This window comes from Manduca sexta, chromosome 5 (assembly GCF_014839805.1).
Source record: "Manduca sexta isolate Smith_Timp_Sample1 chromosome 5, JHU_Msex_v1.0, whole genome shotgun sequence".
NCBI lineage: Eukaryota > Metazoa > Arthropoda > Insecta > Lepidoptera > Sphingidae > Manduca > Manduca sexta.
The window spans coordinates 7647768-7881451 of NC_051119.1; the positions used below are offsets into that span (position 1 = coordinate 7647768).

Genomic DNA, 233684 nt, shown 5'->3' on the forward strand with positions numbered 1-233684 from the left:
GTATAATTTGTGTTGATGTATTCGATGTTAAGAGTGTCTTTGTTGCTGGTGCAGTAATTGTGTATTTGTATTTATCCCACAAAAATGTCTATTAATGTAAAAAAAATATTTTAATTGTATTTTGTGAATGGAACAATTTATAACTTCTTGCAGTTAATACTAGTGCAGCATATAATACGGTAAGACACATTAGGTGCACTCATTCTTCGCAATGTAATCATTGATAATTAATTGTTAGGAACGTTTAGCTTTAAATTGCAATAAATTCAGGTCATATTTCAACGACTTTTTGTAATGTACGACAGAGATCCTTTAATAGGAATAACAAAACAAATTCTACGGCAAAGCGAAATATCATATTCTAGATATCACATTGAAGGATAAAGGTCGACAACGAATTTGAATGCCGTATAATTCCCCAAAAATCTATGTTCTATTATAATGTGGCAACACTATCGTACACGGATGCGCAGGCGCATCTCGTAAGCTCGCCTTTCCATTAGCGCGTTCGAATTTAGAACGCGGCGCGATTGGCCCGCGCCCGCGCACGCAATGAATCATCGGCGCCAACTATACGGTTGTATAGGGTGCGCGTAATTTTTGGGGTTACCGTATTTTAAAGGTGATAAATGGTGCGAGAATTTGTAGATGTTTTTAAGATTTATTACAAGGCGTGAGTGCACTCTAAATAGTTTATTTTCGTTATTGTAATTTGTGATAAAATTGAGTTTTGATTAAATTATTAGATATCCTTACTTTTATTGCTGTACGTTAAATGTCTTTTTGCATTCACAATTGAATAATATAAATAAAATTGTAGTAATGTTTTAAAATGATACGAGGTAGAGCAAGAAACGTAAAAATGCCATGAATCCTATCCTTCTTAAATGTTTTCTCAACCGGAACACTAAAAATGATTGCGCCAACAGACGAATCCAGATTGCAAAGTTAATCAGAATTAAATCTTAACACCCTGTATCCATAGTCTTATTTATGAAAATAGATTTAAATCACTACACATTACACACGTGACCGCTGACCCGCAAACAGTGACGCGTCATAGATTTATAGTTCACTTTGTGAATGTATGGATGTTTTGATTTTTTTTCCTATATTCATTTTTTGTTTAGTAAACATTTCAGATGCGTGCGATTCGGTAAGTGGTAAAATCCAGCGATGGTCTGTAGCATTAATCAACGGGCTATACCGCGATAGAATACTGTTTCACAAAAAAATTAACTGCCTCGGTGGCGTAGTTGTATTGTGTGTATGACTAACGTTTTGAAGTCTTAGATTCGAATCCAGGGTCGAGCAGTGATAGGTTCTTCTACTCAGTATCAAAAATATTGCGAAAGGCTCATCCCCTAGCACATCGTGGGACACAACACACAAAAGTGGGTGCCTTTTTAGCAACTCTGCCCACGCTTTTGGGGATAAAAGCGCGATGTATGTGTGTGTAGAAAATTTACCTACATTTATGAACTTTTAATGGTCTGAGTCCTTATTCTGAAAGTTCTCACTTTGAAAGCTAGACTAACGTAATATATAGGTAATCTCTAGAATCATATAATTCAAAAACGCAAAACAAATAACTTTTTTTTTATGCAGTTTTTTTTTCATATGTTTAATAATATTATACGGAAAGATGAGAGGTGGAGGTAATATTATACTACCTTCCAATAATTGCTTTTAATTGTTTTTGGGCCCTTTCATTTTTATGTAATATCAAATATAAATTATGTCCTATTGATGGCAATGCGTCCTAAAGTGTAAAATAAAATTACAATATAGTGTTGTATATTTGACAAATATACAGTTATCGATAACCTACAAACATATTCTAAGAAAAACCTTAAAACCAAATCAAAGTTACAAAGATTTACGAGCATTCTCTGCAGCTTTATTAAGTTATCGAAATTAGCGGTATTAAGCAGTTGAGACCGACGTTTTTACTTAGTATTTAATAATTAATAATGTTGTCAGTGATACCTTATCATTCAAAAATGTTCTTGTCTAAACGACCGGACTATCTGAACCACAAAAAATCTTGTACAGTAAGTAATATGAGAAAATCTCAAAGGCATTCTCGAAGTCTATTAAAATTGCATCCACGTCTCTGGAACTAGAAATGTTTAAGATAACACTATCAGAACATGTCGCGGCTCGGAGGTCTTCCCTCCATTGACTACAAATATATTTCTACACATAAATACACCTTTATCTCGCAACGAATAAAGTTTAACAACCAATTGCGGGACGGAAAATAAAACCATCGCTCTAACTGACCAATAGGAGAGCGGTGTGAGCTCGTTCGAAATTTGAAATTCTTTGCGTGCCGCCGGCGCCATGTTTTTTAACAGCCTTTTTTATAGAGCAGTTTGATAATTGAAGCATTTGGTTCTGTTACGATTTTAATTGGTCCGCATGAAATGGGCCGAAATATTTCGAAAATGCTCTTCCAGATAGCATGGATGGACACAATGGGATGGAATTGGTAAAGATTGATGAAAACCGGATTCCTCGTTTTAGAAACGTTTAATGGTTTTTGATTACGTAATGACATCTTCCATCCAAACTGGTAAAATATATGAGAGAGAATTTAATAAAACTGCTTTTGAAGAGTATTATTTTTAATAAAAACTATTCTTGAGTGTAAATCATTGGTAGAATTTCATCAAAATTTATTTATTATGTAAGTCTAAGCAAAATATCCATGATACACTACTACGCGTGCATTTTTATGTTTATCTATTTTTATAGTGCCTCATTAAAATCTTCCACATTTAAAGGAACTGTTATATCTTAACAAAGCAACTGCGATATCGTTTGCACTAATCCAAGTTAATTCTCAAACCGTCTAGTAGTTTAAGGGAGTTGGTTAGAATAACATTGAGTAAGACGTTACCAGACGTTTGTCCAATTTTGCCTGTCTTATGCCGCTTATTGTATAGATTAAATGTTGAATCTGCGAAGGGGGACCGGTAGCAGCCCTCGCTGGCGCTCGGGTCAGCGTTTCTTAAAGCTATGGTTTCGAACAAAGGAATAAATGAAGCCTTTGAGTGTACAAGTTTTTATGACTGATTTTAATATTGAGGAGGAAAAAGATAATGTGTCCGAAATTTTAATTGGGGTTTGTCGTACTAAAATCTTAAGCCTTTTAAGTTCTTGAAAGTCATATTAGGTACCAGGGGCGAAGGTTGAAATTTTCCGAAACGGAATCCGACACAACATGTAAGTACTAATAAATATGTATAAATGCTGTCTACAAAACGTTCTAATGACAATCATATTTTACAAAAATTATTGAAGGAAAGCCGGCAGGAATCGCCTAGCAACTTCCCCAGTAATATGAATAGTATGAGTATATTATGTTCACAATTAACAAATAATAAAAATCTTTATATTATGTAATGTATGTGGTTTCTTATACAGAAGCAAACGCTGGTCATATGAATAATATAATTAATACCTACATTACTTTCAAAATCTGAGGTCGCTCAGTTTGAGAACCGCTGAGTTTGTTGTACTCAAGTACAATCAGCGCAAATATTTACTTAAGATATAATTGAACAGGGCGCGCGCGGGCCGCGGAAGATGCTTGCACTGCGAGATTTTTCATTTGCCAAATTATTACTTTTTTCTCTTTTTGCTGTACGCTTAACAGGTTACGCCAGGAAATTTACATTTTGAGTTAAGAAAATCTAAAATCTGGTTATATTGCAAACTGAAGGGAGTAGATGAGAACTCAGGAGTGAGTGTTGTGAGACCACGTCCAGGGAGCGTAGTGACATGCGATCCGGTGGATCGATGGGTTAAAGATAATATATGAGAGTATTGTGAGACCACGTACAGGGAGCGTAGCGTGTGACGCGCGAGCCGGTGGAGAGACGAACTGAAGGTAGTGGATGAGAGCTCAGGTGCGAGTGTTGTGAGACCACGTACAAGGAACGTAGTGTGTGACCCGCGGGCCTGTGGAGCGATGAGCTGAAGATTGTGGATGAGAGCTCAGGAGCGAGAGTTGTGAGACCACGTACAGGGAGCGTAGTGTGTGACGCGCGGACCGGTGGAGCGACGGGCTGAAGGGAGTAGATGAGAGCTCAGGAGTGAGTGTTGTGAGACCACGTTCAGGGAGCGTAGTGACATGCGATCCGGTGGAACGATGGGTTAAAGATAATATATGAGAGTATTGTGAGACCACGTACAGGGATCGTAGCGTGTGACGCGCGGGCCGGTGGAGAGACGAACTGAAGGTAGTGGATGAGAGCTCAGGTGCGAGTGTTGTGAGGCCACGTACAAGGAACGTAGTGTGTGACGCGTGGGCCTGTGGAACGATGAGCTGAAGGTAGTGGATGAGAGCTCAGGAGCGAGAGTTGTGAGACCATGCAGAGGGAGTGTAAAGTGTGACTCCCGGGCTAGTGGAGCGACGAGAAGGTAGCTATTTGGCGAGTGGACGGGAGTTTGCCCGCGGGCGGTGAGCTAGTACAACATAATCCAATCTGGGCGGGTTTGTTTTCGTGTGGAGCCAACGCTAAGTGTTGTTTGCTTTTCATTCGGATTTGCCAGCGGTCCGGTTAAGAGGAAGTTTTCATTCAATTTAAATATGATTAGAATGCAATATTTAAGTTTGTGCTCGCAGCGCCGTTTGTTCGATTCGAGTGGCTATCTCTTGGGAGTTGCGTTATGAAGTCGGAATAAAAGTGGTTTGTTTGCGTGGGGTAAAAAACCTTTCAATAATAATCTGTTTATTTTGTCTTCTTATTTATTCTTTGTTACAATAATAACGGTCATAGAACAATGTATAAGACAGGAATTCATTCCTAATTTCGATATACAGGGTGTCCCAGAAAATAGTGTCACCCCTATGTATGTTCCGCGATTATTAGTTTCAAGTAGATATTATAATACTGAATATTTAACACATTTTTGTTACTTGTACTTGCCTTGAAATAACATACACATTTACGCGTTATTTCTCCATATTTACATTAATAACGTTCACGCTTCTGGTTAACCGAACATAAAATTGTAACAACATGCAGGTTAAGTGTTTTAATCGTTTCTTTATACGGAAATATTATTTCTGTTAATATATATTTTTATTGCTGTTTTACGACGCTTGTTATAATTAAATGTTTATTATTGTTACAGTTATTTGTGTCTTTGTGGGTGCATATCTCGGGCGGAGAAGGCTGGCGAGGCTCGGGAGAGTGTTCAGACGTTGCTGACTGTTTGCGCTGACCTCTGCCATCCCTGTGATATTGATGTCGTGAGTATATTCAGAATTTTGATTTAAGTAAAATTGTTAGCTAATCTATGCTGTATACACAATGTTTTCACTAAATTATCCTTACCACTTCCGTAGGATTAATTTTTTTAATAGATTTTTTTTTTGTATTTTTTTACCCGATTGCCGAAGGAGGGTTATGTTTTTTCTTAGTGTTCCCTCCAAGCCCGATGCTCTGGTGTGCGGCCGCGCTTGTCATCCCCTAAAGCCGCCACTGTTGGGCCATCTCCAATCGCACTCATTATACGCAACAATAATTGTTACCTTTACATCAGTGATTTGAGTCAGCGTTACCAACTCGCCTATTTTTTCTGTATACAAAAATATTATCAAGACAAGTATGTGATTTCATTTAGTAATGTCAAAATAGCCTTCGATACATGCTAAAAGTGAACGTGTAAGTACTCCTTTGCTTCTGGAAAAAGGTTCGATGCTCTATATCTCCCTCAGGGCTCCGAGCGTGCATCAGCGATCCAATCCCTCCGCTGCGCGCTCGGCACAAGCGTGTGCGGCTCTCGCGCAGAGTTCTGCATGCTGTTCGCGTCGGGAGCGGGACTTGCGCACAGCGGCGGGTTCGTGCGCGCCGCTCGCACCGCGCATCTGCTGCGGGCTCTGGCAGAATTGGATCATCAGATCGTGCAAGTAAGTCTGTGATTATTAATAATGCGAAAGATGGTATATTTTAATGTTTAGATATTTTTATATAGGTACGGTGAAGTGGAATAAAGTTTTAGTTGCTTTCGGGAATAGTCTATTTTATGATGTAGAAATATGAACGCCGAGATAACGGCAATACTATTTATTTAGTTCATTGTTTACAATCGTGCGTACACCGCACTTGCACACGCCGGACTGACGTCGGTCTCGATACATGATCCGTTCTGTCTCTACAAAGTCATAGTATGGACTGACGAGAGATGATTACGCCTCGTCAGTTAAAACAATTATGTCTGCATGTTTGAACTAGATATATACAGGCTACGTGGAGCGCGACACACGCGTCTTGTAATGGGAAACATTTGAATGTTTCCACCTTCGTTTGTTTGCTAAATAAACTCTGAAACAGTTGAATAGTTTTGGGTGAGTTTCAAGCATACATATTATACTAATTGCAGGGATTGCAATATAAGTTAGTAATAAAAAAAAATGTGATAAGACTTCTAGCGTACGAGTAGGCCCGTAAATAAAACTTTGTGTCTTATCTCAGAGACGTGGAATTATAGGTACCGATTCCACTGCTGTCTGAATGTACCACTATGTTTTTCTAAGCAGATAATTAAGCGTTGTCATATTTCATAAATAATATCGCACCATGACGCTATCTTAACAAATAATATATTAAAATACAATAATACCATTCTAACTGTACTCAAACGATGCTCCAAATACGGTGTTCATAAAAAACCCTCACACGATTCCGCACGGGTATACGTGTAATTGGGTACCGTCAGCAGTGGCAGTGTTTGCGCGCTCCTTAATTAGCGGCGGTACCATCGAACCGTGTTTGTTCCACTCAAACAAGACGCGCCGCGTTCACCAATGAGGGAGGATAGTGTGGGTGATGTTGCCAACTATTCGTTAATATCCCTAAATTCGGGGATTTTAAAAATTTGTTGCGGTGAGTCTTGAATGGACAGTAAAATATAGTAGTTTGGGTAGTGTTGCCAGATATATTATCTAAATACTTTAAAAATATAATCATTGTTTTGGGGGAGTGTAAAACGAGACATCCTACTAATGACGGGATACCTGGCAACACTAATTGTGGATACGCGACGCGTAAAGTTATTAAAATCGCTGTAAAATAAAGCATCACGCGGTGTCCACACATTGGGTAATAAGCAGTATTTAAATGAATTTTGAAATGTATATATTCTTTAATTCTATACATAATGTCCTCTCTATTAATACATAATCAATAGTCAATTTTTAGCAATGGTACTTCAACAAGTTTATAGTTTGTACAACTATCGGGGAGATTGTCCCAAATGTTTGTACAAACATCGGCCAACGTGGTAGCAAACAAACAAACACACGCACGCGTCTTCAATGTCGTGCACACGGATCTGCGGATGATAGTGATGTTAAATGAGGGTAGTTTCGAGTGTATTTTTAAGGACTGAGATGAGTGGTAACACTGCACCGTTTTATAAAAAAAAAATACTAAAGTATACGACCATGCGATACTAAATATTTTCAACCGATGCTGGTGGTAGGATATATTTTATATCCGCTCGGATAGCGACCACCGTACACAAGATGTTAAACCCCGTCATAGTGGCTCATGGTATCAGCCTGTGTATACCCGGTCCCAACAAGCCGATATAATTGTGTCGACTGCCGTGGGGTGATCATCACTCGTCAGTCGACATCTCCACTCACCATCAGGAGCAATGGGACTAATTTGCCTTGCCTTTAATAAAAAGAAACTACGTTCAAAGTATAAAAGAGTAAAGTTTGGATGTTGTGTTCTCTAAAACCACTAAAGGAATTCATCTATGTCGACAACACATAGCCAATGTCTCTCAGTAACATGTGTTATGTTTTTTTTTTTTAATTTGATCTGCCTTGTTGGCATAATTGTATTACGGTACGACAGCAGTACTGAAGTCTCGGGTTCGATCCCGGGGTCGGGCAGTGATATTGGGTTTTTTTTTCTACTCAGTATCAGCCCAGAATTTAGAATTTGTGCTCGATATGGCCGTAGGCACGCCGTTATCATATCATGGGACAGAATACAGATGGCGGAAAGTAAGTGCACCTGTTGCGTCTCTGCAATATCATACTGGCACTAGGTTTCTAGTTTCTATTTTTTTTTTCTTTTTTCCTTAACTGGCCAGGTTTCTAGTAAGCTATTGTTATTTTCTTGACAGGTACCAGTGCGTTAACTCACTTGGTCATACGGCGTCATTATAAGTCTTAAAAAAACTACTCCAAAAAGTACTGCAAACCAAAAAAAAAAATTTTTTCCGGTTAATAAGATAATTTGTTTTAGTAATACAAGCAACGTAATCTTATTTCCAATTTGCGTTTATTTTGATGATTCTTTTTTTATTTGAATGCTGGTGCTTCCCGTGTGATCCCATTTAATTTAATTGTTATTAGATCCTTTACTTCCGAAATACATCAGAGAACTCTTAATATAGCAAAATGTATCACAAATACCCTCATAAAAATATTTTATGTATTTGTTTATTGGATAAGGATTGCAAACGGAGTTAAAAATCATTCTTATAATAACTACACATATTTATAGCTATAATAGCGTACGTAATTGTAACTCTGGTTATAAGCAATCACAGCATGAGTCACAATCTTTAAGACAATAGAAAATGCTCAAGTACTTAGTTTACCAATTGTATAGATATCACTATTACGATACTTACAAAGAAATAAAAACTATTTAAATGTAACAATTTGCGATAGAGTACTATAACATATAATTACATAATATTGATATAATATTTCAAATATAAAACAACCTAATAAATATTATTTTTATTCTAACACTCGATATATCCAGTTAGAGTACATCGCATCCACCCAAGTTGTGCGCGGGCACGCGCCTGTCTCTACAGACGCTCGCACTATTTGCGCAGTCTTATTAATTTGTGTTGTGGTCCCTCGGGATGGACTAACGTTATTGTAGAAGGAATGTTTGATGTTTTGTCTTTATTCTGTGATAGGTTTGATTAAATAAATTAATAATTGATTGTTTGCGTCAGCCAAGATATACCTGAGTTTTATGTAATAGTTTTTAAGTCATATTTTTAACGAGGGCACAGTAAAGTATTGGTCCGCACTAGGCCAGCGTGGCGGACTAAGGTCTAATCCCTCTCAGTAGTACAGGAGGCCCGCGCCCAGAATTGCGGCAATATATAATACAGGGCTGATATTATTATTATATACGGAAAACTGGCTTCACTGCACTTGATGGTAAATGAGGAGATGCCCAAAAACATGTAGTTTTATATATAAAGTAGTATCTATGATAATGTAGCTTCTTGGTTAAGGGAAGGATATTAAAAATCATATTAATAATTCCAAAAATTACACTAACTTACAAATCTTTTTATAATTGACAACGCTGTGTACTGACCTAATTGTATTTGAGGAAAATTTTGTTTGAATTATTTAGCCTATTTTATAGTACTATTTACCGCGGTTTATACACCCCTTATAACCCGGTTTCTGTATCCGCGACTGTGCCGCACGGCGCGCTGTTTGCGCGGACATCGGATACGATAATGGACGTTCCCAGGAGAGCGAGATCGATACACCGCCGCGCCACGCGACACAGGTTCAATTAGATTGAAAGAGTTTACTATTTACCCTTTTATCGATAAATGTTAGTGTGCTAATCAGTGCTCTATTACCCTTCACTTACCGCCGATTTTGATAAATCATCAATTTTCACTATAATAATAATAATAAATACTCTTTATTGTAACCATTGTTAAATAGAGAAACACAAACAAGATTAAAACATTTTCTTAAATCAATAATATGTGTACAATGGGCGGCCTTATCGCTACAAGCGATCTCTTCCAGGCAACCTTTGTATGGAAAGAAACAAAAAGCACAAGTATAGACAGCGGTGTACAACAAGAAGAAACAAAAAGAAAATAATAAATAAATCCTAATACTTATATAAAACATGATAATATACTAATATATATATATGAATTAATAAATTAAAATGGTGTTATTTTGCACTATGTTTTGGAGAGGTAGTGGATTTTAACTAGTTTTTTAAACGTAATTAAAGATTTGGCTTGTTTTATTTTTAGCGGCAGGGCATTCCAAAGTCGGATCGCTTGTACAGTAAAAGATCGGTCATAGAAGTTAGCGGTATGTGCGGGTGTTAAGAAGAAAGGTGTGGGAAGAACGCAGAGATCGAGAGTGGGAGTGATGTAAGAATTCAAAACGTTCTTTGAGATATTGTGGGGTAGTAGGGCTAAATAAAATATTAAATAACAAAGTCAGAATGTGCATATTCCGGCGAAAACGGATGGGCAACCATTTTAGCTTCTCGCGAAATTCAGAGACATGGTCATATTTGCGTAAACCGAATATGAACCTTATGCAGAAATTCTGTAGACGTTCGAGTTTATTAAGCTGGTCTAATGTAAATGGACCAATGAAGGTGAATTATTTTCATTTGTTTATTCTTTAGTTTGATTCAGAGTAAAGTTTAGTTCCAAACGTCTTAATTTACGGTGTTCAGATACGTTTAGTTATTAAACTGATTCTTTTCGAATTTCGGACACGGCGGTCAAACTCGACGGAGTCCAGCCAAGCACGCAGGAGATATTACAGTCCACAAGCAATGTGCGCTATACACATGTGCAGTCTCCGATCCTTCACTCTCATAGTCCGGTGAGGCAATCCGATATGACTGGAGAGAGATCAGGCGCGGGACCAACGGCTTTACATGCTTTCCGAGACATTGGGTATCACGCCGGCAAATACACGACTCCGAGATGCGACTGAGTATTTTTTTTAAGAAGGAAAAACCCATTCACAATTATTTTGGCCTACTCTCAACGATGTCGTACTCTATACGCAATACAACTACGTCACCGAGGCTGTCTCAATCTCCTATCAATGCCAAGTCAGCGTAACATATTCTAATCATGTAAATAAATATATAAAATAAAATAAATATCCGTTGATTGCCTTATTATTTACTTACATCTACTATTATTAAGCATAATATTGTATAATTATAAAGGCAATAATATGAGGTCTGTATTATATACTGGCCCACTGCTGGGCACGGGCCTCCTCTTCTACGGAGAGGGATTAGGCCTTCGTCCACCACGCTGGCCTAGTGTGGATTGGTAGCCTTCACACACCCTCAAAATTGGTATAGAGAATTTCTCAGATATGCAGGTTTCCTCACGATGTTTTTCTTCACCGTTAAAGCTAGCGATAATTTACAAAGAATACATACATAATTATTTTAGAAAAATCAATGGTGTGTGCCCTTGGTATTTGAACCTGCGGGCATTCGTATCGGCAGTCCGTTCCATACAAAACTAAGCTATCTAGCTATAAAGGCAAATGAAAAGGCTCAGGTCATCCAGCGCTGGATTTCAGCCTTTCTTAACTTCTTGGACGTTATACGGACGGTTTATAGCAAATATTGTTTAGTTCTCACCATTTCCTGCCCTTCAACCCTCACTTGAAGATCGAAGCAATTTGCTAAATATACTCTTATGTTTTTTTCACTGTCCTACCATCTTTATTGTCGCATAGATTGTCCCCCGCTCGGGATACCTCGTAATGGTCTCGAGAGAGTCCGGTCGATACGGCACGCTCGTTGCAATTCGTTAATGGATTAAACTTGAGTTTCTTTTGTAGCATCTTTTGCTTGGCAAATATACCTTTTGATCATTGGAATAAGGTTGTTGGTATTGACTCTGTGGCGTAGTTTAAGTTGTCATGCTGAGGTCTCGGGTTCGATCTTAGTGTAAAGTGAGTCTATTTTTTTATTATGTAGAGAAAACAAACAGTAACATACAATAGTATACAGTACTTAACCTTAGTTTACATATTAATAACATAATATGCTACTGACAACATAGTCCACACCCTACATTTCAAAATTAATGTTTGGGTTTTTCTGCTCAGTATTTAGAGAGAATAGTACTTAAAAGGTAATAGGGTAGCCTCTCGTTATATCCAATAGGTGTAGTTTGCAAAATGAAGGCGTGATTACACCTCTGCCTACCCCAGAAAATGGAAAAATACGTGAAGTTATATTTTGTACCATTTTATACTCCATTGATGGCAGATATTTTTTGACCATTGCAATGGATGGAAGGTATTTAGGTTTACCGCACACTTCCGATAATTCCGCTCGATCGCAGTTCGATGACCGCGCGAGACCGCAACAAGACAAATGTGTGTGTGATTCGCAAACATTAGTATTGAGTCTTTGTTTAGTGGGAACAAAGTTGTTTTTTTTTTTCTTTATTTCTTAATATCCATTCGCGATATCGTGGTTAAGAGGAACGGAGACAATTTAGTAATTATCGTACTTATATTATAAATGCGAAAGTTTGTGAGAATGGATGTATGTTTGTTCCTCTTTCACGAAAAAACTACTGAACGGATTTGGATGAAACTTTACAGTAATATTAGTTATACCACAGAATAACATATAGGTTACATTTTATAATAATTTTGTGTAATTTGGTCATAATATAACGATACATATCAAGTAAATCGAAAAAAAAATATCCCTGAAAACTCCTTCACGCGAACGAACCCGCGAGCAAAAGCTAGCATTTCATATCTGTATTGTTAGACTGAAAGTCATACCTTTACTACTTGTTGATTAAATCCGCTACTAGATGGCACCAGAATACCCAACACATATACACAACATCACGCATTTATCCTCGAAGGGGTATGCAGAGGCGCAACCAGGGCACCTTCGCCAAGTGTGTTCCGTCCCATGATGTGATACGGGCGAGCCTATCGCCAAATCGGGCACAAATTCCAGACTCCGGGCTGATACTGAGCAAAAAAACCCAAATATCACTGTGCCCGGCCCGGGATTTGAACCCAGGACCTCAGAGCGCTGTCGTACCACGCATGCAGTACAACTACGCCACCGATGCAGTCTAGGCAACAGTATGCAATATTGAAAATGCCTATTAAAACTAAAACAAACATGACCGCAATCATTATTTACATAGTTTTTGATTAACCGTTCCGAACGCAGTTAGCGGTAATAAAAATCACACAATGCTAAAACTTGAGTCGCTCCCTCGCGCGGGTTCGATTCCCGTGTGTATCGAAACTTTGATGTCTGTGTACTAGAGGATCCATTTTACGGCCATGAATAATTGCACACCCGCGGGAATTGTAGGGACGCGACGGTCCGGGATCGGCTGACGGCACGGGATTTGAGAATGGTTGGGAAGTTTTTGTGACAATTATTTAATGTTTGTATTGTTTTTTTTTTATATTTTTATAAAGTACTATTCTAGTAGTAACTATTCTAGTTAACATTTTCGGTTTAATATTTTTACTTTTATATCGGTGCCAACTACCATTACGTTAACTACATCAGAGCTAAACAGTGCTTGCTATACTGGTTTTTAAAACTTTACTGGCTAATGATTATAATTATCAAAATTGGTACACAATAACATTTGACAGATTTTCGAATACGATAAACCTAACTTGACATATTAATGAAATATGCAACGCCTGCACGTTTATAATGTCTTTCCTTTTGTACATAACCCATTAAGAACTAGTGTATAACATGAAAGTTTCTGTAAGATTAATATGCTGTCTTTAAATAGACAAAATATATTTTTTTCTACACCACCCATTTCTTTTTATTTAGTAATTAAATACTTGCGTATATGAGACTTTCTGGGAGACTTACAAGCAGTCCATAAAAGAATATATTTTTTTCATAATCCCGTGATCCCGGGACTGCACTATCCCGCGACCGCCCCGCTGAGACCGCGGCATGTTTGCCGTGCCCACTACGCTCCCAGTAATAGATTATAAACATAATTATGAGTTTATTAGCAACCGTCGCAGATGCGTTCTGTTGGGGATCTGTCTGTATGTTTGCGTGTATTTTATGTAGATATAATTAAATAATGGTCGGGTGTAGGTTATTGTCTAGCGATATGTTTATTGTGCATTATAGTTGTTTGTATTGTATTTTTTATTGTATTGCCAGTTTTTATTTCTCCCGTGTTCTCTCATATGGGTGTTGTATGGAGTCGCTGAAGAGAGTAATGTATGTTTCTATGAGGTGTTTTACCGGTAGCTTTTGTGGGCTAATAATTTATGAGCCGGTTATGAAACGATAGGTAGGGTGTTTGATTTGGTTCAGTAATTATCTAGAGTCTGGACTAAAGTCTGAACCTTCTCAATAGTAGTGGAAGCTCGTTCCCAGCAGTGGGACAGTATAAAATACAGGATATTATATTAAGTGCGCGATACCTACAATTTTTTTAACTTCCAGATTTATAAAAGTAATCTGTATTAAGTTCAAAAGTATACCATAAGCTAAGTAGACTACATATAAGACTTGTGCCCTAAATTTGACCCAAACCTATTGCTTTATACAAGTCAAAACAACATCCAAACCTGTTCATAATTTTATCCGGGACTTGCCTTCCGTACCACGCAAGCACTCTCGGTTTCTTTTCAATCACAAATTGACCGTGTCTCAGTAAATGCGGAGTGATTTCGCTGCGACCGCGATGAGGTCACGAACCCCGTGATTTAGTTACGTCCAGGGACGTGGTTGCACACTCGACGTTCGCTCGTCACGCGAACTTGTGGGACGAACTGATTTGGAATTTATTCTCGATCTAGTAAGATGCAATTTGCTTGGAAGCGAAAATTCGACGGCCTAGTAAAGAATACGTTTGATACTTGTATACTAGGTTTGTTGAACGGCAAGGCTCTTTGTGACATGTTCAAGGGGCATGCAGACGTACTTCAAACGTAGGTAGGTGACTAAAATGAAAATGCGCCCTTGGAATTTTTTTTATTATTACGAATGTGTGTAGTAAAATGCTCAGAGTACGCGTAAAATTCGACAACCTATAGATCTTAGTTTTTCTGAGCGTTGATTGAACCTATTCCTTCATTTAAACCGATCAATTATTGCTAGAAATAATTGTACGCAATTATCGCTTAAGACAATTCTCACCCCCGTTGTCGTATTTTTTTTTCTTTTGCTCAAATATTGATAAAAGGACTGACAACGATAAGCATCAGGAAGCCAATTTCATTATTTATTAGTGCTTATAATAATAAATACTATAAGACGAATTGATCTCGCCAAAGAAACTCATAAGAACCAAATCAAATCCCCATCAAGTTTGCGTGTGGAATGCGAATCAAGCTACCGTCTTCGCCGGTAACGCAATCAGCGAGTTCGTGACTTCTTCTCGGAATCGCATTCGCTCCGTCACGGCCGGTTGGCTCGCGTGTTAGGGTAGTTGTGATTTCGGCTTTATCGTGGTCAGTGCGTTTGGGAGGTTGGGAGATTTTTTGTGTTAGTTTTATCTTATTTTAGACTGTATTACCACATCAAAGATTTCAGATTCGCTTGATTAACCACCAACAGTAAGTTTATGAGTTGTAAGACAAGAGAATATTTTTATTTAATGTTATACAAGAGGATATTGATCAAGTGCTTTTAGTTCCCTTCTTTCACCTTCCACTACGATGAACTTCAGCTTTTCTGCTACTCATGCTCCATTAGCTATTAACTGTTTTGCCCATAGGACGCATTCGGTGAAGGCGGTTGGCCGCTGGAGTTCAGGGCAGCAGTGGCGAGACTTCTGTCGCAGCACGCGCCCAACGACAAAGAGGCGCCGAGAACCACTGCGCTGCGTAAGTAATCATACTACTGATGCTTCGGAGTCATTCTAAAGAGCTGATGGAGACCACAATGGGGTTTTAGTTGGTAAAAATCCGACATACCCAGTCTACTTTGTATATGCATATGTATATTTGTATATGAGGATACAAGAAGATATTCCCTATGAAAAACAAAAGACCGTAGTGGTCCAATGCTCGGTCGGATGATGCTATACTCCCGAGTGTCGACATTGGGCGGTAAGACCGGTGAAACCAATATAACCGTTCCATTCATCCTCCAAGTAGCGATAAGACATATTTCCCCGCGATAAAAAAATTGGTTGTGTTGGTTGAGTAAGCATTTTCCAGAGGAATGTAAGGCGGACATCATTTTTGTCCCCATTTTATTTGAAATATACTGTACCTACTTATACCTACATTTAGTAACACAATGTTAAAATGAACCTGCATAGCCGCTCGTGTATCACAGTACTACTATCCTTGAAAAATTATAGTTTTACTAACCACATGAGTCAGTGAAGCCACCACTCGGTGTCCAATAAGATTTCAGATAATTTGTTTCCCCCAGGACTGAGCAACCAGCGGCTGGATCAGACCTTGTCCGAAGCGATGGTGCTGGACCTGATCGTGCTAGTCGGCTTCGTGGTGGTCAACAACCCGCAGTTACAGGTAAGTGGACAAATATAATTTCCGAAGTATAATTTCAATTAGGGCATAGGTTTAAGGAAGACAATCTAGTCTTAATGTAATTTAGTGCTTCAGTATTGTTTATAATGATTGTGTAGTGTGCTATGCCTTTTGTTAAATAAAAAAAATACGCGGACGGTAAAGTGCCACTGCATCTGATGATACGAGTGTTTTAAATTTAATTTTATCTAGTTTTGTTCAAGGCTTTCCTCTCGTAAAATTAAATTTCAATTTATAATAATGTCTAGATAATAAATCGAAGTCTTTGAAGGTCTCATCAAAATATGTTCTAAAAATAATAAAAGGCCTGCAGTATATTTTGTCCCACTGCTTCGAACGATCCTCTTCAACTGAGAGGGTTCACGCCTTAGTCCACCATATTACAATGAACTGCTTTAAAGAACAATAAAAAAAAACAATTGTATTTTTTTTTTATTTCTCTGTATCATGTATTTTTTTAAGAGAGCAACACCAGAATTTCTTGCCCGTTCTTCTGGTGAGAACTGCTTTCCGAATTGATGGTAGACTTAATATTGACGGAAACTACATAATGTATAATATTTTACAGGTTGCAATAAATTATTTCATTTCATTAAGTCTGTCAAATTTAGTGTAGCCATTTCGTATATCAACCTGGACCACCAACCAGCTGCATTGTTACGGTTCTGATGACATTTGTACCAAACAAAAAACTGGTCGTACAGCGAAACAATCGATTAAACATGTCCAGTGTCCAGTGTGGTCGATAATTGTGTTAAGTCGGTTACCGGTCGCGCGACACGTGGTGTGCGCAGGTGCGCGCCCGCATGGGAACCGAACGTTGCCTTTCTACATAGATTCCGAGTATTCAGATGCATAGAAAGACGTTTTTGACAAAATCCTTTAATTTTCCGGGAACGCTTTCATTACGCCCAATGGGAAAGTTTTGCGTGCTGTTTTTAGCCAGGAAAATATACATCTCATTTATCACTCTGAAAAACATTTCTACTGGTGGTAGGTCTCTCATATGTGAGAATCCGCCTGGGTAGGTACTGCGATGTCTCTTGCCGCTAAGCAGCAGTGTGTGGTCATTGTAGTGTTCCGGTTTGAAGGACATTGTAGCCAGTGTAACTAGTGGACATAATAAGACTTAACATCTCATGTCTCAGGATGGCGAGCGCAGTGGAATACCAGACAATGCTTTGTAATTCAAGGTGTTGAATGGTGTTTCTACTGTTTATGGGCGGACGTTTCGCTTACCATCAGGCGAACGGCAAGCTCGTCTCATCATACAAAGAAATAAAAAAAAATCCATTAGTCACCCTAAGGCAAAGACGTTAAGTCTCATAATTACCCTGGCTACAATGACTCCTCGTATACAACTGGAAAATATAGGGATAGCCTCTAATATTCAGATGTCCATTCATCTGAATTAATCATGATGGTTCTCGGAGAGAGGCGTTATTCAGTGCACATTACGTGACTATCAAACAATACTGAATCCTGTCAGTTTGCTCGACGCACTGAATATTACACAGAAGTTTTGAATATAGCATCAATTTTCATGTTCTTTCATAGTTTACCTTCCATACCAAATATTTATAGGGATTCATGAAAAAAAAAACCCTTTAATTATTTTCAACATAATCCCAATCGCTTTTTTGATCTATTTCAAATATTGACCAATCAGAGCAATGTTTCTTTGACATGCTTACAAGTCACTTATTTCGATTGGTTCATCGGAGTCGGATTGGAGATTAATCTTGTTAAGATTAGGATCATTTCGATATCCAGTAAAAGCAATTATTACTTATTTAGCGAAACAATTAGTTTTTATAACTTTTTGTTATCAAGACGTCTCTCTACCCCCAACAATTTACAACATCCAAAACACATGTGTCTCCAAACTAATTGATAACATAAGTTATTCACAAGACATTGTATAAATTATTCGTGCGATGTCCGAAGTGGGAATAGCAGTAACGGCCCCCGGTCGTTTCCTTAGACTAGCCCACCTGAGCCCGTGGGAACGATGTTTTACGTCCTGGACTCGGGAGTTAAGTGCCGTTTGCCATTAGTTTACATTTAATGTTGGCTATTGCATTGTTTTTGGATTGTCGTTCAGTTGGTTACTAAGGTTTATGTCTTAATAATTTTCATGGGTTACAAGAATTTTTAATGGAAAGCTATGTCATGTTGAAATTGAGCTAATTAGCACAATCGACCTCAGTATCGCGTTAGCATCTATTAAAGTTTATCGTCTAAAGAACGTTTTCTTTATTTATTTTTTTATTGCTTTGATTGATGAGACTAGTTTGCCGTTCGCCTGATGGTAAGCGATACGACCGTCCATAAACAGTAGAAACACCATCCAACATCTTGAATTACAAAGTATTGTTTGGTATTCCATTGCGCTCGCCATCCTGAGACATGAGGTGTTAAGTCTCATTATGTCCAGTGCTTTGGTACCTATCCAGGTGGACTATCACACATAAGAGACCTACCACCAGTAAAATGTTCTTGGGTAGTTACAATGATTTTTGATAAAAAGGTGCAGATGCGTTATAAACAGTCTTCTAATGGCACACCAAAATGAGCTAATTAGCAGAATTAATCTTAGTATCGCGTTAGCATCTATTGAAGTTTATCTCTAAGGAATGTTCCATAAAATATGCTATATGATACCATCGAAAATGATGACATTCTCCTTTACTTTCACATGTCATATTGTTTGTATAATAAGTTAACCATGTGTGCGATAATGTGCCGTTTTTGAAAGTCCAGTGCAGTACAGATTCTGTATCTAGACCTATTTATTAAAATATCATTGGGTAGTTTTAATATGGATAAAAAGAATGCTGGTTGGAGGGTATCTGATTTTATATCGATTTAGTAGAAACAGTTACTCATGTTGGAAAACCTGCGGTAGTGTTTGGAATGAACGAATCGGGTTCCAAAACGTGACTCGACGTAAATTATCGTTTGTTGATATTATATAGATGTAAATTCAGCAGTAAAGTCAGACTGAAATAAATATCATGTATACGAATAAACACCAATCATCAAATTTATGAATAACAAAATGAATATGGAAAGTGCTGCCAACGTGCTCATTCATTTGGAGTTGACTGTCGACAATAAAAAAAAACATTCACAATCCCACCAGGAGACGATCTGCGACGGCTGGAGTGTTATCAAGACCTTATGCACATTACCTGCTAACTGGCTGGTGTCGAAGGCGCATTGCCACGCGCTGCTGCCGACGCTGGTGGCGCTGTCTGAAAGGCCCAGCGCGGCCGCGGCCATAGCTTCGGAGCTCAGCGTTGAGGTAAGGGTTTTCATTACTGTTTAGGAGAACGTGGGCGCCATTGTGCGTGTGCGCAGGCGTGTTTGTGTTCGATGGATGACGCATACAAAAAACTGTTACTATTCCCCCTTCATTGTCCCCCTCGTGACCATGAAGGCTGCAAGTCTTCGAAACGTCGCGTCGGGAGAAAAATAAAATACAAAAAACCGCGATAGAATCCGGAAAATTTGTTTAATTTCAACTGTTACTATTCCTTAGAAACTGTAGTATTACTTACTCTACATAAAAAATATCTCCGGCCAATTTACACACCTTTTGTAATAAGTATTGCAGTTTCGCATAAAATAACATTGAATTTTGTATCGACATTTGTTAAACCGTTATAGCGTAACGTACAAACAAATTAATAGACTACACTGTTATTAGACATTATGGATTATATTATCAACGTACCAGGCAATCATGAAAACTTAACAGCTCAATCGAGTTCAAAAAACTTCATTCATTCCGTTCAGTTCACATGTTTGAAACTGCAGTGTTAATTGGTACGAACAAGACGCCTCATCTGTGGTCGAGCGAGGCTTGTTAATTAAATGTTTGGAGCGAAGTGGGCGCTAAACGAGCGTTTATGGGAAGCGTTCGGTACGAACTGATCAACGGAATGATTCAAACCAGGTCCAAAAATGTTGGTCCCGATAAATGTTTCACGAACTGTCTCTAATGAACTGAACGAGATGGGTGTTTGTAATTTTATACGTTTGGGGAAATGCTGTTGATCAACTTGGAAAGTTGCGTTCACAATGTAGACATACGATCTAGGAGTTTTAAAGTCAAGTTAATGGTTGGCTAGTTAATTGACTTGCTGAAATTTTTAAAAAACGATTGCTTTTTTTGATCTGCCTCAGAAATGAATCAATCGGAACAGTCTTTTTTAGTTTACAAATGAGTTATTTTGATTGAAGATTAAGATTCGGATCGTTTATTGAAAACTTCTGTAACATATTTGGAATCGGCACATTTTTCTTGTTTTTTAAACCTAGTCTCAATTGTCGAAAAATCGAACCTAATCTCGATTGTTGGAATTATTTATCCTGCCAAATATTCATATAATGTAGGTACTCCTGAAGAAGTGATTTTTATAATCCAGATGAAGACTTTTTCCATTTTAGAAATTTACGATCCAAGAATTTACCATTTTCTGTGTTTACTTCTAACAAACATCTAAACATCTAAAGATCCTTATTTATAACCTAATATAAAGACCTAATATAATATAACGTAATATAGCACTGAAAAATCGACTTATCACAGTATTGCTCTGTACTTACATAAGTAACATTTGTGAACACGCACATTAATAATTTTCTATGTGCTAACTGTATAATTTTCTTCTATCAGATGCTAGAAGAATACATGAAGAGTCCGGAGGCGCAGAAGGTGAAACTTGTCCAGGTGATAAAACAGGGAAGGAACAAGAAGGCCGGTAAGAAATGAACACATTTAGAATTAAACACACAAGGGACTAAGACTAACAGGGAGGTCGGAGGGAATGCTGCGTTTACGCATAGCCCTAAATTTTTTTTTTCAAGTATCAAACATTTTAAAATGTATCTTGTAATGTAGTTATTGTACGGAGTACGAAACGTTTGAATCGTCTCGTGACTTTAAGGGTTAGGCAATGCTTAATCTGGATATTTGGATGGGAGGCCGTTTGTTTTTTGTGTTGGTAAGCGACTAAGTCGAGTGAAGTCGTCAGTCCTCAAAAGGACTTGATGACTTAATTTGAGAATCGTTGACGCCTTGATACTGAGCAAAACGATTTTTGCGTACAATCGGATCTCTTAGGAATGTATGAAGAAATGCTTAACGTATTAGGAATTCAGGAGATCATTATTTTTTTCCCCCTTACAAAAATGAATTTTGGGAAAATTTTGACTAGCTATTTTTCTACAACTGTTAGTAAAAAAAATAATTACTATACACTTCTGATATATAGCGTAGCTTTTCACTCGTAATCACTCGATTTCTTTTTTGTGTTACATGTAATCGAAAAATAATATGTGTTTAGCACCGTAAAATAAATGTTGTTTTGTAGAATCAGTTTTTTTGTAAAAGTTCTAGAAGCCTCAAGAGTAATTTGTTTGAAATCACCAGTAATATGTTTTCGCGAAACGACGCGTTATAAAAATCCTTGAGAAAATATGCGTTTTATTATTTTATTCTAAATAAATTCTAATGTGTACACTCAAGATTATTTTGATTGCTTTTTAATAAAATCAATTCTATAATTTGTGCAAATTACTGAGAAATTTTTGTTTAGCATTTATAATAATATGGATATTGGCACTTAAATTAAGAAATATGTTAACATAAATATCTTTGTCAATAGTAAACATGTTTCTGCGAATGTAGATTCAGGATCTGTTGTCAAGTATTTAAAACGTTTTCAAATCAATTTCATAATACTATTAAGTATATTATATAACGTTTGCGTATCAAAATTATAGTGGACTTCTGAAAATCTTTATGAAATGTATCAATGATTGTATTAATATTATATTCTTGTCATGAAATGCTATGGAATAACACGTTTTCATAGGCCGTAGCAAAGCACATAAAACACATACCTAAATACATTATAAATCCCTTTTGAATATATAAACCGTTAACCGATATACGCAGTTCTAAATTTAAAATTCGTATTACAATCACAGCGGCAGGATTTGTTTAAATTTCGAATATTGATTTATCTCGTGCATAAAAAAACTCGGGTAAGTTTTAGGAATTTTCCAAAAAAACTGGTTCTACATAGACCGGGACATGTTTAAATTTTAAATTATTATGAATGACTGACAATGCTACTCACTGTATACTTAGTTTTAAATGTATGAACGTTTATGTTAATGTCAAGTATTCAAATATTTGAAGGTACAATTGAGAATACATTATTAATACAATATTGAAGAATGCTAATAAAATTGTGCCAGTTAATTGGGTCTCGTGAGAATATTTCCTTGTTTGTGAGGTCGTACAATTTATAGGTGTCTTAAAAAATACGCGTGTATCAATATTTTTGAAATATGTCAATTGTGCCTTCGGAATAATACTACTACCAAGGTATTACAAAAGGCGTAGTGCCTTTAAAAATGTATGCTTATGACGAAACATTCTTTATGGGTGTTCACGCGCTGTACGTATTCAATGCGAAACGGTCATGTTGCGTTTCGCATTGTTACCCGCGAATATACGCATTGATAGAAGCGAATACGCACCGGTAGCTTTGATGTGTGTTGGTAGTTGCGAATTTGTAATGATGCCGACCAATCCGCACAATATCAATTAACAATGTAATCGTACAATGCTTTTTATGTTTTAATTTATCACTTTAACAGCCGATGTTTTATTTGGTAAATACGCCAACATCAATGCGTAAATTCTCATTCGGAACATCGCTGTTACGCAGAAATCAATTTAAGTTGTTTTGTATACAAACACCATAGGTATTTTGATTCTTTATTTTGGAGCTAAATTCTCTAAAATTAAAACTTCTATAGCTAATCGAATAATTGAATATTACTATGAACGTGTGAATACAAAGTTATTTAATGTATTCTTCTTGGTGCCTTTATTTCGTCCGGTGTAGGATCCTCTGATGCACCAAAAACCCATACTATTTGGTGACACGACGTCAGTCTTTTCAATATTTGTTCTCTAATATCAATAAAACTGGACTTTCATAAATAACATACCTCGAATTTATCGAGTCGTCACGTCATCATGTCTGAGGAATTTAATCCGCGATTTATTTGCAATGCTATGTTTGGCATACAAAACTGTCTCTTTTAGACTGACTTGAATTAAATAGCGCTATTTTCCAATAAGATTTCCTATAGAAGTTTTACTTTTCCCGTTTTGGTGATAAATATCATCGCTAGGTTTGTAACGACTATACCTATGCATCTTACGGTTTATATCACGAAGAGTGGCAAAAAGTTATGATTGCTGGTTAGTATTAAGATCATACTTTTCGTAAGAGGGTGGTAACAAAGATGATTATTGATTCTTGGGGTGTATAAGATGTCCTATACCAACGGTGAGCTTCTCCGAATCCGATTTTAAAAATGACCAAGATCCAATATGTTATATTCAACATAGGGGACATTTTTAAATAGTAGAATGGTGAACCAAATGGGATTGTAAGCTGTATTTAACCATTTTAGACTGGTATCGTGCGCGTAACCCTAAGCTTTTGAATGCCATGAATATATACCCTCAAGCATCAACTACTTCGGGTACCTAATCTTGATTCATCCTGGATACCTTAGATGATGAGATGACCTTAATACCAACCAAGTGTATATTCGTTACAAATTTACAAAGAGTATATACAAAGTTATAAAGAGAACATCAATTTTTTTCGTTTCAAAATCGACGGCAAAATGATTTCCTTCTTTACTTTCAGTTCTTGTGATAACATTGGACTATTACTAAAACTGTGATTTTTTTATATTGTATATTTTTATTATTATTTTTTTTAATATTAATCGTATATAAACAAAGCAAACGTAATATATTTTAGTTCGTTTATTAAATTTAGGCGATTAGTGACACTATAGTCTCTTCGGTATTCTGCTAATGTGAAAGTAGGGGTGTCTATGGCGCCTTGTTCATTTTGTGAACTTCCTTATTTATTTCTGTACCAATATTAGTTAATAAACAACCCTACGTTCAGAAAGTATTTAAGCGGTTTTATGTAGCAACTGCAGACTTACTTTTATTTCTTAACTACATAATGGCGTTGCAATAGTTTTGAAATCATATACAGTATTGATTGGACCATAATTAGTATTTATTGCAGGTGATTAAAATTAATGATCGTTATTTGAAATAATAATATTGGTATTTCCATTTTGTTTAGAAATAAGGGTTCGTTACTAAGTTGTTATACTTTCTTACGGTAGTAACCACTGGTATTTATCACCACAATGCTTGTACGTTTGACGTTACCAACTCAATTATAAATCAAGTCTATTATTCCATATTTTAAAAGTATTATTTTACTTTCAATCAATAATTTGGTATTCATTTAAGTCTAGCATATTGTGTTATTTAATTCAAATGCGTAATGCATTGTTCGACATCCACTATGTTGGGCAATGCGAAATCTTTTTTCTTTGGTAACTCAATTGATGCGCAAAGCATTGTTATTGCATTGGTCAATGCGAAATGTTTTTTTTAGTTGGTTATGTCAACGTGCGATATATTATGTTGAGCATCATGTTGCCGATCATTCTTTTCCGAGCGTCACGATACCCCCGCTTTCCCAGTAGAGCGCCGCACGTATTGTGAATCTGTGATTTGGTTCAGTCGAGCTATTTGTTTCATGTAACCTCACGTGTATTTTCGTGTAAAGTGCCGAATAAATATGTTATTTGTGTAACAGTATTGTGATGTTTTATTTAATCTCATTTCGGAATTGGACCTTTTTGGGCGGGTGAAGACTGGTGTAGCCAAAAGAAAATTATAAATTGGTCTATCTATACATATCGTGTATTTGTACACGCATCACGCAAAAACTACTGCATGGTATTGAATGCAGTTGTCACCGGTGTATTGATAGAGGTATAACTTAAAATATAGTCTACAATTATCCCGTTTAACTATAAAGCTGGACTTTCAACCCGGAACCCTTCACGTGGCTGATACGCGAGCAAAAACTCGTTTAAAACCGAAAACAAACAAATCCTAAATTAACAGTCCTGTCAAGCAATGACATGAATATAATCACCTAATGACGTACGAGGTGGTTGAAATCTAGAATAAACATCGCAACATTGATTTTCGAATCTAGATTCCCTGCGTGTCCTGTATGCACATCGTTTGACCGGGAGCGCGACTCGGCTCTACGAGTATACGGAGGAGCTGATAGCGAACTTTCCACAATAGACTCTGCAGAATCATGTATAAAATCTAACGGATAGTGGAATGTTTTGTCAAACCTTTTGTTATGTCTTGTAGTCTTCTCAGATAGTCGTGAATTGCATCTCGACAAAGTAATCACTTTTTAAATAACACCTACACAGAATAATGATTTTTTGTAGGAGTGTAAAATTGATTAAATTGCTTATTAAAATTTGCTACTGCACTCACGAATTTAGACCGTTCTAATAGAATACCTAAATTTTACTATTTTTGGACTCGATCGAAATAAACGATTGCCCTATCAGCATTCCCGCCAAAAATGTTTCCTTGATTTATAAACGGCAAAGGAATCGCAGATCATACAGCCACGCCTGATATTTTTTTACATTAAGCCCAAGCCAAAAGCGATGCTTTACAACGTAAACAAATTTATTTTAAATTTCATTAACATATTTGAATGTAACTATAAAACAAAAGCAAGCTTTGATCAGACAAATTTACGTCGTTGCCTTAAGTGGCTCACGAGTTATGATCCTTTTACATTTTGTTTAAAATGTTTTCATGCAACTTTAGCGACAGATTTGGGCAGGCGGGAGGGGTGTCAGATTTTCGAATGAATAAGTTATCTGGCTTTAAACTTTATGTGGATTTTAGATAATTAAAATGAATAAATATTAGCAGATTTAATCTAGGTATTTCTTTAATATATTTTCCTTGATTTGACATTTCTGTATGCATAATTACAAAACACAATAAGTAGGTATCTAATATCGTGTATCAAGAGCTACCAGGGGTTATTTGTAAAGGAATATTGGCCCGTAGAAAAATCTATACAGCGAAATCGATTCCGTGTGTATTAACTTAATTAAACCTGTTAGATGTTATCAATCAATCTACAGATAATAAAAAGAATAAATTGTGAATATAGGTAGATTTTTATATTAAAAATTAGGCATTCGAGCAATAGGTTATCTAATGATAAGAGATCACTACATAATTATGGTGTGTTGTCCATTGTCCAGCTTTAAAGGAGGGAAAGGAATTCGAAAGCAGTGGCGTAGCATAGTTGGGGCGGGGTCAAAATGCGTGAAATAAAACCTTTAGCATATTAACTTTTTAGCAGCATCTAAGAGACGAGGGGGGTACGCTAGGTCCGCTTTATCCTACAGGGGAGGGCCAATGCTCCAAGGCGACGCCATGGACATACGCTTGCGTGCTACATAAAAGTACCGGAAGAAAAGGTTGCGAATTTTTTACCCTACAGCGCTCAGGTAGCCTTTCGCCCGGATTCTAGGGGCAGCAAACACATCAGATCCACCGTAGGCGACAGAAACCCACGCTACGACACTGTTGGGCAGGAGAGGGTTTACAACAACTTTTATACTACTTTACATTTTTTCAGTAAGACCGGAAAAAAACTCTTTCCGTGTTGTGGTATAATATGGAACTAATTTCTTGTTCTGACGACGTTTTCTTCAAAACAGAAAAGCAAAGTGGCGCGCATGCACCAGGTCCTAATTCTCCTGGCCAGCGTACACATACCCGTACGAGCCGGCTGTTTCATGCTGAACACATATTTACCTCGTGACTGCCAAGTACTTACTTTGAGTGAAAAGAGGTATGAAGAGGCAGTGCTGTTGTATTTCATACAATTAAAAACCCACAAGTTATAGATATAATCATAATTTATTTTATAACTCAAAAAAGCGTGAGTTTCGATGCGCGACTGGAGTTTACTCCTTCAGTATCTACTTGAAACATGCACAGAAGGAAAATATTAACGCTTCTCGTAAAATACTTATAGTACGTATCTATAATGTGTCGTAAATAAAATCTGTTACGTCAGTACACGCCAGTACATGTCAGTTACATTCTGATGGGCAGAAATATTTTTTATTTTATTTTATTTGGGTGGCTCACAGCTATCAATAACCGAGTACGAAATGAACACAATAGATAAGACAATTGCGAGTCACCGCAGATAATTTTTAAAAATTACTTAATTTTAAATAATCTCAAAGTGAAAGGTGTGCAGGCATTTTGCGCATAAAAACGTAACGCTTCTACAAATCTCACTCATAATATTTCCATACCCGGAGCCACAAATAAAAATCGATTCGAAAATACAATAGAAAATGCAATTTCCCTTGTTAAATACTTGAATACCGTTGAATAATATGCTTCCATTTGAACCGCGTCATCGGAAGCGATTGTTCCACTCGACCGGCGCGAGTTTCTTTAAAATTGTTCCATTCATCGTCGTTCATGTGTGCTAATGTCGTAATACTGAAGTTATGTCGAGTCATTTTAATATAAAAAATCGACAAGATTTAAAATAGACATTACATTTACTTATTTATTTCAATATCAATACACACGGCCGGCGGAAATTCATTGAGTTTCGTAACCAAAAGGTCTCAAAGTCGTTGACTAAAAGTCAGTCTAGTTGTAGAGTTAATAACTCAACAACTAGGTTAATAGATTTGCAAGTTCTTGCAACAATATATTCTGCAATAACTTCCAGATGCGTCTACATTAGTGGCAATTTCAATAATTCTTTCCACATGAAACTCGCCGCAAAACCTGTAATCTTCAAAGTTAGTCGACTTACAATGATTGTTTACACAATAAAAAATTCATGCGGAAATCGACTTCTGCAAGTTTTCTCACTAATCTAAACCTCGCTCTTGAGTTACATATCTGAAGAATGTCAATAAATGTTTATGCAATAATTTCACCGTAAGTCTCTTAGGTATTTAAAGAATAATTTTAACTGCTGTAAGTAGAGGGCTGATACTTTTGCAGATTATGTAATGGTAGATATTAAAAAAAACAAATATTGATATAAATAACACATGTGCAATCCCCGGTTTTTATCCTCTTAAATACTTACTATAATACAGATTTTTTCATGTAATTAATTCTCGGTGATATTATATTCCTTGCTACAGAAAATAAAATATGAATTCGCTACGAATCGAACCGACTTTAACCACCATTAAGCTCGTGACGGAACTACCGTTTCACGGTGCGGTACGGTTATATTATATGTCTTAACGTCAATCTGCTTTTAAATATAGAACACAAAAATTATAGAGCAGTTATTTGAATAACGTTCAAATTTCGAACAACATTTTTGAAGGCAAAAGAATTTTTGTTCATGCAGCCACAATATGATTAAACTTAAACGTACATTATTTTAATTATTTGTGTTAATTTAATGGAACTGAATGCTATTCTTTTTTTAACTCCCTAACTCTGGAACCACTTTTACATTACATAGTATGCAATAAACGATCACTAATTAAAATGTATACGTCTGATTTCGAAATAAATGCATTTTCATAAACAATAGTCAAACACAAGACATTTATTGGCAGGTAGATAAGTTTTCAGCCAGTTATTTATGCTAAATTTTATCTCAAAAAGGCTATTTATGTGGAGCCGAAAGAAAAAGTAAACTTTCAACAATTCTCCACGGACCTCTCAGTTTTGGAATGATAGTAGTGGCGTGACTGGCGACCTTGTAAAATCTTACTACGTGGACGACATTATGCAAAATAATCTGTATTTTAAGCACTGTATTTTAATTTTGTATCTTAGCACAAGGCAATAAAGACTAGACCTAATATCTAGTTGTACAGTGTAGTCCAAATGTAATGTCGACTATCGTTGCTGCGTTTCTTGGTACATGCAGAATTATGCCGCGCAGGCTTGTCTTATCTGATGAATACCAGTTGACCGCGAAACGCGACTTGCCAGAATGATTTAAAAGGGCCTATCGATGAAATATTTTTAAGGTTTTTGCAGGGAAAATATGTTGATTGAGCACTAAAGTAATGCGTGTTTTTCACTCATCAGGCTAACTCGCTTTTTAAAGGCTGTTTTAATTATTGACGTTTATTAACATAAGTTCTATTATGATATCTACAATAGTAAATGTAGTAGTAAATTTAACAATAAACACAAAACTAGAAAAACATCTCTCAAACAAAAACCACATCCGAATCAAGAAGTTTGAAACGGAGCAAATAAAAAATATATAGTTAATAGTTTCGTGGTTCCCTCTCGTGAACGCGTCCCTCCCGCCGCCGCTAAAAGCTTTCGCTTCGTGAACTAATATATTATTTTATTTTTATATCGTTCATGGTCGACCTTTGAACGGAAGTATCCATGTGTACTGTTTTAGTGTCTGAGATTACTTCTATTGACGGTTCAATAATAGACTGCATCGTTGGCGTATTAGAATACGTCGTGTTGAGGTCTTGGGTTCGATCCCCGGGTTTTAACAATAAAATTGGATTTTTCTTATCAGTGCGGAGTCCAGAATTTGTGCCCGATAAGGCGGTAGGCTCGCTCCCTATTATATTATAGGATCGAATACACACGGTGGAAAGTGGGTGTACCAGTTGCTCCTCTGCGTACCTCTTTAGGGATAAAAGGCGTGAGTGTGTTTGTATTACTTGCGGCGTCCCCCGTGAATAATACCGGATCTATAAGTTCCACTGTATGTGTTCCTTGCTACTTCATATATAAAAATATTTGTTTATATTAATTATTAATAGATACCCATACTTACCAATATTCTCAGACATAGCTTTTACGTAAACTCCGCGGTGGCCTTCTTCGGCGCAATAGAGCTCTGTCAAGGTAGCAGTAGTAACTGCAGAATTAAATCAAGTACATTTTATAATTTGTTGCTAATTAGTTACCACAATAAGGATTTTGTTGCTCAAGCCGTTTAGAAAAAAAAGCTGTCGCTGCTATCTTGATATCCAGATATACTATGGTAACTAATTAGCAGCAAATTATAAAATGTATGTGGTTTAATTCTGCTAAGTTACCACTGCTGCCTTGAGAGAGCTGCGCATTAGGGACGGCTGCAGGCTTCCTGTGACGGAAGTGTCTATTCGTTCTTGTCCGCATTAATATTGTTAATTAATAACAATATTAATTTACTTTAAATTGCATAATTGTAAAATGTAATACATTATAACTTTTAATTTTCGGACGACCAACACCACAGTCCCCCTGCGAGCAGGATAGTTGCAAAGTCTTCGAAACAAGAGTAAATTACAACATAACAGCAATAAATCCGAAATATAGTTTTATTACAATAAAAAAATCGCGTAAACATAAGAACCCATTATTGTTAATTACTTTAAAGTGTAACTAAGATAGAACCAATATTACAATTTGTAAATCTTGTAACGATACGTACTCAAGTAAATAGTGTTCGTGTTCAACAAGGTAACATAAGTTATTGTTACAAGATAACTGGCGCGTACAAAATGTTACCGATAAGGAGAATCTGTTACTTATTGCCGGCGCGTGCCGACTTAAATGAAAAAGTTGAAAAGAAAAAGGGAAAAATTGGTAAATACTTTCTTAGTAGTAGTAGCCCAGCAGTGGGAAGTATAGTGGTGTTATTGTAGAGTAAAAAATTGGGAGTTCAAGATATCTTGGAAGTTTATGTGTACAGTTTATAGCTGGTGGTAGGTCTCTCATATGTGAGAGTACGCCTAGGTAAGTATCACCGCTATGTCTATTTCTGCCGTCACGCCGCAGTGTGTACTCACTATTGTGTTCCGGTTAGAAGAACATTGTAGTCAGTGTAACTGGACATAATTAGTGTCAGGATGGTGAGTGTAGTGGCATACCAAACAATACTTTATAATTCAAGGTGTTAGATGGTGTTTCTGTTTATGGGCGGTCGTATCGCTTACCATCCGACGAACGGCAAGCTTGTATGGCGTTAAAAAAAATACCCGTCGAATTGATAACCTCCTCTTTTTTTGAAGGCGGTTAAAATAATATAGAACCTACGCAGTTTCCTAGAAATCTATCACATACTATGAAACATAATAAACGTGTTGAATCTTTGTGTTTAAGCCTATTTATGGTAATAAGTTTACGCCATTAGGCAGGCGTTATGTTTGTAAGTTCTATTATCACGTACGTAAATTACTTACGAAAAACCTTCTTACGTAACTTCGTAATCTGGTTACAAAAACCAAAACCTTGCTATTCGCAACTTAAACCTTACATGAAACTTACGTAGGTAACTTTTTAAAAAACTTACGCATACAACACCCACATAAAATGACTAACGTAATAATTACAAAGGGAAATGAAAAGATGAGATGATTACGGCCCCCGCCTATGATTTTATTACTGTATCATCTAATTACTGACATCCATGTAGATTCCTATCGTACATATGGGACGGCAAGATTTTAAGGGTAGATAAAAAACCAGATTACAGGCCCACCGTCCAATACAAAATATTACCAGCAAGGGGTCTAATTATATTGGATGACTACCAAAATAAAAAGACCGATCGTACCAAATAAAATATGTGTACATCGAGGTCTATAATAAATGGTTTATTTCATGGTCATCTGTTCATGGTTTTTATATTGATTAGTCTTATTGCGATGGTGTGACGATATGGCGCAAAAGGCTACTATTTCCTAAAGAGGTCGCCAAAGCTGCCTACATATTATAGGTATTCTGAGCTCTATTTTAGCATGTATATTGTACTGTATTTCATTTCTTTGGATTAAACTCCCTGCATCGCTGTTTCTCGAGAGCTATTTTTTTATTGTCGCTTGAATGACGAGATGAGCCGTTCTCTTGATGGTAAGCGGTACGACCGCCCATAAGCAGTAGAAAATCGAACACCTTGATTTACAAATTATTGTTTGGTATTCCACTGCGCTCGCCATCCTTAGACATGAGATGTTAAGTCTCATTATGTTCAGTAGTTACACTGCTTTTATGACATGTCCTTCTTTAAACGAGGTTCAAACAGAGTCCTCATTTCCCAGTAGTCATCGGCTTGGCTGTGCCTCTGGCATTGCTTCATGGTCGGCGGTTGCTGCTTATCAGCAGGCGGCTGCTAGCTCGTTTGCCTGCCAAGGCAATAACAAAAAAAAATATAATTAAAATATCACTTCAAAATTAAAATAGGAGAACCACATTTAATATCTATCTACCATATTTCGTACCATTGTCACCAAAAACCACGTGAAATGATAGCTTCTTACGTTTTATTGCTGAGTGAGTATTTCAGAAAAATAGATATAGCATATTATATGTATGCATATATGGTATTTAGTAATATCACCAAGAAAATTTTATTACAGAATAACTCGCTTATAAGCACCCTTCATTTAATAGTATAAAACTAGCAACAGATATTTACATGTAATAAAAGTTTGTTTCGTTGTTATTCGTGGCATTATATCGAATATTCCTTTGCGTGTCCAGTGCATTAAAATAAAATTTGACAGGAGTTAAGCAGAGGGTGTGAGTGACCGCGCACGCTCCCTCCGTAATTAACTAGATGGACGCGCGGCGTCGTCTGCCACTCGCTATACAGGATGTGTTAATGTACATATGTAAAATATTCTTGGTCATATTTGAAAGCAGTAGTCATGTTTAGGAGCAGTAGATACTTTTAATCGGTGCAAATATATGAAATGTGGATGAATTTAGAACAAGCAAATACGTTATAATCGTAGCTCAATAGTTTCTGCTTATTCCCATGAGATCATATGAGATTTTAAATGTTCAGATTTTTTTAATATTTCAAATACATTTAACGAAATACCAGGAGCTGCTTATTTGTAACTTTCCGCCGCGATATTTTCTAGAACTGTTTGTTATTTACATCTCGGTTGAGCTGTCCATAACTGCACCCGAACTGTACATGGCAGATCTAAACATCCCACAATATTAACTTTGAAGCAGAATTCTGCAAGTCCAAACAACGCATCATCTGTGCAAACATTTGTAATATGACACACGGACTCACGCGCAAACATATCACGTGACACGCGCAGGGAAAATAAACAACGCACCCTGTATGCGAGACATACGGCCGAGAAGAACGTAATGCAGATATGCCGGGTTTAATAATTGTTTTGAAACATAATCGTATTAAGGCGATACCTCAAGGTCCATTTTCATACATTTTGTTTCGCCTTTAATCTGGGTAACTTAACAAGTATTGGCAAGTAAAGAATTTAAATTCACGTCTAGTTAGTGATTAGTTCTCGCAGTTGAAAGAAAAACGTAAAAATAATTAATAATCATGGATATTTCGGCCTTTAAAATTTAATATGACGAAATTTTTTCCCGGAAAACTCCTTCACGCAAGCGAAGCCGAGAGCAAAAGTTAGTTTACTATATTTTTCTATTGCCACTAGGATAGATAGATTCCAAATGTGTAATTAGCTGTGAAGCAATGATCTATTTTTTATGGACCTGATTTATCTGATACTTTGCAAGAGAATTACAATGAAAATGAAGTGTTAAATATACCAGTGCAATAATATATCATCACTTAGTCACCGATTGAAACGATATTGCTATTTGTCCTTGCTAACGGTGTGTTGCCCTCGCCCATCCTAAATGGCGACACCTGGCCGCTGACGTCACACCCCACGCACGGACAATCACTATTATATGAAGATTAACTTTTAAACGCACTGTCAGTGCATACCAAGTTAATTACTTTGTGGCGTATGATTAGGGGGCGTAAATTACATGACGCACCCTTGACGTAGCCTCACAATACTAGCCGCTGAGCTCTCATCCACTACGTTCAGCTCGTCGCTCCACCGGCCCGTGCGTCACACACTACGCTCCCTGTACGTGGTCTCACAACACTCGCTCCTGAGCTCTCATCCACTACCTTCAGCTCGTCGCTCCACCGGCCCGCGCGTCACACACTACGCTCTCTGTACGTGGTCTCACAACACTCGCTCCTGAGCTCTCATCCACTACCTTCAGCTCGTCGCTCCACCGGCCCGCGCGTCACACACTACGCTCTCTGTACGTGGTCTCACAACACTCGCTCCTGAGCTCTCATCCACTACCTTCAGCTCGTCGCTCCACCGGCCCGCGCGTCACACACTACGCTCTCTGTACGTGGTCTCACAACACTCGCTCCTGAGCTCTCATCCACTACGTTCAGCTCGTCGCTCCACCGGCCCGCGCGTCACACACTACGCTCCCTGTACGTGGTCTCACAACACTCGCTCCTGAGCTCTCATCCACTACCTTCAGCTCGTCGCTCCACCGGCCCGCGCGTCACACACTACGCTCTCTGTACGTGGTCTCACAACACTCGCTCCTGAGCTCTCATCCACTACCTTCAGCTCGTCGCTCCACCGGCCCGCGCGTCACACACTACGCTCCCTGTACGTGGTCTCACAACACTCGCTCCTGAGCTCTCATCCACTACCTTCAGCCCGTCGCTCCACCGGCCCGCGCGTCACACACTACGCTCTCTGTACGTGGTCTCACAACACTCGCTCCTGAGCTCTCATCCACTACCTTCAGCTCGTCGCTCCACCGGCCCGCGCGTCACACACTACGCTCCCTGTACGTGGTCTCACAACACTCGCTCCTGAGCTCTCATCCACTACCTTCAGCTCGTCGCTCCACCGGCCCACGCGTCACACACTACGCTCCCTGTACGTGGTCTCACAACACTCGCTCCTGAGCTCTCATCCACTACCTTCAGCTCGTCGCTCCACCGGCCCACGCGTCACACACTACGCTCCCTGTACGTGGTCTCACAACACTCGCTCCTGAGCTCTCATCCACTACCTTCAGCCCGTCGCTCCACCGGCCCGCGCGTCACACACTACGCTCTCTGTACGTGGTCTCACAACACTCGCTCCTGAGCTCTCATCCACTACCTTCAGCTCGTCGCTCCACCGGCCCGCGCGTCACACACTACGCTCCCTGTACGTGGTCTCACAACACTCGCTCCTGAGCTCTCATCCACTACCTTCAGCCCGTCGCTCCACCGGCCCGCGCGTCACACACTACGCTCTCTGTACGTGGTCTCACAACACTCGCTCCTGAGCTCTCATCCACTACCTTCAGCTCGTCGCTCCACCGGCCCGCGCGTCACACACTACGCTCCCTGTACGTGGTCTCACAACACTCGCTCCTGAGCTCTCATCCACTACCTTCAGCTCGTCGCACCACCGGCCCGCGCGTCACACACTACGCTCTCTGTACGTGGTCTCTTACTCTTTCCTTCTAATTTCCAACTTATGAAAAGCTTTTAAAGCCGTGTTGGTCCCCACTGAGTCGTGCAGAGCGTAATGTATATGAAAAATGTTTAATTTCATTGTAGTAAAAGCCGGAGAGAGTAAAAATTTCACGCGGTCCCCACATAATGTATACATTGAGGTACATTTGCACCCTCGCGGCACTCTTGGAGTGCGGAGGGCGCAGGAGGCACGGTAAAAGCATATTTATGTTAGTTTCTGATTGACGATGATGGCTTCCCCTTGGTTAGAATCGGGGCGGGCTGGTTACGACGAACATTTTAAATAGGTCTGCTTTGAATTAGAAACTTGTGTTTCAACCCATTAAATAGGTTTTATTGTATTCATTTTTTACAATTAGCATGAGAAAATAAATAATGATCCCTTATCGCAGACATATTTTGATAGTTTAGACATATGAAGGATAAATAAATATGTATGCAGTTAGAATTTGTTTTAACCTTATAAAGCTAGGAAGGTTTCCATCCTTTTGACCACATTCAAAAACTTAGTTTTCCATCAAAATTTATGCTGAACGGGAAATACTAAATTATCTTTATAATATCCTCCTTAAATCCCAGAAATATCCAACTAACATCCAAAACTAGCCTAACTAGATCGTCTGTATAAGTTCGTCGCATACAGTCGACACCTTACACACTTAACGCATTCAGTACTTTGCAGATTTCGGCGGGGTTCTGCCGCGGAGCGGGGGACGGGGGCGCATCTGTGTTTGTGTAATAAAATTATAACGTACCCCAGCTCTTAACTATAAAGCAACGTGTCCTACACCTTGTATGTAGTGTAAGGTCAACTTTGTTCATAAAAATATCAAATTAACTTATCAAAATAACGAGTTAATTTAAAAAATGTTTGGAGTGATATTTTTATGTTTTAATTACATTATGTACATAATACCAATATAAATTGATTACGCTTTATTTTTAATATTATAGAAACTGCTTGTGAGGTACCTCGTAAAGGATTTGTTAATAATGTAGACATGTTTTTTGTTGGAACGCTTTAGTTTCTGGAATTATGGTATCGATTCTGAAATATCTTTCACTTATAGTTTATTTATTTGTCAATTAAGTATCATAAAAGCTTTCAGTGGATACACACCAAGACGCTTGAGTGAAAAAAAACAAAATAAAAAACCACAAGAATAAAAATTATCAATACAAGAACAATTACTTTCATTCTCCATTATAGGAACTGCTTATTCAAATATGTATAAGATGCTTTAGGGTAGTTCGTTCTTATCATTCGAATAATTTCAAATGTAGGCGCAGGCAGCAACGAAACCTTACCTAATTAATTTTAGAAGTATTAAGTATGTCTAATTTAAATTATCGTTAGTCCGATGTAAACCGCGTAACTATGTAATAAATTATTATTACTAACAAGAAAAGGGCTTGTATTACGACTATGTTGATCATAAATCAATCATCCATAAATAATAATTAATCAAACGCGCCCTGTCTGTGTTATTACATTAATGACTTCGTTATTAGATGACATTTGGTACTTACCGATTGTTATTTTGTTGAGCTGTTTTACTCGGGGTCATTCGGGGTCAAATATATTACACCTTTGTCCGTGTTATATATTTTTCATTTTCTTTCCCAATCAGTAACTTGTAATGGACTTTAGTAACTCAAGAAGGGCTTTTCGTTTCTAACCTAGAAGAAAACACATAAGTCGTATCGTATCAGCCTATAATGTCCCAATGTTGGGCAAAGGCCTCCCCAAGATCCTTCCATGAATTACGATCCTGCGCTATAGTGAACCAGTTATTTTGAAATGAATCCAGTTCGCCCGCCATCTCTTCTTTGGTCTGCCGCGACGCCTACGAGCATAAGTATTGGAGGAAAATTTAATTGTGAACATATTATATTATCAAATACGGAATAATGGAAAACGTATACACACAATTTGGCACCTACTTAGCATTATCAAGATTTTTTGTTTTATGGATAAATTTTATAAATTTATCGTATTTTTTATACTAATACGTACTTTCGCAGACACAATAGCATAAACATTATCTACTGGCCTACCTTTGGAAAATGTAGAGCTAAGATGAAGTAGGTATATATAATTTTAATTAGTTTTATTATACAATGATGCTGGCATAACCTTATGGATTAAAAGTCTCTTAGCTTAAACAATAAATAAAGATTAAAAAAAAATGAATATATATTTACATAAAATAAATAACGAAAAGCAATTAGTGAAAAAAATACTCTTTGATAACCAAGTTAGAGTTCATAATACAACGAGTATTGGTCCAATCCAAAACATGAAAGGGTTAAACAATAAACAGCCTTAGGGTACAAAAGGCCAATCCTAGTTGAGCAGTGTTTCGAGAGTCAACCCTCACAGCCGGATTATATGGCAATTAGTTGATTGGGCCTTCTATACTGTAAACCCAGATTAGGTGCCAGGTAAAGGGTTAAAAAGTATTGGGTTACTGTGAAGGTAGCTTACTGGATGGTAGGTCTGCATATTTGCATCTATATTGTATCTAACTAGATATTGAACAATTGCCTCGGATGCGTTGTTTTATTGCATGCGCAGTACAATACCAGTCTGAGGTCTTGGGCTCGAATCCCGTGTCGGGTAGTGATATTGGGTATTTCTGCTCTATATCAGCCCGGTGTCTGAAATTTGTGCTTAATATGGCTATTGTGCTTCCTATCACATCATGTGACGGAAGATATATAGCCTTTTCGTATATCTCACACTGAAATATTTTTTCAATTCGACCCAATACTTCCTGAGATTAGCGCGTTCAAACAAACTCTTCTTTTATAATAGTATAGATACACACGATTGATATTACGACTCTCATTTTTATCACCTAAAACATGATTGGCATCACGAATAACACCCTAAACTATGCTAATAGATCGCCATATGTGATCGCGTGCTCAGTGGCTTGTTAAACAACTGTTGTCATTTACTATATCTTTAGGGTGGGAGATGTACGAATTTTTGTAGTGGCGTCATATTTTTTCGAAATTTGCGACGTTGTTATTTCAAAATATTCGAATCTTGTAGAAATGTTTTGTATTTTTAATTGCATTGAATGAGCTTGCCGTTCGCCTGATGGTAAATGATACGACCGCCCATAAAAAGTAGAAATACCATCCAACACATTGAATTACAATGTATTGTTTAGTATTCTACTGCAATCGCCATCCTGAGACATGAGATGTTAAGTCTCATTATGTCTAGTAGTTAAACTGGGTACATTGTCCTTCAAACCGGAACACAACAGTGACTACACACTGCAGCTTGGCGGCAGAAATAGACATTGCGGTGGTACCTACCCAAGCAGACTCTTACATATGAGAGACCTACCACCAGTAAAAAGTATTAGCAGTGTTTCTACGAGTTTTGGGCAGTAGTAAGGTAAAGGAATCATTGAAGGACTAATTAGTTTTTAAATATTCATAAAATGGTTTTATGAAAAATATAAAGAAATTGCAATAATCACAAGTCACTGTATTATAAAAATGTATAATAAAAACACAACAAAAAAATAAATCATTGTTTTTGGATTACAACACAAAAAATAATCTATGACATGGATCCGGGCTATCTTCAGTAACACTTCATTCCTGTTACATAAATCTTGATACAAAGATGTATAAATTCGTTTTATATTGTGGAAAGTTTTATTTATAAGGTTACTGAAGGGCGAACTGTCAGTCTGTGACCATGAAGGTTACAATCTTCGAAATTTCGGGAGAAGATTTATTTATTTTATTTATTTATTTATTTATTTAACACAAAACAGGTTACAACTAAAAATACATCAATTATTGATTACAAAATATGCTTACTTCTAATCGCAACCCAAAACTTGTGTATAAAGAAAAGTTAATTATAGCGGACGAGTTTACAATATTACAAAGTAGATAGAAATGTTACGTTATTATTATCAATATTAAAGTTATTTTAAAGAAAATATAAATAATAATAAAAAAATATAAATATAAATAAAGATAATATAAATAACCGCGATGAAATCTGCAGAATAGTTTTAAAGTACATTCACGTAAACATTAGAAATCATAATTAAGGATACCCAAGCTGGGCACCGCCAACATTAGTTTAAGGGAGGTGCATTTGTACCTACACACTACTTAATATCATTAAGTTTTATTTCGTATTGAAATCGCGCGGGTTTTTGAAATTGCTTTATCATAAAAAACCTCTGTTGTCGATAGTTCCCATTGTTGCATTTATTCAGTTAATTGTGTTTTTTGTTTTAATTATTTTTGGGCAGAGGTGTGCACGTGCATCTACTTGCACCCGCTTCCCGGCGTCCGTGTACTAAATTATATAGCCTGACCAGAAAAATTAAACCCGCTTTAGACCTCACTTACGCTTCTTTGTTTTAAAAGCTGTATAAGAAATTAGTTCTATATTTACCACAACATGGCGAGGTCTTTATTTTTATGTTTGGGCTATCTAAGAGCGGAGAATGTATTAATGTTTTATGAGTATGTAGATCAAGGCGTACTATAATAATACATTTTAAATTTGACCATGACAGTTTGTTACTTAATTTGGGCACATGAAAATATAGCAATTACGTCTGTATATTTGTAATGGTACGCAGAGGTGCAAGGCTCACATACCTGGTTACTTTTCAGTCAGTAATCCATATCCTACTAATATTATAAATGCGAATGTTTTTAAGGATGGATGTATGGATGTATGTTTTTTCCTCTTTCACGAAAAAACTACTGAACGGATTTGGATAAACTTTACCGTAATATTGGTTATACATCAGAATAACACATAGGCTACTATTTATAATGGTTTTATGTAATTTGGTCATAATATAACGATACATATAAAGTAAGTTGGAAAAAAAAGTAACCCGGAAAACTCCTTCACGCGGACGAAGCCGCGAGCAAATGGTAATAAATAATCTATATGTCAATAACAAGAGAATACTTTTTACCTCTTTTCAAAAATATTGCGCGTGCGTAGGAGTGAGATTTGACAGTATAAAGTTCACGTAGAAGAGTGCAGAAAAATAAAATTTACGTATAGTGTTACAAATATAATAAATTCAGCGGGCAAATTGTATTTGAATCTGACCATTGGACGGCAACGATTTAAATGAATGACGCCACATAGCAATTGCTAAATTAACAGTAATACTTTTATGCGGTAAACTACTTCTTAAAATTTTACTTTAAGGTTCAAATTTGTTTAACGAATTAGTCGATAAATTGGAACTGGCTTTATCTAAAGCATATAAAATACCTTAGTCCACAACGCTGGCCTAGTGCGAATTTGTAGACTTCACATACCTAAAAAACCTTATGTATTTTGAAGTATTTATTCCTCACAATGCTTTACTTCACCATTACAACCAAAATTATTATAACTATTGTTAGGTACTTTTAACTAATTTATTATTGATTTGATAAAGTTCCTGATTGGCTAACACCTCTATCTCTAAGAGATAACACCTCTATCTTTCTGCAAAAACCTAAATAACCTAACCTAAAACAAATGAACAATTCCAAAAACAATAATGCCAAATCCAAACGCTTTGTTTGTGAGCTCTAGATGCAAATGACTGCCAAGTGGCCAGTTCCGATGCGGCGATATTAAACCGAATTTGAATCTTATTACTTCCGATAGCAAACACTTGACAATTGATTAAAGTTTCAATATGTGAGAGATTTTCGATTCGAAAACAATTTTGAGGCCACCAGATGTCTAATGATTTTATGTTTATACTTGATTTATTTCGTTGCCACTAGATGTCGCTTGCGCAATGCGACGTATTTTGTGAATATTCTTTCACGCGAGTAAAACCTAGTTATATAGTAAACCGCACGCGTAAAAAAAACCGGGATTAAAAGTAGCCTGTAGCATCTAGGAGTAACATGGCTTCCTATTCATCATCATCCACAATCTGTGGAGTCCCAACGCTGGGTATAAAATAAAATCCTAATCGGTTTAGCAGTTCTTGAGATTAGCGCATTCAAGCGAACTCTTCAGCTTTATTTATTAGTGTAGATTACAGTGACAAAGCGTCCATATAACCCGATTTCTGTCGGCTTAAATAATAATATCAGCCCTGTATTATATACTGTCCCATTGCTGGGCACGGGCCTTCTCTACTTTTGAGAAAGATTAGGCCTTAGTCCATCACGCTGGCTTAGTGCGGATTGGTAGACTTGGCACACCCTCAAAATTCCTATAAAGAATTTCTCAGGTTTGCAGGTTTCCTCACGACGTTTTCCTTCGCCGTTACAGCAAGCGATAATCACAAAGAACACACACGTATTTTTTTTGAAAAGTCTCTTATTTTTTTTGCAAAGTCTGTGAGCCCTTGGTATTTGAACCTGCGGACATTCGTCTCGGCAGTCCGTTCCACATCCAACTAGGCTAATGGCTTTTACGTTTATCGGCTTAGCTTTCGTAAAATCTCATTATCAGAAAAATTTGCAGACTGCATTTATACATACCTACGTATATGTTGAATCCGGTTCTCTTACAGAAAAATTCACGCCATTGATAATACGAATTTACGGCGAATTCCTTCACCAGGTATAAATGCTTTACATAATTATTTCATAATCAGTATTAGTTCAAGAGTCGATCGTGTTTTTTCTCACAGCCGCGGCCGGCGTTTGTAAAGGCGCTCTCCACTCTAAAACCAGGAGCCGCTGTTTGAAAAGCACTTGGCATCACGCGCATACGGCGAGTGCTCGCACCATACAGAGAGGAATAGTATGCCACGTGCACTGAATATTGGTTAAAGGTTTTCTTTCAAAGTTAAAACTTTATTAAAACTAAGTTGGTACCTATATCGAATTGTAATAGATTTGTTAATCATTAAATATTATTTACGTACATAATATAAAAAGGTTCTACGATTAGATTTTAGATGTGAAAAGCGCTGACTACTCGCCTTTGATGGTATCGTTATATTTACTTCTTATGTTTATGCGAATGTTAAAGATTAAAATAAAACTATTTTGCGGATTTTATCGCGGTTTTTTGATAAGTGTTGATCATTCGAAAATTCGTGTTATAAAACATAGAAAAAAGCGCTTATTTGAAATATGTATAAAACTTAGTGTCGCAAAAAAATGTCGCTTAAGTCAATCAGCCTTTTAACAATCTATATGTATATTGAGTGCATAAATAAATAAAATAAACCGTACCGTACCGTTCTCCCTACATAACTTTGATATCTTATCGACGTTCGGAACTGTAAAAACCATGGCGCCGCGCGGCCGCTTTGAACGTATGAGAGCGGCCGTGTCTCACGCTCCCTACACCTAGTGCCAAACGGGAATATCGTGGATGCTGGCTCTTCCTGTGTTTTATAGGAAATTTCATAGTAAGTAATCACTGCTCCTTTGGGCGGTTATAAGAGAGCAAATACTAGATAAGAGACTATAAAAAAATCACCCTGTATTTTATACGGATTTTTTTTTTATTTGTAGTCAAAAATAATGAGATTGTTGTAGCATTTTCTATGGTAATTACAAGCCATGCGCCTAAATATAAATTTAGTACGCCATAAAAGGCAAAACATGTAGCTACTTCTTCCTAAACTGAAGATCTTGTACAAATTTATTGTCACACTGTTTTACAAAATAAATATCTTTATCTTTATCTTTAAATTTCATGGTAAGAAATCACTGCTCTAGGACAGTAAATACCAAATAAGAAACTAAAAAAAATGACACACACATCCTTTAATCCTTAAAGGGGTAGATGTGACTTTTGCATCGACTTTTGCTTCTTTTCCTTTGATGTGATAGGGAGAGAGCCTACAGCAATATCAATCACTAATTGAAGACTACGGGTTGATATTCATTATGAACTAAATAGACTCTGTTGTTCTACTTTCGAATTAATGTTAGTCTGGTACTGTATACTGGTACTGATATAATAAATCAGTTGTTGTCTGGCACTCGAGTCGTATCATTCAATCACAACAGACTCTATGAGAAATAACAACAGACTCTATGGTTTTCCTGATAGTTAAAAAATCACTAATTATGTATTTGCCAAACTTAAAGATTCTAGCTCATAATAATCACAAAGTTTCTTAGTTATTGATAAGTGATTCATAAGGTGACATATAGCTACAGACTTATACGTGTCCAAAAGTAAGCCTGGCTTGTCATACGATAGAGTATACACTCCGGAAAAAAATAATAACTGGCATAATGAACAGCAGATAATTAAGAAGTCATAAGGTCAGGGTACGTCAAAGATCAGAAGGAGAGACAAACAGTCCATGTCATTCCTCCCTCATGAACCTTTCCACATCAAGCATTATTCCGCTACTCGATGCCTCATAATTCATTAATATACAGTCATTTTGACATTGCGTTACTAAATGAAACCACATACTCGTCTTCACGTTTGCTGACATTGTGCTAAAAATCATCCATTGATAACTAATATTTTCACGCAAAATCCTGGTTTTAGTTTTTAGATTGTTTGATCATTTTGTAGTTTAATTCGAATTATCGCGAGTGCGTGAGTATATTTCTGACTGAAAGTATGATGTTGTCACTGCAACGAATACTATTAGAGTAGTAGTGGCTTTAGGGCGCGTAAAATTAAAATTACTTTTTATTAATATTTATTTTATTCGAAACTTACACTTTTTTATTTTACATCTACGGCTCAAGTAACTTATAGACAAGTACGTGATTTCATTTAGTAAAGCGATGTCAAAATGACCTTGTATTAATTTACTATTTGCCGGTCTTCAATAGTTTTATACAGAACTAATGACCAACTGTGACGTCACGGTTCACATCAGTTCGATATGAAACCGGCTGAAGATAGATTACCTTTACTCCGGAATCATCGTGTATCATATCATAATCATAAAAACACTTTTAAATTCATAAACAATGATATTCGGAGATCGCGTAAAAGCTTCGTTCAAATTGATGGATCCGTAATGTGGCCCGCTGAGAGATCCACTTACTTGCCATCGTTTACTTTTTATTTAAAATGGCTGTCGAAATATTTTTAAAGGTGTTTACAAATAAACTGATTTTTGGGGTTCTATGTTGCAATATATAGCAATGGACATTTCATTTTTTCAACGTACTCAAATGTTTATGTTTTATGAAAGTAGATGTAATATTATGAGACGCATATTTTTTTTCTAAATTCAGATATTTGCATTCATGATTTTCACTTCAAATTTTGTTTTACTCTAAAATGACGTAAGCACCAAATGACGTCATATATACGGCTCAAGACGTATTGGTCATTACTATGCAGTAAAAAAAAGTGAAGTGACAGTGTTTTTCTCTCTCTCTCTTTGAAATTGACAGTGACGTACCTATTGTAATATTGATATTTGACATTAGCCAATATCGGTGTTTTAGTTTTTTAAATAAATAGTAAGGTGTTCACTTTTGCCTTTATCCGACCTATGCTATAAAAAATATACGCTATGTATCAAAATCTAAAAGTTTTCAAATACTAAATGAACAAAGACATCCTTTTTTTAATATAATTTATGCAGAACCCAGTCTCCCGTGGACTATCGCTCCTGCCCGCGTTTCTATTTCGAGCCATGCTGCGCACGCGGCACTCTACCAGCCAATGGGGAGGCACCATTAGTTGCACGTAAGAAAAAGGCGTGGCTACATCCAAGGTGATATCGTGGGCCACGGAAGTTTTTGGCACCAAAATATTTAATCTCCGCTTTAATGGTATAAAATAAAGTTTAAAATTAACTAGCAAGGGATTTCGTGAAAAAGGGCTTTCAAGGTTTAGAGGGAATCGTGATTTGCATATGGACATTTGATAATTTTAATAAAAAAAGAGGTAATTTCAGACTGTCTCGGTGGAGTAGTTTTATAACAGTACGACTGCAGTGCTGAGGTAACGGGTTTGATTCCAAGGTCGGGCATAGTTATATTGGGTTTTTCTCCTCGGTATCAGCCTAGAGTGGACTTTAAGCCCGATATGGCAATAGACTTGCCCTTGCTGAATCGGTTGCGCCTCTGCCTACCCCTTCTGGAATTAAAAGTTTGATTGTGTGTCTGTAATTTCAGTAAGTAGTATTGAAAAGGGAATTAAGGCCAAAAGAGTAAAAATCTAATCGAGAATTGAATAATTGACTCATTATGATAGTGGTAGCATACTCGGGCTGTGAATCAAGAAGTAGTAAATTCGAGTCCCTGAAGACCTAACATAAATTTGTTCCAGCTTTCTATTCGCAAAAAGAAAATGTTAGTTAAGTATGTTTGGATATTAAAATATTAAACCTCGAATGCATTTCCATGAAATTTTCCACACAGACATTCAAAGGCCTAAATAAAAAATTAAATATATGTTTTTTTATAATTTAGGGAATTATTATGTCGGGGCAAAGGTTTTCGCGGTAGTGAAACCGCGAACAAATGTCAATATTATAAAAATAAGTTTAGCTACACCACTCCACCTGATAGTGAAGTGGGGCCAGATAGAGTATCTATAATATATACTGACGAGAGGGTAAACCACAGTCGACACAATTTTGCCGGCCAGTTTGATCGGATACACAGGCTCCCCGAAACGCAACTCATGTGGGTCACTATGGCGGGTGTTACACCTCGTATACAGTAGTCGCTATCCGGGCGGATAATCTTATCACAATCATATTTTTTTTTATATGTTTAGGCAAACGAGCTAACGGTCCGCCTGATGGTAAGCAGCATCTGCCGCTCACTTTGCAATGCCAGAGATACAGCCAAGCCGTTGCCTACCGCTGAGCATTATTTATAAAAGTGTAAACATCTTGAAAAATGTTTATAAAAAACGAATAATTAAGAATGTGTTGCATAGATGCATTTTTTCTAGACTATTCCGTGCAAATTCCTGCAATCAGATGAATATCTTAAAACAAAGCACGTATATATTTTATCACCTGTCAAATCTGACACATTTGCCGCCATTGTGTTGGGAAGATGGGCGGCGTTTCTTTACTATTGTCTTGGGTTTGATTCTTATCGGCATGGGAATATTGAAATATACTTTTGTAGTATATGAATTTATTAGATTTTATTGTTTGTATCGACTGATAGTATACTGTTTTTTATTACGTAAGCTGATGGCCGGTTAATTGTATTTTTCAATATTCCATAACAGTAAGTATGTATAAAGGTTTATACATATGTGTATCTGTGACAAATGAATTGTCAAGATATAAATCATTTTTTTACACTAATGTTACATGCAACTACAAAGCTATATACTTATAATAAAAATAACAAAAGAGGCATAAAAAAGTTAAAAATGTTAGATTGACCCACGGCTAAGAAGTTCCACAGTCACACTGTGGCAATTACTTTTCTTTCTTCTATGTTCTGTTATTTTTATTGCTATTTCTGTAGGAAATTAAATTAGAATAATGTAATTCCTACAATAAACCATTATTGTTTTTTCATTGGCATAGAAATAATTTGACACCATTAGCAAAGAAATAATCTGTAGTCCAGAGCGTGACCGGCTATTTTTATAGCGCAAAGAACTAGAAAATTCATACTAATATATAAAGCTAAACAGTTAGTTTGTTTGAACGCGCTAATCTCAGGAACTACCAAACCAATTTCTTATTATTTCACTGATAGGAACCTACATTACTCTTAGACGACTTTTTATCCCGGGCAAATACTTATACAAGCAAACATTTCCACGCGAGCAGAGCTGAGTGCAAAAGATTGTAAAATATAAAAAGCAAAATAAAAAAAATACCCACACTTTTGTTTCAGAAGATACTCAAATAGGGGAAATTTTAAAAAGTATTTTTTCATATGACAACACCAAAGCCAAAAATACCAACACGGTCCAAAGTTTCTAATGTACAGCCAATTGGTCACGAAGATTCATCAAATCATCGGGCAAATTAGCCACGAACAAAGGGAAATAACTCTAATTTTGTGTTAAAATATAGTATTGTGATGTACACTAAAAGCTTTTTCTGCCGAATCACCCTCGGAGGAAACGGGGGTAATTTTAAACTTGGTACAGATACGCACGAAAAGTTATAATGTAGTTCATAATGTTTATTGGTGTTTATTGTTATAATTTTTCCCTTTTTTCTTTTAATAACCAATTTCAAAAAAGAGGTTGAGATTCGACGTGTTTTTTTATTTATTAATTTAAAAAAAAAGAAAACCGTATTTTTACTAAACCATAAGTTTTATTAAAAACGAAACACACATTTATATATAGATTTTTCGGGTCAGGAGCCCTCGCAGACCTCGCCAGGACCTACGAAAGTGTCACTACAATCCAATCGATAGTTTCGGAACGCATTATTGAACAAATACTCAATAAACGTACTAACTTCGATTTATATTTGTATAAATTACGAAGACTTGGTAATACATGTGTGTTCGCCAGTACAGTTCCACCCTTGATGTGGCCGACAATATTTTGACAGGCAATTTTTAGGGTACCGCGCCGCTAAAAGCATTTCGAGTGTCAAAAAATTTAAACATAAGGTGATGCAAGCAACTTGACTTGCACGTTCATACATATGATCAGCCAGATAACGCAAAAAATGGTCAGAAAGCAATAATTAAATACATCCAGTCATTGCATTGTGCGCGTCATCGTCGATTCCTTGGATCGATGGGCAGTGGACCTGGGTTCGAATGGGTCAGGCAACACTGTGTAGGTTTTGCCTTGATGATCCAATACCTATATTAGGGTTGCGGCTTGGCTGTGGAACACTTGGTGTAGGTTTTACCTTGATGATCCAGTACCTATATTATTTATGACTGTGGACTTTAGTTCAAATTCTGAGTTAGAAAATATATTGTTTAGCAATTTTTACCAGGACGGTCTGTTTTATCTAATTGTTTTCTTCAACATGCTTGAGGAAGTGTTTAATTTCCGCACAGCTTCTGAAACACCGGCCTCAGATACTCCAGATAGTTGAAGTATCTCTGTTGAGAAGGAACCCGTAGCAGAATTGATGCTTCGGTTGAACTTAGGAATCTCCGATTCCAGTAGCGGAATGTCTAGGTCGTGTTTGGACGTTATGGCCAGTGAAAATAAAGAAAGAAATAAGGATAACTGGAGAAATACTTTAGAAGATAAACTCAGTGTTTTGTTTCTTTGGGTCGGTCAAACGGCGGACTTTTTTTTTATTGATAATGCGGAAAAATTAATAATTATAGAGGACTTCGCGTAGATATAAATGCAAATATCGTTCAATGATTTCTTATGTTTATGCGGATACAGACTTTCTCCGCCCTCACACACCACTACAACTCCTGTAAGCCAGGATCAGCAGTGGCATGCATTGTGACACCGAGCGGTGAAGCTCGGCGAGTCTCAGGGAACACTAATGAGTCATTATCTCGCAATGAAATTAATCAAATAGAAAGTTAGGGAGGAGTTGGAAATAGTGTTTACGCGAATGTTAGACATTAAAGCTTCGTGGTCAAAAGGTTGCAAAGTTATCGAAACTTCGGGAGAAAATTATAATACAAAAACCGCGTCAAAAAACCGTAAAATAGTTTTATTTTAATATCGTTTAATTTCATCTATTCAATATATTATTTCTGTCTGTAACAAGATGTCTGGTTAATAAAAAAATCTCATAGAGTTTTATTTATTAATGGAGTATCACCTACGTCCCCCCACGAGTGGTTAAAGCGTGAAGATGTGTAATTAAAGTAGATTTTGGTTCCGTGAGAACTTAATTTGCGACCATATTGTTGTACCCTGCTTGATTTGATGCGCAGCGGTCTGAAGGTTACTCTACTTAATTGGCTACATTAGATGAGAATAGAAATATAACTCTAACTTATGATGCTAATAATAATTTATATTCTGCCGAATTAAAAACTCCGTAAAGAGATTTAGTTATATAAAACTGATAACAATTGCTTACAATTAAATAGCGGTATATATTACTGGCATAGCACGAGCGCGTATAAAGACACTTGGAGGTCATGGGTTTGACTACCAGCTCAGCCAACACTGGAGTGTATTGAGATAGAATGCGATAAGGACCAAGTAAAGAAAATTTTGCAAATAGCATCATCAATGTCATTAATTTGACAAAAACAAATATAATTAAGTCTATTCATTTAAAAGCAGAGCATACTTTTAACCGTAGCGTCCCGGTCACACAGCACCGCGACGAATCGCTAACCCCGAAGGCGTGTGAACGGACCCCGTGACGAATGCGCACGCGCCGACCTTACGTGCGACTTTAATGAACTGACTGTTTGGAAACAAGAGATCATAATATCCATAATAATATAATAAATGCGAAAGTTACTCTATCTGTTACAGTTTCACATAAAACTAGAAATAAAAACAGTTATTATTTTACTAACGATTCGATTTTGAAGAAATTCAGTACGGAGTAACGTGGAACACCAAGGCAGGATTTTAAATAAGTATTTATTTATTTAAAACTTTATATAGGACAGAGGCATTTTCTACCAGTCGACCTTAAGGTGCAGAAATTGAATACGAATTGAATGCAGTTATTAAGAAGGCGGTCCAGTTTGTTAAGATGATCTGCATTCAGATCAAAATAGCACACGTCACCATATTCAATTACAGGAAGGAGTAAGGCATGCACCAGTATAGTTTACCTACCTTACTATGGAGCAACTCTTATTTATTGGGGGATCATAACAGAACCTATTTAAAAAAAATAATATTATTTAAAAAAAATCTGAAAAAATACCTATTTCATATCTAGTATTATAAATACATTGCCATAAGTATCTTTTATCTGATGTCTCAGACACTTTACTTGCAAATATCTTGTAACTTTTATTTATTAGGTATCTTGTACATATTTGTCCTGAGCATTTGTCCGTACAATTATTTGATTTTTACGTGCCATATGAAAGAGATGGCGTATTTAAACCATCACGAGTAAAAAAGACAAAGTATTTGTCATTACATTTGATCGCATAATGCAAACATTCTTATTTGAAATCAATCTCAAATCTTGAAATTGCGCATGGTAATATATCTACATAATATTAATCAATACTAATATTATTAAGTGATACTGTTCGTAGGGACTAACCTCTGAAACTACTCAACCGATTTAAATAAAATCACTAATATGTAGCTACATTACTCTTGAATGCTATAGGAAAATATTTCTTCCGGATAAACTTTGCACGCGGGCAGAACCGCTGGCAAAAATAGCGTAAAATATAATAGTCTACACGTATAAGAATTGCAACGCACTCGTCACCTTGAGACATTAATAATAGTATATAGTAATTAACCACATAATGGGCTTTAATAATTGCATAATCGACACTATCTTTCAAATCTGAACAAAATAGACTTCACTTAGCAACAGTAATGAACTATCAACACAGATGAATCGTATACGTAAGATCTAAATCCTAACACAAAACAATATTTTAAAAACCTCACATATCAATTAAAAAAAATAACCGTTAGTTCGCCCACTGAATTATTTTCTATAAATAGGTACTACAAATTATAAATAGCCAGTATCAGCAAATCAAATCATTAAAGCTGCAACGAATTTTATAGGTTAGTTTATCAGACAATAACTCAATATTATCAGAACTGCGTTTAACTTCGCTCTTATGATCAGTTTAACAAAATACAATACAGTATCTATACGTGATTTAGAAAAAATCTAGTGATTCTATTAAATAGGTAATATATTTGAATTTGTTAGTAAATTTTTTGTTATTGGGTTTTTCTTCCTAGCGTACTGGTGTCTGGAATTTGTGCCTGATATGGCGATAGGCTCGCTTCCGCCAGTTGCGCCAGTTTCGCCTCTGCCTACCCCTTTGGGGATAATGCTGTGATGTGTGTGTTTTTTAGGCAACATCGCTTTACTTGTATCACCTGCGCTCTGTTTTCAAGATATTGTACTAGGCAAATTGTTGAATTGGGTAACCATGTTAATTGCCTCGGTGGCATAGCTGTATTAGGTGTACGGTATGACGCTTTGAAGTTCTGAGTTCGAATCATAGTTGGTGCCTTTGCCCAACTTATAGGTTAATATGGGTTTCTTATATAGGGACTATCCTAAGATAGCGATAGTTAGCAGCAATAGCCAAGTTGAGAATGGACTGCTGAGACAAACGTCCGCAGGTTCAAATCCCAAGGGCACACACCTATGACTTTTCTAAAATTATGTGTGTATTCTTTGAGAATTATCGTTTGCTTTAACGGTGAAGGAAAATATTAGAGAACCTGCACATCTGAGAAATTCTCTATAGGAATTTTGAGGGTGTGTGAAGTCTACCAATCCGCACTAGGCCAGCGTGGCGGACAGCCAAATCCCTCTCAGTTGTAGGGGAGGCATGTGCCCAGCTGTCTGACAATATATAATACCTGGCTGATAATAATGAAACTATTATTGACTTTGCGGATGACCAACACCTCAGTCCGCCCCATGACGACAAAGGCTGCAAAGTCTTCGAAACATCGGGAGAAAATTTAAATTTTAAAACCGCGATAAAATTCGTAAAATAGTTTTAATGTCTAACATTCGCGTAAACATAAGAAATCATTAGGGCTGATATTATTATTTATTGTAAGATGCGGAATATAATTTACATCATCAGATATCGCACTTCACAGCAAAACTGAAATTCACATAGCTTGTGTTAAGTTTTCAGACTTTAAAATGTTTCGTCTAGTACTGCTAGCTGTCTGCCCATTCGGAGTGATGGCATACATGTTCGAATTAAACCCGACCAACAATTTATGGGAGAGAAACGACCAACTATTAATCACACTGGATTTTGTATATGAGCGTCTGTAAGTACATAATCAGTCTTACTTATAAAAAAATTTCAAAGGCTTAGTTAAAACACAAAATTTACTCGATCAGCTGTAAGTCAAAACCCGCCATCTTGCGTCTTAATACGAACCGGTAATGTTTTTGACAGGTATTTAAGCAATTCTTAACCACCTCTTAAAGCTAAAACAATTTTATAAGTAAGACTGAATGTTATTAATGTTAAGTACTGGGTGTTGCTCGCGGCTTTACTCACGTGAAAAGCCTTTCCAGCTACGAACGTCCCTATCCGCCAGCGCTATCAATTTTTAAAATCCATTATTTCCCATAGGATCAAATTACGGGGATAGAAGTAGCCTATGGGTTGATCATCTGATCATCATCAGAATATGGTCTGCCAATGTGCCAAACTTTATCCAAATCCGTTCAGTTGCTTCTACGTTGACTTGTAACAAACATACAAACATTCTAAACTTTCTTAATATAAATGTGCGGGGTTGTGAAGAAGTTGGAATGATTTTTCGAGTAAACGCATAATGCTGAATAAATTTGAATGAAATTTGACAAACCATTATTTAACTCGGATTAATGGTTAACATGGAGAGCAATAAAAAGGAATTTGATTCAAAGAAAGGTCTTTCAAGTCGTCAAAGCCACAAGCAACTGTGTATTTATAAATTTAATCTCAAGCGTATAATATTATTTTAATACTTATTCGACTACCTACAATCTCGGTGGCGTAGTTCCATTATTGTATGATTACTGTGTTGGGAAGACCGTTTCATTCTAGCCTCGGATTGGTTAATATTGGCTTAAATACCATATGGATTGTTCTGACCAGTCTACTGGAATTTGTGTTCGAAATCGCGAAAGTTGGGAAGGGCTCACTCCTTGTCACTTCATGTGGAGAAAAGTATACAATAGTTGCTGATCCACACCCCCTCCTCTCGGAGTTAAGGCGTGAGTGTATAACTGTACTATTTTTCAGAGCTGGACCAATAACAAACGACGGCTGCAATTCTCATAGAAGATCATTCTCGATAATGGCCCGGTCAATTATACAGTACGTTAGGAAAACAGACATAACAACCAAGAGAGTATTAAAGAAAATCAAAAAGCAGCTCAACCAGCCAGCTGATGTCATTGCTGCTGACGTCAGGCGGGATTTGAATATGATTAGAGCGATAATTGATCAGGTTTGTTATCTCCATCATTGACAGAAGCGTTATGAGGATATATTATTATATTGATTAATATTGCTGCCTTCACTACCTATGATCTGGATTTGATTCTATAATTAGGTATTTGTTTGGAATTTGAATCGTAAAACTATTTTGTTTATTTTTATATATACTTATATATTATGATATAAATTATGGGAAAAACTTTTTTTTTATTGCTTTCTATAACGAGACGAGCTTGCCGTTCGCCTGATGGTAAACGATACGACCGCCTATAAACAGTAGAAATACCATCTACATCTTGAATTACAATGTCTTGTTTGGTATTCCACTGCGCTCGCCATCCTGAGACATGAGATGTTAGGTCTTATTATGTCCAGTAGTTACAATGGCTAAAAACTACAGTCAATTTTGTTTTTTTTTTATTCATATCACTTTTTTTTCAGCCTATGAACGACATAAAGAAATATTGCCAGCCGAACACAACCTCCGTGGAGTGCGAAGAAAAATTACTTTATAACACAGCAGTGCAGTCTCTGAAGTGCCCTTTTTACATAAACCATTTTAAGCTACGAGAAGATTTAGAGAATCTGCTTCTAGCGGAAGACTTCCAGAACCTTCTAGAAGAAGCCATGAGTACCAGCGTGGAAGGAAACGATAAGAATGCTTTAAATTTCTTCGTACAAAGCGTTCTTAACAGAAAGAATGTTCTAGAAAAAATGAGGATGCTCTACAAAAAACACAAACACGACGTATTTCCTTGTATGTATACAGGGATGTTTAAAGACTGGCAAAAACGAATATGTTCTAATTTGGATGTATTAAGTTTGTAGTTGGAATAGTATGATTGGCGAAGAGATGCATCATGCAAATGAATATTCTAATGTAGGTGACCGTACTCAAGATGCTTTTTTACGATCGTTAACGCTAACAGAAACAAAATTTATGGTAAAATACTAACAGTGAGTTATTGCAGGTGTTCAAGAATTGTGAGTAGAAATGTAATTTTAAACGTGTCACTTGTCAGCAAAAGTAAGCAAAGGTTTTTAATAGCAAAGGATATTTTTAAAAAGATAAGCCGAAGCAAAAAAATTGCCTTAGTTAATATATTGCAACCAATTTAACATTTAGCGAGCCGGTAGAAATCTGATTGTATGGATGCTTCGCCACTGAAGGTTTTACAACCTTCTTCTATGCTTATGGAAACATAAGTATAAAGTTTAAATTTGTTTAAATTTCTTTATTTTTACTTATAAAAACAGCGTCGTCTACCCACAAGGTGGACAGAAGACTTAATAAAAGTCGGAGGAGGTCGCTGGATGCGGGTCGCTTCCAGTAGATCAATCTGGAAATATTTGAAGGCTCATGTTCAGCAATGGACCTGTGACTGGTGATGATAGTGATGATTTATAAAAAATATAATTGAATAAATATGGCTGACGTAATCAGTGGTCAGACTCAAGCGTCCCTTGTGTCATCAAAAATAAACAAAGCTAGACCCTCCATCTATTCATAAGTAATATTTGAATGGGCCCATTCTTATATCTAACCTAGGTTAGCGTTAACAATTGTAAAAAGCAAATACTCTTCGGCGTTTGATTCTAATGTTGTTATATTCATACGCAAAAAATGTATTAAAACACACATGTTTATGTTGTTGTACAAAAATGTTTTCCATATTTATAAATAAAATAAAATTGAAGATTATGTTCGTTTTTGAAAACTTATGATTATTTTCACGACACGTTTACTCAAAAACAAGTTTTTTCTAGTTTTATGTCTGTTTTCCGTTTGAAATAAAAGAAAATAAATCGATTTTATACCTAAATAATATGCCAATAGGAGAGATTATGACTGCAAAGGTCACAAATACCGTGTGTATCCTGATTTTTTTGCCTACCCCTATAGAAGCAAAGGCGTGATCTTAGTTATTATGAGTTCAATATCCCGTTAGCCCTTTACCAATAGTAAAAACTATAATAGGTGAGTATAAAAGCAGTATTTAACCTAATCTAGCAGCCAAAAGCCACAGTATTATTAATTTTACACCAAGCTCGCCTTGTGGGTGGGGCTTTTAAGGTAATTGTCCACGCCGCTCCCTTTGAAATTTTGTTACACTTACTTTCAAAATAATAGGATTATATAATGATTTCTTATACGCGAATGTTAGATATTGAAATGAAACTATTTTTCCGGATTTTATCGCGGTTTTATACTATAGTTCTGTCCCAAAATTTTAAAGACTGCAGCCTTTATGGTCTCGTGGGGAAAATGTTTTATTTGAATAGGATTATAGTTAATCATTCTTTATGCCACATTTGGGACTAAAGGTTGCCAGATTTGACAGCTTCGGTGGCGTAGTTGTGCAGTATGTAGATTAGACTGCAGTGCTTAGGTTTCACGTTCAATCCCTGGATAGGACATAGTGTATTTTTTTTTCTACTGATTATCAGGCCAGAACGGAATTAGTACCCAATATAACGATAGGCTCGCCCCATATCGTCATGGAAATATACATGGCGGAAAGTAAATGCATCAGTTGCGCCTGCGTTACCCCTTAGTTAGAGTTAGAGTATGTTTGAGTGTGAGTAAAAACAAAATAAATGAAAAAATCACACTATGGGAAATTCTGACACAATAATTGTCCCTATAATATTATGAAATTCACTGTCTTACTCTTTAGGGACAGATTAGTGAGATAATTGAAGAACCGGACGAGTGCAAGTCGGAATCGACAATTTCACAATATATTAAAATCCAAAAAGTATTCTTGACTGCCTTGGTGGCGTAGTTGTACTGCATGCGCGGTACGACAGCGCTCTGAGGTCCGGGTTCGAATCCCGGGTCGGGCAAAGTGATATTTGGGTTTTTCTGCTCAGTATCAGCCCAGAGTCTGGATATGTGCCCGATTTGGCGATAGGCTCGCCTCCTATCACATCATGGGACGGAACACACTTGGCGAAAAGTGGATGCCCTGGTTGCGCCTCTGCATACCCCTTCGGGGATAAATGCGTGATGTTGTGTGTAAAAAATATTCTTTATTTAAATTTTATTTTTCATCCATGAATATGGTGCAGTCTTTAACGTTCAATAGCTAATTTTGGCCGTAAGTGTACGGAGTTCAGGTTAAAGCGAAGGCGTAGAAACACGGAAGGCACGCCCCACACTAATAGTTCACTATAAATAACTTCATACGTATCTTAATGACGTAAAACCGTTATTTCGTTCAATACATCACTATTTAAAACGACGGTAAAAACCACCATGTTGGACTTTGTGACGCATTGGTTAAATATATTTACTACAAAGACATAAACTATATAGTTAGTTATAGACCGAACATCTGGGTAAAATGTTTGCTGCAAAAGTTATTAGCAATTGTTATTGTTAATTGTTAGTATGCGGCGATAGCCTAGTTGGGTGTGGAACGGACTGCCAAGACGAATGTCCTCAGGTTCAAATCCCAAGGGCACACACCTCTGACTGTTCTAAAAATCATGTGTGTATTCTTTGTGAATTTATCGTTCGCTTTAACGGTGAAGGAAAACATCGTGAGGAAACCTGCACACCTGAGAAGTTCTCTATAGGAATTTCGAAGGTGTGTGAAGTCTAACAATCCGCATTGGGCCAGCGTGGTGGACTAAGGCCTAATCCCTCTCAGTAGTAGAGGAGGCCCGTGCTCAGCAGTGGGCAAGTATGTAATACAGGGCTGATATTATTATTATTTATTTCCTCTTCATATATATAGCCTGCTGGGCACCGTCTGTATGGACTTATCATTTCAGTGTTTCTATATTTCAAATGTTGTGATAATCATTCCCCCACATTGCACGTGGCACGGGCTTGTACAAACGCAACGCGGTGCATTCGTAATCGGATGTTATGCGGCTAAGGGGCGGATTTAGAATTTATTTATATATGTATTTTGTCATTTTTACAATGTTCTTGGCAGAGTATTATTGCTATGACTGACGAGACGAGCATACCGCTTGTCTGATAGTAAGCGATACGACCGCCCATAAACAGTAGCAACACCATCCAACACTTTGAATTATAAAATATTGTTTGGTATTCCACTGCGCTCGCCATCCTGAGACATGAGATGTTAGGTCTTATTATGTCCACTAGTTACACTAGCTACTGCTACTGCTTGGCAGCGAATTTTTTTGCATTTGAACGACGAGACGAGCGTGCCGCTCGTCTGATAGTGAGCGATACGACCGCACATAAACAGCAAAACCATACAGAACTTTAAATTACAAACTGCGTGGCACTGCACTGCGCTTGTCACCCTGAAGCATAACAATATGTCTCAGCGTTCTTGTCTTGGTATGGAATAAGGTGGAAGATATCCTACCAATAACTTCCAATACAATATAAAATAAAACAATAACTTCTGTATTATGTACTGTCCCACTGCTGAGCACGAGCCTCCTTTACTACTGAGAGGAATTAGACCTAAGTTCACCACGCTGGCCTAGTGCGGATTGGTAGACTTCACACACCCTCATAATTCATATTATAGAGATTTTCTCAAGTATGCAGGTTTCCTCACAATGTTTTCCTTTACCGTTAAAGTAAGCGATTATTCCCAAAGAATACCTACTTAATTTTAGAAAAGTCAGAGATGTGCGTCCTTGGGTTTTGAACCTGCGGACATTCGTCTCGGTAGTCCGTTCCACACACAACTAGGCTATCGCCGCTATCTATCGCTATCTTAGGATAGTCCCTATATAATAAGCCCATATTAACCTATAACTCGGGCAAAGACCCGAAGTATGATTCAAACAGGACCTTAGAGCGATGTCGTCCTGCAAAATAATTTAGTTTATTATAAATTATAATTTCTATTACACTATCCTATGGTCCTAACTCCGTCCCCGCGCATTAATTTCAATGTTTACTTACATCCAATTTTCCTAATGCACCCCGGTTTGGTATTTTTTTTTCAATACAACAGACCGCTTGATTTTCTGCTACAACACATTCATGAGTTTTATAATATTAGGGGACGGCGGTATATAGTACTGCTTCGATTCTCTGGCTAAGAATAAATTTTGTGAAATTATTTATTATTTTGAAAGCGTAAAAATACAGTCTCTCATTAGTCTTTTTTTTTTACAATTTAGTGGGAATAATAGCTCGCCTGATGGTTAGCGATATGACTGTATTTAACTAGTAATATTGGATTGTCTAACTGTCATTTTCAAAATACGATCCCAATCGCTTTTTTATTTCCTTTGAATGACGAGACGAGCTTGCCGTTCGCCTGATTGCAAGCGATACGACCGCCCATAAACAGTAAAAACACCATCCAACACCTTGAATTACAAAGTATTGTTTGGCATTCATACAAATGAATTATTAAGTTTAGTCTATTCGCGGAATCGGATTGAAGATTGAGATTGGGGTTGTTTATTAAAATCGGCTGTAGTCGATACCCAATAATAAGGTACACTGGCTGGTGTTTATAATAACCTTTAAACTGAACACAATAAAGCTTATAGTATGCGGCAAACAACTTGAGCATTAGATAGAGAAAATAATAATATTTCGACTGAAGTTATGTGTAGGAGAGTTTAAAATTTTTGTTTATGTCCAGGTATTTTTGTGGCAGACTCTGTATGCATATTGCTTAACGTCAGAAATAGCCAATGATAGCCAGACCGACTCCCGCACACGAGAAACCACCTAGAATTTAAGGAGTTCAACAAAGATGGCGTGTTCCTTCACTAGAACTCACAGTTATTAGCATTAAGATTGCGATATTTCTCGGGGCGGTGACTAAACGCCCCCACCCTTTGGTAATAGGCGTCCCAACTTTTTACTGACGTCGAACTATTTGTTCTATATGTTTTCTTACAATTTTTTGTAGGCTTGATGACGATAGAAGTGGCATTTGTTGGATGGGAAGTTTTTTTATTGTAAGCAAGGCAAGTGACCCATGCACCTGATGGTAAGCGAAGTGGGCGTCAGATATGACAACTGACAAGATATACCCTCGCTAGTCGATACAATTATGGCGGCTTGTTTTAATAAACATCCACAAACAGTAAAAACATAAGTTGGAGATTTTTATTATTACTGCTACTGAAGGCAGATGAGCTCACCTGATGGTCACCATCGCCCATGGACGTGAAAGACTTTTTTAAAATCTCATTTGTAGAAAGACGGGCCTTAACACCGAGGAAACAGATATTGGTAGAGGATGCCTGTGGTACTAAGTCCCCTTCTTTATGTGTGTAAAGTGCAATAAATAAATAAAGGAATACCGTGGGGGGAAATTTCTGCATATTGCGCTCTTCTAAGCCGTGCTATTTCGCCATGTGTTCCTAATACAAAGAGCCATAAGTTTGTACTAGTCACGCGGAATTCCGAATTTGAATTCCTGATCAGGAAACCTAATTAGAAGACCGAACGTATGTGGCCAGCATTAGTCGGGATTTTCATAAAAGGCTAGCTGACCCGACAGACGGTGTCCTGTCTTAACTATGTATGCACGCGCGCATTCTGTCGATCGCTGACAGTTATTTCAAACCACTGACAGTTATGTAAAATTAATATTGTCGTTAAGTTTTCTTAAATCTTTTTATTTTCCGCGCAATTTTTTGACTTTTTTTCTTTCATAAGAACCTTTTCCTGACAATAACAAACACAACAAAAAAAAAAATAGTGAAATCGGTCCAGCCGTTCACGCGTGATGGCGTGACCAAGGGAAATAGGGATTCATTTTTATATATATAGATAGATAGATAACCACCCACGCACAGCGTGCAAAAATATTAGAAAAATTCTTGGTTCTCTCTCGCGGTGCATTAAAATAATTTTTTCTATCGGCTTACGTCATAAATCGTAGTGGGTGCTAATGCCGTGACAGATCGACCGCTAAGCCGCGAAGTGCGGGTTCGACTCCCTGTTTGTCATTTTTATTAACAACTTATTACGAGGGTGCAAAAGAAAATCTTGTTAAGTGTAATGTATATTGATAATTTGTTTGTTCATAGACCATATGTCGCGGCTTTAGAATTAGAAATTCCTTGTGATATGACTGGCGTGCTGAGGTCTCGGTTTCCATGTCTTATCGGGCAAAATTGAGCTTTTCTGCTCAATAACAGCCCGAAGTTTGGAATTCAGCCCTTAAGTCACCCACATCCTATTACATGGACCTTGATGTAGCTAAATACAGATGTCATACGTCTCTGCTAGCCCTTAAATAGAAGGCGTGATGTTTCATATGCTTCTTTCATAACTCCACTAACATTTTAACCTAGAGAAGGAAAATGGCGTGATGCTATGTTAATAATGCAAAAACTACTGTATGGAATTTAATGCAGTTTTCACCTATGTGTTGATAAAGATCTAACTTAAAATATATGCTCCATTTTATCCCGGGAAAACATGAACCGGGATTTATCCCGGGATTTTTCACGCTGACGGAGTTTCTTCGACGTAGACTCCGCTGACAAAAAAAGTACAGAATATTACTACATGTAGAGGTAACAATTGTCCATTCAGATGTTAGACAATGGACGGTAACAAGCAAACACTTTTAACTAAGCGATGTATACGGAAGTGTTTTATGTTATATTGTAAGGCTGACCTGTTTAAGTAAATGCTTCCTTGCATCATCATGAATACTTTTGTTAAACAACCGTCTCTAAATGTAAGAGTGGAAGTAGACGACATGTAGAAATTACCAAGCAGGAGTGTGCATGCTAAATGTGAGATTGGGAGTGGCTGATGTATTGAATTCGCCAAGCAGGAGTTTGCATGCATTATGTTCCGATTTGAAGGACATTGTAGTAGGGGAAATTACAAGGCATTATGAGACTCTTGACTTTGATGGTGGTAGGATATTATATGATTGTATATCCGCCCGGATAGCGACCACCGTACTTCATCTCCGAAACAAACACGTTTCACAGGTGGGTAAAGTATAATTAAGTAAAAAAAAATTCATTAAAAACGCGTATGGAAAAAAAGAAGTTATTTGAATATATTTGAAAATTTATATTTAGAATTCTTCTACGCGGATGAAGCTACAGACAGAAATCTAAAATGTTGAAATATCTTAAAAACAACGTTTATATTTAAAGCTGTATTCTTTCCCAAGTTTACCATTATTCAATATTAAATCGATCAACAATGCCAACATAACCGCAGATAAAGTCCCTAAAACGTTTCCTATCCGGAACCGGAAGCATTTGTGTAACCATTAATCATAAAAAAACAGCGGGAAACGTTTCATCGCTATTTATTGGAACCATAGACACGCGCGTGACAGTTTTACGAAATATTGTGAATTTTTATTTTTATTTTTGTATATGTAGAGGACTAACTTCATTAATTAGAGTTTTTAAACCAATTTTAGACTTAAATTTAAATGCAACTAATAGTATTGTTGAATATTTTCATATTTAAACTAGCTTTTGCGCGCTTCGCAGGCGTTAATCTGTTCTTTTGGGACAAAAAGTAACTATATATTTTTCCGAGGCAAATGGAACTTATATTTTAAGCTAGACCTCTATCAATACATCGGCGAAAACTGCATTTAAATCCGTGCAGTAGTTTTTACGTGAAGCGTGTACAAACATATAGACAGACAAAAATCTATAAAATATTAGTTTTTCTTCAATATTTATAATGTACAGACATCGGTCACTTACAATTTTATTATACGTAATCATAAGTGAAGAAGTTTTTGATCATTACAAAATAGAAGTTAATTTTAATTCTAAAGGCAATTGTCAGAGATAATTCAAACAAGTACCTACAAGAAATTTTAGTATTCTAACAGTGTTTCCTGACCTGACAATCAACATGACATCGATGTTCATTCACAGACAATACTAAGGAAGCGACCTATAAATCCAATATTTTCCATTCTAAACTTTCCCCATAACCCCGATGACACGTTAAGGTAAGCTCCGCATTTCCGACGCTGGGATGGGCACAATACCCCCCATTAGGCGCACGCGCCGGCGCACGGCAGACACGTGCCGACGCAGCCATTTTCATGTTTTGTGTTGATTACTTAATGCCGGATGGCGCTATGCGGTCGGGTTTAGAGATCCTTTGGGATATTCTAGAGCAGTAGCGAATGGTGGAATTTTTCGAAGATGAACCTGATGCAACATAGAGATACTAATATGTGTAAATGCGGTATGCAAATCATGATAATTAGATTCTACGGAAATTCTATATAAAAGGAAGCCGGCAGGAATCAGGTTAAAAATCTTTGTCACCGTTCTAGAGGATTAGGGTCTTGTAAGAAGATAGTCAATATAGTATATATAAAGCCGTGATTTAGTCCAATTGGTTCTATAGGTTACGTTTTTTGTTTAACCTACTTGTAAATAACGAGGTTGTGAAGATGGTTGGTTGCACGTTCGAAGTAAATGCCGTAACCGCTGTAAGAAAATGTACCGCATGTTTTAACAGAAAGAAATAAATTTGCAAAAACAACATCAAAATTTCTTGGGAAATGATGTAGAAATTTCTGTTCGAAATATTGCAATGTACTCCAAGTGGACGTGGAATAATAGAGATATCGCTTCATATCTTTCTTTTACAATGTACAAAGTACACGTGTAGTAGAGATATCCTTCCCTCTTTTTCTTTTGTTTGCAACAACAATCCACAACTAAATCACTACGGAATCCCGTTCAATTTATTCGCTCGAGCTTCATCGTTTCGAGAACAATATGCAAGTGCACGGTCCCTTAATATGTCCTATGAATTGATGGCTAATTATTAGTTATATACCCCAAGTTCGTATAAATGTAACCCAGCAATCAAAACTATTGTAAAAACTTTTGTACATTGTGAGGAAATTATTTGGACACAACAAATAGTTCTAAGATTATATAGAGCGGACATTGGGAAGATTGTCACACAAAGATTTCGCGCTCACGTGATGGTTACGCAATCCATAAAATAGTAAAACAGCAATCTATATATATACAAATGAATCCCTATTTCAATGGGTCACGCCATCCCGCGTGAACGGCTGGACCGATTTCACTATTTTTTTGTTTGTTGTGTTTGTTATTGTCAGGAGAAGGTTCTTATGAAAGAAAAAATCAAAAAATTGCGCGGGAAATTAGAAAATTTAAGAAAACTTAACGAACATATCTATAATATAAAAATGAATCGCTAAATGTGTTGGTAAGCGCATAACTCAAGAACGCCTGGACCAATTTGGCCAATTCTTTTTTTTTTAATATTCGTCGAAGCTCAAGGATGATTTTTACGGCGAGAAAATATCAAATAATTGCCGGAAAAATCCTAAAACAGTCCTTTTCTTTATCCCATACAAACGTTTTCTAACTAATACGTAGAGTCAATTTGAGCTTTATTGCTATTGTATAAAGTTCACTGTTGTCTAAGCAATGTAGGTGTGTTCCTAACATCAAAGCAGTGTGCGTTGGAGCACAGAATATAATAATGTAATGTCGCGTTCTGAAACTCAACAAAAGTGATATCGCGGGCCCGACTAAATTGAACAGTCACAAAATTTAATATATCATTAGTTATTTGGTTGGCTTCGCGATATTATTTCTTTTGTTTTACTTTAAAATGCATGTTTTCCCGTCATTACATCAGACAAACACAACCGTTACCAAAAGTCCATGACACCAAGTCATATCAAATTTAAAAAAAAAAATCGTTGTCGATTTGAAGTGTTCTTTTTCTTGGATTTTCTGTTACGTACTATACTGAGTTTGCTTTTGTCAACAACACGAAACAAATTCGTATATCGTGTTTTGTGCAGAGTGTTTAATTACCTATGATCACTAATTATTGCATGTGAATTATCAATTAATAATATAGATATGCCTCCTGTAAGACGAGGAAATTTAGAAATTTCATGGTCAATTGTATGTTGCCTGTTCCCGTGTTGGAAAACCATCAGATTTATTTGTCTATGCGCCAGGGAATCAAACAAAAAATATTGTATATCATAAAGCACTACAATGAAAATAAAACTGATTTTTGTTAATAATTATGATGATTACCAAGAAAGCGATTACTTACTTTTAAATGCTTATATCTGTTTTATTTAATAATTATTTTTATTCACAACGCCCTATCACCAGGGTGAAGGTTCTGTTCAGGAGAATTTTTGCCCCGACAATAAAATAGATAGGAACAAAAAACTGTCATATTACAAATCTTTTTGACAGGACGAAGTCTGTCGGGTCCGCTAGTTAATTATATAACTGTCAACTGTTTGAAATAACTGTCAGCGATTGACAGACTGCGCGCTGCAAATTCATAGTTAAGACGGTTGAAAGCGTAATTGTTTTAAGCGACATTTTTTGCGTCACTAAGTTTCATAAATATTTAAAATCAGCACTTTTTTCTATGTTATTTTTTTAAGCAAATATTTTTTTTAAATAAAATTTCGCGTAAGTCAATTACCGTTTCGACCGTCGATATTATTCGCATATCGTGATTGCGCGTTTTTATGCGCAAATTATATTATCTGGAAATATGTTATTCTATATTAATATCTAAGGACGCTGTAACGTCTTGTCAAAGACATTTCAAATAATACAATGACTTATTACCAAATATGGTCCCGTTGTCCAATCGACAAATTAATGGTCTTATTCATAATAAAACCCTTATCGAAGGTATAAATCGCAAATAGTTAAAACGTCCTCTAAGCTTATCGAGCCTTCGATAAAATTTCTTATTCATAATGGTTTCGTAAACCTCCGATAACAAAAAGGCCTTTAAATGTGCACAATGTTGCCAATTCGTAGAAAAAAAATAATTTAAATAAGTTCTACCAATTACTACCAAGTCTTGTCTCTGGAAACAGACAATAAAAAAAATTGTCTAGTCATTGTCACAATGGCGTTTGTCAAAAAAGTAAATAAAATAAATACAGGAGGAAGATTTATTTGATGTTCTCTAAATTCTTTGTAAAACTTGGAAGAACGCAGGCAGCAAATTGCGATAAAATGGAGAGAGATAAAATAGAGAAGTGAAATGTAGTTGGAGGAAGACAAGGTTGGTGCAGCTCTTTTCTGTATTTGAACGTTTGCGCTATGCATTCCTGCATTACTAACTATTGCTTTTTTTACAAGATTTTGTTGAAGTAATTGATTAGGGACCGGGTATGAACCCGCTCCCCTAACCAAAACCCTCCCTAAAAGAATATGAATTCTTGAACGTGAATGTCGACACGAACTACAATTTCATATAGATGTCGTAGATTCATTTGGGGAGCTGTGCTAACTGAAATGAAATATTGCTACTCTTGCAATACGCACTATGATAGCCACTCTTAAAATATTCATATAAATAAAATATTTGAATAATATACAATAGTGATTATGTACCCTGGTGGCATTTAGCACAAATAATAAAGTTAAAACAGCACAATTAAATATAAAAGGAATAAATCAATTTTATTTTTTAGATCATGCTCATTGTGCCTCCTCAGAACCCACTTCCAATAGAAAATATAAAGGAAATATGTATGTATCCATTTTATGCTATAATCATGTAGGACATTGTTGTTTTAGGTAGGTCATAAGTAAAACATTTTTGAGGTCTTTATTAGTTAAAATAACAAATAAAATAAATAAAACCTTTATTTATCATGTAGGCATATATATAAAAGGCTCTTATGACAAGTCATCATATAATTAAATATGATTTACAATTTGTAAAGTACACAGATTAAGGCATGCATATGATGCATTAGTATACTATACTCGTAATCCACCTCCACCTGGAAATATAAGGGAGGTATTAACAAATCATCATTAAGTAATTTATAATTTATACTATAATCCTGTGGGATACTACTGTTGTATATTTGAATAAACATTTTTTTTATTTCAAATTATGTTGAATTCTTATACATTGCATAATTTCAGGTTTGTCCCACATCTGCAGAATAAATTGTAACAGTAGAAGTGCAACATGCTATTCAGATGGACAATGAGCACCAGTGAAATAAAAAATCAAAATTGATATATATTAATAAAAGAAAAATATACATTTTATTAAAATAAATGACAATGACTAACTTTAATTATGTTGTATAATTAGTTACCTTTCAGTGTGAACAACTTTAATCTAGATTTTGGTTCAATGATGATAATAATTGATTCTGACACCTCTTCAATATTGGAAACATTGTTCTGTGGCATATATTTCTCTTTGAGCAATTGCAATGTTGTGCAACACTGCAAGAGCCACAACAGTAGTCTTCACATTGCCAAATTTAAGATATGCCATGTTACAGACATTGAAAATGCTGTTTCCACACACCAAAGTTCTTGTTGCAATATCCGGGAGTTATGAGTGCTGCTTTGCCATCTAACAATCTCTCTGATCTGAAGATTAGCATCACAAGTCACCTACAACAAACCTTTAAATCTTATGAACAACAACATTGAGGAAATAATATCCTTTTCTATATAATATTAGGCTGCATCACAAACCATATTTTTTATTGTATATGGGTGTAATAAATACAACCAATTATAGATGGGAAGTCTTTTACGTGGTGAAATTCCAGCCTTAACAAGGGTTCCTCTGAAAAGAAGTGGGGCATAGTTATAATCTGCAACATGTTATAAGTACAAGCGCACGCTCCACTTTGCTACATATACCACTGGTAGTGGCTTAAGATAATCCATAGAGGTCTCCAACATCTTACATCTATTAAAAAAACTAATCTAAAAGTAGCTCATCATTAGGTATACGTATTTACCGAAGTCTGTATAATATGGAATAGAATTAACTTACTTCATGACGATCGCAACATGTCAATGCAGTTAATTAATACTTGCAATTCTGGTGATCTGCCACAACCTATACGGTGAAGCTGCAACTCTTCGCGGACTATCAGTCACTTATAAATGCAGCCGTATGTTTGGAAAAATAATACCGTTTACGGAATTCATCATTATCCAGAGAAAACCGATCGAATTTCTGACGACACATTTTTTTACCTAAAGCAGCCTGGCTTGCATTTTTAATACGTAACTAAATAAAATTACTTCTTGAAACGAAAATGATCGAAATGTTGTATACTTCTAAGTACACACTGACTTTGGCAACAAGCGTCAAACACGAAACAGCTGACCGACGTCAACCATTTTTTTGCTATCGAACGCTTAACATAGGTGTAAAGACGGGGGTTAGGCTCGATAAATTAAAGCATCTTTATCGGAGACTTTTAGCGCAATTGAACCATTATGAATACCAATTTTTTACATGCCTCCGATAACGCCCAGGTAAACTTCCGATAATTCTAATAGTTTTATTATGAATAAGACCATTAATGTTTAATGACTTTGGTGAACAATAATGATTTCAATAAATATCAAATCGAGGTTTATAAGGTTGCGTAGATGTACCAAATTCGAAAACTCACAATACACAACACGAGTTGCGATTTTTTTAAGACAATAGAGTTTGTAAAATTTTTATTTAAAAAAAAATGAGACGAGCAAGCCGCTCGCCTGGTGGGAAATTTGTAACATTTTACATGAATACTCCGCTCCTATTGATCACAGCGTGATGCTACAGCCAATAGTCCCTGAGATTAGCGCATTCAAACAAACTCTTCAGCTCTATAATATTAATATAGATTCTAATAAAAAAACGAATACTAAAGGATGACGTAACAAATAGCGCCCCTGTTTACGTAAAAATAATCAAACCGTTTCCATAAAATCACGGGGCGATAATTACAATTTCCCTTTAATACAAAAATCATGTTTTTTGACGGCACGTTTGATTATCGTTATGGGAAAACAGTTCCCTTATTTGTGTTTCACTCGTGACTTGATTAAAATGATTGCGGGGGTGTGGAATCATTATTATTGGAATTAACTATGATTTCTTATGTTTACGCGAATGTTAGACATTGAAATTAAACTACTTTTCGGATTCACATTGGTCACGCGGGGACCATGAAGGCTGCAAACTCTTCAAAACGTCTGGAGAAAACTAAAATATAAAAAACCGCGATAGAATCCGAAAAGTATTTTAATTTCAATTGAATTAACTAATTTGGTTCGTGATGTCCTCGCGTGGTAGTTGAGACACCTTTCTAAAATCGGTGACGCTTAGAAAAATAAAAACTATAGGAGTAATATATCTGAAAGAAAAGTCTGTCTTTCATATGTCATTTTTTTTAAATTGCTTTGAATGACAAGACGAGCTTGCCGTTCGCCTGATGGAAAGCGATACGATCGCCCATAAACAATAGAAATACCAACACCTTGAATTACTAAGTATTGTTTGGTATTTCACTGCGCTCGCCATCCTGAGACATGAGATGTTAGTTATTATGTCCAGTAGTTACACTAGCTACAATGTCCTTCAGACGGAAACACAACAGTGACTACAAGCTGTTGATTGGCGGCAAAAATAGATATTGCGGTGGTACCTACCCAGGAATACTGGAACCCGAGACCTCAGGTGGTAGTACTGTGCACGCTATACAATGCCACTGGGGCAGTCTAGCAAAATATTACTTAAAATCTCGTATTAACTATTGTGAATGTCCTTTTTTTGTGATAAAATCCAGCAATTTACTTTCCAGAATAAAACTAGTATATACTTTATGACTTGGTCTATCATTTCATTCTACGATTGTTATGCAACTAAAATGTTACGGGTTTACTGGAATCCTGATATTCCCACAGGAATGCGCGGCACGTGTACGGCCAGCTGGAATCAAACCGTTAATATAATAAATCATTTATGAATACCCAGGAGCTTTTGTTTTTACTTGGAATTTGAATCGGCAACTCTTACTGACGCTGCCTTAATCGTCGTATTAGTCTAGTGGTTAATGTCTTTGTATTGTGAACCATAATATTCTGGGTTAAGGTATTTTTTAAAAAACACTGAGTTGTCCTGGATTGGAATGTTTGAAAAAAAATGGCGTTAGGTAATAGGTAAAAGTTGTCTCTCTGCCTAACCTGTTATGGATACAAAATTATCTTTTATAATAATATGTATATAGCCACGAAAAAAATGATAATAATATGCGAAAGTACTAGAACATTAAAACTTTTAACAAAAAATTATACCCTCTTCAAAAACCATTAAAACCTGCTCCATTTTTTTGAAGTCGGTTAAAAACTAATTCGTCTTTATCCTGAAGGGTTGTGCAGGTGCACGTCTATTATGTTTCGTCCCATGATATGATGGCGGCGGCCTATAACCATATCGAGCACAAATTCCAGACTCCTAGCTGGTAGTGAGTAGAAAAAACAAATATCACTTTGCCCCACACCGAATGCACGCCCATGCATGGAGGGACATTTGTCGAGGACCTTGGCACATAGTCAAATGCGTATACCTCATGGTTGTACACAACGAGGCCTATGAGGGACTCGCGAACATTTCTCTTCCTTTTCCACTCCGCCCATCCTAAGATGATCCCTTCTCCTTTCTCAGCTTTTTCTTCCTATTTTCCTCTTCTAATTTTTTTCAGGGCCCTGCAGTCGCTAATCCGGGAGATTCTAGTATCCCATTCACTTTTATCCCCCGGTGTTGACGGCGGGGTCTATCAATAAAAAATAAAAAAAAAACTTTTTCCAATCCGGGATTGTAAATCCCTACCTAAAATCTCTACTTATCCGTTTGTTACAAAGTTTTAAGAAACGCTATAATAAACGAGGTGTAATTGAATAAATCGTACATTTGCGAATAAACTCAATGATGCGTGCGCGATAGAGTCGGTAGAGCGGCCATATGCTGTAGAGACGAGGTTAGGATTTAACGGATTTGATACTTTGACGTGCTTTGTGTATTTCATTTATGTCATACTAAAAACATTTTCTAGAATATATCTGGTATAATACTGAGGAAAAGCAAAAATAAATATATTTTTTTTACTTGTAAAAAACTTAAAATAGCTTTTATACGTGGCTTTTCTTAGATAAATAAGAGAATAATTTAATTCTAACTCTAAGTGTTTTTATAATATATAAAAAAAGTTTTTCCGTAAAAAATAGCTAACATTTTAAAAGTAAAGTGCTAAAAAGTATGGGAAAAATTCCTGATTCACAAACAAAAACATCCTCAACTCAAACTTAAACAATTCTCCAAACTTTATTGTTTAAAAAAAATATCAAGACCAAACAATCCCTTAGCAGGGGTGGCTTGACTGACGCATCAAAGGAAAATATTTTTTTTACAATCACCTACATGAATATTAATTATGGTATAATGTATTCATAAATAATGCATTCAGTCGCGGACTGATTTTATTCGATTGACCCTTTTCGTATTAGGGTGAGTGATTTTTTTTACTGACTTCTCTTGCCTTTATGGCTTTTACAGCCCCGTAGTAGTGTGTTTAATAAAATGAGTGGTGAAGCGTAAGTCCTAAGGTATATTTCTAGCTCTGTAAATGTTTTAATAAGTTTAAACAATATATTATTTGTATCTATTATTAATTTATTTGTACACTTATTACATATTAAATAATAATGTAATAATTTAATTAATGACTAGCTAATTTCATGGTGTCGGTTTTTCGTGATGGTGCGCGTGCATCGTATAAAAATATTCGCATCATTTTTTCCTAACGCGCCAAAAGAAGTATAACTTCAAAAATATCTCAGAATTATAGAGGTCACGACTACATTTTCGAAGTTGTATTCAAGTAAATAAATGACTAAATCTTTGACGTTTGAGAATAAATAATGTTTTGTTCTACCTTATAATAAGTACTAGTTACCTTTTAAAATATACCTCTTATTAATCTCAAAGGGTATTTATATCATATAAAATAAAAACAATGGGGTACATATTAAAACATCTTATTTATTTTGGATATTTGTTAACTCAATATAAACATTTTGCATTATCATTCACAACAAAAGGATGAACAAACAACCCTTTTTATAGATCCATTATTATAACCTCATTTGCTTACTATCGCAAAATTAATTCATAATTTTTGACGTGAGCACAATGAATATTAAAATGGGGTACGATGGACAGAACAAGATCCTTTTATCTATTAATGTATAAAGTATAAAAAATAAAGTTTAAAAAATCGGTGGCGGGATATCTAAAAAAATATATGTTCTTTAGAAATTATTGGAAGTATCAAATTGTGTACTGCCGACTACTATTTTTTTAGCCAAAAACGCCACATTTATTTTTTTTGAAATGTAAGTAACTTTTATTTTCATCTACAATATGGTCTATTTATGTGTTAAATTTTACTTAAATCTATTTTGGTTTAGAAATATAATGATTATACCATATCTATTATATAACACTATCTAACAGTTTGGCACAGTCTTTCTCTACTACTGAGATGGTTTTAAAATTGACTTCGATAGATTTCGATAGATCAGATAGGCATTGTAGAACTTCCGAAACGTCGGGAGATAATAAAATACAAAAAAAAAAAAGATTAACCGCAAATAAGTTTTATTTCGATGCCTAGCCTCTGTTAACATACGAAATCATTTCACAAATCATTTTACATTACAAACAATAGCGATGAACAGAATTGTGAAAATTTTGAAGTTTGCAATATTGTGATTCCTCCCTACCGGAGGTTCGGCCACGGCGGCCAATCTCAACGGAGATCAGCCACGCAGGAGATAATGTAGTGCACAAGTGTGTACTACTCTGTGTTCCTTCACTCTCACAGTCCGCTGAGACGGCAGAACTTTCTTGCAATATATTGCTGCGAGAATTTGCTAGTTTACACGGCCAAGTTTACACACTTTAGTATTTATATTGCAGGATTTTACCTGTATTGTTGAATGCAGGACATCTCAAATCATAATTACTAGAGGCCATAATGTAATTTTGAACTGCTGCGTCATTTTGCAAATGTAATTTTAATTTTGTTGAATCCAAAACTGTTTTTTGTATCCCTTATGACCCTAAAGTAAACTATGGGAATAAAATCGCCCCTTAGTATAAAAAATAACCGAACAATGACTCTATATTAATACTTCATTTATATCAATTTATGTTTAAATATAGTGTGCAAAGATGACTATGTTTTTAAGTTTGATTAAGGTGCAAATTTCTTTGGCAATGTTGGTGATTTAAGCGGTGGTGATAAGCAATATTTTTGTTGCTTTACTTAGCCATACAGTGATCCAGTAATGGCTAAATTAAATTTAAATCTCTGCTTACACTTATTAAAAAACGGCGTGGGCTTTACGTAAACATTAGCTACTTTTCATAACATAAACACAAAAATATAAAAATAACTCGTTTAAACTAATCCGAAAATTACCCGGGATTTGAACCCATTACAAGAAGGTACAGAGATATGGCGCGAAGGATGACCACGTTCGGTTGACATTTTTGGAATTCTTTTTTTTGTCCCTTAAAAAGGTACACAGTATCAGGACAACATGAGCTCACAAGGACACTAAAGGTCTGGGTAAATTTATTTCACCGATAACCGCGTCGCCGGCACGGAATGTCGCCCCGTCTGTTCGTATACAATTATTTTTATTATTAGTACCGCGTCTGGTGACTTAATGATGTTTTAAATAATGTTTGTCTCTTCACAATTTAAGGTCAATAATGTCAAATAACAACTCTCATCCACTAACTTCAGGTTGTCGCTCCACCGGCCCGCGCGTCACACACTACCTACGTTCTCTTTACCTGGTCTCACAACACTCGCTTCTGAGCTCTCATCCACTACCTTCAGCTCGTCGCTCCACCGGCCCGCGCGTCACATACTACGCTCTTTGTACGTTGTCTTACACTCGCTCCTCAGCTCCCATCCACTACCTTCAGCTCGTCGCTCCACCGCCCGTCACACACTACGCTCCCTGTACGTGGTCTCACAACACTCGCTCCTGAGCTCTCGTTATCTACTTTTAATCCGTCTCTATTTCATATTTTACTTTGTAAAGTAGTTCACTAAAGCGATTTATATAAATTTCAACAAGCTTCCGGTTGTCTCAGAGCCAAATGTGTAGACGAAAAAAAATGGACAAAAAGTGCGTCGCGTCGTCGCGTGTCCGGCAGATTTATTGCGTATCTCTGGCCGGTGGGAGTGGCGTAAAAAATTAACAACATTCCTCCAAATGACTTATTAAGTGTGGTTTTAGATGTTTTAAATATTCAGCCTCTTTGATAATTTAATAGCTATTGTCTATGAATAATCGTTGAATTTAAAATGTTTTTACATTGTTCGTGTAGTTAGGAATTTTAAGTGGCGCTGAGGTTTATTTTGAATGTTTAAGTTTTTCGGTTTACGATTTGTTCTGATTCATTATGTTATAATAATAAGCGTAGTAGCGATTTCTTTTAAGAAACATTTTGATAACCAGACGTCTAAATAAGTGTATAGTCAACAAATGTACAATAGAGCTGTTTGGCTATAGAAATAGACATAATATGTAATATATCAGGTCTGTATATCGGGCACCTGCTTCCTCTACAACTGAGAGGGATTAGGCCTTAGTCCATCACGCTGGCCTAGTGCGGGTTGGTAGCCTTCACATACCCTCAAAATTATTATAGCTAAAGCTAAGCTATCGCCGCTGTATTTCTGTGTTAGTGGAGACACTATGGAATACAAGGTATTGTTGATTAGTGTTCGGCAGTTTTTACTGACGTTATTCATGAATTTGTTAGTCAATCAAATTTGCAACTAGCTTTGGCTTACGGCACCGCCCGCGTGAAAAAGTTTATCAAGGGTAAATATTTTCGCAGGAAAATAGCCTTTAGCACTCACGAGTAATATAGCTTCCTATTAGTGTAAAAATATCAAAATCGATTCTGTATTTCCTGAGATTAGTTTGTTCAAATAAACAAACAAACTCTTCAACTTTATGAGATTAGTTAATCATAACAATCATTTAAGTTGAAATCATCAGTCACTTTGTTTAGTCTGAAAGCATATACATCAAAAACTAATAAGAAAATATTTTACACGTCGCGCCTTTGCTTCGAAGGGGTGAGCAGAAACTCAAGTCGCTATTGTACACACACAATTCTCTATTGTATCCGTCCCACGATGTACTAGCTAGGCAATTTTATTTTTGTTCTACCTGTATTTTTAGTCGAAAAATTAATAATAATTTATTGTTATCTTTTCTAGTAACTTGTCAATAATATTTATAAATAATAGTGCTATGAATCTTTCATTTTGTATTTTGGGCAGAAATTGTAATCGCAAATAACTCTGTTACGTATTTCGGACTCACGTTATATACCTGCCATCGAAGCCAGTACCTCGCGGTGCGTAACCCAAACATTACCACTAGACCTAAAAGTCGATATCCAATAAGAATTTCTTATTGGATACGTTATCGCTGTCTCAAGCCACTTGTAAGTGACAAACAGACTGACCTCTGTCCCGATAACACATGGCCCTTATTCTCACAGTTATTGGTGACTAATATGTTAATTAGATGTGTACTTCTTACTACAATTTAATATGCAATATCGAAATTCATAAATGTAATATCTAGATCTATATCGAGAAATGTATATAATAACAAATAATAATAAAATTTCTGTAAATTTTTATTGCTAACTAGCTGACCCGACAGACGTTGTCCCGTCTTAATTATGAATTTGCAGCGCGCATTCTGTCAATGGCTGAAATTAACTTTCCTTAAATTTTCTAACGTTCCGCTCAACTTCCTTAATTTTTTCTTTCATAAGATCCTTCTGACAATAACAAACACAACAAAAAAAAGTGAAATCGGTCCAGCCGTTCACGCGTGATGGCGTGACCAAGGGATTCATTTTTCCAACCAGAACCCAAATTCTAACTCAAAAATAAATTATTTTTTTTTACCCTACTTTAGAAAATTTATATTTCCTAAACTTGTTACATCTTCGATATGTGCCCTTTTCGAAATTGCATATTCAATTAATGTTAATGGAGATGTTTAGATGATAGAAGTTAACGTCAAAACCGGTGAACTATGTTTACATTGTTAGTTCGCTGCGACTACGCACATCCATAATCGTTGATGTCTCATCGTCCAGTGGCTGTCCTGAGCCGAGGTTCGTTACCCGTTAGTGGGTTCTCCTCAGGTCGCTTAATTTCCGAGGGTTGCGAGCGCCTACAGTGCTCACTCAAAGGTCTGGAGTGTTTGTATAAGTTAGCCCTTGCCACGCTGACAAACACAGTGTCATAATGATTTATGTTTTCGTAATGTTATGTTAAAAAAAAAGTTGAACAGATTTGGAAGGAATTTGAGGCAATCATGTGCTGGATAGTGGCAATAGCCTAGTTAGTTGTGGAACGGACTGCCGAGACGAATTTCCGCAGATTCAAATCCCAAGGGAACACACCTCAGATTTTTCTAAAAAAATATGTGTATATTTTTTGTGAATTATCGTTTGCTTTAACGGTGAAGGGAAACATCGTGAAGAAACCTGCATACCTGAGAAGTTCTCTATAGGAATTTCGAGAGTGTGTGAGGTCTACCAACCCGCACTAGGCCAGCGTGGTGGAGTAAGGCCTATTTCCTCTCAGTAGTAGAGGAGGCTCGTGCCCAACAGTGGGACAGTGAATAACACAGGGCTGATATGATTATTATATTATTATACGTTGGATTAATCTATAGGATACTTTTATATCGAAAAAGTAACTACTGCTTTATTCTGTTGATATGATGCCGCCCTATTAAGATAGAATAAAAACATTTCATTATTTTTAACCCAATTTTACATTAATAAAATTAGAAAAATATCTAATAATATACAACTCTATCCACTCCCATCGAGAACGCGTGAAGACTCCTCTCCCTAACTTTGATAAAGTGTAGCCCAATGATAAATGATAACACTCAAAGCGAGCCCGTATCAGTAACGTTTTGTAAACAACGTGTTATCTTCGGTTTCGAGTGCTTTTTGTTCTAGTGTACGCATTAAATTATACAGCGTATCGTCTTTATTGCCTACGTATAGTGCAGCAAAGCGATGGGTTAAACAGCGCTTATAGCGAACTATTGTGTAATGTAGGTAGACTAGATGAGCGCTCTACGCGCTGTCTATAGCCGCGTGCTGTGTTGTTGTTTTGTTAACGAGCGCTGTAGGCGCTGTCACCGATGCGACGTATAGCCGAGTGCTGTTATGTGTAGTGCAATAGACGAGCGCTCTCCGCGCTGTCTCCGACAAGGCGTATAGCCGAGCGCTGCTATAGTGCAATAGACGAGCGCTCTAGATGCTGTCACCGACGCGGTGTATAAGCGAGTGCTGTTATGTGCTGCAATAGATGAGCGCTCTACTGGCTGTCATCTACGCGGTGTATAGCCAAGTGCTTATGTAGTGAAGTAGACGAGCGTTCTCCACGCTGCCCCATATATAAAGTGGTGCGCAATGCAGTGGATTATTGCTCAATAACACCGCCATATGTTCCCCATAACTTACTTCCATAAATAAATAATCCATAGATAGAGTTGTGTAAATAGAGATATATTATCAGATATAGTAATTCGCTTGTCGCACTACTGAAGTGTGGACAAACAGACGGTAATATTTTGCATTAGTGTTATCTGATGCTACTTACTGACCATATGGACAAAGCTAGCGGCATTTTAGCAATGTTAGAGGGTTTAGTGGATTAGTTGAGGTTTTGGTTATGGTATAAGATGTCGTAAGTTCGATATTTGAATGAGAGTCTGATGATTTTATTGATGCGAGTCAGTAGCGTAGCTTGCCATATAGGGGCCCTATATCTGTATTTGTTGGGGGCTCTTCAGGGCAGTAACAGTAGGCAACTTTTGGTTTAATGTAGGTATGGGCCAAGAGGGGTCCCAAAGCTCGTGGGCCCCGTATTACTGATACGGCTGATACGGAGGTAGCTACGCCCCTGCTGCGAGCGAATGAACAGTGGAGTTGAATCAACATCAGATAGCCCACTTTCTTGCCAGCATATATAAAAAGGTCAGTAAATGAACAACACAAGGATCTTACAGCTAAAAAGGTACTTAAGCCAAACACCGTGATCACGTCATATAAAGACATTTTAGTCCCGAAAAAAGTAAGAAAAAATCACAAAACCCATTGAATCTAAGTACCCTAATTCCTAACACATTTGCGACCACTCAAATAAATAAAGCTCAGCGCACATTAGCCCCGCTTTCCGCTCCGCTTGACTCTCATAATGTCCTTATTCCACGCACGTATGACAAATAAAAGCGTAAGAAAAGGGCAACATTCTTTAGAGGCGATAGTACGCTGATGGGTGTAGCGGATTAGTGTTTCGGACTGGATTGACAAACGCGGAGTTTTTTTAAACGTCGCAATGAGTGTTTTTTTTTTAGGAAATTACATGGTGATAGAAACAGTTTTCATTATTATATTGTTAAATAATACGAATATGTGATACATAGTCAAGATTTAGAATTATTTCCTTACTTAATTAATTCAAAAAGCTTCACCTTAGACACCTCCAAACAATTTCGCAATGATAATTTTAATAATTCGACATTTAAATAACCTAATAGGTTCTTAAACATATTAATATATGTTTCTCCCAAAACATTGTCATTCGTACCTACATAATATATATTTTTTAAGCTCTATCCAAAGCGCAGCGTTTATTTAGTCCAGTGCGTACCGCTCCGCAGTAACCCGCTTATTCGCATGGCCGGAGTGAAGGAATCGTACTGACAGCCCGCCTTTTTGCCACTGCATTGTGCCGCGGTGTTGCAGGACAAAGTGGGACAAGCGACTGGTCCAGAAAAAACGCGCTACTGAGATATCTAATTCGAAGTGTTGGTAGTCGACTAATTGTTGAAGGTATTATTTTCTTTTATTAACTATAATTATTACTTGAGATTGACTCACGATGTATTTGGATTGTAGAGTTCCCACGTTCGAATTTGTATCGTTTCTGCAACATGATAGAAATAGTGTCTAGTTATATTCTGTTATTATTAAAAAGGCTAAAAGTTATTTGTCTATTTCCACAAACAAACCACTTAAGCTAAAAGTAAGATTTATTTTTAATTATTATACGTATTTCATTTTAATACAAAATACACGGAGAAAATGAATAGTCGACTCAGTGATATGACGTCAGACGTCTGTAAACACTAAATATGTTAGCAATGTTTACAAACATGTGACGTCACCGCAAATTTCGCCAGTCGAATCCATTTACGATCCCGTGGTCCCAGCTAATGATATTTTATAATTATTTTGGGTTGATTGGTTAAAAAAAATCAATATTTTTTTATGTGTTATTGCATAATGCTTTTAAAGTCCATACAGGGATTACAATAAATAAGTCATTATTTTGCCTATTGTCAAATGTTTTGCTATGATATAAATAGGATAAAATTAAGTCGATTTTAATTATAACCAATAATAATAAATATTTTTTTAATATTCTACTCATATAAAATATGCGTAAACTATATATTTCCTTAAGATTTAAATTTTACTTCCAGTTCACCTTGATTTATTAAGTTCGTTAATGTTTTTTTAAAATATGTGGAAAATTGTTATTTTATAGTGTTCATAAAATATTAATAATTAAATACCGAAATTAACATACATAAAGATGACTTTAATATTTAAGACAAACTAGCTTTGATTGCGGCGTCTCCTGCCTGTTAGTTTTCTCTCGATAGACAAGTCTCGTACAAACCTTTCTTAAGGATAAAAGTAGTCTATCTCTAATTACTAAATTACCTTTACGCAAAAAAAAAAAACAGTTACACTGTTACTGCGTAAAAGAAAAAACCAACAAACATTCTTATTACATTGGCGAGTATTTGTAAAATATAATGGATTCAAGGACAAATCAATAAACAGTTTATTCACAACAAATTTTAAATACATTCATGCCTTTGATATTTCACATCGAATCACGCCCCGATGCTTCCGTTGCAAACAGCAGACGAATAAGCCAACATTATGTGCAGTACAAAAACACACGTCAACAAACAAGCTTTTTATAAAGTAACCGAATACCGGCAAAGCGGCCAGCGGGATCAGATTTAAGACTAATCGCATCAAACGCAGCGCGGGCGAATAATCCGCCCGGGGCTGAGTGTAGGGACGTAATGCGCTACGTGCTCAGGCTTATACGGGAGCGAGGGGGACACGGAGTGCATGAGGGCTCAGGAGCGAGTGCGAGACCACGTACAGAGCGTGGTGTGTGACGCGTGGGCCGGTGGTGTCGACCTAAAGGTAGTGGATGAGAGCTCAGAAGCGAGTATGAGACCACGTACAGAGCGTGGTGAGTGACGCACGGGCTGTTAGAGCGAAGAGCTGAAGGTAGTGGATAAAAGCTCAGGAGCGAGTATGAGACCACGTGCAGTGAGCGTAGTGTGTGACGCGCGGGCTGGTAGAGCGAAGAGCTTAGGTCAGTGGATAAGAGCTCAGGAGCGAATATTGTCCGACGAAGAACAGAGAGCGTAGTGTGTGACATACGGACTGGTACGACGAGCTGAAATAGTAGATGAGAGTTCAGTAGCGAGTATTGTGAAACGACTTACAGAGAGCGTACTGTATGACGCGCGCATCGGTGGATAGTGGATAAGAATTTAAGACCTTTAGCGTCTCAGATGAACAATTATTGATACCATTAGATTGAAAACTACTTTGAGATAATATCTATAGATCTAATGGCGCCAATCGGAGTGTTAAATCACGGGCTATTTTGACAAAGGAGGTTTTAATGTGTTCCTTAAGGTTTTTTCGACGATGACAATGGAGTTTTGTGACGTCGGCTGCTCTTTTGTCGGGCTTTTTGATGGACTTTAGGATTTTTTGTATTCAGTGGACATAATCCGGACATTTTGTCGCTTTTGACATAATATTTATTTTCTGTGTGAAGGAGGGCAGTGTTACGCAAGAGTAATGTTGTTAGAAGTAGTCGGTTCAGGATCATCTTATGCACATGGCCTTACAGTAGCGTTTGCTGAGATTATTTTGGAGAACACACATATCACACCAGTGTTACCGAAGGGGTAGTAGGGTACAATTAGGGTACTCACTCTTCAACATCTGCATTCCGTCACATGATGTGATAGGGGGCTTGTCTGTCACTATATCACACCCTAATTCCTAACTTCATACTAGTAAAATAAATAAATTAAAAGCCCTTATTATTCATTGCATTATTACAGGGATATTTTATTACTTATGGGCGTGTTATTTTGTTATTATTGTAAGATTTCATAGATTTATTTTATGCAAGGACCCCCTTATTGGATAAAGGCCTTCTCTAGGCAAATTTTGAGCAAAAAACCTAACATGACTGCCCGACCCGGGAATCGAAGGCCACAGAGCGGTAGTCGTACCGCAATCGCATACGCCAAGGCAGTCCATGTTTTTATGAAACAGTTATAACAATGCTGGTACTTGCATAACTATTTTGTTCTTCATTCCAAACATGGTTTTAAATGACTACGAATGTCTACGTATAATAAAATTGTAACAGGCTGATATCTATACATCATAGGTATTGAAGAAAAATGAATGTGGGGTGTCTTTATTAGAGCAACAGAAGCTAAAATAACAGTATTTAGAAATTTTGATTGTCTGTATGTTTGTACACGCATAGTGTAAAACCTACTGCATGGTTTTGAATGCAGTTTTCACTAATATATTGATAGAGCTCTACCTTAAAATTTTGGCTAAATTTTATCCCGAGAAATATAAAGCGGGACTTTGATCCCGGAATAACTTTTCCACGCGGACAGAGCCGCAACCAAAAGCCAGTAAGAGAAAAGACACAAACTTATATAACCGAATAATAGCATCATTGAATGATTCCAAATTGATTTGCCCAAGTCTCTCACGAACATCGAACCCAACTGTCTGGGAACTGGTATCTTTTGCCGGCACTTTCCTTGGACTTTACTTCTCTTATTTTGCGTGTCAAGACTTTCTATAGACTTCTTTTCGCTTAACATCAGGTGCAGTGGAGCCATTTTGTCGAGTTCAAAAAAAAACATCGAAAGTATATATTACGTGATAATAAGTCGCAAGTCGATCACGACAAGCTACACAATTTAAAATAGTTCGACAACTGCTTGTGTTAATTAACACGTACGGACGGACAGACCGACGCGCGATGGTTCTGTATATGTATATCTATACATATTATAAAACCAAGTCCCCTTTCTGTCTGTATGTTATCGATTTTCTCAAAACCTACTGAACGGATTTTTACGAAATTTGGTATGGTGATAACTTAAGACCATGGGAAGGTTATTAGCTCTCTATCCCGGGAAAATATATAGTGGGAATTTTATCCCGGAATACTCCTTCACGCGGGCCAAGCCGTGACCAAAAGCTAGTGTTTGATATATTTTGATTTTAGTATAATACCAATAATGAACGAGCTAAGCTTTTTAAACCTTTCAAAGTAAATCGTAACAGTTGATATTGTCTACAGTACGAATGGCCAAACAGAAACAGAAAAATAACATGAAGTAACACCATTTTATTAATCATTTATAAATTATCCATAGTTTTATATTCCACACAATTCAAAAAGTCATTAGAAAAAAATACAATTACTCCACTATTGAATTCGGTTGACTTTTATTCATGGATATGTTGTATTTGCATAATGATTTCTTATGTTTACGCGAATTTTAGACTGGTTGCTAAGTCGGCCTAAATAGCAATATCGACCGTTTTTTTATGAATTTAAGGATCTCAAACCACTCATAACATCTTCGTAAACAAGATTCTAATTCAATTAGATCGTACTACTGTTAGAAGTTAGAGGAATCTCATGACACTTCGTTGCGTTCGTCACCCTGTGTTATTAGACATTTCGTTTCTCAAGTATTCTTGCCCTAAAAATGAGTTACCCACAATCAATAAGATGTCTACGTCACATCCGTCCGGTCAGCGGCTTCCGGTCTGTTTCCGCTTCCGGCCGACCCCAACTTCCGCCATTCGACGTTTGATGGAAACGAGAAATATCTTTGGTAAATTAATATTGCTTATTAGAACCTATGACTTAACGAAATTATGTTAAAATACGAAATACACTGTTGCCGACTTTTATTGCAGTTTAATTTCTGTAACAGAAGTTATACAGTAACCAAATTTTAATGATGTGCGTTTTGAAAAATTATGTATTGACTTCCTGGGAAAAATACTATCACATATTTCTTTATTTTCCTTTCAGGTTTGTTGTTAATTTGACATCAGAATTGACGCAATAGTTACGCAGATAAATGCGTTGAAACAAAAATACTACAGCTTTATACAACGTATCTAGTTGTAGATACTAGATACCAAAGGAATCCGATGTGGGCACAAGACGGTCCGACAAAACCAAAGAATGATAAGAATACAGAATCTTATTTTAAATAAACGTTTAAATTGTAAATGAACTGAGGTATTATTTTCTTTATTCAATTTCTTTAAAATATTAAGGCAATTTATTTAAATTGAAATTGGTTTTGATATATAATAAAATCTGTTGGTGCAGTATTGAATAGAAGTATTCTACTTTAAAAAAAATTATAATAATAAATTTCAGTAGGTACTTAGTTTTTTCAATAAACAATTTCATAAAAATTATAGAATTATAAAAAAAATATGGTTGTGTAATTTTATCTATTTGTAATAAGGTATACCAACAGAAAAACATATTACATCATGCAAGACAAAAAAAGTAATAAGGTACAGCATCTGATATGTGCTACTAGATGAACATAGCATTTACTACTAACATCATATTGAATTAAAATCTAAAACATAATAATGATGAGGTAAAAAATAAAATTATGAAGTACTAATAATATGAAATCAATGAGTAACGATAATTTTGCATCACAAAGAAAGATATCTTGGACATTTTTCACAAGACAAAGTAAAAAATCTGCAGATGTTTTACTTCCTTCCTAAAACCGATAGTTATTTTTAAGCTGCACTTAAAACAAAGTGTAATCGTCACATCTGTGAGTTCCATAGATAACGCTATCCGCAGTTATCTATGCCCTTCGTCTCTAATGACTTCTCGGCGCTAAGTTTCGGCGCCAATTTTTTTGGCACCTCACACGTTGAAGATTTAATTAGGGGTAGGTCTATGGCAAAATGAAATCTGATGACGTAATATAGTTTGGAGTGAGGAATTTATAGATATGGCGATATTACCTCCTTTTACATGGGAGAGAATATAGTGATATTTGGTTAAGTTAATAATAATAGTTATAAAGCGGCGATAGCCAAGTTGGTTGTGGAACGGACTGCCGAGACGAATGTCCGCAGGTTCAAATACCAAGGGCACACACTCTTTTCTAAAAAAATGTGTGTATTCTTTGTGAATTATCGCTTAGTTTAACGGTGAAGGAAAACATCGTAAGGAAACTTGAATACCTGAGAAACTCTCCATAGGAATTTTCGAGGATGTGAGAACTCTACCAATCCTTACTACGCCAGCGTGGTGGACTAAGGCCTAATCCCTCTCAATAGTAGAGGAAGCCTGTGCCCAACAGTGGGACAGTATATAATACAGGGCTGATATTATTATTATAATAATAAGTACATCAGTGGTGAAGGGTGGAATTTATCGAAAAACCAGACACTATTTATAAGTAATAATAATAAGCATAAATGAGATCTGAAAATCGTTCTAATGATAATTAAATTTTACATTAATTATGAAAGGGAAGTCGGCAGAAATCGAGATATATGGTACCATCGCTACTGAAGTACATATTCAGAACGTCGCCAACTGATGGCCCAAGGGAGGCAGTTGAAATGCAGAATGAGAAAAGTATGAATTGTAGGTAAAGTCGAGAGCACATGTTCCTCCGCCACTCCGCCTCTCCAGCTTTAACAATAACATAGAGAAGAGCGTAATTGAGCGTACGGAATATTAGGAATAGAATTGGTGAATTCATTCGAGTTTTAGAACCTCTAGGCGGGGGGGAGCAGTTGCCTCTCCCTGTCGCCCTTTGGCGATGCCCTTGCATATCATATTATATTACCAATGTTGTAAATTACGAAAGGAATTAGGTTTGTTGTGTTTTTGACGATGCAAAAAACATCAATAGCATATTTGAGTCGTGGTAGGATATTTATATTCTTTCGGATAGCGATCAAAGTACACAAGGAAAACCCGCCATAGTGATTCATGTCGTGTCACGTTCTGGGATCAGCCTGTATACCAGGTTTCTAACAGGCCGACATAATCACGTCGACTACCAAGATGTAATCTGCCTATCTGGCTCCAAGGGCGTCAAGGGGGGACAGAGAAGGGCAGCTGCCCACATTCTAAAAATGTTGCCAAATTTAAAGCAGCCAAAGTCCCAAGTCTTTGACTTGTTTGATCGATCATTCCTAATATTCCGTACGCTCAATTACGTTCTGCTATAAGTTAGTGTTAAAGCGGGAGGGAGTTTACAATTCATACTTTTCTCATTCTCTATATCAACTTCCCCCCTGGGCCATCGGTTAACAACGCTCTTCTCTGGCTCTATCTCTGCTACCCCACTCCACTTACCATTAGATATGATGACGTCACCCTGCCGTGTTCAAATAAAATATCAACAAACGATGTTAGTAATCAAAAGAATTAACATTGTGTCCTTCAAGTTCAAAATACTAAAAGTAATTATTATTTAAATTAATGATTCTGTATGCGATTCGCGAATGTAAAAATCGAAAAAGGTGAGTATTTTATAATTATTTCTTTTAATCAGTGAATAACTTAATCAAGGTTTTATCTTTGTTCTCAATTAAAATGTTAATAATACAAAAAACATCCTGGAAACAATGTATTTATATAAATAATTCATAAGCATAATAAAGTAGTTATTGTTATTATAATTACGTCTGAGTATACAATTATCATAAACAGCGATAGCCTAGTTGGGTGTGGAACGGACTGCCGAGACGAATGTCCGCAGGTTCAAAACTCAAGAACACACACCACTGATTTGGCTAAAAATAATATGTGTGAATTCTTTGTGAATGAAAGTGACGAAACCTGCATACCTGAGAAATTATCTATAGGAATTTTGATGGTATGTGAAGTCTACCAATCCGCACTAGGCCAGCGTGGTGGACTAAGGCCTAATCCCTCTCAGTAGTAGAGGAGGCCCGTGCTCAGCAGTGGGACAGTATATAGGTAATACAGGGATAATATTATATACAACTAGCTGACCCGACAGACGTTGTCCCGTCTTAACTTTATATGGGGAAGTGCAGAAAGCTAATATTTTTATATAATGTTAATTAGACTGCCTCGTTCGTTGTATTACGGTCGACTGCATTGCCGTAGTCTTCGGTTCGATTCCCGAGTCAGGCAAAGTGATATTGGGTTTTTCTACTTAGTTGATACTGAATTGAAGCTTGGTGTTTGGTATTTGTGCTCGTTATGTCGATAGGCTAGCCTAACACATCATGGGACGGAGAAAATACCATGGAAAGTGGGTGAAACAGTTGCGTTTCTACTCTGTTAGGAATAAAAGGCAAGTGAGTGTAAATTTAATATGTATGTAGTATCCAATAATATGACGTCATAAATCAACATACGGGGACAGCCTATCACATCATGGGACGGGATATACACGACGGAAAGTGGATGCAACACTTGCGTCTCTACCCTGTTAGGAATAAAAGGCGGGTGAGTGTCAATTTATTATGTAGAGTTCGATATTATGACGTCATAAATCAATATACAGGGACGAGCTACGTATCAAATAGCGGGAACCCCCCCCCCCTACCTCCTACAGAACCCTATGCGTAAACATAAACAATATTTATGATAACAATTCTGCAAAAAATAATAACACTAATGTTAAATCATTAGAAAATAAATATAATGTTTTTGGATTAAAAATTATCTTCAGCCAAAGCAATGAAAGCCGTTTTTTGTTTTGTCTGTTTCTTTTGTAATTATTTGGCCTAAATATGTCAAAGTACTTTTTGGTTCGTCGAATATTTTACATAAAATTATACATAATTGAATGCTATTAAAGTTGTTAATTATGAATTATAAAAATACAACTGAATTACGTAAACCATTGTTTATGTTGTTGTACATAGATTTAAATTAAAAAATTACGCAAAATTATTAAGAGAAAAAACGTGATTCATAAAAAATACAATTTAATTACGTTAACCAGTTTAAGTGCCTATACTAGTTGAATTTAATTTAAAAATGTCAATAGAATTTAACAAAAATATTGAGATAAAATAAAGAAATTAGTATTTTAGGAAAATTCATTGATTAAATAGTTATGCAAAAAAATATGAAAGATAGGAGGAATAAACAATAGCGTTTTTCTTTGTTTTCTCAAATGTCCGTTAGCGTATCAAATAAACTTTAATAATTGGATTAAAAAAAAAACGTGTGTTCTGTTACGGGAAGGTCTATCGGGAGAGGTAACACACTGAGTATTGGGATATATACAAATCCACACAGATATCATTGTGGGCACAGTTAGTTTCTCAAAATAAACTATCCATCCACATTACCAATTATAAATTAAGTTTGTTAACATTTACAAATGTCAAAGCACAATAACTTTGTAATAACGTAATACAAGGTGTTCATTTCGGGGACAAGTCTCAAGTCAGGTGTCAGTTAAATGTTAAAAAATAATTGAGATGTAAGGTAAATATTGTCTTTGTTTGCAATATTTTAATTATGTCAATATTATGTAGACGAAAATCATGTTAAACATAATAAACCAATATTTTAAGACTTAGATAAAAAAACGGTACCTATATTACGTTATGAATTTAAATCCGATTCAAACGACCCGTCAGTTGCAAGTTGCAATAACTTTGCCGGTTTAATTGCCCGGTTCCGAAATGTGACTCACGATCCGTATATAATATAATCGATATCCAGGTAGGTACAATTAACATATCGGACGATTTAAAACATCCATGAATGTGATATAAAGCAAATCTGGACAATCCCTTCATAAAACACAAACGAAGCAAAAACATTAAAAAACCGAATCGAAAATCATAAATCATACTCATTATGTTGGACCGGATTATTTTTTACGGGCGCGCTAAGAGAAAAAAATATCGAAAAAACCATTCGGAAGGCTACAGGGGGGCGCCATTTTGCCGGGCACCCGATCATTTGGGCGGGAAAATGGAAAGCTATCGTCCTATCAGCGGCGAGCATTTCAAAAGGCGTTCTAAACTCCGACCAATGGTAGAGTGGGACGGTCTGCTCATGCGCTTTAGGGTCGTTCTATAGAATTAATACATCTTTTACGGCAGTACGGGCTGGAAGGCCGACGTGTCCGGACGTATGTGGGACGTCTTTTATTTTTTTTTTTATAAAAAAATATGACGTGTTAGTGTAAACTGTAGTGTTGTGTTTGTGAGTGTAGGGACTGTTCGGTGGTCACCATTGTTCAACAGGGATGGTGATGGCCAGCGGTGGTGGTGGGGGGCTGGTGCAGTCCCCACCAGACATGATCCATCATCACAACATCATGGATACTTCATCACACGTCGAAATGATGCCAAGTGAGTGTTTCATTGTTCGAAAATGGTTTTTGTCGTTGACTAATATCGATTAGAGTTCATTTTCCTTTGTCTTAATGGAGTATCAACTCGGGTTTTATTTTTATTGCTATTTCATTCATATTTTACTGTATAGGCCGACTTATGTCTATTATAAAGCTGTTATATTCAACATAATAGAAATATAATGAACTCTACTGGCTCTATATTATTGCCCTGTGGTCTCAGAACATTCTAAATCTACCAACACTTGATAAAAATTATAATCTATAACACTTTTACGGAAAACTTCAATTGAAGACCCCATACAATAAAACATAAAAGAAAAATGATCAATCACTTCGGAAACTGCCGTATTGATTAACCAATAGGAGTTGCTATTGCCTACATAGCAATTACAATTGTTGATAGTTGGTTTCATTTTGTTTGGCTTTTGGAAATTAGTTTATTTATCTCAGTGTACGGTTGATGTCTCTTGACCGACCAAAAAAGCCTTAGGCATAAATGTATAATGCGTTTTAAAAAGCAAAAACTGTTTTTTTATGTTCCAGTATGATGAAATATGAATTAAATATATCATAAATTATATTTTTTATAATAATCTATAGTCAGCTAAATAATTATATACAATGTAAATATGTTATCATATTTAAGAAATATAAATAATTACGCCTGAAAATTCTACATTATAGTCTTAAAAAAGATGTTTGTAATAATAATGAATAATCAGAATTATTATTATAATATAAACGGTCATAACGTCTTATCAAAAATACATTATTTTACTTTATTAAATAAAATGCTATAACAATAGCCTAAAAATCTGTTATTTTATTGTTAAATATAAATTATTTGATTGCATTTATTCGAAGAAACAAATAATATAAACAAATAACTTAACACTGAATAAAATTAGTATTTATGTAGACTTTATATTCATTCAAATAATATTAAATTAATTAAAAATAAATTTAAAATGGTAAATTCTATAACTGTAGGCATTATTGACATTTATTAGTACATGTTTTATATTTTATCTATAAAAACAACTCGGTTTTAAGTAATTTTCAATAATAAAGTTTTTATGGCACATAATTAAATGTAATACATAAATTTGTTGGATCAACATAGATTTGGTTTCGAGATAAGGGTATTATATTACTTGGATTAGCTGAGCGGCGTAGAATTTACCGAAAATTAACGTAAAATAAAATTATAAGCTCTGAGGCAAGATAACAATTGCATTATAAAATTAAATAAATTAAATAGATCTCTATATTAATGTTTATATATTTTCCTTAAGTGCAAAAACATGTTTTATTGGATCAACTTGTTATATGCTAAGTCATAATCTTCAAATACGCCTTTATTTCAAGATGATTTTAATATTACATTCCAAACGATGCAATTATTAAAAATAGGTTAATGTTTTTTAAAATCAAATTATTTATTTCTAAATTTAGATAAAAAATTTTACAATTTAATTCGCTACATTTTATTTATAAGAATAATATACAAATTTAGGTCTTTGATTAAATTTAAAAACACTTATATTAACCTAATACTAATACTAGTAACTACTTCATGACTTAAATAATTCATCAATAAAGTAAAAGGATTATTGATGAGGAAATTTTAAGGTTTCTTTTTGAATAAATTAATTTTATCTACATATTTAATATCTGGACTAAGTTCTTTTTTATTATAAATCTAGAACGAAGTATGTTATGGATCACTTGTTTTGTGTTGTTATTCGCAAAACTAAAATCGAAAAATAGTTTTAAGTAAATTATTTTAAGACGTGTAAACTGCTACCTGAATTTGCACTAGGTACCTACATATTTTTTACTTATACTTTATCCCAATACCAAGTATCTACTTATAAAAATAAGTTAAAAGATCGAAAAGTAAGTACCTAGCATGAAAATCTATACTTTATTTATTTATCGTACATTTGTACCATTTAAAAAAAAACATGAAAATATTAGAAATTCATTTGGCCTTTAATAATTCCATAAAACCTTTTCTTTTTAAACGAAACCAGCATACATCACGCCTTTATCCGCGAAAGGGTAGGCAGAGGTTCATACAAACAGGGTACCCATTTATGCCAAGTGAATTCCGTCCCATAATGTGATAGGGTGCAAGCCTATCGCCATATCTGGTACAAATTTCAGATTTCGACCTAACAATAAGCAGAAAGACCTAAATATCACTTTACCCGACCCGGGACCTGAACCTTGGACCTTAGAGCAGTGGTCATACAACGCACACAATATAACAACGCCACCGAGGCAGTCGGATTATCTTTAATTTTTCTACAATAAAATTAAAACCCAATAAAACCAAGAAAAAATATTTGAATAAAACTTTATAAATTATTTTTCCACGAACCAAATAAAAACACAGTGCGGAACCATCAAAACCTAATCCGACAAAGTGCAGAGAGTGATTGATTTACAAACTAGGGGTGGCACGGCTATTATTTTTGCTAATGCAAGCGAAACCATTAGGGGTGGCTCTCAAGATTTATACCCATTGTTTCAGAAACCATTCTCGATGATCCTGCATCTTATGCTTTCCTGGTACTTTATAAGGGACGTTCATTTCTTCGGTGGCGTGGTACGAGTACGATTATCGTTGTGGTCCTGGGTTCGAATCCCGGTCGGGTCAAAAATAATTGTAACTTGATTTTTCCGTATTAAAAATTACTCTGTGGCTCAGAGTTAGGAATCGCCGGTGTGATACCCCCAAACCTACAAAATTATTATTATTTTTTTAATTTCCTAACTTTCCTATTGGTTTGCAACTGGTGTAAAAAGGGTTTGTAACAACTTACTCGCTTCTTATATCTCTAAAGGTAGGCAGGACACTTCCTCGTTAAATCCGAAGATATCGCCGTATCTTAAGTTTCCAGTTCCAAGAAACACAAATTTTCAAACTCGTCACACCTTTTTTGAAAACTTTGAACGTATTCGGTTTTCTCTACATAGAAACAGCAAACATTTATGCACAATAGTAGGCTAAGTCTCAATATTAACCGGAGTCTTACGTTTTATTAGTTTACACCAAGAATATCTGCTACCTAAATACCCAACTCAGTTTTTGAAAACTGTGAGCAGTCATATAAATCTGTATTATTTATAATAATAAGTCCTATGTTCGACACTGGACACGAGCCTTCTCTACTACTAAGTAGGTTCAGGTCTTAATCCAGCTGGTCTAATGAGGATTGGCAGACTTCATATATCCTCTAAATTCTTATGAAGAATTCTCAGGTATGTAGGTTTCCTCACGATATTTTCCCTCTCTGTTCACAGGAAAACCTAATATATTATGCATACGCAATCAAGTAGCAGTCGTCTTAAAATAATTTACTTAAGGTTATAGCTTAAGGTCCATTTTCATACATTTTGTTTCACCTTTAATCTGGGTAACTAAACAAGTATTGACAAGTAAAGAATTTAAAACGACGAAATTTTAAAGGCCGAAATATCCATGCATATTAATTATTTTTACGTTTTTCTTTCAACTGCGAGAACTAATCACTAACTAGACGTGAATTTAAATTCTTTACTTGCCAATACTTGTTTAGTTACCCAGATTAAAGGTGAAACAAAATATATGAAAAATGGACCTTAAGCTATAACCTTAAAACTATTTTTTTATTTCAGATTTCCAAAAAACAAAATAAAATAAGTGATCCATAACATACTTCGTTCGAGATTTAAAATAAAAAAGAAATTAGTCCACATATTAAAGATATAGATAGAGTTAATTAATTCAAAAAGAAACCTTAAAATTTCCTCATCAATAATCCTTTTACTTTATTGATGAATATTACGCATACGCTTTTTGTCACCAAAGGGGTAGACACAGGGGCAAATAGTGCACCCACTTTCCGCCATGTGTATTCCATCCTATTCGATAGGGGGCGAGGTTATCGCCATATCGTGAATAAATTCCAGACTACGCTTTGATACTAAAAAGCCCAATATCACTTTGTCCGACTCTGGGATTGAACCTGAGACCTCACTGCAGTCGTACTGTAATACGACTACGCTACCAATGCCTATGATGTTACTAGTTTTTGCTCGCGGCTTCGTCCGCTTGAAGGAGTATTCTGGGATAAAAGTCCCGCTAAAAAAAATATCCGATTTATTTATTGCTCACTATTTTGGTCATAGTAGCTTCCATATAAAAGGTATACGCTGTCGCGGACTTTTATTTAGAATTATTTAAGACAAACAATCCTACGGTACATCATTTTTGTCTAACTCCAACGGTTAAAGGCGGCGTAAAAGTACGGCGTACGTCAAGATAGCAATTTTGTTATATTATGACCAAATTACGCAAAATCATTATAAATTGTAGCATATGTAATTTCTGATGTATAACCATTATTAATGTAAAGTTTCATCCAAATTCGTTCAGTAGTTTTTTCATGAAAGAGGAACAAACATACATCAATCCTCACAAACTTTCGCATTTATAATATTAGTAGAATAGTGTACCTATATAGTTCGTGCATAAAATTTCATGCTTCTAGACAGCGCGGTCGAAGTTTTGCGTTATCTGTGGAGTTTTATCAAATATATTAGCACATTTCTGGTCATTTTGCTACGTCCTTATGTGTATGAAAATAATAATCGTAGGCTTTTAAATACAATTACATATTTTTCCTTAATTGCCGTCACTATACGAAAGAATCGCTCAAAATTGATACAGCAATCTGAAATTATTAGTTTCACACGTTCATTTCCTATTTCGCAATATCACTAATATGAGGAACAAACAAACATTATTTATCACGTATTATTGCGATTATGTACATATTGGGTAGGCAGATTTCCATTACGTCATTATTTAAGAAACCGAGATTCGCGTGAGACGAATTTTGATAGTTGGAAGGCCTACTTTATGATTGATGTGGTTGGTGGTAAATTATTGATATAATGGTAAACACTACGTGTGCCGCAAGTTCTTTTTTTTATTGCCTTACTAGGCAAACGACATCGATATAATATGTACTACGTATTAGATTTGGCGTTCCGAAGATTCACTGTGTTCAACTGATTTGAACTGATATCCATTCAAACTGACTTTAGTATGGTCAATATTCACAGCTTGTAATTGTATACGGAGTGGCACTCATGATATAAAAACTCGAGTCTAAGTGTAAACTTGGATTTGAATAAAAATATTAGTCAAATAAGTAAAATTATTTGTTGTTCAAGTGAATAAATAGGTTATAACAGTGACGTTTTGGTTGCCATTTTAGTTCAGATTTTGAACTGAGTTTTGAACAAATAGTTTATACGGACGTTCGTGTCTAGAGTATATGTCAATGACAAACGTACAAGCGGTCTGCCTTATGGTAAGGAGCATCTTTGCAATGCTAGACTAGAAGCAGAGCCAAGCCGTTGCCTATCGGAGGTGAGGACACTTTTTAAGCCTCATTTAAAGGACAAGTCATAGTACTCGGAGAACAGCGATGAAGATAGTTCATTCCAGTTTACACGTGCGTGATAGTAAGGTACGACGAAGTACTTCCCGCTCTGTGATGTGCGGGTATTTAAATATTAAAATAAAAGTATTTACCGGCCTTTATCGAGGTTTTTTATATTATTATTTGCTCCTAAAGTTTCGAAGACTTTGCAGCCTTCAGTACGATGAAGTATTTCCCGCTCTGTGATGTAAGGGCATTTAAATATTGAAATAAAACTGTTCAACGGATTTATGGCGATTTTTCATATATTAATTTTCTCCCGACGTTACGAAGACTTTGCATCCTTCATGGTCACGGAGAGGACTGACGTATTGGTCGTCCGAAAAGTCAAGATTACATTTCTACCTACATTTATAAAAAGTTTTAAATTGTTTTAGTTACTAACAGTCCGATATACGAAAACTGAGCTTATAGTGTCTTGAATTCTTCAAAATTATAATATTGAAACACGATGATATCTGTAAAATATATATTTTTCAATTTCTAACATTCGCGTAATCTAAAAAATTCATTAGCATTTAAATAATTCAGCCTTGGTATTTCTTGTGAGAGACGAATTCAAGAGGGCTCTTATAAATTGCAACTGTGAGACAGGGAATGCGCGACCTCAGTACATCAAATGCGACTCCGAAAAGCAAGGCAGCATGGAATCATCATGCTATCACATACAAATCAGAAGGGACCTTTGAGTCAGAAAGAAACGAGCCACGAAGCGGGCTTTAATTCTTTGTGAATCATCGCTTGCTTTAACGGCTAAGAAAAACGTCGTGAGCAAACCTGCATATCTGAGAAGTTCTATATAGGAATTTTGAGGGCTTGTGAAGTTTACCAATCCGCACTAGGCCAGCGTGGTGGACTAAGGCTTAATCTCTCTCAGTAGTAGAGGAGGCTCGTGCCCAGCAGTGAGATAGTATATAATACAGAGCTTATATTATTTTTTATTATTAAGAAGCGGGCTTGTGCGAAGTCGTGTCCGGCGCATTCACGACTGTCACGTCGGCGGAGCTGCGAGCAAAAGCTAGTGGAAAATAACTCTACCAATGCCCTTGAGTATGCAATATTTGTGAATAAGAGTCCAGTAATTTTCCTCACAAAACATTCAAACATAAATATAATATTTTAAAGGCTTAACTGTATTCGCAATACAATTTGTATATCTACTTAACGCTTCCCCGGCGAAACTTGCGAGGGACGTGCCATTGATATTTCTACCGGTTTTTCGGTACGAATAATATCGTGTATTTACAAGTTTCAATGTTCCCGAATACTATCTATAATTATAATCTAACCCAAAAGGTACATTTCAGTAAATAATTTGGTTCTTGGTTTCTGATTTTAATTAGTTTAGCTCACTGTGCTATGTGAGTTAAACGTATCTTTGTGATACTTTCAGGTAGCCCGTGACTTAGGTTTGCCCACTGTGGCTATCAATTGACATGTGTTTCGTGAGATGGAAAAATAAATATTTTGTATTAATACAATAGTATGATCAACGCGAACATCGAGGTACAATGTTTTAACTTTTATGATTCATGACGCCTTTAATATTGAGGCGGAATATCGGCACTCATCTTCAATCCTTGTTATTATAAATAAAATTATATGATTTCTCATAAACCATGCTTGCAGATCTATCGATTTGTTGCTCTAAAAATATAACATTGTGTTTGGAACTTTTGTTAAAAATTAATTTGTATTCTACAAATGAATTTAAATCAGAAATGACATTACGGGAAACGATTTAGTTTTGTATTCCATAACAATATCAATAAACTACAATCGTAAGGTTCACAAAATTCAAAACATTTTGAGCGCGGTAACTCAGCACTAGCATTTTAAATTGTATAAATTACTGATCATCCAGTGAAACCAGGAACCAAATCTTTACACTTTAGTCTTTTTCTATAATAATTTCTTATGTTTACGCGAATGTTAGACATTAAAAAAACTATTATACAGATTTTATAGCGGTTTTTACATTATAATTAAATATTTAGGTAGATATGCAACTTTGAATTTTCTTTCTTATGAAAGCTGCAGTCTTCGAAACGTCGGGAGAAAATTATAATAAAAAACGACGATAAAATCCGTTAAATAGTTTTAATTCTAAACCTCTTTCAATTTTAAGGATTGACCGGTAAACATGGGCATAACAGCCGTTTCCAATAAACGATCTCAATCTTCAATCCGATTCCGCCGAACCAATCAAAACAACTCATTAGTGCGCATGTCAAAAAAACATTGTTCTGATTGGTCTATTTTTGAGATAGATCAAAAAAGCGATTAAAATTGTTACAAGGGCGGTGAGTCAATCATTCCGTTAGTATTTCGCGTTGAAAAAGCGATTGAAATGGTTATGGTGGCGGTAAGTCAATCATTCCGTTAGTATTTAGCTTTTGAAAATGTATGAACTACGGATTGTCCGGTAAATCGCGTCTCTAAAGGCAATAAAACTCATCCTTGCAACACGCTAAGAGGTAAATATTATGGAAAGTAGCTTTTCGTTAAAATGTGTTTGTTGTTATTGTTTATATAGCTACTTATTTCTTAGGCTTGAGAAATGTTGCGTGTGGTCAGTATTTTAATTTTATTTATTAGTTGTAGAGTTTTGTTCAGGTGTAAAACCTTAGTGAGATAAAACTAATGTATACTTTTCGGGGATGAAAAGTAGTATATATTGTTTCAGGGTGTGATCTGTTTGTGTGCCAAATTTTATAGAAAACCTTTCTGTAAAGACTTAACGGTATTTTTGTTTATTACTTACAAAGACATTAAACTATTTAGTTAGTTATAGACCGAACATCAGGGCCAAAATTTGCTCCAAAAGTTACTACCGATTGGTAATAAGTCGCTGTCTTATTTGAAATGTTGCAATTATTAAAAAATATATGTAATTGTATTCATTTTGTTTACTTTGTGAATTTATCGTTCGCTTTAACGGTGAAGGAAAACATCGTGAGGAAACCTGCACATCTGAGAAGTTCTCTTTAGGAATTTCGAAGGTGTGTGAAGTCTACCAATCCGCACTAGGCCAGCGTGGTGGACTAAGGCCTTATCCCTCTCAGTAGTAGAGGAGGTCCGTGCTCAGCAGTGAGCAAGTATATAATACAGGGCTGATATTATTATTTATTATTATATTCATTTTGTGAACAATAGTGTTTCATTCAAACAACTTCGCTCACTTCGCACTGATTTCTAAGACGCCACTGAGGTAGTATTGTTATAATTAGTATCTAATTGTAGCCAGTGATCAAATTAATAGGCATTATGGTGCCGCGGATCTCGGAATTCCATTCTCGTAATTTTGATTTGTTGTGAGTTGACACGCAATTTTGCCATCACGTGTTGGCATAAAATCGGTACGATCCTTACCGATAAATCTACGATTGTCGGACGATAATCGGTTACTGACAAATGCAATCGTAAAGTCCATTCATAAAGGACGATTATTCTAAATTTAAAATCCATAGAAAGCTGCATGTTCAAGTAAATTTACATACATTCCCTTATCTTATATATTCTTGTATTTTTACTAAACGTAACTCCTACAAGATATAGCCAAAGCGTTATCAATTACAAATGGACGTGTTTATGCAATGTTGTACACGGTTGGATGGTGTCATGTAAGTGAACATGGTTGGAATTGAATTTAAATGGACAAATCTCTATTACTAAGCTTTAGTAATAAACATTTTGAGTTGACTCTCATCACACTCAAGTTTTATATCCCCGAGGTGTAGGCAGAGGCGCAACTAGTGTATACACATTTCGCTATACGTACTCCGTCCCATGATGTGATAGGACCAGACGATATCTCCATGTCGGACACAAACCAACACTCTGGACTTCAGACTTCAAATCCAGACTCCAGGCTACTACTACTGAATAGAAAGTCGCAATATTTCTGGCCGACTTGGGATTCGAATCCAAGACCTCTGCGCAGTAGTCATACCACAATGCAACTTCGTCACCTAGGGAGTCTACCCTCAAGTGACTAGCAATGAAGTGATAATTATAAATTCATAAAAAAGGAACCCTTAAAATCAACGTTTATATATTCAAAAAATAATCATATATGAATTTTGTAATAAATACAATAGGCTCGTAGCCTATTTAGGAGTGGAACGGACTGCCGAGACGTAAGTCTGCAGGTTCTAAGTCTCGGGGCACGCACCTGCGACATTTCCAAAATTGTATGTGCATTCTTTGGAAATTATCGCTTGGTTTAACGGTGAAGAAAAACATCGTGAAGAAACCTGTATACCTAAGAGATAATCTGTAAGGATTTCGTGAGGAAACCTACATATCTGAAATCTCTATAAGATTTTTTAAGTATGTGAAGTCTACCAATCCGCACTAGGCCAGCGTGGTGGACTAAGGCCTAATCCCTCTCAGTAGTAGAGGAGGCCCGTACCCACCAATCGGACAGTAAACAGGACATATTTATATTATATACATTACTCACCCATATTAGGAACATAAGACGAATCAAGAAAGTAGATACTAACAGTACCTCTGCCTGCCCTTTCGAAGATAAACGTGATCTTACCAAACACCCACATGCACGGCTAGGTAAAAGGGTTTATATTACCAATAAAACGCAGTAAATTGGTAATACGTCGATGATAGAAGCCGACACGCGCGTGCGCTTCTCCATTGTACGTGTCGAACTGTGTCGATTTTAATATTCGAATCGTCGGTGGCATAGTTGTAAGTACAATTACTGATATCCGGTTTAATCCAGTTTCGAGTAGTGTAAAGAATCTCATTTACAAACATCCTTGTTTTATCCCCGAAGGAGTATATAAAACTGCAACAGTTGCACGAACTTTTCGTGCATATTCCGTCCCATGATGTGATAGTGGGAATCATACCGAAAGAATTTTGGTCTCAGGATGGCGAGTGCAGTGGATTACCGAACAATACTTTGTAATTCAAGGTGTTGGTTGATGTTTCTACTGTTTATCGGTCGTATCGCTTACCATCAGGCGAACGGCAAGCTCGTCTCGTTATTCAAAACAAAAAAAAATACCCATCTAGAACAAACATTACCTCTATAATTATCAATACTATTTACAATACAAGTTGTTCTGTGAGTTCGGAAAAACTATTAAAACATTAGTTTATTTTTGTGTATTCATAAACGGCGCGGTCGAAGTCGGTCACCTTGAGTTAATGGCGTACATTCCATTAATCTAACGTATTGTGGGTTATTAAGTATTATTAGGGCTGGAAAGTACTAGAACGATGCGATATAAAATTGATAAGAATTATACCATAGGACAATGGGGAATCATTCTGTAAAATGCCAACGATATTTACGTCTATAGAGATAACTAGATATCAAAAAGGTTAAATTCAGAAATTTTACCTCTTTGACGTCGGTTAACAAAACTTTCACTGTATCATATATTTTTGAAGTAAAAATAATATAAATTAATTTTCGGTCTGTAACGATTTCTCGATTTCTTGAGTGGAGACCACGGCTCGGCAAACGTAGTGTAGGACGCCTTCCAGCTAGGTGGAGTGACGATCTGCGAAAGGTCGCTGGTAAGAACTGGATGCGACAGGCCGGAGACAGGGTAAAATAGCACATTTTGGAAGAGGTCTATGTCCAGCCGTGGACAAAGATATAGGCTGAAGATAGATATTCGGTCTGAGAATCGAACCTAGAACCCTATCGAGCTCAAGAACACTGGATATTATAATAAAACCGGTTCCTAGATTAGCATTTAACCCTAATTTCACGCTTTGCAGAGCGTGTAAAGCCGTTGGTTCCGCTTGCTTCAAATGGCAACACTCAATAAATCATTCTAAAAATTGTTTATCAGATACATTAAGGTGCGCAGACGCTGTCCGCTGTCGAAAAACTGTTTCTCTTTAGGGATAGGCAGTGATCACACTTCGTTACTTATATTAAGCAAGTAATACGCGAGCGTAAATTGAAGGCTAATACTGATATATAGACAGTACATTTGCTTTGCCTTGTTATTGCTTGGTGTCGATTGCCTAGTTAGCTAAGTAAATGCAAGCGTCAATGTATATAGAATTTATTTGGTCTTATGTGACAAGCGAGCCTGTTGCATCTTTAAAAAATATATAATTTTTTATGTATGAGTTGGGAGGTAACAGCTCTTGGTGGAGGATTTGTTCGGACCAGCCTGGGGGACGCATTTTTAAGATATTACTGGACTCTCTCTAGACTTAGAATTATTCCTCATACCTATTTGTCTATCTAAATTATAAGTTAGTGTTCAAAGAGCTTATTAATTCTAGGAACCTAATTGATCCATGTTCTACCCAAATTGCTTTATGTTTTATTATTCCCAGTACGTTTCCTTTATAACCAATACATAAATTAAAACAAAATAAAACATTCCCCGACTTGCACACCAAATCCAAGACTTCACAGTCATCTCCATACAACAGCACTGAGCCATAACTTAATCCGTCTCGTTTTTTGTGTCGGACCCAATGGCAACACACTACTAGAGGTGCGAGACGGGCTACTGACTCCAGAGATCACAGAATAATAAACCCGCGGTGGTCTGGGTTATAAACCAAACTTTTTATATGTACGACAAATTACTCGTGAGGTCCAAAGCATTGCGTCATAGGTTTCTCTCGCTGATCGGAAAAATCAAATATTAATTTTGTTTGAAATACTGAATAAATTCCTCCTAGCTGAATTTTGGCTACGGCGGCCAATCTCAACGAAGATCAGCCAGGTACGCAGGAAATATAGTGCATACGTGTGTACAATACACAAGCACTCTCTGTTACTCCACTCTAGTTTGGTGAGACGGCAATCCGACATGACCGGAGAGGGATCAGGCGCAGTACCAACGGCATTACATGCTTTTCGTGGCATAGGGGTATCACACCACCAACTTGTCGACTTCGAGCTGCGACTGAGTAATTTTTAAGGTGGTAAAACCTAGTAACCTAGTCTCAACAGGGTAGTCGTACTCATACCGCGTATGCATTACAACTATACTAGCGAGACAGTTAAAAATCATAGAGTTTTTGTTCAAGTTTTGCTGGTGGAATATCCACCTGGATAATTAAATATATATAAGGTATCAAATCGTAGTGGCCCATGTAAGTATGTCACGTTCCGGGATCAGCCTGTGTGTATCCAGTTCAGACAGGGCCCTTATTCTTGTATGATAGTGTAAACGCATAACGCGGCCGAGTCATGTTATCTTCGAGAAATGTGCGTGGAATGGTATTCTGTAAGCCAAATTTCTATAGTCCTAAACATGATGCGTTGTGTTACGTGCTTGTTACGCACTGTTAAAATAACGTGCAGGATAGAGAATAAGGCTCCAGGCATAATTGTGTCGACTGTTGGTCAATTATCTCTCGTCAGTCGACATTCTATTGGACCCCATTCCACTTACTATCAGGTGCAGTGGGTTTACTATAGTATCACTAAAAAAAGTAGAAATTGTGACTAATGATTGATGTATATCTAAAATTACTCGACCTAGTAATCGAACCGAATACCATGCGTAGACATTCATTAAACAAATGGAACGGCTATTTTAAAACATTATTAATTTCAGAAACAATATTTATTACCCTTACTAGTATTTCTACCATTAAGAAAATTAATACTTAAAGTAAAACATTTTAAAATAAACCGAATTATTTTTAACCCAAGGTTTGCTTTTGTATTTCATACAGTTACATAATACCAGTTATTCCATAAAGGAATGGGCCTCCAATAATCCCCTATACGATATGCAACAGCGACCATCAGTGCATTTTAGTTTTCAGTACGGTATTACCCCGGTCGAGCTGGCCAAACAACGGCTCTACTATTTAGCAAAGTGACCACCAATTTGTTTTTTCTACTTAGGTTAATATTGACTGGCCTCCATCACAAGTAGATATCATGGATGTTTACTGCAAGAGACATTCCCATTATTATTAGTAAATATAATTTACTTCTAAAAGGTTTACGTTATTTATGATAAGGACCTTTCAGGATAAAATTAGGATAGAATAAAAACACAATTTGGTAACATTTGCCAATAAGAGAAGTTAAAGAGTTACAATTCCTAATTTTTTGTTATACTGACACGACAGAGACCCCACTTCACCTGATAGTAAGTGGGGTCCAACAGAATGACGACTGACGAGAGGTTACCCCTCGGCAGTTGATATAATTATGCCGGCCTGTCGGAACGGGGTATGCACAGGCTGATCCCGGAACGCGACACTTACGTGGGCCACTATGGCGGGTTTTAATAACTTAATTGTGGTCTAAATCCAGGCGGATATAAAATATATCTTACTACCAGCTTTAATGAAGCGGTTTGGCCATCTTCAGTCAAGTACCAAAGACAAAGCTACCTAGTACCCAGAGTCCTACATAAATTTTAATAAGCGTAGCATAGCTCTTAGTTAAGTACTATAAATTGCATTGTTTTCTGCTTGCGGCTAAATATTTATAATGTATCTTTTATTGTGGCAGCCCAAGATACAAGCATATCTTAGTTTGGATACCTCTAGCAAATATTGTAAGTAAATAATAATACTGTAAATAAAATAAATAAATAGACAACATATACTGAATATCAAACTATCTAAATTTTTTTTAATTTCTTTTTTATACGGTGTCAGCAAATGAAATTAGTACATTCAATCGATACATTTTATACCTCAAAAGAATGTTAAAACGCCGCGCCCGGCCTAATTAAACAAACCACACACTCGGAAGCTTCTTGTACTGGATAAATCACTCGGCTCGATCAAAGAGCGGATGTGTAATAACATTTTTGGGGTTTTTTACTTTTTTTAGGTGACACTGGGTTCTAGCGGTCCGTTTATAAGGGAAATGATGGTCTAAAGTAAACGCTTCGGTTATTCAGTGCAGTTTGTGTTTGTTATTGTCAGTGATTTTGAAGCTAAGATGTTCAGCGCATATTCCTCCAATAAGGCGATCAAATACTATTAAATCAGACTATAAAATCTTCCACGGTTAGTCGGATACATCTTGATTTGTCACAGATAAGTTGTACAAAATTGATGTTTAGCGTTTTTACTGAAAACTATACTAAATTGCATTATTTAATTTCAAAGTGAAAAAATACCGAAAATACGTTTTTTTTAAGGATCTGTCAGACGTATTTTGTTGGAACATTCTAAGTAATCGAAAGTAGTTTCTCTTATTTCAATTATTAAAATGCTCTACCGTAAAATTGCGATTTTAGGTATAGAAAATTACGTGGGAGGTATCGATCATTTTATTTCATTAATAATCTATATATATAAAAATGAATTGCTGTTCGTTAGTCTCGCTAAAACTCGAGAACGGCTGAACGGATTTATCTTATCTTGGTCTTGAATTATTCGTGGAGGTCTAGGGAAGATTTAAAAGGTGAGAAAAATTCGAATAATTGCCGGGAAAATCCTCAAAACAGCATTTTTCTATTTCCCATACAAACGTTTTCTAAATAAAATGGAGAGTCAATTTGTAATTTATTACCGCTGCATAAAGTTCAAATTCGCGTGCGCGTTGGAGGATCTAATATCGCGTTCTGAAACTCAACAAAAGCGAAAGTGAATCGCGAACGCGACAAAATTGCATAGTCTCAAAATACATAGTACATAAATAGTGGTCGGCTTCGAGAAACTCAATTTTAGCTAACTTCAGTTGTTAATATAATATATAACTCAAAGGTGACTGACAGTGATATATCAAGGAACAGCCCAAACCATTGGACGGATCGGGCTAAGACTTTACATGCATAAAGCTACTATGACGTAGGCATCCCCTAAGAAAGGATTTTGATAAATTCTACCCTTAAGGGGATAAAATAGGGGATGAAAGTTTGTATAAATGTTCTTAGATTTTCGACTGATTGAACTGAAATTATAGATTGGGCATAAAATTAGTTTGAACCTATAAGTACCGGGAAAATATGTAGCAAGACTTTTATCAAACAGTGGAATTTTATCCTGGAAAACACGTTCACGCGGGCGAAGCCGCGAGCAAAAGCTAGTATAATTAATAAAAGACTAAGCTTTTGTTTGACATGACAAATGATTTCGGAAATAAGGAAGAGAAATGAAGAGCGATAGAATATGGGTTGAAATGACCGCCATTTTAGGTTTGTTAAAACTGAATGAGGGAATGAGACAACCTTTCGTGTATAAGTGAGGAGATTATAGCGTCATCCACATAAATAGCTGAACTAATGCAAAACTTCAAATCGTAAAATACTTTTTTCTTCATAAAAATAAAACAGAGGGGCTTACTTTATTGAACACGAAGAAAAAAAAACAAAAAAACTGAACGCATATATGCGATTTGTTGTTTTAAATTTGATCAGCTATTTTTGCGGTCTGTACATATGCAGTCGTAAAACATAGAACATTGTATAAAGTACTGGCTCGGACCGAACTGAACATTCTGAGATATGAAGATGTTAATGCTTAGTGATTAGTTTGCAATTGCAAGTCTGCCTACTTTTAAGAGCTAAAGACGTGAAGTATTTAAAACCGACTTCAAAAAGGAGCTTATCAATACGTGAATGTTTTTTTTATTCTCATTTGGGCAAAGATGTCTCACGCCGCGCCGGGCCGTGGTCTATTTGTACAATAATTTTGGCGGTAGCCGGTGAGTACTCGGGCCGAATTTCAAAAGTCCTAAACCAGTTCCGAACCCTTCCCTTATCGCGCGCGTAAATTCCGTCAATTACGACGATCCACGGAGTATTTTTTTATTTTGTCTCCGAGGAAAAAAGGTAACACGCTCCCGCTGGCGCCGGCTAAGATAAGAGGGCTTTTGTTCCTTTTTTCGATTATAGGTCCTTTATGGGACCAACTCGATATGAGATTAAAACTTTCGTATCTTAAGCCCTTTTTTGAGATTTTCGATTTACAATTAAATGTAATAATCATTTTTAATAACAAAAAATCTGGAATTGAATATTTTGTACAAACAATATATTTTTATAGAAGTACATGTGATGTCGAAATATGAATTTAAATGAACGATGTAGCTTTTACTTAGTAAAAGAAATGTTCATAGCCAAACAAGAATTTATATTATCCTCTGCATTCAAAATAACAATTTTTAACATGAGTTTAGAAGAACATAATCTTTTGAAACCTCGGGAAAATGCGCGCGTTTGAGAATTATAAAAAAATATTCATAACCGAGAATTGATGGACCTCATACAATGTAGGTATTGTAAATAGTTTTTCGTCAGTTCCTGCGTCGGAAGAGGCTAGGGTTTTATTAAAAAAATATTTTGATATCGTGAAAAGTGACTGAACACCGGAGGATGCGGACGTACGAAGCGACATGCTCTTGAAATTCTAATGAAGCTCCTTAAATAAGATAAAAGAAGTCCTCAGCATCTAAACTAAAAAAAATTAACAACATACTTACGTTTAGAAGAACGAGGTTTTTATTTATTTATTTTTTAAAACCTTAGGAAATTCACGCCGCTTTTGATAAACAAAACACCGCTCCGTAAACAAGTTATATTGTCAGCTGCCAACAATTATGCAAACTAATTGAATCTATAGTAATAATTTAATTAAATATGAATTCTGAATAAATTTATATATTTTACTAGCTTTTGCTCGCGGCTTCGCCCGCGTGAAGGTGTTTTCCAGGATAAAATTCCACTGTTTGATAAAAGTCTTGCTACATATTTTCCCGGTACTTATAGGTTCAAACTAATTTTATCCCCAATCTATAATTTCAGTTCAATCAGTCGAAAATCTAAGAACATTTATACAAACTTTCATCCCCTATTTTATCCCCTTAAGGGTAGAATTTATCAAAATCCTTTCTTAGGGGATGCCTACGTCATAGTAGCTTTATGCATGTAAAGTCTTAGCCCGATCCGTCCAATGGTTTGGGCTGTTCCTTGATATATCACTGTCAGTCACCTTTGAGTTATATATTATATTAACAACTGAAGTTAGCTAAAATTGAGTTTCTCGAAGCCGACCACTATTTATGTACTATGTATTTTGAGACTATGCAATTTTGTCGCGTTCGCGATTCACTTTCACTTTTGTTGAGTTTCAGAACGCGATATTAGATCCTCCAACGCGCACGCGAATTTGAACTTTATGCAGCGGTAATAAATTACAAATTGACTCTACGTATTAGTTAGAAAACGTTTGTATAGGAAATAGAAAAATGCTGTTTTGAGGATTTTCCCGGCAATTATTCGAATTTTTCTCACCTTTTAAATCTTCCCTAGACCTCCACGAATAATTCAAGACCAAGATAAGATAAATCCGTTCAGCCGTTCTCGAGTTTTAGCGAGACTAACGAACAGCAATTGATTTTTATATATATAGATTACGAACATAATCGCAAATAATGTATGCGCTTACATTAACAACATAACGATAAATTGTATTTCATTGCTTGATATTATTTCTAATTTAACTGAGAATATAACCATTTGTTTATAACGTTAGGTTTATTTACACAAGGTTGTAAATTGCACGACAGGTTAATGAGAGTTTCGTATGCAAAAAGGTTTCATACAGTAGAATGTAACTTGTATTCGGTTATTATTAAATTAAAATTAAAGATTGAACAAAGAAAAATGACTCTTAGCTCTCAATTTATTATTATCAAGTCAATCGTCAGGAAAGATTTAGTGTGTGAAAATAATAATGATTTATTTCCTGAATAAAGATATTTTGACTTTGAAATATTAACTTCTTTAATATGGCATTGGGTAAGTCACTAATATGTACTTATAATACAAATAAATATACAAATCATAACTTGAAATAGACGTGTTTTAAAAAATATTTGCAAATCACAAGCTAACTTTCTGCACAATTTGAGGCAATAATACCCAAAATATTGACATCCACAGATACCTTATCATCATCCTGTCAGGTTTAAAACAAAAAAACCAAAGGCGCCAACAATCTTTGTTTGAAGCAAAATATTTCTCAAATTACTCATAAACAATAGAGATGTTACAAAAGAATTTTGACAAAAAAAATCGCATTGTCACCGGCCCACGTTATGGCAAAAAGCCCGCCTACAATAGAGCTGTCAAATTATTTGACAGATGTCAAAATTGTGCGCCATTTTGGCAAATTGAGATTGACGTTCGGACAAAAATTATGAGTCTGTAATTAGATGATTAATTTTTGAGGTTAGAATAGTTTTTAAATTACTTATAACGGTATTAGAACATATTATGCTCAGGCATTACATTATTAATAAACTAAATACTGTATACCTAATTTATATGTAAGCGATTGTAATAAATATTACAATTTAAATTTCGTGGGCGGCAAGAGAAATATGTAAATAGGTGCCTTGTCGATAGTCACATTTAAAGTATGATGCACTATTAGGGATGTGATAGGGCCTGTTTATAATAAATCTTTTTCGAATTAGTTGAAATTCTATGACTAATTGACTGTATACACTGGACGAAAAACTATACAAATTTGACATAGACTATACAAACATCCCGAATCTGAAAACAGGAACGCTTTCCCAAATACCTACTGCACATATTCATTTTCAGAATATCAAAACATTTTTCCCTTCAACAATTAGATGCTTATAACCGCCATATTTAAAACACATTGCCTTTATTACCTATAAACAAAATAAAAACATTAAAAACACTTAAATACTATTGACACTTTCCCCAATAAGACACTATAATTAACTGTCACTAGAAATTTGACACTGGAAAAAAATGTTTTGACAAAACTACTCCGTCGGCTGGGCGTAGATTTTTTGGCCTTTTTTTCGGAAAAAAAAAATCTTCCCAGGCGCCATTTTATTTGTCACCGACGGTCGTCGCGACTCGTATCCGGTGTGGGACTGAGATGGAGCGAGTGAGAGGGAAGACTGACCTCTAGTTTATAGATTAGTAGCCGGTCTATAATCATCACTTAAAGGTAGGCAGAATAATAAATATTTCATTTCCGACCTATGTCATAGATCTTTAACACAATTTATGAATATGAATGTTCGCGAAGACATTTGTTAGAAGTGAGCGCAAAAACTGCTTAATAGATGAAATTTTACTCACCAATAGACAATATTATCCTCATTAACTTACCTATAAGTTACATTCCATCACAGAAAAGTATAGAGTGTGACTTTTATCCCGAGAAAACACTGATGCTAGCAATAGTTGAACCAAACAATGATCTTTCTCTGCGTAGATCGGACAGTTAACGTCTTTTTTAATAATTGTAGAAGTAAGGTAAATATTAACCTTTCAGACAATACCTCAGTCAGCCCGTGGCCATGAATATTTTGATTCGAAACGGGAAGTAAGAATTAAACAAGAATTCATGATAAGATCTGATGACTAATTAAGATAGCTAAACCAAAGCTTGCATAAAGATATCTAATAATGTTATATAATAACATCAACCCTATATTTTATACCGTGTCACTGCTGGGCACGGGCCTCCTGTACTATTGAGAGGGATTTAGCGTTAGTCCACCACACTGGCCTAATACGGATTAGTACACTTCACATACTCTCAACATTCCTATAGAGAACTTCTAAGGTGTGCAGGATTCCCCACGATGTTTTTCTTCACCGATAAAGCAAGCGATAATTTACAAAGAATATGTACATAATTTTAAAAAAGTCACAGATGTGTGCCTATTGAAGATGCGGACATTCGTCACGGCATTCCATACCACAACTAGGCTATCGCCGCTTAAAGAAATCTAGCCTATGAATAATTAGAAACCATTGCAAACAAAAACTTGCATTGTCAACCCAGTCCTGCCTCTCAATTTCTCTTTGGCGCCACTCAAAAAAAATTACCACATGGCCACTTCCGAATGTAATAAAAACCCAAACACGTCAAGTGGGCACCGAGGGTCGTAAATCAATGAGACAATATGGCCAGTGACCTCACGTCGCCAGTCTCGGTCAGGGGTAGGTAGAATTGAATTTGTAAATTTATTTTTAAGTTAAGATTTGTTGGTTCACGTAGCAATATATTGCGCAAGAACTTGTAGATGCGTTAATATTAAATAATGTTTAAATAATTGTATACACGGAGTCCGATTGATGAGTGCGGCCCAGAACCGGTCCCTGTGGCGCTCAATGGGGGAGGCCTATGACCATTAGTGGACGATTCCCGGCTGAAATGATGATGATGATACACATGCGACTTGCGGCAAGTACTACAAGCTTCTTCTTATGCTTGGCAATTATCCCCGCCTAGGTGCCAGTGTCCGCCTTCCTACTGCCTTCCATTTCGCCCGGTCTTTTGCATCCTGCTCCGAGAGACCATTGATTCTCATATCTTCTCGGAGAACGTCAAACCAACGCTTTTTGGGATCATTCGCGGGACACTATTAGGTTGATATATTTTTGCCAGCAACTGCACCTGAATTAAGCCCAATGAAACGTCGACCGGCAAGACATATCTCTTGAAGATAGTAACAATTATGCCGGCCTGCCTAATTACTAGTACCTAACTAAAATGTAAATAGATACTATAAGTAATAATAATTGACTACTGCCGACTCCACACATCTGATAAATACGTCGGGTATGTCGATCATCGGCGACGTCGAGCCTTTAATATCTTCATGCGTCGCATTATACGGGTTGGCAGAGGCTTAACGCGTGCTTGTTGTACACCGAGCGCGGGTTAAGGAAAATATTCATTTTAAACATTCAAGTATGTTGAGACGTAATATTCATTTGGGTTATTTATGCTGAGTAGTTATAAATAATAATATCAGCCATGTATTATATACTGTCCCACTGTTGGGCACGGGCCTCCTCTACTACTGAGAGGGATTAGGCCTTAGTCCACCACGCTGGCCTAGTGCGGTAGACTTCACACATATTCGAAATTCTTATAGAGAACTTCTCAGGTGTGCAGGTTTCCTCACGATGTTTTCCTTCACTGAGTAATTATGATTTTAGATTTAAATCGTTAATAAAATAATTTCTAATTTCTTGTTTGATTTTTTTTATTATACCCTACTCAATAGTTTTAATCTATCTTTGTAAGTACTTTAAGTAATTAACTAGTATAAGGGCGCAAAGTTTAGGATTACAATCTAGTTTTATATCTGTGTATTTTATATAGCAAATTAAAATGGTTACAAAAATAGGTTCCTTAAAAAAATATTAAATGTAACAATAAAAAAATTATTAAAGAATGACTATGAATATTAACAATCTTTAGATAAAAGAATAAGATTACACATTGTTATCAAATAATGATTAATCAGGATTATTGCACATTTTTTTTACGTGTGCACAGTGCATTCTGATACGTCATTGACGGCAAAAACGAATTAAGTATTAAAATGATAAAAGAACTATTTAGTTATCGAAGGTAAGTGACAAATAGTAACTAAATTAATTGCATAATTGAAACCACACATACTCACGCCTTTAATCTTCAAATGGGCAGACAGAGGTGTAACTGGTGCACACTTTCTCCGCCATGTATATTCTGTCCTATGATATGATAGGGAGCGAGTCCATCGCCATATCAGGTATAAATTATAGACTCCGGGCTGATACTGAGTAGAAAAACCCAATATCACTTTGCCTAATCTGCGGATTAAACCTGTGACGTCACTACTGCAGTCTGTACCGTAATACAATTACATAAAACTCAAATTATTTTAAAATATTACTAGAAAACAGTAGCTAACTACCATAGACGTGCTAAATATTTTTATTACAACAAAAAACTTAAACTCAGTGTGCTCTTGCCTTAATACGAAAGATTAAAAAAAACTTGACAGATCCCGGGCTACTGTAAAAAGGGTTTTATGACAATGTGAACCATAGAATAAAAAAAACAAGGAGTCCAACGTTCATAACCATTCAGCCTCAAACCTTTGTCTTAGCCATTGCATGATTAAAGAAAGTATAAAAATAATTTAATTACACCATATTTAGTCCATTAATAAAACGTAAACAAATACGGATTAAGTATTGTTTTTTCATCGTGGGGAAACCTGCGTACCTGAGAAATTCTCTATAGGAATTTCGAATATGTGTGAAGTCTACCGCACTAGGCCAGCGTGGTGGACTAAAGCCTAATCCCTCTCAGTAGTAGAGGAGGCCCGTGCCCAACAGTGGGACAGTATATAATACAGGGCTGATGATGATATTGTTTTTTATTGATCTGTAAAATTAACAGAACTAAAGGAAAGATTTAATTTAAAGAATGTATTTTTGTTTTCTTGCTAAATATACTTAATATACGGAGTTTTAAGATTATATAGAGCGGACATTGGAAAGATTGTCATACAAAAAATTTGCACGCGATTGTTAATCGATCTACCGTGAAATATCAAAACATCAATGTATAATCTTCACATATTTACGATATCATGATTTGCACGTTTTTAATACGCATTTTAGCGTATTTACTGTAAATATTCTATTTTTATATTGATATTTAAGGACGCTGTGACTTGTCACGCGAACGTTTCAAATAAGACAGCGACTTATTACCAATTAGTAATAAATTTTGGAGCAATAATTTGGTCCTAATATCTTGCCTATAACTAAGTATATTGTTTAAAGTCTAATATATTATGTTGAATAATTTTAATTAATATTTCAATCTATCATTTAATTTGGGTTTAGTCCCTTTGAGACTTCTTAATTATTTGACGCAATGAAATTGACAAAAATAGTATTAGGAGTCAAATTTTCATTCCACTTCTGTGATGTTTGTGTGGAATTTGTGCTCGATATGGCGATAGGTTCGACCACTATCACATCATGCGACGGACTACACACGGAAATTGGGTGCAGTAGCTGCACCTCTGCCTACCCGTTCGGGAATAAAAGTGTGTAATAATTTATTTATGAATACTTAACAACAACACAGACAAAAATAAACATCCACAAAATAAAATTCCGTGCAGTCGAAAAAGATTTTTTGGGTTAAAAGTCCTTCTTTATATTTACCAAAGATAAAAAGTAGACAATAACACTCAGGAGTAATGTAGTCTATTAGTGAAATTAAAAAAAAACGGTTTAGCAGTTCCTGAGATTAGCGCATTCAAACAAACTCTTCCGCTATATATTTGTATAGATAGAAAATGAACGCTTCTATATCGTAATTTTCCTTAGACTTCACTGCAATTAACGTCCTATAAATGCAATCCAGGAGAAAACATATTTTAATGCCCATACTAATATTGAAACAATTAAATTCTTATTTGTTTGAACACGCTTATCTCCAGACCTGTTGCTTTGATTCAAACAATTATTTCACTAATAGTAAGCTACATTATTCCTAAGTGCTATAGGCTACATTTCGTCTCGAAAACCTTAACACAGGTGGAACCGCGAGCAGAATTTATATAATAATAAACCCTACCCTGGCGACTTTTCTACTTTCTTAACATCATCTCAGCCACAGGAAGTCCACTGCTGAATATAGGCCTCCCCCAAGGATCTCCACGTCGACCTGTTGGAAGCGGCCTGCATCCAGCGACTTCCTGCGACCTTAGCCAGGTCGTCCGTCCGTCTACAAGGTGGACGGCTACCTTTCTACCAAGCATAATATTCACTCGCCTGAATTTTATCCCAACCTTTAATACCTTATTTTACGGACTTTGTTATCGTTTTTGGAACGTCCCAGATGGCGTTCGATACGGAATATAGACGTCAAAATGATTCAGAAAGTGTTTTTATCTTGATCTTAAGGTGGGCCAGGGGAAACGCGAGTATTAAAGCGGAGTAAGAAAGGTTTAGTCTTAAGGTGCGTCAGGGGAAACGCGATTGAAGCAAGGTAGGAAAGATTTTGTATTGCAGTAGAAGTTATCGGGTAGATGAGTTTGCGAACGGCCCAGCTCGACTGTGGTGCTAACACTGTCGAGAAGTCGGAATAACGTGAAGTCGGATCTGTAGTAGTATTCAATACAGCAAAAGAAGTTACTAAGATGGAATAGAATCTTCAATTCGTTTATAGTATTTTATCGTTTACATAATTAATATACAACTTATTTTTTCGATCTTAAATATTTGTAACTTCTGTAGCATTGTTCGTTCGGTGTTAAAAATAGATAACATTTAGAAGACCGTTATTTATTAAAAGGCATTCCTTCATAACGTCAACTGCTTTTCATCTGTTTATTTATTTATAATTTATTCATATAAGTGTATGTTATATCTTATAATATTTAAGGTACAGACAAACAAATAGAATAAAATGGGCAAGTATTTTTGTTTTGAAATAGCCGCTCTCCGTTCGCGCTTATGCTTGAGTATTCGCTTGTTCTATGGCCTTATACCACAGTAGCATTCCCATACAGAGATGAAACCAATTACTCGCCGATAACATACTCGGATGACTCGTAACATTTTATCCACGCGGTCAAAGTCATTTGGGAATTCATTTACAGTGACTACATATAAATCAATATAGGATTTTCAAGTTGGAGCGGTGAGGGGACCAATCCTAAACGATGAAGACGAGAAAACTTTTCAGAGACTATTTAGAATATTTGATGGCATTAGGATTTACCCTGTGTATGTGCGAATTAAATGGTAAATGATCTTATACATAGATTTATGTGTACTACGTACCAGATCTGGCGTTCCTTACACTTATTGTGTTCGACTCAACTGAACTGCAATCCGTACACCTGAATGTAATATGATATCAGCATTTACAGCGTGTGGTTATGTATGGAGTGACGCTCATAATATAAAAACTCGAGTCTAAGTGTATTCCAGGATTTGAATAAAAAATATTAGTCAAATACTTAAGTAAAATTATTTGTTGTTTAAGTGAATAAATAGGTCATAAGTTATAACAGTGACGTTTTGGTTGCCATTTTAGTTCAGTTTTTGATCAAATAGTTTATATGGACGTTTGTGTCTATATAATATATGTCAATGGCCTGGGCCCTTATTCTGTATGATAATGAAATCATGTTATCTTCGAGAAATGTGTGTGGAATGGTATTCTGTAAGCCAAATTTCTATAGTACTAAACATGATGCGTTGTGTTACGTGCTTGTTACGCACTGTCAACATAACGTGCGGGATAGAGAATAAGGCCCCTGATAACACTCAAGGGTGACAGATGTACCAATTAAAGCAACAGAGGTCAATATGTTTTAAAAAAATTCACTGTCGACATGTTTGTACGCGCGTCTTGCAAAATCTACTGCATGGAACTGAATGCAGTTTTCACCAATGTATTGCTTAAAGTCTAGCTTAAAATATAGGCTCTATTTAATCTCAGAAAAACCTTTACACATGAGCGGAGTTGCGAGCAAAATCTAGTTTATAATATATTCATAGATATGATTGCAACGTGAACTCGCTTTGTATACAGTAGTGGCGAAGGGTACATTTTTTCGAAAGGAACACGACATATAATTACTAATATGACATAAATGCGGTCTAGCAATCGTTCTGATGATAATAAGTTTTTACATAAGTTAGGAAAGGGAAGACGGCAAGAAATTGGTTATATGCACCCTTTGCCGCTGGTATACAGTCTCTCTACTCGTAATGCCTATTTGTCCTTGTCCGAGAGTATGACTGCTAGAGTCGTGGACTGGACCACTAATGGATCCAAGGCTCTTCGACAGCGTACTAAAAACGAGGTCCGAGCAAGGACTGAGTCCTAAGGTCACAGTACCACAGCCCACACGACACCACGTCGGCGACCACAAAAGCATCCATGGCGCCAGTTTAACTAAGTTTCTTACTGACAAATTTTAACTTGTTAATCTTCGACAAACACGACTTACCTTACGTGTCCACAATGACCGTTCGGTTTAACCAGTTTTTGTTAAATTTAACCAAACTATCACTTAACGTAACCTTACCTTTAAAGTATGCCGCCGGTAGGACCCGCTAATTTCCTTGGATCCTTTACAAATATCGGTACAAAACCAACATGCACGCCCTTACGGGTGATAATCGCGTACCCTCTTCACCCTTTTACCCTTTATTCTATACTGTTTTGTTATTTTTAGTCATACGATTGTGACATTTATGTACCATAAGTTCAGAAGTTAATATATTTATTCAGTTATTAGTAAATGGAATTCGTGTTTTAAAGGATTTTGCTTTGTTATTTTTTGTTTATTGATTTCTTTATTTTCGGTATTCTGTGAGGATTTTTAAATCACGATATACAATTGGTGTAGGCAGAGAACATTAATTATAAAAAGAATTAAATAAATCGTCTTGGTAACACGCAAAGTTAGAGGTGTAGGTAGGAAATATAATAAATAAAAAAAAACTCAATAAACCGGGACATTGTCCGGGATTGGAATTTGTGCCCGATATAGAGAAGGGCCGAGTCATTTATACAAATAAATAAAATTGAACTCTGATTTCGAAATATAAGCTGTGACAAACTTTAATCGAGGACTAAAATACATTTTGTGGCTTATCAAAACCACAAAACACATTTTAATTCCCTTTATTTATTCGAGCTAATATTCTAAACAACTAAACAAAAGTTAAAGGGAATTTTATTTGCATTAAGACTTTACAGGGAGAAAATATTTCTAAATTTTATTCTAGGCTATTATTTTAATGCTACATATTCACGTAACAGATATATGGAATAAAGTTCATATTACTTGATGCGGAAAATTTTACACAATTGTTACATCTGCTAACTAAATTCCTCATAGAAATTACTATGGTTGTCTTGCAATCATGACCCCAGCTCAGTAAACCATGACAAATTAGTTGTTTTAAAACGAAGATATTTAGGTAAGTGTGCCGTAATGCTGTGTTTACACTCGACACTCAATAAAACCATAATCCAACCCGGAAATGGTCACTTACGTCATTTAGCGGGCTGTGAAGGTGCGCGGGTTGCCAGGTGTATGCAATATTACCATAAAATTGGGGAAAATTTTACTTGATTTAATAATACGAATTAAATAAATGCAAAAATATATGAACAGGTACTACTGAATTACTGCTAAAATTGGCGAAAAATATAATAAATATGAATATCAGAATTAACATAGATATAAAACTATGAAAAATGGTTGTAGGAAATACATTGTCTAGGGCGATAAAACCGCCATTTTTCTTGTACCTTTTGTCTCTCTTTTCTTATTTGTTTTATTTTTCTGTGTTGTACAATAAAGCATATAAGTAAATAATAAAATGATGATATTTGTAGGTAATAATTAAGTATACCTACTGATAGATTTCCAATTGAATGTAAAGTGATATTCATTAAATAAGAATTACAGCCATACATATAGATCAGTGTGGATCATTGCGAAATTAGTTGCAAGGGTGACTATTAAAACTAGGGAATTGATTTATCACGATTTTCTCACGTATAGGAAAACGCTGTTTCCCGCAAAAGGCGAGTGAAGCCGTGAGAAATGCTAGTATTCAATCAAATTTTATTTTTGCTCGAATTTATGTCATAATAAGACACATTAGCTTAAATATCCACAATGTGTCAACTTTAATCCAATTAATTCGATATTAAATGATATTTATTCGAATCGATGTTTAGATGATTATCATCATAACTTGTTAAGCATAATGGACTATTTAAAAAATGTGACGTCACAAAGCCATAATGTCGCAAATTATAATTTAATAACCGTTTCTTAATAATATTCAACAGGTACCGACCGGTTCATAGCAAAAATAGACCAATCAGATAGAAGTTTGACATATTTATCTGTTATTTTGATTATTTTCACCGATAAGTATTTAACTTTGAAATGAAATGAATTTTATTGGTAGTAGGTCCCTCATATGTGAGAGTCCGTCTAAGTAGGTACCACTGCAATGTCTATTTCTGCCGAGAAGCAGCAGTGTGTAGTCACTGTTGTGTTTCGGTTTGATGGACATTGTAGTTAGTGTAACTACTGGACATAAAAAGACTTAACATCTCATGTCTCATGACGAGCGCAGTAGAATACTTAGTAATTCAAGGTGTTGGATGGTGTTTCTACTGTTTATGTGCGGTCGTATCGCTTACCATCAGGCGGATAGCTAGCTCGCCTCGTCATTCAAAGCAATAAAAAATTTTTTTTAGGTAATTTCTTGTATTTTTTCAATTTCAAACACAAAAAAATAAACAAGAAATCCTTAGTGAATGTTGAGAAAGTTTGCAGGAATTTGTGTTATATGTAGCAACCCAGTGGCACCGTCGAGCAAGTGTGCGTAACCTGCCATTGCGCGGTGGTGTGCGGTCAGTTCCCCTGTGTGTGTGCGGTCGTCTTGCCCTGTGTCTGTGAGCGAGGCTGGTTTCAAAAACGCGTGCGTTAGAATTTATTGTGTCAATAATGTACGCCGCCCAGTGTCCGAAGTTAGGGTTGTCTATTTTTAGATATTTTTAAGTAATTTAATTTTCGGCACAAGAATTCAGAAGTATTACAACGGGTTAATTTCTATAACTAATAGGGTGATGTAAGATAGCAATTTATCATTATTAAAATAAAACTATTTTACAGGTTTTAAGAAGTATTATAACGTAGATTTTTTTAAAAAGAAGGCGAAATTTTTTTTTATTGAAATAAAACAATTTTACGGATTTATCGCGGTTTTTTGTATTATAATTTCCTCTCAATATTTCGAAGACTGTAGATTCCATGGTCATTTTAATTTATCATTATTTGATCTGTTTAACCGCACTGACAATAAGGTTAATGACTGATTAAAGTTAAGTTTATGCTCGATGTGGCGGTGAACTTGATAAGGTCATGGGAAGTAAATTTAACTGTAGTTGCAATCCGTTAGGGACTCATCCGTGTAATTAACATTTAACTCTCACGGTGTCACCTGCAAAGGTTATAATGATGTTGCGCTTAGTCAATATTTATAAATTCGTAAGCCTTTGAGCTGTTTTAATGCACGGACTTATTTTTATAGTTCCGTATTTTGAAAAGAATTCTTATTGTAGCTATTACTTTATTTTCTGTTTGTCTTTTTGTATATTTTTCGATAGCACATGGGAATCTTAGCCTATACAGTATTTTCCGTTAACCTACAATCATGAAATAAGGCACGAAGCAATGTCTTATAGTATTTGTAAAGGAAAAAAATGCTATTACCAACTTATTATTTGCGACTGGTGTAAGACGGTCCGGAGGATGAAAGGACTCTTAAGGTTAAGAATGTCAAATTTGAACTTACATATATATTTAGATACTTTACGTATTAATTACGTATTCTACTACTTTACGTATATCGTATTAATTTGTACGGAGCCCTCACTGGGCGAGTCCAACTTGCACTTGCGTTTCATCTTTTAAATGTATAAGTCGAAATAAAAAAAAAACCTCTCGAACCTATGCTCTCAAATAAATGCTAATAAAATGAGTGCTGTCTACATTAGCTGTTTATACAATAAGTTTTAAATAAAATTTACTTTCAGCTTGTCAAACAGGGTCTTAGACTTTTAAGGGCTGATTTTCAATGCTATAACAGTATATAAAATATATGATAATCCGGCAAAATATAAAAAAATATTAAACAATTTTATTTGTGCAACAGACTTTTTAATTTATTGTTTTATCTAATAAAAAAAAATATCTGATTGGAAAATCCATAAATCATTTAACAAGATAAGAATGAAACAATGCTCATAACAGAAGTCCTAATTTAAAACTAACACGTCTTTACAAAAAAATAATTACGAAAACTGTTAAATATTAAAGTAATATGAAAAATATAAAATTTAAATAAAACCACGCAAGTGACAACCCTACGACCAATAAGAAAATCAGAGGCGGCACCGGCAAAGAGCGTGCTCAAAGACGCCGCTACACGGGCCTGCTATCTCGCGGGGGTAGCACAACTAAAATATAGTACCGGAGACTACCGAGTACTATGTTGGTAACATAGTATTTATTTGGCACACTGCCATATACAATGTGGGATTAAAAATGACATTTTGCTTCCTTGGTCTAAACCTTGTTTTAAAACTATACTAGACCTTTATCAGTACTGGATTCTGAATTCAATAAAGTGGGCAGAACAAATGTTATAATATTACATGCAGAGGCGGTTCTTTCATAGAAGCTTAAAAGTCTGGCTTGCCCTAAACTTATTTACTTAAGTACACAAAACCGAATATGGAACAATAATTATAATTTGACGCTCTATTGGCACTAATGTTAGTAGGTATACCCGGAGGTTTTGGATTCGATTTTGAGTTTAAATGTATGGGATGGCTTGTCTCAAAAAGGCTTAGAACTATATTGAGCATATACTAGGTAGTAAGTAACTGTTTTGCATCGCGTCTTGATCTGTGGAAGTGGGTAGGAAGGTCTTGGGTTCGATACCCGCGAGAAAGGTTATCCTCTGGAAAGTTTTCAATACCATAATCAGTAAGAGGTCACTTCTCAATAGAGAGAGACTAAGGCGACTTCGACTTTAGGTATATAACAAACGCGCGACGTTCGCGCTGCAGCCACGCTTAGCGGCAAATAAGGTAGTTAACTACTTTTTGTTATACATTTATTTGCTGGTGGTAGGATATATTTTATATCCGCTCGGATAGCGACCACCGTACACAAGTTGTTACATCCCGTCATAGTGGCCCACGTAAGTGCGTCGCGTTCCGGGATCAGCCTGTGTATATCCGGTTCCAACAGGCCGGCATAATTTTGTCGACTGTCGGGTAATCATCTCTCGTCAGTCTACATTCTATTGGACTCCACTCCGCTTATTATCAGGTGCAGTGGAATTAATTTTCCCTGCTCGTATAAAAAAATCTGTGCATACTACTTATATATAGTAATTAGTACATTCAATAACCAAACAAATTATTCTGATACAAAATATATGAGACTTCTCAACTCTTCAAAACAAAGAAGGTTATCAAACTCGAAAACAATAAAATATTATCTTTGCGATCTTCAAATGACTTTGTGATGGAATCATGAGCCGTGACGGACTTCGAGGGTTGACTAGCAGCTATATAGTTATAGTATATTGTAGAATTTGTTTAAATAAATGCTGCTATGGCGTAGTTGTGTTACGGTACGTGTGCAGTGCTGAGGTCTCGGGTTCGACCCCGGGTCGGGTTTTTATTACTTAGTATCAGCCCGGAGTCTTGAATTTGCGCATAATGGCGATTGGCTTCCCCTTATAACCGCCCAGATATACCAGACAAACCCGACCACCGTAAACGAGGTGTATAATCAGACATAATGACCCACGTGAGTCGCGTTCCGAGATCAGCCTGTGTATATCCGTCTCAAACAGGCTGGGATCATTGTGTCGACCGGTGAAGGGTACGCTCTCGTCAGTTGACGCGGCACTATCTGGTTCCTACTCGACTTATCATCAGGGGTTACTTTGCCCGTAAAACAGAAAATATCTAAAGCCCTCCACAATCTTACGCTTTTATAGAATTAGTAAGGTAACGGAACTATTGCCTACTTCCTTAATTTTAAAATCTATGTAAAATTATTATATGAAAATACATAAAAAGGCATTTTTTAAATTACAATACATATTATAGAATTTAATAAATGAAATAATTATTTGAAACTGTAAAATGTTTAACATTATTTATTTTCCGTCAATATTAACTCTACCATCAGTTCGGAAAGCAGTTCTCACCAGAAAAGAAAAAACAAGAAACTATGGACAAAATATTACTATATTTTACAACACAAAAAAAACGAAAACACTGATGGTGGACCTTGTTAGGAACCGGGCTATCTTCAATCACACTACTTTAATAATATATTTTAATCAACATTCAGTTCTTAATTTTACTACTATTACTACCTATAATTTGGAAACAAAAATTAATTTGTATACCGTTATGCAATTAAGAAAAGCAAGAAATTCAATACATTAATGTCATTAAAATAATGCATTTTTAGTATCGATGATTGCAAGTAATAAGTCCTTTCAAACATTGAAAGTTGCAACAGTACTTAATCAGGCGCGCATTCAGTGGATATGTAATGGAGGTCGATTTTAAAGGTATTATTTTACTAAATAAAACTACTTTGGTAGCATAGTCGTTAGGGTACTGCAGTGCTGAGGTCTTAAAATCGATTCCGGGTCGGGCAATATGGTATTGGTTTTTCAACTCAGTAACAGACCGGAGTCTGGAATTTGTGCATAATATGATGATTTCTTCGCCCCCTATCACATCATGTGACGTAATACACACGGCGGAAAGTACGTGCACCTGTTGCGTCTTTGCTTACCCCTTCGGGAGTAAAAGACGTGACTGTGTGTATTTTTTCAAATAACTTTGTAGATACTTTAATATCATATTATGTTTATATTAATAGTAGTAAGAAGAACGTCTTATCCAGGCAGCAACAAAAATGCGTTTAAACAACTTTAGAATAGAGTTAAATTACGGAATCATTCCTCAATATCAACTTCCTTACCTACATACTTATAATATTTTTCATACACCTATTAAAATAGTTCATAAGAACATAAACATTAATTATTTGTAATAAACAGTAAAATCCACGTTAATTATCTTATCATTTAAATGTAGACTAGTGTCCCATACCCCCCGCATACAAAACCCAATTCCAACCCTGCATTTTTATTTTAAATGCAGTATCAAAGTGGTATTAATGCATACATTGTTTGAGCATAATTAAAGTTAATTACCTTTTTATATGTTTTACTCTTTTCAACACCACTGTAAGGTTCCGGTTAAGTGACTTTGCATCGGTTAAACTGGCTGTTAAATAAAATTATAATACTTTTAGTAAAACTCATTGGTTTCACGGAATTTTCTGTGAATTCCGGAATTTAGTGGAATTTTACAGGTGGTATGTCTCTCACATGTGAGAGTCCGTCTGGGCAGGTACCACCGCAATGTCTATTGCCGCTAAGCAGCAGTGTATAGTCACTGTTGTGTTCCTGTTTGAAGGACATTGTAGCTAGTGTAACTACTGGACACAATAAGACTTAACACCTTATGTCAAAAGAAATAAGACATTATAGCCGTGAGTATTGCATTTACCATTCCTCTGGCAAAATAATCGACCTGATATTTCTCATATAAATAAAATATTAATTACCTACTCTGAGAGGTACCTTTAGCCGTGGAATGATGGGGTTTCCGAGCCCACAACAGCAGCGCCGGATCTAAGGGGGGGTGGCCGGGGCCCACGCCCCGGGCGGTGAATTTAGAGAGCGGGAAATTGGCAGACGGATACATAACTCATCATTAACGCAACTTTGACTACTGAGACGTCCAATACATTCAACACATTAATTATTTTCCACGAGGCGCAAATAATGATGATGATGACAAAGGTAAAAATATAGGTGGGGGCGACATTTTCTAAATTTTGCCCCGCCTCGAAAAAATTCAAGATACGGGGCTGTATGCCAGGATAAGGCCTTTGAAAACTTTGAAAACTGAATGTTCTCTAGAATAGCAAAAATGGTTACCTATTTTTAGCCTCTGTGGTACACGCCCAACCTGAAAAATTAACCTAACTTCGTTCATGACAGTGCCATCTTTTTTCGAAATAATCGCTTTGTAACACCGTATAAGTCCGGGAGGCTGGGAGGGGTAACTCCGGATTACCGGACAACCCCCACGCCGTTGTACTAAAACTTATGACTTTTCACATTGTCTCAGAAAAGTATACAATAGATCCTCTATATTAAGCTATGACAGTAAACCTGGTCTATAATTTTCCCATTTTCCCTATTCACCCCGTTTAACGATTATTTTTATTTGCAAGGAGATTCGCACATGAAATATCACTGGCCGTAATTCTATCAGTATTCCAAATTCAAAAATCTGCGACACAAACTCGATTAATCAAGTCCCATAAAATGCCATTAAATTTATCGGTTAATTAATGAAATAAGCAAGTGCGCGCTGAACGGACGGCTGGGCGCGGCGGGGCGCGGCGGGGGCGCGGGGGGACACAGATAAAAACTTAATTATTCCTTTGAGACGCCGGCCCGTAATGAGGACTTGTTCGGACGATTTTTAGTCGGGTGACTTTTTGTCGTAGAAGGTGTGATTCTGTGCTTTGGATTAGGTAGCATGCTTTTAAATTGTTTATTGACTAGTCTAGCCAACTTCAAATTAGCATAATGTAGTAGTTTGTCACCATCTATGTTATATCAACCGTTTATAAATACTATGGGTGCAATTATGATCCATTATCAATGTTAAAAAGGCCTATGAATTTTCTAATTAAAATTTTATAGATAACAATAACAAAAATATATATATATATATTGGACATCATAAAATATTGGCTTCTAAAATTAGTAGGTAAACTTTTGTATAAATTTATTTCGTGATATATTATTTACATTTTGCTATATTTTGTTCGCAAATTCATGATATAAAAAGTCTTATTGTGTGCTTTTCTAGCATAAACACTATTAAGTAAGTATAATATTATCTTAATAGATAATCCGAATCTTTATCCAAGAATCTGTGTACCTAATTGCATATAATCGTTCGGACGTTCGGTTCTAACGAACATGCAACCATCAGTACGAACTTCATGGATTCCATCATCAACCTTCGCGTTTATTACTAAGATTACAAGGTACTGGTATACTCCCACTATCTACATTTAACTGTTAAAACCAGTTCTACTAAGTTTTATAAACTTAATTACCATAATTATCAAAAAGTCACGTACGCGTTTATTAATTTTTTACTTGTTTACCTTACTCGTTTATAAAAAAATAAACGACGTTCGAATTTCGAACATCCTCACGCCTCCCACGGGAGTGACAGAGAGGTACGATGAGAGGAACGGCGCGGGAGGGCGCGGCCTCACGCGCCACGCCTACAGATTATCGATTTGCTGCGAGTAACATATTCATAATTCATTTTATAATGTGACTCGGTGCGTTTTGCTCCTACAGACTGATTGGATGACGTCATAGTTAACAGATGTATTTGATAAGCTGCATATCTATAAATACCTACATTATGATTATATCATTCGTCAAACCGTAAGGTTTGTTCTAAGTTTATAGAGATTTTGGAAGCACGTGTTACTGAATTGTTATGTAAGCTCGATACAGCGATAGGCTGGTATAATATGGTCCCCGACAAGCCGCTGAACTAGTCGTTAAAAACATCTGGTAACCTACTAACTCGATTACCGATGGTAAATGTATTTATTAGATTAGTTTGCAATAGGAACAAGCCAGTAGCATTTTTAAGTCATCTATCTCAGAGATGAAAGCAGTGTATTGCCAGGAACGGCTCGTTCGTAGTGCGGGCAATCTAGGCTCCAAGGAGCAGGTTAGGTCCTCTGGCCCTTGGTAGGTTTCTAGGTGCACGCGGTGCTGTTAGTGTCAGTAGGGTGGTGGGCAGGGGGTTGCCCTGGTCACTAGGTCCTAGTGAAGGTGCCAAAGATTTAGAAGGCGCCATGGACACATAATTTAATCTAAAAAAAGTTGCCAAAAATATTTCGCTCGGTGCGTCCGAATAACTCAGGCCGGCTCTGTGCCTCGCAGTGTTTTATAATTAAATGTCTAGATAGTATTGTTCCGGTTCCTTGACTGTCTTGACATTTAGCAACAGACGAGCGTACTCGCCTCGTCATTTGCTAAAAACTATTTTATTAAACTTCCGAATCCACTTGAAATTTGCATTTACAAAATACTTTTTTGGCCGCAAAAATATCTTTTCAACAAAAATTAATCTGCCTTCAAAAACCCCTCTAAAACCTAAAAATAAACAAATCAAGTATACTGGTTACCAATATTGGAGTCGATGACTTAAAAAATAACAATTGGACCCAAAAAAAAATACACATTAAAATAAAAACCTTCCTTTTGAAGTCGATTAAAAAGCATACGTCACTTATAAACTCTGTTTATTCATTAGTATTAACCCCCATTTTCGTCCACAGAAAAACTCCGGCTGTCCTTATGCGTGGGTTGCGGTGGTCAGATCCACGACCAGTACATCCTGCGAGTGGCGCCGGACCTGGAGTGGCACGCCGCCTGCCTCAAGTGCCAGGAGTGCCGCCAGTTCCTCGACGAGTCGTGCACTTGCTTCGTTAGAGACGGGAAGACTTACTGCAAACGGGATTATACTAGGCAAGTCAAAAAATCATTGTTGTATCTAGTCGACACATTTTTATACAGACAAGGTAGTGACCCTACAAGTAAATTATTAGTACTAATACTAATTATAATTAGATTTTATATTATACTATATATATATATATATATATATATAGAATGAATGAATAAATGAGTCCCTATTTCCCTTGGTCACGCCATCACGCGTGAACGGCTGGACCGATTTCACTATTTTTTCGTTGTGTTTGTTATTGTCAGGAGAAGGTTCTTATGAAATAAAAAATTCAAAAAATTGCGCGGAAAATTTTAAAATTTAAGAAAACTTAACGAAAATATTAATTTAATATAACTGTCAATTGTTTGAAATAACTGTAGCGATTGACAATGCGCGCTGCAAATTCATAGTTATGACGGGACAACGTCCGTCGGGTCAGCTAGTTTATTCATAAAAATAAAAATTATTTTAATAGTTTGCTTACATATATTACAAAAGGGAAGCCGGTAGGAATCGGTTAATATAGACTTTTCTCCATTGACCCTATTGCACCTGTTAATAGTGATTCAGATAGTGTTGACTGACGAGATGTCACCGCTCATCGTACAATTGCTTCCATAATACTTAGCCAAGTTTGAACCAGCAAGAACTTCCAGTTATGTTCAGATTAGAGGCGATATTTCAATAATTCTATACACCTGCGACATATTTGGCAAGCTTCAGAATTTGCAAAAGTCACCTTGCCATGTTATACACGATAATTATTGCTTGCTGAAGATAAATTCTGCAAGTTTTCTTGCTAATCTAAACCCCGTTTTAGAAGACTATTGGATCCGAGAAAGGGGAAAGTGGTGTCGAATACCGGAAAACCGGAAAATCTATATCTATAAAATTCCGGTTTCTAGAAGTTTATAAATCTGTGTGTTTTAATCCAAAATAACTTCTGCAAGTTTACTTGCTAATCTTAATCCCCCTTTAGAAGTATAGTAGGTCTGATAAAGAGGAAAGTGGTGTCAACTACCGGAAAACCGGAAAATCTATGTCTAATAATTCCGGATTCCGGAAGTCTATAGATCTGTATCTTACTCTATATTCTTCCAGCTATTTATATGTTAAATTATAAACATCGAAACATTCACACACTTACGCATCACTTGAAGGCTAGTAGAATCGTGTTATAAAACTAACATAAAAACTGAAGGGATTATAAAATACCACATCAGTTTGTTTACATTGTCTATTAAAATATAATATTGTGACTCCACCTGTCTTGTCTGTACGTCATGCAAAAACATCATGCATCGCGTGTTTGTAGCCAGCTTAGCTGTAGAATTCTTTTTAATTACAACTACACGGTTACCACGGTTTTTCTTGCGTTCGAAAGTTCTCGAAGCTAATAATACGGGCATTATAACTGCATAAAACAAAAACAACCATTTTAATTAAAAATATTCTGAAGGTACATTCATAATTTTAAACACATCATATTAAAATTCAAATAAATATTTCGTGTTAGCGATATGAACAGACAAAGAAATAAAACATATTTATATCCATCTAGCATTTTTTTCCTTTTACTAAAACGGGAATATCATGTTTACTGCATGTGTTTCTTTGGCAGTAATTGTCTGGTCATTCGCGGTTTGCACTTGTATTCAATCTATTAATAAACCACAGAGTAAAATTGAAATACCATCGAGAATAACGGAAGAAAAGTCAACATCGGCACTTCATACCAAATGTTTACACAACGGATAGCCGAAAAGGTATTTCATAAGCGGACGCCAATCACAAATGCACTGGCGCCATTTTTTACACAAACTCCGGACTACGTAGACGGATTCACTAAAATAACTTGCATGTTTACCTTTTCACCCTTCCATTTCTCGCGGCAGAAATATAGTATTACGCATAGACAACGTATACGTGACAGCTGTCAAACTGACACGTGATGTGTGGCGTTTCTTACGCCGATAGTTTTAAAGGTTAGTTTCGATTGCACAGGATTGCATTATGTTTTAGACGGACGGGTTATAATTGTGCGTCGTATCTGTGATGTGCCGATGAGAAAACAAGCCGCCTCGGTCGGGCATTATGTATTTTGGCGCCAAAACAAACGTCAGTTTGACAGCGCGGCGGGCGGCGGCAACTTGATATGTCTATGGTAATGTTTGTTTCGGTTTACACCCGGCCGGATAAGCGGGTTTTCTATTACTTCTTTTTTTATTTCGTATATTTATTTACGTAATAAAAACTATGGATGACATGTGCATTAGGCATATTTCAAGTAATCTTATCAGAGATTAATATTGTTTGTTATTTCTGTGTCCTGGAGAATTTTGAAATCTTATCCCATACTCTTTACTTATCAGAACCCTGCGGCTTATGGACGTAATTGTGTTAACCCCTATCTGAACTATGGACTATCTTTGTTTTAAATCATTACCTCTGATAGGTCACGTGTTTATACCGCACTCCTTGGAATAAGGTTTGAAAAAGAATTGAAATACATTTATTATGCGGTAGGTATTCATATCGGAACAAGAGTTGCAACTCAAACCAGAACAGCTTCACAAGTATTGCGAAAAAGCAATTAATTCTTAATTACTGAAGACCCGAACTTACGATATTAGTGCAAAAGTACTTAACCTCATTTTTATGATGATTCATGAATACCTATCTCCAGACAATGAATTAACAAAGGTATAAACATGCCATACCCTAATGCCTCGTTTAGACTATCGGCGAATAATTCGCAGAATAACCTGATGATATGACTGAATCGTGAGTAAGGATCACAACCGAATAAGCTGTTTACACTATATTCGTGGCTGTTTATCTGTACCCGGCAAGTATTTAAATCAGGGGTAACAAATGAAAAAAAAAAGTGTTCAAACATACACATGCACATTTTTTACATTTTCTTGTCATGTGAAAGAGTTCAACTAAAATATGAACTAAAGCAGTATTCGACTTATTTAAACCAATGTGAACAAATAAGGCAACTACTATAATATGTTGTATAGATATGTATATAATCGTCCCAATTAGGACAGTTTTAAGTCTTCAGATTGCGCGGTCTAATGACATATCCACTTCTTAATTACATCATTGGCTAGCAATAGATCGATTTATTGGTTGCAATAGCCTCCGAGCCAAAGCTGTAAAGTACTTGTTAAAATTCTTCCAAACAATTAGCGATAATGAACTAAAAGTAAACATTTGAAGTAGGATGCCGTTAATTACGGACGTCGGCTTCCTAAGGATGTTTTAATTTTCAATAAACAGACAAAATTATTTGTTTTCCTATGGTCTATTCCGGCGCTACATTACACACAATTGATTAGTTTACGTATCCTTTTGTATTATAGCTCACTTTTCATCGGATAATATTCGTTAATTACTAACATCATTTGTGAATTAACAGGCAGTCAGACTGTATTGGTTTTTATAGGTACTTATTGCTTTTAGCTTTCGGCTTTACTGACATAATATTCCGTTGCCGGTACAGTATTGTGCAATTTCCAGGATAAAAAATACTTTATAGTATGCCAATAAAACATGAAGTAGGCATAACCATCTAGACCAAGCAAACCCGTGATAGAGCAAGTGCTATTTATTATGAACACGTAAACATATCCCTACATACATATTATATAGTACAATATACCCTGTCGCCTCTGTCAGAACGCGATAAACTCTAAAACTACCAAACAGATTGCGAAGAAATTTAGTATGGAGATAGTTTGAGACCCTGGGATGGTCATAGGCTATTATTTATCCCGGGAAAATATATAGCAAGACTTTAATCCCGGAAAAACTTTTACACGCCTAGCTAACTAGTTATCGCATAAATATATCTATCAATATTAATATCAATCAACGTACCTACAGACTGCAAAATGGTCTAGACCAGGCAAAACCTGACTAGTCTAAGTAAAACCGTAGAGGATGGTAAGTTATACCTCCTACCGCCGCCCTCCGCCCTGCAATTAGCGTAATGCGATACCGCCGCCCGCTCTCCGCTTACTGTTGTTTTAGTACAGAAATATCTTCGTCGATTTGTGAATTGTACGACTGTCATTTTGACATATTTTCTGTTGTTAATATCGGCTTTAAATATTGCTGGCTCATTATAGTTATGTTATATGTTATGTGAACTAATATATAAATACAATTATACACGTGCTTCTGTATTTTTTTTCTTTGTAAATATCCAATAGTCCTGATAGATAAATATAAGGGGATCGATAAATTATTTTCTTTTCTGATTTTTATCAGAATAATTAATTCGTCAAACATAGATACACATTACATATCTTAAATAAATAAAGTAGGGCTCTATGATTCGACTTAAAGCGTACAAATATTAGTTTAAATAAATAAATAAATAAAATGCTTTATAAATCACGAAGGCGAATATAGTTGCACTTATGATAAGTCAAGGTACATGAGAATATTTAATTATTATAACTAAAGAACTACCCGAAGAAGAAAGGCAGAAAGAAACCCCGGCCTTTTTTGTCATTAATTGTCCAGTTTGTTTGTTACCAACATGTACATTTTAATTTTAAATTTTGCAACATAAGTAAACATTAACATGGAACCTTACAACTTCAGCCATCAATATGTAGAAAATAAAAAAAAAAAGTTTTTAGCGTTGTACGATGTCGAACTACTTCAAATTTATGTTATTAACTTTAATAATTATGTTAATTACTTTGTTTAACAGTCGGTATGCCTTTCAACTCTTAATTAAACTTTATCTTAATAAAAAACATAATAACGGGGAGCAAAAAATCTTTAACTCATATCAAAAAAGAAATATTAGGTACTTAAAATTTTAAGTACATAATATTTTATTCTGTGTAAAAATCAATAGTGACAAACTGTTTACAAAATTATCTCAGTAGGTGTTACTCGCGGCTTCAAACAGGGATATATAAACCAATGTATACATTTCTGGGATAAAAGTAGCCAATATCAATAGCGAAGGCTTCATACAATCCGATTCCTGCCGGCTTCCCATTTGTAAAATCAACTATCATTAGAACGATTTGCAGGCCTCATTTATACATATTCGTTCCTAAATATGTTGCGTTTCATTTCAGAAAATATCGCCCTTCGCCACTGTTCTATATTAAATCAAGGACATAATCTGTGTGCCAAATTTCATCGTATCCGAAGATATAATAATATAATAATAATATGAACCCTCTATTAAATACTGTCCCACTGCTGCGCACGGACCTCCTCTACTACTGTGAGAGATTAGGCCTTCGTCCACCACGCTGGTCTAATGCGGATTGGTAGACTTTACACACCTTTAAAGCTCCTATAGAGAACTTCTCAGGTATGCAGGTTTCCTCCCGACGTTTTCCTTCACCGTTAAAGCAAGCGATAATTCACAAAGAATACCCACACTTACCAAAACGATTAGTATAATGCAAAAATTCGTGTAGCGCTGTTCAAATAGCTAGGCTTATGAATTACGAATATATTTTCAAATAGGCCTGGTAATTAATCTTCAATATTGACATGGCGCCAAAATACCTGAATAATAGATAACATTATCGATAAATCTTGATAATCTTATCCGATATTGTACGGCTACATCGCCGAGTTTTAATTATATTTTGATAAAATTGAATTTACTAACTCATTGCCTGCTTATGCTTTGAAAATGTATTCTTATATTTTAAATGCGAATGTTTGTATTTGATACTTAGTCACGCAAGTACGGCTGGATCTTTTTTTTTTGTTGCTTTGAATGACGAGACAAGCTTGCCGTTCGACTGAGGGTAAGCGATACGACCGCCCATAAACAGTAGAAAAACCATCCATCACCATGAATTACAAAGTATTGTTTGGTATTCCACTGCGCTCGCCATCCTAAGACATGAGATGTTAAGTCTTATAATGTCCAGTAGTTACAATGGCTACAATGTTTTTCAACAGTGACTACACACAGCTGCTTGGCGGCATAAATAGACATAGCGGTGGAACCTATCGAGGCAGACTCTCACATATGAGACCTACCACCAGTGATCTGGATGACATCAAGCAGATATAAATTATATTCTGGAATAGGATATAGGCTTTTTATCTCGGGAAAATATATAGCCGGGCTTTTATCCCGGACAACTCCTTCAAGCTAACGAAGCCGCGAACATAAGCTAGTGTAAAATATTTGTGAATTCGTTTAAAGATATTTCTTGACGGAAAACAAATACATCACGCGTTTATCTTCGAAGGGGTATGCAGAGGCGCTACCATGGCACCCACTTTTCGCGTGTGTTCCGTCGCGTGATGTGATAGGGGGCGAGCCTATATTTCTTGTCGGATAACTTAATACATACATACATTATACATAACATCACGCATTTATCCCCTAAGGGGTATGCATGCTCCGGGCTGATACTGAGCAGAAAAAACCCAAATATCACTTTGCCCGACCCGGGATTCGAACCCAGGACCTCAGAGCGCTATTGTACCGGACATGTAATACAACTACGCCATCGAGGCAGTCATAATAACTTAATAAATAAGTGTAATTCTTCCGATCATTTTTAGCAACGTGAATGTCGTGTTTCGGTTTGAAAGCACCAAATAAATTACTGTTTTGAAACATAACATTGAACTTCTCAAAGTAATAAGCGTAAAGCAAGATCGCTTGGTATTCTTGTTTAATATAAAAAGCATAAAGCAATTCGATTAGTTCGTTATTATTTTTATATCAGACAAGAAACTTCATGGCTTAGGTATTAATACACTCACGCCATTTATTTCTTAGGTTTAAGAGGTACAACCGAGGTACCCTCTTTTCCCCAAGTATTCCGACTGATGATATGATAGCACAGTCGCCAAAAAAAACCCTTTCCCCTACCCAGGACTCGAACACGGGACCTCAAAGTATTGTATCGCGCACTCAATACAACTTCGCCACCGAAGCAGTTAATTCTCGTTATTTAATTACAATAAAGCCAATCGGACTTGGGAAAATAAGAAAAGAGCTGATGGTCTTCAAACATCCGAATAGATCTTTCTAAATTATATCTATGAACCATCTCGGTCAGTTCAAATTAAAAAAAAATAAACGGTTTAAAATCGATACATTCGTATGGAAGCTACGATGCCACAGACAAACATACAAATACATACCTTAAACTTAAAACATTCCTGTTCTACCGTTGGGGGTTAAAAAAAAGGATCTACATCACTCAAGTCCTTAAAATAATTGCAACACAATGCTTTCGTCACTTTAATATCATACTTAGATTAGGTACACTAACTATAAGTCTTTCAAACAAGTCTATACACTGCTGCCTAGCGGCAAAATAAACAAATGCCTATCGAAGCAAATCCTCGCATAAAAGAGACTTGCCGCAAAAGTTTCACAATTTTTAATTTATATAAATTCAATCATACTAGATTTTTTTAAGTGGTGTTCAACAGAGTTGTCTAACTAGCAGTGGCAAAATATGTTTTTCCCGAAAGGGAAACCGACAGTACAGAGGTACTTATATGTATAAATGCGGCCTGCAAATCTTTCTAATGATAATTAGATTCTACAAAAAGTTTCCATAAAGGCAAGCCGGCAGGAATCGGTTATATTAGTCCTACGCTGCTGCCATTTATTCGCTTCACCGACGTGAACAGCCTTTCCTATAAAAAACATTTAAACATTATTCATATCTAAGAAAATTGCATCATTCATTTAAAAAAAATAGATTATATATCGCATTATTTCCCATGGGAACAAATACCGTAATGAAAAGTAGAATATACAATCCAGAACACGATATATCCGTGTGACAAATATCACCCGAATCCGTCCAGCTAATAGTTCGTTTACTTCTAACAAACATATTCACAAACTTTCGCGTTTAAAGAAAGAAATAAAATTATCTAATCATATATGAAAGCAAAATAAACCAGATATTAATTCACAGATTATATTTAGATAAAAATCGATCTCGGATTATTCGATTGAAGAATTGATTGGAATATTATACGTGTGATATTATCTCATGATCGTTACAAAATGATAAAGAAAAACTGATCAAATATACAATGAAGTTTAAAATCAAGGAATGCTATCTAGCCCGAATGTCGGCAAGATATAAGCGTTGAAGGATAATTCACATGCAGATTTATGTCTAATACGACATATACAGGAAAATATCGTTTCTTATGCTCAATATGTCGTGTGATACATTGGGTTCACATAAGATATACTATATGTAGTAAACAGTGCCAGATTTATATTTTAGATGAGTGTAGGCCACTTATTTCCGCCGCCCCATGTAGGTAGGGTTATGTATGTATGTAGGTTTCTAAAATACTTAATAATTTTCCATTTTTTTGTATTATGGAACTAAAGTTAAATAAACGAATGATAATTAAGTGAGCGTCCTCTGAAATCTGCCGCCCATAGGCCGCGGCCTATGCAGCCTTTTTACAAATCCAGGACTGTTTCTTATTTATCTGTAATAGTATCTAAAGCTCAAGAGTTTGATTGTTTAATCGCGCTAATTTGAAGAACTACTCAACCGATTTTGATTTTTTTTTCATTAGTAAAAAGCTACATTACTCCTGTTTGGTATATACCATTTTTTATATCGGGAAAAAAACTGCACGCGGGTGGAAGCGCGAGCGAAAGCTAGTATAATTGAAAGATATTGTGAAAATAGATGTTTGTTAGAAGTAACCGCTGAACAGATTTGCATAAAATTTTGCATCTAGACAGACCTCGTCTTGACTTAATATATAATAAAGTATTTTTTTTAGAAAAGTATAAATTAGAAAATTTATACCGAGATAGTCTTTGACGCTGGTCAAACCGTGAGCATTCAAACATCTATTACGACATAATATGTCCGTATTAAAAAACCGTTTCTTAAGTTCAGTATTTCGTGTGAGACAATTTGTCCGTTCCCTAGCAATTTATAGACAGCTGCAAACATAATTTGAAAGTATTCAGGTATTAAATATGTTATACATATTACGGACAAAATATTTCTGCTATTGATCTCATTTCGAAAATTCTCACACAATTGGAGAGCTACATTATCTTTAAATGCTATAATTTTAATCTAGGATTAGATATGAATTCAGGCGAAGACCTATCCATATATAACATGCATAACTGCCGCACATGGCCTACACCTAAACGGGTAAAAAATTTCGCAAATAAATAATCATAAAAACTAAGCGAAATTAAAAAAGCAAATAAAATAATCAAACGCGTATAAACTTAAAAAACAGAATATATCTTTTCATCCCTCGAAAATAGCTTTTAAAACCCCTAAAAACATCATGGAGTTACCTCTAAGTGTTCTATCCCCACCCGGGGGCCGCCACCCTACCAATCTTGCTAAAAGCGTCATCTATAGGTAGGGTTAAGTTGGATACGACCGCTAGGGGCCGCCTATTTATTTTTACTCACCTTCATCGAGAGTTTGTGGAATCGGAATATTTTGTGTTTTCTTTTTATGTTGATTGCTTTCTGGTATGTTTTTTTAGAGTAATAGTTTGTGTAGTAGAGGAGGCCCGTGCCCAACAGTGGGACAGTATATAATACAGGGCTGATATTATTTATAGTTTGTGTGATTTTTATAGCCATATTTTTTGTTTATACGAGCATGGCGAAGTAATCCCATTACACCTGATGGTGCGTGGAATGGGTCCAATAGAATGTCGATTGACAAGAGATGATTACCCCTCGGCAGTCGACACAGTTATGCCGGCCTGTTGGAACCGGATATACACAGGCTGATACCAGAACGCGACACACTTACGTGGGCTACTATGGCGGGTTTTAACGCATTGTGTACGGTGGAAGCTATCCGGGCGGATATAAATTATATCCTACCACAAACATGCATATTACACCATAAAATCCTTGCAAAGGTTCCATCATTTAACTTCAAATTACAAAGATTTTTCATGTACAGCGGTTGTCTTCCTAAGACATAAGATGTTAAATTCCATAATTGCCCGGTTGGGTCGTGCCTACCCCAGAACTCAGAATGATGTTTTCAAAAATAATTTCAAAAGCAAAATCTCTGAAAAATATTGCTTATCATTTTTAAATGTTATAGTAAATTATAATTAACAAATTACGAACAATTGGTGTTTGTTTTTTTAATCTTTTAACGATCCTGGAACATATTCACGTCTTGTATTTGGAAAAGGAGATTTTCGGTGGTCTAATGCCGGCATAATTGTGCCGATTAGCGAGGGGTGATCATCTCTCGTCAGTCACCATTCCATCTGAATCCCGCTTCGATTACCATCGGAGAAAGTGGGGTCACTTTACAGTGCACATATGAAAAAATATTTGATGTATTAATTGTTTGCCTCGGTATCAAAGTTGTTATTACGGCACGACTACAGTGCAATAGTCCGGTGGGTGTTGTGTTCGATTCCCGGGTCGGGGAGTGATATTTAGGTTTCTACTCAGTTCCAGTCTGGAATTTGTGCTTGATATGGAGATAGGCTCGCCCCCTATCACATCATGGGACGGGATACATACAGCGGAAAGTAGATGCACCGGTTGCGTCTCTGCCTACCCTATCGATAAAAAAGGCGTGAGTCTGTAATTGTTTTTATTTTGCCGGCAGGTTATTCGGAACAAAATGCGACAAGTGTGGATCGTCGTTTAGCAAAAACGACTTCGTGATGAGGGCAAAGACGAAAATATACCACATAGACTGCTTCAGGTGTTGTGCGTGCGCGAGACAGCTTATACCAGGTGAGAGCGGGTTCGATTTTTTTCGTGACATTGTATAATATGAAGTACTGATGACAGAAGTAATCTTAATGTGGTGTCGAAACTGATAAGGTCATGCGCCACTAAAAGCGTCAAGTTATATGGAGAACGAGAAAAGTATGAATTGTAGGTAAAGTTGAGAGCACATGTGCCTCCCACTCTAACAATAACATAGAGCAGAGCGTAACTGAGCGTACGGAATATTAGGAATGGAATTGGTGTATTCGAGTTTCGACATACGGGAATGATTGATCAAGCAAGTCAAGTCAAAGACTTGGGACTGTGGTTGCTTTACATTTGGCAACTTTTTTTATATCTGGGGGGGGGGGGATGACAGTTGCCCCTCCCTTTTCCTCCTTGTGCGCCACTGACCGCGGTTTACGTTTAGAAAAATAATATAAAATACCTCGATAAAATTCGAAAACACCTTCGTAGACCTTATGCTGTCCCTTATTATTCCGTTTTCTATTAAATCCATCCCATGGTTGTCTGTAAGAGATTGCCTTGTGCGATAAGACCGCCATATGTACTATTTTCTCTTTTCTTGTTACATTATTTTTATCCATGGTGTACAATAACGAGTAAAAAAAAGTAGTTTCATTTAGATCTCCAATATTCTATTCAATATATTTGTAGTCGGTAAGTGCCTAATATTATTGTTTCTTCAGGTGACGAATTCGCGTTAAGAGAAGGCGGGGCCTTGTATTGTAGAGAAGATCACGACGTATTAGAAAAGGTAATGCATACATCGCACTCTTAATAAAATAAGGACCTATTTCAAAATAATAACTTTGTGGCAGTCGTCGGAAAACAAATTTTTGTTTGCTACCTTTTTTCAAGTTGCTATAAAACTGATCTTATTAAAGATAGGTAAAAATTAAACCTATAGAATGAAACAAAAAGCGAAAAAACTAATAGGTCGCAAACAAAAATTGGTTGTTTGACGATTCACACAAATTGGCAATTTTGAAATGAGTCATTATTTTACTTAGAGTGCGGCATATATCTACTAAGTATGTTTATATTATATTATATACGGTCCATGTGAATTTCATACTGGTGTAGACTGCCTGGGTGGCGTAGTTGACGAAACACACTTGGCGAAAAGTGGGTGCCCTGGTTGCTTCTCTGCATACCCCTTCGGCGATAAATGCGTGATGCTGTGTGTTTGTGTGTGTGTGAATTTAATTTCTATACATCATTATTTGTACCCCTTTACTCGTTAAAGGCAATTTATTAATCATCAAATAAAAGTTATTCGTAGTCCCGATATGAATAAAGGTAAAAAAAAACAGTTGTATGGTTAAAGCTGCCCAATTGTCTTAGGTACGTTTACGTTCAGGTAATAGTTTGTTTGATGGTTTTTATCTGACTTGAAAAATTACCCTTAAAGAATACAACTATAACATATTTATGGCTTTTTTTTATTGGAATGTCTAGGACTCGGCTAGCTATCAAAGTGAGGGTACGACAATTATTGATGAATGGAATGGAAGAGTTACCTCCTTAATTCATTGTATATAAGTACCTGTTATGTGTTATTGTATATATTTTATGTTATATCTACATTTAATATAATTATAATTGATTAATAATTTTATATATCATACTTTTTTTTGGGTTTGATTATAGCTTCAATTATGTTTGATGCAGCTTGTTTATTGTTGCACCACCCTAAGGTTGAGAAAGAAAGCTTTAAGCATTAAGTACGCCTTTGTATATCAATTGCATTTGAAATCCAAATAATAAAAATAATGTAAAACAGCCAGTATTATAAAAAAAGAACATTCAAATTTCGAAAAATTATCACATAACACATTATTTATTGTCCACAGAATACAAACTAAAAACAGCTTAAACAATTTATTGTCTACAGAGCGCAAACGAAAAAATGCTCACACTATTTATTGTCTACAGAGTGCAAACACAAGCGGTGCCAGCAGCGGCAATGCGGAGAGCAACAACAACACAACACTTAGTAACAACAACTCACACCATCCCCACGAGCTCGGCTCAATGTCCGGTGAGTATTAACCGACTTGAAAAAGGAGGTTTGCTTCGAGAATTGTGAGATTCCTTTTACCATCGGGGGTTTTACTTATTCTCTTTTATGAAATCCAATAAATAAATAAATAAGGCATCAGCGTATGATCCTCGAAGGAAAGAGGCTATTTCTTCAAAGGCTGATGATGTCGATGATTCCTTTAGTATTATGGATGTTCGCGGGAGTGGAGACAAATTGCCATCAGATGACTTATTTTTAATGACGCTTACGAGATCTCGACCGCCCATAGCCTGTCAATATCTGCAATTTGAAATAAAGCAGACACCCTTCCGGCCTCAAAAGAAATAAATAAAGTTATTTGGAGCTCAAGATATCTACACGAAACGCATTCTGTCGCTTCACATTACTTTCCTGTGGACTTTATTACCTCGGTCGGGCCACAATATAAATTTTCTGTAGAACGTCTGCCGGGTGTTGGTGGTCTACAGGGTGCCTCGTGTGAAATCACGCACTTGTCTGGCAAAAGGCTAGGTAGCGCCACTCTGCCGCCGGCTATCTCTTCCAATATTTGTCAATTTATCACAAACACCTACGATTAGTGCTGTTATCGTTTATCGATACATCCACGAACATTCGAGTGTCTATCGATAATCTATTCGCGATCGTGCCGTGATTGGCAGATAGCGCTTTGATGTACGCCGCCAAAGCGGCCGACGCTTTGATACCGCCGCGCCGTGTGACATTTCGGTTATGTTCTTTTATCGTAATTAAAAAAGTTTAAGTAAGAACATTGAGTCATGAGTACGGATCGTAAAATCGATGTAGAGAATAGTTTATCGCGTGACTTCTTGAGAAATGAAAGTTATATTTGTAGCGACTAACGAGGTTAAATTATAATCAGTAATACGAGCTGACAATATAGTTTTGTACATTTTTATATATATTTAATTTCAAAGGTGGTAGGTCCCTCGTTTTTAAATTTTTAGCTGTCCGATCTACATCCGTAAAATAGTTTAATTTTAAAATCTAACATTCGCGTAAACTTAAGTCATCATTACACCTATTTATTATTCGACCTGGGGATAGAACCAGGTCGAAAGCAGTTTACAGCACATATACAACTATTTAGAGTCTAAAACTTATAGGAATATTAAATAAATTACTAAACAAATCCAAAATCCCTCTAGACTGACAATTCACTCATCAACTTTCGGTCAGGCACTCCCCCTTTGTACCCCATACATGAAAATTATGTGTTTAATAATTGATAAAGTATTAAAGTCCATCTGGATTACAGAGGTGTGAAGTAAGGATTAACTGGACTTCACTCGCCCCTTCGAATTAGTTACCCCTTTTTGGTAATTATGAGCGGTCAGGGTTGTCGCTTTTGTCTTTGTCTGCTGATTAGGGCACGATAATAAGGAATACGAAATTTATCAAGTTAGGTGTAATTCTGGATTAAATTGAATCCGGCTTAGCCCGATTTCGGTTTTAAACTCAACGGAGATCAGCTAGGTGTGCATGAGATATTGTGCACAAGCGTGTGCGCAATACACAGGTGCTCTGTTCCTTCACTCTCATAGTCCGGTGAGACGGCAATCCGGCATGCCCAATGAGAGATCAGGCGCAGGACAAACGGCTTTACGTGATTTCCAAGGAACAAGGGTATCACACCGCTAACTTCCTAACTCCGAGCTGCTATTAAGTAATTTTTAATATGAAAAAACTCAATCAAAGTTATATTTGGCCCGACCTGGGATTCGAAACCGGGACTTTAGCGGGGCATGTGTTGAAAATATTAGTTATTTATAGATGATCTTTGGCATTAAATTAGCAGAGGTAAAGACGAGTATGTGGTTTCATTTAGCAACGCAATGTCAAAATGACCCTGTATTATACAACAGTCTTCCAAATAGCCTCCACAATGCAACAATATCGGCTTTATGCGAGGCTCTGAGCGACAGATTTTTTTTATCAGGCAGGCAATTTGTTTATCTGATATGCCTGTATCCTGCAATTCTCTCGATTTCATTGCCTAGCAAAATATTTGTCAAGTTTGTTCTTAAAGGCGTTTTATGCTGAGACCGAATCCTATGGGAGCTTGTTGGTAACGAGGATATTTTTACCGATTGCAGAAGTGTTCTATTTTTACTTTATGCCCTTTGCAAGCGCGAGGTGCCACAAAGCATAAGATCCTAATCAGCCCATTCGCCATCCCTTAAGGCCTCTAGCAGCTTATTTATGATCTATTCCAGATTCGGGCAGCGAGTCTGGCTCTCACAAGAGCGGCCGGGCTCGGACCACCGCCGCTGCAGACGGCAAACCGACCAGAGTTCGCACTGTTCTTAACGAGAAACAACTGCATACACTCAGGTAAGAAATTCTAGATTTAATAGAGTTCGTCAAATTTTAGTTACAATCAAATGAGCCAAATGGATTTGACCATAAATTAATAGTCCAGGTCCTAGATTAACATAATAACTATTTCTAAACTATTTCGTCTATTTCAAAAATGCATAACGAGACACTAGTTCTGGAAAACGATATTTAAGGCAGACGATTTTTTTTATATGTACACAGCAAGATGACTCCTGCGCCTGATGGTAAGTGGAGTGGGGTCAAATAGAATGACAACTGACGAGAGATTACCCCTCGACAGTCGACACAATTATGTCGGCCTATCAGCTGAACCACTACCAATTTCGATAAAATTTTGTATGGAGATAGTTTAAGACCCTGGGAAGTATACAGACTTTTTAACCCAGGAAAATATATAATAGAACTTTAATCCCGGAAAAACATTAACCAAACCCACCTAGAAGTAAATATCTATAGTAAAATGTATCCCACAGGACATGCTACGCAGCAAATCCTCGTCCAGACGCACTAATGAAGGAACAACTGGTAGAGATGACGGGACTCAGCCCGCGCGTCATTCGCGTCTGGTTCCAGAACAAACGGTGCAAGGACAAGAAGAAGACAATCCAGCTCAAGATGCAAATGCAGCAGGAAAAGGTGATGAGCTTTGATGTATGTGAATATGTTTATATGATGGTGGTTGGTGAGCGTGATAACTCTGAAAATGTTGACTTCGAATTGGTAATTAATACATTTGATTTTGTTTGTTTGAGACGTGAATAAGGAATTTATTTGGGGGATATATCTTTGTAGTTGTCCACGAAAGTAGCTGAACAAATTAAACCCTTCAAAATTCTTAACTTCAATCGAAATATTGTTTTTTCTTTATCTAAAATAAAGTTAACATTGAGTCCTAAGTGACCATGAAGGTTGTGAAGTCTTCGAAACAGGAGAAAACAAAAATATTAAAACCGCGATAAAATCTAAAAAATAGTTTAAAATTAATGTCTAACATTCAAGTAAATACTAAGTAATCATTATAAAGTTTAAATTGTAAAAAATATTTTGGTAAAGAAAAAAGGATTATTTATACGGACGTGAGTTTAAAAGCGATTTGAATTTGTTTCGCTATTTTTGCAGCTTACAAAAGTTTCAGTTTCAACAATATGTTCTTTTGCTTGAATTTGGTTGGTTAATTCTCTCTTTTAATGAGTATAAATAGGGAGATCTATATTCACGTCATGTTTGAATATTCATATACCTAAGTATATTTATCAGTTTGTACCCACTTTTAGAGTTATCATGTCTATGCCAAACTCCATTGAATTATTATTATATTAATATAAATCCTTCAGAACTTCGTAGCTTTTTCTAAGATATATCGACTACTAACTAATATGACTTGTAGTTATAAATATATAATTACTTAATCAATTTATAAATAGTAAGGGCCTGTTTCACAAGTTTCTGTTGAATGATATTTGTCAGTTATTGTATTAAACAGCTAAAGTAGGTAGCACTCATTTTATCCACATTTATTTCGGAGCGTAAGTTAGAGTGTGACTTTTGTATTTGGCCGGCTTATACATTTACATATGTAACGTTAAGCATTTACTCAAAAGTTGTGAAACAGACCCTTAATATTTTACATAATTCATATCTATTTTGGAAACATTAGAATTTTACTGGTGATAGGTCTCTCATATGTGAGAGTCCACCTAGGTAGGTACCACCGCAGTGTCTATTCTGCCGCCAAGCAGCAATCTATAGTCACTATTATGTTCCGGTTAGAAGGACTTTGTAGCCAGTGTAACTACTGGACATAATAAGACTTAACATCTCATGTCTCAAGATGGCGGGCGCAGTGGAATACCAAACTATACTTTGTAATTCAAGGTGTTGGATGGGGTTTCTGCTGTTTATGGGCGGTCGTATCGCTTGTAATGAGATGAACGGTTAACTCGTCTCGTCACTTACAGCAATAAAAAAAAATCCACACCTCCGAGGAAAAGGCAGCTCTTCGCGCCCACACCAAATAATCCTCCATTTTTCACAGGAAGGTCGTCGCCTGGGGTACATGTCGATGGGGGTGCCCCTAGTGGCAGGGTCCCCGGTGCGTCATGAGCCCGCAGGGTCCCTCGCACTGGAGGTGACGGCATACCAACCCCCGTGGAAGGCGCTATCGGATTTCGCCCTTCATGCTGATCTCGATCGGGCCCCTCATCACAGCGCGGCTTTCCAGCAGTTGGTTAGTCAGGTAAGGGTTTCTTAGTACTAAAATTAATCAAAGCTTACAATATAAACTACCCTGTCAAAATGAATTGAGACGAATTTAATCAGTAATCACTTTATTCGAATCTATCAAATCGGTTTGTTGACCGCGCCTAAAAATTAAAGATACATAAACAAAAATCGATGTATTTTGCTAAAATCATGAAAATATATACATACTTAGTATCAGAATAGTTCATTTTTATAGTTGTTATGATTGGTCTATCAATTATTTATATAAAAGAAATGCATATTACTTAGTCCAAAATATAACCTCTTTAGCGGTCGGGAATAAATTACATATTTTGATAAACATGAGTAAAAATATTAGATACAAATCTTGTCGTTGATATAGAACTGGAACGCAAATGTTCGAAGCACGTTATTAAAATAATATTACAGAATAGATTATTCTCGAATCTACTGATTATCTTACAATTTCAAACACAAACTTACCATTAAATTTAGCAAATCATTTGATGTTTTTTTTTCAGATGCATGGCTATGACGTGCCGTCGCTCCCTCCTCCGCGGCCACCTCATGGTGGAGAAGACAACTACGTCACGTATCTGGAGAGCGATGACAGTCTGCCCCCCTCGCCCTAGTGCCGTCTCACCTAACGCCCTCTCTTAATCGGAGTAGACAAATATCATTTGGCACGCTAGTACTAGAGGGCGCTACTGGGATTATTGGATTATTCGAATTCATGGTGAAAACCTATAGTGCAAGAATGAATGTTACATTATCTTAAAAATGATACTGATAATATAGTTATTCGTCGTTAATGGGTTCGAATATCGATTATCGATATAATGTTAAATGAAATGTACCTATGAAATGCACAAGCTTTTATGTGTTTGTTAGTGCTGTCTGTAAATTCAACATGTCAAAAGTATTACAGTTAAGCTATTTATAATAATAAATAATTGTCCTGCATTTTAATTTTAATATCTCAATGTTGTAAACCTTTCAATACAACAGCTAGATAAATAAAATTTGAACGAGTTTTTAATGGTGAAAGCGCACAAGTATTTTAAATCAACTGATCAATACGGAACAAGCGCCACGCAAGTTGTTATAATAATAATTTTCTTGTATAGTTTTGTGATGTTTACCATTAGTTTGTTAGTTTAAATATTTAATTCTTTCTATGCTGGCATGGACAGCTTTTAGAAAATTCTTATTTGTTATTGTTATTACTGTGCCGAAATAATCACTAGCTCAAGGTATTTGTAAATTGTTGAAATATTACTTTCTTGGCAACACACCTAACAATTATTTTTATTATTTAGTAGAAATCAGTGATGGTAGAATAATTGAATATTTCAAAGTATGTATAATAATTATATAATGACGGTAACAAATGCCAGAATAGAGAAAGTTAAATAAATATCGAGATCTGTTAGCGACGTATATTATGTATATAAATATTTGTAAATATGATTGTAAAAATTATCAATTTATTGTACTTAATGTTAGTTATAAATAGTAGATTGCCTGTAGAATCAACTGTTTCTCTACCCTTAGTTAAACGATTATAATATGTCAGTATATTGTGAACAGATTTGGAGTGAAAATAACTCTATCTGTTGTAAAATCAGCTCATAGCCTAACAGACTCTCAACCAATATACTGTCATATTTCAAGTGACATAAGGATGCAGTTGGTTTAACAATCAATCTATCATGTAAGAATGCCTTCAGCGAATTTTGTGTAGATTAAAAACCAGTCATTTTGTAAGTTTTGGGGTATTTTAAATGTAAATAATTGTCATTGCTTAGTACTGTAAGATTTCTTTAAACAACACATACGTATATTAACTCTTTTGTAAAAACTAACAACAGTTTATGCATGGGAATAAATAGATAGGTATGATTGTTTACCATTAAAATAATGACTAGGTTCACAAGTTTTGAAATTTGTGAAATTTTAATCAAGATTCTGGCCGCATTCGACAGATGTCGTTATGAAATGTTTTAATACCCAATAGATGGCGGTATTAAGAAAAATACATAATAATAATATTGATAAATGTATTCCCATACATAAATTGTTATTACAACTGATGTATAATTCAAAATATGCTAACTTTATAGAGATTACCAGATGTTAATTTATTATGTAGGTAAAATACACTGTACTTAGCATTGTGAGCATAATAATAATTATAATATTGAATACGTAAAATGTATTTTTATTCCATTATTATTGAAATATCCCTCTACAAAATATGTAATAAATATCTAATCTCTGCTTAATGCTATTCTTATGATTTATAAAGTTTAATTAAGTATTTTCATGGACAAATAAACAAAGAATTTTCTTATAGTAATATTAGACTAAATTGAAGCCCAATAGACCAAAATACTTATTTTAAATCTGCGTAGCCATGACCAATAAGATGGCACAAAATATTTTATATCCTTGCAAAATATTTTGTGCAACATTTTTTAAGCATGGCTTACATTGCACAGTTAGAAAGGCTATTAACTGTTAGGTGACAGGTAATAGCAATCTTTATGCAACATTTTTGAAAAAAATACCCATGTTTAAGAAGGAATACCGGATCAAGGGCAGGTGGAAGTTCACAGCGGCTTAAATGTTTTATAAATTTATAAAAGCGCCACCTAGTGAATATTATTAAAAATATTTTAGGAATTAGACTTGTAATTAATGTTAGAAGAAACGGAAAAAAAACGTCCACGGAATTTACCTTCCATAAGTTCAAAATAAAAGAATACAATATTATTATTGTGCAAAAATATTGTATTAAAAATATTGGTAATAATAATATATATTGATTTCATATTTCGGTAATCATATTCATAATAATAATATTTATTTATATATTTCGATAATCAGTATGTAGCTATAATGTTGTCAGTTCTTAAAATAAACATGATAACCACTGTCAATGACAACTGATAACAACTGTCATATAATAAAATCTACCGCCGCGCCGGCTGAACTTCCATCAGAGCATAGAGATAAGTTTGCAAACAGTTGGCAAGTGTGGTTTAAAAACCAGGAGCCTAAATGTTTATTTTTAAAATCGCGAATTTCTCTAAGCAAGTAGTGTAAATAATAAAAATGAGTGGAAATATCAATGAAAGTGATAAGTTGAAGAGGAAAAGAGGAGTTGAATTGGTATGTTTTTTTATTTATAATTAAATTGCAGCTACATATTATGTGATTAAATTATTTAATTTTTTAAACATCCAACTTTTATCATCTTGCGGAAATCTTTGAATTTCTTACTTATATACTTTTTTATTTATAAACTAAAACTCGGTCGATTTTGCAGAAATAACGTTATATTAAATTAGTTTCAGTAATATTATGTGTCCTACGCATTCACGGGTGTGAAAATAAATATCTGTAGGTGAGAACTCCCTGAATTCTATAGTTTCTCTTTAATAATTAATAGTCAAGATATTATGACCAAGTAGGAATAACTAATGACCAAATAATATGTATACTCACTCACAAAAATATCTGGAAAATGTCAAAACTTCAAAATGCTTTTACGTTTACTTCAATTTAAATAATATTTTTTCTTTATGTCTAAAATTAAGTAAAATTTTTAAAATTTATTTTAATGCGAAAATGATTATTGGTATGAACAAAAAAGATTAAGGGCATTTTGAAATTTTGAATTTTGTCGGCTACTTTTGTGCCTGGCTACAATAAAGTTGGTCTCAGAGCAGTTTTTGTAATACTTGGTTCTGGGGAAAGTAATTATAATAGTTATGCTGGAAAATCTTACTCGAGAAAGAAAAACCAAAAATTATCATCAGTTTTAACATTTCATCATCCATTAAAATTAAAAACCTTATTTATTTATAACCAACTACTATCAACTATATTGATAGGAATTTACATTCATAAATATTAATAAAATTTATCTTGTAGGTAAATATTAATAAGAAAGTTTTGAGTTGACAAGAAAAAAATAACTATGTGAGAACCTCTTCCTTTTCTAAAGTTGTTTAATAAACTAAAAACACCACGATTGTGATTTCCATGCCAGAAGGGCAATTCAATATTCTATAATATCTGTTTGGTTGTACAAATACATGCATGCATAATCTTCTTCTTCTTCTTTTAAAAAAATGGCTCCACCGTTTTATCGGTGATTTTGCCAATGTCGAGTAGGTAATGCATAATCTTAATATAAGTTTTAATAAGCCATAATTGTGTCAACTGTCGAGGGCTAATTGTCGCTCATCAATCAACATCCTAATGGACCCTGCTCTAATTACTATCTGAAAAAAAAATGACATATACCCTTCAGTATGTATATTTGTCTTTTGATAATAAAATTTATTTTATATGATGGCAATAAGTTATTATCAGGTAATATTCTTGTTAATTTTATTGGCTGTTATAAAAGATATAATATTGTCAAGTCATGCCCCTTTGAAGTAATTCGTGGAAAGCAACTATTTAAATAACCTTATGGATGGATCAACTGATTGGCAGGTTTGGAACATAGTTTCTTATTTGAATTAAGCAAATGTTCTAGAAATTACTAAATTAAAATAAATAAATATCAGGTTTTTAATATTAGTCTAGAGAGGGACCTAAAGGTTACTCTCCACCATACCCTCATAGAAGATCTTTCTCAGAATAAAAGTCTCACTGTGTAATTTTGCCAGATAAAAACACTCTCTATGTTATCCTACACTAAGTCTATAAGTCTTATTTATAAAAATTTCGTAAAGCTATGCTTAGTTAAAACACAAATTTACTCGATCAGCTGTAAGTCAAAACCCACCATCTTGCCTCTCAATAAGGTTTAAACTGCTAAACCGGTGATGTCTTTGACAACTATTTAAGCATTTCTTAACCACCTCTTAAAGTACCAAGTTTTATCAAATACATGATTTCTATTTTTTCAAACATCCTCAATAATTTACAAATGTTCTATTCATAATTAGATAAATATATAACAAAATTAGATCTCCACCAAGAATTAGAGGTTTCCGATCATGCCTAGAGTTGCTGCACCAAAACATAAATCTTTTAAAAAATATCTCTCCTAGCGGAATTACAAGATGGTAGCCAATTTCAACAAAGATTAGACGGGTACTAGCACAAGCGTGTGCACACAAGTTGCACTCTCTGTTTCCTCACTCTTATATTCCGAGGAGGCGGTAATCCTACATGACCATAGGATTTTATAGCTTCATATACTTACTTTAATATATTTTATTTTATCTGTCAAATTTATAACATACTCACTATAAACTTATTAATTAATTCTAGAGTAGATGTATTTTCGAAATATTTATATGCTCCAAATGCAGATGTGATATGGACATATTATCACTTAAGACCAATGTACCTATTTATCCGATATCATAAATATTTTTTTTAATTTGAAATGTATGCTTTTGAGTATATAATATAGTTTAAGTAATCAATTTATCTAAAATTGTTCACATAATTGTTATTAATATAACTGAGTATATTAATTATTCTATTCAAGTGTCGTTGTACCTCTGATTATTTAATAATATAATTACATCATGTTGGTTGAACAAAATAAGCAAGTTTTAACTAGTACCTATAACCACCGATAATATTTCGCCGTATTTTATTTTCCTTAAAATAATGTTATACCGTTGTTCGCGATAAACAATTTATAAATAAATTCTTAATTAATGCAGAGCAGAATTTAGACACATTTACCTAAAAAAAATTGTTTATGAACAAAGAGGCGACTAATTAAAATTATTTTTATATATTACGTCGGAAGAAAAGTAAAATATTAAAACGGCGATAAAATCCCTAAAATAATTTAATTTAAGTGTCTAACATTCGCGTAAACATAAGAAATCATTATGCAATTATTTTTATATCAATTAAGTATGCTACCAGATATCAGTGGCGAAGAGTGAAGGTTTCCGGATGGTCAGCCACAACTTATAGGAACTAATGTGCATAAATACGCGGTGATAGCCTAGTAAGCGGTGATAGCCTAGTTGGGTATGGAACGGACTGCCGAGACGAATGTCCGTAGGTTCAAATCCCAAGGGCACACACCTCTGACTTTTCTAAAAAATCATGTGTGTATTCTTTGTGAATTTATCGTTCCCTTTAACGGTGAAGGAAACCATCGTGAGGAAACCTGCACATCTGAGAAGTTCTCTATAGGAATTTCGAAGGTGTGTGAAGTCTACCAATCCGCACTAGGCCAGCGTGGTGGCCTAATGCCTAATCCCTCTCAGTAGTAGAGGAGGCCCGTGCTCAGCAGTGGGCAAGTATATAATACAGGGCTGATATTATTATTATTGTGCATAAATACGATCTGCAAATCATTCTAATGATAATTACGAAAGGGAAGCCGGCAGGAATCAGGTTTTATATGTCCTTTTCGCCACTGCCAGATATCAACTTAATTTACATCCGGAAAACCTACTGGTTCACATTTAAAATAAATGTTTTTTAAAGCTTACATTTAAGATAAATATTATGTACTCCGTATAATGTATCTAGATTAAATGAATTCTCAGCTTAATTAAAACAAAACAATATAAAACCTGAGAAACATTTTTCAATAAATATCTGATTGATTTGTGGTATGTACTTTATCAAATATCTACTATCTCAGTGGAGTACATATATTGCGTATGTGGTCAGTTTACTTAATAAAAACGTTTTTTTTTTTCATTATAATTACAAGAAAAAGAAAGTTTTCTTTTATAAAAAAGGTATGTCAAGGCAAAATAAATTACGTATTTTTTTCATAAAAGTTACCTTCCCGCCCTTTTGACATACTGATAGAAAGGAATTAAGAATATTCTTCCAACAAGGGATGTACTTACTAAAGTAGACTTCTAAATATTTAAGTGGAAATAAAATTCTAACGAAGTTTATGTTTTCAGATGAAATGTTTCTGCTTATATTTGAAAAAAACAAAATAAAACTACTTTAAATCTGAAGAGGATAAAATATGGAAACCACATCGAAATCGTGCGCGTACGCACAATTTACGAATAGGGCAGTTGATTAATAGATAAAAACGAAAACAAAATCCATATTAAATATGGACCAAATTTTTATCGATATTGTAGCGAGATTAAAAGATTCCGAACTCAGTAATTGCAATAATAATCGACTGAAAGATGAGTCGATAGATAGCTGATATTAAAATACGGTTATGAGTTCACGAGGGTTTTTAAAACCGAACTGTTTTGCTAACAGTACCATAAACAACAACCATTTTAGGTGATGAATCCATATAAGGCCTTATTGGTGGAGCTGAGATAAATATCTTGAAATTACCGGTGTAGTTAATAGATATCACGTCCCTTACCTAAGGCAGTAGCGTAGCTTGTCATCGAGAGGCCCTATATCTAGGCTTACCATAATTACGAAGAGCCAAACCGTGACGCAGAAGAGAAAGAGGCTCATTTTCATTTTGCTGCAGTCGGTATCACTCGTTCTCGCCCGCTTTTGTTTCGTCTTTGGCGCGGGTGGCACGGGCGGCGCGGCGGGGGAACGATTGGTTGGGGTGTCGGTGCTGTTCAAGTTTGACCGGGACGCCGGGACAGGGATTTCAAACCGGGACGTATGGTAAGCCTACCTATATCTAAGTTTGTTGGGAGCCCTTCAGGGCAGTGCGAATTTTTGGGTGCCTACTTAGTTTAATGTAGGTATGGGCCAAGAGGGGCCCCAAAGCACGGTGGCCCCGTACCACGGATACGACTGATACAGCGGTAGCTACCCCGCTGACCTAAGGCCTATGGTGGTCTCAACCTGAGAGCCAGTGGTACAAGGCAGTAGAACAACAGGAACCGAATTTACAACATACAGCATTTACAACATATAGCTTTGTTTTTACAACATATAATTTACAACATATAGCTTTGTTCTATGGAGACTTAAGCCTCCAAAAATAGAACACATTTTGAGTACAATTTAACATTTAACCTGCAATTTTTTTTTTATACTGAGACGGCCAAGTGACCCTTGCACCTGATGGTAAGTGGAGTGGGGTCCAATAGAATGTCAACTGACGAGAGATGATTACCCCTCGACAGTCGACATAATTATGCCGGCCTGTCGGAACCGGATATAAGCAAGCTGAACCCGCAACGAGACACACTTATGTGGGTCACTATGGCGGGTTTTAGCACCTTGTGTACGGTGGTCGTTATGCGTGTATATTATTGAAATACATAGTATAACATAGATATTACAAAGGACACATGACTCCACACAAGACACCCGAATAGACTCTACTAGATTGACCCCCCCCCCACTCTAAATACTGATGGATTCGGTCTATATCAACAGCTATTGCTGAGACTTGCATAGACATTAAGGGCCATAGTCCATAAATAAAATTAAAAAAGGATCGCACTGATAATGAAAAATATACAGCCAGTTGTATAAAACTTGTAAAAAAAAATTAAAACATGCAAAAAAGTCGGCTTTTGCAAAGCGCGGAAGCTAATCGCATTTTTCAACATAATATCTTTATTAAGCATCTATCTATATTGTTTTATTGTAATTCAAATAAAAAAATATTGCATCGATAAAATTATATTTGACATTCAATTATTGTGTCATGTGGCGTAATGTGATTAGTTGATTTTGAACCTTGGAACTATTTTATGCTCTAGGACTTTCATAATAAAAACGAATATTGCACTTTCCGGTATAAAAATCCGTATGCTAATCTTGAATTTGATCACCTGAGTGCTATTTTCATTCAAATTCATTCAGCGTTACTTATAAGTTATAACAAACATTAAAATATTTCGATATACACGGTCATTTTGATATTGCGTTACTAAATGAAACCACATACTTATCTACTTGAAGATAGACTGTGAATAACTTATTTAAATCGCAGATGTAAAATAAAAAGTAGATATGGAAAAACATTAAAAACACATTTTAATTTTACTCGGCCTAATGCCACTACTACTACTTGATCTAAGCTATTTCGTCGCAATGATATCACACTTTCAGTCAGAAATACACTCAAGCACGCCGTATTCGCATTGAATTACAAAATGATCAAAAAATCTAGATTTAAAACAGGATTTTGTGGTGAAAATATTAGTTATTCATTGATGACGTTTAGCACAATGTTAACAGAGGTAATGACGAGTATGTGGTTTCTTTACTAACGCAATGTCAAAATAAACCTGTATGTTATTCGAAACTTTGTGAAGATGTGAAAATATTTGGGTATTTCATCAAATCTTCAGTATCATCGTGCATTAGATTAGCATATATACTGTTGGTAGGTCTCTCATATGTGAGAGTCCGCCTGGGTAGGTACCACCGCAATGTCTATTTCTGCCGCCAAGCAGCAGTGTATAGTCACTTTTGTGTTTTAGTTTGAAGGACATTGTAGCCAGTATAAATACTAGACATAATAGACTTAACATCTCATGTCTCAGGATAGCGAGCGCAGTGATATACCAAACAATACTTTGTAGTTCAACGTGTTGGATGGTGTTTCTACTGTTTATGGACGGTCGTATCGCTTACCATCAGGCGAACGACAAGCTCCTCTCGTCATACAAAGCAATAAAAAAAAACATATTATCATAGAAAAATAACTAGCAGAATGTCTGCAAGGAAAGATCTTATGCGATCGGAGTCACGAGCAATACCTAGTCTACTATATGTATTAGTCGGCGCCGACCACACATTCAATAAACTTAAAGCGCCGTAACTGCGACTAATCCATTAAGTCGATACTTTACAAACATGCTCGCCAATCTTTAAATCATATAACTTGGCAAACTAAAGCGCTAATGCCAGATAAAAATTATCTATTGTGTAATAAAACGGTGATATTGAAATGAAGAGCAAATGTATCGAGCATTATCGCCATCATGATATGTTGTTGCGCGAATAAGATTGCTGGAGGTCTTAGCGACACGCTTTAGTGAAATGAAATGATTTATTTGTCAAAAACATCACCGGTTTCTTAGTTTAAACCTTATTAAGAGGCAAGATGGCGGATTTTGACTTACAGCTGGTCGAGTAAATTTATGTTTTAACTAAGCATAGCTTTGCGAAATTTTTATATGACCGTCGATCCGTCCGTCAATATGAACTACACCAGTTCGGAATGCAGTTCTCACTAGATAAGAATGGGCAAGAAACTCTGGTGTTGCTCTTTTCAAAATCAGTTTAAGGTATCAACTACAGCACATGATACAGAGAAGAAAAAAAATACAATTTCTTGTACAATTTCTACATTTACAGAGAAGAAAAATATTGTGATTCCTATTCCTTTCCTTTAACGGTTAATTTCAAAAAACGAGCTCTATCTTAATATTTCATCAGATCCCGGCTTAACCAATCAAAACAAATCAGTAGTAAGCATGTAATAAAGCTTTATTCTGTATGGCCCATTTTCGCGTTCGATTGAAAAAGGGATTGGGATAGTTTATTGAACGAGGCATTAAGGCATGGTTGATTCATTTTCGTGGTTGATATTTACGGGCGGTTAAGATTAGTTAATATAAGATGATCCATTTACATTTATTTCAATAAATACGAATGGGCATTCGGTTTGAGACAAAATATTTTAAAAAAATTTAGCATATATCCGTTATCTTATGGTTTCAATTTCAATAAAATTGGTTCAATGGTTTGGCTGTGAAAATCTAAGAAAGTTACCATAGTATTTACTATAGGTATAAGTATGGGTGCTAAGACCACACTGATGTCATTTCTTTTTAATCTGATTGGGATCTAATAATATCCACGAGTCACAACGGAAGCTCTCAAAACTAATAATTTTTCCTCGATTTGCAACATGTTTCATTACTGTTCCGCTCCTATTGGTCATAGCGTGATGATATATAGCCTATAGCGCTCCACAAATAAAGGGCTATCCAACACAAAACGATTTTTTCAGTTGAAACCGGTAGTTCCTGAGATAAGACAATACTGCTCCGCTCCTATTGGGTATAGCGTGATGATATATAGCCTATAGCACTCCACGAACAAAGGGCTATCCAACACAAAAAGATTTTTTCAGTTCGAACCGGTAGTTCCTGAGATAAGACATTACTGCTCCGCTCCTATTGGGTATAGCGTGATGATATATAGCCTATAGCACTCCACGAACAAAAGGCTATCCAACGCAAAAATAATTATTCTGTTGGGACCGGTAGTTCCTGAGTTTAGCCATTACTGCTCCGCTCCTATTGGGTATAGCGTGATGATATATAGCCTATAGCACTCCACAAACAAAGGGCTATCCAACACAAAAAGAATTTTTCAGTTCGAACCGGTAGTTCCTGAGATAAGACAATACTGCTCCGCTCCTATTGGGTATAGCGTGATGATATATAGCCTATAGCACTCCACGAACAAAGGGCTATCCACCGCAAAATGAATTTTTCAGTTTGGACCGGTAGTTCCTGAGATTAGCGCGTTCAAACAAACAAACAAACAAACAAACTCTTCAGCTTTATATAATAGTATAGAAGTATAGATTAAGGATTTCATTATGACATTAGGCATTTGGCAGTATTAGATAATACAGCCACGTTACATTATCTTGTTAGGTATAAAGACAATGGACGAGAAATTCTGATACTATTTGGTTTGGAGGTATTACAATGATTTGTTAATGTTTGTGACAATTTTCCTCTTGGAGGGATAAAGTTTTGTTGGGTCTTTAGAAATTAACTGCTAGATGCCAATATAAGAGTATGTTACTGTAGGCTGCGCTTGCGCAGATAACATCAGTCAATCTATACACTACACTATCCACTACAACGTGCAAAATTTTGGTAGTGGTCTATGAGAGAAAAAAGTTTAGGTACCTCTGCTCTATACCAATGTATAAAGCAGAAGAGTTTATTTGTTTGATCGCTTTAATCTCGGGAACTAGTGGTTCGTAATAAAAAGAAATATATATTAATGGATAGCCCATTTATTGAGAGAGGCTATAGGCTATATAACATCATGCTATGACCACCAGGAGGGAGCATTAACGAAAAATGTAGCCAAAACGGGCAAAATTTATTTAGTTTGAGAGCTTCCATTACGTGCGCTACATAAACAATTAAAGTTACGCAAGAATCAGGTATCACGGAATTGTTCCTCTTAAAAAATTGTAAAAATAATAAATAAAGTTCTACGCCTGCCTGAAAGAGATAAATTGAAAAACTACCCAACGGATTACCATGAAATTTGATATGGAGATAGGTTGAGACCCTGGGAAGGACAAAGGCTACTTTCTATCCCGGGAAAATATATAGCGGGACTTTTATCCCGGAAAAACGTTGGTGCGACCGCATCCGTGAGCAAGAGTTAGTATAATAAATGTCATTGTTTCATCGTCGTCATACCTACCACAATAAAAATAAACAAATACGAGTTGGACTCGCGCACTGAGGGTTCCGTACGAACTTGTAGGAAAGGTATTTTTATTTCATAAGTTCAAACTTGTCAAACTTAACTTTGTCGTTCGATCCCTAGACACAGTTACGGAATCAACCGCTAATAATAAGTTATTAATAGTAAATTCGTTTTTTTCTCGAGTTTTTGTGTGTGTGTTTTTTTGTCAAGAGCGTCGCCAAGAGTGGTAGGGAGTGGGGCGGGCGAGGGGGGGGGGGGGTTGTTCTTGCGAAATTTCATGATTCTAGTTTAGAAGCACCCTATAGGTGTTGATTTCCTTGTGCAATCGCAAAATATCTGACATAAACAGTCATATCTTTTGATCACGTTGACTTATAGGCTTGATTTATTCACAGCTGAAAGACACCGTAGTCCCGAGTATTTGATATAAAGTACAATTTGATAGCTCTACGCAATCATGAGAAAATTCCGTGAAAAACCGTTCCATTTATGGCAAGGGTCCCTAAAAATTGAGAAACGTTAATTATAATTTTATTTCTGCAACATCTGTCCGTTTGTAATTAAGTCGATAATTAGTGTAATATATTGTGTAGCGCTCTAGAAAAACAATGTCAATAAAACAATAACATAAAGTAGAAACAATAAAATATGGAAATAAAACTATTTTTAGAATTTTATCATGGTTTTTATATTATATTTTTTTCCCGTTTCGAAGACATGCGGCGTTCGTGGTCACGGGGCCGAGTGATTTACTGGTGGACCATGAAAGCTACAGTCTTCGAAATGTCGGGAGAAAATTATAATATAAAATTCGCGATAAAGTCAGACAAATAGCTTTCTTTCCATGTCTAACATTCGCGGAAGCATAAGAAATCATTATAAAAACAAAGATATCACAGAGCAATTTACTAACTTTAATATTTGCATATAAAATTATATGTACCACTAAACCTTCCATCTGCCCTTATATCAATGTGGCACGCTCACAAACTGATTAAAGAGTATTTCGTAAATGAATTAAGGTAACGAAATAGTTTTTATGTATTTTACTGTCTCATCTGTCCTTTTATGTTTTAACATACATTTGTCCTATCAAATTATATATATAATGAATGTATCGACAAAGAAAAAAAACAGAAGATATTATCGTTATAACATATTTAGGTACAAACTATTTCGTTACATACATTTATTTTGAGAAATAATTTCAAACATGCTGCAGAAGGAATTTGGTTAAGTTTTTACGACCTGCTCCGACTGTTCCAATCGAGAGCAGTTCGTTTCCCCAGGTATAGTATTGCTCGACCTGGAATTTGTACCCAGGTCCTACCAATCCTCTAGTCCAAAAAGACAACGTAACAGGACGTATAAAAAAATAAAGAAAATATCAAATTTGATTTTAAAATTTAGCAATAAATATGGCATTGGCAAGCGCATTTAGGAAGATATTTCTGACGGTATTGAAGAAGCAATGTTGGTGTAGAGCAGGGATGGCGTACAAATAGCACGCGTGCCAGTGACAAATTAATTCGGGCACGCAAGTAATATGCCAAACATTGTATGTTGTCTTTTGGCTTCACTTCGCTTAACATCAGGTGCAGTGAAGAGACTTTGACCGTTAAAAAAAATACTCGAGTCATAAAAAAGTCGCTAAAAAGGGGCTATGTTCTATGTTGAGAGGCTCCTTTTTTCGCACTTATCCCGTAGTAGGTCGGGCCGTTGTACGTGGGCTAAAAAGAAGCACTCGGATAGATAAAACCAGTTCTGGATGGCGCATTACAACTTAAAGGCAATATTTTTTCTTTATATCTCGCCATCCCTGATGTAGAACTACGAGTAACGAGAAAATAGTTCAAACGTTAAAATTGAGTATTAATGCGTCATTATATTTTATTTTTCAGGACGTCATGACTTCATACACAGGCGTTCCTACAGACGAGAACGAAGCCGATCGCGACGAAAAGCCCTGGCAACGGGTTAATATACCATTTATTTTCATTTATCACCCTTTTATACAGGGCCATTACCAGTGGCGAAGCGTCCATACAACCAGATTCCTACCTTCCCTTTGAGATTTATTTGCGTTTATCTTAGTTTTTGTTTTCTGTTAACTTAGGCCTTCTAATTTGCCTCGGGTTACCTTTTGAAAAAAATCACCCTTCGCCACTGGCCATTTCATATATTACAACGTTTTATTGATATTTCATAGTTTAGCCAGTGTGACTACTGGACATAATATTTAACATCTCATGTCTCAGACGAGCGCAGTGGGATACCAAACAATACTTTGTATTTCAAGGTTGGTGTTTCTACTGTTCTTGGGCGGTCGTATCGCTCACCATCAGGCGAACGGCAAGCTCGTCTCGTCATTCAAAGCAATAAAAAAGGGTCATTTTATCATTACTTTGTTAAATGAAATCACATACTTATTGTCTTGTAAATAGTTACTATAAGTTACTCGACCTGAATATGTAAAATAAAAAAGTGTTTCGAACAAAATAAATATAAATAAAAAGTAATTTTAATTCTACACATCATAAAGCCACTACTACTATTCTAAGAGAATTCGTCGTAGAGGCAACATCATACTTTCAATCAAAAATATACTCACGCACACGCCATATTTACACTAAACTTCAAAGAAAAAGTATCACAATACACAACCGGAATTTTTTTGCAAAAATTTTCGGTGTCATGGATGATTTTGGCACAATGTTGGCAAAGGTAAAGACGAGTATGTGGTTTCATTATTAACGCAATGTCAAAACGACCCTGTATAGAATGTTCTTTTATTTTATATTTTGAACTTAAAAACTTTAATAATTTCCTTTTCCTTGAATAAATATTGATTGCTTTTAAATTAATTGGCATGCGTCTCATTCCTCTCATTGTTTCTTTTTATTCTTTTTTATTTCATGCTATTACAATCACTTACCCCCTTATTCATTGATGTTATTTATCCAAGGACGGAGCATTGCTGTGATGACAAGTCTGTTTCTCAGTGCTGACGGCGCGGCAGCCTTCGCAGTGCGTAGATATAGGGCCGTTGTGATTGGCTAATATTGAGATACAACTTGAATCTAGTTGGCTGTCAGATAAGCAAAGCTGAAAACAGACTTGTTATCACAGCAATGCTCCGTCCTTAGATAAATAACGTCTTTGAATAAGGGGGTGAGTTTGTAACACATAATTAAGTAACCTTTAACAACCTATATACCTAAAACTTATAACTGACTTATAGATTGCTTTAAGCTGAGATTAAGTAACTTCATGTAAATCCACCAAAGTAAATGTGTTTTATGGAATATTCAATTGTTTTTTACACTAATTAATAGTTATACAAGACTATATTTCCAACCGGTATCAATATCTAATATATATATTTATTCTATTCATATCTTACGTGTAAAGCAGCCAATTTGACACTCTTGATAGTTGATAATGAATTAGTTGGAATTATGATTTATATTATCATTAAGGTAAGTCACATTGTATCATACAAAATGTTTTGAGTGATTCAATGCTTATTCATTCATGAAACATTTATATTTAAGTAACTTCTTCAATGTTAAGGCAGACGTCGACTAAAGCAGTATTCAGTAATTATTAATTTTAAGGTTGGCGTCGACTAGAGCAGAAATGTAACCAATCGATAAGAATTTATTCGTGTGGTGTTCCATCTCGATTCGCCCTGGGGTCTTATTTTATATGTCCCACGTTTTTGACAGTGCGTAACAAGCACCTACTCCCGTTTAAGTCGATAGCGTTTGGCATACGGAATATCATTCCGCGCTAATTTCACGAATATAATATAAACTATGGACAATGTAGTTAGTTGTACAATTATATCGGACATATAATGTAATTTTACTTTTAAAAAAAATATTGTACAATTGTTTTATCTCATATAAATTAAATAATTCGGTCGTGTTATGAGTTTACACTGTCATAGAGAATAAGGCACCCGGCGTGTTCCTTATAGATGCACTTTAATAGTAAATGTATAGAAAGCAAATTTGAGTGACGAGATTTGATACGCAGGAAGAGTTCTAGTCGACGCTAACCATTATTAAATTTGCATGCCTTTTCATAGATCATGTCATGTCATTGTGTCTTGTTAAATATGTTCTGTTTTTTTCGTTCGTAATACTTATTTACTAATAATATCATACGTCCATTCTTACATAATTGTAGATATTATATTGTAGCATACTGTCCTACTGCTGGTCACGGGCCTCCTAATACTAAGAGGGATTAGGCCTTAGTTGATAGATTTGCACGTGTTGGCAGACTTCACATACCTTCGATATTCTTATGTAGAATTCTTCGGTGTAAAGGTTTCCTAACGATGTTTTCCTTCACGTGTCGTGTTTATTTTAAGGGCAAAGTAAAAAAAAATACAATTTGCTTGAGCAATATTTAATTCGAAATAGCCTAATTTTTTCTCGTCGAAATAATTTTTTGACGTAAAATGAGTGGTTTTTCGATAATAATATAAGCGAATATTCATACAGCCCTATGGACTATCTCACCAGTGGGTATAGGCCTCTACTACTGAGACGATTTAGGCCTTTGTCCACGCTGGCCCAGTACGGGTTGACAAACCTACATATTAATAATATTTTTGCATTTAGATTTGTTGTGAAATCAAAGACAGTATAGTTAGTCATAGGCCGGATATTAGAACCAAATTTGTTCTCCAAAAGTTACTACCAATTGGCAATAAGTCGCTGTCTTATTTGAAATGTTCGCGTGACAAGATGTCACACCGTTCTTAGATAAATACAAAATATATTTACAGAAGATATGCTAATATGCGCATTAAAAACGTGCAAATCATGATGTGGAAATGTATGAAGTTTTACATTGATGTTTTGCTATTTCACAGTAGATTGTGTAACCATCGCATGAGCGCAATATTTTTGTATGACAATCTTTCTAATGTTCGCTCTATGTCTTAGAACTCTGAAAAACATATTTATTTTTGTATATTATTCTAGGTCGTATACGAGTTAACTAGAAAGGGGAATCATTTGTATGAAACCGTGAGATCAGTAAGTTTTTTTTTCTAATATACGGGAAGATGGCGTCTTGGGAATATAATGTTGCTAATGGGTTATATTTACAGCGTTTTTTTTTTATGTTTGGGTCGTTTTTTTATGTTTGTTTATGTGTAATGGTTTTAATTGTTATATTTGGAATATAAATTATTTATTTTATATTTTAATTTAAACATAAATTTATATAAAAAAAAATGTATCGAATTTATTTTTTTTTCCACAAAATAACTAATTTTGCATTGGTTTTTCTGGACATACAGAATTCTTTTTAAAATGTAAAGGGTATTCAAATAAGATTTTTAAATATAAGAACAAAAAGATATTGTTCACAATATTTTAATTGTGTAAAAATGTTATAATAATGTCAGCCCTGTATTATATACTGTCCCACTGCTGGGCACGGGCCTCCTCTATTACTGAGAGGGATTAGGTCTTAGTCCACCACGCTGGTCTAGTGCGGATGGGTAGACTTCACACAGCATCAAAGTTCCTTTAAAGAATTTGTCAGGTATGCAAATATCTGCATGTTTTCCTTCACCATTAAAAAAAAGTGACAGTCCACAAATACACACATAACTTTAGAAAAATCACAGGTGTGCGCCCTTGGGATTGCTCTGCGGACATTCGTCTCGTTCCACATCCAACTAGGCTATTTTCGCTTATATTTCGATTAGTTTGTTAATTATCAAAATTCGCTATTTAATTTGTGCTATAAAAGCTAAACCAAAGAATATTGACTATATTGTACATCTACCACATTTTTTGCCAAACTATTTCATATTTTATCTATATCGACGGTTGAAAAGCTAATTGACTTAAGCGACATTTTTTTGCGACACTAATTTTCATACATAATTAAAATCAGCAATCTTTTCATGTTTTTTTTAACCTATTTTAAAATTTTCGAATAATATGTCGCTTAAGACAATTAGGCTTTCAACTGTCGGTTGACGATTGAAAGGTTAATTGATGAAAGCTACATTTTTTTTTCAGAATAAAATTAACTAGATTAAAAAAAAAAACATAGAAAAAAGTGCTGATTTTAAATATGTATGAAACTTTGTGTCGCCAAAAGATGTCGCTTAAGTCATTTAGCTTTTCAATCGTCGATATATAATTTGGAAACAAAAGGGCGTGGATATTTATCATAAATTGTAAATCATGTGTACGTTTATCTATTTGTACGTACCTTATCTATATGATAATGGATTATCTAGAGAATGTAGCTATGTTTAGATTTAAACGGAGTTCAATAACGTCATGTCCATTACTGACATGATATTTTTACAATGTATATATAGATTGGGAATACAATACGTAATGACTCGGTGGCGGTTGGTTGATTTGCGCTGAGGTCTCGGGTTCGATTCTCTGTGATACTAGTTTTTTGCTGTGTCAGCTTCAAGTCCTGAATGGTAGCGTTGGTCGTAATACACGTGAGCTAAAATAGCTGATGTCTCCCTGACGCAATTCTTGTGCGCCCGGTCTTCACACCGAATGCACGCCCATGCACGGAGACATTTGTCGCGGCCCTCGGTACACAGTTTAGTGTGTATGCCTCTTGCTTGCCAAATTCACATTGAGGCCTATAAGGGCTCGCGAACCACACCCTTCCGTCTCCCCTCCGACCATCCTAATATAAGTTTTTCTCCTCCACACTTCCTTCCCAACTATCCCCTCCCAAGTTTCGTCCAGTACCCTGCAGTCGCTAAACTGGATGATTCCAGTATTCCATTCGCGGGTATCCTAACTGTGATGTTTCTGTCTAGTTCTTTTTGAGGTTAGAATTAGTGATAGAAAAAGCAAGTGGAAATAAATATTACTAAACATACTGTATACTTCAAATAAATGATTCAAACAAATGATTTTATCATGAGAAATTTGCGTCCGTTGCCCAACACTATGCCATTTAGAGACTATTATTTATATATTTTTATTCATTTCTCGTTTCGTAAATAAGGTATAGCAAAATGATTTTTTTATACTTCCACGGCATAGTAACCCTACTGCCCTGATAAGTGGAGTGGGGTCCGATAGAATGTCGACTGACGAGAGATGATTACTCCTCGGCAGTCGACACAATTATGCCGGCCTGTTGGAACCGGATATACACAGGCTGATCCCGGAACGCGACACACTTACGTGGGCCATTATGGCGGGTTATACATGTGTACGGTCGCTATCCAGGCGAATATAAAATATATCTTACCACCAGCACTATTTAACTTCCTAGTCATTTTCTTTTCATACTAACTCTTCAGTATCATAAAGTAAATAACCGACAAACTTGAAATATTTAAGTATACTTCACTATCTCTTAAGTACTATAAGTTTTATCAATAATGCATTTTGTGCCTTACTTTATGCTATTTATGTTGCAAAATCCAACGCTTTTTAGTGGCAATTGAATTATTTAAGCCAATTCTAGCTTTGTATTGTCATGCAATTTACTTAACGCATGGGTTTGCTGTCGGGTTTTAACTATTACTGGTAAGTATTGGATGGACTATTTTCTTTTTTTTTCTTTCTTTCAAGAACACTTTTCATTTTTAAGATTAACCGAGGAAAAAGTAGAAACAATAAAAATCAATTTATTTATATTGTAAGTGCCTACAAAAATTTCAAGTCAAAAACATGTGAACAAATTAAATATCTATTTCAAAATTTTAGTTGCCGAGCACTCTTCTGATAGTGCTGTTGGGAGTATACCTTCTGCTCGGGTTCTTCACGCAGCTGGTCGAAGATAGTATGCCGGCAGTCGTCAACGATGCTCAACTGGCCGAAGATGTAAGTATCTAAAGAAGGGTGGGATGAAAGAGCATTGATTTTAAAAGCAATAAAAAAATAACTGTTGGTTGGTCTCTCGTATGAGCTCTGGATAGGTATTGCCGCTTTTATATTTCTAACGCCAAACAATGTCTATGCATTGTTGTTGTTCATTGTTCTTTTTGTTAGAGGGACCCCCCCCACCCCCAGATCCGGGACGGCAACCTTGTTGCCTTTATAAAAATAATTCTGAATTTCTTCATGATAGTGATCAAATAATATTTACTATCTTCAACAATAAATATTTTTTTAGTGTTAATTTTAAAAATAGAATAACAATAAATGGTATTTTCTTTCCAAGATATCTACCAGACAACCTTCATTAACATTGTATGTTGTTTTGCTTTAGCCGTTAAAATCTTATAAAAATAAAATATCCGTTCCATTAAACAAATTAAAAATGGCTGTAATTATATTCTTTTTGTCTATAATTTTTGATAGCATAAATACGAATTTAGATCTTCAATTTAAAAACTTACTAATTGGTCTACCCAAAATCATTATTGATGATTTATTATAATTAAGATAATTATTATTAATAACTAGTTTTTGCGTGCGGTTTGAGCTACGTGATAAAGTATACAATAAATAGCCTATTGCACTCAGGAGTAATAGCTTCCTGTTAATAAAAGAATTTTCCAAATCGGTTTAGTAGTTCTTGAGATTAGCGCGTTCAAACATTTAATTGTATATTAGTATAAATTATATTATTACCCACCCATGAGATAGACAGATGACCTAATAAAACTCGCTGGAGGTCGCTATGTGGGCCGCTTCCAATAAGTCGACCTGGACATCTTTGGAGGACGCCCATGTTCAGCATTGGAGATTCTACGACTGATGATATCATTCCCAGAGTTCAGACACCTTCAGCGAAGAGTCCGCGTGGAGGTATCTCCACGAGATAATAGGACACAACGCTCGGGTGGCAGGCACACCCTACCATCTCAACAAGACGGCTGACTTGATGACGCTGCTGGACGGCATGGCTGCCTCCTCACCAAACATGCGAACTGATTGGCAGTTAGCTTCAGGTAATAATGTACAAAAGATATCTACAAGAACAAGAATACTACAAGATTCTATAACTCGAATGAATTCATAAATTCCAGTCCTAATATTCCGTACGCTCAATTACGCTCTTCTCTATGTTATTCTTAATGCGGGAGAGGCGGAGTGGCGGAGGAACATGTGCTCTCGACTTTACCTACAATTCATACTTTTCTCATTCTGCATATCAACTTGCCCTCCCTGGGCCATCGGCTGGCGGCGCTCTTGGATATCTATTGTAATAAAACAATTTTTCAGATTTTATGGCGGGTTACATAGTCTTCTTCTTTTATATTATGGCTTTCACCATTTATTATCGGTGATTTTGCCAATGTCCATTAATAGCAGATACAAAGCAGAGACTAAAAATCCATGCATTTAAAAAAAAAAGTGTGTGTGTTCTTTTGTACGCATGTAACTAATTATACTTCTTTGGCGTAACAAGATAAATATTTTCTGAAGATTTTATCCTTCGCGTTATCCTATGTTTGTAGAGAAAATGACACTAATAATAGAAAAAAAATGTATTTAATACATTGAAAGAAAGTTTTATTGTAACGCGTTATCTAGTTAAATAAATTTTATTTAAATATCATAAAATATTTTTTTTTCGTAATTTAATAATTAATTTGTATTTAATAACTAATTTATTTGTACACTTATACCATATTAAATGATAATGTAGATAATAATTTAACTAATGACTAGCTAGTTTCATGGTGTCGCTCTTTCGCGACGGTGCGCGCGCGCATCGCAAAAATTTACTCTTATCTTTTTTCTCTAACATGCCAAAAAATTTTACGTCAAAAAAAAACCTTATCAGCTTCAATTTCCGAGTTACATAATAATTTTGTATAATTGTTAAATGTAGATAGTGATTGCTTATGTTTACGCGAATGATAGACATTTAAATTAAACTATTTTAGGGATTTTATTCATCCGTAACATCAGAGTTACGGATGAACAACACCTCAGTCCCCCCCGTGACCATGAAGGCTGCAAAGTCTTCGAAACGTCGGGAGAAAAGTAAAATATTAAAACCGCGATAAAATCCGAAAAAAAGTTTTAATTTAAATGTAGGTAGGTTTTGTAACTGAGTGTTTGAAACCAAAACCTCAGTTCTGTGGTCAAGGCTGTAAAGTGTTCGAAATCCGAAAAATAGTTTCATTTCAGTGTCTGAAATTTATGTTTATATTAGCGCGTTAAAACAAACTCTTCAGCTTTATATAATAGATAATCTTTTATTGCAGTGATTCGGGGATTATTTAATGTATGATAAAATCAATAAAAATTTAATAATGTATTGGTCACGTAGGCGTACATTACGAAGTCAAAACAAATCGTGAGAGTAATTATGTACGTAATTAATAGTTACTTACACAAGATGATTTTTTGTATATCATAAAGCCGAAACACCTAAATTAGATTTTTGGTGATCAAATACAAAAAAAAAATAATAATAAAGAAAACTCTCGCGGAATTGATAGATCAAACACACCGCCTGCGCCGCCGCAAGGCACGAGCGGGACGTGTGCGGGGCCGCGGGGTGAGGAAGGGTGTGCTTGTAACGGTCGGCTGTAGTAGTAGGTATCAGGGAGCGATCGACATGCACCGAATTTTTATTAATACGAAACTTAACCAGCTTGACGAATTTAATATGTTTTTGTGATAAAATTTAACATATCGACGCTTGAAAGCAATCATATCTAAGCGACAAGCATGCCTTAAATGAATTATATAAATATTTTGAATTGGCATTTTTTTCTGCGTCATTTGATCTTCGTTTTGTAGGTCTAGGACAATTTTAATAACATTAGACTATATCTTTATAAAATAAAAAGTTGAATTGTTATGAATTTACATATTAAAATCAAAACTTTAAAGCACTTTACTCAAAAAAATTCTGATTGTCGCTTAGATATGATTGCCTTTCAAGCGCCAATATGTTAAAAATAGTGCAATGGATTGTGCTACTGATTCTCGACAAACTAATTTCGCCTTTGTAATATACTAAAAATAATAATTTGTATCATACAAGTTACATAGTTCATACAATACAATATGATTTAGTAGGAAATCATAAGGCCTTAGCTACACTATCGGCCGTTCACCAACACCCTGATGATAACTACCCTAAGAAAGGCATTGTAATGTATACATATATTTTTGTCCTCAGGCGACTACGGTCTCAAAGGTCTAGTGAACTGGTACGACAACGCATCTAACGTGATCGCGGTATTGGAGGGAGAGAGCGGGTTCGAATCCAATGGGTCCTCGCGCACTTCTGTACTCATCAACTGTCATTATGACTCCGTGCCGTATGCATTGGGTAAATATACTTATACACACTCACGCAGGCACCCCCCTTTATCCCCCAAGGAGTAGGTAGAGACACAACTAATGCACCCACTTTCCGTCCCATGATATGATAATAACGAGCCTCACACGGGCTCAAATTCCAGACTTTGGGCTGATATTGAAAAACAACTGAACTGATTTTGAAAAAAAATATAATTCAATGTCTAAGTATATTCGTTAAAAAAAAAAGGTTTTCCAAATCGGTTAATGATTAAATGACTCAGTTGTATGGTAACAAATATAAAAAAAAATACACGCCGACGTGATAATCTATCCATTTTTTGAAGTCGTAAAAAGAGCGTAAAAAGACCCACGTCGACTTGATAAGCTCCAATTTTTTTGGATTAGGTTAAAAAAAAATACTGGATTTTTTTTTTCTTTTAGGTGCATCAGATAACGCGGTATTCTGCGCTGTGATGGCCGAAACGCTCAACCGTTTGTCGAGAAGAACGAGAAAGTTCAAGAACAATTTGATTTTCCTCTTCAACGGCGCTGAAGAGAATCCACTACAGGTGATTATTATTATTAGCTATTTGGTTTAAAACTTCATTGTTGTGCCGTCCGGCGGGCTTCCCAACTTAGGGCTTTTAGGCCTACATTTAGGGCAGAAATATGTGTAGTAAGTAGGCTTTACTCAGAGACCAAAAAAATTAGGGATATTTTTAGAGCCATAAAAATTTTTCCATGTATCACTGTTCGACTGAACAAACATTTTAAAAGCAAACCGTTCAAATTCTTATATAAAGTATAATGCTATAATGCCAAATACACACTGCTGACGAACCTGTTAGTCATCACGAATCCGAGAGTGTGAATCTGGCATAATACTCTATGGGCACACTAACCTTCCACGCTGTATTTTTCTCTTTGATCTCTCACAACTACAGACATGGCTCCGGCTTTTGAATTTAAATAAAACAGGGAACTTATTTAAATAATATTTTTAGATCATTTAGTATACACTGCTCCGCACAATATAACATTGACAGCACAAGGCTTTTTTGGGGTTTTAAATTTTGCATTTAGGACTATTTGGGGATATTTTATCATAACTTTAGGGCTATTTTTAGAGGGTTAGTAACCCGGCACTGTGTTCTTTGCCGGCACTTTCTTTTGGGCTTCGCTTCTGGCCTGGTTACAACACTGCCTACCTTTTCGGGTATAAAAGCGTGATATGAATATTTTTTTCAGGCAAGCCACGCCTTCCTTCAACATCCGTGGGCTCACGGGATCACCACAGTTATAAACCTGGACGCCGCCGGGATGAATGGCAAAGCGTCTGTATTTCAAGTAAGTGTCATTAACGTAGTGGAAAATGGACAAATGACATTAAAAAGTATAGTTAGTTGTAAGCCATTGAAATTAGGTATTAGGCAGTCCTCGATTTGTAAATAAGCCGTATAGGCCGCGGCCTATGGGCGGCAGCCTCTTAGGGGCGGCAGATTTCAGAGGACGCTCACTCGATTCAATTAATCATTTGTTTATTTTACTTTAGTGCCTTCCATGATACAAAAAAATTGGAAAATTATTAAGTATTTTAGAAACCTACATACATACATAAACTTACCTACATCCTCCTCCTCCTTGCGTCGAATTAACCTCAATGCTGAGGGTCGTGACCTTGCTGAAGAACTTTTGTTCGGACTATGTTTCGCCACCTTGTTCTATCTTCGGCGGCGCGAATGGCTTCGCAAACTGTTGTGTCTAACGTGGACCGGAACTGGTCAGACCAACGCATTGGGTTTCTGCCCCGGGGTTGTTTGCCAGCCACCTTGCCAGTCAGCAGCATTAAAAGCCTACCTACATAGGGTGGTGGAAATAAAGTGGCCTACACTCATAAAAAATATAAATCCGGCATTGGTAGTAGGGGTAAGTGTTAAAAAACAGAAAAGGGACGAAATACTTGCATGTGACGTCAGAGGGCATTACGCTGCGTGCGAAAGAAAGAGATGGAGCGATATCCCCATTATACTCCTGCACGTAGCAATATTGGAAATGTAAATTACTGTCTCATTTCTTATCAAATTTAATGCTGTTTTCAACGGATTTCTTTTTTGTACTAATTGCTGTTACATATTAACAATGTTCAAAATCAAACATAATGGAACACCCTATTGTGTAAACCCCATCCATACCATCAGGTGCAGTGGGCTCTTTTCCGTGTATTTAAAAAATACTTGGATCCTAAAGAGTAATAATTACCCCAACAATTTTGCCCATAGATAACAGATCCTAGAGTCCTAGCTGCTTATAAAAGGACAGTATACAGACCTAACGCTCAGGGTCTGGCAGAGTTCGTCTTCTCTACCGGCATCATACCATCAGACACGGATTTCAGAATATGGAGAGACTTTGGTAAATTTTATGGTAAGTATATTTTTTAGAAATCTATTTGTACTATTCCAATTATTCTCCCATTCTACTGTGCTCCTTTTTTTACTATTACTATGCTATAATTCTTTCAACGATTTCTACCATTCCAAAATTTAAAAATATTTCAAGTCTAATTAAGATTTTCATTTTCAAAACCGGGGTTTTATTTCATTAATTCTATACTAATTTATTAAAACTGAAAAGTTTTTTAGTTTTTTAAACACGCTGATCTCAGTAACTATTAAACCGATTTAGATATCTTTTTACTAATAGGAAGCTACATTATTCCCAACGGCATTAAGTCCGTCTATGTACAAAATCTTATTGGACATGAAGTGCAAATAAATAAAATATTCCTGAGGGCTACAGGTTATTTTTTTTATTCGGGAAAATATAAAGCAGTATTATAATCCCAGATTATTTTTCACTCGGGCGGTGCCGCGAGCAAAAGCTATGTTTTATTAAAATATTATTTTTACAAAAAAAATTATTTATCAAAAACTTTCTAGTACATCTTTATATTTGAGTGTTAAAATATTTTTTTTTGTTATGTACAATTTTAGTTTGATGTAACCGCCGATGGCGCTTATTTTTTTTGGATGATATATGGGAGCAATAAATCAGATTCTAGATTTCTAGGTTCTAGATTTTGGAGGAAAAATTCCACTGTTTATTTTTAGATAAAAAGCACTTAGTAGTAATCTATATTATGTTAATGTTAGAAATTGTCTGTGTGCCAAATTATATCCAAACCCATTCCCATTACGTTTATTTCTAACAAACATTTTCACAAACTTTTGCATTTATGACTGAGCTGTTGGCGTAGTTTTATTGCACACTCGATACGGTCACCGTTCTGGGGTCCCGGTTCGAATCCCAAGTCAGACAAATTGACATTCGGTTTTCCCACTCCAGCCACCTATCATGTAACGGGACGGAACACGTGGTAAAAAGTTTGTGCTCTGATTACACCTTTGCCTACCCTTTTGGAGACAACGGCGTGATCTTTTTTTTGTTTCTTTCTTGTAATATAGCAAAGAAATCTTGTATTAAATTGGCAGGTATCGACATGGCGTTCAATAAGTGGGGCAGCGTGTACCACACGCGTTACGATGCGCCGGAGTTGTTGCACGAGGGGGTGCTTCAGTGGGCCGGCAATATGTTGCTGCCTTTGGTGGCGGAGTTGGGTGATATGGAGGAGTTGCAGGAGAAGGTATGTATCGTGCTATATCCTACTGTAACCGTGTATGAGTGAGTGTGTGTGTGTGTGTCATATTTGCCAAATAAATTACTTACCGTCGCAATACGAGGGAGTGAAACAATGGTGTGATAATATGCTGGTGCCTATAGTGGTGAACTTGGCTGATATGAACTCATGGAGGTATTACAAGTGAATGTATGAATCCTGTGTTCTACAGTAATTTATATTTGCTGGTGTGAGAAGTAAGTGTGTCTATGTGTGTGAGAATAAAACTTGGAACACAAATAGATCATCTTACAGATGGACCTAATTATTATAGAAACATCTTGAATGTTTAGGGCAATATATTGCTGTAAAAACTTGCCAGTCTGAACTTAGCATATCTAATATTTTTAATTTAAGATTATTATCTAAAACAATATTATTCTTATTTAAATCTTTCACAATTAATATTGACGGTTGAAAGGCTAATCGACCTAAGCGACATTTTTTTTTTCGAAAAAATTTAACTAGTTTAAAATAAGATAGAAAAAAGTGCTGATTTTAAATATGTATGAAACTTAGCCTCGCAAAACAATGTCGCTTAAGACAATTAGCGTTTCAACCGTCGATATAATTCGCTCTCTTAATAAAATAATGACTTCCAAAATTTTTAATTTCTGGGAGTCGTCCAAAAACTCATTTCTGTTTGCGATCTTTTAATTTTTTTTCACGCTATAGGTTTCATTTTTGACTTATCTTTAACTATTTAAATTTTAAAGCCATTTAAAAAAAGGTCGCAAACAGAAATGAGTTTTTGACGATTGTCACAAATTATTAACTGCCTCGGTGGCGTAGTTGTACTGCATGCGCGGTACGGCAGCGCTCTGAGGTCCTGGGTTCGAATCCCGGGTCGGGCAAAGTGATAATTGGGTTTTTCTGCTCAGTATCAGCCCGGAGTCTGGAATTTGTGCCCGATATGGCGATAGGCTCGCCCCCTATCACATCATGGGACGGAACACACTTGACGAAAAGTGGGTGCCATGGTTGCGCCTCTGCATACCCCTTCGGGGATAAAATGCGTGATGTTGTGTGTGTGTGTGTGTCACAAATTAACAATTTTGGAATAGATGATTGTTTTATTAAAAGAGCAATATACTTTGTTCCAGGCAGTCCCGACAGCGGCGGTGTACTACGATTTCTTGAACTGGTTCCTAGTTACATACTCGTTCCCGGCTTCGTACGCGATCGACGTATTCGTGTCGCTGCTCGCTTTTGTCAGCGTCGCGTACTACGTGTGGCTCGTGGGTCCTAGTACGTATTGTTTTTTTTTTTTCCAAATTATTCGAAAAGGGTATATAATTCTAGATTTTTTAATGAAAATGAAACATAAAAAAAAATATTTTTTTTTTATGTTTCACAAATTCTTTAAATGATGAAAATCGCGTCGAAATCTGTTGAACAATTTAGTACACAACGCATACATAATCAAGTATTTAAATTAGCTTTCGTTCCAGGGATGTCCACTATCCACGGGTTGATGTACGCGGTGTTGGGACGGCTGGCGGCCATGGTCGCCGGCGTCGTGCCGGTAGCGATTCTAACGCTCATCATGGTTGCGACTACCACGCAGATGAGGTAATGGAAAATGGCTTCCATAATTATTTTGTTCATATAGCCTCACTGGGAAAATAAGAAACCTGTTTTAGGGCCGCCATTTTTGTTTTAAATTTAACGTTGTCAGTACTAGAAAAGAACATATTTACGACTTGGCGAGGTTTTTACTATACTTGCATACAATCTTAAGTATATATTTTTTTCTATATGTATTAAAACATTCAATTAGATCGATTAGATAGATTCTAAAAAAATGTTTTGCGCCTACGCAGCTAATTGACCTATTGTCATCTTCATAATACAATGAAAATCGGTTATAACGAAATTGAAGAGTCCACCTAATCTAAACACTATATCCGATAGTCTAAGCGTTATTCTTTTTTTATAGATGGATCTACCGGGATCTTGCCATTTAATCGATATAACTGATACTTCGTTATAACTGAGGCTTCGCTATAACCGATCTCTGTTATTTATTTTGTTATTTCTAGGTACATGGCTTTGCCTTGGCTAGTGGTCCCTCTGTACTGGATTCCGTACTTGCTAACCGCCGTCGCTGTGTCACAGGCGTTCGACGCGTGGAGAACTAAAACGGTAATTATTTTTAATAATTCGTTTTTGTTTGATAATATCTTCAGTGTTAATTACAATAAGGTATAAATTATCTTTCTACGTCATTTTGAAAATTTAGTAACGCAAGATCAAAATGATGACGAATATGAAGTTATTTCAATTAAGTTTAATAAATAAAAAAACTGATATACACAGGCTGATCCCTAAACGCGACACTCTTGTGAGTAACTAGAGAAGGTTTACGCTTTGCGTACGGTGGTCGCTTAAGATATAATACCCACCAGCACTTTGTGTTTTTTTATTGATAACTTCTTTCTACATCACCCTATAGATAAGTATATACCTTTTATTATTAAAATATTTAGGTCGCAGGAACACGCTGGAGGCAGGCCGCTTTCGACAGGTCCGTCTGGAAATCTTTAGGAGAGGCCTATGTTCTGCAGTATTATATGGCTGATAATGATGATGTTATCCTCAGGGTGGTCTAAACCGCAGCATCCGCACTCTACAAGCGATGGCGGCGACGCGTCTCATCATGGCTATTCTATTATTGCTCCTGTGCTGCGTGTCGAGTCTTGTCAGCGTGCGGTACATGGTATCGACACCACTGACCGTCATGGCGCTTATGTCATTAGTGTCGCTTACGGTCGTGCGGTATATTAGGTTGCAAGGTAAGTGATTTTCATGATGTATATCGACGGATATGAGACTAATTGATTTAAGCGATATTTTCATAAAATTTAAATGTAATATAGCAAATATGTCGCTTAAGGTAATTCTTCCTTATAACCGTCGGATTATTTTTTATTATTTTCGAAAATATTAATCTACGCGCCAGATCGTAAGCGACATGACTACACATTAACAGCTGCAATTTTGGAACTTTTAATTACACTGCATGGCATTTAATGAACTCGTTAGAGACGGACTCTCGTAAACCAGAGATCTACCATATTGCCTAATACGTTCTTTACACAACACCCATCTCGAAACAGTGATTATTACATGCATTTTATCCCCTAAGGGATAGGCAGAGGTGCAACCAGTGCATCCATTTTTCACCGTGTGTATTCCGTCTATCATGTGGTGGTGATCCTATCGAGAAACTGCAAGCTGATATTGAGAAGAGAAAGTTACTAACTTACTGAGGCAATCATTTGCCTATCGAGAAACTGCAAGCTGATACTAAGAAGAGAAAGTTACTAACTTACTGAGGCAATCATTGTATTGTTTGTATTAGCTTGGCAACACCTGATAATGGAGATGATCTTGTCCCTGCCATCAACGATGTTCATAATGACGCTGGTGCTACGGTTCAACGCGATCATCCTCCCGGTGATGGGCAGATCGACAACAGACACTCCGGACCTCACCGTGGCTATGATCAACGTTGGGTTAGCCGCCTTAGTCTCGTGCACCGTGGTAAGCGACATATACAATTATCACCAAATTAAAACAAATTTGACTTAAGCGACATTTTGTTTTTTCAAAAATTGTAACTGGTTTTAAAAGACGCAGAAAAATACATTGATTATACATATGTATAATTTAATATCACAAAAAATTGCCTAACCGCCTTTTGCAAGAAATTTTCGTTCTGACAGTTTCTTTGTTAAATATCACTGCCATCGGTTCACTTATCTGCAACCCGTATAACCTTATTCCTCAGTCGGGAATCGAACTGCTGTTCTCGCGCAAGCACCTATGGGCGGTGTTGAGTGTGGTGGGGGTGACCTGCCTGGTGCTGATGTTTATCCCCTTCAGTCCGTACCAGGATGAAGGACCCTCCACGCAGAGACAATATTGGTTTGTGAGTATATTTTTTCGATTTTCGTGATTGGCTATATTTTATACTAGTTTTTGCTCGCGGCTTCGACCGCGTGAATATATCAAATCGATAAGTATCGGCTAACTAGTGAACGTTGCGCGTGCGCACCTCTCCTACAACACAGGGTCGATGACGTCAGCAGTCGTGCGGTGCACGATTGTACGATCAAGTAATGTGTTAACCACGACCCCTTTCTTCCTTATTCTACTACTAGACTTTTTTTATTATTCAACAAAAGGCATTATACAGAACACAATCATTAACAATACTTTAGCACTCAATTATTATTCCTTTTTTTTTACACCTTCCCATATTAATTTCATCTCTGCATCACCCAAAGGTCGACTAGTAGAGAATGTCTTCGGCATTAAGACCGTCTTTATACATTGCTGTATATGAAGTATATAATAATATCAGCTCTGTATTATATACTTGCCCACTGCTGAGCACGGGCCTCCTCTACTACTGAGAGGGATTAGGCCTTAGTCCACCGCGCTGGCCTAGTGCGGATTGGTAGACTTCACACACCTTCGAAATTCCTATAGAGAACTTCTCTAGATGTGTAAGGTTTCCTCACGATCTTTTCCTTCACCGTTAAAGCGAACGATAATTCACAAAGAATACATAATTTTAGAAAAGTCAGAGGTGTGTACCTTTAAGATTTGAACCTGTACATTCGTCTCGGCAGTCCGTTCCACACCCAACTATCGCCGCTTTTTAATATGAAGTGTAAATAAATAAACTATCTATTTCATTTATTTCCCCAGCATTCGCAAATAACTTCGTACAATGCTCGAGGCGAGCAAACAGAGCAAACTTCAGGCATATTCGTGTCTCGCTGGGACGTGTACAACACACAGACGGTGGTGCCCGCGCTCACCGCGGCCGGCATCAACCTCAACACGCGCACGAACTTCACGGCGGACTGCGAGCGGCAAGTGTACTGCAACCTGCCGCTGTTCAGAGCTACCTTAGGGGCGGACTTGTGAGTATATGAAGATGTGATTGTTTGTAGCTCAATTCAGTTGGGATAGACAATACAGAGCGACTGAGACAAAAAAAAAATAAGCCAAAAATAATCTTTAAAATCCAGTTTGATTTTGAAGTGTTTCTCTTTCCATCATCGAAGACCAATGGCTTATAACTGAATCGAGAATAGGACCATTCGAAACCTATACGAAATTTAACGGAAAAATTATCATTTAAATCGGACCACAGGGTACATAAATTATAGCTGAACAAAAAAAGAATACTGAGCAGATAAACTTCTTTGGAGTCGGTTAAAAACTTAATTATCTACGATAGTTTCGTTTTTTATCAATTTTTATTTAAATATGTTTTAACAAATGGCGGAAAAGATTTGATATTGAAATATTATTTTATTTCTTTTGGAACGCCGAACAATGTCCTTCAAACCGGAACACAACAGTGACTACACATTGCTGCTTAGCGGCAGAAATAAACATTGCAGTGGTACCTACCCAGGTGGACTCTCACATTTGAGAGACCTACCACCAGTAAATGATGTTCCACTACCACCATGTTCTGCCCTGGTCAGGGCCGTAGATAGGGAAGGGCATTACGGGGCAATGCCCTACCTTAAAATACTAATGCCCTATCTCAATCAACTAAATTACACATGACTACCCAAAATATATGGAGCAGCTGGTTTTTTATTTCACGATTTTAAAGTTGGTCCCATAGTAAGAGTTGTTAGTATTGATCGGTGGAATAACCCCCTTTCGAGATTTAAGGGAATTTTGTAACAATCTGTATATTATCTTAACATTTACGTAAGTTCATCTGACTCATTGACGTTCACAAGTAAAGAAAGCCAAAAATCGATTAACCAGATCAGATCTAGTAAAATGTTTACTTCCGCCCTAGCTGTAACAACTGCCCGACCTTAAATTCAAGTCCAGCTACGGCCCTGGCCCTGGTCCGTCATATTTTCACTTTTGCCTAGATCTCGAGGTCTGTTCCTATACACGGACCCGCCAGCGCCGTTCTCGCCAGCTGCGACTGCGGTCGCCACACGCGATTGTCTGGGAGAGACTTGCATTTACACCTTTACTATGATTGGTGAGTTTAAAGCGAGGTTTACTCTCGTATTTATTTATTAGCTTCTCCAGCAGGCTTAATATTACGATTACAATAAAAAAAATACTAGCTTTTGCTCGCGGCTTCGCCTGCGTGAAGGAGTTTACCGGGATATTTTTTTTCCGACTGACTCGATATGTGTCGTTATATTATGACCAAATTACATAAAATCATTATAAATCGTAGTCTATGTGTTATTCTGATGTATAAAAATATTATACATCAATCAATATAAAAATATTATACATCAATATAAAAATATTGATGTATAATATATTACTGTAAAGTTTTATCCAAATACGTTCAGTAGTTTTTTCGTGAAAGAGGAACAAACATACATACATTGCGTTTATAATATTATTAAGATCAGTAGCATTATAAATTATAGCTATAATGTAAGCTCAATTTACAATATATTTATAACCGTTACTCACCTAATAACAGAATAATCCTATAATAAAGTTTGTTTCTTAGTGCTTCCGGCGTGAGCGCTGTCAGTAGCTAAGTCATTATTCTCGTTAACAGGCGCAAACCACAATCTCTACACGATATGGCCGCGAGAAAACATCAGGCTGACGTCGTGGTCGCTGGCCTCCCCCGCCGAGCCCAAACTCCACCTCCAGGACAGGCCTGTCTACGTGATATACCAGTCTACAGCGACGTACAGCGCCGATGTACAGCCCGTGGTGTTCAGTGCCACTTTTATTGTAAGTACAAAAACAATTATAGTAAAAAAAATTGGTCATAAGTGACAATGATAGTTGATACACACATAATACATTTTCGGATAGAAATTTACTGTTATATTTTCTGGTGTACCGTGATATTTTCCGGTGTACCGTGAAATTATCCGGAGTACCGTGATATTTTCCGGTTTACCGTGATATTTTCCGGTTCACCGTGACATTTTCCGGTGTACCGAGACTTTTGGTGTACAAAAACGTCTTCCGGTGTACAGAAACATTTTCCGGTATACCAAGAAATCATCCACTGTACCGGGCTATTTTCCGGTATACGAGAAAGCAAACCTAACCTACATTTAACTTTCCCAGGTACCCTTAGCGCTCCAGTCTCGTCCCATAATGGACTTCTCTCACCATTCGCACAAGATCTTCCACCCTGAAGACTACACGGAGCAGTACAAGAAAATATTAGAAGCAATGCCGGCATACTTCAACATCGCCACCTTCCAAACATTCAGAAACAATTATGAATTCTAATGCCCAGGAATTAAGAATGCTAATAAATTGTTATAAATTTAATATTAGAGGCGATAGTGATACTTTGCCAGTAGCTATTTGATGATTACGAATTTTTGGTTAAAATATTGAGAACCTTGGTGTCCTTTATTTAGGGCTGATTTTAAAATCAGGTAAAATTTATTTGTATATGTCGAAAAGGCTTTTAATGAGCGTAGCCAAAATAGTAACGAACGCCTGCTTTACGAAACGTCATAATAATTGACAAAACTAATGTTGCTAATATCAACGTATTATAACTCAGTCTAGTTATAATTTATTTCATGGTTAACGTTAATCTGGCTTAAAAAATCAGCCATGAAGCCTCATTTAGACTGAGAAAATATTGCCAGCAATAATTGTTCGCAATTGTTGCTAGAAATATTCGTTTTTTGAATATCTGGCAAAAGACATTATACGTCAACGCGGACGTGAATTGCAACACCATTGCGCATTCATAGAAAAGATACCTTTTTTACGCAATAATCCTGAGTATATAAGACTGCTGGTGTAGTTGTATTACGGTAATACTGCAGTGCTGAGGTCTGGGGTTCGACCCTCAGTTCGGGCACTGGATTATACTACTCAATATCAGCCCAGTATGCAATTTGTATTCTATGTGACGATTCACCCATAACAACATCAAACGGAATAAACACGGTGAAGAGTGCGTACCCTAGTTGCACCTCTGCCCCTTTGGGGATAAAAGGTGTGCGTATGTTTAAATAACCAGTCTAAATGAGGCATGTTGGACGTAGATAAAAAGTATTCAGCCAAAAAAAATGACACTCGAAATAGTGATTGAAGTTTAAATCGCATTTTTGCACATTGATATTCTATTTTATATCTATACTATTATATAAAGCTGAAGAGTTTGTTTGTTTGTTTGTTTGAACGCGCTAATCTCAGGAACTACCGGTCCAAACTGAAAAATTCTTTTTGCGTTGGATAGCCCTTTGTTCGTGGAGTGCTATAGGCTATATATCATCACGCTATACCCAATAGGAGCGGAGCAGTAATGCCTAATCTCAGGAACTACCGGTCCGAACTGAAAAATTCTTTTTGCGTTGGATAGCCCTTTGTTCGCGGAGTGCTATAGGCTATATATCATCACGCTATACCCAATAGGAGCGGAGCAGTAATGGATAATCTCAGGAACTACCGGTCCAAACTGAAAAATTATTTTTGCGTTGGATAGCCTTTTGTTCGTGGAGTGCTATAGGCTATATATCATCACGCTATACCCAATAGGAGCAGAGCAGTCATGGCTAATCTCAGGAACTACCGGTTCGAACTAAAAAATTCATTTTGCATTGGATAGCCCTTTGTTCGTGAAGTGCTATAGGCTATATATCATCACGCTATGACCAATAGGAGCAGAGCAGTAATGGCTAATCTCAGAAACTAGGAGTTTGAACTGGGCCCTTATTCTCTATCCCGCACGTTATTTTAACAGTGCGTAACAAGCACGTAACACAACACATCATGTTTAGGACCATAGAAATTTGGCTTACAGAATACCATTTCACGCACATTTCTCAAAGATAACATGACACGGCCGCGTTACGCGTTTACACTATCATACAGAATAAGGGTCCTGAATAATTCTTTTTGTGTTGGGTAGCCCTTTGTTCCTGGAATGCTATAGGCTATATATATCATCACGCTATGCCCAATAGGAGCGGAGCAGTAATCGCTAATCTCAGAAACTACCGGTTCCAACTGAAAAATCTTTTTGTGTTGGATAGCCCTTTGTTCCTGGAGTGCTATAGGTTATATATCGTCACGCTATGACCAATAGGAGCGGAGCAGTAATGAAACATGTTGCAAAAACGGGGACAATTTATTAGTTATGAGAGCTTCCGTTGCGTGCGCTGCGTAAACGGTTAAAGTTATGCAACAATGATGTACGACGGGATTGTTCCTCTTAAAAGTTCTAAAAATATATTATAAAACAAAGTTCCCGGCTGCATCTGTCTGCCTGAACGTGTTAAACTCAAAAACTACCCAACGTATTAAGAGGAAATTTGGCATGGAGACAGTTTGGGACCCTGGGAAGAACATAGGCTCCCGGGAAACTACTACTTTTATAACGGTAAACTTTAGCCTGAAAAACTTTATAACGCGAGCGGAGCCGCGGGCAAAAGCTAGTTTTGTTAATAAAAGTTTAATATAACATATTTTAACTAAGATGTTTTTACTAATAGTAAATATAGACCTTATAGACTAGAAAAAATTTCGTATACTCGACTCATTTTCGACCATAGAGTGGTGGATTCTTTGAGTATCTACGCCCAGTTGAATGGATTGAGAAAATATGCTCAAGAGTAGAATATATTAGGACGCAGTCGACTCCAGTTATTGTCTAACGCCCGTATTCATAAACGTTATTTATCTAAGGACGGAGCATTGCTGTGATAAGTAATCTGTTTGTTCTTTTTTGTTTATCTGACAGACAACTAGATTCAAGTTGTATCTCAATATTAGCCAATCACAACGGCCCTATGTCTACCCACTGCGAAGACTGCCATGTCGTCAGCACTGAGAAACAGACTTGTTATCACAGCAATGCTCCGTCCTTAGATAAATAACGTCTATGTATAAGGGGGTAAGTTTATTTAGTGTATTTAAGTATGAAGATGCTCATGTACGATGTAGGGTTGTGGCAAAATATTAACAAAATCGAAAATAAACTCTAGTAGCGACCCTTTACAGAATGATGAAATAATCTCCATAACATTTTAGATTATTTAGTATTTATAAAAAAGAAAATAGATGTTTACGATTTTTCCAAAAAAACTATTATTTAATAGATACGTTAATTCTAACTGCAATATAAATTCTCTGTATTACTTTATTTAGATCGTAAGGTAAGGAAATTACCAATTTAAGTCAGGCAACATTTGTAAGTTTTACAGAAATAAGTTTCTTACGTAAGTAAAACTTACGGATATAGATCCCATCTAACAGGATAAAAAAAACGTTAATTTTTATTAGAAAATTTTTTTTTTCGTTTCCGTTCACATCTTGGAACATGTTAATAACTGAGCTGATATTCACTTACCAATGCCCATGTAAATTTTATTTGTGTTAACTTATATGAAATGTTTAAAGGTCATCTTACCCATGTCTATTTCAAGGTTATAAGTCGAACCAAATTGTTTATATTATTTAAAGTAATAATTCGGTTCAGAATGGAATCTTTTTTCAACCATTTTGTAACCTATTTAAATAAGAAAAAAAGTATTTTTATAACGGAGATGGCTTAATGTGACATATGTAACTATTAAATTATGCATTGTGAATGATGTTACCCTGCAAATTTATATAAAAATTGAGTAATCCTATTTAGGTATAGTCTTTTTTGTATCAAAAAATGTATTTATTTTAAGGAAATAAAACAATATAAAGATTTCAAGTATTTTTATTTTATATTTTCAGTCTTTCCGTCGCGTAAAACGCGAATTGTAAATAAATATTTTGTTTAAACCAAGAATATTTCCAAATCGTTTCAGAATATATTTTAAGATGGTAAATTTAATACGCCTATGGGTTTATTTTAATTAACTTTTAACTTAGAACGAAAAGTCAAATCTATGACGGACTACATCACAACTATAATAACACTACATAAAAGCCCATAGAGATTAAAAAACTTACGATCGTTACTCGTCTCAGTAGTAAACAGGAAACAACGATGGCTAAAAATGTACTTGTTACACTATTAAAGAAAAACTTACGCCGATAAAAACCAAACCATGTCACATAAAACTTACGCAAACCCTTACTTATAAACGCTCCATACGTCAGTCATAGTTATACAAAGTTTTGTCTCAGTTCGTATGACTTAGTCCTTCAAAACTGCATGACTATTACAGACGTATGCATTTAGAAGCAAGGCGGTCACAACAAACATTCAAAAACAATACATAATACACAATAAAACCAAATATTTACAATGTACAACACAATTTGTTTTTTATCGCCACAAATATTAATCTGAAAACAGACCTTAAAACTAATACAAAAGGGTGCTTTATACATCTATTATTGAAACACAGTTTTAAAAACTCCCGACCGCTGCATTTATTTTGAGATCTCGTAAAGGTACACGGCAAGGAAACCAATTCATATCTATAGACATATTTATTTGTATAAGCATATATATGTATCTAAGACAATCAAGCCCATACAAATAGTTACATATTTTTTGAGAAAAAAATCGTATTACCTACAATAGAGAATTATTTTTTAATTTCAATCAACAAAGAGGTAAAGTAAGAGTTTTGGGAATTGAAAAAAGATATTTGATTGGCTGTTTCGAGTACTGGAAATGTACCAATAACAAGGCTTCGTTCAGAAACGTATACAGTATCGTGTTAATCAGACTTTAGTGCCGGTAAATTTGGTACACGTATTTATTTGACTTCTATTGTAGGTAATTCATTATTCAGCCTTTTAATTAGTTGAAACGCTTTAAAACAGAGTGGTAAATGCTATTTATTTAGAAATGTACTAAATTTGGATTTTATTTCATAAAACTAGCTGTACGCGTCCAATACTTTAGTACATATTATATGTAAATGGTTAGTTTGATTGTTTTTGATGTTCCGATTCTTGATTCGCAGTTTCGTCTGCGTTCAAATTCTGTCAGAATCGGTTTAGTCTAGTTTATGCATTTACCAAAACATACGAATTTTAGAGTAATATTCTAATTTCCAAACTGGCTTATTCCAGCCTTTCTCTATATTATTACAAAAAATTAACGATATCTTTAAAGAAGTATATACATAAAATAAAATACATAATATGTTTGAAAACCTTCTCCTTTTTTTAAAAGTCGGTTAATTAACGTTTCGCTTATGAAGCTTCATTAGAAAATAGTATATTTGGGGCTTTCCAACCGTATATAGTTTTCGACATAAACCATTTTTATAATGGAGTAGCGAACACAAGCTTAATATTTTTCAGCAAGTTTTAGAAATAGAATCCAAACTTTTCACACTACTTCACTATTATACGTATCGTAAATTTACAACTAACACGAACATAATATTTTGTAGATGTAACGAAAACAAATTTTCTTTCATAAATATCGATACAACCGTTCCAAAATAGGCTAAGTCAAAAATATTGAATTTGCGAATCCATAGGAAATAAAAATATACATTATTTTCTTTTTGTACCACTGCAAACATATTTTTAATAGGGTCAATAAATTGAAAAACTTTTTTTTACATTATATTGATAATAATGTATTTCCGAACTGCTATATCGATATTTAGAGACAATTTACATTGACTTAGCTAAGAGCCTAAACCACATTAACATAAATTCTAGATTTATAGCTCTGGCTATTATTTTTATGTGGAAACGAAATAACAATGCTAACTTGAGTTTGACATTAAATTTATCCCTAGTAAATACGCTCTTGGGTAAACGAAAAGACAATATATTTTTTTAAAGTATTAATAGTTTAAAAATATCCGTTAATGACCATTTAATTCTACCAAATTAAACACCATCATATTTACGGGAACAAAATTATTTCTAACTAACGTAAAAATTAAATACGTGCTTTTGAACAATAGCATAATCTGGGACACAAATGGAGTCATTTTAGACAACCAGTTAAGTAATTTAGTAAAAAAAAAAATAAGCTCAGTCAGAAAAAGTAAACTTTTGAATTTTTACCATTTTAGAACAACCAATAAAATAGAGGTGTGCTTTAGTGAGTTTTAAAATTAACACTAATAGTATAAAGTTCCTAAACTTTTGTATCTATACACCTTTATTATGCATCGGTTTTTTTGCTAAATAATATGTAGACGACATTCATGAACTTCAACAATTCGTCTAATTTCATGAATGACTTGTAAAATGGAATTTTTCAGTATTTTTTTTTAACACATATTCATACTGAAATGACATTTCAAATTATAAGGTTTCGCATGAATCGGTGTCGACATTATTTTTTATCGATACCATAAATACAATCATAATTTTTTCGTATATTACATTTCATTTTTTTTTCGGTAAAAAGGTAAAACTATTTCACTTTTACGTACTAAATTTAAATCGACGTTAACCATTTTATATTAATGTTTGTTCTGGATAGAAGTGCAGTGTAATCAAACCGATCTATGGTAGTAAAAGTTTCATACACCGGCCTTTTATTTTGCTAGTCCCATTATAATATTTAAAACTTTTACTAAAATTAATAATTTTAACTATTATACCATCGCGAGATTAATAAAACTATTTCTCATTAACCTGCCCAAAGTCCTTCTACGGAATAAGTAAATTATTTTATGTAAACATAGTCAAACCACATAGTAGACAATCGTATTAAATATGAAAAGATATGGCTTATTAACAAAATGCCTGTCAATTTCTAAATTGTGGTATATTGTCATGACTACACTACACTCATATTTCTTTAATAGTAACACTTTAGATACAGTGACGTAACAAAAAATACTGTAAAGTACAAATAGAATATAATTTTTTTTTCTCATCTTTGTGATAGAACAAATAAGAAAACTTTCATCTCAGACACATATTTTGTACCTTTTCGTCCATTGTTACTTAAAAATAAAAAATTATAGCAAAGTGGCTACTGTTAGAAAAATATTCAAGTAGTAAAAAGAATCTAACATTCAATTACAAAGTAAATAAAAGAAAATCATGGCGTTCCCATTTTAAAATTCAATCGATTAAATAAACTAAATCCCATGTCAAGTCAACACAATCTCAGTCACTTGTGTTTCTTCAGCACATATTGTTAATTTTTATCATTACTTGTTGATTCCTTATTTAAGAGATGACATGACTTATTTATTCAACATAGTCATTATATAATATGATTTAAAACGTTATTTTTTTAACATACTTGTTTCTTTAGCTTTGCTGACGTAATAATGGGGGTTATTTGAGGCCAACTACGCATACTACGCGTCATCTGTTATCTATTGTATTAAATTTCTCAGACAGAGAGCCACTTTGCCGTAATTGTATGATCTACCACATATGTATCTTTGAAACAACTAAGCGACAAATATTGGTGAACTACCAACCAACTACTTAACATTAATACAATATGTTTGCATTGGTCTTCTTAAATCTCAATGCATTAAAAAACCCATATATTTGGAAAAACAAAAGCATATCGCCTTAGAGCAACACGGTTCTAATTGACTCTTTAATCCATTGCCAGATACAACCTCGTTGCACCAAGGCGATATGTAATTCATAGAGAGCGGAACGCTATTTTTCCGAGATATACCTCTGACGTTTACAAATCCATAGAGATTAACAAATATCAAGACAAATGATGCAAAAATAAATAAAATTTGCAATCATTTTTGACATCTATTAATATTGACTGAAGTTTTTTTTTAAGTTGAAATAGTTATCCAAGGTAATGCTTAGAACAATATCATTAACAAATTCTGAACGATAAGGGCAATATCTAAAAAAATAATAAATTCTCATTAATCTGGTTATTAACGAATTCTGAGCTACCCTATTTACTGTGTCCAGTTTTGCTTACATGAAAAACATTAAAGTCACGTATTACATACATTAATATGTTTGTTTTAAGAATACGGGAGTAATGTCAAAATTTTACCTCAGTACAGTCAAATTTTAAATAAACTTAGCATACATTCAGGCTAATTAGAAAGTATCTATTTGAAATATTTTACAGTGGACTTATACTGCAGATGAGATAAATAAGTTAATATTTAAAAAACACGTTGTAATAAGATGATTATTATCTTTAGTAATTATTTATTAAGGACTATACAGAGTGTCTCTTTTTAGAAAGTTTGCTCATAATATTCACCCTGTGCAGCTTAGTCTAGTTTTTTTGCGCATTATACAATGTGAACCTTACGTTAACGTTCTAAAACTCATATTGTATTGAAACACTAGGATAATAGACAGAAATAGTTATAAATATCCAGTGAAGACAATCCAAAAGCGTCACAATGGTGCTAAAACTTTATTCAATTAGTAAACTAATTTAAATTGTTATTGTTTTATAATCCTTAGAAAATAACAACTTCCCTGCAAAGTCCTTGAAACAACATCAAACGTAATTAACCCACTGTTGATCGTAGGCCAGCGAATTGAATAAAATTCTTCATAACTGACATTTTGGGTCAAAAAACCTAACTCGTGATGTATTTATTACCAAGCAACGGTAGTAAAGATATCTCTAAGGATATACTGTTGTATACAACGCAATTACTCCAAAACATATTATGGATTATTTTTAACTTGTTCCCCACATAATGTATATTTTAGTGTACCCAGAATCCTAAGATTTGACCATTCAAAGACGTTCTGAGCGGCGATAATAAAGTTTTTTTTTTAGCATCTTTTTTATGGAAGGAAGTTCTTAAGTAACGATGTATGTTACCATTATTTTCAATTAAATGACAAACGAAATGATTACCTATGGCTTTTCGATGTTAAAAGTACCGATCAACAATGCGTCAATGTACATAACATGAACATTTAGAACAAAAATAACAATTATCCTTTTGTTTCACAAATCTACAGAACACATACAAAATTCATGTATCCGTGTGACATATATTGTAATAATTATTTTACTTTAGAGGTGAAAATAAAACGTTTTCCGTGTAACAATTTGCTGTAATCTAAAATTACACTTAAAACAATATTTTTATTTTGTAAAAAATATTATCACCCCTTTAAAACTCGGTACATACACCTAGATGTAATTAAAATTTCTTACACTACACAAGTTTTACACCAGTGCTAGCAAGCACATTAAACTTTGATCCAAAAACAAACCAGAGGCTCCCAAATCATAGGTGTTACTGCCAAAATAAATAATATAAAAAAAAAATCATTACTATTTATTTTTTGTATACCAAACGCCCCCTCTTTGGGCGGCTCTGCGAAAGTGTCAAGCTAAAACGAAACCCCAAAATGTTTACGGCAGTAACACAGTCCTTGCACATTCCCGCCAGGGGGCGGTGACCACCAAGTTTGGGAGCCCCTGTCCACTACATTAACGGAGCGTGACAGTCAATCGGCTCGCGGCAACCATTTTGTTATTGAACTTTCTCTTGAAGTTTTCGGCGGCCGCCGGTGTTTTGAACGTGATTCTAGCACTGCGCTCTTCCTTATCCAGTATCAAACTCTGGAACATTTAATCCGGGCTGTTTTTCAGGCCATCCTTTGGACTTATGTTTATAGGCAATAAAATATACCCCTAAAGTGGAAACACGGTCGAAATTTATTCGTATTCTTCGGTTGAGAACGCATCGTTAAACGTGTACAAAACGCATCTGTTCGGTCTGCATACAAATATTATGGAACATTATACATAAACATATAAGTCAGTGGTCAGTTACAATATAGACATGATTACATACATTCAGCCAGTCACCTTAGAGAAGTAATGTGTCAAATAAACAAAAAAGTATTACAAAAAAAGTTACACCACTTATCGGAGTATACATTATTGCTTTTAATAAACCAATGGTTCCTAAAATGAGCCCAAATGCCTACACTTTGACGAGAGTGGTGTGAGCGCATTTTGAGTACCACTGACTTTAATTTTGTATTAATTTCTATACAATAAATGTTCAACAAGGAAAAGTTTTTAGTAAATCTTTTAAGTCAATTTTGAGTAATTGAATGAATGTGACCACAATTCATTCCACATTCCATACTTAAACAATTTAAATTTTTAACCCATCCATAACAAGGACGACAAGATCCTATCAATAAATATATAATAAATGTTTTAGTAATAATTATTACACTTAAATAAATAGATAAACACAAAAAGGAATTTATAATGTGGAAATGTATTATTATTATATCACTTCCAAAATAATATGTATTAAACAGAAAATCCTTTTCTTTGTTATTTCTGCTTACTAAAACTTTTCCTAATAATAAAAGAATACAATTACAATATGAACAAACAATCAACAATAAAAAATGTCAAATATAATATAGTACAATGCAATCCAAAATAAAACTTTGAAAACCATAATACCATACTGGAATTGTATTCTAACATATGGACATGCACTAAAATTAGATAAAAGACCAAATATATATCTAGAGCTTAAATTAAAAATCTAAAGAGAACAGATCATAATTTCAAACATAAAACATATGTTTGGAATACAAATATATTTATGATAAAATATAGCAATACAGGAATAAATTGAATCAAATAATACTGAGTAACTAATAACTATTCAGTTCGTTTAGTTTTAATTTTTCAAAGTTTTATTCCCATATAACATAATAATACATGTTAAAACATCGCTGTACATATTATTCAATGTAAATATATTATATCACAAAGTAAATCATTATATTGTGATATGAAAGAAATAAATGTGCATTATTTTCGTGTGATGCAAAGTGATTTATTTATTATTTATATAAATACGCAATGGGTACATATTTTTCAATTGAAGACTCAAATTAAAAATTATTTTTCTTGTATGCTTCAATAAATAGACCGACAAATTTAATAATATTATTTTGTATCAATGAAAACAGTTATAAATATTTTTACTGTAAATAAAAGAAAATTATTTGAGATTATTTTACATGTGCATAAATAACTTTGCATTTAATAAAGACCTTTTCAGTAAATACAAATATTTCTTTCACTTTTAAATAGAAATATGAAAACTTTCGAATTGAGATATGACTAGAGATTTTGATAATTAATATAGTTGCCTTGTTTTTATCTTGATAATATATGTCGACTAGTATGTTTTTATTTATTAAAGTATTTATAATGTTAAGTATACAGACATCATTTAAAAATAGTAAGTATAGTTATCTTCTCACTTGCATTAAGGTGATACCTCAAGGTCAATTTTCATACATTTTGTTTCACCTTTAATCTGGGTAACTAAACAAGTATTGGCAAGTAAAGAATTTAAATTCACGTCTAGTTAGTGATTAGTTCTCGCAGTTGAAAGAAAAACGTAAAAATAATTAATAATCATGGATATTTCGGCCTTTAAAATTTAATATGACGAAATTTTAAAGGCCGAAATAAAGCCCATATTCGAATAGCACGAAAACTGTACTTCATATCTCACCTAATCATAAAAAATAATGAACTTTTAAAAATGCTATACAATTTTGAACTTAATATTTGGTTGTATTGATATTAAATCAGTCTCAATTTATTAAAACTTAAAATGTGTTTTTCAATGCATATTTTGTTGTCTTATGAAAAACACAATAAAAATTAACTAAAAAGGTCCTTTCTTATATCGAATAGTAAAATAATATAAATAAATAAATATCACAGTATCTTATCACAGAATTGTTCAGTATTAAACTAAATTTTAATTACATCGATGTGTGACGTTTCGGATGTTTTTCAATATCAAATATTCCAATTATTTTAAATCACAATAGAAAAATCTATTATAAATGCAATGCATGAAACTGCACCTTAAGCCATCAGATGTTATATAACTAACCAGCTCGATTCGCTGTTATCATTGACCTATATTCTATAAACACGAACGTCCATATAAACTATTTGTTCAAAATCTGGAGTCGAAAACTAGTTCGCTGCAGCGCTAAAACATCGAACGTCGTCTAACCAAACTTTTAAAACATGCAGCGGTAAAGCGCTTTTAAATATATGTCAATATCGACACCATTCTAAAGTCAGTTTGAATGGATTGCTGTTCAATTCACTTGAACACAGTGAGTGTTAGAACGCCACATCTAGTACGTAGTACATACATATACATGGCTGTTATATACTTTAAAAACCTTTTACGTGAATGAGGTTTCCGAAATGTATAATATTATTTTGCGTTGGTCTTGTAACAGGATTTTTTTTGTAGACTAGTAAGTAAAATAGACAGCATTGCGTTCTAGCTGTGCTCGCATCTTTAAAGGGTGGATAAGTTTTCCGATACCCGATTTTAATGAAACAAAGTCTACATATTATCATAATTAGGTACAGTTTTATTTAGCAGGGGCGCTTCTCATAATAATAATTCATTTCCTAATTATAATCTGACCACCAGTGAAAACTACATGAAATTCCGCTCAGAGGTTTTTGGAGATATGCTCTAACCATTAATTACACAATTAAACTGACAGAAAATAATTCCATAAATCACAAATTTGTGTTCATTACTACTTAGTCACTGCCTTTTTATAACTTATCTTTTAATGTATAAAAACACCAAGTTCTGCCGATATCCCATCACTTGACAGCCAACTGTCAACTGTCGCAGACAGCTTTTTGCGAGGGACTTTAATAGACAAGAAATAAGGTCTATTTTGTTAATTAATTTTTGACAGCTAGACAATCCATGGATATTATAGACAGATTATAACTAATATGTTTACAACGCGGTCCAACTTTAATGTAACATATTTCATTTAATCGAATAAGTTCTATTAACATTTTCAAATAAATACAGTGGAATGTCACGACGGTTTCATACAATACCGTCACCATCACGTAACCAACAAAGATCTAATCTGTTGTAATGCTACATCTTATGAGACCCTAAAATATCGGAGCATAATATAATATTTTTTTAGGGCTCACCTTAATGACATACATTATTATGTATTATGTCATGACTCGCCGATCATACAACGCATCTACAACGTTATGTGATGCCTATTAACTCATGACTAGTCCATCATTCAACGCATCTACACCGTTATGTGGTACCTATTAACTCATAACCAGTCCATCATTCAATGCAGCTTCACCGTTATGCACTGCCTATTGTCATGACTCGCCGCTCATACAACGCACCTACACCGTTACGTGGTGCCTATAAAGTCATGACGGGCCGATCATATAACGCACCTATACCGTTATGTGGTGCTTATTAAGTCATGACTGGCTGATCATATAACGCACCTACACCGTTACGTGGTGCCTATAAAGTCATGACGGGCCGATCATATAACGCACCTATACCGTTATGTGGTGCTTATTAAGTCATGACGGGCCGATCATATAACGCACCTATACCGTTATGTGGTGCTTATTAAGTCATGACTGGCTGATCATATAACGCACCTACACCGTTACGTGGTGCCTATAAAGTCATGACGGGCCGATCATATAACGCACCTATACCGTTATGTGGTGCCTATAAAGTCATGACTCGCTGATCATATAACGCACCTACACCGTTATGTGGTGTCTAATTATGTCATTACTGGCTGATCATATAACGCACCTACACCGTTATGTGGTGCCTAATTATGTCATGACTGGCTGATCATATAACGCACCTACACCGTTATGTGGTGCCTCTAAAGTCATGCATGACTCACTGATCATACAACGCATCTACACCGTATATTTCGGTAAATATTTGGTTTGATATACCAGATTTTCCATCTTCAAAACGAATGAATAAAAATCGAAACAACATCGGAAACATCACACATACGACCTTAAATACATACAATGAAAGCCTACATTACAACGTTACCTGCACATCGTTGCCGGCAAGTGTCTTGAGCCTTGTATCGGTTATACCGGGTGGCAGATTCATCACGGCGGCGATTGCCGAGGTGGGCAGTCGCGCACCCTTCGCCGGGGGCTCGTCGTCGTCCTCGGCGAGTTCTACCCGGGGCTCGTCGGTCCCACGCACTGCGGTGCGGACGGCCCTGCTGAATATGCCTAATGTCGGCTGAGTAGGGTCGGTTTCCGCTCGTATTTTCTCCTTCTGCGTGACGCGTCGTTGGAGTATTACGCGGCGGTTAGCGAATTTGTGTTCCGTATCCTCTTTTTGTTTCTCCTGTGGGTGCAAAAAATATATTTCAACTTTCAGGTTTATAATGTAAGTACAGAGTAAGACTAGCTTTGCCCGCGGTTCTATTTAAGTGAATAACTTATATATCAAATAATTATTCAAGATTTGGGCTATCCGGTTTAAGGTTATAGCTTAAGGTCCATTTTTCATACATATTGTTTCACCTTTAATCTGGGTAACTAAACAAGTATTGACAAGTAAAGAATTTAAATTCACGTCTAGTTAGTGATTAGTTCTTGCAGTTGACAGAAAAACGTAAAAATAATTAATATACATGGATATTTCGGCCTTTAAAATTTCGTCGTATTAAATTTTAAAGGCCGAAATATCCATGCAAGCTATAACCTTAATACTTAGTGATTTTATAAAAATCCCACCTCCTTGTCAAATACAATTCTCTGTCTGTTCTTTGGTGCTGACGTGTCAGATTTTTGCGGCATCTGCAAAAAAACAGTAATGTTTTTTGTCAGTCTTTTTTTTATATTAAAAGTAATATAAATAAGTATTTCTCAAAATAAATGTACGTAATGATATTATTTACGAAATATTATCGAAATTTTCTGTCATGTCTTCTGTTTTTTTTTTCATATATTCGTTCTATCCTTTGATATCTATATCTATACTTATAATAAATCTGTAGAGAGGTCAATTCTGTACATGAAATATATTTCCAAAATAACTATCAGGGGTGATTAGGGATCGATACTGATGCCAAAAATGCAATTAGTAAAATTTTTGTCTGTCTGTCTGTCTGTATAACCGTTATAGAAACAAAAACTACTCGACGGATTTTAACGAAACTTGGTACAATTATTTGTCATACTTCTGTGCTGGTTATAGTATACTTTTCATCACGCTACAATTAATAAGAGCAGAGCAGTGAAGGGAAATGTTGGGAAAACGGGAGAAGTTACTCCATTTTTTAAGCTTCCATCGCGTGTGCAACTTTAATGGTTAAAGCTACACAGACATCATGTATGACGGAAATGTTCTCCTTAAAATTATGTAAAAATATCCCACGACAGCATATGTCTATCTTTTATGGTTGACTCACAATAACACGTGTAACTCCCGATAGCTTAGCAGTTCGAAGCTTTCTCATTATATTTGTCTACTCTTACGTTTATAACACTCTCAGTCATCCCTAATTAAAAAAGTTAACATTATTAAATATTCCATAAAAAAGAATCATAGAAATCGGTATAGAAACACCAATGTTATATATGAAATACGCTAATAATAAGCCATCACGCGTGAATACTGAATCATGCCATAAGGATTATTTTTGTATATATATAAGGTCGCGAACGCACAGGCAGGCGGCTTGCTTGGTACCTAGAGGCTAGCGAATCACCTAGCGAGTATCTTCGTAAAACGAACATTCTCGGACGTTCGCGACCGGCTCCATTTTTGAAGTCCGAAATCCACGCGGGCGAAGCTGCGGGCGGAAGCTAGTATATAATAAAATAGAGACAAGCAAAGAAAAAAAAAGTCGTAACGATATATCGTAAAAACTATTTCGTTACGTATATTTATTATAAGAGATACTCTAATACGAAAGTCTCTGAGTGTGTTTGAGTGTTTGCCGGCCATTAACAGCTGAATTGAGTCAAAAGAAATCTACCACATTAATAGACCACATCTTGTAACTTATAAGCCGAATTTTATCCAAGTTTATGTAAAGTGAGACTTTATTCTAGCATGAAACACAGACGGAACCGCGGACAAAAACTATGCTTTATTCAATGTAATATGTAATTTCCAAACTTTAACAGACTCACCTGTTTTTTATCAGCTATGTCACCATCGTCATTCTTTGTTGAGCTCACTATGGCCTTTCTTGGAGGAGATTTCTCTGCAATAGAAATTATTTTTCCGTCATTTCTCCAGTTCTTACAACGTGAATAATATTCAGTTTATTGTATTATTTTGTGGACAATTGATGTTTCCAACACTCCTATCTCCCTATTTTTTTGTTTGATTAATTTCGTTGCCGGATAGTGAAAAATTTGTTTTCTCTGAGACTCGCCGAGCTTCACCGCTCGGTGTCACAATGCGTGCCACTGCTGATCCTGGCTTACAGGAGTTGTAGTGGTGGGTGTGAGGGAGGGAAAATCTCTATTGTATTATTTTCTGGATTCACATAAGTTTCGAAATCTCATAATGACCAAATTGTACGATCCAAATCGGACCGTAAAATCGTGTCGTATTCGAATCGTACAGTTCATAAAAATCTTTTAGAAAATGTGTTCACCTTTTTTCTTCCTATCTTCATTGTCGTTGAACACGATTTTTTGTCGTTGCGATTTTTTCGCATCACTGGTGCTGGACGATTTCGGAGGCAATTTGCTCCTCAGATCTACCGACGGTTTGGTTGTGGTTTTGGTCAGTTCTGGTCTGAAAACAGAAAAAAGCACCATTTACAATTAATGCAGTTTGAGAGACTAGAGTCGGCTTATTACAAAGTATTACAAATGATTGTCCGCCAACATGACACTGCATCCTGAAGGAATGTCAATTGTTTATGCCAAACATTCTAGAATGTCCCAAAAACTCGACTCGTCAATCGATGTTCTTAAATTTTGATGTTTGTCATTGGTCGAGAGGTCAATAGTACCTTGAATTACAAAGTATTGTTTGGTATTCGACTGCGCTCGACATCCTGAGACATGAGATGTTAAGTCTTATTATGTCCAGTTACACTGGCTACAATGTTCTTCAAACCGGAACACAAGAGTGACTACACACTGCTGCTTGGCGGCATAAATACACAAGCGGACTTTCACATATGAGAGACCTACCAGTATCCTGATGATCAGTATATCAGTATCATTTTATCCTGGTCATTTACTCTCGTGGGGAATGATTCAAATTTTTATCTACTCTTTAAATAGATCGCGCTGGGGATTATACCGCTACTGTAATATAAAGATTTTTGTAGTGGAAAAGGCTTTTCATATTGGAAAAACCGCGGGCAACACCTAATTGTAAAAATAAATATCAAAGAAACACTGCTTGGCTCAATTTTTTTTATAAAATAAGGACGGAGCATTGCTGTGATAACAAGTCTGTTTCTCAGCTTTGTTTATCTGGCAGCCAACTAGATTCAAGTTGTATCTCAATATTAGCCAATCACAACGGCCCTATGTCTACGCACTGCGAAGGCTGCCATGCCGTCAGCACTGTGAAACAGACTTGTTATCACAGCAAAGTTAGAGCTTAGATAAATAACGTCTATGAATAAGGGGGTAAGTATATAACACTTACTTGATCGGCTTCTGTTTGAACCGTCCGGAGTCATCGTCATCGCTTAGAATACCGTCAATATCGCCCAGGATGAGGTCGAGGTCGTCGTCGTCGTCGGGCAACGGCGGCGTGAGAGCCACCTCGCGCGGCGGCGTCAGCGACTCTGAAACGGCACCTATTCACATTAGCAAGTGGTTCAGATTAGAACGGCGGGGCATGGATTTTTTTAACTATAAATAATACTGTTGCATGGTCGAAATTCGCTAGCGTAAAGAAGGAAAAGGAATCTTAATCCGTACAAACACAATTTCTTGATGCTTTCGAACCCAAAATAGGCACGTAGTGTAACCCAAAAGTTTGTATGTCAAGAAATTGGTCTATAATACTGTTATGAATAAGTGAATATTCAATACCAATTACAAATATCAATTAAAGTTCAAAAGTTATTATTTAACTTCAAATAAGCAGACAGATAATTTGACTGTTAATTTACAATATCTAAGTTAATGTAAATCATCGAATATAATATAGGGCGACTAAATACTAAAGTCAAGCTCCGAAATAAACAGTACACAAAAGAATGTTTTCAGTATTAACTGTCTTATACGTTAACATATATCATGCAAACAGAACTTAAGTAACAGTATCCCTTTGCACCTTTCACTTAATTTTCCAGAATAAGCAAACTACACTCACCACATGTAGAATTCACTTCGGCGCTCTCCTCCTTCCTGATCGGCGACCGCTCTCTGATTTTCTCCGGTTTGACCGGCTTATCGAATTTCTCCGGTTTGTCCGGTTTCTCGGGCGACTTCCGCGTGGTGTCCGGCTTCGGTTCCGGCTCTGTGCTTGACGGTTTGTCTACAACCGGCTCTGGTTTGGGTTCCTCCGGTTTTTCCGGTTTTCCGAGTTCTTTTTCTTTTTCAAGGGGCTCCCTTTCCCTGTTAGAAAATTAGAGAGTTAAATGTCATACAAATGTTTTGACTTATGTCTGGTCATGAAAGCATGAAGGGAGACTGCCATAAAACTAATTTCAGCGTAAGCTAAAATATCCTTTATAATCAAATACAAAGGCCTAAACATAAATCAGCCCTCTTCCCCTTCTACTCCCTAATCTCCTGAATCCCGACACCTTAAAGTATGTTCTTTAAAATTACCTTCATCGACGCAAAACTACGTATAGTGCAATACTATATTGATTAGGCACACTTAAAAGCGAAAAAAAAAATACAATTAGCTATGCAACAAACCTCTCCTGTATCTTATTGTGGAGTGCGACGGCATTCTTCCTCCTGCGGACCTCTTTGGCTCGCAACACTCGCTCCCTCAGGCTCTCTTGTTCTCGCAGACGACGTTTGTAGTCACTTTCCTGTTGGGAAATGTGAAAGTAACAGTGGTTTAAAGAGCTAGTTTATTCTCGATGGCTCCTGAGTAAGCTATTGCATCTGAAAAAAAAAAATGCTATTTACACTTTCATAGCGTTTCGTTGTCTATGTACTGTTATATGCACCTTTCAGCTTTCTCTATTTACTATCTCAGTTCCAAACTCACTAAAAAGTTTTTTTTTTTTTTTAATAGTTTTGGTAGTGAACCGTACACACATAGCGAAACGTTGAAAAGTGAAAATCATTATTTTTTAGATATGATAGTTTACTTAGGAGCCATCGTTATATGAATTTTTGAGATGAATCGAAATAAGCGATTAAATAATAATAATTATAATATCAGCCCTGAATTATATACTTTTGCCCACTGCGGAGCACGGGCCTCCTCTACTACTGAGAGGAATTAGGCCTTAGTCCACCACGCTGGCCTAGTGCGGATTGGTAGACTTCACACACCCTCGAAATTCCTATAGAGAACTTCTCAGGTATGCAGGTTTCCTCACGATGTTTTCCTTCACCGATAAAACAAACGATAATTCACAAAGAATACACACATAATTTTTTAGAAAAATCAGAGGTGTGTTGCCCTTGGGATTTGAACTTGCGGACATTCGTCTCGGCAGTCCGTTCCACAACCAACTAGGCCATCGCTGCAAAATAAGCGATTAGGAACGATTATTAAAAATGAAAAGACTATAAACAATGTGAAGGTGCCGCTTGCCTCGTCGTAGTGTCGCGGCGCGTCGGCGCGTGCGCGGCGCTCGGGGCTGGCGCGCGGCGACGGCGAGCGCCGCGCCGGCGACGGGGACCGCATCCTGCACCACAGTACGCATTGTTAGGGGACGATACTTCATACTTATATGGATAGCGACCACCGTACACGTGGCCCACGTAAGTGTCGCGTTCCGGGATCAGCCTGTGTATATACGGTTCCAACAGGCCGGTATAATTGTGACGACTAGTGAGGGCTAATCATGTCTCATCAGTGAACACTATCTGGACCCCATTCTTCTTACCATCAGGTACAAGGTTAAAAAAAATAATTAAAAATCTAATGTTTACCAATCATTAACCATGAAAAGCAACTCAACGTAATTAAAACCTTATTGTGATTACAAAAAGAATTATCAATCAATTATATACATTAATGACCAATGACGTCACAGTGTCCAGTGTCCCATACCTCCTCCTCAGGCCAGCGCGGTTCGCGTTAATGAACTCCTCCTGCCTCCGAAGGAGGTCGTCGTCCTCACTGCGACGCCTCACGCTGCGGCTGGCCAACTCATTCTCTATCTCTATCGTCGTGTTCTCTATGAACCTGCAATACCATACGTGTATTAGTAAAATTTCTTAACAAAATTGACAACATTACAATATCTAAACGTGCCTAAAAGAAAAATACCGTTTCTTAATTTTTCTAGTCTGAGTTCGATTATGATTTTTTTTTAAATACTTAATTTTGAAGAATAAAATTAAAAACCGAAAAAAGTTTGATGACGTCACACATACTTGACGACATTTGGTGCTTACGTTTTAGAATATCGTTGCTAATGTTTTAGAATAAAACAAAATTCAAAGTGAAAATCATGAATGAAATTTGGATCCCATAATTTTAGATCCAGTTTCATAAAATATAAACATTTGACTATGTTCAAAAAATGAAATGTTGTCAATTGAAAATTTTAATAAAAATCTCAAACTTATATTTACTGCCCCACTGCTGGGCACGAACCTCCTCTACTACTGAGAGGGTTTAGGCCAGCTGGATAGACGCAAACCGATACTTCCTCAGTAGTAGAGGACCGCGGCCAGCAGTATGATACTATATTTCGCAGTACGGAATTGAAACGAACACAAACGTCATAGTGACGTGTACGGAGCCTAGACAGTGGTGCTTATAAAAAATCATTCTCAAAGTGTAGGGATTCAGTCCACTTTCACTATTTGATAAGTTTGTTAAGCCCAGGCACTGTGTTGTGTACCGCGATTGTATTCTACAGTGCCTGTGAAATAAATAATTATCTAATCATCATAAGTGTTTTTTCTCGTCAGTTACTTGCTGGTAGGGATTGAGTAGCTAAATTGAGGGGGCGTGTTGAAGGTTTTATATGTATTATATCAATTTAGCTGGCTGAAGTAAAAAATGTCATTGTAGTTTCCATAGAGATGGAAAATAACGAAAACAAAAAATAGTGTTACTGTGATATATACGATGTAGCGTAAAACTCAGCTAATAGTAAATAAAGGCTGCTCTGTTTATAAATTCTCAGGGCGTTGTTACTCTACAACATATCCCATACCTAACATAAAATCCGTACCTGAGTGGCGATCGTCGCGTAAACTTCCTGCTGGCGGCTCTCGCCAAAGCGTTTCTCTGTTCAGCTATGAATCTCTCCGCTGCATCGTCTATATCCTTTATCGGACCTATAAACAAATACAAAATACTTAATACGTTAAACAAAACTTAGATAATAATTACGGCCGTCATCTTCATGAATTGAAAAGCCATAGGAGTTCGCAAATAGCAATGGCGTAGCATCGTTGGGGAGCGGGACATTAAGAGGGGTGGCTAAAATAAAAAATTGAAACTTATCACTTCATGAGTGGCGCTTTTTGTTTTATTGAATTTGAGCAATTTTTTTTTTGCTTTTACCCAGCACCTTGGCAAGCCAAATTTGGGTCCAGTGTAGGCGGCAAGGACACATACTACGCCAATGCTACAAAGCAACATCTGCAAAGTATAAGCCATAAGTTTCCACAGCACAAACATCATAATTTAGGTAAAAGTAACTGACTATTACTAAAACAAAGATTTGCAGAATGTGAAAGAAGTAAAACAACATTTTAAAAGTTATAGTTATTTAGGACTCAGTTATAGGGCATGGTAGATTATTGAAGATTTAAAAGAGATAAAAAAAATAAATATAGACAACAAAATTAATTTGTATTTTCGAGGCAATCTCAAATTTATTTTTCAGGAAAAGAAAAATATAGACTGTCTAAGGGGATAAAATATTAATAGCCCTATTTGAGAAAACAATTTGCCAACGTAACTTAAGGCGATACCTCAAGGTCCATTTTCATACATTTTGTTTCACCTTTAATCTGGGTAACTAAACAAGTATTGGCAAGTAAAGAATTTAAATTCACGTCTAGTTAGTGATTAGTTCTCGCAGTTGAAAGAAAAACGTAAAAATAATTAATAATCATGGATATTTCTGCCTTTAAAATTTCGTCATATTAAATTTTAAAGGCCGAAATATCCATGATATTTCGGCCCACAAACTATGAATTATGAACACAAACATAAATAATAAGTTGTTGTCCGGACAAAAGTCCCCCTATATGCATATTTTTCTGAGAGAAAAAGTAGCCGATGGCCTTTCCTTCTCAAACTATCACTATACCAAATTTCATCGAAATACGTTCAGTAGTTGTTGGTTCAGTAGATTATATCGCGTTGAGACAGACAGACGCGGCGAGGGACATTGTTTTATAATATGTAAAGTATGTAAATAACTATAAGTATATAAATAACTATAAATATTTTAATAAAAGCAGCACACAAAAATAGGCATTAACCCAAAATTATTAAAATTTTAAATTGTGCATTTAAACATAATTCAATAAATCTACGTGCAAACCACACTACATCATGCGCTGATATTGTTATTCTATTGCATTTGTGAAAACGGGAACGCACTTTCAAAATGAACACTTTTTGGTAAGCAAAGCTAATCGACATTAACCCAATCTTATTCCATCAAAAACATTTTGTATAAGTGACCAAACAAGTCAGTATTTTGTTTCGTTATGTCTAACTATTTGAGGTATAAAAAATTATAAATACGCAGTGATTTTTTTCTGAATAATAAATTAAGAAACTCTCTGGTCTAATAGCAAGTAATCATAACTTTGAGTATAAAACACTGTATTCCACAGCAATTTGGAACATTAAAGTCTCATGATTTCCATCGCGCTAGCCTCATTACAATAAAACGTGCATAAAACATTGTAAGGAAACCATGCATACCTGAGAAGTTATCTATAGGAATTTTGAGTGTGTGAAGTATACCAATCCGCACTAGGCCAGCGTGGTGGACTAAGGCTAATCCCTCTCATTAGTTGAGGCCCATGCCCAACAATGGGACAGTATGTAAGACAGGGCTGATATTATTATTATATTATACCCTCATTATGCTACAAACCAGAGCACACTGTTACTTGCATTATTGATTATTATATCCACTTATAAAAGCTATTTTATTGCCAATGTGACCCACATCTGTTTCATATTTATATAGATGGGGTATTTACTTAAATATTTTAACAGTAGCAATATGATTAACATGTGTGTGGTATACTAGTATTGCTGGCTCTCTATTACAAGGTTTTATGTTATACATTTAGCAAGATTTAATTTATAACAAATTATACTGTTTTTCAGTTAAATATTCCAATAATCTAGAAAGACAAATAAAGGACGAATTTTTATTAACATTACCAACTCCAAAATATAAAATTTTATTTTTCTGACTTAAGCAGAAATTAACGTAGCACCTTGCAATATTAAGCCAGCGATATGGCAACTGTTCAGAGGGGTTTTCGATTAGTGAGAAATCTTGCAAAGACTTCTGCAAGCAATTTTTACCATGTTATCATGCCAATCCGACTACTGCGAATTCTCAAGTTTTTTGACTCGCGGCAAGGCGCATGTATATTTAATTGTTGAAACATTGCCACTAGTCAAGCGCAGCTGGAAATTCACGCGCAATATATTGCTTCAAAAATTTGCCAATATAAACTTTCAAAATAACCATGCCCGTTTCCACAAACGCGTTCATCTTAAACTAATTACCGAATTTGCTCTCTAGCGTGGGACTGATGGGTGGCGATTTCGATATTCTTGTCGGTATGTAGGCTGGCAGCCCTGAGACATTAAAAATACTTGTATTTTAAGAAATTGTATTATACGGACGGCGGGCTCAATGGAGTTGTTTCCAGAGGCGTAATAAATAATTAAAAAAAAAAATGTAACTCACTTCGCATTCTCATAATCATTGAGTAATAACTTGAGGAAACTTCTAACTCATTTTTTGATAATTTGTAGATTGATACATTTTGGCCTAACTGGGTCGAACAAGTCTCCCAGTTTTGCTCCCCTAAAGTCCTATTCAACAAGATTTTTTTCCATAATACATACCTTCGACTGGCGGTTGGAAGTTTCCTTTGAAATGCGGATTGATGAGGACCTTCTTGCCGGCCAGCCCGCCGGGCGGCAAGTTCGGCGGCAACTGCACCGGCAGCATCCGGACTTCCGGCTCCTTCGGTTTGTCCGGCACGCCGATCGGCAAAGCTTGCCGTATTGTCACCTGAAGATAATAGGTTTTACATCACGGGCTATTGTAATTATTCTACACACATCAATACTAATATTATTACACATCAATACTAATATTGTAAAGTTGAAGAGTTTGTTCGTTTGAATGCGTTATTCTCAGGAAATATTAAACTGATGTTAATTTTTTCTTCACAAATTGGAAGCTACATTACTCCTGAAAGCTATTGGTTAGTTTTTATCCTGGAAAAATATTATGTTGATCAAAAATCTGTATTTTACTTTTCTATTATTACCACTTTAGCTTCGTCTGCATGAAAGTTTTCCGGAATAAATGTCCCGCTATATATTTTCCCGGGATAGCAAATAGCTTATAACCATCCCAGGATCTTAAACTCTCTCTATACCAAATTTCATAAAAATCCGTTCAGTAGATTTTGAGAAAATCGATAACATACAGACACACAGAAAAGGGGACTTTGTTTTATAATATGTATATTTATTCTTTACGAGTACCTTTTGGTAGCGATTTTCAAGAAGATAACTGATTGGTTTCTTTTAGCAACGCAACATCAAAATGACTCCGTATCACCAACAAGAAGAATAGCTAACCCACCTGTGGCATGCCTGGATTAGGTCCCATCTCCCTAGGCAGCGGATACGGTGCATACGGTCTCTGATACGGAAACATACGTCGCGGCTCGTAATTCGGCCTGACGTTGGCCGAAAACGTCGCCCTTTCGTCAATATTCGGTCTGTACTGGAACGGTTGGAATTGCGGCCGGAACTGCATCAATTCGGGAACGATCGGCCGATCCGGCGAAATCTCCGGACCGACCGGTAACATGTCCGGCGGCATGTCCGGACATTTAGGTCGCATATCTTGCCGCATTGGCGGTAGATCGGTGCGTATGTGCATTTGTGGCGGCTGGAATTGCATTCTTGGATTGTAATTGGTCTGAAAAAAAAAGCAATATTTCCTTATGAAATTTGTTTAGATATACGATTTTAATGAAATAAAGTATACACCGTGATTTTATAGTCGTTTTGGAAGCGAAATTTTTAAATTCTGTATTAATAATAGAGTTTAAAAAAATACCAATGTAATGAAATAAAAATATTTTTTTATAAACATTAAAATTAATACTATGAACTAGCTTTTGCTCGCGGCTTCGCTCGCGTGAAGGTGTTTTCCAGGATAAAATTCCACTGTTTGATAAAAGTCTTGCTACATATTTTCCCGGTACTTATAGGTTCAAACTAATTTTATCCCCAATCTATAATTTCAGTTCAATCAGTCGAAAATCTAAGAACATTTATACAAACTTTCATCCCCTATTTTATCCCCTTAAGGGTAGAATTTATCAAAATCCTTTCTTAGGGGATGCCTACGTCATAGTAGCTTTATGCATGTAAAGTCTTAGCCCGATCCGTCCAATGGTTTGGGCTGTTCCTTGATATATCACTGTCAGTCACCTTTGAGTTATATATTATATTAACAACTGAAGTTAGCTAAAATTGAGTTTCTCGAAGCCGACCACTATTTATGTACTATGTATTTTGAGACTATGCAATTTTGTCGCGTTCGCGATTCACTTTCACTTTTGTTGAGTTTCAGAACGCGATATTAGATCCTCCAACGCGCACGCGAATTTGAACTTTATGCAGCGGTAATAAATTACAAATTGACTCTCCATTTTATTTAGAAAACGTTTGTATGGGAAATAGAAAAATGCTGTTTTGAGGATTTTCTCGGCAATTATTCGATTTTTTCTCACCTTTTAAACCTTCCCTAGACCTCCACGAATAATTCAAGACCAAGATAAGATAAATCCGTTCAGCCGTTCTCGAGTTTTAGCGAGACTAACGAACAGCAATTCATTTTTATATATATAGATTAACAATTGAACATAACTATCATTATCAAATTTGAATAAGTGAAAAATATTATCAAAAACTATTTTTTAATTATCAACAGTAAAATTAATTCACTATTAAATTGTTTAAACTACATAAAAATCCGTGCAGTAATTTCGTAGATGTACACCAACAAACAACTGACAGAAATTATAGTTTCTTTTTATACCGTCAAAGTGACCCCACTGCACCTGATGAGTAGGGTCCAGATAGCGTCTGAAAAGGGATGATCATATCATACTGACCCTGTGTAGCACGCGGTGCCTGTGTCGCGGCACCCAGCCGCCACGGCCTCGTCCCCGGGGCACTACTACTTTATCTAAACAAATGAATCATCATCAGCCATCATCAAACACAGGTAGTCCACAAATCATTAATATGCAGTTAAAATCAAAATTACTAATACACGCACCATACTAGTTTAAAAAGTTAGTAAATAAAGATATTTAATGAAGATATTTTTCATTTATTAACTTTTGAATTAAAAGAAAGAAAGATTTTATTATTGGGACAACATCAGTGTAACATGTACAATAAAGAATATAAAAAAAAAAAAAACAAAAAATTATAATAAATATAACACAATTATACCCATTGTGCCAACAATGGGAGCCCTCATTCAGCTCCTTGCTGCAGTACCAGCATGACTGATAGTGCAGTGCTGATTTTCAACGAGGGACTCAGATGACGCATGGACACTCAGTTAACTTGTGAAATATAATTTGTGTTTTAAAAAAGGTTTTGTAGTAAACAGTACCTAGATAACTAAATGCTAAAAAGTGAATATTGCTTTTTTCCAGATACAATAGTTTACTTAGGAGCCATCAATATATCTGCATAAAAATATCTTACTCAAATAAACGTGAAATCTTGTGAACATGTGAGGATGTTTGTTAGAAGTAATCGCACACAGATGAAAGGATTTGGATTCAATTTGGCAAACAGATAGCCAATGTCCTGGATTAACACATAGGCTACTTTTATCCCAGTAATTTGCTTGCATGGGAAATAATGGGATTTTTATATAGATTGCGCTTACGCCGTACAGGTGGTTATATAAATCGCTACAGTGTATTGTAGGGACTTTTGTAACAGGAAAGGTTTTTCATACAAGCAAAGCCGCGAGCAACACCTAGTGTTTCATACAAAAGTAGAATACATACCAAGTGAATCAGGTATATCTCTGATTTGCGGCAGGCGCTGCGCCCCGGGCGGGCGCTCCGATATGAACCTCTCGCGGCCGGCTAGGTCTCCATCTGCACATACCATCATAGGGCTTCATTATACAACTGACACAGGCAAAACAGACCCTTAAAGTAGAGGTTCTCTTTATCTCAACAGCAGTGCTGAATTTAAATTTTCTTCAGTATAGTAAAAAATATAGCAAAAAAATTGTTATTGGGACAATATTTAAAAATATCTCGTCCCTAGGCCGCGCCATATACGGCCCATTAATAAATCCAGCTCCACAGAATGAATGGGCTGATTGGACTGCAGTTGTATTGTTTTGCAGAAATCAACGTGCTTTTATATTTTCTTACTTCTCATATTTAAGAGTTTATTTCAGATTCGAGATTTTTATAGGTGGAGCTTTAATCACTTATATAATAATTCATTTACATGCATTCAATCGAAATCTGTAAAAAAAATCATACAAGACATAACAGAGTAATACTTACTTAGAATAGGCGGGTTCAACTCTGAAGGTACTATTTGTGGTGATTCTATTGGTGCCGCTGGCTTTAACAATTATAATACAAATTAATAATAATACAGAAATTGAACAAAGGCAATGGAGGTGTAAGGAAAAACATTCCCTACACAGAATATATCAAAGTTCTCAATATCTATTTCCTCCTGTTGGTTTATAACTTACTTATATGTAAAATATTCTTAGTTACATTTAGCTTAAGTTGTTTTAACAAACACAAAAAATATTAGTTGTTTTATCAGAATGAGCCAGAATTTGTTAGTAAAATATTTTATTATATTGGTAATTTTTAAAACCCTATTATTGATACAGAATTAAAAATTAACAGTCCTAAAATGACTTAAATCATGGTGAATGAATAGGGATTTATATTACGCTTACAATAGCTGGTGGCACGGTCCTTTCAGGTTCATATACAGGCTCGTACGGAGCATATGTGCAGTGTGGATGTTCAGGCTGCGGGTTCGGCACCTCTACAGTTATGTTGGGGACAACACACTCTGTCTCCACAACAGGCTGGTAAGGTATTGGCTGCAAACAATGATACACTCAGTTTTATTTATTTTACACAATACAGAATATAACAAGTAGGTATATAGGATTTGGGTCCTATTTTGATATTTTCCAAAATAATGCTTCATATTACATATCGACAGTTAAAAGGCTAATTGACTTAAGCCACATTTTTTTGCGACACAAGTTTCATACATATTTAAAGTGGCGATAGACTAGTTGGTTGTGGAACGGACTACTGAGATGAATGTCCACAGGTTCGAATCGCAAGGGAACACACCCCTGACATTTTTAAAAAAATATGTGTATTCTTTGTGAATTATCGCTTGCTTTAACGGTGAAGGAAAACATTGTGAGGAAACCTGCATATCTGAGAAATTCTCTGTATGAATTTTCGAGAGTTTCTGAAGTCTACCAATCCGCACTAGGCCAGCGTGGTGAAGTAAGGCCTAATCCCTCTCAGTAGTCGAGGAGGCCTGTGCCCAACAGTGGGAGAGTATATAATACAGGGCTGATATTATATTATTATTTCTACATTTAAAATAGTAAAAAAATTTTTAAAAAAATTGCTTAAATCAATTAGCCTTTCAACCGTCAATATAAGCTTGCCAAATTCAAGTCACTCTAATCTATGCTACTATTTGCTAATAAAATGAGTACTATCTATGCTAGCCGTTTAATATAACTGTCAAATAAAATTCACTTGAAACTTGTCCTTTGATTACTGGCGACAAACTTAAACTTGCCCTTAGAATTAACTTCTATTTCTTTTTTATAGCAAGGGCACAAATACAAAGGTCATCAGACGGAAAGCGATCAATGCCTATCATAAACTTTCACAACACCAAACTTATACCTTAATGTTACATTGCTTTATACATCATGCGTTTTTTCACTAGTGGTGCCACAAAAACTATATATTAATATAACATAATGGGTGTTGGCCAGTAATATTAGCTTATTTCTTAAAACTGGAACTCTACTGCTTGCACACTAATGCGTATTAGCATAAATAGGCTATGTACTAAGACAAAAAAGGACCCTTGCATTCAATTACTTAGACAATTTCTAATTTGTTTAATTTTCTGATGTTTGTAGTTCAGCAATAATATTGCCAAAAAAAATCCTATAGTATAAAAAACTTATTTTCGTATATAGCCAAAAAACTGTAATGCAAATTAAAAATAATACACCTTGGTAACTATCAGCAACATCAGGCCTATTTTATATATAAATGTGTAAGATATCATAATAAAACAGTATATTAAAAATTTCGGCACAGTTCTTTGATCATATCCAAAAATTTAGTTTTTTTAGCCATTTTCGCCAGCGGACTGCAGATAGGCATTCCATCCATAAATTGAAACAAGCAAAAAATACGGATTGGCTAGTTCTTTGCCTAGTAGATTTTTAGGCAAGAGCTTATATATTATTGGATTTTTCGATAAGTTAACAACGTACTTGACTATATTCTATGCTGTGTGTTTGATATTCTGGTGGAATTTCTGCTTCATAATGAGGGCCCAGAGAAGTCGGCACATTTTGTGGCGCGGTGTCGTAGTCATCCGCCAACAACTGTTCCTCCTCCTCGTTCCCAAGGTTATAATCAGCAAGACTCTGGTCACCCAGGTCGTCGCCTAACAAATCTTCACTGCAAGGAATCAATAAATATGTCATTGATTTTCACTACGCACGGAGGCGTTGTTTCATAAACATATAAAAATGCAATTTATACAAGTATTTGTAACTAAAAACGTTATTCAATCAATAAAAAACACATTCACCGCAAAATTTACGGAAATTACTTATTTTATTCACTCAAATATAATTATTTACGAAAAATACCAACTTGTCCGACATATTGTTATCCGCAGAACACCACAGATTAGTTGAATAAAAAAGTGACGCCCACAGAGCTAAGTAAGCAGTAGTCCCATAGGTTATACACATACTAGTGTTGGGCATAGTAGGCGATTATTAATCGTAACATAAATAGTGGAAGTAATTTGTAAATGTTTATATAATAAATGTATCAGAAAAATAAAAATAAAAATTAGATGAGACAGAAAAAATGGTAATAATATTTCGAAAAAACTATTTCGATGCTAACAAATTATTTTTAGAAATACTCAATTAAAGGATGGTGACAGTTAGGCGACGAAACGCTAGAACGAGTTTTAGGTAGAACAGAATTCTGAAACAGGGTTGTAGGTTCGAACCCTACCAATACCATCATGGCACGCGTCTCTGACTTTCGAAAATATAATAAAACGTACCTATATAAACAAGAGCACTAGGTTTTGCTTGCGGCTTTACCTCTGTTCTGTGAAAAGTCTTTCCTGACACAAAAGTTTGTCACAAATATTCAAATTAAATAAGTAAGATTATTCGTGAATGCCATTAGCTATAAATAGATGCATGCATTTTTTTACTATGTTTTTCTTCACCGTTAAAAATGTTCTGTAATCAAATTCACATTAGGCTAACGTGGTGTTGGAGAAAGATTTAAATTTTCTAAGTAGTAGCGGAGCCCTATGCCTAGGAATAGATCAAAATTATAATACAGGTTTGCTATTATAAGTAAGTTTTATGTAAAATTCTGAAAACTCTGTCCACAGTAGAAGAAAGCGCAGCACCCGGATTTCTCAGCAAGCATATTTTAAATATTTGTATGCAATCTTGCCTTTATGTAATAATACCAAACACAAATCCGTTTTCAATATTATTTATTGGTTAACAATTAATTTTACATAAAACAATCTAATATTGACTTACATAATATGTAAAGGACGTGACTTGTTATAATTTTTTTCTGCCAAAGAATAATAGCTAAATATTATGTTCAAGCACATATTATTTTTAAAAACTGTTGTAGTGTGCGCGAAACAGAAGTGTTTGAGGTTTTTTAATGTGTGCGTTCATAACGACACAAAACGACATAGTATGTGCGCAGCACTTCTTATGTAGTAACTACCTACATTTAAAGCGTTTATTTTTTTCCCGCCTCTTCATTGCGCGGCCTTTCTAGAAGATCTAAGAATATTCATTTCTATACGTCTTAACTATGAATTTTGCAGCACGCATTCTGTCAATCGCTGACAGTTATTTCAAACAATTGACAGTTATATAAAATTAATATTTTCGTTAAGTTTTCTTAAATTTTTCTAATTTTCCGCGCATTTTTTATTTTTTTTTATAATAACCTTCTCTTGACAATAACAAACATAAAAAAAAAGTGAAATCGATCCAGCCGTTCACGCGAGATGGCGTGACCAAGGGAAATAGGTATTTATTTTTATATTTATAGATTTAAGTTCCATGTCATACAAAAATATTTTATACGTATCTTTCTTTTAGATATACCATAGAGTATAATACTGAGTTCCTTTCGATCTACGAGTAAATAAATCGCTCAGTTAAAAGAGACAAAGGCAGGGTGCGGCTAATTGTATCCTTTCTGTAGATCTTGGATCTTCTTGTCTTGGATACTATTTTGTCTATGGGCCGAACAATCCGTTTTTCTCCTGATGGTTTTCTCTGGTACTTTTCTGTCAATATTCGTATGACAACAGGATAGGAATGCTTAATTATTAAAGCATTTGATACAGAAATAAAGTTTATTATTTACAAAGTTGCTAATCATTTATTATGTGGAGAAAAAACAAGGTCACAAATCTCAGAGGTTTTAAATAATAAAATTACTATTGTTACAGACACCAATGGGCTGAATTTTAATTTACCTAGGAATACTTAAATAATTATACGCTTTCCCTGTAAATTCTAGTAATTTTTTATCTGCCTTGTTATATATAACATGTTTTACTTTTTCTTCTTGGAGCAAGCGATGAGCATGTCAAAACCTATTGTCACAATCTGGAAAATCAATATTTCATTATTAATTTGATATCAATCTGAATTGAAAGCATTTACTTAAGTGGGTGTAAATGGATTTTACAGACAAGAGTGACTTGGCAGAATGAGAAATTTAGAATGGCGCTTTACACTATGGTCGCGCTTCTCAGCTGGTCGGAAGATAAGCATGATCCTTTCTCCCCATATTTTGTTTCATGCAGTAGAGTTCAATAATTATGGCGTATAAGCTTCTCATGACGATCACAATTAGATTTTAATGGTTTTAATATTACATACAAATTTAGCACCACACTGTTTTTGTGTGCACATCCATATTTAACTAGTTAAGTTCTATGGCGGGGAGCTTATTACCATTGAATGTGCACAATTCCAGACCCGGGTGATAATCAACGTAAAATTCAATAGGTTAGACAAAGTTATAGTCTAACTCGGGAATCGAAACCGAGATTTCAACGCGGTATTCAAACGCACACAATACAACAACGCCATTGTATGGGTCAATAGTAATTTTGTATTAATCAAAATAAAAGAGAACAGAGAACATTAGTAGGGAAGTGCGTCAAAGGAATTACTGAATTATACTAACCTCTATACAGACAATTACTATTAAGGCAATTTTGAAAATAGACCCGTACTCTAGAACGTAATCGGAGAGTACAGTACCGCAACCAATGCTATGGCAGGTTATGTTGGCGCCGGGAGGGATGGTAATTCCAGGAGCAATAGTAGCGATATCAATCGCATCTGTATTGTTTGTGCAGCAGGTAGGAGGGATGGGCAACCCAGCAGCAACATACGAATCCGTTCCGTTCACTCCACAGCATTGTAACTAAAATAAAAAATATAAATGAATTTGCTCGGGACTTTGGCCGCTTGAATCGGTTCTATCTAGGTATACAACTGTAACTATAAGTTTAAAGTAGCCTTTGTGTTAGTTTTAGTTATTGTGTAGATTTCGTTCAATTTCTAACACAGATCGAAACACCTTTGGTAACATTAGCATTTACAATATAAGAGAATTAAAGTCAAATACAAAAAAAAAACTGAAGAACTCAAATCGACACTCCTTCCTACCCTCCCTTACTCCCACAAATCTAAACAAAGAAACAACCATAAAAATTATATTTACCGTATACTCAATTAATTGGAAAGTTCCATTCTGTGCTGCATTGTTGTTGAATAGATATTCTGACAGTAAGTCATTTATGAATGATTCAGTTTGCGCTAACAACTGTATCCATTTTACTAGAAGATAAATTGTCATAACAGCGAGGATAACAAATCCCGCGACGTTCTGAAACAAAGTCACATTGAAAGAGCAAGTTAGGTCGCATTTCTTCTTGTAGACGTAACAAACGTCTGTAAACTGAGGAAGAGTTATATTTAGTAGGCAGTGGCGGCCGTAAACAACGCAAGGCTGCGGGCAGAAAAAAAAGTTCCCCGATTTAGCATTTTCGTTGGTGAGATCCTCCTTCTCACCCGTTTTAACAATAACATAGAGTAGAGCGCAGTTGACCGCAGGGATGTTATGGATATACAATTTCGGATATGGATACGGATATGGATATAGGAATAAAATTATATCGGTTTCGGATACGGTTACGGATATGTAATTATTTCGGATTATCCGTAAGTTTCGGATAGTTTCGGTTACGGATATAAGATTAAAGTAAAATAAAAATGTTATGTAATACAGTAGGGCGACGATTACTAACTATTGTTCGTCGTCATCGTCGATTATTAATTATGAACTAATTGGGGAATTAATTAATTGATTTAAGATGAAGTTTCAGTGAAGTAGTGCCACCTCCTATCCGTGGAAAGTTTTTAACCGACTTCAAAAAAGGAGAAGGTTATCTATTCGACTTGAATGTTTTTTTGTATGTTTGTTACCTCAGAACTCACTCATTTATGAACCGATTTGGAAATTATTATTTTTTTATTCGAAAGAATATCTCTCCAGATTAGTCCCATAAAATCGCTTCAGTATTTTGGTTTTAAAACTAAAAAAATCCTAGAATAATTATGTCGTACAAGAAAACGAAATCGCGAATTTAGCTTTCCTGTGACGTTTTTAGTTATGTTTTTGCATTGAGTTTGGTTGAGTGTACTTCTTACATACTTATACATACAGCATAACACCTTTTCCCTTTTTCAGTGGTAGGCAGATGCGTAACATTTCAGCGCGATAGTCGTACTGTGTGTGAAACATATCAGTTGTGTTTAGTTGACTCTACTTCTGACATACATACGAGTACATATTTATAGCATCACACCTTTCCCTTTTTTAGGGGTAGGTAGAGGTATAACACCACAGCGCGATAGTTGTACAGTGATCGAAATATATCAGTGTGTTTTTGTATTAGGTTCGCTTGAATCTACTTCTTACATACAAACTCGTATAAGTCGTCTACTTTTTAAAAGAAATAATATAATTGTTCGAAACCAAAATTTTCAAAAAATCTGAAAAATATTCATAACTCGAAAACTATGAAAAATCGCGGAACATACATGCGGGTGATTCGGATACCCCAAGGGGTGCGCTATCTCTGGATCTCCGCTTGGCACTACTTTCTGGGACACCCTGTATATAGCATCACACCTTTTCCCCTTTTCAGGGGTACTCAGAGGTGTAACTCCTCAGCGCGACAGTCGTATTGTGAGCGAAAGACAACTACGCCATCGAGACAGTCTATTTTTTACTAACACAAAAAAGCAAAAAATAAAAATAATTTTAACAGAAAATATAACCGCCGAAATTATAAAGATTAAACGGAAATTTTTCGTACATTTATTAATGTATTTATCTAGCTAAACTAGCAATTTTAATTAGGCACCAACTCCAAAATTGGTATCCAATATATACTTGTTATGTGAAATTCTTTTTTGGTTTTGAGTGGTTTTTGAAGGTGGTTTAATTTTTGTTTAAATTATTTTTAATATTACACTGTTTACATTTTGCAAAATTACCTTTAACTTGATAAAAAAAATGACCAAATTAAATTACTTTGGACGCATTTTGTCCTTATAAATTAATTTAGTACGTAACACAACACTTTTCCTTTACTTTATTAAATTAAGTAAGTACCTACCTACTCCTAAATAAAAAAAATATTATGTATGAATGAGGTTATGTTATGACTAAAAATAACATATATATTATATAAGATTCACGTGGCGGGTGAGCGATGAAACAAAACCTGTCGGTACATATTATCCGAAACTTATCCGAAACTATTATACCGGATACGGTTACGGTTACGGATATATTTTTATTTCGGATATCCGATAGTTTCGGTTACGGTTACGGAGCTCCATAACATCCCTGGTTGACCGTACGGAATATTAAGAATGGATTTAGTGAATTCATTCGAGTTTCGACGTGTAGGAATAATTGATCAAGCAAGTCAAGTCAAACATTTAGGATTTAGGTTGCTTCACATTTGGCTACTTTTTTATAATTTCTAGGGGGGGGTAACTGTCTCTCTTTGCCTCTCCTTGGCGATGCTCTTGCTTGAAGCCTTGCTAATAATTTATTGGACGAAAGCGCTGCAGTAACAAAATTATAACTTCATCTGGTGGTAGGATATATTTTATATCTGCTCGAATAGCGACCACCGTACACGAAGTATTAAAACCTGCCATAAGGTAAGTGTGTCGTGTTCCAGGATCAGCCTGTGTACATCCGGATCCAACAGGCCGGCATAATTGTGTCGACTGCCGATGGATAATCATCTCGTAGTCGATATTCTATTGGATCCCACACCAATTACCATCAGGTGTAGTGGGATCAAATACCGTGCATGTGAAAAAAAAAACTTACCAAGATCAGACAGCATATAACTTTGCAAGTAGCTCCGATGCAACCAGTAATGCCAAACACGAATATTACTACACCAGCCACTATAAGCGGTATTACTAATACTTTCAAATCAGATACATCTGGTAGATCCTCAATTTGTAGTGCTTCCAGACTTGAATCTATAAAAACCTTGATTAAGACCCCAGCTCCCGTTGCAAGTCCACCTAAAAGCTAAAAATAACATTTTCATCGTAGATACTACGTAGGGTTATTGCGTTGTATGTTACCTTTACTATTATATAAAGCTGAAAAGCTTGTTTGTTTATTTGAACACGCTAATCTCAGGAACTACTGGTTTGAATTGAAAAAAATCTTCTATTATTGGATAACCCATTTATCGAGGAAGGCTATACGGTATATAACATTACGGTATGACCAATAAGAGCGGAACAGTAATGAAAAATGTTGCAAAACCGGGGAAATCATTTTGAGACCTTCGGCGGTACGCGCTGCCTAAACAATTAAAATTAGACAACAGTCACCTATGACGGAAATCTATTATAAAATCAAGTCCACCGCTGTATCTGCCTGAACGTAATAAACTTAAAAACTACCCAACTGATTTCTATAAAATTTCGTATAGATATAGTTAGAGACTATTTGAAGGACATAGGATACTTTCTATCCCGGGAAAATATATAAAGGGACTTTTGCCGGGAAAACTCTTTCACACGAGCGAAGTCGCAATCAAAAGTTATTTTTAACGAATATATCAGAAATGAGTATCAGAAAATTATTAGCTTAAGTATTCTTCTTTTAAATAATACAGTCCCCTTTTTTGTTTATGAAACGTAAATACTATTTTTGTAATTTACATAATAAATTTAAATATTGTGAGATATCATTCATATACCTAAATTCCACATTTGTAAATTCCTTCTTTCTTTCTTCTATTATAGTTCGAGAGTTTCAAAACTTTAAATATATGTAAATAAAAAAATAATCGATCCAACTATAGTGGTAAATGTAGTACATTATGCCGGGTTAGTAGGGGAAGATGTTCTACAGTGGATCACTTTTATTATAAAGCCATTTTGAATATTTCTTCATACTTGGACGAAGATTTATAATTCAATATGAAATGGCATTGATATTTCATGAGATAAACTGGAGATTCCGCAATATAACTATTATTTCTATAAATCAAAAACTACGAAGAATAATAAGGTTCTACACCCATTTTATAATAAAAATCTATAGAATAACATAGGTTCCATTCCAATCGCCTTCCAATTTTTTTATGTCATTCCCAAAGTAGAGAATGCCTTTATACTATAATATTATACATTTACCTTAATAGGCACAATACTTACCATTATCACTAAATTAGATATGAAAACCACAATTTGTGCCAGCACAACGAAACACCCACACATTTTGAATACAAGTTGATTTAACAATTCACACGTTAGTTTTCTAAGCAGTTGCTATTTAAAATGAATCATTATACTAAATATATGAAGTACCTAACACATCGATTAGAGGAAAATGGTGACCACATTTTATTATTATTAGGGGTATCTAGAGGTATTTTTTCTTAATGCTAAAAACATAGTTCATAAATTATATGATTAGTACCTACACAATTCATATAGTATAATGTTTTCAATAGGTAATTCCATGAATATTATCAAATATCTAAGTGTTGATAAAGTACTCCGGGTATCTTACTAATTATGACATAACAATGTAATTCGAGTGTCTTTTAATGGCATGGTTCCGTGATATTTACTCTAAGTGTAATTAGTATACTACACTAACATATTTACATTTGTTTCAAGGCAGAATTGAATATATTATAACAAAGATTTTATTTGAAAAGTGGGTATGTACCTAAATATTAAAATTTTTGAATATTGCATTGAAATACGTTATATTGTTTCATTTGTACGCCAAAAATGTAGCCTAGTAGATATTCACTTGGTGTATAGAAAACACAGTTTCATACGTCTGATAGGTTGGAGATAAAAGAACTAGGGAATCAAAAATCGTTAAATTATGCACACCAGTGCCAATGTAGAGCAGTACTAAGAATAGATTTTTAGGAAGCCATAAAAGAAAAAAAAATACAAATAATAGAAGCTTTTAAGCTCTCGATTCCATTTTATTTCATATTCAATGAGTTAAATAAATAAAATAAACTACGTCTTTCAATACTATTGTTTGCCATTCATGGTTCACTAGACATTATTCGCGATTACACCCGTGTGCATAAGTCTTTACAGCTATCAAAATTTTATAAATCACTGTACCGTTCCAAAGAGCCATCGATTAAAAATGTGATCATAAAATTATATTTTGTCCCACGGTGGTAAATTACCGATATAAAAGTAAACTATGTGTCAATGTACATCGGCTTTCTTTGTTGTAAATTTCATTCAAATCCGTTCAGTCGTTTCTGCGTAATACAAACATCCAAACTTTTTAGCAAAATATATTTATAATGGACTGCCTCGGTGGCGTAGTTGTACTGCATGCGCGGTACGGCAGCGCTCTGAGGTCCTGGGTTCGAATCCCAGGTCGGGCAAAGTGATATTTAGTGTTTTTCTGCTCAGTATCAGCCCGGAGTCTGGAATTTGTGCCCGATATGGCGATAGGCTCGCCCCCTATCACATCATGGGACGGAACACACTTGGCGAAAAGTGGGTGCCATGGTTGCGTTTCTCTGCATACCCCTTCGGGGATAAAATGCGTGATGTTGTGTGTGTGTTGTATTTATAATGTACATGTACTATTAGGTAATAGGAATTAAGATTTACATGTAGTCCCTGCAAGTCAGTTAGGTGTTATGTTAAGAAAATCGTTCTTTGCTATTTTGTAACTGGGTATGGCAATCATTTTAAAATATTGTAGTCTGCTAACCCAGGCTAGGTAGATTCTTTGGAAAGCCAAAATCTATACGGGGCCTTGCAGCGTCTGTATGTAGTAACCTTAATATGAATCAGAAAATCGATTCAGTTTTATCGAACAAGGATCTGGAGTATTGTGATAAGCATGAGGAGCTTGAGTGTGAAGTATGCTATTGGTACAGATTGTATTATCTAAGTAATTAAAATTAAAATTTCAATGCGAAATAAATGCAGAGCCCCAAAAATTCAGAGAAATATTTATAGCTATAAAAACCTCAAAAGACCAAGCTCCTTAAATGAAGATTTAAGAAAAAAACCTCAAAAGTTTGTTTGTTTGAATGCGCTAATCTCACGAACTACTGGTTCGAATTGAAAAAGATTGTAGTGTTGGATAGCCTATTTATCGAGGAAGGCTATATGCTATGTAACCATTGCGTTATGACCAGTAGGAGCGGAGCATCAATGAAAAATTTTGCAAAAACGAGAAAGAAACTATTTCTTTTGAGAGCTTCTGTTGCATGCGCTGTATAAACGGTTACATACGTAACAAAAATGTATGATGGAATTATTACTCTTAAAACGTTCTAAAAATATATTATAAAACAAATTCCCGCGCCCCGTCTGTCTGCATGTCTGAACGCTTTAAATTCAAAAATTGCCCAACGGATTTCGATGTTTTTTTTATGGCGAAAGTTTGACACCCTGGGAAGAACACTTTCTATCCTGGAAAAATATTTAGTGGGACTTCTATCCCGGAAAAACTTTGTCACGGGCAGAGCTGCGAGCAAAAGCTAGTAATCATACTCTAAAACAAAAGAGGTGTATTTATATTAATTACACATTATTATACCGATGATTTCCTTTCAACTCACTCGGACACTACGAACGAGAATTATGGGATTTATAAAATGGGATTTAGACTTCTAAGTAGAACAGCATCTGGCGAGTATTATAGGTTTCGAATAAATAAGAATGCTGTGATGCAAGAGATGACTAGCTCCGCTAATAATGGTTACTTTAACATGAGACAAAGTGATAATAACGAACAATATAACGGTTATTGGTAAGGTATTACGTACAAGTAAGGTAAGTACAACATTGTTAAAAGGAAGATATTGCATTAGAGAATTATGTCCAATTGTGTTATTATATGATAATTAAGGATAAATATAGATAAATAAAAATGGGTGGTAGGATATTTTGAAACAGCCCGGAGAGGGACTACGGCTTATAAGATGTGAAATTAAAAATAGCTCATATAAATGTGTTGCTTATTGTGATCAGAATTCAGTACTAGAGCGTATTCAGTATCGAATAGGCGATTTGTCATAATTGGCAAGAGATAACAATATTAAACAGGATGTGTAAGAATGGCTCTGAAATTAGTGTATCCGGAATCAAAGATAAACTTGACAAAATGATTTGGTATTGGTATTTGATAAGGATTTTTTTGAAAGTAATAATTGTATTTACGTCGACGCTGTCCAATGATAGCGATCAATAATTTATAGTACGTAGATACTATGCCAAAATTGCTGTGATTAGATTAGTTATGATTACGAAAGTTGTTTACGATTTAAACATAGTTTTTGTTTAATTAAAATTTGGTTGATCTTCACTAGATATGTACAGTCAGCCTCAAATGAAAGTATACGCGGATGAAGACCAACTTGTTTCCCCAGTTTGTTTTTAACCGCCTTGGATATAAAATTATAGGTATATGTCATGCACATCTTATGGATATTTTAATATAAACATTTAAAATCGAATGAGCCTATTTCGAAACACTAGATACCTACTTATGTAGTACATACAGTCAGCTACAACAGCAGCTGAATAAAATTAAAACTTCAAATCGCTTATAAACGTTAATTGACATATTTTTTTTTTATGTGAAATAAAGTATATTTCCTCTTATAGCATCCGGTGAAAATAATGCCCAAACCAACCAATTACACGCTGTGCCGTTGCGCCGAGCCCAGGTTTCGCCAACACCGCGCACGCGCAAGACGAAATGGCGGGAATCTCCGGCGACGTCATGCACGCGCCATTACTCACCCGGCACATTACCGCTAAGTTATTGCGTTTTAAGCTTTGTTATTATTTCCTCCAATAGAAGTTATTGTGAAACGCTTTATTTTTGTAAATAATAATAATATTTATAAGCATACAAAAATATATGGGCGATTTGTTCACTTATTTATATAGGTGACTCTACATATAGATAATTACAGGTATAGTATGTATGATATATAAATTGCACACTCAACGGATAAGATAACTAACTAAGTATATACAAGTGGAAACCCCCCTATCAGCATGAGCCCTTGATAGAATCGTCATTAAACGTGATAATGATGACTCGAAAAAGATAAATATTTACAATATAGGTTGGTATATTTTGTAGTATTTTTCCGGATGTAGACGTATGGATTTTTTGTAATGTAACGAAATATTACGTTTTGTGGACAAAATATATTTTATCAACATCTCACCGTAGGGCGTTGCTTTATTCTCAGACTATAAAGATATCAAATCCTCATACATATGACTTTTAAAAACTAGGCCGGGTCTCCGAATTTAATCTACAGAGACCTATCAACATAAAAATCTATATATAAAATCTCGGTCACCATAGAATTTAGTTGATAAACTTTATGATTGTATTGATAAAAACAATATTATATTTTTGCTTTGCATGCCAGATATAAAATATCTACTCTGCATATCTCTACAGATTGATTTATCTCGGAATAACAATTCTAAAAGATGAAACATAAAATTATACAACACGTATGTCGTATTATAAAATGTTGTCTCTTTTAGTTTGCATGATTTGGTGACAAACTTTTAAGTGTGACAAACATATTTTTCCTTAGGATCCCCTATGATGCGATTGGTATAATGGATAGTGGTAGGTTTCAGAGCTTTCGGGTGTAAACGCTGTGATACGCTGAATTGATTTGTCTGATCATGTGCACCCGATGAATTACTTTTGGTATAATTACTCTATGGTACCACGAATACAACACTATTGTTACTTTGACATTTCTATTCACAATTGTCATTTGTCAATATTTTGTCATATTCATTCAATACCGTTCAAATCATTCAAATTGTCACTTTATTGCAAAACACTGCTAAATATTTTTTACGTTTTCAAATCCCAATAATATTACTAAAATGGCAGACGCCGACTGTGAGATAGAGTACTTAGATGAAGACGCGGAAATCGTACAACAATGCTTTCAAACTCCGCGTGTGCCAGAGGTTGTTGTTACTAAAGACACTCCGTTACTCGTAGAAAGGGCAGAGAAAAGACGAAAAAGAAAAAAAGACGACGACTCCGACTATGATCCGAGCGAAGATTACGTTCCGCCGAGCCCTCCGAATCCTAAAAATAAGAAAAAACGGCATGGGTTAAAAAGGTCTTTTAAAGTAGAGCGCGAAATGAACGTTCCAAATTTAAAAGGCATAAAGAAAATAATTAAAGAGAACCAATTGTTGTCTACAGAGGAACAGCTCGCTATACGAAAGAAATTGAATATCCGAATACCAGATTACGATGATCCCTTATGTCTGCCCGTTAAGGCTTTGAGGCAAGAGGAGAATGATCTGAAGAGGTTAAATGTGTGGAATAATGTTTGTCTGGAGCATTTTAAGCACTGCGATACGATGCTACGGCCCGAGCGGGGCGAAACAAAGAGCTCCGTGAGGAGTGTTGTGCTCAGGAATGTTATGAACAAGCAGACTAGTTAGTTATGACTTTTTTTTTTATTGATGTGAATGACGAGACGTGCTTGCCGTTCGCCTGATGGTAAGCGATACGACCGCCCATAAACAGTAGAAACACCATCCATCACCTTGAAATACAAAATGTTGTTTAGTATTCCACTGCGCTCGCTATCCTGAGACATGACATGTTAAGTCTCATTAAGTCCAGTTACACTAGCTTCAATCAAACCGGAACACATCAATGACTAGACACTGTTGCTTGGTGGCAGAAATAGACATTGCGGTGGTACCTACCCAGGTAGACTTAGAAATGAGAGACCTACCGCCAGCACAATGATTATTATATTTGGTAAAAAGGTAAACAAGAATAATTGCATTTCTGGTATGGACTAAGACACCATTATGTCCACTGCAAAAGTAATGTTAATTTAAGGCGATACCTCAAGGTCCATTTTCATACATTTTGTTTCGGCTTTAATCTGGGTAACTAAACAAGTATTGGCAAGTAAAGAATTTAAATTCATTCAACTAATCACTAACTAGACGTGAATTTAAATTCTTTACTTGCCAATACTTTTAATTACAATAAACAAAATATAAAACTTATTGAAACATCACATGAAAATATTTTTCAACTCACTCAAACATTTACAGTGCCAGAAATGTTGCCATATTGTCTTTGTTTCCACAATTCCTGCCTTTGATACTGTTTTGTTGTGATGTTTATGTTAGTGAGTAGGTAAACGATCTTTTAAACTACTGAACTGTTTAAAAAAAATCTTAATAAAAAGTCATTCAAGGTGTAACACTGTAAATTAGGAAATCATTACTGTAGTCAAAACTATTTATAAAAGTTAAGAACATATGTTAATGCTTTACTAAACTATGGGGTGTTGGAAGTGTTATTCACTCAAGAACAGTGTTCCTAGCTTTACAAGCTGGTAGTCCATAGAATAGTGATTAGTTTGTCAGTAGATAGTAGTAGAGTCAACTATTTATAATAGTTGTCAATGGAGAAATCCTCACTGCCTAACTGAAACTCAAAAGATGGAAAGTCCAAACAAATGAATAGCATAAATGTGAATGACGGATTGCAATTTTGAGCAGGATTACCAAAAAAAGTAAAAAAAAATCAGGCAAACCCTTTAATATCATGAAAACCATTTTCACTGTAATATAATAACAATATTACAGGGAAAGTGGAAACAACAATATGGAGCAAGACAAGTGTTGAAAATGAAGATGGGGACAAAAAATCAGAGATATTCCAGTGTGTGTTGCCCAAATATAAGGAGAAAAAGGTTCTGAATGCAGTTATGATGTCATCACGGAAGACTAAAGCGTTCCACGTCATTGATGAGGTATGTTCATATTTTTTTTAATTGCTCTTGAGTAGTTCACTTACATACATACATAGTTTCAATCCTCTAACCCATAGGGGTAGGCAGAGACTATGGCTTGTCACTTTGCATGTTTCTGGCATACTTCTCTCGCTTTCTCCACCTTTATCAATCTTTGCAAGCATCCCCACTGGTCTGGGTACTTTTGACCTGGCCTTTACTAAGAATGTCAGATATCTGACATTTGAAGTTGGTGCGGTACACTAGTAAGTCACTTGATTTATGATACTTAGTCATTAAATATCAACAATATCATAAAAATTAAGGATGCACTGTCAACTTTAGATAAAAAGTGTAAGCATCAGAATAAGAGTAAAGTTTGGCTCATCACTACTGTGGACAAATGTGGTCATTTGTTATTTCTGTATTCAAAGTTCACAAATCATGGGATTTTATTTATATTCTGATAGATCAAAGAAATAAAATAAGCATTGAAAAGTTTGAGGTGGCTATAATAATTTTTATATAAGTGTGACATAGTTTCATAAACTATGTCACACTTTTATTAAAAAAATACAACTTATACCTGACTTTTAAAATAGGAGGATATTTTCAATTCATGTTTTTATTTTTTTTACATATTTCTTTGAGATTAGTGGGGCGATGCGCAGAATTCCTTTTTTAATTGGTAAATGTAGCAAAATCATAATAATATATTCATATATTTTAAATTCAGCTTAGATGGATTCATTCATAGTCACTAACCATTATTATTTTTTGTTTCAGGTAATACTGACAAAGGAGGAACACAAAGACGGAGAGGCGCTGGTGGCGTACAAACCGAGGGAAGCTATATCATCTGTCTACATGATGTTTGATAATGGGTAATAGTATAGCTAAGTAATAACTGTTATGATTTACAGTTGCTTTTATATGAGACGTGGTGTGGCTCGTCACTTCGCCCGCTTAAAAAGCCTTTACTGCTACAAAAGATCCTAAATAATTGCAATTTATAGCGCCTGTTGACATCAGTGACATCTATTTAAAAATACATTGGACTAAATGACTGGAGTATAAGTATTTTATGTGTGTTAATTCAGGCCATGGACTATCCTTGTGTAAAATTTCAACCAAATCCATGCAGCTGTATCTACATTTACTTCTAATCGATTTTTTTTTTCAAAATTATGATTTTAGCAAGAAAAGATAACATGTTTGACTACGAAGGATTTTTGGAAATTTGTCCCTTTAATCTATTTAATGATTAATAGCTATTAGATAATTAAATAAAATTCTTTAGAAGCACAAATTTTTACACCAAAAATAATAATTAAAATTTTATTCCACAGTAAAAGCACAGACAGTATGGACGGTACTGAACAAAATCAAGATAAAGATGAAGAGTCTAAGATGTACATGAAAGAGTTGGCCTGCTGCAAGGTTTGTGCGCACTGCTTCCAGACCTCATGGCGAGGAGCCAAGAAGGTCAATAAGAGTAAGTTGTCAATAGTTGTTATTGATATTCTTAAAAATCAGCCATGGCCTAATTGTGGAACGGACTGCCAACATGATTCTCCGCAGGTTCAAAACTCAAGATGGGTGCCTCTGAAATTTTGAAAGTTTAGAATTCTTTGTTAATTATCGCTTGCTTTGACTTATAGTTCCTTATATCACAGCAATGGTCCGTCCTTAGATAAATAACGTTTATAAATTAAATACCTCAAAATAAAATTATTATAAACTTGAAGTTATTAACAGAATAATTTAACTCAGAGTAAAAAGCGTGGGGTGCATTTTACTTCGTTTTCATATTTCTCCTCTTATAGATAGTAGCCAATAGAATGATTATAATACATACTATATCAAGCACCCCACGCTTTTTACTCTGAGTTAAATTATTCTGTTAATAACTTCAAGTTTATTATAATTTTATTTTGAGGTACTTAACTATGATTGATCCTTCAACCTTCTACTACTGTAATATAAATTCTTTGTACTTAGAAATTATTTTCTCCTTTTTAGTTCGATTAGCAATAGAAGCGTGTTTTTTTAGTTTTTTTAAACTATTATTTATTTTTCATTTTTTAGTTTGATTTATCAATTAGTTTTTTGTAGACATATGGTATTGAAATGTCTTATTAGTCATTTCGTAATCTAATCATTTCATTTAAGGCTTCACTGTTGCATGGGGTTGTTCGTCCGAAACCGCTGGCATGCGCAGATCGCGCGCAAGCTCTATCTCTTTTAGTCTTTCACAGCGGATCTATAAAAGAATTTATTAATCTTGGCGGTCCTAATAAGGATAATGGGAAACTCTTATCAAATTATTGCATTGTCATCGGTCCTTGATACGTGTGTAAAGTTTCAAATTAATCAGATTTCTGGAAATTGGTGAAAATTGAGCTCAAAGATTCCGTTACATACATACATACATACAACCCAAGTTAATAAAAGCGTGTTAATAAGGGGGAAAATTTATAAAACCGGAGTTCAAACTGAAGGCTTCATATTTTTTGTTTTACAGAGACTATAGTGTGTCCGGTGTGCGCTCGTACTTACGTGACGGTTCACAATCTCCTGGCACATTTCAAGACGCACACCGAGAGTGAGGTGCAACGCTACAAACATATCATGTCCGCAGCGTTGGCCGAGGTGGGTATGGCTGGCGTCGACCAGGCTGATCCGAAGTGAAAGAATTCTCATTCACTTGTATTTTTTATTGCTTTGAATGGCGAGACGAGCTTGCCGTTCGCCTGGTGTTATCGATACGACCGCCCATAAACAGTAGAAACACCAATGCCTTGAATTACAAAGTATTGTTTTGGAATTCAACTGCGCTCGCCATCCTGAGATGGGAGCTGTTAAGTCTCATTATGTCCAGTAGTTACACTGGCTGTAATGTCCTCCTAACCTGAACACAACAGTGACTACACACTGTTGCTTGGCGGCAGAAATAGACGTTGCGGTGGTACCTACCCAGGCGGACTCTCACATATAAGAGACCTACTACCAGTGTATTCAAGCAAAACTTTATAGGAAGCACAGTACGTCCGAACACACTGTCGACAAAGTATATATATTTTTTGCCTTGTCCAGCATTGTTATCTAGCCAATTAAAGTATTTAAATATTTACCACAGCACCTTCTATTCTATACCTACTGCGAAGGCTGTCACGCCGTAAGCAATTAGAAACAGACTTTCTATCTATTGCTCTGTTGAAGTATATGTGCATAATGAAACAGCCATTTGCTCTAGTTCCTCATTTATCTGGCTGACGTTAGCTTCGTATCGGCATGACAGTGACAGCTAATTTTTTAATAGTTTGCACTCAGACTGTGTCATACATATTATCTGTACTTGGTAAGCAACGTTTATGAATACGGACGTTAAGCTTGCTTGCTATATTATGACCTGCGTCCATTAATAATGAAATCGGTGAGTGTTGGATTAAATGCGATTCGGATCGTCGCGCTTTGAGACCTTTGTCGACGTAAACTTTTAGATTATTTCTAATTAATCTCTTTCTAGTTTTGTACAACTTTGTTTCTGAACTAAAATATTCATTTCAAGCATTCTGCACGTACTAGTCTTATTCATAATATGATGTTTCGGAACATAAAGGACTATATTTAAGTACTAGTGATTCTAGATAGTTTGATTCTGAAGCTACTAATTTGATTATGAACGTAGTAACATACATACGTTTATAATCAGATTAGTTAGACATATCGTAATATAACTTTCTTTTTTCAGATTGTCGATTATCACTACACATGCCGTATATGTCAAGAAAAACAGACCTCTATCAAAAATTAAGGAGGCACACTAAAACAGCTCATGGTGATGTTCATATTTATTTATACAAAAGATTAAAACTAAAATATGTACTTTTTTAGTGAGTTCCTCACTATATTACAGTATTTTTTTTAACTACTGCGTAAGGTAGGATAAATAACGATGCTGTACGGAATTAATGGTAGATGCCTCATTATTTCTGATGTTTGTAATATTCTAACTCGATCTGGTCTTGGTCTTAGCACGAGACATGATCGATCGCTATCAAATTCATTTATTATATGTAAATAAATTTTATCCAAATATATCCAGCTGTTCCTGCGATTACTTCTAACAAACATCTAAACATCCAAACGTACAAACATATCACTACTCAATATTCTTACAGTTATTTTAACAAATGTCCATTATGGAAACACGGTACTTTTTGTACCGTTTAAGTATTTAATTCTAAGAGGTTTATTGTTAAAAAAAAAAAATGTACACAAATAACAGTTTTTGATCAATTTTTTTTTTACAGTCGTAGGCAACGAACCGTTCTTATGCGAGGTTGGGAATCATTTGGCGAGATGAAGCTAATAAAATAAGTCAATACTATAACTGACGTTTTATTTTAGTAGTATAGCTTAAAATATTTTTTATGTTTACGCGAATGTAAGGCATCGAAATAAAACTAGTTTTTGGATTTCATAGCGGTTTTTATATTCTATTTCCTTCAAACCATTGGCAGAAAGTTAAAATATGAAAAACCGGGATAAAATCAGAAAACTATTTTTTTTTCGAACTTAGGACTTTACATAACTTTTTGTTACATTCCTAATGGCCGATTACAATGATCGATTTAATTCTACATATTGTTTTCGACATCATCATCATCATCATCATCATCATCATCATCAGTGGCGGAGCGTCCATACAACCAGATTCCTACCGGCTATCTTTTAGGTTTATTTACTTTTGTCATAGTTTTTGTTTTCTCTGAATTTGGCCGCGATATGTTATATAAAGCAATTTATTTTTGCCTCGGGTTTCCTTTTGAAAAGTTTCACCCTTTGCTACTGATCATCATCATCATCATCAGCCCGTTGCAGTCCACTGCTGGACATAGGTCTCTCCCAAGGTACGCCACAGAGCCCGGTCTGCTGTATTATGCATCCAGTCGTATTTCTGAACTTACTGTGGGTATTACTCAACTATCAATTTAATTTTAAATTATACTATGAAGGGACCATAATCGTATGGTTCTATATAAATATCGCACTCTCGGATGTTTACGTTATTTTGGTTACGAAACTTCTACATAGATCTAAGACTATTTAATTAATTTTACTTGTATTCTACAGAGACAAGACAAATTGCTGGCTTAATATTACAGGGTCCTACGTCAATTTTGATGGCGGGAAAATTTCATTTAAAATTTGATAGACAGAAAAGACATAATTTCATGGTACCCCATTTATCTGTATTTCGGGATAATATTTTTTTTAATGAAATAGACGAAATTGTGTATGTATATAATTTATTTGCTTATTTCTATGGTACACTTACATATACATATATTAACAAAATTACAACTTCTAGACATTGTAATAATTAGTGGTTGATATACTATATACTCATTAGGTACATGTATACACAGAAATAATTCAATTTGTGCAAAAATATAACTTAAAACCTAATATATAATGGTGGGCCAGCGAAACGTGATTTGTCTCTCTTAACTCTTCTAGATTCTTCTTATGGGTACTTACTAGGACTTACGAGAGTTCTCAACTAACCACTATGAAGCAGTTACCAGAAACGAATATATTTCGTATAGTTTGACCAGGTAAATGAAAAATCTGGTTGGTCGCGCCTCTTTTGCTTATTCTTCTTGCTTTTTAGTTTTAAAATTAACGTCGTCAGAACAAAAAAATAATTCCATATTTTACCACATGGTGAGTTTTTTTGGCCAGGGTATTGATTACTAGTCATACAAACATTTACCTTGGCGAGGTATGAGTATTGTACCCGTGACCTCACGTTTTGCATCGCCTTATCACCCGCAGCGTCACGGAAGCTGACATCGACGTGTTTTGCCATTAATCAAGTGACATGCGGAACGAATTACAATGCGAAAGGGGCAAACGCATTAATTTATAAAAACAAAAGATTGTCTTTTCTTTCAAAAATGGCTGCGCTGTTTCATTGTTTTTGCTTATGGCCAGTAAGTCAATATCATAATAAAAAAAAATCGCAGTCTAAGTTTAAGAACTGAAAGTTTCAAAACGAAAACGTTCTATTTTTAAAATAGTTTGGTATGTTTATTTCATAAACATAGAGGCAAGGCATAGAGGTTTAATTCGATACAGTACTCTTGAAATGTGACTTAACACAAACCAGGTTTAGGTTCAATGACCTTAACACGTGTCCTGTGCATATTATAACTTGGCCTAATTTCGCAAATAATTATCTATTACCATTTGAGGCAACCACAGGAGTTAAGTAATAGTTGGAATGCTATAAAATGTACCCCACATCCTCGGTAAAGAATTTATAAACAAACAAATTAATATTCATTCGCTCGTGTAACTTTCAAGCTCTTCATTGTAAGCAGCATAGTCCAAATAAAATGTTAGGGGTGCCAGTGAAGGGTATTGTTACTGGTAATCATATTTTACCTAGTCTGGCTAATGACACTTCATAAGGATCCTACAATTACAGTTCTTTTTTATAGCGGAAAAGTGACTTCACTGCACCTGATGGTAAGTGGAGTGGGGTCCAATAGAATGTTGACTGACGAGAGATTATCACTCCTCGACAGTCGACACGATTATGCCAGTCTGCTGGACCCGAATATACCCGTGGGCTACTATGGCGGGTTTAACACCTTGTATACGGGGTCGCTATCCGGGCGAATATAAAATATATCCTACCACCAACAGTAATTACTTGATTTTGCCACTAACAGTGTCGTAACTGGTCTTATATGCGGCCAACGCATGCGCATATGCATGATCCAAAACTTGGTCCCAGAGTGGTTATTTTTTATGCCCCTACTCCCTAACCGCATTGTTTATCTGTATAAAAGTTCTATTAGGTAGGTTCTTACTTTTTTGTATCTTAAATATATAATAATCTGACTTTCTGTATGTCCCATATCCAAATTCATTACGTGATTTATGAGTTTAATTTTTTTTTAACAAACATCAACAAATCAAACAGCTTCTATGTAGTTTTTAGTTATATCACCCATACGATAATATTATGCTACAAATAGTAAATAAAACGCTACCAATACAAACATACTTATCTTTTAAAAAAATCAAACTTTGAAAATAATATGTATAATATATTTAATAATAATATTATAGTACTACACACACGCGCGCACACACACTTACTCACACACACACATATTAAAACACAAAAATTTGCATAATCAATATAAAAGTCTAGTAGTTGTATAAAATAAAATAAAAAAATATAATAATATGTATATGCATATAACAAATACCTATTATAAGTAGTTAATTGTATAGTTCCTCTCTTGAAACATTGCCGTGCCCGACAGGGTCCACGATTATGTCACGTGAATTAAAGTGTAACATCTTATGTATAAAATGATTGTGCAGTGCAATAAACTTTGAATTTGAATTTGTTTTAGTCCGCTTAGGTATCTACTTTAAATATATAAGTATACGATGCATCACTTCCAATGTCAATGTTTTCAAAGTGAATATACTTACCTTCACTTATTTTCCTGGCTGGCGAGTTGTCCTCTTCATATTATGATTGTCTATGGGCACATAATTATAAATAACTTAGCTTAGACGGAGAGTCGCCATCTTGAATTACACACGCATTGGTAATTCTATACTTAACATAACTCTTAAAGAAATCTTTTATAAATGCCAAGTTACTTTTGCAGTCTGTTACACGAATGTGATATTTCTATTCATAGAGATAAAGATTGTTTTGATTACAAAAGCTAAAGTTGCCGACAGCCAGAGACAATTGGTTGCGCCAACGTTAGATTGCGTTTAATTATGATTGATGATGTTATATGATGTAATTTGCAGTTTTGTGTTATCTTAAGAATATGTTTTATTCTTTAAAATCTCGTGTTGAATGGTATATAGGGGACTGGATATCCAAATATATGTATGTCTTTATCGAAGATTTCAGACTTTTAGAGCTTGTTAAAGATGAGCCTTATCTGTCAAGCATTAGAGTTGTAATTTAAAAAAAATAATATGGTTGAAGTGAGCCGAAAAAGAGGTGCAATCATTTGATATTAATACGTATATAGATCAAGAGTTGGGTGACGTTAGACAACTTGATTCACGAATATAGCTCGTAAACCTTTTATGTGAGAGGACGTTCACGCACCCGCGTGAATAAAATATAATATAAAAATCATATCAGCCCTGTATTATATACTGTCCCACTGCTGAGCACACGCCTCCTCTACTACTGAGAGCGATTAGGCCTTAGTCCACCACGCTGGCCTATGTAGGTTTCCATACGATGTTTTTCTTTACCGTTAAAGCAAGCGAGAATTGACAAAGAATACACATATAACTTAAAAAGTCGGAGGTGTGTGCCGTTGGGTTTTGAATCTGCGGACATTCGTCTCGTCAGTCCGTTCCACACTCAACTAGGCTATCGTGTTTATTGAATGAAATGTTAAAAAATAATGTGTGTAGGTAGATATACGTATACACTATGGACTTCAAAACTGCTGGATCGTTTTTAATTAAATTTTTAGGTAATCTTCAGATTAGCCCATAATCCTGTGAAGTTTGGTAGCAATATGACCCTTAGAAGTCATCTGGCTATCAACGGTGAAGGGTCCATCTCGATTCCTGCCGGTCAACCTTTCGTATTTTATGTAAAATCTAACCCCCTTATTTACTATTTAGATACAACAATCTTAGCCAATCACAACGGCCTTATGTCTATGCACTGCGAAGGCTGCCATGTCAGCACTGAGAAACAGATTTATTATCACAGCTTTACTCCGTCCTTAGATAAAAAATGTTTATGAATAAGGGGGTAAATATCAGAACGAATTGCGGACCGCATTTATGTATAATAGTACCTACATTATGTTGTGTGGGGTTCCCATAAGCATTGTTTCACGTCTCGTCACTGCTGGCTATGGGTAATGCTACTTAACCCGGGGCAGATCTCTAGTATATCATAAAACATGTATTTAATCTCTTTTCTTTCTTGTGAACAGCCTAGTACACCTTGACATGAGAAACGTATCGAAAAGAAGGTTAATAGATATAACAAATGGCGGATATTGCAATATTTCCGTTTATTATCTATGGAAGGCATGTCCTATCGGAAAATGAATTCAGTAATAAAATTTATTTGTGCAAACTTCAAGGTGTTTTTAATGTTTTATGAGTATTATTGTTTTATATTTTTTGCCGGTATATTATGTTAGTGTTACTTTCAAACACGCTGAGAATAACAATGATTTATGTGGCGTTGTATGAATCCATTTACCTTATCCCACCAAGAAATAAAACTCAATTTCGTTCCCTCGAGAGCCTATATGAGTATTTCTTAAAATAAATGTACGCAACGAAATAGTTTTTACGAAATATCTATTAGGTCGTTTTTCTGCCTCATCTGTTTTTTGATTAAAACATTAATTCTTTATATTTGATAAAACTAATGTATTAATACAAACAAAAATAAAAAGACATGAGGCAGAAAAAATCGCAACATTATTTCGTTAAAACTGTTTCATTGCGTACATTCATTTTCAGAAATACTCATATACTCGTATGCTACCATACTGTTTAGAAATCCCATTTTGGGACCTGGGAATCGATCGCCCCAACTGTACGCTGAACGTCGCGCTATCTGGGGTTCGAATCTAGGTCAAAGTGATATTTTGTTTTTCCGCACAGTATCAGTATTGAGTCTGGAATTTTGTAAATACCTAAATCTTACTCCTCAAAAACTGCACACACATCCTCATGCCTTTTATCCCTGGGGTGAGTAGAGGTGCAACTAGTGAATCTACTTTCTGCCGTGTATTTCGACCCACTGTAATGAGAGCCTATCACACATCGGACACGAATTCTAGATACCGAACTGAGAAGACAAACCCAATATTACTACTCGACCCGTCGAATCCGAGACCTCAGCACTGCAGTCGTACTGTAACAACTTTGCCACCGAGGCACACTTCCTACCCTTGAAAAGATAAAAATAAGTACTTGAGGCAATGTATGAATTGAACGCAGATCTCTCGTTCCACAAACCACTACACTAAGAAGGCTATATTGCTGATCTGAAGAATTAATTATAGCTTGTTACGAAACGCATATTGAACAAGCCAGCGCAGCAATATGCCGGAAACGTTAGAATTACTCATCGTATGAGTAATCCTTATTGATTCAATTACATCTATAACAGCGATTTAAGAGTCAATTAGATCGACAGTTGTATCATGCATGTTTACTGTAAGGTCGCCTTGAAGCTATTAAATGTCTATTTTGTTATTGCTTTGAATGAAGAGATGAACTTGCCGTTTGGCTGATGGTAAGCGATACGACCGCCCATAAACAGTAGAAACACTATCCACCACCTTGAATTATAAAGTATTGTTTGGCATTCCACTGCGCTCGCCATCCTGAGATATGAGATATTAAGTCTTATTATGTCCAGTCGCACTGGCTACAATAGTGACTACACACTGCTGCTTGGCGAAATTGGTAGAAATAGCCATTGTGGTGGTACCTACCCAGGCGGACGCTCACATATGAGAGACCTACCACCAATAAAGTAAGTCAACTTGTAGTCAAGTCACTACTTTAAAATTTACAGTTATTGAACATGCTAGAAACATTACGAAATTGTTCAAGATGTAAGAAACACCATACTAGTTTTAAACTAACAGTTGTTTAATTTGTTTAAATTTTTTTATTGCCTCAGTAAAGCAATGCCAAAGACATAGCCAAGCCTTTGCCTACCGGGAAAAGTTGTTGTAAAAGCAACTGTCATTTTAATTTTCAGTAATACTACAATCTGATCTCCTCCTCTCCTTTCTCCAGTGGAACTACGCGTGAAGGCATGAGAAGTCACAGCTTGATGGTTCAAACCATCACGGCTCAAACCCAAAGGTTCACCAACTCTTCACTGTCAGGTTTTGGAATAGTTTGGGCGAATATTCCCTCCTTCCTATAATCCTGCGTCTTTCCGTCGAAGCGTGAAGAAGCATTTCAGTAGGTGGGTATGATTGTGTCAAATGGCATGAGATAGTTATCTTTTATGATTCAATACCATATCTATTATCTATTATCATCTAGATATCCACGTCCCTTATTTAATTGTAGATTCAGCCGAACTAACCTTGGTAGCCACTCGCCTGTCCCTCGCTTATCCCGATTATACTTATAACCGAATTGTAGAAAAATCTGATTGTATTGACATATTTAACGACTCGCTTCCTATCTTCAAAAAGAAAATATTAAACTCGCTTGTTGAAACCTAAATTTAGTTTTATATTCAGTCTTATATTTAGAATATACTGCACTTATGGTGCAGCCAATTGTTAATTGTTATGTATTTAAAATGTTCATGCTGTGACAGCCTGTAATTGAAACAGCACTGCAGAAATTACTTACCGAATTCTTAAAAAAAACTATGTAAGGTGTATGTTTTGTTGGCTGTTCAAATAAATAAATAAATAAATAAATACTCTATCTGGACGGCATGGCGCTTGCCATCAGGTTCAGTCGTGTTCGTTTAATATAAATATAAAAGTTTCCCCGCAAAAAATTTACAGCGTCTGTATGGAGTCTTAAATGAAACTGTTCACATCCTGATAAGTTCTCTTGAAAATAAAGTGCTGAGATAAAATGTTATTGACGCTTTCAATCAATCAGTTTATCGCCTTTCGATGAACATAGGCCTCCCCAATTGATGCTTTAGAATACAAATTATTTGGAGATTGAAAAATGTTCCCATAATGTAGGTAATAAAGTTTATATTTAACTAAATTTGATATGTTAGCTTTTAGAATGTTAAAAAGCAGCCTATATTTTATTTTTCCCCTAAACTAATTTATAATTATTTGTCGTAAAAATATTCTTAAACTTATGTTTATTCCTGGTAATAGGCTAACAGGTAGGTAGTCCCAATTCGCCCCTCCGTCGTGACCACAAGCATGTTGATATATTGTCATATTATGCACACGTCTTGCAATACAACTTATATGAGTTTTGATAAGATATTTGTATTCAAGTTGTCATGGGCATTGTGTCACATTAAACTGTACATGTAGACAGATACGGACTCAACAGCATAATGGGGCCGTGATCCCCCAAAGAAATAAAGCCTTGCTATCTACTAGACCGATTTCTATCCACATCACCGAATAATATTATAAAAGGTTCATATTCTTTAAAACGTTTTTATTGCGAATTTTTTATTCGATTTTCCTTCGTATCAGCTCAGCATAGCATTCAAGATTGTTTCTAAAAGGGGGAGGGGGTAATATAGGCGGCAGAGATTTCTTAATATCATTGACTTATACATTTTTGTCATCTTATGCGAAGTCATTGCCATTGTGTTATAAAAAAGTATACAGGCGAGCCATGTAATTATTTTGTCAGGGATAGTGCAATACCGCGTAAGTGACCAAAACTTCACAATTGAGATTAAGGCTTACTACACTAAACATTTGATTGATAATCCAAATCTTTTTAAATTGGCATTTGCGTGCTATTTACTAATGGTAGTTTCGCGTACTGCACCGTGGGATTGGCTGCGCTGTTACAGTAAAATCCTAGGTCCGTCTCTGCTCATCCCTTTGATGCACACGGCGCGTGCAGTCAGCGTGTAGGCTCCTCACGTAGCATTTACGGGAAACAGCAAAAACCATTGTTGACTCGATATTCCACAAATGATATTATGTCATTGACTTTCAAGTCAATAAGTGCATAATACGTTCGGAGAGGGACTTTTGAATTACACACTTACATAATATGAAAAGAAAGTTTGTTAAAGGCACGTGTAGATAGCGTGCAGGCACTGTTGTGTTCCCGTTTGGAGGATATTGTAGCCAGAGTAATTACTGGGCATTATGAGACTTAACATCTCATGTCTCAGGATGGCAGCGCAGTGGAATACCAAACAATGTTTTGTAATTCAAGGTGCTGGATAGTGTTTCTACTGTTTATGGGCGGTCGTATCACTTACCATCAGGCGAACGACAAGCTCGTCTTGTCATTCAAAGCAATAAAAAAAAACATCTTATCTTAGGGTGACGAACGCAGTGGAGTGTCACGTACTTTGTAATGTAAAGTTCTGTTTGGTGTTACTATAGTGTATATGCGATCGTATTGAATACCATTAGGTAAACGGAATGCTCGTCTCGTCATTTGCAATAAAAAAACACTTATTTGCATTACTTCGACTGGGTAGTATCACTGACTCACAGAAAACGTATGATAAGTCCATACAGCTCGCTTTTGGCTTATGTAAGTCAAGGAAGTCCAAATACCCTTTCTTCATCACCATTTCAGCCGGGAATCGTCCACTGCTGGACATAGGCCTCCCCCATTGAGCGCCACAGGGAGCGGTTCTGGGCCGCTCTCATCCATCGGACTCTGGCGACCTTCACCAGATCGTCGGTCCATCTCGTGGGGGGCCTGTCTACGCTGCGTCTCCCGGTTCGTGCTCGCTAAATACCCTTTACCTTACACTAAACCCAATTTCTTTTCTCTAACCACAATTTTCAATAAACGGTCTATCACTTTTTCCATCTATCTCAAAAATA

General features: G+C 35.6%; 7 protein-coding genes and 2 long non-coding RNA genes across 16 annotated transcripts in view; 5 read left to right on the forward strand and 4 right to left on the reverse strand.

Moving 5' to 3' along the window:
• Positions 1-25079, forward strand: part of LOC119190784 — a 79342-nt gene extending 54263 nt beyond the window's left edge. Inside the window, exons 5-10 of the mRNA XM_037443600.1 lie at positions 5149-5266; positions 5735-5926; positions 15565-15673; positions 16230-16330; positions 19494-19655; positions 21033-25079. Of these exons, the coding sequence (XP_037299497.1) occupies positions 5149-5266; positions 5735-5926; positions 15565-15673; positions 16230-16330; positions 19494-19655; positions 21033-21128 (778 nt within the window). The 3' untranslated portion in view covers positions 21129-25079. The remainder of the gene's footprint in view (positions 1-5148; positions 5267-5734; positions 5927-15564; positions 15674-16229; positions 16331-19493; positions 19656-21032) is intronic.
• A 26131-nt stretch (positions 25080-51210) lies between these two features.
• On the forward strand, positions 51211-55306 carry LOC115444615. Of its 2 annotated transcripts, none has more exons than XM_030170455.2 (4): positions 51211-51322; positions 52297-52438; positions 53407-53614; positions 54046-55306. In XM_030170455.2, exons 2-4 carry the CDS (start codon positions 52305-52307, stop codon positions 54430-54432), a joined length of 729 nt encoding a protein of 242 aa, XP_030026315.2. In that variant the 5' UTR covers positions 51211-51322; positions 52297-52304; the 3' UTR covers positions 54433-55306. The 2 variants fall into 2 exon arrangements, with proteins under 2 accessions (XP_030026315.2, XP_030026314.2); XM_030170454.2 differs by having other exon boundaries at positions 51212-51322; positions 52290-52438.
• A 32484-nt stretch (positions 55307-87790) lies between these two features.
• Positions 87791-144133, forward strand: LOC115444621 (insulin gene enhancer protein ISL-1). 2 transcript variants are annotated; one of them, XM_030170465.2, is made up of 9 exons: positions 87791-88030; positions 124369-124558; positions 135164-135294; positions 135981-136048; positions 137230-137335; positions 139573-139690; positions 140170-140347; positions 141732-141932; positions 142441-144133. In XM_030170465.2, exons 1-9 carry the CDS (start codon positions 87925-87927, stop codon positions 142549-142551), a joined length of 1209 nt encoding a protein of 402 aa, XP_030026325.1. In that variant the 5' UTR covers positions 87791-87924; the 3' UTR covers positions 142552-144133. The 2 variants fall into 2 exon arrangements, with proteins under 2 accessions (XP_030026325.1, XP_030026326.1); XM_030170466.2 differs by having other exon boundaries at positions 140170-140332.
• LOC119191041 lies at positions 124405-142510 on the reverse strand. The gene is made up of 3 exons (XR_005113353.1): positions 142403-142510; positions 141675-141949; positions 124405-124537 (listed from the first exon to the last, which is right to left on the reverse strand). It is a non-coding gene; the product is annotated as an uncharacterized LOC119191041 (long non-coding RNA).
• Positions 144134-144845: 712 nt separating the features above from the next.
• LOC115444628 (endoplasmic reticulum metallopeptidase 1) lies at positions 144846-177415 on the forward strand. Of its 3 annotated transcripts, XM_030170477.2 has the most exons (20): positions 144846-145093; positions 156199-156273; positions 159298-159351; positions 162028-162144; positions 163040-163217; positions 165410-165562; positions 165976-166103; positions 166783-166881; positions 167814-167958; positions 169026-169177; positions 170314-170458; positions 170662-170782; positions 171253-171355; positions 171813-172005; positions 172575-172756; positions 173004-173144; positions 173930-174147; positions 175129-175244; positions 175788-175969; positions 176315-177415. In XM_030170477.2, exons 1-20 carry the CDS (start codon positions 145037-145039, stop codon positions 176480-176482), a joined length of 2727 nt encoding a protein of 908 aa, XP_030026337.2. In that variant the 5' UTR covers positions 144846-145036; the 3' UTR covers positions 176483-177415. The 3 variants fall into 3 exon arrangements, with proteins under 3 accessions (XP_030026337.2, XP_030026338.2, XP_030026339.2); XM_030170478.2 differs by lacking the exon at positions 159298-159351; XM_030170479.2 differs by lacking the exon at positions 156199-156273 and having other exon boundaries at positions 144875-145093.
• Positions 177416-179908: 2493 nt separating this feature from the next.
• Positions 179909-206362, reverse strand: LOC115444627 (titin). 4 transcript variants are annotated; one of them, XM_030170474.2, is made up of 20 exons: positions 206292-206362; positions 205904-206093; positions 204311-204460; positions 203898-203958; positions 203382-203474; positions 202464-202537; positions 200918-201259; positions 200167-200335; positions 199822-199893; positions 197282-197387; positions 196147-196281; positions 195685-195778; positions 194829-194947; positions 194275-194519; positions 193600-193741; positions 192587-192729; positions 192114-192187; positions 190710-190772; positions 190009-190317; positions 179909-185678 (listed from the first exon to the last, which is right to left on the reverse strand). In XM_030170474.2, the coding sequence occupies exons 1-20, from the start codon at positions 206300-206302 to the stop codon at positions 185547-185549; spliced, it is 2724 nt and encodes a 907-aa protein (XP_030026334.2). In that variant the 5' UTR covers positions 206303-206362; the 3' UTR covers positions 179909-185546. The 4 variants fall into 4 exon arrangements, with proteins under 4 accessions (XP_030026334.2, XP_030026332.2, XP_030026336.2 ...); XM_030170472.2 differs by having other exon boundaries at positions 193600-193753; XM_030170476.2 differs by lacking the exon at positions 199822-199893 and having other exon boundaries at positions 193600-193753.
• On the reverse strand, positions 187583-190002 carry LOC115444629. Its single transcript, XR_005113383.1, has 2 exons — positions 189318-190002; positions 187583-189157 (listed from the first exon to the last, which is right to left on the reverse strand). It is a non-coding gene; the product is annotated as an uncharacterized LOC115444629 (long non-coding RNA).
• Positions 206363-208045: 1683 nt separating the features above from the next.
• Positions 208046-213795, reverse strand: LOC115444638 (tetraspanin-1). Its single transcript, XM_030170490.2, has 5 exons — positions 213491-213795; positions 212139-212348; positions 209445-209609; positions 208902-209144; positions 208046-208315 (listed from the first exon to the last, which is right to left on the reverse strand). The coding sequence occupies exons 1-5, from the start codon at positions 213551-213553 to the stop codon at positions 208262-208264; spliced, it is 735 nt and encodes a 244-aa protein (XP_030026350.2). The 5' UTR covers positions 213554-213795; the 3' UTR covers positions 208046-208261.
• Positions 213796-218098: 4303 nt separating this feature from the next.
• Positions 218099-224494, forward strand: LOC115444617. The gene is made up of 7 exons (XM_030170459.2): positions 218099-218780; positions 219956-220122; positions 220888-220985; positions 221451-221596; positions 222626-222753; positions 223856-223942; positions 224418-224494. Exons 1-6 carry the CDS (start codon positions 218210-218212, stop codon positions 223916-223918), a joined length of 1173 nt encoding a protein of 390 aa, XP_030026319.2. The 5' UTR covers positions 218099-218209; the 3' UTR covers positions 223919-223942; positions 224418-224494.
• The last annotated feature ends 9190 nt before the right edge of the window (positions 224495-233684 follow it).

Excerpts from the sequence above, each read along its gene's own strand:
- LOC115444615 (XM_030170455.2), top strand. The coding sequence starts at position 52,305 with ATGTTTCGTCTAGTACTGCTAGCTGTCTGCCCATTCGGAGTGATGGCA. Across the intron at positions 52,439-53,406 it reads GATTTTGTATATGAGCGTCT|AGCTGGACCAATAACAAACG; the intron begins GTAAGTACATAA and ends ACTATTTTTCAG. Across the intron at positions 53,615-54,045 it reads TTAGAGCGATAATTGATCAG|CCTATGAACGACATAAAGAA; the intron begins GTTTGTTATCTC and ends CTTTTTTTTCAG.
- LOC115444621 (XM_030170465.2), top strand. The coding sequence starts at position 87,925 with ATGGTGATGGCCAGCGGTGGTGGTGGGGGGCTGGTGCAGTCCCCACCA. Across the intron at positions 124,559-135,163 it reads TGCAAACGGGATTATACTAG|GTTATTCGGAACAAAATGCG; the intron begins GCAAGTCAAAAA and ends TTTTGCCGGCAG. Across the intron at positions 139,691-140,169 it reads AAACAACTGCATACACTCAG|GACATGCTACGCAGCAAATC; the intron begins GTAAGAAATTCT and ends TGTATCCCACAG.
- LOC115444628 (XM_030170477.2), top strand. The coding sequence starts at position 145,037 with ATGAGTGGAAATATCAATGAAAGTGATAAGTTGAAGAGGAAAAGAGGA. Across the intron at positions 175,245-175,787 it reads TTACACCTTTACTATGATTG|GCGCAAACCACAATCTCTAC; the intron begins GTGAGTTTAAAG and ends TCTCGTTAACAG. Across the intron at positions 175,970-176,314 it reads TGTTCAGTGCCACTTTTATT|GTACCCTTAGCGCTCCAGTC; the intron begins GTAAGTACAAAA and ends TAACTTTCCCAG.
- LOC115444627 (XM_030170472.2), bottom strand. Across the intron at positions 190,773-192,113 it reads ACATAGCTGATAAAAAACAG|ATGCCGCAAAAATCTGACAC; the intron begins GTGAGTCTGTTA and ends GTTTTTTTGCAG. Across the intron at positions 190,318-190,709 it reads GAATTGTATTTGACAAGGAG|GAGAAACAAAAAGAGGATAC; the intron begins GTGGGATTTTTA and ends TTGCACCCACAG.
- LOC115444638 (XM_030170490.2), bottom strand. The coding sequence starts at position 213,553 with ATGTGTGGGTGTTTCGTTGTGCTGGCACAAATTGTGGTTTTCATATCT. Across the intron at positions 209,145-209,444 it reads TCCAATTAATTGAGTATACG|TTACAATGCTGTGGAGTGAA; the intron begins GTAAATATAATT and ends TTTTTATTTTAG. Across the intron at positions 208,316-208,901 it reads TAGTAATTGTCTGTATAGAG|ATTGTGACAATAGGTTTTGA; the intron begins GTTAGTATAATT and ends TTGATTTTCCAG.
- LOC115444617 (XM_030170459.2), top strand. The coding sequence starts at position 218,210 with ATGGCAGACGCCGACTGTGAGATAGAGTACTTAGATGAAGACGCGGAA. Across the intron at positions 220,123-220,887 it reads CGTTCCACGTCATTGATGAG|GTAATACTGACAAAGGAGGA; the intron begins GTATGTTCATAT and ends TTTTTGTTTCAG. Across the intron at positions 221,597-222,625 it reads AGCCAAGAAGGTCAATAAGA|AGACTATAGTGTGTCCGGTG; the intron begins GTAAGTTGTCAA and ends TTTGTTTTACAG.